Here is a 288,358-nt window from a genome sequence, read left to right as displayed (position 1 = left end):
ACTTGGGATGATGCTGGCAATCACCTTTTTTTGCGCAATATACTAAATACTTTCCAGCCATTCTTGCAAAGATAGGAAGCATGTGTGCAGTAGGTGTTGGCCACTTCAAAACTTCCAAGAACAAAAAAACCAAAATGCTCTTTTCAGAGCCACCACTTTGTCCCAGAAAAGAATGCAATGGTTTACATGCTACCACCCCCAGCAATGCTTTGCTAGCCCGCGGACTACTGTGGTGTCCGTGGACTTCACGGGCAGCGCAGGGCCTGTACCATTTCATTGTCACTTCTATTTTTAAACTGTGAAAGATGGCCCTGAAAAGAATGTTTCATTTTTTATTCATTTTTATTTTGTGAATTTTTAGGATTTTTTAAACAAGACACACAAGGGATAGAAGTGCAGGGCAGGTAGGGGAGGGGCACCCACCACAGGGATAAGAAAGAGCAGATGGAGAAAGGAAGATGTTGGGTGTGCCTTTTTGAGGTAGTGGGCACTTTCCTTCGTGGTCCCGACCGCATCCACGAAACCACTCCAGAACTGCTCACCCCTGCAGAGTACTGCATTGCAGTACAAACACAAAACAATGTCCTTTGAAAGGTAAGGATCTACTGCAGTGCTAATGGCCTGCAAGGCTGTTGGAGGAATCTTCTTCCCCACAGGAGTATCCTGTTTGGTGAAAGGAGCAGATATCGAGGATGCTGCAGTGGAACACAACCTACAACCCTGTTCCAAGGGGATGACCTTTCAAACTGCTGCTTTGCGGTTGAATCTGAGGTGTTGCCTCATTGTGGTAGCCCCATAACTGTACAGCTGAGGTTTGCCGCGACTGAGTACCATGTGGCACTCATTGTAGTGAACCTTGGCCATATTAGCCTGCGGTGGTAAAAACCCTCCACACCCAAGTCTCACGTCGGCCGCTGGTAGTGGGGGGACTTCAACTACCTCATTCTCTTCTTCCTCCTCTGCACCGTCATGCCTGTTCCCCTCCCCAGGACCTTGGGAAGGTGGTGGAGGTGGTGGGGATGGTGCTGAGTCATAGGCAGCAGCAGAGGGAGACATGGATGCATTTATCCAAGTTAAAGTAGCCTGGAACCAGGAACAGAGGAATCTGCAAAACAGGAAACAGCAATCTGACAGACAGCACAGCAACCTGCAGCAGTAGTCCTGGTCAGCCAGAAACAACAGCAATTCCAATTACAGTAAAGTGCTCTGAGCATCAATCCAGCAATAGAATGTCAATGACAGCCAAGTGCTCTGTCCTGGAAATCCAAAAACAGAATGAGGAACAGCACTGGGTTGTGGCCTTTCATAGGGGTGCTGGTAGCGCTTTGTGGACAGTTGCGCACTCCGCGGCCACTTTAAACCCCAAGCGGGGCTCAAAAAGTTCCAAAAAGTGTCTGGGACCTCTGCAAGGGTGAGGTTTTACAGTAAAACACCTTGGATTTCTCAAAAAAGCACTTTTTTGCTGTTTGGGGGCCTGGACCCTGTTTGCAAATAAGAGCCAACACCTATAGTCTGAGGACTATGACGTTATCAGCATGGAGCCAGGGCGTTCAGTATGTTGTATGGTACATTTATACAAATTAAGGGTATCCTGGTAAAAACCTATGAAATTCGGTGAAAAATGTGCAGACCTTCTAGGATGACCAGATGCAGAGGTGTCCCACGGGACGTTATTGTAAAGTTGCGCTAATAAAAACCTTTCAATTTCAAAAATGTTTTGTTAAAGGGACATTATGGTTCAGTTGCCCTAATAAAAACCTATCAAATTCAGTGCAAAGACTTTGTTAAAGGGACGTTATAGTTACTTTGCACTAATAACAACCGATCCATATTATGGTTACAAGTAAAACCGAAAACCCCCAGAAATTCGCTAGTTATAGTTATGGTAAGCTAAGCAACCATAACTCGCGCCACCACTGTGCACTGCTTAGACTAACACCCAGGACATCAAAGATGACATCACAAATGTCATTGATGACATCACTGATGACATCACATATCTGGACCACTTGTTTTTGTTCACTGACATATCTAGGCCAGGTGTTTTTGTTCACTGACAGTCTGAAACTTAAAATTCAAAAGGTACTATATATCTAGATGTTGCCCTTCCATGCCTGTTCTTACAGTACTTTACTCAGTGTTTGGTCTCAGCTCATGGTGCATATACATGCATATACATGGGGCAATAAGCAGGCCTCAAACACACCAATCATTTCTATACATGAAGATAAACATTTATGTTATTAACAGTTTCTGATGATACTGCTTCTTTTTTAGTTAGTTTAGTTTCCCTGTATGTGCCTCTGATTTGTATGCATTGTGGTCTTTACATTTATTGGTTGAAGTACCACATGTGTGTAGTAAGTGTTGAATTACTATCTGGTTAGTACATGTTTAACTGTACTCAAAACTCTGATAAGTTACCATTCATTATTTTACTATCCAACATTGCAAGATTATACATATTGTACCTCTATGGTGCATGCTGCAGCCATTGGGCCTCATTACGACCCAGGCGGTAAGTTACCGCCTGGGCCGTGACTTTACCAAGAACAAAACAGCAATAAAATGTTGTTTAGAGCAGTACATTCTTCAATAGATTAAGTATTTCATGATAGGTCTCCCAATCACCCCTGACATCTTTTTACCAACATTATAATCACAACCCCTTGTTGGGATTTTTTATCAAAATAAATTCACATGTGATGTCATCTGTGATGTCATCAATGACATTTGTGATGCCATCTTCGATATCCTGGGTGTTAGTTTTAAGTCTAAGAATGTTGTGAAAAGTGCCATAATGTAGGTACAAAGGATAGTTATATACCTTTGGTGACTGAGGTATAGCCTGTGCCCATGGGCAGTGGCCAGATTGTCCGGGTCATGGGCTGAGGCCATGACCCGGAAAATCTGGCTACTGGCAATGACCAAGAGGGACCAGCAATGGAGTTAAAGTGTGCATGGCCACCAGGGACCCGCTATGTGGTAAACCAGCACGACGAGCATTAGCAAGGACCTGAAAGCATGTTTTTGGAAATAGTTGTGTTTTACTTTTCCAAAGTCTAAAAATGTAAGTAGAAAAACTAATGATATACATTTGGTATCTGTGTAGTGGGCCTGGTCATCGGCAAACGAAAATGTTAACTCTGATTTGCTTATTGGGGAATGCGGCATGGCCGAAGCCCATGCCCCATGGATTTTGAGACTGGCCATGGCTGCAAGCCATGAGCACGGCCATTGGTTATTATTAGGGTATAGTGGACACCGAGCTAGGATTCAGGTTAGGTGCAATGCATAATAGGGATGGTTAGGTTGTGCTGGGGTCATGGTTGAGCCTTATAGCATAGGCAATTGAGCAACGATTTGCATCCCGAGCATGCGATGCTGATAACGACAGACATAAGTTTGTGTTGCAAAAATATGTTTCTTAAAGGAGATTTATAGCTCTTTCATATATATGAAAAGGGGAATTATTAATGACTTATATACAGTGATGTAACACAATTACATGTTTTCTCTTATCTATGAAATTGACAGAAAAAACCTTGTTAAAGGGAAGCTACAGTGAAGATGTATCACACTCTTGGGAGTCCTGTGCTCCAGTAGTAAGCCAGTGGCGTCCCACCTTGGCATCCCTTGGCATTTCCTTCCTGGGTGCACATTAGCACTTGCCCATCTCCATACTGCCCCTTCTATTTATGCACTTCTCTGCATTTATAGGAGGACCGTGTACCATTTTTGTTGAATAAGGGAAATGCAGATGCACAAGTTTTGTAGAAGATTGTTATGTGGCAGATGGTGTGTGGAAGCATAAAATGTGTTACAAATATAAAATTTAAAAGGATAGAAGGGCTGCTCTGTCCGATGGTGTGCTCGTGCCATCCGGTTCTTTTAATGATCCATGGCATGGAAAGGGGACTGTGTAGACCTCGGATAGTTATGAAGGTCCATCTATAATGGTCTTTATTGTACGCTAGAAAAAAGTATTTGGGACAGCCTTCTATATTTTTCTCTAGTATACAATTGTCCATTATTCCCATTATCATGACACAACATGCTAATGAAAATGTTGGAGAATCTTATTGAGCCTATATACATTACTATATCCAAAATAGATGGAGTCTGTATGATTATTTTTTTAATTCTATATTTAACTGTGAAAGGTGGTTCCTAAAGGAACCTTTTTTTGGTGTTTTTTGATATAATTTTTTGCAGGAGTGGTCAGAATGTAAGGTGTGGAGGGAAATGAGGGAAGAGACACCAACCACAAATATGGAGGGGCAGGTGGCTAGAGGAAGATGTTGCCCGTGTGTTACATCTAAGGTAGAGGGGAGTGTTTCTCATGCTCTTTAATTACAGTTTTAAAAGCTCCTCCTGCAGAGTGGTGTGTTGCAGTATATAAAGAGGACTGTTGTCTTAGAAATATATTAATCAACAGCCTCTTTTACCGCTTGCAAGGGCGGTGGACCCGTAGGAGTACTGTCCAGGTAGTCCGCGACGGAGTACGTTACATTCCCAACAGTGATAAAGAACTGCCACTGAGAATCCCACCAAACCGGGCAAACAGATTCATATTTAGGTCTAAAATCTTACCACACTTTGAAGAACCATTTAGACTCAGGTCTAGAATACAATTCCAAAATGTCATGCAGTTTCATTGAGTGGCGCCAAAGTTATAAGCCACACAAAAACTGCTTTTCACCAGCCCTGTAATGCAGAAATAGGCATAGGTGTCCCCAAACATCTAAGATGTTTGTGAACATCACAGGACTGTGCCGGGCATCTGGACTGTTCGCGGACATCAGAGTTGCAAACCCACCCATTTTTTGGGCTTTTCAAAACCATATCCCATTTCCATCCTCATCACCTCTCACCTCCGCAGACATTGTTTGATTTGTTTGGCAAGTGCAATATTGTGTTTTTTTAACATGTTTTCCCCTCAATGTTCACGGACAACGGCGACTGTCCGCGAATCCAACATGGTGGGCATTTCCCAAAATATGACGCACCTCACTCTTTTCACCATCCAATAGGCGGGTGCGTCTGATGTCCACGGACATCACGCCACCCTCTGGACTAATCAGAGGCCCGTCCGCAGAGTGAACAGGGAAGTGAGCCTGTGGACTGAACCCAGATATCACTAATTTAGTTTTACCTACTTTTTGGTTGTTTTAAAAAGAACTACTGGACGGATTCATACCAAATTTACAAAATCACGCTTTTGGGTTCAAGCCGCTGCTAATGCTGCAAATGTGGTGAAAGTCCATCCAGCAGTTTGGGCTGTAGGCGTGAGCAACATTTATTTTCCATTGTGTCTATGGGAAAAAAACCCACATATTTTGGCACCACCCTATAACTTTGCCCCTTCTGCACGAAACCTGACTGAACTTCACAGAATCAATCTGACGCGGTCACATACTTTTTTTGCAAAATTTCGTGAGGATTCGTCCAGGCAGCTAAAGTTATAAGCCGCCCAAAAAGTGCTCTTCGTATGGGTTGAGCAACTTAAGCATAACTACATGGCAGCTACCACAGGCCTGTAATGCCTATTTCTATCACTAAGCGCTCTAAATGGAGCATGAGTCAACGCGCTTGATAATAAACAAATGCATACATATGCATCCACTGTTTAAATGAAATTGCCTCCCTATCTCCCATCAGTAGGTAAGTCACTTTAAACTCGTGCTATATAAGGCAACCATAGGTGCTGAGCATACGGGCGAGGGGGCAGTTGGCCCGCAGACCTTGAACCACGGTTTTCTGCATGTATTTGTGAGGGGGTGCAGAAAAACATAAACAAAAAAAGGATTGAGTGTGGTGCACTTTTAACACGCTGAGCTGGCTGAGGCTCAGTAAAGAGTTATCATGCACCTTGCCAAATTAGCAAGCGCTGCTCACGTCTAAGTAGGAACTTAGGCTGCCTCATCTGAGCCTTAATTGTGGGGTGGCAGGGGAAGTAGAGGGGTGGACAATCCAAAACTGTTTGACGGGTGCACAAGAAGTAGGGGGCCAGTGGAGATCCAAAAACAGAATGCTCAGGAAAGACAGCTCATCAGGTTAGGTAACTGTTGCTTAAATGTTTTTTATATGTTTAGACATGTCTGTAAACCATGTGTATTTTTTTTTTTCCAATCGTTGCTGCAAAATGTCGTCTACAATGAGTTATTTCTAACTGGTAATGGGTATGACTCGCTTGCATCGCTCACTGCGGGAGCGAAAATCAAAAGTTGGCACCCATGAAAACAACATCTTTTAAATCAAGGGTACTTGTTCCACTGTGTTTCTACCACTGCATAAAGAATAGTCAATTCGTTTGCCTTGTTTCATCAGAGAAGATACGTGTGCTTGAAAGGGAGTTCCCTATTTTCAGTTGGAAAAAAAGTATTCAATCCAGTCCGCCATTTTCACAGATGGTAAAGAGCGAACAACGCTGAAAAGTCAACAACCGCATTGTCTGCCTCCTTTACAGACTCGGCCTGCCGGGTTCACAGGTGCTCACATTACTGGATAAACACCGGGGGACACCATTAAGGCTGGGAAGACCGGGCAAACAACACATTGTAATGTGTAGCCAATCAGGCGGGTGAAGGGGCTACCGAACACTGAAGGAGTTGGTAAAGCATGATTACAGGGAAACGCGAGCCTTTATTGTCTGTTTGTTTAGATGATTTGTTGCGGACCACCTGCCACCGCGAGGCCTCTTCAGGGAGCAAACTTGGGAGATGTCGGTCTGTTAAAGTCAAGTATAAAACAGAGCAGCCATATAGACGACATTAATCTAAAATGAAGCACAATGCATACATAGCTCAGTGTCTTTGAAATGCATATGCCTTCTAGGTTTGGCCAGTAGGTGCTGCTGCAGTGTGGGGCTGGTTAACTTAAATGGTGTAAATGGTGTATTCAACATTGGATATAGCACTGGCTTTCATAATGTCAATCTACAAGACTAACGCGTTCGATTTAAAACCTTTAGGGCCCAATTCATGGAATGTTTAGCGTGGTGAGAAATGACTTTGCACTGCAAACAACCACCCTGATGCACAGAGCAGTGCAAAGTGTATTTTTGCCGTGCAGGGTGACTTTTCACTGCAAAATACTCTTTACACTGCGCTAAATTGCCCAAATTAACGCTGCAAAGAGTACCTTTGCAGTGCAGATTAACTTTGCACAGCACTTTGCACCACTCTGTGAATCAGGGTGTTTGTTGGCAGTGCAGTCACTTTGCAAAGTCACTTTGCACCCTGCAAAAAAACTCCATGAATCGGGCCCTTAGTGTCAAATTCCATTGGGGCTCATTACAAGTTTGCTGGTCCAGACACAACGGTACCAGTAAGCGTACCGGTACCGTTGTGTCCGGACCGGCAAACTCCGAGTTGTGCCGCGGGTGCCTTTCTTTCCTCCGGGTGTGCACTGGCAGGATGAAAGGCACCCGCGAGCACTGCATGCCTGTAGCACCGGCACCATTATGAACGGTGCCGGTGCTACAGGCACCCCCATTCCCATTGAGCCCTACGGGCCCATTCCCATTGAGCCCTATGGGGCTCAAATGGGAATGGGGATCTACCGGCTCCGACACCCGCAAAAGGGTAATTACCGGGTCCGATGGGGCCAGAATACACCGGTAATTGCCCATTCACGGGTGCCGGATTCCCATGCCGGTATGGAGGTAGCCTTGCCGATTTTACCGGCAAGGCTACCTCCAACCTCGTAATGAGGCCATTTGTCTTTACGACCAAGAGCCCCTTCACTCTTTTAATCGCCAGGGTTTAGTGAAAGCCCCCATTTTCTCTTCCATGTATTTGGTAATTAGCCCCTATTGAAAAATATTGCCACAACAGACACGTGATTTTCTTGCAAATTTATGAGAGATTATCTGTTTATCTTCAATCTTCAGTTTTACCGCGTGTGTGAATTGCATAGTAAGAAAATATGTATGATTCACCTGGAGGAGGCATTATTCATTGTAACGAGATATTCTTCATAGAGAGGAGCTGTCTTCATGCAGAGGAGATGTTCTTCACACAGAGGAGCTATGCATCACTTAGAGGAGCTGAGCTTCAACCAAGGGAGGGTGCACACCACAGAGATGAGATATGCCTCACAAAACAAAGGCATGCTTCACAGAGAAAAGCAGTGCTTCATGCAGGGGAGATGTTCTTCACACAGAGGAGCTATGCATCACTTAGAGGAGCTGAGCTTCAACCAAGGGAGGGTGCACACCACAGAGATGAGATATGCCTCACAAAACAAAGGCATGCTTCACAGAGAAAAGCAGTGCTTCATGCAGGGGAGATGTTCTTCACACAGAGGAGCTATGCATCACTTAGAGGAGCTGAGCTTCAACCAAGGGAGGGTGCACACCACAGAGATGAGATATGCCTCACAAAACAAAGGCATGCTTCACAGAGAAAAGCAGTGCTTCATGCAGGAGAGATGTGGGCTACAGAAGTGAGATATGCTTCGCTAAAAATGCTCGTGCTTCACACGGAGGAGCTGTGCTTCATGCAGAGGAGACAAGCGTCCCAGAGGTGAGATATGCTTCACAGAGAGCGAACGCGCTTCCCAGAAAGGAGATGGGCTTCAGGAGGAGGAGTGGTGCTTTAAATAGGGAGATGTTCTCCCAAGAGAGGGATTTGGGAGAATGGCACAGAGGCTTCCAATTATGCTCTACACAGTCTTTCTTTTCAAGAAGCAGCAAGGACAAAAAAAGTCTTACGTTCCCCAAAATCGGATGATCAGGTGAATCTTGCCACCCAACAGTATCTCCCACTGGCCAAAGAGAGACCACTTTTTAAGCTGAAGTCACATGACTTCCAACATCATTATTGTTTGGGGCAATTTGTTCTTAAGCGTCAAGTGTGAATTGGGTAATTTCCTTGTTTCTGTCCTTATTTCCTTAAAATGCCCTCGTACTTGCTTTGGCTCTAAAGCGTCCGGTGAAGTCAGAGGTTCTGGTAGGTTGTGCCCACAGTAGCGGGGGTTGGTGTGCAAACTGCATAGCCCTGGCCTGACTAGCACAGCACATGTCCTTCAACTGGCCTAGATTTGTGTTTGCTGGAGGGGCAGCGGTGCTTGTACTTCATGCAGGCATTAAGGTAAGAACCGTACATCGATCTGTCAGGCAGAGCAAATGCGTAATAATTGTGTCATCATTGCTGCAATGCAGTCATGTCCCCCTAGGTTCCCCTACAGTACAAGTCCTAATATTGCTCCGACCAACAATGAGCGCGCTCGTGCAGTGCAATTGGGCCGGGACGTTTGCAAAAAAATACAAACATACAGGAATCCGCCGCTGCAAAAAGGAAAGGACCAGAAAACAAGCCATCTCTGCTATGCCCCAAGACCACAGAACCTTCTCCCTGTCGGCCTCACACTTGCTCCTAGGCTCCTACAATTCAGAAAATAACTCAAGACCCACCTCTTCAAGGAGTCTGTCCTCAACACCTAGGCCATCTCGTCGCCCCTCTCATCCCCGCCACCTGGTACAACTGTATCCCTCCTCTGTCTTCTCTGTATCCTAGGCCCTGCTGTATATCTGTTCTGTTGTTACCGCTGAAAAGTACTCCGTTATGCTTCTCAAAGCTAAGTTCGCTCTCAATAAATACCATAATAATATTTTTAAAAGGTGGAAAGAACTCTTAGTTCAGCTGGTGTAAAACAAGGTATGCACCCAAGTCAGGTCTAATGAAGAGGCACATTTGCCTTCAGAAGCCTCAATGTAGATCCCAGTGTCTACCTCACACTCCTGCAAATTACTCAAACTTCTAAGTTTCCGTATGTTTCAGTTATATGCATGCTGCTCTACAGAGATCCCTTTGGTCCCTTGGCTGAGTCTTCCTAATCACAGGCTTTAGGGAAGCAGGCTGGGAAGGAAGTCTAGGCAGACATTTTAGATGCCTCCATTTTTGATGCCGCAGGAAAACTTGAAACTTCCTCTAAGCCCAGATTGCTCAAGGAAATTGGAAGGTCTGTAGAGGATGAAGTCCCAAAACGTTTTCATCTTGTCAGCAGGAGGTTGTCGTTATTGAGGTGGTTGATGAGATGAGGTGCAGAAAAGAAGGAACTGAATTTACTTTTCAAAGAAAATACGTGTGTGATACCAATATGCACAGGCACACTTAACAATAACGTTGGAGGCGTCTATTTGCAATCAGATTTGAGCTGAACGCCATAGTCGTGTTCTGCCTGACAAATGCTTACTTGACGAATATTCGATCCACAAATATGTGCATTTTCTTTAAAAATAGGTTGACACAGCATAATCCTATCGTCACAGATAGTATATTGTATCATGGCCATTACTTGAAATTCTAAACCTAGCTGATGAGTCCTGTGCTTTGGGGGAAGGGGCGATGGACCAAGATGTTCTGGCAGATTCCTAACATGAGCATCCCTTGGTTTTAAAGAGTACAGGCCATCTTTGGCAGCATAACATTGACCGTTAGTTTGGGAGGGAAGACACATGCCAGCCAAGAGAGCTCAAATAATTCCAGCTCAGGTTTTATCACCAGTGCACTACATATTTCAGAGGAAGAATGGATTACCTGTGACGGGGAAGAATGGATTACCTGTGACGGAGGCAGATGTACAGCAGAACCCAACTCTACTACAGGATGTCGTCTATGGGTCTATGGATATAAGAGACGAGGCAGGCGAAATAATGCTTGAACCCTCATGCCTGGCACATTCCAACTCTTCAGAGTAGTTTGTTTTGCCCCATGTAGGACAATGTAGATAAACCCACTTAGGAAGAAAGCTGGTGATATCTACTGGCAACCATATTCGATCTGAATGCCCCAGACATGTGCCTGGGAAATGTTCTGTGAACCCTGTAATATATCCTAAAACAGGTAAATGTTTCTCTAAATCTAATAGGGTTCATTCAGAAGGCTTAGATAGGGTATGGTCTGTCATATTGTGTTGCTTAGCACCTCAGGGAGATTTTAAATTGGAGATATAGCTGAGGATATCCAGCCATGAGGAGGTGGGTGGTGGGGTCAGTGGACTCAGACATTCTGATAGGCATGGCATACTGAGAAATTCATCTTCATGGGTGATACAAATGCACCCATGACCCACGAACATGTGAAAGGAATTTTGTACAAATCTGTGCCAAATTGGGAGGTTTTGCCAAGCCGCAAGCAAACTCATCACCTCATGTGTTCCTATTTAAGAATAAATGGGCAAAGGAACCAGAACATTGAGTTTGTTCTGTGGCCTGCTCCTTTTACTCCGTGGGATTGGCTTGATGCTTGTGGGAATGTTGAACCCTCCAGATAATTTAGATCATTCCTCTTATTAAGTATTGTTTCCAACACTTCTTCAGGCATGTTTTAACAAACAGACTCTCATACATCCAAGGGGCATGGGCTTGAATTTCACAAGACCTTTGGGTTCTCAAAATGGTACACCTCTATTCCTCATAATGAACATCTAGAAGATATAGAATGGATCCTTCTTCAAGAGGAATACTTTTAAGCCAACACAATTCTTAGATTAGAATTGTCAAAATCATTCTGTATAACAATTACTTTTGATTCCAAAACAATTACTATCTACAAACATCAGGGACCTAAATGGGGTCAGCCAGGGCCCCAGCCTACGCAAATATTTTCATGAAAGCGTTTGAAACAAGATACGTTTTAGAACCAGCTGAATGGACAGACAATTTAGCAACATGGAAACGATTCATTGACAACACCTTTGGCATCTGAAAATACTCACGAGAAGAATTAAATGATTTTTCTGCCTTCATGACAATAACATTCACTTACTTCACTGAACCGCTCCCTAGAGGGCCAGAGACCTATTTCACAGATGATTATGGAGTTATTAAACAACGGGTCAAAATAGTGGATGTTGAAACATCCTGTGGGTTTGTCAGCAATATATTTTATGAGAACCTAAAGGAAACAAATGTTTATCCAGTAATCAATGTTTTTACAGTGTATCATCATGAACATAAGATGAAAATGGTTTCCCTTTTAGGGACATTTTGAGACCAGGAAATCAGTTGGCCATCAGGGCCAGAATTTGGCTTATCTTACTGTTTGAATTGTCAGCCAGCATCACTGCTTTGTTAAGTTTCAATGGCACCGTCTGGTTTTCATTTCACATCTTTTATTTTCCTTTCACTTCTTCCTCAAGGAGTTATTCAAAACTCCTTAATCTGGTGGCCGTTCCTTTGAGAGCAACGTGTGTTTGCATTTTTATTTACACAGACAACATTTTTGTGCTACTTAATGTCAAGAAGAGCTTCGCTGTCATTCATGTGTGATGATCTCTCCTTCAGAACATGGGATTTTTGATATATTGGAAGAAGACAGCAGAAATGCCGACACAAAAGGTAAAGATTCTAGGCTTCCAAATAAACTCAGAGAATTATTAATTCATGTGCCAAGAGCAAACATGGAAGAAGTGAACCGAGAGCTGAGACATACCATGAAATCCTGATTCATTTCTTTAAAAACGCAAACAAGGATCATATGTCTTTTGTCCTCACAGATACAAGTGATCTTTCAAGACCTCTACTAGAGGGTGCTCTGGAATATGAAGATCTATTGTATAAGGAAGGCTTGCATATGTGACAACAGGATCTCTGTCTTGCTAAAAGCATGGGTGAAGTTCCTCTGGTGGATACATAACCTGGAAGAGTGAAATGGCAGAGGTATAGTTATCTCACCCTCGCATCTAGAATTTGAATATTTCAATACCAGTCAAAGATGTTGGAGTGCCAGGTATAAATAATTTTGTGTTTTCTTACATGGCACTTCATGCTTCTAAGTGTATCCGATTTATGGTCCAGTTTTGACTGGCAGAAGATAGTCTTAGTATGAGTCCTTTGGGCAAATCAACTTTTCGAATGGTTCAATTAATCTTCAAGGGATCTGCAGCAGGGTGGAACAGTATCAAAGGGGTTGTAAAATCTACCCACGACGGAATTCTGAGAATTCTGTCTCCAATGTCCAATAAAATAAAATTTGGGGTAGAATCCATTCATGGTCCCACAGCGTGGTATCAAATTGGTGTCTGAGGAAACTAACAGATCCCATCTTTTAGAGACTTTCCCCGCTCTGTTGCATTATCTGTCTGAAGCCCACACTCGGTAAAGGACGAACGCGGCTGTTTGGAGCCGCAGGCAGGCAGAATAGCTCCACAAACCTAACTTTTCTCGACTGGGCTAAGCCACAACGTTCCAAGCTTTAAATTTGCAGCTGAGAGCCCTTGCCGGTGAAGTCTGTGCTTGGCAAAGGGCAAGCTCGGCTGTTTGGAGCCACAGGCAAGCAGCATAGCCCCACAACCCTGACTTTCCTCGATGGGGCTAAGCCATGCCCCCAACATTACATGCTTTATATATATATATAGACCACGCTCTTCAAAGGGAAAGCTTGGCTGTTTGGAGCCACAGGTTGTTCAGAGGTCGCTGGCAGAGGAGAGAGTGGTACTGTTTGGTCCCTACTTGGTGTAGCTGTTTTACCCACATTTCATCCATCAAGTGAGTTTGTCTTCCACCTTAGACCTGTCCTTCTCTGATTATGCTGGCCAGCGGAACCAACACTACTTTATTTGGTACTGTATTACCGTTAGATCCTCATAGCCATGGGGCATTTTAAGTCTGGACTTAGATCCCATTGGAATTATGAAGCTTGTCAGTAAGGAAGGTATTTGTGACTGGTGTGAGGAGAGGAGACAGACGAAGGCATCCCCCTTAGCTATCGTGGGTGCCTCACTCCATCTTGTGCTTTTTGCTACTAATGCAAAAGACAGCAGTAGGAGGAAGCAAAGGCAGTCCGATTTGTTGGAAATTGTGATCTAATTGGCGACTGTAACAGTAAAAACCTTTTAGAGACGGGAGCAAGAAGGGGGGATGGACTAAGGAAGCCCTTTTAGCCATCGGGCATGCCTAGCTTCATCCTCTGTTACGAATTACTAATGACAAAGATTTTGAAAAGAGGGCAATCTTCTTAATTGTGATTGTATTTATGATTGTAATTTGAAGCTATAATGGGGAAAAGGAAAGTGTAACCACTCACCTCGCCTGACTATGGACAGCAAAAAATCTTATGCATGCTCAAACCTATCAGCGACGTAAACGACCTAATTCCTGAAATAAAAGGCTTATTGACCGATATTGACATCATTGACCATCTGGACATTCCAACGGATTCACGTGTTCATTCATCCAACTGTGTGGTGGTTGATTTAGCTAAATATTTGCCGATAGGGCCGTATATCCGACCCCCAGTGCAGGAAATAAATGATGTCAGGGTAAATGGGGACAGACCATTAAGCAACTTTTCACCCCTTTTTTGATTGTTAAAAAGCCTGGACAGGGAGGGAAAAATGATTCACTCCCCGTAAAGAAAGGTAGCAGAAGTTTTAATGCTGGTGGAGGTACCCACGAAGCCCTCTGCCACTGGTAGAAATCCACACTCATAAGACTGGGGAGAATTGGGCAAGGGCATTGCTGTCCCGGGAGAAGGTCTTAACATCTCATTAGAAGCAGGCAATTACAAAAGAGCGAGGGTGGGGGGTACTCAGGAGTTTGTAGATCAAAGCCAAGGGAGGCATACAAAAAGAAAAGGGAAATAACAGAAACCTAGTAACACACTTAAAACCTTGGGCACACCTAAGGGAAAGTGTATCTCACTTGAAAGAAAAGTGCGTTTTATTCTCTAGAAGCCCAAGGGTGGGACCAGCTCGATAAAATAAATGAGTACCCTAACAGACTGTATTGGCTCAAACTCCAGGAATTCCACTGATTTAGGAAGCATATCACAACTGATCAATGACTCTCTTCTAAAATTAAAGGAGGGAATCATGGAGGCAATTGAGGGGCACTTTACTTCCTGATCTAATTAATTAAGTGGGCTAAAAGTTAAAATAAAGTCCCAATTGGCAGAGGTTGTGGCTAAGCAGATAGTAACTGAAGCCCTGATATGGAGTGGAAGCAATAATGCCCCTACAGTCAGAAAAAAAAGGGATATCGACAACTGAGGACAGAGTGGGTAGCAAGCTATTGCCCCCCAGGGCACCTCTGAATTATATGTAAAATAATAGTCTTTCAAATAGGAACGATTTTGATCCCCCTAAGATTTTGGATGGGTGGGGACGAACAATCCATTTACAGGTTCAAATCGACTGCTGGCTGGCAATTCTAAGAGGTTTCACAGCTCAGTAACAGGATGTAGTAATTTGGCACCAACCCCCCCTTCAGGATGAATAAGAGGTTGACTGTCAGTAATAATGGCCAATGCTCCTGGTCTTCAGCTTGCATTATATGAAGACCAAGACACACTGGTGAACAAGAAAACATACTGGTTTAGACACTCAAGAGGGTGCCTCTTGTTGATAAGAAAAGATGTCACCAGGTGCTTTAGAGCTCAGATTCCCTATTCGGGCTCGGACTATGTTCAAGTATTTCTGAAATTTTGAGACTTGGCTGAATGGAGTTTGGGCTTTGCAAGCTAGGACTTACCCACCCAAGAATATTAACTTTGTATTAAAGTGCCCAAAGTCTTTTTTTTTGGATGATCAATGAGGCCACGCAGGGCTCGCAGTCTCAAAACAAAGATAATGTTGTACAAAATAACAGCCCCCGGGCAATGCCCACAATGGGAACAGTTGACAGCATAATCTACCTAGAGGACGTAGCATGATTGGGTACCCCAAGGCTGAAAAATGGGGATAAGGGAATCCATTTCCTTCTATCTTGGAACATAAGTGGGATGGCTAGACATATGGAAGACCCAAAGTGGCTACTGTTTAGTAGAGATTTCCAAGTGATTTTGTTTCAAGAATCCTGGGCACTCACAACCTCTTTTGTACAGGGCTAGCAATCCTTTGCCATAGCAGCTGAAAAAGGACCAAAAGGTAGGCCATACGGGGGCTCTTAATTTGGATTGAGAACACTCTTGATTGGGCAGTGTCTATCATTATTTAATATCTATAACAGACCAAACAGGATTGGTGGTCTAGGTACAGTGAGCTGTATCCAGAGAATGGAGTCTTACCATTCTAAGGTGAGGCAGCAAGAGTTAACTACAATGGTTATGGGTAACTTGAACCTTCAATGTGAGCCCCAAACCCTGTTAGAAGGGATCTGGGAAGAATATGAGCAGTCCTGGAACCGCAAGGGGCGCTGGGGATGAAAAGGAAATTGTAGAGTTACCCACATTATCCACTAATGATTGCTCTGCAGTAGTGGAAATTAATTTGGTAACTCAGGCAGAGCCCGCTACCCCAAAGTCTTGTAAGGAAAGGCGCATTCGGGCTGCCCTCAAGACCGCTAAACAAGCAAACCCACATAATAACATTGTGGGTATGAACGGAAAACCTGTGGTAAAACGATCAAAGAAGATGAAGCGAAAAGAAGTGAGAGCACGTAGGGGACTTTACTAAACAAACTGGCACATTAACTAATTGGGCTCTGTCGGTTGATCCTTTGGAAGCAGCAAATGGATAATGCAACAGAAATGCGGGTGATGGAAGTATAGCTACAGTGGAAACTGACTTATTTGGCCAAGGAGAGATCTACCTCACTTCGACCACAGAAAGGCAGAAGAGAGCCGTAACAAATGTAAAATGGCAAATGGCACTGTAGTCAAACATTAGGACTGCCCTTTGCCTGCCCTGTCCCCTCCTTGTCATTCCAACATTCTTCCTCCCTCTGATACATTCCGTTCTTCCTTCCCCCCTCCCATTTCCCCGTTCCTTCTTCTGCGATCGTCATTCCCTCACCTTGCCATCAGTTGCTAGACTTTGATTCCAAAATATTAACCATTAAACCGTTTAACCAAAAAAAGAGGGATAGGCGGGCTAATCGGGCAGTGACCCTGAAAGCACTGCAACAAATCCTGCAGCTGCATGTATTAATCTCTGATGACTTTGATTTTGTCTAACCAAAGAAATGTGTTAATACAAATGTATCTAGGGTGCACTGCAGAAATAGGGACACAACTGCACTAATGCGGTCATACAGAGTCCATCCAATTGCTAAGCCATTGTATTGAACTTGACGTTGACATGGGACAAGACAACTCTTTTCTTCCTAGATATCAGGATTTTAACGGGGCAAAGGGGAAAGTTTTAAATACTAAAATAGACCAGGCTGGTGGTCATACCCTGCCCATGGTACAGAAAATGCTAAAATGATTGGTTGAATCACTGGCTTGTATACCAGAGAGGCAGGCCTGTACCCATTGAAATTATTCGACTAGAGCTGGGGTTCATTTCCATGACAATATTGTTAAAACAGAAAACAGCAATGATGTATATTAAGTCAATGAACGCAGGGCCAGACCTGCTGCTGCACTTGCTTGGCAGAGAAATGGAGACAAAGAAGGCGGAGAACTACGTTGTCCAATTTAAGAACCAATTCAAGGAGCTGAATTAGTTTCCAGATTTTGAGGAGGTCATAACAAAAAAACAGATGGTAAAGAAAATGGAGAGGAAAAACTCGGTGGAGAATTTTCAGTACCTGGCAAAACTAAAGCAATTTTAATGTGTTACAAGGATGCTATATGAATTTATGAATTTATGAAGCCTCAACCTTTTCTTTCTCTCTGTCCTTTCAAGGAACTGCAGTAGTTTATACGGCTTAATTGGCCAACACAGGAATTATTCTGAAACTCCCAGCAGGAGAAATGTATTGCAGAATGTGCAAAAATAAAGAATGTCTGGAGACTAGGAAACATGTCTTGACAGCATGTTCCACGATGGGATCTACTTACATCCAAAATGTAGGTGCCCTGGTACATGACACCATTAAGGAAAGGGGATTTTAGTTGCACAAAGTCAAAGTCTACCCGTATTGCCCTCTATAGAGCATGGACGGTATTAAAAGTAAAATTACAGGTCGAATAAGCAGTAAGGGTAATTACTATCACCCGTTAGCCACTGCTGACATTGTTTTAATAAGTTGTTTGTATGTATTGAAAATGTGATCTATATTTGTTACTATCACATTTTGGGATTTTATGTGAATGTTATGCTGTGGTTCTTTTAAGTGCGTTATGATATTCAAATTATATGATATATGATACGATATGATATGATTGGGTATTTATAAAATGCTTAATACAAAGAGGAATTTATTTAACGTTTTAATTAAATGTAACACATTAAAATAATATAAATGTTTTTGAAATCATAATTCCGACATATCTGTTTTAGCATAATATGAAGTTCTTTAAAATAATTCATAATCTTTTTTCACTCGACTATCATATCAGTTAAAGAAAAAAGTCATTATTAAGAATGGGTGGTATAACTTGGAGTACCATGAAGCAAAAAAACAAATTGTTAATTCTGCCAAAGGGGACACTTTTGAGAGTAAAACACAACTTCCAATGCTGAGACGAGCATACAAGAATCTTCTCACTAAGAAAAAAATTGAATTTGCAAACACCCTATGGGCTAAATTACATGTGACAAGTAGACAGAAAGATGTTAGCACATTCTGGAAAATGGTGGCAGGAGTATCTAACGAAGCTGAACAAGCCCCTATATGTAATATTTTCAGGAGTGATTGGTGGTCCCATTTTAGCACACTTTATAACGCCCAGGGCAGTGATGCTCCCATCCAAATAGGCACTGAGTCCTGTTTGACTGAGGCTGATGTAGAGATCATCATTAATTTGAAGGAGGTAGAAGAGGCAATCAGTAAGCAGGAAACAGGGAAGGCCGCAGGCCCTGATTTCATACCTGTAGATCTGTTTAAAGATGATCCTGAGATAAGGCCCAGGCTGCTTCTCTGAGTTTTCAATGCAGTATTTAGGGCGGGAGTTATACCTCTATCCTGGCAAAGTGCCCCCTTGTCCCTCCTTATAAAAAAGGCGGAAGAGATTCCCCAGCAAATTATCGTCCAATTTCTTTATTGGACTCCAGTGGAAAAAACTCTGGCAAGATTATTTTAAACAAGTTGCAGGAATGGGTAGATAACAATCATGTAATCTCCAGCCTCCAGGCAGGGATTTAAGCTGAAAAAGGAACGTTGTAACAGTGTTTCACCTTGTTTATATATCAGCCTTTCAAGTGTGAAACTGTATGCAGTGTTCCTTGAAATGTACGCCCATTAGTGCATTTTCGGGGATGGACGTCAACACCAGTGTAGGTTGAAACAGTCCGGAGCAACAGACAGTGGGGTCATGTGGTGAATGGAGGTATTACTCCATTTCTAATGCCATGCTGGCCTCATCATCCTTGATGTCTCATATGCTTTTCACACAGTGGGGAATTCCATCCTCATTTTGATGCTCCATGAACGGACAGTGTACTTGCTTATGTAATTCCAAGAAATGTATTCCATAGAAACCCCATACTGTGTACTTTCATCTACCCTACTTCAGTCACCACCTGTGGCATCATGCAGGTGTCCAATCCTTTCCCATGCACCTTTGACACAGACTACTCTTCAGCACTGTTCCTAGTGACACACTGGTGCCTGTATTCACCATGCCTACGTCACAGCCATCCTGGCCTAGTACCCTCAAAATGACCTTGTCTTGTGTGCTATTTACAACATTGCATGTCCCAATTGGCTCCACTGCAGCTTACTTCTGCCATTCACTCTGTCCTTCCTATATGGACTCACTTCCTGCACACTCATCCCAAGGCAGGAATGTTGGATTGACATTCAACTACCCCCTTCCCTTACTGCCAAATGTTTGTGTGCAGGTCAAGGAGTTCGACTTGCAGCTCGTGATGCACACAGTTAATGTACACTTCCACAACATTGCGCAGATGTGCAATGTTGCATGTGCTGTGGTATTCTCCATGCTACACTACTGCCACATCCAACTCATGAGTGTTCCTTGTTCTACCCTGCGACACCTACAGCTTATCCAGATTATGTATGCATGACTCGTCATTTGACTCAAGGCCAGGGCCAACGTCTATACTGCAATGTGAATGCTTGTGAGGCGCACACACTCTGCACGTATTACATTGTGATGCCGGGACATCATCCACAGGGATGTCTGGGTCCCGGTACAGTCTTCAACGGTTCATGATGATATACTACCCTTCTGTACTCCTGCATTCCTCAGGCAACTACTCCCTGTGTGTGAAACACTTAGGTATTGGAAGGGCTGGTGTTGGGTCAATTTGCTCTGCGTGATGCCTTCAGTGAAGTAGACTCACTCTCCCCTTGCACATTGAGCAAGTACTCTTAAGGTTACATTGATCATGTAGTCCTTTCTCTTCTCCACTTCTATCTCCCACTCTATTCCGTGCTATTGATGCAGTAGCGTGCATCATGTCCCTGGACTTATGTGTCGTTGGTGCCCTGACCCACCACATGTATCATGTGAAGTACTGTGTATATGGTGCATAGGGTTCATGGATGAAGCCATGGTGCGTTTAATCTCATTACTATTTGGTCACCCATATAACGTGCACAAGAAAAGCTTTCATTCTTCTATGGCTCTTTCTAACTGTGGTGCTAATCAGGGATGTGATTGATCCCCATGTTATTCTACATATGCATGTCTGACTTTGCACGTGTGATTGGCACTTTTACCTCTGGAATCATTTGTGATGTGTATGACAGATTGATTTATTTCCGGCTACCCTCAGCCGCATCATCTTCATCACTCATATCTGACTGTCTGGCCACGATACAGTCAAGGTGTGCTCCAAATGACCTCTGCCTTGATGCCAGCAGGACTGGGTTCATTTGCATCGTGGCCCCAAAACGGCTTTCACACTTTCTCTGTGGTCAGACTCCCTTGGCCGTACAGCCACAACATGCACAGATATCACTGATTGCAGTCATGTTTGCCTCAAATCTCTCCTTCTCATGTCCCATTTCAGTCATCTCTTGGAAGTACAACTATCTGCTACACCTCCTCTGAGGTACTTCACCATATCTCCACCAGCAGGTCACTGTCTGCACAAGCCTGATTATAGCCATGCTGCACTACTGCATCTGCCTCTTGCTCAACGCTTCCAATCCACACCCTGTGTAATTCATTCAGAACAAGACCGCCATTAGTATGCTTGACGTCAAGGCCAGGTACCACAGCTGTCTGCCAATGATTGTCCTCAACTGGCTAGCTGTGGCTTAAAGAGTCGATTCATGGAAATTATGCATTGTACACAGGGCTTTGTGGGGCCTGTGTACTACCTATCTGCAAATATTCATAAGTCAATGCTGTCCCTCCAGAGCCATATCATCATGTTACTCCAACCTTCTTCATGTGTGCCAGATGTGGATGCAGATATTTTGGAGCTGATATTTATCATCAGTCGGGGCCACCCAGTAAGATGCCCTTCATGCCACCCTTTGTTTGGGGAATCATATCCTTATGTTCCTGGAACTCCTCAGGAGTTTCCTCTTCTACTCTTCCTTCTCTCTCCCTCTTCCCTGCTTAGCGAGCCCTCTGCTCTCTTACTCTCTCCATACTTTTTTGATTGCAGCTTGATGACTAGCTGCTTGATGTACCTCAGGGTCTCACAGGCCCCTGTCACCCACAGCAATGTGTTGTGCACGTGCCTCTGGTAACTGAACTAGTGTCATCATTGCTGTACTTGGCAAATGATCCTAGAGAGTTGCATCTCTCTGCACTTAAGCAAGCCTCCACTGACTGGACGCACTTGGACCACCTCTGAACTTGTTCCCACCCTCCAAATGCCAGTCCCCTGTAAACGTGTGTGCCTTTGCTCCTTCTGATTGCACCATGCCTGTACAGCATCTTTGTGTTCGACCCTGTCCTCGGTCCCTGCATGGTGGCACATTCATGCACTTGATGAGACTGCAGTTTTATCATCATACATTATCACTGTTGCCACCACTGTTGATCGTGTGACATGCACAGGGACAGCCAGGAGTGACTATTATGTTTTCAGTGATTCAATGGCACTGTACAGGTTTTCTTTTTCACCCCTTGTTCCATCCATCCTTGAGCTCTTTGAGACACCTGCTTTGCGAATCAGGCATTTCCAAATATATTTTTGCATGACGTGCCATACCATGCCACAGTATAATGATCATTATCCATGACATATTGGATGGGTTGAGTGACACAGAGGTGACTTAATAGAAGGTTTGTCATGTTGGTAGTAGTGTCTTTGGGATACATCCTGGGGCACATGCTCAGGGTGGTTTGGGGGCACAGTTGATTCACCCATTGTCATCAGTGAATGGCACCTGGAATGTGGCATGGTTGTGTGCAACAACTGGTGTAGGCACCGTGACTGAGTGGGCTGTGAAATGCCCCTGACTATAGCAGTGCAAGCTGGGTACGGGCAGCCTCTCCACATGTCCTTTGCCCAGACATACGCAAGCAGCATGCCTGTGGGTTTGGATGTGGGGGTACCACCATGTCCACCGGTACGCCACGCTGCGTTGCACATTGTGCAGGACACATGCAGCCACTATAATCCTGCACACTACTGATGGTGCATATAGCAACTCACCATCAGAGTGGTCAAGGGAGCGGAAACGTGACTTGAGCACTCCGAATGTGTGCTCCACTATGGCACGCGTTGCAATATGGGCAGTGTTGTATCTTACCTGGCAGGTGTGGTGGGGTTCCGTATTGGCATCATCATGTAGGTGCTCAGAGTGTAGGCACTGTCCCCTAGAAAGGTGATAATGTTTGTCTTTGGTGTGTATTTGTCTGTGTCTGACATGCATGCATGTGCAAGGCCATTTATACTCAACAATGAGCCATGTATTGCCATGCCTCCCAGCTTCCAGTGCCCGGTGTAGGGGTGACATTCTGAATATATAACTATCATGGGTGGAGCCAGGATAGTTTGCATAGACAGAAGTAATGATGCCCTTGGCATCACATACAACCTGAATGTTGAGGGAGTGCCAGTGTTTCCTATTGCGATATATATGCTCTGTTGCCCTAGGTGGACGTAGAGCAACATGGTTGCAATCAATGGCACCAAGCACTTTAGGGAAGTGTGCCACCCCAGAAACATCCTGGACCACAGCCTGCCTTTAAGCAGGTGTTCTGGGCATATAGATGTGCCAGCAAACTGAGGGGCGTGCAGTCAGTATTACCAACAACTGGTGTAGGCACCGTCACTGAGTGGGCTGTGAAATTCCCCCGACTATAGCAGTGGTCCACTAGAATGATCCAGTGGCCAGAAAATGCAGCACAGTGAGCACCTTTTGCAAGGGGCTCAGTGCTTGGGAGCACAGAGTGGGTGATGTAAGTCTTCTTCCCACTCTATGACCATGTCTAAGATGATATGAGGAGGAAACCTATACCTGGCACAGACCTGGCTGTCAGGTATCACAAAAAGTGTGATCATTTGGTGGAATCCATGAATATGTTTTCTTTGCATGCATTTGGTTGTTGCGATTGTTTGACTGTATAACCTCCCTCGTAACGCGCACATTTTCGATTGTTGTTCCCTATTCAACGTGCTCCGCCCCCTTTTTAGGTGGCTGTGCAGACACGGAAGTTCCTTTGCTTGGATTCTCGTGCAAGGCATACGTGCTGTCGCATTTACGTGTGTCGGACCTGCACGGATTCTTCGCAAGTCCCAGGTAAGTCCTGCACATTGTGTTCCATGAATCGGAGAATGGGTGCTTGCACGCGATTGCCCCGATTTTCTGTGCCATATATACCATGAATCGGGCCATATATCTTCTGGTTTCCTGGTTAAGATTGCTTAAATAAATCTACAAATGTGTTATCATTTAATATTAAATAATGCTTGTACAGTATTGAAACATATATTCACTGTAGTGAAATGCATTTATAGGTGCACAAACTATTAACATTGTGGTCAATTCTATTTAGAAATTGCTGATGAAAAACCTAGTTCATAGTTACCTAAATGGCTAGTGTAGTTGAGGTAATCATACAGCATTTATTTTTTCTATAGTGCACTGTAGATACCCCTTCTCTTTGAAAGTGTTATGCTCTTAAGGTTATTTTCAATACAATATTTATGTTATACAATTGTTAAAGTTTTTATTTAATCTGTCACTTGTAGAAAGTGAGATATTATATAATTTGTATATTTATGTATATATTCACAAACAAAAAACATTGTTAAAGGGACGTTATGGTTAAGTTTCACTACTACAAACCTATCCCGTTTACTGACAAAAATATGCTAAAGGAAGTGTCTGGTTACCGTGGCCTACTAAAAACCTATCAAATACAGTGAAAAAACCTTGGTGAATGGACGTTATGCTTCAGTTGCCCTAAGAACAACCTAGCAACTTCAGTGCAAAAACTCTTGTTATAGAAACATTACAGTTACTTTGCACTAACAACAAACTATCCATACTATGATTAAAAGTAAAACCGAAAACCCCCAGAAATTCGCCAGTTGTGGTAAGCTAAGCAACCATAACTCATGCCACCACCGCGCACTGCTAAAACTAGCACCCAGGACATCAAAGATGACATCACAAATGCCATTGATGACATCACTGATGACATCACATGTGCAATTAACTTTAATGAAAAGTCCCTCCAACGGGTTGTGTTTATAATGTTGGTAACAAGATTTCATAGGTTTTTAGTAGGGCACTGTAACCGGATTGTTACTTTAGCATAGTGTTTTCTGTAAAGATGATAGGTTTTTGGTACTGCAACTGATGCCATAACGTCCCGTTAACAACGGGTTGTCACTGATTCCTTGGCTCCCCTCATGATGAACTTGTGGAAAGGCCAAATTCTCTGGTGTATGTATCCATTTGTGCTACCCCCTTCCTTTTTCTAACAGGGTTGGTGTATTTTAGCGATTACAGATGTAGATGGTAAGTGTTGGAGAGGGTTTTTGTGGTTTCTCTTTTTGTGTTAACATTGCATGGTGAATCTGTGCCACACAGTACTGTCCGAGATGACTGCAGGTGAGCAATATGGATGTTTCCTAGGGAGACTGCACCTGGGCGGCATATGTGCAATCACACTGCAGGTATCCAAAGGACTCCATTAATGGCTGCATGACTGCATCTTCTAATGCACTTTTAATTCATTGTGGGAGCGCACATGTATCCGTTATACAGCTATACCCATGCATAGGGCATGCTCTGTCTGCAGGTAACACCGCCCCTATTACCAGCCCTATGGATTCATATGGTAGGCTACCCCATTTCAAGTACTCCTGCCGACTACGTGGGTGGCTGTGCAAACATACCATTGTATGGCTGCAGCACGCCCGCCTGTAGGAGGCCCACTGGTAAACAAGGAACAGCAACCTCCAGTGTAACGGGGGCGTGTTAAATGTCACATTTATTTGATTGATGTGCTGTTTGCCTTTCCATGACCCGTGAAACAGACACATCGTCTCTGCACTGAGCACTGAGCACGGAAAGTGTCAAGGGGTCACCTGGGGTCTTAAAGTTGAAGAAAACATGTAACTGCAGGTGTGACAGTTTGTAGTGAGTCTGCAAAAAGGCAAAGCTGGTGCAGCTTGGTCACGCAAATACTGGTGCATGTAAAGGGAAGTAAGCAAACAACAGAATCTTCAGAGTGCAAACAATGTCAGTGGTGGTTACAAAAGTACTGTAGCCTGCATGGGTCGTGCTGAATAATTATCCTTTTGCTCCATGTAATGAAGCTGTGTTTCACGTTGTTGTAAGCATTCTTGTATTTCAGAATGTATGCATCTCCATGAATGCTACTCCTACGGATAATGGCGTAGCATGAAGTGTTGTATTGCATGTGACAACAACTGAAATGGAAGCATAAGGGACCAGTGGGCAGGGTACTGCCCTTCGAACAATGCAGTAGGGTCATTTCATGTAGAGCATTTTTGACATCTGCTGCAGCCAACAACAGGGGCACTCCTGTAGGGCAGCAGAGCTTTGAAACATCCTTGCAGAGCATATGCCGCGCTACACACCCTTACCCGGCAAAGGGCATTGCATTGTGTATGTACTGCATGTACTGCAAAGCGCTACTCTACAGAGGGAAGTTACTCAGAAGTGCGTGGGAAGGGTCCGTCAGGGAGCATGACAATGACTGGTGCCTATGAAGGTGGGGGCCACCTAATATTTCCCTCTCTCTGCACGTCCGTATGTTATTCATGCAGGTGCTGCCCCTTCCGTACCGGGCCTTGCCTGCCGTTCCTTCTGTGGCGGGTGTTAGAAGACCAAAATAAATAGAAAGGAACTGGAAAGGAAAAAAGGGAAATAAAGAACGCTCCTTTCAGAGGTGAAAAATGGAATTGCCAATGAACGGATGAAGGGCGCAGCGCACCGTATATGCTCCACACAATGTGCGCAAAATAAAGGGAAGCGTGACACTGTACAAAACCCTGTAGTGGAATTGGGTAGAAACGGGTTCGCTGTAGATAAAGGTTTCTTTACGTGTTTCAGAGACTTTTGAAGAGTGTAAGTGCGCAACACTTACTTCAAAAATTCTTCAACTACTTTCAAGAAGGGCAGCCAGGCAATTTGGATAGGGCGTGCAGAAATAGGGATGACAGGAACAGTAAGATGAACTTTGTTGGTGGGGAAAACTGTTTGTGCTGTGAAACGTCATATTCCCATGTGTGAAGTACGCCATTGGCACAATGTATCAGGCTTTCTCCATTTGCGGACCAAATGGAAAATAACGCAGACACAACAGACATGTAGAAAGTTACGCAGGAGATCGGAAACAGACGCATGTCCTGGGCAAGTGCCTCCTTTATCGCAAACGGCACTGAAACTTGTGTAACATGCCGTGCAATTTTCCATCCACAATGAAGAACAGTAATGTCGGCATGATCGCAGGTCACCAAAGTGTCACACAGACAAACCAAAATCAGTCACTTCATTGTAGGTACTCCATAGCAATACTCATCCACATGATAGACTCCAAAATGAGCATCCACCGCACAGCCACTGCACAGTGTTTTCCATTTACTTTCACTCAATGTATGTAGAATTCCCTCAAAACCTGTACGCTGTGGCTCGTGAAACACACAGTCATAACCGCACCCTCTGCATTTCTGTCGACAAGTACACCATGTACCACAGTCTGTGTGTACAAACCACACCCAGAAACCTTCTTAACCAATCCCGTAGCTTCTTTTTCTATTGCCATCATCTGCAAAAGGGGCGTATGTAGCACGTGCAACCCTGCAACTATTGCAGTGTCCACGTCCTTTTTGCGCTGTGTGCGCACAGGTGTGGGGGAATACATTTCAACCAGGGTAGGTACCTCGTTAGTTGTGGGATCTCTGAAAAGAGCCTTTTTTTTTTAAAGGTGCTACCATAGAAACACCTTTTTTTGCAGTTTTTAAATGTATTTTTGTATTTTGTACGTCAGCTCACATTCTTAAAATAGGGTCTTTAGTGCAGCCTGTAGATTGTGAAGCAAAATATCATTGCCACTGGTCGACAAAGACATGCCATTTGCTTTGAAAAGTTGTATGTATCGAGAAACAAAGTTCTCATTGTCACAGGAGAAAATCCCAGCAACACTCAAAAAGTCACACATCCTTCTCTTGATGAGACCCCTTCCGACTTCTGGCTGGCGACAGGAATCTTTGGAATAGTCCCATACTATTATCAGTGGTATACATGAGAAAAACACATTGGTAGTGGGAAAAATGCACTGCACTACTTTCATCATCTTCTTCAGTTGATGGTACACATGTGAACAAGTCATGGAACCCAAAAGGAAGAGTCCAAAATGCACGACCACAACATGTGAAGTTGCAGAAGTGGCCATGCATCTACATTCTGCAAGCACATCACCGAAACAGCAGGCTTCCACACTGCACCAGAAAGCTCCACTTCCTCCAAATCGAAATTGGCACAAAAGCCTTTTTGGAGGGCATACAGGAATTGATCTTCCACAAAGGCATCACCCACGATGAAAACTGTTCGTCATGCCATGTTTGCCAGCTGCACTACACAAATTAATGAAAAAAAGTATTGCTGCCCTTTCCTGTGACGCACACCCTGAGCACCTGATTGGAAAATCCCTACAGTCCCATTTCCATTGGCCAGCATGGTGAGAAGCACAGAATGTGGCACGTGCCCTTCCCCAAGTTCCGCGAGGGCCGTGCCCCACTGAAGCAGGAGGAGTCCTTCTCCCTATTGGTGCCCCTGCCTGTGACGCACACCCTGAGCACCTGATTGGATGATACCCACAGTCCCATTTTCATTGGCCAACATGGTGAGAAGCGCAGAATGTGGCACGTACGCTTCCCCAAGTACAGTGTGGGCCGCGCCACAGTAAAACAGGATGAGTCCTTCTTCCCTGTGCACTATTTCCTGTCCATCACTACCTCATTGGGGACTGTTAAATAGTCAGACACACAACCACCAATGGCATTCAAGATGTTAGCATCTTAGACTGTCACTTCTGTACAGCACTTCATATGTACCATTGCACATTAAGCCTCCAAGTGGCGTGTCATTGTAAAGCACGTCAAGTAGAAAGTTCAGTAAAATAATGCAAAATATCTACATCAACATTCATCCACATGAGCACCCATCACCACAAAGTGGAGGTATGAATGTTATTTCCGTAAAATGTGTACAACACTTTTATAAGTACATGTGCGCATTGGTATGTGCCACTGAGCATCCATTATGTTCGTAAAAATGTTACTGTTTTTTTCTCCCATCCACTACCATGAAGTGACACGTCAATTGCATATGCTTGCAACGTTTCCATTTACCCATATCACCCATTGTAATATTGCAACAGGAAATCTCTTCTTTCCTTCCGACAATAGTTCAATTCTTTTCCCCACTAACCCATGTCTTACAGAAATTGTAAAAATGTGGCTTCAAAACCAGCACTGAATGTATATTAGCAACGTAAAGCAAGGTCCGACAACCTCACTGTCTCCACAGCTGTGGTTCTCTGTAAGCTGCACTATTGCAACAGCCTCAGTCAAAATGTGCCTGCTTCTATTCTATGTCCTGTGCAATTTATCCAGGAGAGGACTGTGTACCTCGTCCTTGGCCTCAAGGCCAGGGATGGTATCTCTCCTGGACTGAAATGTCTGCAATGACTCACAGTACCTGCAAGGAATAAGGTCAAAACCCTCTTTATTATGCACAAGGCCTTCTGGGCCCTGGGGCTTCAATACCAGCAACTATCACTTCATAAATATGTGGGTGCTCGAGCTCTTCCCTCATCCGCCTCCAACTCCGTCAGGGTCACTCGCTTCTGCAAGCAACCACTTGGTGGTAGATCTCTTTCTTTGGCTGGGGCCTTTCTCTGCAATAGCCTCCCTGCCTCCCTGAAACTTGAGGAGAATCATCGCTGGTTCCGGAAGCAACTGAAAATCTTTCTCTTTGCCTCTGCTTTTGCTCCTCATCTCGCCTGCTGACTTACTGCCTGAAACTGATTTTGCACTGGTTACCTGGCCACCCTTGATTTCGGCCCAGGTCCACCTCCCCCACCAGTTGCACCCCTGCACTGTCTTTCTGGAAAACCCCTCACTTGGGGACTGTTTGCTGTATCCCTAACAGTTCCACCACCTCCTGAAGTCTGCACTTATCCATGCACTTGCCACCATCGTGCCGTATTATCACTTCTTGTCATTTTTTCTTCTTCCCATTGAAGGTGTTCACTCACCACATCACAAATAAAACTCAGAATAATGGACACATCCCAGTAGGGAATGAGACCAAGAGATTGATTTTGAGAGTCAGCAAAGTTTTATATAAGATTCAGCATCCAGAGAACTCTGCTGCTTTGAGAGCTCTCTGGCAAACAATACAGAAACAATACATTTTAAAGGGTTACAGTGCCATTGGTGACGATTTCTATACAGTGTACAAGTTACATTTTGATTGGTCAGGGAAGGGCTGCGGGTATAGTGCTGTAAGAGCCGGCTCCATAAAATTGGCTGAAGACTTGGCAGGAGGTTGGACATCATGTGGTTCATCTGGGCTGGTCCGTGTGAGATGAAGGTTTGGTCAGGTCCAGAGAGGCGGCTGGTTCTGGCTAACTAATCTAGACAATTATCCACAGTAAATAATGATCATTACTACAGCTTTAATGTTTTTATGAGAGGCCTATAAATTGTACATATGTGTTTGCATTATCTTACTTTAGGCCAATGACAAGGTGAATGGCGTGGGGGTCTTGCCCCTCAGGTAACTTGTGGGGGGCGAGATTGATAGCTGTTGGGTCTGGCACATTAGAGCGGGAGAGGGTGGGATGACACGTGTTAGTTTAGGACAGAATATACTGTGATAGGAGTCTGGCTTTATTGGTCAACAAGGAAGGGTCACACTTCTGTTACATCAAAAGAATAGCTTTGGGGGGGCATAGGGTTGAACAGGCAGCAATTTTCCAACAGTGGGTGTGAGAGGTGCAGGAGCAGTTTTGTTGAGATAGATGGGCCACAAGTCATGATTCGGCCCGGTCACACGTAGGTCAGCGATCTCAGACGAAGGACAAAAAGAATACACTGTTTGTTCACAACAATTTGAGTTAGAGCATCCATAAGAAAGGGACTTGGGAGGCACAGGCGCAGGAGGAAAAAGGTGGGGGCTGTCTGTGCTTGCTGTGCGCAGCGCTGCTGAAGGGAAAGAAGGCTTCACAGATACCAGAATGTGGCCCAGTCCAAAGATGGAGTCAAGGGCACACAAAATGGAGTCCAAGTGTGTCTTGCAATAGCCCCACCTCTACATGTGGCTGGGACTTGTCCCCTGAGACAACAGAAGGGCAAGGAAGACGTCCCTCCAATAGTGCAAAAATCAAGTGGTTCCTTTTGCGTAGAATGTATGGGGGCTAAACCGACCCCTCCTTCCTTACATTCCCCCTTTTGTTGCATCTAAAGTAACAAACTACTGTTTAGTTTTATTAGCATTCCTGTAGTGCTCCGCTTCCAACACTGCCTCGTCCCAAGCAGGTGTCCCTTTTATTGGCATCCATGCTCTACATACACCTCGTAAAACTCTGCCCCCTTATAGCATATTCATCAGGGGTACATGTCATATATATGCCCCCATCCCCATCCAGATCTGCCCACTCTTCCTTATTCCATTGTAATTCCCGGGGTTCTGATTGTGGTGTGCTACAAGTTGTCCACCCTGTCCCCTGGGTTACAATATACTGCGGTCATACGGTACTTAGGGTTGCCAGGTTCCCCAGTCTGCATGTGTGCATCCTTCATAGTTTGCACTCTTGTCGGTTTGCCCATTGTCACCATCATCACTGCAGAGCTAGGCATTGATTTTGTGCAACATCGCACCCCTACCTGGCACACACAAAAAATGAGCAACAGGAAAACGGTATGCGGGACAAAAGTTTTCATCATAGTTCCGAACCAGTAAGGTATCCAGTCAAAAATGTCATCGAACGAGTTTCTGGGTTGGATCCCCCTTCTTCCTTCATTCTTTCACGCAAGTTGTGTACTGCAGATATCACGTGTGTTAGGGTTCGGTTGTCATCGTCGGCAGAAGGTACGCATGTACAGCATGCACTCCCGAATTTTCAATGTTTTGCGACCAGGTTGGTGTGCATGTTCGCTTGTCCCATTGAAAGTTTTCTTCCGACAGTCCTCGCAGTGCTACGACTTTACACGTGATTGTCTCTTCATGCCATTTGTTTTCCGTGAACATTGTCCCTTTGATGATAAAAAATGGCTCCTTCACCCAGATTACTCCTTGAGATTTGCTGGTGCATGTTTTCTCATTCCGCAGCAATTATATTGTTACTGTGTGTGCCTGGAAGGTACTCCGAATCCTACAAAGGGCTAGATGAACAAGACAGTGGGCATTCGACAAAGGGGTTTCTTGGGGTATGAGAACTTTGGGTGTACCAGAGGCATGGGGTATCAAAGAACAGGCATTACAATTTTCATTGGTTGCCTGTTTAGCCATGGCACTCATATCTGAATACCATTTATTGGATTGGTCAGAGTGGCGGGGGTCTTCTACAGCATCTAATCCCAGGCCATTGTATGCATCATACCTCTTACGTTCCACCCCCCTTTCCATCTCGTATTCCCCCTAAACCATTATGCATTTTTTCACCTTTTGATATCATACAGGAAAAATGTCTGTCCATGTTTCATCATTGTGTTCACTACCACTCTGCCAATACTGTGAGACTGGGTACGTTTGTGTGGTTTGGACACAGGGTTTAAAGTGCATATTATTGCCATCTGAGGTAGGTTCTTCGGTTGTGTGCATATGTATATATGGCGATCACATAACATCAAACATTGGAGAGTCAACATTATAGTCGTTGGATACTTTATCAACATCACAACCCATAGCAGCATATGTAAAAATAGGAGTTTTGACAGTTTGGTTTTTGTGCAGAGTGGTAAGGTTACCATTTAAGGAGGCATTGTGGGCCCATATTACTTTAAACCCATTCCAAATGAGGCTTGACCCATCCTGTATTAGTTGTACCCTGTTCCCCCCTCTTAGAACTCACAATCATAACTATAAGCTCTAGTAGCACTAATTTCTTCCCTATTGCTATCTACATTTGTTGTGTCGTTAGTGAGGGCTATCCTTTCCGCCATATTTCCACCTAACGGGGTGATATAAATGGGTTAAGTAGACACAAATAAATCAAATGTTATCTTTTCACTCCTCAACAGGCAATTTTATCTATATGTCTTAGAGAACTTGACAGTGAGAGAGAGAGAGAGAGAGAGAGAAAGAGAGAGTGGGAGAGAGAGAGATAGAGAGATTTACATTTGTAAAACAATGTTTACAGCTTTCACATACTCTTAATAATACTGTACACTGTTACTAATTTTTCGCATTCAATGTATTATTTTTCATCTTGTTTACTCAACGGTTTGTCAATACCCTTTTTTGTTATGGTACAGCACTTTTCCTGCTCTTGTGGCTGTTCACCATGGGGTGTTGTGCTATTGCGTGCTTTTCTTACATCTATGAGATGGATCCAGCATTTCAGGCCCTTAACCTTTACAGCAGAGGGCGTGCAATACACTACCTCATAGGGGCCAGGGAATCGTGGGGAGTTCCATCACCACACGTAACTGCACACATACACGTTCTCACCGGGCATTAACTGTAATGCCGGGCTGTCTGTTACTGGGGTGGTTGTATCTGTCTCATTTTCTTGTGTAAACAGGGGCTCTATTTGTTTTGCAACTCTGTGAGCATCGGATGCCCTTCTTACTGGAGATAGTGGCTTTTGAATGCGCCTCTCTGTCACTATTTCTTGCGGGGACAAATGATGATCCTTACTTGGCTTCGTTCTGAGTTGGAACAGTGCTAGGGGCAGGCAAGATACCCAGTTCTTTTTTAATGCGTGACACGATAGTCTACTCTTGAGGAGGCTGTTTATCTTTTCTACCAGCCCGTTCACTTGCAGGTGATAAATAAACAAAGTTTGTGTTTTACACCCAGCAATGTGGTCACTTCCTTGAAGAGGTCATTTACAAAGTGAGTGCCGTTGTCTGAATGGATCATGTCAAAAATCCCCCACCTAGGGAACACCTCCCTCACTAGAAGCTTTGCTGCGCACTTGGCGTCTGTGTGTATGCAAGGTCCTGCTTCTACCCAGCGTGAAAAGGGGCACACCACCACAATGAGATATCTTGCTCCATTGCACCTTTCTCCCATATCGGCATAGTCAATGTGTAACTCTCGGAATGGTCCTGATGGGCGTGGCAGTGTTCCCTGCATCGTCATAATGGTCATCCAAGAACTGTATGTCTGGCGTGTAGTGCACTCTATTATTAATTTTGTAAAGTGTTCTTGGAGGTTTGGAACAAACCATTCCTCCTGAATGTCTGCTGCTATGTGTTGTTTGGTAACGTGTGCGAGGAAGTGAAGCTAATGAAAGGCCATGTGCAATAGTTCTATTGGCATCGCTACCTTTCCTGTCATTTCCGGATTCTAGAGGAGATCTGTGGGTGACTGCCTGCACCCCCTTTTTACCCATATTTCCTTTTCCTCTGGTGGGGCACGCTTTTGCAGCTCTATTTTTTGCATTATTGGCGTGGAATTGTACCCCTCTACCATGTCATTTTGTATGTTTGTCTTTACTACACATTCAACAGCTTGGGGAGCGTTGAAGTACGCTGCTTCTTTCGCAGCAGCATCCGCCACTGCATTTCCAAGTGAGATTGTGTCAGTGTTATTTGTGTGGGCCTGGCATTTCACTAAAGCCACTACTGACGGCTCGGCCAATGTGTCAATTAGGTCATTTAACAATTGTGCATGTTGTACAGGGGAGCCATCCGCTCTCCTGAATCCTCTTCTTCGCCATTGTGACATGCCGGAGTGCAGCGTCATTGTCACGTATGCGGAATCAGAGTAAACTGTCACTGGGCATCCTTTAGCTGTATGTAATGCTTCAATTAGGGTTATGAGTTCTGCTGTTTGTGCTGAAAAACGCAAGGTAAGGCGTTTCTGTACTATCACTTCATATTCATCCCCTTCTATTTTCACCACTGCTGCCCCTACGTGTTTTTCTCCTGTCTCGCAGTCAATGGACGCTGATCCGTCCACAAAGTACACCTCACTTCCCACTATGGCATTTTCACTGGCCCTGGGAATATCGTCACGTTACCCCTCATATGTAGAGCAATCGTTCGCTTGCACTTCTTCTACTTTTCAGGGTTCTGTGATAAATGTGGCTGGGTTTACAGTCTTACAGCGTACAACGTGTATGTTTGGGCTTGAGATGATTATTTAATATGTAGTGGCTCTCTGTGTGGTGAGTGTGGATTTTGATATTTTGAGTAAGGCAAACAAAGAGTGTTCGACAAACAGCGTCAAGGAACAGCCCATTACTATGGTGGTGCTTTTCTCTATTGCAAAGGCTGCTGCAGCGAGGGCCTGTTCGCATGCAAAGTGCCCTTACATTACACAGTACAATGTGCCGCTGTAATAGGCCAATGGCTTGTGGCCCAGTGATGTTTTCTGTGTCAGTACTGCTGTCATTAGTGTGCTGTTGCAGTAGGAGGATAAATAAAACTCCCAATCATAATCTGGTGTTGCTAAAACAGGTGCTGTTGTGATGACGTCTTGGAATTTAAGGAATTGTGTGATCATTTCCTGTGTCCATTTTATGAGGGTGCTGTACTTTTGAGCTTCTTTCAGGGCCTGTAGAAGGGGATATGTGTATGCAGCGTAATCCAGTCTCCATGTGCGGAAATTGTTGCATATGCAGAGACATTTTTGCATGTCTTTTACAGTTTGTGGCATTAGGCTAGCACGTATGACTGCTGCTCTGTCCAGTATTATTCTTTTACCATCCTTTGATATTAACTGCCCCAGGTACAGCACTTCTGCCAGGCGGTACTGCAACTTTCCTTTGTCTACCTTGTACCCTTTTGTCACTAGTAAGTTCAACAATGTGATTGAATCTGCTTGACACTGCTCTTCACTTTCACTGCAAATGAAGAGGTTTTCTACATAATGAATTATTGTGCTTTTTACATCAATGTTGCCAAGGTCTTTGTGTAGAATTCTATTAAAAATGCTAGGACTCTCGCAATACCCTTGGTGGCAATCTGCAATCTTCATATATTTTTGCCCCCAGGGTAAATGCAGTCAGGTATTGGGAGCTGGGGTTGAGTGGTACTAAGAAAAAATAATTCTTCCGGTCCACTACTGTAAAGCATGTGGCCTCTTTTGGCCTCTTTTGGTGCAAAGTCGAAAATGGAAGCCGGATTAGGGACTAGGGGGAACTCTTTCTGTATGACGTCATTAAGTGGGCGGAGGTCTTGGATCATGCTCCTTTTGCTTGTTATATTGGGTAGATAGCAGTATTGCATGATGAATTTGATGGCATGATAATGCCTTGCTGCAGCAGTGCATTTATTGTTTCTTTTATACCTTCCTCTGCTTCTATGGATAGTGGTTATTGTTTTACTCTGGGTGGTACGGCACCAGGTTTTATTTTTATTATTATGGGCGTTACTTTCTGTAAGAGCCCTATGTCATGGGGCCCTGTTGTCCAGAATTTGGCAGTACTCGTTTCATATCCTCATCACAAAATGAAGGTGGTGCACTGACACTGGCCATGAGGGGTTATTTACTTCTCTATGTTGAATGATTATGTCGCAGAGCACACACATTTCTATTATTATATCCAATCAGTGTCATTGCTTGTTAACAGCTCTTCATCAGTGAGATCGCTTAGCGCTATGTTCAGTTATGTACACAACACTGTTCTCCATTCACAGCCATCCGTGTCCAGTACTATTCCGACAATACGTTTAGCTGATACCTGCGCCCCTTGTAATTCTATCGAGAGGATGGTACCAGGCACAATTTCTGGGCTTACCACTGGGCGAAAAACAAAACCAGATGGCACTCTCCATTCTTTTCACATTAATTCAGGCACCACTCTAGCTAGTTCCTGTATCCCATAAATGAACATGTCAACATCCGTGGGCACCCCTCTTACTGATACCTCATTTGTCATGGTACTGATCATTAGCATTGATCTTAGTGGGCATACCCCTGGGGTGGAGCACACTATTCCTCACTCTGTAAAGGAGATAGTCATGTTAAGCTTACTGAGGAGGTCCCTCCCCAGCAGATTTGTGTCCAAATCTTTGTGGTATATAACAGTGTTCCCCACACTGTCTTTCTTCCCACTGGTATACCCAAATCATTAGTGCAGGGAACCCTTAAAATTGCCCCAGAGAATCACTGAGTTTCCAAATTTCAGCCCGATAGCAGAAACCGGCCTTCCATAAGGCACGTCTTTTCCACTCCTGAGTCCACCATAAAGATGAACTGTTTGTTTCCTATCTCCGCCCCCACTAGTGGTTCCTCGTCTGGACGTAGGGTAGTCGACAGGACTGGACACACAAGTGGTCTCTGTGGGCTGTCCTAATCTGGATAGGTATTTGTTCCTGGTGCAGAAAAAACGATGTCTCCGATCAGTTGCGCCATTTGCGGTTGTTGCGAAAATATTTGTGTGGGTGTTTCCCATAGGGTTTTGGCATGCTACTTGTGGTCGCATTCCTTGTTGTTGTGCTTGTGGTCCCTGTTGAATTGGTTGTGTTCCTTTTTGATAGTTATTGTAATATTGTTCTTGTTGTCCATGGCCACCCATTGGCAATCCATAAGGGCTGCACATATGAGGGTGGGCGAATTGCTGCTCATTTCCAGGTCGATGCAGCTCTTGATAATATCCCATGGGTCGGGCGTGGCATTCCCTTGAAAAATTTCCCCATCTCCTGCAATTCCAACATGACCCTTGGCCCCCTTCCAGAGCCCCTTGTCCTCCAAACCCACCTCTCTGCCACCTGTACCCACCTCGTCCTCTTGCAGGCCTTCCCTGCCACTTGGGAACCCTCGTATTGCTCCACGCCAGCCCATTGTTCCTGCCCGTTTGCGGTCCAGGTTGCTGCCATCCCTGCCAGTGAACCTCCTGACCCCTTCTCCCCATCTCCCTGTCTCTCAGTAGGCAGGGCCGCTGTTACAGCAGCAACCTTCACAAGTTTATTTTGTACAAGTTTGGCTTTGTCTGCCAACCTCCTCTGTGCAGTTTCTTTTTCTCTTTCTTTGATCCTCCTACAATGGTGTACTATAATGCTCTGAATTTCAGGCCAGCCTTTGGCTTCTATCCCAGCAATTTTATCTACGGCCTTCTGTACCTCCTTTTGGAGGCCTCTTTTGATGATAAAGTAAAAAAGGGAGGTTAATTGGTCCCACCGCGTGCCCATCTCTCATCTCCACAGGTCCTGCAGCCGAAGAATGTACTGTGCAGCCTCTTACTTGTCCCCCATTTTGCATGTATCCCCAAATGTAAATCTGTGGTGTCAGGGAAGGTGCATCACATACTTGAGCCCTTACATTATTAAATGCTGACCCATCATGGCGGTCACAATTTGTTGTCACTCCCAGGAAGCCCGCCTTCACCCACACCCCATCTGCTTGATCTCCCACAGCAGATACTAACAAACTCTTTATGTCCCCTGTAGCCAGCGGGACCCCTGCAGTGTGTTTCTCAAAAGCGTGGATCCATTTTCCCGCCCCCCTCGAAAGTGGGGGCAATGACTTCAATAAATTATTCTTGTCCATCTGTGCCCACGATATATAATGGGGCCTACCTACTCCCCCCTTGTGGATGAGGGGCATTTGCAATTTCGTTTTACTTCCTTTTTTACTTACTTTTACTCCTTTGCTTTACTCAATGACATGTTTCACAACCTACTCCTTAACCTCCCCTGCCACCTTTGTTGTACCACCCCATCTTCCTGCTCTTCTCATAGTGGTAGTGGCATTACTGCTGCCGCTGCTCCTTCCTCATTCTCATCTAGATCGCTCCACACCTCATCTATCTCCCTGTTGGACTCTACACTTCCCTGGTCCTCCCCTGCTTGGGTATCCTTTTGCCCTACTCGTACAATCCTTATGGAGGTATTGTTAAGGTGGAAGAAAAACTCCCCTGATTTCCACTCATCTTCCGGCTGGCTAGATGGGTTCCTGGATGGGAGCGGCAAAGGTGTTTCCCTGCCCACCGAGATGGATGGTGGTTCCCCTCCACCAGGCAACTTTTGGCCTGTGTCACATAATGCTCTCAACCGTGTCAATTCCATTTGTGTAGTAGCGAGTTGTCTTTTTAAATCATTAGTTAGGCGTGCGATATTTACTGATGAGGCGCACATGGAATGGTACAACCCTCTAGGGTCGTAGCGAGGTGGGGCTGTCACTGCGGGTGTATGGGGTGTATTTGGCACAGGCAAATAAGATGGATCGCTGTATCCAACAGCGGGCCTGGTTAATAGTGGGTAAAGCCTAGTCAGTTCTTCGTCCCCCGTTTTTACCATTTTCCCCTCAGCTGCTTCTCCTCCCTCCCCACCCGGGCTTGGTCATTTGGGAATGCTCCCGGCCAGCAAAGAAAATGAAGGCGACACTGATTCATGAAAGCTGCGTATTTTCGTGGATCACCAGCAAACCTCTCCGGTGGTGCCAAAGGAACTGTACCTGGTAACACAACTTGTACCGGAGTAGAGACAGTGGATGACATGCTAGGATTTTGCACTGGTGGGTTGTTCCCAGGTAGAAGCATCTGACCCGCTTGTGATTGCAAGACCTGCCTGCTGATATCTTCGGTACGCTCTTTAGTCACCAATAAGTCACTCCGGAGAGCGTTAGTCTCCAGTCTGGCAGAGTGAACCTCGGCACGAAGTTCTCGCAACAATTGGGGCAATTGGTCTAAATCTGATGTTTCCATGGCGCCCAGGTGGATTGGTTTGGCAGGCTTTGCGTTCTGTTACGCTTACCTGGTATCCACAGGGATGCCACCCAGCCACGGGGACTCTGGTGCCCTTCTCAGCCGCTCCCTGTTATACTCAGCGGGGAAGTTCTGCCTGGAAAACAGGTGGGCAATGTTCAAGACTGGGCAACTGGGGTAAGAGCCTCCCAACACCCTGTATGCCCGAAGCCCCTCCCCGGACCTTTCCTCACCTTGTTATGGGTTTTGGTGTGCACTCCGTCCTGCCTTCTTGGCAGGGGCGCGTTGTCCTTTGTGGGCGAGTGCTATCTAGTTACTTCACTGATGCTGCCCTTTAGAGTCTTTTAGGTATGTCTTATTACTGTTATACTGTAAGCCTTTCTTGGATTCAATAATGTCTTTTTTCTCTCCTTAGGTGTGCGGAAGTTCGCTGTGGAACGTTGGCTAAATTTGGACTCACCGGCAGGTGATAATGTTTCGAGAGCACCTTGATGCGGTAAGTAGGCACTATGCGCAGCGCTATGATTCCTTGCCTTTGCTGACCTGTTGTCTTTTGTTCCCGTAGGTTGCGGTGCTCACCAGGAGCAAGAGGTCCCAAAGTGGTGCTGGTCGATGGGCGACTTGAGAGGTAAGCTGCCGGCACAATTGTAAATGTCTAATGTCTTGTTTCTCTCCTTTTGCAGATCCGATGGTCCAGGAGGCTTGCTGTTCCTTGGATACTGTTTGCAGGAGCAGAGGGCAGCTAGCGGTGGAATCACAGGTAAGCTGCTGCTACTAACAATGTCCCTTTTGCTGTTCTTCAGAGGTTCACAGATGCTGCTGAACACGATGAGCGTGTTCACCAAGTCGGGTGTGGTTTAAATAGGATCAAGAAAGTAGTCCAGGTAAAATAGTCCCTAGGCTACCACACCTAAAACATTATACCGCATAGCTTGGTTCCAAGGAGCCAAGCTATGTGGATGCCTCCATGTTGACTGGCATTGAAATAAAGTAGTTCCCAAGCACAAGTCTTCATTAAGTATGAGGGTGGCGCCAAAGGCACCAGGACTGGCCCTAAAAGGGCCTAGGCAAAGGATGCCTAAGCTTGTTGGAGGCCCGAGCCGAGACCCCTCCTGGCCCATGGGCCTGCCGGGGGGGGTTCAGGAAGTGGGTCGTGACAGCACTCCCCCCAAGGCCCCTCTCAAGGTGTTCCTTCTGTCCGGCCCTGGTTTATTTGGAACATTGCGATGATATGTTCTGATCAGACGTGGTGCATGAATGTTTTCACAGGGTTCCCAGGATCTGTCTTGGGGTCCAAATCCTTTCCAATCGACTACTTGGAATCCAAGATGCTTCTGACTTTGAATTCTGGTTCTCGTCAATAAGTATGGGTTTTGGTGGTGTCCCAATCCGTGTACCGGGCTGCATCGGTATTAATAGGGACACATGAAATACTGGGTGAATCTGTAGGTTAGGTGTTAAGTCTAGTTTGACAGCTGCTGGATTGATAATTGCCTTGATGGTGTAGATCCTAAGTACCAGTACCTGGGTTGAAAAGTCCGGGTTCCCGTGATGGGTACAAACTTGGCAGCCAGCCAAACCTTGTCTCCTGCCTGATAGTCTGGGGCCTTTTTCCGGTGTTGGTCGGCAAATTGCTTTTGTTTTTCTTTGGCGAAAATAAGATGTTTTTTGGCCTTTTTGAAAGCCTGAGTGATGTTGGTGTGAAGAGTTTTTACTGCTGCCATTTCCAAATTTGTTGGGACATCTAGTTCTGAGGTACATGGGTGTCTACCATAAAGGGTATAAAAGGGTGTTTGTCCGGTACTGGAGTGCAAGGAGTTGTTATCTGCGTACTCGGCTATCCATAACTAATCTTTCCAGTCTCTTAGTTCATGGTGTAACATGCACTGTAGGTATTGTTCGGGGGTCTGGTTGGTCCTCTCGGTCTGACCGTCCGTTTGGGGGTGATGGCTAGTGGATAGCCTGACGTCAATTTGTGCCATTCAACAACATTTTTTCCAGAAGTTGGAGATGAACTGGCTACCTCGATCGGAGATCAGGACTGATGGGAAGCCATGTAGTTTTACAATACCATCCAGGAACACTTTGGCTGGAGTGGGTGCGTCAGGGAAGCCTTTGAGTGGAAAAAAGTGTGCCATCTTTGAGAACAAGTCCACGACTACCAGGATGGTTTTAAACCCTTGACTGGGAGGTAGATCAGTGATGAAGTCGAGGGAAAGAGTGTACCAGGGAGTGGGAGGAATGTCTAGAGGTTGCAGAAGACCAGATGGTTTTTGTTTTTGTGACTTGTTTTGCACACAGACTCCGCAGGACTGAACATATTGGATGACATCCTTACGCCAGGCAGGCCACCAGAAGTTCTGTTTTACCTTGGCTAGAGTCTTGGTGATTCCTGGGTGCCCTTCAATCAGGGAATCATGATGACTAGCAAACATTTGTTGTTGTACGTCTTTGGTGGATACATACAACCGATCCTTAAAAAAGTGTAAGTGATCTTTAATGGAATATTGTTCTCCTTGCGCTTGGCATGCGAGGAAGGCATCTGGGTTCATGGTTTGTTGAATCTTATCTCTCAGTTCAACTTGGGTTAAGGCCATAGTGAGGCCCAAGAGCTTGTCTTCTGGTATGATGGGGACTGGATCTGGGGGCGTATATACCAAGTCATCAGTGCCTGTGCGAGAGAGTGCGTCAGCTTTTCCATTCTTGACCGCTGGTCGAAAAGTGATGACATAGTCGTATTCGGTGAAGAAAAGGGCCCACTGCAATTGGTGTGAAGACTGGGCTTTAGCTGTCTTAAGGTATTGCAGGTTTCGGTGGTCTGTGATAACTGTAATGGTGTGTCTGGCCCCCTGAATATAGTGCCACCAGGCCTTAAAGGCAGATTTGATCACCAAGAGTTCTTTGTCCGTGATGGCATAATTCATCTCCGGGGGAGTACATTTCTTCAACCAAAAGGCCACTGGATGTAGCTGGCCTGTTACTGGATCTCTTTGCGAGAGGACAGCTCCCATTGCTGTGCTGGAAGCGTCTGTTTCCACGATATAAGGAAGATCGGGGCGAAGATGTCGCAGGATTGGCCCGGAGGTGAACATTTTCTTGAGATCCTGAAAAGCCTTCTCTGCTTCTTCGGTCCAGGCAAATTTCTTGTTACTTTTTTCTTAGCAATATGGTGATCGGGTGTACGACCTGTGATAAGTCTGGTATGAACCGGCGATAGAAGTTCTCAAAGCCCAACATGCTCTGTACCCTTTTTACTGACGTTGGTGATGGCCATTTCAAAACAGCGTCCACTTTATGCAGGTCCATTCTAATGCCTCCTGGAGTAAGAATAAAACCCAGAAACTCAACTTCGGTGACGTGAAAAAAGCACTTCTCCAGCTTTGCATGTAAACGATGTTCCCGGAGCATGGAGAGGACTATACTGACGTGCTTGATGTGATCCTGTTTTGAAGTTGAGTACACTAAGATATCATCTATGTACACTAGGGCGCAGACATCAGTTAACTCTCTCAAAACGTCATTCATAAAATACTGAAACACTGCAGGAGCGTTGCATAACCCAAAGGGCATGACTTGATATATGAACGAACCATATTTGGTGCGGAAAGCAGTTTTCCATTCGTCTCCGCTTCTGACCCGCACCAGGTGGTATGCTCCCCGAAGGTCCAGTTTGGTGTAAATTTGGGCATCTTTGACCTGGTCCAGCATTTTTGGGATGAGCGGTAAGGGGTAAGGGTTCTTTACAGTGATCTGGTTTAATGCGTGGTAGTCAATATAGGTTCTTAGGTCCCCTTCTTTTTTCGGTACGAAGAACAAAGGACTAGCTGCAGGGGACTTGGATGGGTGGATGAATCCATTTGCGAGGTACTGGTCTAAATAAGCCTTCAGATGAAGGTTTTCGGGTTCCGTGAGAGCATAGATTCTGCTGCAAGGAACCTGAGCACCGGGAACAAGGTCGATCTGGCAGTCATAGGGCCTGTGCGGTAGCAGCGTGTTTGCTTGGTCCTTCTGGAATACATCCTGGAAATCTTGGTATTCCTCAGGCAAGGTACTAGTCACTCCCAAAGTTGCCAATTTAGGAGTCGTAGAGATACTGAAAGCAGGTTTCTGTTCTTGGTAATAACATGCTGGAGAGCGGTCGCTGAGAAAGGTTAATTTTTTTGCCCGCCAGTCAATCAAAGATTTGTGAGCAACTAACCATGGCATCCCTAGTATGAGCCGGAATTGAGGTGCCTTGATGAGATCGAACAAAATAAGTTCCCAATGTCCGTCCTGGCACAGCAAGGTTATCTCGGCTGTGCGCTGGGTTACGAGTCCGGAAGTGATTACCGTGGTTACCTTGTCTATAGTCGGCTTGGAACACAGGGGAAGCCCCATCTCTGCAGCTAGGTCCTGATCTATATAATTCCCAACTGCTACGCTGTCGATGTATGCTTCAATGGCATGCATTCTTGACGGTCGTTGGTTATTAATTAAGATCACCGGAATTGCAAAGTGTGAGGTCGGTGGCTCTTTTCCCTCACTCGACAAACTGACCTCTACATTTGCCGAGCTAGGCAGTTTCCCAACTGACACTCCTTTTCTTCATCTTTTTCCGCGGCTCCAACTATCTTCCTCTGAGGTTTCACTGGGCAGTCCTTCAGGAAATGCCCTGACTTTCCGCAGTACAGACATAGTTGTTGTTGTCTCCTTTTATCTCGCTCTTGTTTTGTTAGTGGGGGTCGTACCCCTCCGATTTGCATGGGCTCCACAGTATTTTCTTGCACTCGAGTTACATTGTCTCTAGGCCGAACGTACACTGGCCGAGGGTCCATTTTAGAACGGTCTGCTTTTCGGTCTTGCAACCGGTGGTCCAGTTGCACAACCAAGTCTATGAATTCAGAACAATCTCTGGGAGGATTAACCACTTGAGCTAGAACGTACTTTAATTCGCCTCGTAAGCCCATATGAAACAACGTGGTTCTTTTGTTTTCAGGCCACCCAGCTTCAGCAACCAATCAGTTGAAAGTAGCGATGTACGTTAACAATCCTAATTCCCCTGTCGGAGGGAAAGGAGTTAATTGTCCACAGCTTGTTCTCGGGTATGGCGAGCAAAGAGTTTTCCCATTTCCCTCTGAAAGTCTCCAAAGTTAGGTAATAAATAATAAAGGGTCATCATGGGACACCAATCATACTGACCAATCTGCGGCGCTGCCACTTAGGTATGATAAAACAAAGGCTACCCGGGCTTGGTCATTTGGGAATGCTCCTGGCCAGCAAAGAAAATGAAGGCGACACTGATTCATGAAAGCTGCATATTTTCGTGGATCACCAGCAAACCTCTCCGGTGGTGCCAAAGGAACTGTACCTGGTAACACAACTTGTACCGGAGTAGAGACAGTGGATGACATGCTAGGATTTTGCATTGGTGGGTTGTTCCCAGGTAGAGGCATCTGACCCGCTTGTGATTGCAAGACCTGCCTGCTGATATCTTCGGTACGCTCTTTAGTCACCAATAAGTCACTCCGGAGAGCGTTAGTCTCCAGTCTGGCAGAGTGAACCTCGGCACGAAGTTCTCGCAACAATTGGGGCAATTGGTCTAATTCTGATGTTTCCATGGCGCCCAGGTGGATTGGTTTGGCAGGCTTTGCCTCCTGTTACGCTTACCTGGTATCCACAGGGATGCCACCCAGCCGCGGGGACTCTGGTGCCCTTCTCATCCGCTCCCTGGTATTATCAGCGGGGAAGTTCTGCCTGGAAAACAGTTGGGCAATGTTCAAGACTGGGCAACTGGGGTAAGAGCCTCCCAACACCCTGTATGCCCGGAGCCCCTCCCTGGACCTTTCCTCACCTTGTTATGGGTTTTGGTGTGCTCTCCGTCCTGCCTTCTTGGCAGGGGCGCGTTGTCCTTTGTGGGCGAGTGCTATCTAGTTACTTCACTGATGCTTCCCTTTAGAGTCTTTTAGGTACGTCTTATTACTGTTATACTGTAAGCCTTTCTTGGATTCAATAATGTCTTTTCTCTCTCCTTAGGTGTGCGGAAGTTCGCTGTGGAACGTTGGCTAAATTTGTACTCACCAGCAGGTGATGATGTTTCCAGAGCACCTTGATGCGGTAAGTAGGCGCTATGTGCAGCGCTATGATGCCTTGCCTTTGCTAACCTGTTGTCTTTTGTTCCCGTAGGTTGCGGTGCTCACCAGGAGCAAGAGGTCCCAAAGCGGTGCTGGTTGATGGGCGACTTGAGAGGTAAGCTGCCGGCACAATTGTAAATGTCTAATGTCTTGTTTCTCTCCTTTTGCAGATCCGACGGTCCGGGAGGCTTGCTGTTCCTTGGATGCTGTTTGCAGGAGCAGAGGGCAGCTAGCGGTGGAATCACAGGTAAGCTGCTGCTACTACCAATGTCCCTTTTGATGTTCTTCAGAGGTTCAGAGATGCTGCTGAACACGATGAGCGTGTTCACCAAGTCGGGTGTGGTTTAAATAGGATCAAGAAAGTAGTCCAGGTAAAATAGTCCCTAGGCTACCACACCCAAAACATTATACGGCATAGCTTGGTTCCAAGGAGCCAAGCTATGTGGATGCCTCCATGTTGACTGGCATTGAAATAAAGTAGTTCCCAAGCACAAGTCTTCATTAAGTATGTGGCTGGAGCCAAAGGCGCGAGGACTGGCCCTAAGAGGGCCTAGGCAAAGGATGCCTAAGCTTGTTAGAGGCCCGAGCCGAGACCCCTCCTGGCCCATGGGCCTGCCGGGGGGGGTTCAGGAAGTGGGTCGTGACAGCACTCCCCCCCAAGGCCCCTCTCAAGGTGTTCCTTCTGTCCGGCCCTGGTTTATTTGGAACATTGAGATGATATGTTCTGATCAGACGTGGTGCATGAATGTTTTCACAGGGTTCCCAGGATCTGTCTTGGGGTCCAAATCCTTTCCAATCGACTACTTGGAATCCAAGATGCTTCTGACTTTGAATTCTGGTTCTCCGTCAATAAGTATGGGTTTTGGTGGTGTCCCAATCCGTGTACCGGGCTGCATCGGTATTAATAGGAACACATGAAATACTGGTTGAATCTGTAGGTTAGGTGGTAAGTCTAGTTTGACGGCTGCTGGATTGATAATTGCCTTTATGGTGTAGATCCTAAGTACCTGGGTTGAAAAGTCCGGGTTCCCTTGATGGGTACAAACTTGGCAGCCAGCCAAACCTTGTCTCCTGCCTGATAGTCTGGGGTCTTTTTCCGGTGTTGGTCGGCAAATTGCTTTTGTTTTTCTTTGGTGAAAATAAGATGTTTTTTGGCCTTTTTGAAAGCCTGAGTGATGTTGGTGTGAAGAGCTTTTACTGCTGCCATTTCCAAATTTGTTGGGACATCTAGTTCTGAGGTACATGGGTGTCTACCATCAAGGGTATAAAAGGGTGTTTGTCCGGTACTGGAGTGCAAGGAGTTGTTATCTGCGTACTCGGCTATCCATAACTAATCTTTCCAGTCTCTTAGTTCATGGTGTAACATGCACCGTAGGTATTGTTCGGGGGTCTGGTTGGTCCTCTCGGTCTGACCGTCCGTTTGGGGGTGATGGCTAGTGGATAGCCTGACGTCAATTTGTGCCATTGAACAACATTTTTTCCAGAAGTTGGAGATGAACTGGCTACCTCGATCGGAGATCAGGACTGATGGGAAGCCATGTAGTTTTACAATACCATCCAGGAACACTTTGGCTGGAGTGGGTGCGTCAGGGAAGCCTTGGAGTGGAAAAAAGTGCGCCATCTTTGAGAACAAGTCCACGACTACCAGGATGGTTTTAAACCCTTGACTGGGAGGTAGGTCAGTGATGAAGTCGAGGGAAAGTGTGTAACAGGGAGTGGGAGGAATGTCTAAAGGTTGCAGAAGACCGGATGGTTTTTGTTTTTGTGACTTGTTTTGCACACAGACTCCGCAGGACTGAACATATTGGATGACATCCTTACGCCAGGCGGGCCACCAGAAGTTCTGTTTTACCTTGGCTAGAGTCTTGGTGATTCCTGGGTGCCCTTCAATCAGGGAATCATGATAACTAGCAAACATTTGTTGTTGTACGTCTTTGGTGGGTACATACAACCGATCCTTAAAAAAGTGTAAGTGATCTTTAATGGAATATTGTTCTTCTTGCGCTTGGCATGCGAGGAAGGCATCTGGGTTCATGGTTCGTTGAATCTTATCTCTCAGTTCAACTTGGGTTAAGGCCATAGTGAGGCCCAAGAGCTTGTCTTCTGGTATGATGGGGACTGGATCTGGGGTTTTATATACCAAGTCATCAGTGCCTGTGCGAGAGAGTGCGTCAGCTTTTCCATTCTTGACCGCTGGTCGAAAAGTGATGACATAGTCGTATTCGGTGAAGAAAAGGGCCCACTGCAATTGGCGTGAAGACTGGGCTTTAGCTGTCTTAAGGTATTGCAGGTTTCGGTGGTCTGTGATAACTGTAATGGTGTGTATGGCCCCCAGAATGTAGTGCCACCAGGTCTTAAAGGCGGATTTGATCACCAAGAGTTCTTTGTCCGTGATGGCATAATTCATCTCCGGGGGAGAACATTTCTTCAACCAAAAGGCCACTGATATAGCTGGCCTGTTACTGGATCTCTTTGCGAGAGGACAGCTCCCATTGCTATGCTGGAAGCGTCTGTTTCCACGATATAAGGAAGATCGGGGCGAAGATGTCGCAGGATTGGCCCAGAGGTGAACCTTTTCTTGAGATCCTGAAAAGCCTTCTCTGCTTCTTCGGTCCAGGCAAATTTCTTGTTATTTTTTCTTAGCAATATGGTGATCGGGTGTACGACCTGTGAGAAGTCTGGTATGAACCGGCAATAGAAGTTCGCAAAGCCCAACATGCTCTGTACCCCTTTTACTGATGTTGGTGATGGCCATTTCAAAACAGCGTCCACTTTATGCAGGTCCATTCTAATGCCTCCTGGAGTAAGAATAAAACCCAGAAACTCAACTTCGGTGACGTGAAAAAAGCACTTCTCCAGCTTTGCATGTAAACGATGTTCCCGGAGCTTGGAGAGGACTGAACGGACGTGCTTGATGTGATCCTGTTTTGAAGTTGAGTACACTAAGATATCACCTATGTACACTAGGGCGCAGACATCAGTTAACTCTCTCAAAACGTCATTCATAAAATACTGAAACGCTGCAGGAGCGTTGCATAACCCAAAGGGCATGACTTGATATATGAACAAACCATATTTGGTGCGGAAAGCAGTTTTCCATTCGTCTCCGCTTCTGACCCGCACCAGGTGGTATGCTCCCCGAAGGTTCAGTTTGGTTTAAATTTGGGCATCTTTGACCTGGTCCAGCATTTTTGGGATGAGCGGTAAGGGGTAAGGGTTCTTTACAGTGATCTGGTTTAATGCGTGGTAGTCAATATAGGTTCTTAGGTCCCCTTCTTTTTTCGGTACGAAGAACAAAGGACTAACTGCAGGGGACTTGGATGGGTGGATGAATCCATTTGCGAGGTACTGGTCTAAATAAGCCTTCAGATGAAGGTTTTCGGGTTCCGTGAGAGCATAGATTCTGCCGCAAGGAACCTGAGCACCAGGAACAAGGTCGATCTGGCAGTCATAGGGCCTGTGCGGTAGCAGCGTGTTTGCTTGGTCCTTCTGGAATACATCCTGGAAATCTTGGTATTCCTCAGGCAAGGTACTAGTCACTCCCAAAGTTGCCAATTTAGGAGTCGTAGAGATACTGAAAGCAGGTTTCTGTTCTTGGTAATAACATGCTGGAGAGCAGTCGCTGGGAAAGGTTAATTTTTTTGCCCGCCAGTCAATCAAAGGGTTGTGAGCAATTAACCATGGAATCCCTAGTATGAGCCGGAATTGAGGTGCCTTGATGAGATCGAACAAAATAAGTCCCCAATGTCTGTCCTGGCACAGCAAGGTTATCTCGGCTGTGCGCTGGGTTACGGGTCCGGAAGTGATTTCTGTCCCATCCACCGTGGTTACCTTGTCTGTAGTTGGCTTGGAACAGAGGGGAAGCCCCATCTCTGCAGCTCGGTCCTGATCTATATAATTCCCAACTGCTACGCTGTCGATGTATGCTTCAATGGCATGCATTCTTGACGGCCGTTGGTTATTAATTAAGATCACCGAAATTGCAAAGTGTGAGGTCGGTGGCTCTTTTCCCTCACTCGACAAACTGACCTCTACGTTTGCCGAGCTAGGCAGTTTCCCAACTGACACTCCTTCTCTTCATCTTTTTCCGTGGCTCCAACGATCTTCCTCTGAGGTTTCACTGGGCAGTCCTTCAGGAAATGCCCTGACTTTCCGCATTACAGACATAGTTGTTGTTGTCTCCTTTTATCTCGCTCTTGTTTTGTTAGTGGGGGTCGTACCCCTCCGATTTGCATGGGCTCCACAGTATTTTCTTGCACTCGAGTTACATTGTCTCTAGGCCGAACGTACACTGGCCGAGGGTCCATTTTAGAACGGTCTGCTTTTCGGTCTTGCAACCGGTGGTCCAGTTGCAAAACCAAGTCTATGAATTCAGAACAATCTCTGGGAGGATTAACCACTTGAGCTAGAACGTACTTTAATTCGCCTCGTAAGCCCCGATGAAACAACGTGGTTCTTTTGTTTTCAGGCCACCCAGCTTCAGCAACCAATCGGTTGAAAGTAGCGATGTATGTTAACAATCCTGATTCCCCTGTCGGAGGGAAAGGAGTTATTTGTCCACAGCTTGTTCTCGGGTATGGCGAGCCAAGAGTTTTTCCATTTCCCTCTGAAAGTCTCCAAAGTTATGTAATAAATAATAAAGGGTCATCATGGGACACCAATCATACTGACCAATCTGCGGCGCTGCCACTTAGGTATGATAAAACAAAGGCTACTCGGGCTTGGTCATTTGGGAATGCTCCCGGCCAGCAAAGAAAATGAAGGCGACACTGATTCATGAAAGCTGCATATTTTCGTGGATCACCAGCAAACCTCTCCGGTGGTGCCAAAGGAACTGTACCTGGTAACACAACTTGTACCGGATTAGAGACAGTGGATGACATGCTAGGATTTTGCATTGGTGAGTTGTTCCCAGGTAGAGGCATCTGACCCGCTTGTGATTGCAAGACCTGCCTGCTGATATCTTCGGTAGGCTCTTTAGTCACCAATAAGTCACTCCGGAGAGCGTTAGTCTCCAGTCTGGCAGAGTGAACCTCGGCACGAAGTTCTCGCAACAATTGGGGCAACTGGTCTAATTCTGATGTTTCCATGGCACCCAGGTGGATTTGTTTGGCAGGCTTTGCGTTCTGTTACGCTTACCTGGTATCCACGGGGGCGCCACCCAGCTGCGGGGACTCTGGTGCCCTTCTCAGGCGCTCCCTGGTATAATCAGCAGGGAAGTTCTGCCTGGAAAACAGGTGGGCAATGTTCAAGACTGGGCAACTGGGGTAAGAACCTCCCAACACCCTGTATGCCCGCTGCCCCTCCCCAGACCTTTCCTCACCTTGTTATGGGTTTTGGCGTGCTCCCCGTCCTGCCTTCTTGGCAGGGGCGCGTTGTCCTTTGTGGGCGAGTGCGATCTAGTTACTTCGCTGATGCTGCCCTTTAGAGTCTTTCAGGTAGGTCTTATTACTGTTATACTGTAAGCCTTTCTTGGATTCAATAATGTCTTTTCTCTCTCTTTAGGTGCGCGGAAGTTTGCTGTTGAACGTTGGCTGAATTTGGACTCACTGGCAGGTGATGGTGTTTCGAGAGCGCCTTGATGCGGTAAGTAGGTGCTATGTGCAGCGCTATGATGCCTTGCCTTTGCTAACGTGTTGTCTTTTGTTCCCGTAGGTTACGGTTCTCACCCGGAGCAAGAGGTCCCAAGGCGGTGCTGGTCGATGGGCGACTTGAGAGGTAAGCTGCCGGCACAATTGTAAATGTCTAATGTCTTGTTTCTCTCCTTTTGTAGATCCGATGGTCCGGGAGGCTCGCTGTTCCTTGGATGCTGTTTCCAGGAGCAGAGGGCAGCTAGCGGTGGAATCACAGGTAATCTGCTGCTAATAACGATGTCCCTTTTGTTTTTCAGGTGCTGTTCTTCCGAGGTTCGCAGATGCTGCTGGACACAATGAGCGTCACATTGCAGGATTGCAAAGTAACGCGAAGCGTGTTCTCCAAGTCGGGTGTGGTTTAAATAGCATCAAGAAAGTAGTCGAGATAAAATAGTCCCTAGGCTACCACACCCAAAACACTATACCGCATAGCTTGGTTCCAAGGAGCCAAGCTATGTGGATGCCGCCATGTTGACTGGCATTGAAATAAAGTAGTTCCCAAGCACACGTCTTCATTAAGTATGAGCCTAGAGCCAAAGGTGCCAGGACTGGCCTCAAAAGGGCCTTGGCAAAGGATGTCTAAGCTTGTTGGGGGCCCAAGCCGAGACCGCTCCTGCCCCATGGGCCTGCCGGTGGGGGTTTCAGAAAGTGGGTCGTGACAATGTTTCTTCAAACATCCTCCAGAGATCTTACACTTCGCGCCTATTTTGAAGTTGCTTTTCCTGGTATTTTGCTAACAGGTGGGTTGTCACAAGGTCTGATATTCTTTTATCGAATGAACCTCCTTCTGACCACACTTGAGACAATCCCTCCCCATTTATCTCTGTGAGCCACTAGTCATGATACTTTTCGATTTTCTTGCTGTATAGGTAGAGAGATCTGCTGGCAAATATGGGCTAATGGTGTATGTTCCCTGTCCCACTCTCGTGTATACTTGTGTATATGTTGCGCGTCAAAAATATAATCAAAATGCACTTCTGTTTAACCTTATAACACCTTAATAAACAACTTGCAATGTCACAGTTTAGAAACCTTTTCACTTACACCTTTTCGACTCCACATGTACAAAAAAGCAGAATTTGGCCCCAACTCAACATAAGACAGATCCACATATACTTCTAGACATACCACACGGTTGACTTTAACAACAATTAACATATAACATAGATTTGTTGACTTCTTACTACGGCCCCACCCTTCTCTGGCTTCTCCCCATTCACTCCTCCGGCCCCTTACCCTGGGCCTCTTCAGTCTGACCTCTAAAAGCGTTATGCACACAAGAAAAAGAATTTGAAAATATCTTCCGAGTCTATTCATTACACAAGACTCCTATGTTTTTTCTATTTTATCTCCACTTATTTCCTGCATTGGTTGAGACAATGCTACGCGGTGCCGCATTCCACCCCCTTTCGGAGCTAGGTTCCCGTACTCTTCCCGTATTCTGTTACTTCTATATTCACAAACCTAATGGCCATATAAAGGAAAGAGACCAAAAATCCTACCAGTTACACTCATACAAGCCCTATACCCTAAATCTGACTACTCACTATTCCCTCAGCGTTACACTCATACTCATTACTTCCTTTTTAAATTTCCCTCCTTTGAGATTCTCGCAACCAATACTCACCTGTCCGGGGTGATCCGAGAGCCTCTGTTCATGGTCTATCCACAATCGGGGCCGCACCCCAACCAAGCTGTGACCCGCTCTGGTGAGCAGTCGGGTATTTGCAATGGCCGGGACCCTGGAACCTCTCTTTGAGCGCACACTGGTCAGCCGCAGGTGGTGATGGTTTTGCTGGGGCGCGTCCCGGATCTCGCCGCATGACACAGGGGTGTCTCTCGGTGCACCCTCAAATCACGTCCCAGGGGTCACCATGTGAAGGTGCTCACTCCCCACATCACAAATAAAAACTCAGAATAATGGACACATCCCAGTAGGGAATGAGACCAAGAGATTGGTTTTGAGAGTCAGTAAAATTTTATATAAGATACAGCATCCAGATAACTCTGCTGCTTTGAGAGCGCTCTGGCAAACAATACAGAAACAATACATTTTAAAGGGTTACAGTGTCATCGGTGACAATTTCTATACAGTCTACAAGTAAGGTTGTGAATGGTTAGGGAAGGGGTGCGAGTATAGTGCTGTAAGGGCTGGCTCCACGAGATTGGCTGATGACTTGGCGGGAGGTTGGACATCAAGTGGTTCATCTGGGCCGGTCCGTTTGAGATGAAGGTTGGGTCAGATCCAGACAGGCAGCTGGTTCTGGCTAACTAATCTACACACTTATCCTAAGACACACAGTAAATAATAATCATTACTACATCTTTAATGTTTTTACGAGAGGCCTATAAATTGTACACGTGTGTTTGCATTATATTACTTTAGGTCACTGATGAGGTGAAGGGTGTGGGGGCCTTCCCCCTCAGGTAACTTGTGGGGGGTGAGATTGATAGCTGTCAGGTCTGGCACATCAGAGCGGGAGGGGGTGGGATGACACGTTATTTTAGGACAGAATATACTGTGACAGGAGTCTGTCTTCATTGGGGGCACTCTCGGGTGGTCAGCAAGGAAGGGTCACAATTCTGTTCCATCAAAAGAATAGCTTTGGAGTGGCATAGGGTTGAACAGGCAGTAATTTTCCAACAGTGGGTGTGAGAGGTGCAGGAGCAAGTTTGTTGAAATAGGTCGGTGATCTCAGAGGAGGGAAGAAAAGAATACACTGTTTGTTCACAACAATTCGTGTTACAGCATCTGTGAGAAAGGGACTTGGGAGGCACAGGAGGAAAAAGGTGGGGGCTGTCTGTGTTCACTGTGCGCGGCGCTGCTGAAGGGAGAGAAGGCTTCACAGATACTAGAATGCGGCCTAGTCCAAAGATGGGATCGAGGGTACACAAAATGGAGTCCAAGTATGTCTTGCAATAGCCCCACCTCTGCATGTGCCTGGGACTTGTCCCCTGAGGCCACAGAAGGGCAAGGAAGGCGTCCCTCCACTAGTGCAAAAAGCAAGTGGTCCCTTTCGCGTATAATGTATGGGGGGCTAAACCGACCCCTCCTTCCTTACATTCCCCCCTTTTGTTACATCTAAAGTAACAAACTACTGTTTAGTATTATTAGCATTCCTGTAGTGCTCCGCCTCCAACACTGACTTGTCCCAAGCAGGTGTCCCTTTTATTGGCATCCATGTTCTACATACAACTCGTAAACTCTGCCCCCTTCTAGCATATTCATCAGGGGTACATGTCATGTATATGCCCCCATCCCCATCCAGATCTGCCCACACTTCCTTATTCCATTCTAATTCCTGGGGTTCTTGGCCACAGAAGAGCAAGGAAGGCATCCCTCCACTAGTGAAAGAGCAAGTGGTCCCTTGAGTGTAGAATGTATGGGGGGGCTAAACCGACCCCCTCCTTCCTTACACCATGTACTGCACTTTCACCTCCCCCACCCCATGCACTTGGGCGATCTGAGTTCCAACTGGCCTAGTAGGTTCATTGTCTCTGTCTCCCCTCTGTTCCCCCTCCCTTGCCTCGTTGTGCCTTGCACAACTAGTGTATAGGCGCATTGTAAATGTCATATCATGCCATTTGACATCATTTCATATCATACCCACATTGCATCCATAGCAACAGGATGCCTGTCACTTACCTTGTGCACTTCATAGTTATTTTTTTCTGCATTACCCCACTTATGGCAATCGTTAAAAAAATTATTGCACAAAAGCACCACTGAATGCATGGTACCAACTTCAAACAATTACATGCAGTGCATGTATTCAAACAGGATGCCTTCCCCTTCCCTTGCACACTTCCACCATAGGCTTCTTCACTTCTTTGTATAAAGAGACCTTCTGCCACAGTTTTTGCTTACACACAACAACCACAAACCTTATTGAGCAATGCCTTAGCCTCCACTGTCCCATTTCCTTGGCTCCCATCCTGCAAATGACCGGATATGGCACGTGTAATCCTGAAACTTCTGCTGGATCCGCAGAGTTTTTGTGCTAGGATGGAGGAGAGGGGAATGTTTAACAGGGTAAGGGTTTGGGTGTTTAGTACTGTGTCTGAAAAGAGGTGATTTTTTTTTCTTTTTTTGTCCTGTTTTTGGTATGTACGTGCTTGCATACATTTTTTTTAAAATCTCTTTTGATGCGTGTCTGTTTGCTTCTACTCCTGACATTTCTACCGACTGAAGGTGAACGCTTCTCTTACATTTCTACAAGATTCTCTGCAACGCTTCGTGCATAGTGGCTAGCAAAACAGCATTGCCAATGGAGGTAAAAAAATGCCATTTCCTTGAAACCACTCCAAATCTTGCTCGTTAATGCTGTCATAGTCGATGCAGAACATCCCAGCACTGCACATAAAGTCACACATGCTTCTGTTTATGAAACACCTCACGACCTCTGGCTGTGGACAAATTACACTGGCATGGTCCCATGCTCCTATTGGTGATATGGCTGAGAAAATCACCTTGGCAGTGAGAAAAATCTGCATCACTGCTGTCATCAACTTCTTGAGGTGATGGAGCAAACGTGAGCACGACATGTACCCCAAATGTAGCACTCCATAATGCACGACGACTACATCAACAGTACTGACAGAGGCCACACATGTACAAGGAAGAACCATGGCACCGAAACCCCACTCATAGACTATGCCCCACAAAGCCTTCACGCCTTCCAAATGGAAGTTAGCAGCAAAGCCTCTTTCCACAACATACCTGTGCACATCTTGCACAAAGGTATCACCCACGATCAGCACTCTGCGCCTCTCCATCTCTGCCAACCTCACTGCATCAAATTTTGTTGAATGATATCACAGCCCCTTCCTGTCAACCAAACCCTCGACACCTGATTGGGTAAATCCCACAGTTCCATTTCCATACGCACCATCCTTAAAATGGCAGGGTGTGGCATGTGCGCATATCCAGCTACAATGTAGTTCCGTGCCCCAGTAAAGCAGGGACAGTCCTTTTTCCCTTTCCACTCCAGCCATGCATGCAAGGCGCTAGGCCCTCACCACAGAGAACACACCATAGTACTATGACTAAATGCTCTTCTCATGTGCACTGCACTCCCCATCTGCAATTGAGCCTGCCAGCCTTCACCCTTAGCACATATTTGCATGCATGGCTGCATAACTTTGCATTGGGTGTGCTGAATGGTATGTAGGAGGCTGTGTACATTAGCCATAGTTTACATGTGTGCTGCTGAGCACGTCCTTTCATGCTGCTATATCTTAAAGCACTCCCTATAGGAAATGCAAATGGTGACACGTGGCTCCCTATTGTGCAACAGGGGCAATGATTTACACTGCATGCTAATGTTAGCATAGCAGCTCACTTCTGCTGGTCTACCAAATCTACAATGTCCTCCACAACCACTGTGTAAAAGTCACCAAATTCAAATGCAAGCAAAGTGACAACTGCATGGCTGCATTATGTTGTGGTGGTTGTGATGAAGTCCTAAGCTGTTGGGTGCAGTTGGGCTGAACCGTATGTAGGAGGCTGTGTACATTGGCCGTATTTTACTTGTGTGCTGCTGAGCACATCCTTTCATGCTGCAATATCTTACAGCACTTCCTAAAGCAAGGGTCTTATAAGGGCTTAACCATAGCAAACGCAAATGGTGACATCTGGCTTCCTATTGTGCAACTGGGCAATGATGTGCACCGTGCGCTGATGTATGCATAGCAGCTCACTCCTGCAGTTCTACCAGCTCTACAATGTCATTCACAACCATTGCGTAAAAGTCACCAACCTCAAATACATGCAGAGTGACAACTACATGGCTGCATTATGTTGTGGTGGATGTGCTGAAGGCCTAGGCTGTTGGGTGCATGGCCTACGGCCTACGGCCTTCGGCCATGCACCCAACAGTCTAGGCCTTGCCCACACCCACCACAACATAACAGAGCCATGCAGACAAACATGTAGGCATGTGCCACAATTCAGAAAGGCAACATAGACACCAGCACTTCTACCCAACCTCTGCACCCTAAAGCAGGGATGCAAGCACACATGTTCCACTTACCGTAATGCACAAACATACCACAGTGTTTGGTACCGCTACCAACTTCCATTCAGAAAGCATTGTAATAATGCCAACCAAACAACACAATCTTCACAACATTGGTCCTGCTCCCAACACTCTACTAGGTGCTTAGAAGCAATACTGCATAGCGCACTGCAACACTTACTAATCTGCGTTATGCAGACTACCCACGCACATATGAGAACCAGTTCAACCGTAACTTTGTCTATATGTACACTATTCCTATAGTGCACCCAGTGGACACACTACACAACTGCTCCCTGCAGCATCTCCACCCATACACTGACAACTGTACGATGTGCTAACTAACACCACACCCATGCAACCAACAATGCCTGCAATGCAGCCAAATCACACACACAAAGGAACAATGTGGCACCTACTTGAAACCAGTAGAAATATCTTTTCAAACAGTGGACATATTTTTCTGTTCAAGGACTCCAGCCATGCATCGAAGGGCCTACGGACCTACCACACACAACACACGATAGTACACGCTATGTTTAAAGGTTCATGTCATGTGGAATGCACTCCCCTTCTGCAATTCAGCCTGCCTCCACTCATCACAGAAAGAGATGACCGCTGGAGCTGTCATGCCATAACAAAGGCTGCCTGCACTCACCACACAAGGATGTTGCTTGCTGAGGTAACAGCAAATTGGCATAGTATGCACAGAGGCCGCTGACACACCACTGTCTTCTTCTAATGAGATATATCACATGAAGCACTTCTCACTCCCCCACCATTTCCATCCCTTCTTCCCACCACCAGATGCTGTAAACTTTGTTTTGCAGGCCCTTTCGCTGCCACATTGTCCTCGGATACAACAAGCCGGCATTATCGACAACTATTGATGCATAACACGTCACCGCACACTGCAGTGCAATCAAAATGTTGGCCGTGCGGTGAACAGGGAAATGGGACGCCAAAGCGGAGGCAGATATGACTACTTTTGGTTGTCACACTTTTACATACAAGATGACCAGCTATGAACACAATGCCTTAGGGGCTTGGCACACACACCACAACACAATACTCCGATACGCCATGGCAGCGTTTCCCAAAAACATTGAAGCACAGCACACTTCTCTCCAGCCAACCCCTGGCCATGTACAGAGTTCGTCGACAGCACGGCGTTCTGCAAGCTAATGAGCCTTATGTCCGCGGAGCGAACAGAGAAATGGGTCCGCCTAGCGGAGCCAGATATCACAATTTTTTGAGACATACATTTCAGTTCTTTGAAACAAAAGTACTGGTCGGATTTCCACCAAACACACAAAAGCACGCTTTCTGACCCAAGCAGCCACTCCTGCGGCACATTTGGTGAAAATCCGTCCAGCCATTCGGCCTGTAGCCATCCACAAAGTTTTTCCCCTTTCAGACCCCCCCTATAACTTTGCTCGCCCCCTGTACGAAACCTCACCAAATTTGCTGAAAACTTTCAGAGCGGGCCATATACTTTTTTTGCAAAGTATGTTGACGATCGCTCCAGGGGGAGTGAAGCTATAAGCCGCTGAAAAAGTGGTCTTCCTATGAGTTTAGCAACTTAACCATAACTACACGCCACTACCACGGGTCATGTAATACATATATTGTAAAATATTTAAAAGCAGTGAATAGAGTTTTTTTTCTCTCCAACAAGATATTTTTTCCTCTGTAGCATGATTAAGGAATACAACCTTTTATTGGCTGTGTAATGGGAATACTACATTCGGGATCCACTTAGTACCATTATGAAAAAAACATCAATATTCTTGTTTTAATTTTATTGTGAAATACATATTATTCTGTTTTAGAGTTAATAATATTCAAGAAAAAAATGACACATATAAAGGTTTTAAGTAAAACATTTGATAAATATGATATATATATATATGTACAATGCACACTGATATGTATATTTATTTGAATATTATTATGTATAGCCACGGCTACAGCACAAACCAATGAGATGCAGGTATACAAAGGCACGACTAAAGTGAGCAACGACTGGAGTGATTCTAACCGCAACTATATGCCCCACTGTTAACATAGTAACCATGGTTACAAGTAAACATTCAAACTGCATAAAAGTAAATTACAATAGATATTGCAATATATTTTTGCAGTCTATGTTCAATTTCATCCACTTTTCTGGTTTAAATGGTGGCCCTTTGAAAGGGCTGTTTGGTACAAAGGAAAGAGGAGGTTGGAACAGGGAAGGAAAACACACAAGGATGAAACACATAACAAATAGAATTAAAATAAAAAGGAACATATATTTGCTGTTTAGGTATTAAGCTCTACTATTCTTTAGCTGTGGCACCTCCATTGGCTACCCATTGGTGGCATAGTTCACACATGATTCTCATAACTGAGATATTGGGAGCTTGTAAAATTGAAACAAGTGCAGTTGACACTGCTGCAGAAGTTGAGGTTTCATTCAGTGTCAGTGACATCCGACCGGTGGATGCAGGTGCTGGAGGTGGTGCTAATTTCTGGGCACGTAATGCATGAACAACATCCATTTTTTATTTTGTGGTGCTCGTGCGATTTCCGATACGCATCATCCACATCATCCCGATGGACTTGCACCAGATAATTTATCATGATTGATGTTCCCAGGCTCAGTGACGTAACATTAGAAGTGCCATCTCTTATTGTTTTTTTGCACAATGTGTATAGTAAATTCTCTGCCTCTTTTTACTCTTTCACCTTGAAGTATCACAAACTGTCTGCATTGGTCGTCATTCCAGTTGCTTTCTTACTGGGTGGCGATGGATTGGGTAACCAGATGGCATTGTCATCACTGCTGCTCCTATCATGGATGGACATGTTGGAATGTCCAACTGGGGAGGAAAATGTAAAACAACAAAAATGACAACACTAAAAAAACAATGTGACAAAAAATAAAAAAGTTTTTAAAAAAAGTAAAACAAAAAATCGACTAACTGAACAAATCACAAGACAAGATAAAAAGAGGATTATGTGAAAAGTGAGTAAAAAGGAAGATGATTTAAAGGGTTAAAGTGCCAAAGGTTCTTGCAGTTACTTGGATACTTTTCACTAACAAGCACTTATATTTTTGTGGATGGGGTGATTACTAGCAGCTACACACTGCCATGCCTCTGATTGGACACTTTTGCATGCACAGATGTCCTCATACAGCTTGGGTGTAGCCACATTAAAACATCTCAACGTGTGATTCGGCCGTTCGTTGACACAGATAGCAGTCACGTGCATGTGCGTATCGGCATCACGTCATATGAGTCGCTGGAGCATCAGGCATGAAGATGCATAGCTGCATTGAAGCAGCTCAATGTCCTACTGGTTCATTGCTCATGTGTCGATTTCATCAAACGGCATGGGCGTAGCAGCGTCAATACATCGCAACATGTGATTAGACCGTTCATTGATGCGGATAGGAGTCATGTGTAGGTGCAGAGCGGCAACACGTGATATGATTGGCTGGCACATCAGGGGTGAAGATGCATAGCCATGTTGAAAGAGCTTGATGTCCGATCGGGGCATTTCACATTTGTGGATTTCATCAAACGGCATGAGCGTAGTTGTGGCAATGCACCGCAGTGTGTCATTGGTTCGTTCATTGACGTGGCTAGAAGGGTACCAAAGCCCATGATCTTATTGGCTGTTAAAAACAGGCGCGAAGTTGCGTAACCATGTAAACACAGCATTTGAAGTGATTGGGCATTCCATTGACGCGGCTACTGCCACATGCAGGTGCGACTCCTCATTGGGCCTTGTGAGTGGTCAATAATTTAGGCGCGACACGTCATTGCGCTTGGGCATACCTGCACAAATGGAATACACATTTCAGTTGGGTATATAGTGTAACCACAGTAAAACCCCTCTCCCAGACACCTTTTTAATGTTTTCTGTCATTGCATTTTGTCTCTTCGTGGGTGAACCTCATTGTGAGCCTTCAGGAACTTTTAAAAGCAGCACCTTGATTTATCCATTCCTTTTTTACCTTTCTTCTTCCTACACCTTTGTCCTTTGTGTTGTGCTTTGTAGTTTGTCAGCTTCTGTTATTTTAGCTGGTAATATTTTAGTTTTTAATTTTTTTTTATATTAAGTGGCAGAGTCCTTTTTTGCGTTGTGTATTTTTACAGTTTTTATTTTTCCTCCATTGTCTTTCATTTCAAAATGACTACGACCAGCAGTGCTGATGAGGTGGTGTAGGTAGCTTCAGCTTTAGCACCACGGAAGAAGCAATGTGCACAAATAAATCGTAGCTGACAGTTGTCAATAATTAACATAAAGAATATACACAGCAAAAAGGAGATTGAGGAGATCATGTGTAATTTCTGTGGTAAGGTTTTGCAGAGGGGACCTTCAAACAAGCCATCGCAAAGCTTGGGGACATCCACATTAATTCAACATCTTGTCCGTGCTCATTGGGAGGAAGTTATGAATCCTATAGGAAGGCTCATGTGAAATATAGAGTCAAAGCAAATTGAGCAAGATCAGCACAGCAGTATTTGTCATCTTTGACACAGACTTCCAATTCGATTAACAGCTATTATCACCAACTAACAACCAATTTTAATCCATCCTGCCTGCACCCGATCTTTCTAATTTTATTGTGATGCGCAAAACCTGTCACAGCTTGATCGAGGTGGCACACTAGATGCTTGTGGCAAGGTTCTTTCAGAACATATGGCAAATTGCCAAAGGTGGGTATATATTTAAGTGTCACTTTCTTTTTACCCTATTTGTTTATAAAATAAAACACAAACAAATTGAAAAAATATAAAAAATTGTCATTTTTCATGGCTAACTTTTCAGTTATAAAAATAGAAAATAAAAACACATACCTTAAATATGGATCAACAACCTTTAATTGATTGTTTCAATACAGTGTGTATTAAAAAAACAACATATGCTCATGTATTTTTATTATACAACGTGCTTATACCATGTGGGAGCAACAAGTAGCCCCCTCAGTCGTTGCTGCATTGAGCCGTGCATGCATTTTGATAGCTGAGGCTATAAAGCCGATAAAATAAAACAGGCATATCTCTCTATATATATATATATTTATATATATATATTAAATGAAGCTTTTCAAAGGAAAGGCAGCGAGTGGAATGCACTCCAGAGAGATGGACTGCAATTTATCCCCAAACAACTCTCTGATTACACATAGAGAGTGTCTACCTGCTAGAAGCCACTAATTCAACATGTTTTGCAAGGCAGCCATCTTGGAACAATTGGATGGTATATGTTACTCATAGAAGAATACAGACAACTTCCTCTAACATATACGACATGGATGACAGTATTAACATGATTTAAAATACGTTCATAATTCCAAAATCCATGCCGAAAAGGGCAAAAAATAATGCCACTTAAAATAAAGCAGCTACACAAAGAAACCATTTGTTTCTCAAATTCCGTTTCTTTGTGTATCCATAATACATTGACATTGCTTACAAAGAGGAAGTAATCAAATATTGCTCCTGGCTGCCTAATGACAATCAAGGCAATAATAGCCTTTACAGAGTGCAGATCGGCTCATATGCCTTTAACCTGCTCAAGCATGGATGTGCTTCACTATATGTATGATACCTGATTGTTAAATGCTGTGATTACGTATAACATACAGCAGGCTTTGATGATACTTGAACGGAATGCATGTAGGCAATAATACCTATTTGTTGGGGTTTGTGCAAAGATGCAAAAAATAAAGAATTTGGATTTGTGTGCAAATAGTATTTTAGCAGCAAAAATATGTATTTACATAGCAGCGATTGAATAAAGTGCATAGTGCTCTCCGTCCATGCATGTACCTCGCCTATGAATATAGGGCTCTGTAGTAAGTAATTTAGTATATGGATTTTAGTATCCTATTTATATAAAGTAAAGAATATCTCTATTAATTTATGTTTCTCACAGAGTCAGAGGTAAATACATGGGCTACTGCTTTGTTTTTTATAGGAAAACTAATACGGAAAAAGTTTACCTTTTATAAAGTGCAATGTGCGTGCAAATATTGCTTGATTGTAAAGTGCTGAGTGCATAAAACAACCAAATTCATAAAATGACCTATAAGTCATATTAATAAAAAATTAACCCATATACATGCATCATAATGTTTTGAAGAAGGGAAGTATTCCAAATGAAGTATAAAAAAGTTTTGGTATTCAGTCCATATAGAATTGTCACCGATTTAACACAATAAAGCAGGTAAAATCCAGTCCAAAGGTCTCTGTGTTGTAAGAGCCACTTAAGATAAGTATCAAAACCTATACAGTTACATTTAAAAAAAAAAAAACAATAGTTCAAAAACTACACCAGAACTGTGAGAACAACCCCAGACCGTTATTGTATAAACATACATATAATAACACCATTATCATCACAAGGATTTAAGAAGTATGAAAATGATAAATATGTGATAATCAGAGACACATTGTGCATTTCATTGCTCAGGGCATGGCACTTATTATTTGTATACCCTAGTCTTAACTGGGAAAGTGGAAAGCAAACCTATATATATATATCAATGAAAACATTTTGTTAAAGGGACGTTATGGGTTAAGTTGCACTAATAAAAAACGATGAAATTCATAAAAAAATGTTGTTAAAAGGACACATGGGTGTGCCATGTTTTTGCTACTGTTGGGAGTGTAGCAAAGGCTAAAGCTACCAAAGTGAAATGCACTCTCAGTCGCAGACTACCTGGACAGTACTCCTATGGGACCACCTGTCTGCGGGCATTGGCGCGTTATAAATAAATAAATAAGGAGGGCTACAGACCATTAACATCCATTGCAGCCCCTGAAATGGGGGATAAAGGCCATTAGTACCCCTGGTTCCCAAAGCGGGAACCAGGGTGCTAAAACATAGATTGTTCTTCATATAGCGGGATGCCTGCAGCATCCCACTGTAAGAAGGAAGGATTATTCTTCCTACAGTGGGACGCCTAAGCTGTCCCGCTGTAGGAAGGAAAATCCTTTTCCAAGACAGCCAACATGGAAAGAGAAGGCGGGGCTCCGTACACAGCCCCTCTTCCATTGCTATGCCAGCCTGCAAAACCCTATGAACATATTACTACATGCACTTTTTTCCCTTTCAAACCTATCCTACCTTCGAATAACTTTACCACATAGCCGGTCGCAGGTAGACATAGCCACTTTAATGCCATTTTTCGTCCCCGGCGTTCATGGCCAGTAGCCATATTGTCCGTGTCATAACCTTATGCCATGACCCAGACAATCTGGCTACTGCCCACGGCCACAGGCTATACCTCAGTCACCAAAGGTATATGACTATGTTTCTACATTACTACACTTGTCAAAAAATAGAACACAGACACAATTGCAAAACCATGCTTTAATGTCCTTGCCAACGCTCCTCATGAGTTTGCTCGAAATCCGCCCATGTTTTATTTTTTTTAAAATGTCAAAATGTATGTACATACAATAGTCATATAACTTAGCCCCCCCTTGACGAAATCCATTCAGTCTTTACACAAACATTGAAGGTTGGGTCTATAATCTTTCTCCAAACTTTTATCCACATTCGTCAGATAGCAACAAAGTTATAAGCCATCAAGAAATGTTGAGACCCCCCCTCTAATTTTGACCCCTCTTGAGAAAATCCCATCAAACTTTAGAAAACCATGTGTATCTAGATCCAAAATCGTTTTGCCATATGTTGTGCAGATTCATCAAATGACACCACATGTATATGCCTTTACAATATTTTGGGACCCCCCTCTAATTTTGCCCCCTCTTGACAGAATCCCAAAAAATTCTGTAAAACCATTCAGGATTAGTTGTAGAATAAAATTGCAAAATGACATGCAGTTTTATTGAGTGGCGCAAAAGTTATAAACCATCCAAAAACTGCTTTCCCCCAGCCCTGTAATGCAGAAATAGGTACAGATGTTCTAGGACATCTGAAGTGTCCGCGAACACCGCAGGACTGCCCAAAACATCTGAAGTGTTCGCGGACTGTCAGGGGATTAAACAACCCATTTTTTGGCATCTTATGGCCTTATCCCATCCTTATCCCCGCCACATCCCCAGAGATTGTTTGTTGAGTTTGAAAAGTGCAATGTTGCTTATGTTTTCACCAGGCTGTCCGCGGGTGGCGGGGGATGGTGGGCGTTTCAGGAAAACCGACACATTTCACGTTTTCACACCATCCAATCAGCGGCCATGTCCCGATGTCCGCAGACCATGCAAAAGTCTGCGAATCTTCTGGCCAATCAGAGGCCAGTCTGCGGACAGAACAGCCAATCAGAGTCCAGTCCGCGGACCGAACAGGGAAGTGAGTCTGCGGACCGGACATAGATATCACTACGTTTTTTTGCCTTACGTTTTGGTCGTTTAAAAAAAGCTACTGGATGGATTTACACCAAATTAACAAAAGCACGCTTTCGGGACGAAGCCACCGCTCCTGCCGTAAATTTGATGAAAATCCATCCAGCGGTTTGGGCTGTAAGCGTGAACAAAGTGTTTTCCCATTATGTCTATGGGAAAAAAAATACATTTTGGGAGCCCCACTATAACGTTGCCCCCCCTTGACCAAACCTCATCAAACTTTGCAAAAAAAATTCAGAGTAGATGATACACTCCTTCTCGAAAGTTTGGAGAAGAATCATCCAGGGCGAGTGAAGTTATGAGCCACTCAAAAAGTGCTCTTCCTATGAGATGAGCAACTTAACCATAATGACATGGCCGCTACCACAGGCAATGTAATATATGGGCAGTAGTCTTGTAAAGATTTATTTTAAGATATATTGAGTGTAGTCTTTGTAGACAGTTATGTAACATTTTCATAACTTTCAGTTCATCAACAGTACATATAAATGTAAACACTTTAAAATGTTGAGTAGATGTACAAACCAAGTTTTTTTTTACAACAGGTTTATTTGAGAAGGAATGTGGTTGCACAGTGTCTTTTTTTAATTTTCTACACAGTATGCATTATTTTCATTAGCCCACTAGTCTGTATTATGGTCAATTATGTATGGAATAACAAAACCCTTGAAGTTGAAGGAAAAACCTTTAGTTGCAGGGATGTTAAGGCGAGCAATACACTGTAAAAAAAACTTGAAATTCAAGTAAAATCTTTATTTGCAGGGAAGTTAAGGTGAGCAATACATAGTAAAAAAAAACGTTCCAATTCAAAAAAAAAACTTTCGTTTTAGGGAAGTTAAGGTGAGAACTTACTGCAACAAAATCCCTGAACTTCAGCTAAAGCTACCTTAACTTTGCGATCCTTGTTGCGCAGCCTATGTTAAAGCACACACTATACTAATATGTATGTAGTAATTGTTGGTAATGTAGTGGGAGTATATAGTATATCATTAATGATATCATCAGTGATATCATCAATGACATTTGTGATGTCATCTTTGATGTCCTGGGTGTTAGTCCTAGCAGTGCACGGTGGTGGCGCGAGTTATGGTTGCTTAGCTTACCATAACTGGCGAATTTCTGGAGGTTTTTGGTTTTACTTGTAATCATAATGTCCCTTTAACAACGTTTTTTCATTGAATTTCATAGGTTTTTATTAGTCTAACTTAACCATAATGTCCCCTTAACAAAGTGTTTTCATTGCATTTCATAGGTTTTTATAAGTGCAATTTAAACATAACATCCCTTTAACAACGTTTTTTCATTGAATTTCATAGGTTTTTATGAGTACAACTTAACCATAACGTCCCTTTAACAATGTTTTTTATGTGAATTTCATGGGTTTTTACCAGTGCATGCTATTTTCTAACTTACTAATATTATACTTACCTAATATAGCAATATTTGTGTCCAATTTACAAAGTTTCACCTTAAAGCTCTGCCATTTCCCACCTTCTAGAATAATTTTTAACACTTCTATAAACTTTTTGCAACTATTTCAACTAGTTTTGCATCCGTAGACGTTTACGAACATCTGACTTCATTGCGGACCTTCTGGACAGTGCCACATGAACATAGGCTGGAGCACGGCAAGATGACGTGTCCAAGAACCCGTCCGCACTTCACGATAAGATCTGTGCTTCGCAGACAGTTTGGAACTGCATTTTCTACTGATCTAGGAACTTTCATCTTCAAAATGTCCCTTGCACAGCTCCATATAAACAGAAGATAGAGAGCTCTATTCAACAGTTATCAACATTAAACACATAACTGTTCTGAAAATAATCATTCATAATTTATTGAATCATAAAAATACAAGTTATTAAAACTTCAACATTTATAAAACACTGCATAAAAAATACAAATCAAAACATGTGACAAACACTGCCTTTTGAAATAGGCTTTGATCCTAATTGATTGTGGATCAATATAGCTAAAGAGGCTCAAATGAAGATCTCTTGAACATCTTCATCAGTTAGTTGACCTATAACTGTTATCAATGGAGAAAACATATAAACCATTGTCATTTGCTCAACATGTTTCAGTCCTCTATAGGTTATTAAAGGGACCTTCGTCAGGAGTAGTGTCACTAGTAATTCTATAAAAACAATTACAAGATCTACTAGTAATGTATATAGCTGTATAACTACTACAGCTGCTTGTAAAACAGTGTGGCTGTAGATCTCTTCGTACAGTAACCTTTGTAGCTGGTTTGTTCTGTGGAGAGAATTGAAGAAGTAGCCTTGAATAAAGCAAGAAATGTCTTCTCTTGGGTAGATAATCCCTCTATATGTAGAGATAAATCACCTGTAGCGGGTAGTCGGAGTCTCTAGTCTCCTTCATCTAGCTCTCTGAAGTGAAGAGAGATCGCAGGCTTCAAAGCATCTATCTCGTTTATTGTAGTTCGAATACTCGGAGCCTCTGCCTCGATATTTTGTATCACTCTGTTAATTGGGAGTATAATTGCGGAACTGGGATCAGAGCCAAGCCATTTGTTATGTCACGTCCAGTCTCTCTGGTCTTGATTGACGTAGTCTTCAGGTCGGGGTACGAGGTGGTGACCGCTAAATGCATCCTGAATCCTACACAGCTCCAACACCTATTCCTACTCATTATCCATTAACAATCTAGAACACAGTACATATTTTTAGCAAAACTGCTATTTATCTTAAAATGGCATCAGCTAATGCCATCCCTCCTCCCCAAGAGCCACCACCACTGCTGTAATCAAAGAGCATGAGAAACACTGCCCCCTACTGTAGAAATAACACACGCACAACATTTTCCCCTGTCCACCTGCCCCTCCATATTAGTGTTTGATGCCTCTTCCCTCATTTGCCTCCCCACCTTTCGTTTCTAAGCTGCCCTGCCAAAAAAAATAAAAAATACAAGCAAAACAATAAAAGAAATGTTCTTTAGGAACCACCTTTCACAGTTAAAAAATAGAACTAAAAAAAAATGTATAGACTTCATCTACTTTATATTTCTCAGTAAAGTACATAGACTCAATAAGATTTTCCGACATTTCCATTTGCATTTTGTGTTATGCTAATGGAAATATTGTGGCGTTCATCTCCCGTTACAGGGACTGGAATGGTGGATACCTGCCCGGCAGACCAAGTTATCAGCCCAAGCGAAGCAAGGGTATATAACGAGGTCTCTGGACAATTATCTCCCCATTCTACCCCTGTAATGGGGGATGAAGGCAATTAGCACCCTAGGTTCCCAAAGCAGGAACCCGGGGTGCTAAAAAAAGGATTTTTCTTCCTACACCTGGACACCTGCAGCGTCCCGGTATAGAGAAGACAATCCTTTTCCAAGATGGTCACCATGGAAACGAAAGGCGGGGTTCCATACAGGGCCCCTCTTTGCTTTCCATGGCAGCCTGCAGAAGGGGAAAAGAGAACCCTATTACCATATTACTATAAGCAATTTTTTTTTACCTTTCAAACCTATCCCAATTTTGAATAGCTTTACCACAAAGCCAGTCCCAGGTGGACATGGCCACTTTAACCCCATGTGTTGTCCCTCAACGTCATGGCCAGTAGCCAGATTGTCCGGATCATGACCTTATTCCATTACAATCTGGCCACTGCCCATGGCCACTGGCTACACCTCAGTCACCAAAGGTATATCACAATTTTTTGTACCTACATTATGAGACTTGTCAAAAAATAAAACATTTGCAAAACCATGCTTTCAGGTCCTTGCCAATGCTCCTTACACAAGTTTGCTGGAAATCCAGCGATCTTTTATTTTTTCAAAAGTGTCAAATGTATGCACATACAATAGTCATATAACCTAGCCCTCACTTGACAAAATCCATTCAGACTTTAAGAAAACATTTATATCTAGACCTATAATCTTTTTGCAAACCTTTGTGTAGATTTGTCAAATGGCACCACATTTATAAGCCTTTGCAATATTTTGGGACCCCCCCTCCAATTTTGCCCCCTCTTGAAAGAATTCCACCAAACTTTGCAAACTCATTCGGAATCAGGTTCATGCAGTTTCATTGAATGACACCAAAGAGATAAGCAATCCAAGAACTGCTTTTCGCCAACCCTGTATTGCAGAGGTGTCAGCAAACTTCACCGAGCTGTTCGCGGACTTCTATGGTGAAAAACACTGTGTTTTTTGCTTCTTGCAGCCATATCCCATCCCATCCTCAGAGATTATTTGATAAATTTGAAAAGTGCAATTTTGTGTTTTTTTATATATTTTTACTGCGTTGTCCGCGAATAGAAGATGGTGGGCGTTTCCCAAAAATCTGACGCACTTCACGCTTTTCGCCATCCAATCAGTGGGTGCTTCCACTGTCCGCGGACACCACGTTGTCTTCTAAGCCAATCGAAGTCCTGTCCGCGGACCAAACAGAGAAGTGAGTCCACGGACCAAACCCAGATATCACTAATTTTTTTTACCTTGTTTTTGGTCATTTAAAAAAAAATATTCGACGGATTTCCATCAAATTTAAAAAAGCACACTTTTGGGGCCAAGCCGACGCTCCGGCCGCAAATTTGGTGAAAATCTATCCAGTGGTTTGGGCTGTAGGCATGAGCAAAGTTCATCTCCATTCAGTCTATGGAAAAAGACCCCATAATTTTGCCCCCCCTTGACTACACATCTCCAAACTTTGCAAAATTATCCAGAGCGGGCCATATACTTTCTTTGCAAAGATTGGTGAGGATTTGTCTAGGGGGAGCGAAGTTATAAGCCACCCAAAAATTGCTCTTCCTATGGGTTTAGCAACTTAACCATAACTACATGGCCGCTACCGCGTAGTTATATACCGCGCATATATATATATTAATTACATGGCCACGTTAGTGGCCATAAAGTTATGGTTAAGTTGCTGTTTCCATAGGAAGAGCACTTTTTGGACGGCTTATAACTTCGCTCCCCCTGGACGAATCCTCACCAAACTTTGCAAAAAAAGTATATGGCCCACTCTGAATTTGTTTGCAAAGTTTGGTGAGGATTTGTCCAAGGAGGGCAAGGTTATAGGGGGGTCCCAAAACTTTTTTTTTTCCCATAGACTGAATGGGGAAAAAACTTTGCTCGCGCCTACAGCCCAAACCGCTGAACGGATTTTCACCAAATTTGGACCAGGAGTAACGGCTTGGTCCCGAAAGCGTGCTTTTGCAGATTTGGTGAAAATCCAGTAGTTTTTTTTCAAATGACCAAAAAGTAGGTCATAAAAAATTAGTGATATCCGTGTTCGGCCCGCGGACACACTTCCCTGTTCGCTCCGTGGACAGTGTCCTGATTGGCCAATTGGCTTGCGTGATGTCCGCAGACATGCAACGTGTTCGCTGATTGGACAGCGTGAAGCATGAAGCGGGTCAGATTTTCGGTAGCGCCCGCCATCTTGGATTCGCAGACGTCCGCGGACAGAGCGGTGTAACTTGGTTTAAAATTTGTATTTAGTAGAGTGTGTTGGTGTGTAAGAGTGTTTGGGGAGGGTGGGAGAGTATGAGATAGGTTAAATGTTGTGTTTTTTTTTATGTGGTGGACGCTCTTGTTGTGTTAGATTTGTCTGCGGACAACACGGCTGTTCTGAAATGTTCTAAATAAACTAAATGGGGGGATGTCCTGAAGATGCAATATGTGTCCGTTTCGTTCGCAAGGAAGCTGAAACTGTTCTTAGAACACTTGTGGTGTCCTCAAATGTTCGTTAAAAAACAAAATGGGGGTGTTCTGAGGACGCTGTCCGTATTGTTCGTTGTGAAGTTTAAAGTGTTCTAAGAACACTTGCGATGTCCTGAAATGCTCGTAGGGGGTGTCCTGAAGACGCTGTCCGTATTGTTCTCTGGTAAGTTGAATGTGTTCTAAGAACACTTGTGGTGTCCTGAAATGTTCGTAAATAAACACAATGGGGGTGTCCTGAGGTCGCTGTCCATATTGTTCGATGGGAAGTTGAATGTGTTCTAACAACACTTGCGGTGTCCTGAAATGTTTGTAAATAAACAAAATGGGGCTGTCCTGAGGACGCTGTCCGTATTGTTCGTTTGGAAGTTGAATGTGTTCTAAGAACACTTGCGGTGTTCTGAAATGTTCACAAATAAAGAAAATGGTGGTGTCCTGAGGACGCTGTCCGTATTGTTTGTTGACAAGTTGAAAGTGTTCTAAGAACACTCGCGATGTCCTGAAATGTTCGTAGGCGGTGTCGTGAAGACCCTGTCCGTATTGTTCGCTGGCAAGTTGAATGTGTTCTAAGAACACTCGCGGTGTCCTGAAATGTTCGCAAATAAAAAAATGGGGGTGTCCTGAGGACGCTTTCCGTATTGTTCGATGGCAACTTGAATGTGTTCTAAGAACACTCGCGGTGTCCTGAAATGTTTGCAAATAAACAAAATGGGAGTGTCCTGAGGACGCTGTCCATATTGTTCATTGTCAAGTTGAAAGTGTTCTAAGAACACTTGCGGTGTCCTGAAATGTTCATAGGGGGTGTCCTGAAGACGCTGTCCGTATTGTTTGCAGGCAAGTTGAATGTGTTCTAAGAACACTCGCGGTGTCCTGAAATGTTTGCAAATAAAAAAATGGGGGTGTTCTGAGGACGCTGTCCATATTGTTCTCTTGCAAGTTGAATGTGTTCTAAGAACACTCACGGTGTCCTGAAATGTTCGTAGGGGGTGTCCTGAAGACGCTGTTCATATTGTTCTCTGGCAAGTTGAATGTGTTCTAAGAACACTTGTGGTGTCCTGAAATGTTCGTAAATAAACAAAATGGGGGTGCCCTGAGGACACTGTCCGTATTGTTCGATGAGAAGTTGAAAGTGTTCTAAGAATACTCGCGGTGTTCTGAAATGTTCGTAAATAAACAAAATGGGGGTGTCCTGAGGACGCTGTGCGTATTGTTCTCTGGCAAGTTGAATGTGTTCTAAGAACACTCGTTGTGATCTGGAATGTTTGTAAATAAAGAAAATGGGGGTGTCCTGAGGACGCTGTACGTATTGTTCTCTGGCATGTTGAATGTGTTCTAAGAACACTTGCGGTGTCCTGAAATGTTCACAAATAAACAAAATGGGGGTGTCCTGAGGACGCTGTCCGTATTGTTCGTTGTCAAGTTGAAAGTGTTCTAAGAACCCTCGAGGTGTCCTGAAATGTTCGTAGGGGGTGTCCTAAAGACACTGTCCATATTGTTCGGGGGTGTCCTGCGGACGCTGTCCGTATTGTTCATTGTCAAGTTGAAAGTGTTCTAAGAACCCTTGCAGTGTCCTGAAATGTTCGTAGGGGGTGTCCTGAAGACGCTGTCCGTATTGTTTGCTGGAAAGTTGAATGTGTTCTAAGAACACTCGCAGTGTCCTGAAATGTTTGCAAATAAAAAAATGGGGGTGTTCTGAGGAGGCTGTCCGTATTGTTCTCTTGCAAGTTGAATGTGTTCTAAGAACACTTGCGGTGTCCTGAAATGTTCGCAAATAAACGAAATGGGGGTGTTCTGAGGACGCTGTCCGTATTGTTCGTTGTCAAGTTGAAAGTGTTCTAAGAACTGTCACAGTGTCCTGAAATGTTCGCAGGGGGTTTCCTGAAGACGCAGTCCGTATTATTTGCTGGCAAGTTGAATGTGTTCTAAGAACACTCGCGGTGTCCTGAATTGTTTGCAAATAAAAAATGGGGGTGTTCTGAGGACGCTGTCCGTATTGTTCGCTGGCAAGTTGAAACTGTTCTAAGAACACTCATAATGTCCGCGGACATTAAAAGTTTCCATAGGCCATAGTTGAAATGTTTGACTCTATGGGTGTGATATGCTGCAGTGGTTGTGGCCAGGGCATATAGTGTTGGGTGCATGGCCATTTGGTCATGCACCCAAGACTCTATGCCCTGGCCACAACCACTGCAGCATATCACATTCATAGTTGCTTATAACTTTGAGTCAAAAACACATTTATAAGGAACAAAGTTATAAGCCACTGTGGGTGTGATATGCTGCGATGGTTGAACTTATTATAATATACTTACTATTTGGTTTAGTAACTGGAGTACGTGTATTTCTTGTTCATTTTTGTGATAAAAGAAAATGGCATGTTAGTATTAGTATTTTGTGATGACTTATTACATTGTATAATCAACAATCTTTTTTTTTTTGGACCCTCATATTTAGTAGATTACAAACCAGAGTACTGTGCAATTTTCTCAGTTTATGTGTTTGTTGATAAAATCATTGGGTCTGTGGGAGAAAGAAAATCCATGTTGGATTTAAAAAAAAAAAAAATCTGTTATGCTACAGTTTATTTGTTTGTTTGTTTTCAATGTTCACTCTTTGTTTCTGGCTAATGCTTTATACATTGGCTTGTTGCAGTTTTTTGGAGCAGTAACATATTATTTATTTGTTTGGATATTGTAAAACTTTGGAGCAGTTAGATACCAGTAGACGTATTCTAACTGTCTATTTTTTTATATATTTTAGTGGTATTGATTTATCTGTTTGGATATTGTTAAATTTTGGGACAGTTAGATACCAATTGGCGTATTCTAACTGTCTATTTTTTGCTCTAATTTAGTGGAATTCATTTATCTGATTAGTTGTTGTAGAATCTTTGGGCAGTTAGATATCTTTTGGAATATTCTAACAGTTTATATTTTTTTACTATAAGTTTACAGTTTACTTAAGGTTTAAGTACAGTTTAGTTATCATATTTTGGGTTTAAGAACATTAAATAAGCGTTTGTAAGATTTGCTGGTAATCTCTGCTTTAGAGTAATGGTACTATCATTACATTCAAACCATCCACATTTCTTTTTTATATATGCAGTGTAGTGCCCTGAATTGGTTGGGGCTCCTGCGTGGTAGATTATAGCTATTGTTGTGAAGGTTTTCTTACCAAGTGGTATTTGACCATTTGTGAATCCACTCAGCTTGCAGTTGTTTTTGGTACCATCTGCATTGTAACATAGAAGCATTAGTATTAAGTATTTACAATGTGTTTGTATTACTAACGTGGAGCGATTATCCGATTTGCAGGTAGTACATAATCTACCATGGTTTGCATTTTGTACAAGTTGCTGAAATGGAATGGATTCACAATTAGGTATTGATATATATACATGAAGCGTTCATTGGGGATTTGTTCTTGTGTCACATTGTTGCAGAGAGTGCATGTATGTTTCCACATGTATGAAATCTGGAAGATTTCATTTATAGGTATGTTTTTATTTTCCAGTACTTGTAGTAAGTACATTAGAAATTCTTGTGGATCTTCCTGTGACTTTATAGTGAATTTCACCATTCCAGCACAGTAGTCCAATTGTTGTCTTATTCCATAAACACTATACGTGTTATCAGGATTGTTTGTTGCATTTCTGTGAAGTACTAACATTTGCAAACACAATTGGTCTGTACTGTGTAAGTAATTGTTGTCAACCATTGGTGCAAATACCTCTTCATAGTTTGTTTTGAGTACTTCTTGTAATCTGAGGTGAATCAAAGCCAACATTAGGTTGGACACCATGCTCACTTCATCTATTAGAAGCATTTTCGTTTGTTTCAATACTCTGCATAGTTCCATTGCAGCTTCTGTAGAAAGTTTGTAATAGTCTGATTTGTTTTGGTGTTCTACTGGCAGGAGAAGTAATAGGTGTAAAGTGACACCACCTATGTTGTAGGCAGCTAAACCTGTGGGGGCAGTGACAACAGCTGACAGTTTGTTGTTTGTCAATTGTTGAAGGAACTTACTGATGATTTTGATTAGGAATGTTTTGCCAGAACCAGCTTCACCACTGACATGCAATAATATAGGTTTGTAATTTTGGCAGGTGCATTCTTTGTTTTCATGTTGTACACCATGTGCAATTTCTTTGTTATTTCTTGAAAAATGCTACGTTGCTCATGGTTTAGTTTTGATTGTAGTATAGTTAAGTCTTCTTTATCTTCATACTGACACATGGTGTTTTCTACTTCTATCATAGCTAATTCTGCCTTATTTGTTATTAGTGGCTCTCCCAGTGGTTCTTGGCTTCCTGTTACAGAAGGTTGACTACTGTCAGGAGTGTCCTTATCTAGTTAGGCCTGGAGTTCTTCTTTGTGTTGCTGTTCATTGTGCAACATTGTTTTGTACTGTGTAAAGTTTGCATCAGTTATAGTGCTTTCATTTGCTTTGAAAGCGTCTTCATATGAGTCATAGTTATCTAGTATTTCTTCTTCTTTTCTCCATGGTTTAAAGAGTTGTAGCAGGGACATGTAATATACTTATTTATGTTGAGGAGTCTTTAATGACAATTTGATATGATTAATTAAATTTGGTTTGGTGAGTTTTACTAAGCTGCCTTCACAGGTTGTCACTTTGTATTTACCATTTTTTTCATCAGGTTTTATATTATTTTTGTATGTGTAGTTTTGGGCTATGTGGTATAGACACATGTTTTCCAAAGTGGTACTCCTGTTTGGGTAGTATGTGTCCAATAAATTGTTTTTTAAAATGTCTTGGCTGTTGGGATCATGTTTGGCTATTGTTTCTATATCTTCGTATGATTTTGGAACTCTTTTTCTAGATTTAGCTGGACCAAGAATTAGCCATACTATATTTTCAGATTTACCATACAGTGCAGTACCAGTTAAACGATCAGCTACTTCATAGGATCCACATTCTCTATGGGACAGCATTTTTATGCCCAAGCTGTATAATTTTTGAGACACTGTTTTATCTGATGACAGGTCATTCCAGAGGTCTTGCACCTCTGTCTTTTCTGCTTTGGTTAAGTATGCTGTGACATATCGTGCAACTGCAGTAGAATTGTCTGCACTGTACTGCACATCTATGTTTGCATTCCATAAGTGGGCAATGATTGCATTGTAATCATTGATATATTTTTCTTCTTCTTTTCTTTTTATGTAATATGTATTTTTAGGTGACTTACCTTTAACACTATGTCTAACTGAAGACATGAGGTTGTTCACTTGACCTGCATTTGTGACTGCTCTAGGGAAACCAAATCGGCATTTGGTGTAGTATTTCCCTTTGTTTTTGTATTTGCAACGACAATATTTGCCACATTTGTGTCTTTGAAATTGTAAAATTTGTGCATGAAGATCACTATTTTTGGATTCCGATGGAATTTCACAATTGACATATTTTTCAATAAACTGTAAAACAGTGGCATCACTGTCTTGACCAAATTTAGGAGCATCTTTAATCCATAAAAGCATGTGGATATGTGGTGCTCCTCTGGCTTGGTATCCTTTTCTCCAAAAGAAGTGTTGCACTTCTACAAGGGGAGGAACAATTTTATTACAAATAAAATGTAGCATAGCAATGAAGCGATGGTGAAAATATCTTGAAACATTAACAGGATCCTGAGAACAAAGTTCTCCAGGTGTTAGTATATCTATGTTTGTTTTGTTTTTGTTTGATATGCGTAGGAAATCATGTAAATCTTCCCTTGCATATTCTGCACAACTTAATGTAACAAACCAAGTGGGTGGGTCAAGGTTTCTGATCATACAACATACATCTCCGTGACGTCGAAACCAGTACTCTTTTGTACCACGCATATTTGCTAATAGATTTGTAATATTTGATTGTAAAACCTCATCTTTTTGTTGCACTTTTTGTAATAATTGTGTAGCTGTCATATTTTGAAAGTGTGATCCTGATTTTAATATGTGTGCAACTCCATAACATAAAGTTGCTAGTTCACTTTCAAAGAGTAGGTGGAATATGTATTCCACATTTTGTCTAAATCTGGGATCTTTAGAATACATCCGTAATGAGCGGTATTCTGATGCTGATATTTGAATAGGTCTATCATCGTACCTTCCTCCTTTGCCAGTAGGAAATAGTAGAGGAAAAGCACGTGTTTCTATACTTTTTCTCATATGCTGATTGGTGATCCTTTTGTTTGACGCATTTGGTACATTTCCAGTGCATCTTCTATAGTGTCATTAGAGTGCAATGGATTAATTGTATAATGGTCTAAAGTGTTTGATATTGTAGCATGATCTAGGAGCTCAAATTGACCAGCTTCTTGTGTCTCTTGAATTATATCAGTTGTATCTTTCAAGTTTTCTTCAATATTAATTTCTTTGTAATATTCATTATTCTCTTTAAGATATTGCAAGGCTTCTCTAACTTTATGTAAATCTACCAGCTGTTGCCAAATTTGTTTGTCTTTTGTAGGTATCCATTTACCAAGATAATTAAAGATTGTTGCATTGGACGTTGCACTCCTAGAGTGTGCTCATTTTCTTTTAGATCTAATGGTAAATACACTACTTTTCCACGAATACCTTTCACTAATTCAGAGGGAGGTAATTTAGCAGTTTTTGGTTGAAGGCGTATTATTGCTTGAAATGGGTGCACTGTTTGAATTATGATGCTCTCATATAAATTAAGTTGTTGAGGGGTTTTGGTAGTGGATCTAATTCCAAATTATTTGTGATAGCACGTGAAGGAGTTTGGTTGTTGTCAAGTTTTGTAGTGCAGTAACTACAAAGTATTACGGGGTCAGTTATTTCATATTTGTTTTCTGCTATAAGGTAGAGAGCTAATTCAAACCATTTAGAATCTTCATTGTCTTCTATTTTGTATGATAGGTCTACAGTTTTTGTGTTACTTTTATAAAAAGTTCTGCGGCAACATACACACACATGGTTTGGTACTTCAGCTGATGTACTTTTAAATTTTAGTATTTCTTTTATGTATGTGTGTAGTAAAAGGTTGCCATGTGTAGAATTGTTACTAATTCGGTTTACAGCTATTTCATTCTGTAAGTGGGTTTCACTTCCAAAATATTTTTTCTGGATATAGTAGATTTCTTCTAGTAGGTCTTTTGCTGTACCATGTAGAAGAATGTTATTTAAATTGGCTAGTGCTAAAGCAGGACTTTTAGCATAGTACAGTTTATAAACTAGATTTCTTATAGTTGAATGATGTGTTGATATCCTTTTGATATCATGGAAGGTGGTGTTGCAAGTAGGTCCTGTAATGCAGGCCAATGAATGTCCTTGTAGTCCTGTGTACTTGCGTACTGGACAGGTATCCATATTTTGCAGTAGTTTAATTTTCATTTTGTCTTTGCTTTTCACATATTGATTGAGGAATTGGCATAAATACTTGACAAATTGATTCGGAATGTTACACATTGACGTGCATAGCCATTTGTACACTAGACGTTCTGATTCAGTTGAATGGGTGGGTAATTCTAAGTTTTCATGACATATTTTTGTAAGGAGTACTTCTTGTTCCATTATGGTATTATTAACTTTTTCATAACCTTGACCACTGCTATGTATGGCAATTGTATTTGTTTGCATTTGTTGGTACGCTTCTTCATTAAAGTATGGTTCTGAGCTCGTAGTGTCACTCCATTCACCTCCGCAGATACTTAAGAAGTTCTTTCTGTTGACATTTCGTTTATTGAGAAGTCTTGTTTGTAATTTAGTTATTAGTTTTGTTAGTGGTTTCATTTTGTTTAACACTAAAATAAATAACTTTCTTTTGAGAAGAATTGCACTGTCTATCAATGCTTCTAAGATTAATTTCCTACGATAGGTTTTAATCGTTGAACCTGGTTTCTCTCCTGTTTTTATAAGAGTTTGAAGGACTTTGTGACGGAAAAGTTTGGCTAAAATACTTTTCTTGGTATGCTTACTTTGAACTATATCAAGATTTAAAGAAGCAGTTTTATCTGTAGTGATAGCTGATTTTCTGCTAATTGTTTTTGGTTTCGTTTACATTTTGATAGAGGAGGCAAAGTTTTTGTACTTGAAACTTTTTCTGTTTCACTAAATGACTGTATTAGCTGTTTTGTTTCAACTTTTTTTACAAATTGTGCTAGAGATGGATGCTTATTTTGGACACTTTTATTTTCATTTGCTATACTTCTGCGTTGCTTTCTACAGACTTCATTTTTGGTAGGCATTCTTTAGGGTCTGTTGAAAAAAATAAAGAAGGTATGGGTTGTGGTGTTCTGCAATGTATGTGTGCTGTGTGCATGAGAGTTTGAGTAAAATGATAAAGATGTATGTAATGGTGTGTGATTGTGCATTGGGAACTACAACTAGTAGGGATGGGTATTCCTGAATTAATGTGTTACTAAAGTGGGGTTCAGATGACAGAAAAAAGTAAGCTAGAGGTGTTGAGAAGTATGAATAGTGTATCTAGTGCTATACAATTAAAACAGTTGTTTATTCTATAACATCTAAATTCTAGCGGTTGACTTGGGTAATTTGTGTGTCGAAAAATAGGAATTTGTGGGCCATTCTGGCTGTAAATCGCTGTTTAAGACATGGGGATTTTTGCACAGAATGGTGCAGAATCTCTATTTTTAGGCACAGAAATAGCATGAATTAACCTTACAGTGTGTTTGAGTAATAATACAAATATTATGGTGATATTCTAGTTACTTTTTTTCTAAAATGAGCAGGTTACTTCTTAGTTGTTCTTTGTACTTCACATTCGGTTGCTTCTTTTCAGGAAAATGGTCTTCCCTGCAATTGTAAAAGAAATAAATTAGTAATTCTGTTTGTATATAGCACTGTTTTTACTTTAGACATTGATTTTTTTAATTGAAATCCTCAGCGCCTTCCTCAAAACCATTAAAACTATCTTATTTACATAAGATACGTCGCACCAGTTGAATACATATGATATGTTCTTAATGAACAAATTATATTGCAACGACTAACTGTAGCAAACAAAATATCTTGACTATGTCTTGTGAAATTCATAATGTACCACTGAATACCATTATTCCTGTAACTAAGCTCTTCCAAGTAATAGTGCCTCAATGTCATGGGCTGCTTGTCCTATATAAATGTAAGTAATCAAATAAAACAAGAAATAAAAAACAATTATGTAATTGTACAAGTATTATTGTTTGAGATTTGAACATAGAGTGTGCATGCAATTTTGTTTGACTATATGTAGTCTATATATTTCATTTCAAAAATGTTAGTTTAACATGATTTGAGTGTGTGTGTGTATAAAGAAATTAAATAGTATAAAGATTTGAAAGTGACAGTTGATTTTAGGAGATTGAAAAAAAAGACAGTAGTTCATTTTACAGATTATACAAGCTAAAAGTCAGTTAGAAAATGTGTTCATGTACTGTATAGAAAATATGCATACCTGTAGTTTGTGTTCATGCATATGGATATGCATGGAGCTGCAAGTAGAAATCTTGGCGACTTGTACAGTATTTCTTGTAGACGGTGCTTGCCAATGATATGACACTTGTACTCAGAGAGATTCACAGTACATTTGTAGTGCTGATCTATGATAATGCTGTTAGATGTAGAGGTCTTGAATGTGATTGGTGGATGGTCATGTGACTTCTTAGCTACATCCAATGAGGGAATGGCACAGAGAGTGAAGTGGAAATGGTAGAACGGCTGTTCATGTTACGATGTGCCCGCGGACATGGCGGTAGTTCGCGGCCATCGGGTGTTACATCTGGGGATTTTTGGGTTCAGAAGTCATGCAAATGAGAATGAGCACTGAAAGGGATTGGTCAAGAAATTTTCGTGGGTGTGTTGTGCCAGGAGAGAGTTTCTGAGATACTCTTTTTGCTGAGAGAAGAACAGATGGCTATGGCTGCGTGTTTCAGAAAACAGATTATTTGGATTTTGGGAGACTCATGGATACATTGGTTGAAGGTGCATGCAGAAACCTGTGGAGTAGCTGTATATCTTGGATTCCCACATGTGGAAGTACACTGGCATGGAGTACGTGGAATGAAGTGGTTGGACTTGTTACCTCTCTGTGCTACTTTGGAGACAGAGCAACATCCAGATATAATTATAATTCATTGTGGAGGGAACAGTTTAGGACATGTGTCTGGAATTTCTTTGCAATTTGCAATGAAAGAAGGACTTGGGAAGGTCATGGACATGTTTCCAAATTCTCAAGTAATTCTTTCACGGATTGCGCAGAGACAAATGTGGCTTCGTTCTTCTTCATTTGGCCCACAAATGGAGAAAGCAAGACGCAATGTCAATAAGGCTGTTTGTGCCTTTCTAAGAGATTTTGGCATGTCCTCTTTTCACAATGAAAATATTATGTTTTGTAGTACATACATTTTTTCGCAGAGATGGAGTACATCTAACTTACGATGGCAATCAGATTTTTCTAAGAAACATACAAAATGCATTGCGAACTTTTTTAGAATGACAGCGTCCATTTTGAAGTAGGTGTTGAGTATTTATAATTTTTGAAACACAAACACCTCCCAAAGGCACTTTTCAGAACCACCACTTCCTCCCACAGAAAATTGCAATGGTTTTGATAGGGTACCACCCCAAAATTTTACATGTTTGCGAACTGTCCGCAGACTTCTAAAAAATACAAAGGGCCCTGCTCCATTTATTTTCACTTCTATTTTTTAACTGTGAAAGGCGGCTCTGAAAAGATCCTTATTTTTTTAATTTTTGTTATTTTATATTTTTTTGGGTTTTTTATACATGACACACTAGGAGAGGAGGGGAAAGGAGGGTAGAGGTGGGGACACCAACCAAAGGGATAAGAAAGGGTGAGCTGAGAGAGGAAGATGTAGAGTGGGTTTTATTTGGGTAGTGAGCAGGTCTTCTCGTGCTCTGAGACGATAGTCTCAAAAGCACTACGAAGTCACTCCCCCCTGCAGAGTGCTCTGTCTCAGTACATCACACAACTGTGACCCTCGGAAGGTAAGGGTCATCAGCATTATATATAGCCTGTGAGGCAGCTTGAGGAAGATGCTGTCCCACAGCGGTGTTCCTTGTGGTGACAGGATCAGAAACGGAGGATGAATTAGAGGAAATCAACCTACTACGCTCCTCGCAAGGTACAACCTTGCAAATGGCCCCAGAGTGAAATGACCTTAGGTGTCGCTTCATTGTAGTGGCCCCAAAGCTGCACGAACCATGCCTCCCGCGACTGAGTACCATTTTGCACTCATTGCAGGTGACTCGGTTCGCACGAGCCTTAGGACCATCCCCATGAATGGTAAATAACCGCCACAACCAAGACTCACGCAGAGTGCGGGTAGTAGGGATTTCCACTACCTCATTCTCGTCATCCTCTTCTTCCTCCTCTGCATCCTCACTCCTGTTCCCCTCTTCAGGCCCTTGGGGAGGCGGTGGTGGTGGAGGGGGTGGGGGTGGTGCTGAAGTAGGTGCAGCACCAGGTGGCAGTAGTGCAGCCATGGATGCCATCTCGATGAAGGTGTAATCTGCAAGTTGCAGGAAAAATAGCTGTGCTCTGAAGAATAGCCAGAAACACAATGAGAATAAGCTCTAGGGCGTGGTCTTTTCTAGGGGTGCTTGTACGCGGTTTGCGGGCATGCGCGCTGTCCGCGGACAGATCGAACACAAAAAAAGGTTCAAAAACTTTCAAAAATTATGTAGAAACTCAGGATTAGTATGTGGGACTTTTGCTATGGTGAGTTTTTATTGACAAATATTGTGGATTACTTGAAAATGTACTTTTAAATTGTTCAGGGACACGAACACGATTCAAAACACGCGATCAGCATGGGCGTGGTCAGATGATAGCTTCGCGAACATGTTCGTGAAGGAAGCGGCTGTCCGCAGGACACCAAATGCACGGACATTGGTTTGCGCATGCGCGTTGATGTTCTACGGACACTGTTCGGGTCCTGAATTAAAAGTGCGTCACATGTCAAACGAACAGTTACGGACAACCGTTTGTTCTTAGAGCAGTTTAACTTCCTTGCGAACAATACGGACAGACATAGCGTCCTCAGGACACCTCCATTTTCATTTATTTACGAACATTTCAGAACACCGCGTGCGTTCTTAGAACAGTTTCAACTTGCTAGCGAACAGTACGGACAGGTATACTGTTCTTCAGGACACCTCCATTTTTGTTTATTTACAAACATTTCAGGACAACGCTTGTGTTCTTAGAACAGTTTTAACTTGGTAGCGAACATTATGGACAGGTATAGTGTTCTTCAGGACACCTCCATTTTCGTTTATTTACAAACATTTCAGGACACCACTAGTGTTCTTAGAACAGTTTCAACTTGCTAGCGAACAATACGGACAGGTATAGTGTTCTTCAGGACACCCCCATTTTATTTATTTACGAACATTTCAGGACATCGGTGTGTTCTAGAACAGTTTCAACTTGCTATCGAACAGCACGGACAGGTATAGTGTTCTTCAGGACACCTCCATTTTCGTTTATTTATGAACATTTAAGAACAACCGCGCTGTCCGCGGACACCTAAATCGTTTTTTTTTTTTTTAAACTGAAACTAATTACAACACAATATAAAAATGTAACTTTATTTAACATATATTAACAATTCATGACAAAGAAGGTGAGGCAGAAACGGAAACAAAAACAGGAGAATTAGGGGTTTCAACATGATTGGTATAAGGTGAAGAAGGGATGGAAGTCTCATCAAAACGTTTTGGGTTATGGAGAGGGTTTGGGGATAATTGACTGGGATATGGTGAGGGGGACAAGTACATGTGGGACAATGGTATGAGTTTTTTGTTTAAAAATGCTCCTCAACAAAAGTTTTCAAATTATTAAAATAGGTCAACAATATATACATTTTTTCTCTTATGCTGTCAAGAGTGTTATCTGTAACAGTTTCTTCAGAGGTATTTTCTATTTTGGTATGCTCTGTACAAAAAAAATATATATGTTAAATGTATATAAAATTATAATAATTAAATGGATTATATTGTAAAGTGTGTACCCTTAGTTTCACTATCTTCTGACATTTCCTCATGTGGGAAATGCTCCTCTAGCCATTCCAGAGTACTAGACATTTCTGTGAGAAAAAAAAAGATAATATATTTGTTTTAATCTAATACAGAAAGTTTATAAATATATGAGTAAAATGAAGTGCACTTACTATTTCAGGTAAGATATGTTCTGAGTACTCTGGAGGGCTTGTCTTGCTCTTAGTTGTGGAGTGTCTGTGAGGTAATTTTGTTGGAAGCCAATTTATCTTTTTTTGGTATATTCCATTTTAGAACATATTGTATTTAAATGAATGGTTAGTGTGTTTCATATATGGGTTACATTTCTTATTTATTACTACATATAATATGTATGTGTACTGCTTTGTGAATTTTTCAAATGTTACTATGTTATGATATAACAATTAAACATACCCTCCCAGAGTTTTTAGGTAGTGGTACTGTTGTCCGAACATGTCCGCGGACATTAAAAAAGTTTGCGGACATCAAATTCAGTAGAAGGGGTTCCGTATGTTCCATATTACATGTACATAAAGTCAAAGTTATTATTGTTAAGTTGTGCTACTAAAAACCTATGAAATTCAGTGAAAAAACATTGTTAAATGGACGTTATGGTTAAGTTGCGCTACTAAAAACCTATGAAATTCAGTGAAAAAACTTTGTTAAAGTATTTAAAAAGTATTTCCTCATATTTTTATATGTTGTACTCACACTATTTTCCTTAGGGTCAAGACACATCATGTGATACATATAGATAGGGTAAGTAACAGCTTTGAAACGGAGCAATCATTTCTCTGCATAAAGGTAATCAGTTGGGTTATGAATACTTTCTGCTACTATTGCTTTTTCTTACTTCAATTCCCTTGTATATATTCATATTTGTATGTGTTGTTGTCGCTTTTTGATTTGTCTATAATAATGCATTTATGTAGTAAGTGGGTTTTATTACCTACTTATCACAAGTTTCACTGTACGCAAAACTCTAATATAAAAACAGTTATCATTTCACTATTCAACATGGCAAGTTTATGAATATTGCACCTTCATCATGTATGCTGCACACAATGCCTATGTTTCTACATGAGTACCTTAGTATACTGGATTGAAGTTAATAGTAGAATGCTATATTTATATCAATGCATAGCTTAATGCACTGATTAGCACTTGATATGTATTCCAATAATCTTTGACACTTTTTTTATTAACATTACACTAAGAATCCCTTGTACAGACTTTTCATGAAAGGTAAATGCACATGTGATGTCATCAGTGATGTCATCAATGACATTTGTGATGTCATCTTTGATGTCCTGGGTGTTAGGCTTAGCAGAGCACGGTGGTGGCACGAGTTATGGTTGCTTAGCTTACCATAACTGGCGAATTTCAAGGGTTTTCTGGTTTTACTTGGAACCATAACGTCCCTTTAACAACGTTTTTTCACTGAATATATATATATATATATATATATACCGCAGGCACTGTAATACATATATAAATATATATATATATAATATTTATATATATATATATATATATATATGCATATATATATATATATATATATATATTTATATATGTATTACAGTGCCTGCGGTACCGGCCCTGTAGTTATGGTTAAGTTGCTCAACTCATAGAAAGAACATTTCTTGGGCAGTTTATAACTTTGCCCCCTCAGGTCCAATCCTCACCAAACTTTGCAAAAAAAGTATATGGCCCCCTCGGAATGATTTTGTGAAGCATCGCGCAATTTCATCCAGGCCAAGTTATAGGATGCGATGGGATATTGCCATAAAAAGCCAAGAAAACTTCGATTTTCCACCCTCAAAGTTAGCAAACAGTTTGTGTTAGCCCTGTAATGTTTGCGAACATCTCAGGTGTGTTGGTGCATCCATATATATTTTTGCATCACAAGGCTGGTGAAAAGCAGTTTTTGGATGGCTTATAACTTTGGCGCCACTGAAAGAAACTGAATTAAATGTTGTGATATCATTGTAGATCTGACCTTGAATGGTTCTACAAAGTCTGGTGCTGTTTTGCCAAGAGGGAACAAAATTAGAGGCCGGTCCAAGAGTATTTGAAAGGCTTATAAATTTGGTGCCATTTCACAAATCTGCACAAACGTTTGCAAAAAGATTTAAGACACACATTTTAATGTTTTTTGCAATGTTTCGTGGGATTTTGTGAAGAGGGGGCAAAATTAGAGGGGGGGTTTGAACATTTTTATATGGCTTATAACTGTGTTGCCATTTGGCGAATGTATACAAAAGATTTTAGAAAGATTATACACCAAACCTTGAATGTTAGTCTGAATGGGTTTTGTCTAGTGGGAGCTAAGTTATATGACTATTTAATGTAACTTATATTAGGTATATATCCAGTAATGCCCCAGGGCCTTCCTTAAGGCCTTCTTTTTGCTTGGGCCTGTAACTATGGTCCCGGGTCATTACCTGACTCAGTAATGGCCCCGCGGCTCAGGGCTTAGTGCTTAAATATACTACTTTGACACAAATGCCTTTTAGTAACTCAGAGGCAATTGGTCTGTATGTGGATGAAGGTATATTCTAGCTTGAAATGGGTGTGCTGTTTGGTTTATAATGCTCTAATACAAGTTAAGAAGTGGGAATATTTCATAATAATTGGTGATAGCACGTGATGGCATTTGGTTATTGTCAAGCTTTGTATTGCAGTAGGTGCAAACTATTGAGGGGTCAGTTATTTTGTATTTATTTTCTGTTGTTAGATATAAAGCTATTTGGAACCATTGGGATTCCTCTTTGTAGTCTATTTTGTAGGCCATATCTACTATTTTTGTGCTGTTCTTATAAAATGTTCTGCAACAACAGAGACTTACTTCGTCTGCTATTTCAGCAGATGTGTTTTAAAACCTAGCTATTCCTTTTCTGTATGTCTTTGTTAGGAGGTTGGTGTTTGTGAGGCTTTTCCCTGTGATTGAATAAGTAGGGACATTATGATGTTTCGAGGAAAACAGTGGTTTTTATAATGGTGTGCATAGGTATGATGGTTGTGTGGGTATAATGGAAAATTGATGTGGAAGTGTGTGTATGTGTGCTAATGCGTGATAGTGATTTGGAATGTAAGGAGAGTGAAACTTGTTGGTTTGGAATTAGGACATCATGTGGATAGGGGTATGGAATAGTAACAAAGTAACATTGTGATATAGAAGTTGATGAGAGATGATTGTGCATTAGCCAGTAATGAATGGTTGGTATATTGAATAAAGAGCAACGTTTAGATGGGAAAAGAAAGAGCGTGAATGTTGCAATATAATGAGTAAGAGTGAAATACAATGTTGTTGACCTGAAAATAATACTCTAGGCTAATATATAGTGAAAGCACATTGTTACAGTTACAGAGATATACATGCTATATTAATGTACTTACTTTGTAGGATGTGAAGAGTCTTCTTTCTTCGGTAGCTGTCTTCGTCAATCTTTTTTCTTCCTGTAATTGTAAAGGAAAGTATATATGGTAATGGTGAAGTACTTTTAGTTAGAGAGATTGTTATTTATGAAGGTAGGAGTAGCAGTGGCTGCTGACAGTTGTAGATGTCTGCGGACACCGCGGGATAAGCCAATCTGGTTTCCTGGTCGTGGTGTACAGGAACACAGAGTTGCAAGAGTTATCTTTGTTGTGTGCTGTGAAGATGGCAACGGTTATGGCTTTGAGGAAACAGAGTGTCTGGATGGTGGGAGATTCTTCAATCCATTGGTTGAAGGTGTATTTTCAGTGGTGTGGATTACCTGTGAATCTTGGATTTGAAGAATTTGATGTTTCCTGGCACAGAGTTTGAAGGATGAAGTGGGCAGACTTGCTCCCATTTTGTGAACGTATGGTACTTTGAAGCATACAGACATAATTGTGAATCACTGTGAAGGCAACAGTTTGGGCTAGGGTACTGGAATTCAGTTATATTTTGCAATGAAGGATACATTTGCAAAGTTAATAGAACTGTTTCCATGTTTGAAGATTGTGGTTTCTCAAATATCTAGAAGACATATGTGAAAAAGTTCAATGTATTTTGTCCACAAATCGAGAAAGCAAGGTGCAATGTGAACAAAGCTGTATGTGCGTTTTTGCAGGAATTATATCTTTTCACAATTAAAATATCAAGTTTGATATTGTGTATATTTTTCTAGGCAATCTAGTGCATTTAACTGATGTCAGAGATTTGCACTGAAACAATTTTTGTGAACTTGTGAAATATATTGTGAAGTATTTTTTTAGTAGTCGTAGTAAATAAAAAACAAAAACAGAAAACAAATTAGAAGCAGTTTTTGTGAAAGTTAGAAAAAATAATTAAGTTCAATAGAACATTTGTTGGTTCAGTATATAAAACCCCCCAAAATAAAAAAGTTTATTTTAAGAGCCACCATTTTTTAATGAAAAACAAGTTGATTTATTTTAATTCCCCCACCCCACACCTGCAATTTTCCAGGTTTTAGCGGACATTCGTACTGTCCACGGACTATACAGACTGCAGAAGGTCCTGTGATTTTCTTTTTCTTAGTTCTATTTCTTAACTGTGAAAGGTGGCTCCTAAAGGAAACTTTGTTTGCATTTTCTGATTCAGTATTATTTTTTTTTTTTTTTTTTTACAGGAGAGGCAACGTAAGGTATGGGACGGAAGGGAGTGAAGGTAGGGACGGGAGGGAAGGGGCCCCAACCACAGACACAGAGGGGCAGGTGGACAGGGGAAGATCTTGGATGGTACTTCAATTTAAGTTAGGTCATAATGTTTCTCATGCTTCTTGACCGCAGCCTATAAGCACTTTGAAATTGCTCCCCCTGCAGATCGCTTTGTCGCAGTACAAATAGAGTACTCTGACCCTCGAAAGGTAAGGGTCAACAGTGTCCTGTATGGCCTACGAGTCGGCCGACTGGATTCTCACCCCCACATGAGTCGCCAGTGTGGTGGCAGGAGTGGTTGAGGAAGATGGAGTAGAGGCCGTTAAGCTGCTTCTCCCTAAGAAAGGAACATCATTTCTCAGAGCACACGAATGGTTGGATCAAGTGTGGCAGTGCAAGGAGGTGGTCCTGTAGAAGATCTGCCCAGATTGTCCACGAGTGAGTACAACGTCAGTGCCTTTCACAGTGGCAGCCCTAGCTTTCAGTACATCCCAACGGTGGTGAAAAACCATCACACCCGTAACACTTCCTATACCTCTTCTTCATCGTCCTCATCATCCTCTACTGCATCTCCACACCTGTTCTCTGTACCGGCCATCCAGGTTGTTGTGGTGAAGGTGGCGGTATCTGCTGGCAAGGAGTAGGGATGGCCATTGCAGATGCCATTGCTGCAAATTAAGCTAATCTGCAAAGCAATCACTGTCAGCTTCTCTCTCCTGGATAGCCAGATTGAGAATGACTAAAAGTAATGAGTGGGTCCCTTCAGAGGAACCGTCTTCAGACCTTGCGTCGGCCCTCGGACTACCGAGTCAAAAATAGGCCTTGGAAAGTTGTAAAAAGTTGACAGATCAACTAAGAAGGGGTCTAGGAGCTCTGGAACAATACCCTTTCAACTTGAAACACACTAGATTGGCTGAAAATGCAGTTTCAAACTGTCAACGGTCACAGACACTGCCCGCAGATAAGCCATCATACTGCACTGGTGCAGTCACATGATGATGTCCCCGGAGCATCCGCGGCGCTGATGGGTGTCCGCAGACCTCAGAAGGCGGGAGACGCTGGGCTCATGCGCATGGCTGTCTGCAAATAGGCAACAGTATTACAGTCCACAGACTATTAATTGGGGTCTTAAAAAATGTTGACAGAATAATTTACAAGATATTTATAGTATAAAAGATAAATGTATTTATGAAATGTATGGGGTGTCGGAATGGGAAACATAAATAGGAGAATTTGGAATTTCTATACAATGATCATCAGGGGAGAGAGGGAGAGAAGTTTCATCATCTTTCATTGACATGTTGGGAATTTAATGGGGGGATTTCTGGGGACAAAGGGTACAGGTACAAGAAGGACAGTGATAATCAACATTTCTAATAACATGATTTTTGACATAATTTAAAAGTTCCTTAAATTCATTACTAACTTCATCCAATTGTGCAGACAAGATCAGGATTCCATTATGTACAGTTCAGGAAGGAATTGTCTTTTTGATTATTGGGATTCTCCATAATTAAATTGGGGTGGTGTTTCTTAATGTAAAGTATGTACTATAAGAAAAGAAGAAATTATTATTTCAATGAGCTGTGTATAAATTGCATTTTCTGTGTGAAGAATTGTACTGAAATGATAATATGAGGTGTACAGGTATAGTTTCTGCTTGGTGAATTCCATTATATTGTTTTCTAAATGAAAAATAATGTTTACATTTTGAATGGTGAATTGGTCAAAAAAGTATATGTGTGTGTTGTAAATATAAGTAATGTTGTTTTATGTATATGTTTTTGTTGGTTGAAGGCTACATTTATGTTGTCCCCTGTGCTTCTGGGTTACCTTGATGCTACCTGATGTCTGCGGATGTTTGCAACTGTCTGAGCAGGTACATTGCGGGTGAGTGTGAATTTTAGGTGTAATCATTAAAAATAGGTATTAGGAACTTGAAGCAAATTAACAGGGATGTGGTAAAAGCCTATGAAATTCAGTGAAAGAAAATGTGTTAAAGGGACAATATGGTTAAATTGCACTAATAAAAACCTATGAAATTCAGTAACAAACGTTGTTAAAGGGACATTATGGTAAAGTTGCACAAATAAAAACCTATGAAATTCAGCGAAAAAATGTTGTTAAATGGACGTTATGGTTACAAGTAAAACCAAAAAATCCTTGACATTTGCCCGTTATGGTTAGCTAAGCAACCATAATTAGCACCAACACAGTGCACTACTAAGACTAACACCAAGGACATCAAAGATGACAACACAAATGTCATTGGTGACATCACTGATGACATCACATTAGGAATTCATTTTGATGAAAAGTCTCTACAAAGGTTTGTGTTTACAATGTTGCTAGCAAGATGTCACAGGTGATCAAGAGACCTCTCTTGAACTACCTAATGCATTGGAACATGTAGTCATATAAACAGAACATTATACTGGAGTGTTCTTCTTAATACAGGAAACTAATAATAGATACACATAGGCAATGTGAGCAGAATGCACCATAGCAGTACAGTTATTTTAATCTGGTAATATTGGCCACTAAAATAATAAATACAAACCTATCAGAAATACACGACACACATATATACACAATACATATGCAGAGCAACAATGCATAAAAATATGTGGCACATACAAGGAAGCAACAGTAAAGATGAAAGAAACAAAGTCACCAGAAAATGACAATAACATTAGAGTACATCATTATGTACACACATGAATTGTGTGTTTGAGGTCTGCTTCTTGCCCCATGTTTGTGAACCATTAGCTGAGGCCAAACCATAAGGAAAGTAGTTTAACAACATACAACAAGGTTAACGTCTAGATATATAGCACCTTTTGAATTTCAAAATTGTTACTGTCAGCAAAGAAAAACAACAGGTCCACCTATCTCTGTGATCAAAAACAAGTAGCTCAGATATGTGATTTAATCCGTGATGTCATCAATGACATTTGTGATGTCATGTGTGTTAGTCCTAGCAGGGCACGGTGGTGGCATGAGTTATAGTTGCCTAGTTTACCGTAACTGACCTATTTCAAGGGTTTTTTGGTTTTAATTGTAATTGTAACGTCCCTTTAACAAGGTTTTTTCACACATATTTGTTTTCATATATATATATATATATATATATATATATATATATATATATATATATATATATATATATATATATATATATAGTATATTGATATGCATGTACTGTGCCCTGAAATATGTAACACTATAAAGTGAGCTACTTGCATTTTACAGTGAGATGCATATTACAATACATGGATTATGTATAAAAAATGTCCACTGAACACTGAGAAACATGCATTTCATACTGTTATACATATACATATGTATACATAAATATATCGATGTACTTGAACCCCTTCTAAACCTCACTGTACACACAACCTCTTGCTGCAATATTTCTTCCGTTGGTCTCTCCTGCCATTTGTATGCCGAAAACACTCACTCTTTCTATCCTTCTCTTCTTTCTCTCCCCACATCCATGCTACCATTTCCATCTGCTTGTTGGCCATTCAATACGGGATGTCTGAACACCACTTGGTCATCAACTCATCTAAAACTGAGGTTCTATTTTCCCTGGCCTCTTCTATCCCTCGTCCCTTCTCCCGGCTTCTATTTCTTTCCCTCCCTCACCGTTGTCATTGTATTCCTCTGCTCATAATCTTGGTGTTCATTTTGACTCTTCTCTTTCCTTCTCTCCTCATATTTAGTCTATTTCCTGCTCCTGAAGAGCAAATATTTTTAACATTTGCAAAGCTTGTCCTTTTCTTAGGTTCAGTGCCACCAAACTCTTAATTTCTTCTCTGATATTCTCTCGACTCTTCTACTGCTCCTCTTTGATCTCTGGCCTTCCTGCCTCCCACTTATTTTCACTCTATTCAATCTCTTATTCCTCTTTTCGTCGATTGTTTTCTTTGTCTTCTTGTGATTCCATCTCTCCTGCCCTCTCGCCTCTTTGTTGGCTTCCTTTACACACCCAGCTTAAGTATAACTTCCTATATCTTGTTTTCAAATCTTTGCATAATCTCTCTATGCCTTATCTTTCCTCACTGCATTTCTTCTACTCTATGACTTGCTCAATGCGTTCTCAGTCTCTCTTTCTTCTTACTGTCCCTTTCCCCCATGTGCCCAGCCCCAGTCCTGTTATAGTTTGTTTACCCTCTTAGCCCTGCTTCATTGGAATGTGCCCCCGAGGCCCTGCCTTCTCTTATCTCCTACTGTTTGTTTAGATGCCGCCTTAAAGACCACTTTCTCTCCTTGTAATAAGCTGACTGGTTTCACCCTGCTGTTTTGATGTACTTTTTTTATTGTAGGGTGCTTTGGCATAAATTACTTTAACTAAATACAAATAAAATACAAAAAATACAAAACAAATATCTACATTTAGATAACTGCATTGTATGCTGATATATTACACAGCCTGCAGTTGCAGCCGCGTAGTTATGGTTAAGTTATGGTTAAGTTGCTCAACCCATTGGAAGACCCCTTTTTGGGCAGCTTATAACTTTGCCCACCCGGGACAATTCTTCCCCAAACTTTGCAAAAAAAAGTTATATGCCACCCTTGTATTGATTTTGCAAAGTTTGGTGAGTTTTCGTCCAAGTGGGACAGTTATAGGGGGATCCCAAAATGTGTGGAAAATCATTTTCACACGCCTACAGCCCAAAGCACTGGACGGATTTTCACCAATTTTGTGGCAGGAGCCACTGTTTGGTCCAAAAAATATGCTTTTGTAAATTTGGTGTGAATCCATCCAGTAGATTTTTAAAAGAATTCCAAAACTTAGGTACAAAAAAATTAAGGATATCTGGGTTCGGTCCGTGGTCTTCCTTGCCTATTCGGTCCACAGAAACCCTCCTACACCAATCACGGTCCGTCGTGATGACCACGCACATCGGACATGCCCACTGATTTGATGGTCAAAAGTGTGAGCTGCGTCAGATATTTTGAAACAGTCACTAGGTTCAATTCGCGGACAGCCGCCGTTATCCGTGGACACCACAGTTAAACATATTGAAAACACAACGTTGCACTTGTCAAACTAATGAAAAAATCTCTTGGGAGGTGAGGAGTGATGAGAATGGGATATGGCCATAAAAAGCCAAAGAAACGTCAGTTTTCCACCCTCAAAGTTCACAAACAGTTCGGGTCAGCCCCATAATGTTTGCAAACATCTCAGGGGTTCGGGCGTATCCATACATATTTTTTGCATTACATGGTTGGTGAAAAGCAGTTTTTGAATGGCCTATAACTTTGGCGCCACTGAAAGAAACTGCATTAAATGTTGTGATATCATTATAGATCTGACCTTGAATGGTTCTAAAAAGTCTGGTGCTGTTTTGACAAGAGGGAACAAAATTAGAGGCCGGCCCCAGAGTATTTGAAAGGCTTATAAATTTGGTGCCATTTCACAATTCCAAACAAACATTTGCAAAATGATTTAAGACCCAGATTTGAATGTTTTTTGCAATGTTTGGTGGGATCTTGTGAAGAGGAGGATAAATTAGAGGGGGGATTTGAACATTTTTAGATGATTTATAACTTTGTTGCTGTTTGGTGAATGTATACAAAAGATTTTTGAAAGATTATGCACCCAACCTTGAAGGTTTGTGCAAAGTCTGAATGGTTTTTGTGAAGTTATTTGACTATTTAATGTACGTACACTTTGACACTTTTCAAAAAATAAAACATGGATGGATTTGCAGTAAGGTCGTGCAAGCAGCATTGGCAAGGACCTGAAAGCATGGTTTTGCAAATATGTCCATGTTTTATGTTTTGAAAAGTGTCATAATGTAGGTACAAAAAATTGTGATATACTTTTGGTGACTGAGGTATAGCCTGGGCCATGAGCAGTGACTAGATTGTACAAGTCATGGACCGTGGCCATGAGCAGTAGCCAGGTTGTCTGAATCATGGCCAGCGGCCATCACTCAGACTATCTGGCTACTGGCCATGACCATGAGGGACTGGCAATGGAGTTAAAGGTGAACAATAAGGTAAATGCATTTCTATCATGCTAATATTAAGAGGCACCATGTCTATATAAGCAGCATTATTAAGCACATGTTCATTTACCATTTTATTGCAGAAAACTGGGTAATCACGCAGCAACCCCAACCTTGAGGGAGCCTCTGCTTCTTGCAATCCATACAATATGAAGCCAGGTAAGATGGCTTGCACGTGCAGACTTGCTTATTGCGTTGCAGTTTGTGATAGATAGTAACACACCTTTAATTTACTTTTTACGCACATCCAAACATTATTTGAACTGAACCCTTTCCTCATCACCCACCATTAATTATTACCAGGTGAATGGCCAAGTGGTTACATGAGAGCCATGATGAACCTGTAAATATTAAAATGAGCAAATCTTGAATCAGCACAACGGCTAATATATTTCAGAATAGAGAGGAATCAGGCTCTAGTTTTGAACACTCATCTGCTGAGCTCAATTCATTGGTCTTGTGGTCATAGATTTTTTCGTGCAACATCACCGGTAGGCAGAGGTGAACCCACACCTCCAGGTAAGTATAGAGAGACAGTCCTGGTTACCTCGCAATGCATACATTTGAGAATCCTTTATATGAATTGATTCCTATGCAAATGCAATTTTTTACAGTGTCATTTTTATTGTGGTATAGACTTGTAGTCTGGTAGTAGTCAGCCGACACATGTTTCGACCTTAAGGGGTCTTTATCAAGGCTGATATTAAAAGTTTACATGTGCACACATTCATCAGTTGGTTGCAATACATTTTGTGAGGTAAGTGACATGCGTTTGAACAATAGGTGAGTAAGTGAGTATCGGTGAAGCATACATATTATATGTTACAGCATAGGTTGTATCACAAATATGGTTCATTATGTTGATGTTTGTTGCATTGGTTATGGGCAGTGCCAGAACCGTGATCGGTAAAAGGAGGAAAGAGAAGGGGAAGAAGAAGAAGAACAGGAATGGGTTAACTACTTGCGGTATGAGGTTTAATGATTATTTTAACTCTATACATGTGGTTCTTACCAAAGTATAGGTTTTTAAGGATGTGTCGGTATTGACCCAGGTTGAGTCCCCTTGGGGTTAGGAGTTTCCTGGTTGAGTCCCAGTCTTGGGCTTTGGATTCACCTGAGGCTAGGAGTTGAAAATATTTGGTTTTTAGTGTGTTTGCAGAAAGGCAATTGAAGTCAGAGTTAGTGCTGATGGCATCTGCCTGATTCTGTGGTGATGTGCGCTGGTGTCCCGGGTTCAGGGAGGCACTGGCTTGCCAGTGGTCTTCATGTGTGCTAAGATGTGAGCCTGTGTACCTAGTACCAGGGCAATCTGTTAGGGACTTGTGTCCCAGGGTGAGTGGCGGCACCTCTCATGGCATGACAAATGAGACAACGAGTGCCTGGGGGTCTAGGAGGATAAGCCATGTGATTGGTGGTGCAGAGCCCTATTGGGAAGTGGATAATTGGTGAGCGCTTGTTCAGTATGGCTGGACGAGTGCTCAGAATGTATGTCTATGCTCTGCGGCACCGTGTGGACAAAAGGGGGGTGTCGGGGGAAGGTCAGCCTATAACTGGTGCTTGCGAGGCATTGGTGGAGGTCCTGTTATTGCGAGCCACTGCAATTTCATGGCTGATCGTGGTAGCTTGTATGTTTTAACCCCGTCAGGGGAGTCATTTTGGGTGGGATGTGGCCCATGACCTGATGGCACTTGTGTCTGAGTGGGATTGCAGGGACACTGCTCGTTGGTGTCCATATGTGCACATACTTGAAGGAGTTCTGAGGCGGGGTTTCCCTGAGATGGGTGATGAGCGGTAAGCCTGTGCGGATTTTCCACGTGTGTATGCAGTGTTCAATGGAGTCGAAAGCGGGTGAGAAGATGGGGGTTTGGGGTCCAATTCTAATGGTGATTCACGGCCTGTGGTGTTTGTGAAAGGGGTGATAAGCGATCAGGCAATGTGGCTAGTCTGCTGCGTACACAGTGTTTTGGTAAGTGGACACGTTGGCGAAAGAGTTGGTGGTCGGGGTTCCGATTAACCAAAGTTAATGGGATCAACATTTGTGTAAGGCATCATGGCTTCTCTGAATTAGGGGGTGGTTAATTACGGTGACAGTACGCCACGTACATGGCACAGTTCCTTGCCTGATGTTGCAGTCCCGGCTGTATGCTACAATTGGAGGGATCTCGCTGGCACTCTGTATCAGGTGCCTGATTATATTATAATATGCAACTGCTCAGGGGTAGCATATGGTTTGAGCGCATGCGCTCTGACTAAGGTCCTCTTAGGGACATGGCTACAGTAGGCATTTGTGATGCGCGAATGCTATGTGATGGTCCAAGAGTGCCGGTATGGCAAGAATACTGCAGGTGCGCATGTGCCATCCGATGTCTCTATATGATTGCACAATTATACCTCTGGGGCATGGTATAAAGTGCAGCAATGCAGCTGGGGTTGGGGTCTACGTAGAGTTGTTAGGCATTTTTGGATAGGCAATGGTGGATACGTGCCTCGCCCTGTTGGTTTGCATGTTTAGAACCACCTTGCAGGTTGATCAATGTATGGGCATCCTAAGTTAGGATGGGTCATTCCGTGTAATTGGACGTGAATAAAGATTTTAACGAGTGCGCATGTGCCGCTCGAAATCATATCTGAGTGCCATGCCGAATGTAAGGGCATGGGTTGTTGATGCAGGTTGCAGCAAAGGTTAAATTCATTAGGGCCTTGGTGGAAAAATGGGGCAGAAGGGCGGTCAAGTAGTGGATACGTGCTTCACCTAATTGTTGGGCATGTTTGGTGGACGGTTGCGGTTCTGGTGTGAAGGACATGGTGGAGTGGTGCCCCTTCCTACACTGTGATGTTGTGGTCCCTTGATGTTGGGGAGGATGGGTCAGAGAGTGGGTGAGGGACCTGGTTCCCTTGTTGGCTGGAAATAGGAATCTAGTCATTTACCAAAAAACATTGAAATCATGATCTTAGTTGAGTCCATTTTTAACACATCTGAAGTGACAGATTTGTTTGGCTTCTTCCTGGCAAAGCTTGTGCTCTCAGTTTCTGCCTCTTGGTATGCATTTCACAGTGCATAGTCCCATGAAGCAGATCTTTTTCTTATCTTCTAGTTGGTGGTGTTTCTGCCAGTGGTTGGCCATAGGTAGTTTGGGGTCTAGGGAGTGCATGTTGTTCAAGTGCTCTCTGATTCTTAGCCATGACCTTAGCACACGGCCAGTGGCCACAGCGTTTGGTCTTGACCACTGCATATGTTCCCCCAATATGTTTCTTTTGGACCATCTAGGTGGCCACAGCCTTTAGTCATTGCAATTATACATGTCTTTCGGGCCCACTAGCCAATGCCTTTGTCCCTGGCCAGTGAACACAGACTTCGGTGCTTTTTTATTTCTGAAAAGCCTCTATGCTGCAAAGCACCTTGGGAGATATAGCTATAATTTTGGGAGAAAGGGGCACCCCCTTCGCCATCAAATATTTAAACAACTACTGGACCCAATAACCCCAGACCCCCTCCCAGAAATCAAGTCAATGTTTCATGCTTCAAGTTGTTTCATATGTGATCCGATTTCGGCCAGCGGTTTTTGCAGTGCACTCTGCCAAAATGTGGAGTTTTTCTCTATGGGCAAATGATTGGGTGTAGGCCGAAAACAGAGTTTTATTTTTTTCTTAATAATGTCTTTGTTTTCTAACGCATCTTTCCCAGAATTTCCAGTCTGGGGGATTCCATGAAAAGCATTTTGATTTCAAAACAGCAGCCAAATCTGTCATGCAAGTAAAACGTTTTAGCAATTCAGTTTATGGGTTTCTGATGGTCACCTCCCTATAGTTAAGGTGACTCTTGAGTTCCATAGGAAATTGAAAAAATGAATTGCTACTAACTTTTGGACTGTGAACGGATTTAGCTGACTTTTTGCAGACCAGTATATAAGCACCGCCCCGTACCCCTCCCCGCCCTCAAACCGATCCCTCCCTTCATCATACTGGAAAGTTTGGTAAAGATTCATTCAAAAATAAGAAAGTTCTTAAGAAAACACTTTCGGCCTACTCCCCATTCATTTTCCTATAGACAAAAAGAACAATATTTGTTCCACTGCACAGCGAAAATTGCTGAAAGGATTTTGACCAGGTCTGATACAACTTGCGGTTATTTTGTCCAGTCGTTTTTTAAATATTTGACGGAGAAGGGGGTGACCATTCTCTCAAAAAAAAGAGTGATAACCGCCTGATGCATTGTGGCAGAGAGGCTTTTGGGAAACAAAAAAAATGCCATCTTTTTTTTCTGATGTGAGCGATAGCTGTGGCTATACCTGCAAATACGGAAAACGAAAGGCAGAAAATGGCATTTGGAGGCAGAAAACATTGAAATGGCATCAGGCTAGAGGGGGGGCACCATGTGAAATTTGGGAGTTGGAGGTTGGTTAGGGGCTGAGTATGTAGCCCAAATGTTTTCCCATAGCCGCAAATCTTCTGCATCTGCAGGATACCCGCAGATACCAGAGAGGACAAGATCAGCAATGAAAGTGCGTCACACAGGACAAGTGTTGAGGGGTATGGGAGAGGGCTAGGGGGGCAAATGTGAGTTTGTAGCAGTGGGAGGACCTTGCCACGAGGAGTGGAGCACTTGGCGAGTGAGTGAGGTCCACGGGATTTTTTTGTTGTTGAATTTTCCCCGATAATCGTGGTTATTAGAAACTACAGATAATTACGGCTATATATAGTGTATTGGTATTACAGCCGCGGTTATGGGGAAACAATTTAAATAAAAGGATATTTATACAGCTAGAGTGAGTTTGGGGGCTTAAGTCAGCACGTTTCTGTTACAAAGCCCAAGAGCACATATACATTCTAAGAGAAGGTATTCATAATGCCAACAAAATGGCTTTATGGGGGATATGGCATTATGGGGGAGATCAATGGGAGAGTGCTGAGTTAAGCCGGTCCTGAGTTTCCCAATGCGCTAAATTTCAGTGGTTTTGTTGTGTCATGTTTAGTCACCTTAACTGCTCTTTAACTTATGTTTTTTCCTTGAATATATATATACATATTATAAGGCGGTGACAGCCGCCCTACAGTTAAGGTGAGTCGGACTCCCATAGGAGTCCTTCAAAATTCTATTGCACATAACCCAAATCGCTGGACAGGTTTGGACCAGGTCCAAAAGAACTTGGGCACGAAGCGTGGACTTGCGATCCATGCATCGTTTGGGGTTATTCTGGGCAGTAGTAATTTAAATAATTGACAGGGAAGGGGGTACCCCCTTATCAAAAATTGATAGTTATATCTCCCATGCAGCTTTGGGACCATTGTTTTCAGAAATGAAAAAGCTGCCATCTTGTTTTTCTCTTGATACGAGAGATATTCGAGGTTATAGTTGAGGATATGGGAAATGAAACACAGGAAAAACATCTATTTGCAGGTACAAAAAACATGCAAATACCATCAGGCTAGAGGTGGGGGTGGCTAGAGTGCACCAAGTGAAACTTGGGGATATGAAGGGGGTCTAGGGACTGAGTTTGTAGCAACATAAAGCTTTCTGTACCCTCAGCTATAGCCTACATCCCAAAGTAAACTGCATCACAGAAACAGCGCATATTGTGGGGGGATAGAAAGAGGGCAGTGGAGGTGAGGAGGCCATCTGGTGGGTGGGGGGATCATGCACAGATGAGTGGGGCACTTGTTGAGGCCAGGAAAGCATTTTTTTCCCAGTCATTTTTCTGATATTCACGGCTGTAAAAGACTAAAGATAGCCAAGGGTATGTCTAGTTCAGCACCCACGGTTACAGGTATGATCACATCGGATGTGAAAAATCACTGGCCATGGCAAAGGCCATAACCAGTGACACAATTGCCATCTAGGTCTCCCATACATGCAGTAACCAGGACAGACCCTGCTTGGCTTCAAAGTGAGGAAGGGGCTAGGCTCCTCAGGCCATGTTGCCCGATAAATGAGCCAAAGTTACAAGACCACTAAGAGAAAATGGCAGGCCATTTCCTTTCTTTGAAGCTAAGCAGGGTCAGTCCCGTTTTAAAGCTAAGCAGGTTCAGTCTCCGTTACTGCATGGCTGGGTGACCTAATGGGCATCCAAATTATTATTATTTTTTTAAACTGTGCTATTGTCATTCCTTGTTTTGCACTCAGAGACCATTTTTTGCCTTTTGCTGAACTGCATTCTGGTATTTGTAGTCTCCCAGTGAATAATAATGAGAAAAAATAAAGCACCAGTGAGTTTCCCATCCCTGATCGAAAATTGGGACGAACCCTGCTTAAATTCAAAGCGAGGAGGGGCTCAGCCCCCTAAGGCCATGTTGCTTAAAACATCAACTCACAATTAGAAGGGCAAGACTTGGACGTTCACTGAGGGGATGTGGCTGTGGAGGGGGTGTGGTGGGGGAGGGTCCATGAAATATGATTATGGTCAGGGAATAATGTGTTGTAATGTACTTGGCTCTGGTGTGTCGATCAAAAATAAACATGTTTAAAAAAAAAACATGAACTCACTTTACAAGATCACTTAGAGAATTATGGCCTAAGGGGGCTGGATGCTTCCTCACTTTGAAACTAAGCAGGGTCGTTCCTGGTTACTGCATGGATGGGAGAAAGTCCACATTCCCAAATGCTATGTGTTAGCTAAGTTTTAAATATCTCATAACACACAGCATCTTCACTTTTCTTTTTAAACTATGCTACTGTCTGTCTTTGAAAGTATTTTTGTTGCCTTTTGATGAATTGCATTCTGGTATTTGTATTCTTCATTCAAGAGTGGGGGGAATAATGGCACAATTTTACACTTTTTGCCTAACATCGTACAATAAGGATTTATATATTTGAGTGACACTATGAAATGTGCACTTTTCTAATTAGCTTTATAAAGCAGAGTATTGTTGAAAGCCAGACATGCGGGTGAGGAGGGGAAATGATGCAAGGGTAAGTAAGTCATGAATATTTGTCCACAATGTGACAAAAGAGTTTGTAATCCTCAACACTGGTGCAGCTACATGATTGTGGTTGCTTTTCAGGACACAAGCAAAGGTCACATGTAAGTGAAGAGCGTAACTCTTTTTCAGAGGGCGTCAGCAACACATGGGATTTTTCTAGGTTGACAAGCTTGCTCATGTTTTTGGCTTTCATGATTTAACTCAGGTTGTCATATTCCCAGTGCAGACAGACCACAAGCACTTGTTTTGTATTGTGGTTTTGTTTACCATTGAATATTTCACAACAGATTGCTATGTTTAAAAGGTGAGCACCTTTTATACTTTGACAGCATATTTATTGGAACATTTCCTCTCTCAGGTTATTTTTCTGATGTTCATTACTTTTTTAAAAAGTCCAAAGCTTTTTTGTCTTGTGCACTTTCTTCTAAGTGGAAGGTCAAATTAACTACATTTGTAGATTTCACTTTACGAAATATGCTCACTTACTGTGTTTATTTTCATGGGGGACAGCTTTTGATTTTCACAATGGGTGCAGAAAGTACATGGGCATATGTTATTCTTGCAGTCGGTCATTTTTTTCTTGTTTCTGTGCTGCTTAAATGTGGTTAATTGGGGTTGTGTGATGTATCACAACAGTCACCAAGAGACCAGCCAAAAAACAAGGGGCTTGGATCAAGCTGCTTAACCAAAGTGTGTGGTCAATGGCAAATCATTTTATCTGACTGCGCATTGCCTAAAAACACTGTGAATTTTCAAAGCCTCCAATGTTTTATACATAACAATACCACTGTCAAAACGGGACAAAATCAATACTTTCTTCTTTTGTGAGTTTAGTCCATGTTCAGTCACTTCATGGCCTAAAAAATCACTTTTTTCTTGCATCATTGTGCCTTTTGTAAAGATACTTTGGCCCCTGCTTTTTGCAATTGGCCAAGAACATGTCTTATTTCATTAAAATGGCTTTTCTAACTTTCATTTTTTATCAGGACATCATCCAAATAAACTATGGTTCCTCTTTCCGCTGCATCAGGCATGGCCTTTCTCAAAAATATTCCAAATTCACTCCATCTATTGACATACCCGAATGGAACTCTAACCCATGCGTATTGGGTCTTATCAAATGAAAATGAAAATATATTCTGAATCTCCTCTGCCAATGGCATGCACCAATATCCAGAGGTGAGATCTAACGTAGTAAACACATTTGAGCCATGCACCTGAGCCAGGCCTTGATCAATGACTCTTTTATTTAATTCCCTCAAATCTGCACATAGCCACCATTGACCATTTGGCTTTAACACCTAAAATAGGTGTTTTGGATGTACTATGAATAGGCCTGATGATTCCCCGAGACTCCAAATTTTTAATTATCTCTGCCAATGACTCTAAACATGCCAGTGGTAATCTATACTGGTGCACAAATACTGGGCTTCTACTACACCCCTCCGGTAGCGTGGTCACATGTAAATTAGTTAGGCCACAATCATAAGCATCTTTAGCAAAGTCAGCTTTAAACTCCATAAATATTTTTCTCAAATCATTTCTATCTTCATCGCTATTGTATGCATCTGCTGATAAAATCTGTTCCTCTAACATCTTTGAAAATTCTGGGAAATCTTCCAGTGGAGGAATCTCTGTGCTTTCTTCTAATTGTGTGGCTGTGTCTCTCTGTAAAGCTGTCACATTTAAATATTTTGGTATATCAGCTTCCACTTCAATGGGCTTATTTTCTGTTTCATTTTCATTTAAGTCAAATGTTATATGATCCTTTTGATGACAGCACACTGTCTCATTTGAATCATAAAGGTACACAGAATGGTTCTATGTGATTTCATCGACAGACTTTTCATCGCAGGGTTTTTTGCCGCAGATTTTTTTTCAAAAAAACATTGATTTGCTTTTTTTTGGGGGGTTACCCCCCAAACCACCCATCCATTTAATTATTTTAATATTAACCTAGACACACACCAAATATATTTAATTTTTAACCCCAAAATAAATCGATGTGTTTTTTTCGAAAAAAAATGTGCGGCAAAAAACCCCACGATGAAAAGCCCGTCGTTGAAATGACGGTATACCCACAGAATGAATTTTAAAGATTCCTTTGGGATGAGAATCCAGGTATTCTGGCAACTCACCCCTGGCATCCACATACTTTTCAGGGATATTTCCAATCACCATGTTATTTAGATCTGCAGTATAATGTGATTTTTGTATGGCCATTCCTAATGAAGAATTTTCCTCTAAATGAATATCTTGACACCTTTTATTATTCACCATAATTCTTATAGACCCTTCCCCAACATCTATTAATGGCATGTATTCATAATCCAGGCCTTGCTGTTTTATGGATTCATTCAAGCACACAAATGCATCAGAATCCTTCATCTGCTGTCCATTTTTGCACTTCAGCGTTATTGCAAACTGCTTGGTGAATGCAGGGATAATAGTATTCCTACTCAGCTGTAATTCAATTGCATATAGAACCAGTTGTGTGCAATGATAAGCCCTTCTTTTGTCTTCAAATTCAGGTGCCGGCCAACCTAGGCGTGACCATATTTTTTGATTAAGGAAATCTAACACCATACACATTCTGTGCATGATATCATTGCCCCTGTAAAAGTCATTTTGTGTCCTACTCACTATCCAAACATTATGTTGAATTGTTTTTTGTCCAATACTAATCTTCAGCATGCATCTGCCTGCAATTCGATTTTCAAAGTCTGGACTCTCCAAACCAGAAACATATTGGTTCTTAATTCTAAATTTTGGGATCTCCTCACTCTCCATTATTTTTTGCAGCAATTTCTCATTAATAAAGTTTCTTTCCTGTTCAAGCGCTAAAGTGGCTTTTATTATTTTAGAATAGTCATTTATACCAATGTGAACTCATGGTTGCTCATCTTCCATGTGTATTTCAGCAAGAGTGTTGATGTGTTTTTCTGTATCTGTTTTAGGAGCAGTATTCTGTTTGCATGTCTTCTCTTTTAAATAAAAACGTAATGTGTACTCATCTATTGCAGTTTGACATTTTTTCCTGGGTTTAAATATATTTCTACAGATTGTTTTTCATTTTCACTCTGAATTTTATCTTGACACATCAAGATAACAGTGACGCTATGTTTACAACTATTCTGGAGATATACCTCTACTGCATCATTTGTTTTGGCAACGGTGTGACATTCATTTATATTGCTGTTTTTTTATTTTAGTTTCTTAGGTCTCAATGGTTTTTTGGTTAAGGACCACCATATCCCATCTTTGAGAGAAGACAATGTTTACAGCAAATCTGTCCCCATCGTGAATGGAATTTCATAAATAGATGTGATCAATACCTCCTGTTTCATTCTGTGTTTTCCTCTCTTTATGTCAACCTCAGTAACACCTATAATAGGTACCTCCTCCCCGTTAAAATTATGCACGGAACCTTCATTTTGCTTCACTGTGATCTGATTCTGTGGGGATCTCCCTTCATTGATACTCTTTACCAATTCTTTGGACATAATTGTGGCCTGTGCGCCAGTGTCAATCATTGAAAATGTATTTCTCTTCTACAGTGATGGGAGCATAATACCTGTCTTCAACTTCCTCTAACCCACATAAGAAGTGTGAATTCTTACTGATTTTAGGACTCACCTTTCTTTGGCCTTTTTCACTTTTGGCTAAACACATTGGCAAATGGAAAGACATTTTTCCCTCCTTTCTGTCCATTTATGTGTGAGAGACTTTATTCATTTCTCAATGTTCAGAGGTTCTTTGGAGTGTGGCCACTGTTCGCCCATCCATCCACGTATCATCAGAGGTCACATTACAATCCTCCAACTGAACATGTGTAACAACATCACTAGGCAATTTGTCATTGTCTAACTCTGTGCTTTTGTGATCATTTAGTATGGTACCAGTCCTTTTAACTTCTTCAAAAATATGTGGCTCAAAGAATTCTTCAGGTGTTTTGAAATTCACTTTTAAACGTGCATTTTCTCTCTGATTTTCTCTGGCTGTGCTGAATGTGAAGGACAGGAACGCAGCAGGAAATCAAACAGAAACAGTTATTATAGTATGACGCTCCCATTGTTTGTGACACAGGGGTGTCAACCTAATACACTTTCTGCTAATATGATTCGAGGGAAGTATATCTGCAGATATACTGTGTAAGCAGCAGAGTTATGCTGGGGGAAAGTCTGACAAAAAAGTTATGATCCCTTTTGATGAGCTGCAAAGACGGAGGATCTGAGACTGGGTTTTGAGACAGGCGTGCCCAGTCTCATTTAGCATTGGCTTGAGAATCCCATGTTCTCGCTCTGCACTTCAAATCTTCAAGATTACAAAGGCGACCCTGGGCTCATGCTTCGGAGGCGAGCGGAGTGAGGTCATGTGTGGGAGAGGACTACAGATAATTGGTAAATATCCAAAGTGAATTGAGGTTACTGCGTGCTGCTGTACGAATGACCTTCTAAAAATATCAGGCAGACAGAGTAGAAAAAGGGAATCCCCTATGTTTAATTGCCGTGTTATAATGTTACAAAGTGAATTGTATTCTGTCGCTGTATTTTTTCTCTACTTTTTGTTACAGACAATGCGGTAACACCAATGTATAAATGGTAAGAGGTTTACTTTGAAATGCAACAGTTATAATACAAATGATATATATGTAGATCGTGTAGAGTGTTTTTGTTTTTGTCTTTTCTTGGTGCATTTAGAATAATATCTCAAAAAATGGGGCAGATGTTTAGGTAATACATGTGCCATGTTTCCCATGCAGATGGAATAGATAGAACTAGCAGTGATAAATAGTTGCGTGCGTGTGTTCATCCAGTGCATGGTGTCTGGGTGGAACCTAATACAAAATATAGATTACTGGGGGTCCATGAACCAGTAATAAATCTGTAATGAGGCCTATGGAAGCATAGTTCACTGATGTATATAAATCAGTTATAATACCACAGGTTATTGAGAATACTATGGAGGTAATTCATGGTTTATTTGCGCTGAAAAAAACGCGATTTGTGCGCCATTCTGCCCGCAAATCCCTGTTTAACAAATGGGGATTTGCGGGCAGAATGGCGCAAAAATCCTGTTTTTTTCAGCGCAAATAATCCATGAATTACAGTGTATATGTGAAATTGTAGTGTTTCTGAATGTAGGTCCACGGCCCTCTATAGATCACAAGAACATTATAAAAATAAGGAAGGTTTTGTGCATGTTGGGGTCATAAATGAAACAGAAAAATCATGCTCACCACTAAATTACCAACAATAGTGTATACTACTAAATTATCCCATATAATGTAATAAGGAATGGACACTGAAAGGAAATAAGGCCAAACCCAATCTAAATACAAGGAGTAATCATCACCAAATTAAAAAATTTTTTGACAGTAAGAAAATACCACCAGACCCAAAATCTACACAAAATATCCTACATATTTCCACCTCATTTTCACATAGAGATTACATTATAATGTTAATGAGTTAGCACTAGTGATTAGTATTTGTTAATTAAGTCAGTCAATTAGATAGCTAATGTAGTCTCTTGTGTATGAGGCATTTCAAGGAAGAGAAAAGGGGGCTTTTTGGATGCAATATGAATTCCATTCTTTGCATGCCTCCAGCCATATATTAATATTTTCTGTTGGCAACATAAAATGACTATATGTGTGTGCCATATTATTGCTGGCAATAGAATGCTATCACATTCAGTGAAGCGGTATACTTCAAAGCACTATACTTCAAAGCACTATAAATTATACTACATAATCCCTCCTTTTCTGACAATTTGGCAGTGGTCCAAGCCACAATTGGAAGAAACCCAACTTGTGCTCCTCATTTTTTTAAATGTATGTGTATTGGGATATCTTTCATTCCCTATTGTTGCTAATATCATGGGCAACATCTTCACCTTTACGGATAAAATAATTAACCATCCTCCCATCATTAGCACCACAACAGCTAAACCCACCATAGTGTGTTCCCACCAGTTTCCCCAATTAAACTTTTCCACTTCTATTATACCTAGGTTACTAACTGTAATATTGTTTTTTTTAATTCATTTTCACAGTATGTTTTTCTTTATGATTCAATAAGAACTCCACATCCGGATCTATTGGGAATGCATCCCTTTGAAAAAACTCAATATTTTCTACTTGGCTTTCCCAAATATCATTTGTAATATGAAACAATGTTAAACCCCCAATCGAAACAATTGTGTCCTTTGGAACCTGTAAGTAAAACACATTATATTTTACCTGTTTGACAACAAATGTTCCATGATTTAAATGTATGATTGTCAGATTTTTCATACAGGTGCTGACCAACCATTTATCTTTGACCATTTTAGCTTGTGCCAACTCTTCACCTCGCATATTGCTAATAACTACTTCACATCCACCTCATATACTTGGGTCAGATTTCAAACCACAAATAGCATCTGTAGCATCAGGAATAAATGGTTTACCCGGACACATGTAATTTTGTTCTTTAAATTTTACACAGGTTTCCAAATTTGGGATCAAGTAAACCTCGGGCTCCCATGACTGAAATGCCACCACACTGGAGTCTTGATCTTGATAAACTTATCTTCTTGTCAAAATCCCACATTATGTACCCACTTAGTTTGATGAGTTAAGGAGCTATATATGGGATGCACAATAAAAACCCTATTTCCAACCTTTCCAAATCCACATGTAAGGGCATTGCATTGACCATTTCAAATGCAATTTTCACTTGTACCACAATCTCCCTCCTGGTCAACCTTTCTATCATTTGATGAATAATATCTTGTGAAATGAAATACAATGGTATATGTCCTCGAATCAATTGTGAAATTGCAGTTTGAACTTCCCTCATGTAATTCGCCAACAATCTATCAATAGGATTCATTACATTCAGGATCTCATTCAATGTCCGGTCATGCTTAACTATTAGCTTGGTTGCACGTTGAATAATTTCCGCTTGCTCATTCAAAATGATTGCAGTTTCATTTATAAACCTCACTTGTTCATCCAATCCACCTCTAATTCCATATAAAGTCTTTTGTATCATTTCTAAGTCAACACTCAGCTTTCGTGCTTTAGTACTCAATACTCCTACTGAAGTGGCATTGGCTGTTGACATCGTAGTACCTATTATGGCTCCAACTATAGACATCACCAATGAGACCGCAAGCATTACTGCTCATCTTTTCCCCCTCCTTGTCTTTATATCCGCTGCATTCACAAATGTTTTTTCTAATTGTATCAACATATCTTTTATCGACTGCTTGGCGTCCTCTTTTCTTAGTTCTAGCCACTCTTTAGTCTGCTCAGCCTTAATTCCAGTATTATTAAAATGTTTTTCCATCAAAGTATCAGGATTCAAGGGTTTATAAATTTTCTGGAAAATCATCCTTCTATCGCTCATGATGAATCCTGGTGCTTCTTCTACCGCAATGCCAAATGCTGGTCCGGGCTCAATGACAACTTGTGCTTCGAAAGTTTAGAAATTCCCTCCGATTATCATAATAATCAACCATATCGTTGGCGTCATCATCAATGCTACTTGTTTTATAGATTTGGTCTTAGCCCCGCCCCGGGGGCTTTTCTGGAATCCGTCCTCTTGGATTCCAGGACTTCATCATCTCCCATGTCCTCCCGTCCCGTGACCTCCAACCAAAGATTTGTTAGTATTCTAAATCAAATAGAAAAGAAACAAATTAAGCATATAGCACAATACTAATTTCACCCTTTTACCAAAAATAAAATATCCATGTATATTTCAAAATCTATCTCCCTTTTTCTTTCACTTTCTGAAATTAAGCACATGTTAGAGCGAAAACAAACATACATAAAACATCACTGATCACTTAACATATTTCAACTTTGTAAAAATAATATCACAAGTTTCAACCCTCTTTTAATGATCATCACATATAGGGCCTCATTACGACCCTGGCGGTACGGAGTGAACGGCGCAGTAAAAGGTGCCGGCGCCATTCACTCCGTACCACCGCATTACGAGTTCCCCTCGAGGGACACGGTAAGCACGCCTGGGAAAACCAGGCATGCTTACCGGGTCCCACAAGGGGAAGAGGGAGCAAACAACGGGCCATCTCGTAATGGCCCGTTGTTTGCTCCCTCTCCCATTCCCATTCAGCCCTATGGGGGCTGAAATGGGAATGGGGAAGGACCGTGTCCGGGTCCTTGGAGGGAGGAATTACCAGGTCTTCCGAACTCGGAATGGCCCGGTAAGTCCTCATTCCGAGGACCCGGACCCGACACGATTTCGGCGGCAGCCATGCCGCCAATAGCGGCATGGTTACCGCCAAACTCGTAATGAGGGCCATAGTCTTTTTAATCACATCTATTCTATTCCAACAATCACTTCTATTTTTATTTCTCTGTTATTGTCCTATGAATAGACTCATGTGTCTCCTTCCATGTATTTAAGGGACTTTATCTGTTTCTACAGGCTCAAGTCTCTTTACCTCATGTTTGGGGTGCCAGGGTTTAATTTGATTTACTTGAACAAATTGTTCTGTTACTGTTTCACCTTCAGTTTTCAAAATTTTGTACACTACTGGAGATATCTTATCTATAATTTGAACTGGCCCCTGCCAGGCTACCAGAAATGTAGAATTGTTCTGTTTACCTTTTCCAAAATGAAATTTATACACCTGATCCCCCAACACAATACTCCTTCACCGATGTCTTTTTATCAGAATATGACTTTGCATTGTCAGCAGCCCTTTCTAGATTCCGCTGCACAAAAGCAAATGCATGTTGTAAATGCTTCCTCAGCTCATCCATGTATTTATGAACTGTAGATGTACTTAAAAGTGTCTGCTCGTGTGTTCTGTATAGTAGGTGTTGCAGGAACACAATTTTCCTACCTGTCAATACTTCATGAGGGCTAATACCTGTTGCTTTGGCAGGAGTTGATCTGATTGCAATCAAATCCAAAGGTAAACGTAAATCCCAGCTGGAACCTGCCTCTGCTACAAACATCTTTAATATATCCACAACAGACCTATTACAGCGTTCAACTTCACCAGAAGAAGCGGGTCTATATGCAATATGTAATTTTCTTTTCACTCCCAGTATTTGCCAAACCTCATTAGAGCGCTTGTGAAATGACTTCCTCTGTCTGATTCTATTCTTTGTGGTAACCCAAATCTTGAAAATATATGATTTACCAGTAATGTAGGTGCTTATTGTGCACTACAATCTGGTGCAGGAATACACTCTATCCATTTTGACATTAAATAGACCACACTCAAAATATACCGGTTCCCCCTGCTCGACCTCTTTACATGCCCTACATAGTCTATTTGCAAACCTGACCATGGACGAGTTAAGCCGCTTTTCATTAATGGGGCTCTATGCATCAGTGAAATAGGTTTAAATTGGGCACATACTAGACATCCTCTAGTGTATAGTTCTACATCTTGGGACATATGTGGCCAGTTAGCATAATCTTTCAGTATCTCCAATGTTTTTGGTGAACCTCTGTGGCCTGCATTTATTGCATCATGTGCATGGTGTAGCATTAGCCCTCTGAATGAAAGGGGTACCACCCACTGTATTTGTCCTGTTATGGACTCTCTAACCACGAGCCCATCCTGTAGTCTAATTTGTTTATTATTCTTTAATAACACCCTCAATTCTTCTTTTCCCACACAATCATTTTCTGTTAAAGGGTTTTGTTCAGGGCCCATCAAATGATTATAATAGATTCCCAAAATTGGATCATCCTTTTGTGCCTTAATCAGATCTTGATCTGGTGTATCATAACTCCATTGTACTACTGGTTGATTGTATTTCACCAAGTAAATGTTCAATAGGTAGCAACTCTCCCATCACAGCCCCAATTTTAGCTAAATGATCTGCCTTATCATTTCCTTCCTTATCCTCACCTGGAGATTTTAAATGTCCACGACTTTTTCTCCAGTATATTGTCAAATCATTCTCCGACACCAATTTGTCTATGGCTTATATCATTTTTCCATGCTTAAGGGGCTTTTTATTGAAAGTAATCATACCTCTTGCTTTCCAGCCAGGCAGATATTCCACAAAGCTATTTCGTGCATAATCAGAATCAGTCACCAGGACAATTTTACTAAATGTATTATCAACTGCAGAAGTAATTGCTTTATAAATGGCTGCCAATTCCGCTACTTGACTGCTCCTAGCCCCAATTCTCATCCCTATACTCGGGATGCCTTCACATTTCAACCAGACATTTCCTATTCCTGACACCAATTGTTTATTACTGTCATTTTCAATGTGAAAAGCACAACCATCAACATATAAACAGACCGATTCATGTAATTCCTCGCAAAAGCCGAGAGCGATAAAATCAATTTCCGCGCACAGCGTATTCATGGATTCCCACCTCCAAAAGCAGAAGTGGCGCAGAGTGGCGCAGCGACCCTGCAGCAGCGCCAGTTACGCCCCCAAAAACGCCCTCGCGCAAGGAAAAGCCATCAAGATCGCAAAACCATCGCAAAGGGCTGTGCCAACCCTGTATCAGTGTGAGAAGTTTCACACGCAACCTGGCCTGGGGGAGCGTGTGCGTGTATTTCAGGGGTGCGCGAGAAGTACTACACGCGAATGGCCTGGGTGCGTGTATTTCAGGGGTGCGCGAGAAGTTCCACACGCGATTGGCCTGGGCGCGTGTATTTCAGTGGCTCGCGGGTGGTTTCACACGTGATCAGGCCTGGGGGAGCGTGTGCGTGTATTACAGGGGTGCGCGAGAAGTTCCACACGCGATTGGCCTGGGCGCGTGTATATCAGGGGTGCACGAGAAGTTCCACACGCGATTGGCCTGGGCGCGTGTATTTCAGGGGCTCGCGGGTGGTTTCACATGCGATCGGGCCTGGGGGAGCGTGTGCGTGTATTACAGGGGTGCGCGAGAAGTTCCACACGCGATTGGCCTGGGCGTGTGTGTTTCAGGGGTGCGCGAGAAGTTCCACACGCGATTGGCCTGTGCGCGTGTATTTCAGGGTCTCGCGGGTGGTTTCACACGCGATCGGGCCTGGGGGAGCATGTGCGTGTATTTGAGGGGTGCGTGAGAAGTTCCACACGCGATTGGCCTTGGCGCGTGTATTTCAGAGGTGCGCGAGAAGTTCCACACGCGATTGGCCTGGGCGCGTGTATTTCAGGGGCTCGCAGGTGGTTTCTCACGCGATCGGGCCTGGGGGAGCGTGTGCATGTATTACAGGGGTGCGTGAGAAGTTCCACACGTGATTGGCCTGGGCGCGTGTATTTCAGGGGCTCGCGGGTGGTTTCACACGCGATCGGGCCTGGGGGAGCGTGTGCGTGTATTTCAGGGGTGCGGGAGAAGTTCCACACGCGATTGTCCTGGGCGCGTGTATTTCAGGGGCTCGCGGGTTGTTTCACACGCGATCGGGCCTGGGGGAGCGTGTGCGTGTAATTCAGGGGTGCGCGAGAAGTTCCGCACGCGATTGGCCTGGGCGCGTGTATTTCAGGGGCTCGCGGGTGGTTTCACACGCGATCGGGCCTGGGGGAGCGTGTGCGTGTATTTCAGGGGTGCGCAAGAAGTTCCACACGCGATTGGGCTGGGCTGCGCGGGAAGTTTTACACGCTCGCCTACAACACGTATTCATCGAAACGAACGTGGCCAATCCGGAAACACGTACGCCAGCAGGAAGTAGGCATACATCCACCCGCACAGCATAAAAGTGCACGCAAACAACAAACAATCACAGACGCCAGGATGAACATACCGTTCCTAGCAGCAGTGGCCGTGGGATACCGCAGGAGGAGGAGGAGGATAGTCCGGGCCAGAATATTTACACCCAGAACCAGCCTTTTTGGGATGCCTGATGACCATGTGTATGGGAGGTACAGGTTTCCACCTCACATAATACTCGACCTGGTCAGTGAGTGGGAGGATGACCTCACATCAACCACCCTGTGCTCCCAAGCACTCAGCCCCCTGGAGAAGGTCCTCAATGTACTGCACTTCCTGGCCACTGGATCATTCCAGCGGACAAGTGCCATAGTGGGGGGGGGTGTCACAGGCCACGCAGTCACGCTGCCTACACCAGGTCTTGGCCATCATCACTGCACGCCCATCAGTCCGCAGGCACATATACCTGCCCAGAACACCTGCAGAAAGGCAGGCTGTTGCCCAGGACTTCTACAGGGTGGCACAATTCCCCAAAGTGCTAGATGCCATTGATTGCACCCATGTGGCTCTACGTCCCCCCAGGGCAACTGAGCACATCTATAGAAACCGCAAGCACTGGCATTCCATCAACGCCCAGGTAGCATGTGATGCCAAGGGAATCATCACCTCAGTATACGCCAAATATCCAGGCTCCACCCACGACAGTTTCATCTACAGAATGTCTACCCTAAACGGGGACATAGAAGCTGCGTGGCATGGCGATACATGGCTGCTCGGTGAGTATAAATGCAACTGCGCATGCATGCATGTCAGATACTGAGTAATGTCACAACCCCACTGATGATACCCATCACCACCACCCCAGGGGACAGTGCCTACCCTCTCAGCACCCACATGATGACGCCAATTCGGAACCCCACCACGCCACCCCAGGTAAGATACAACACAGCCCACATTGCAACCCGGGGCATCGTGGAGCGCACATTCGGAGTGCTCAAGTCACGCTTCCGCTCCCTTGACCATTCTGGCGGGCAGCTGTTATAGGCTCCCCCAGTAGTGTGCAGGATCATAGTGGCTGCATGTGTCCTGTACAACGTTGCAACACGCCGGGGCCTGGCCGTGGACATGGTGGTGCCCCCACATCCCCAACCACATGCATGCCCACTGCGCATGGGAGGGGAAAGGGCACGGGGTGAGGCAGCCCGTATGCAGCTCTTGGCTAATTACTTCACATAAAAACACACCCCTGTGGAGTGCACACAGCCCTGGCACATACCAGCTTACAATCAATGATGATTGTTACTGACAATTATGATGTGTCAATGGACAGTCAACTGTCACAACCATACCAGCCTGAGATTGTACATCTGGAAGTGTTCCATTGTGTGCTTCCCAACCTACACAAACAGCACCAATGACGTGTTCAAAAGACACACTCCTATGCTGCTAAAATCATTACCCCCTTGCAAGACACAACATGACAACAGTGTCATGTCACCCAACCCCTCCCCAGCACCGCCAACCAACACACCAGGGCATGACATGCCATGTGAGAGCAAACAAAGTCATCCCCCAAACATGACACGTGTCACAAAGTACAGTGTCCCTAATGGAAACTGGCCACACACAATATGCCCACATGAATGTAGAAACAACAACACACATGACCAAATACTTACCACAATACAATCGACATAGCATAAACATGACAGTACTAAGGCAAAGGAAACGTAGTCTTACACCATGAGAATGCCAGCACATCCACCACCTCCAACTGTACAGTGTTGTTGCCACGCACATCTGGAAGTCCACTCCTCACAACATGAGCCCCATCTCCAAAGTGGATGGCCTTGCGAAGACATGAGGAATGAACCTGCAAATCAGGAGGGAGACATGGATGCACAAGCACACATCAATACACCATGCAGTGCACAATACAACAACAATATGCACTATGAATGTATACACAGTAATGACAACAGACTGCCCACACAGCTCCTGGGAGTCCAACGTCACTGTGTAATTCACTGTCACTTGGGCACACCCTTTGCAAGCCCATGGAAACGGGAAGCAGGAGGGGTGTGTGTCTCACTGACCCAAGCATCTAACCCAAACTCAGGACAAGCCTGCATGTGCCCAGCCAGAATACAGTGGATGCCCACGGGAGCCACACAAGGCAACACACTGCAATAAAAACTCAAAAATCAAAAATCAAAACTCAAAACTCAAAAATCAAAAATCAAAAATCAAAAATCAAAAATGGCCATGTGTGGGCCATGGGGGTGTGGGGGAGGCCACCCAGGAGGTCCGAGGACAGGGTGCCCACCAACAGCCACATGCGTGAATGTTGCGGAAAAAAAAACACCTCCATGGGCTCATGGCCTGCACGGCTACTAAATAGTGGGAGATTCACTGCTGGATTCGCTCTCCTCAACCTCTGCTGCTGCTGCCACAGGAGGTGGTGGTGCCATGGGAGGCAGCCCACGCAATGCCCTAGTTTGGTCCTCCATGGCAGCAAGCATGCGGGCCTGGAAGGCCTTGTTCTGGAGGGATATGGTGCGGAGATCCCCATGCAACACCCGACGTGTTGCCCGGACCTCCGCCCGAGTTGCCTGCATCTCTGCTGAGAGCATACGGGTGACGCGCTCCAGCAGCTGTTCCGTCCTGGTGACAGTGGAAGCCTCAAGGTCCACAAGAGTCTGCCTGAGGTGCCGGACCTCTCCCCTCAGGGCTTCCCTGTGTCCCTGGGCATCTATAGAAATTGATTCCCTCAGATTGTCCAGGGCCGCCTGTTTGTCCCTGTTGGACGCCAACATGTCCTCCCTGACTGATTGGCAAATGGATCTGTTGCCTGCTGTAGTAGCTCCATCTGCCTTTCTGGGGGGACAATGGAAGTGGCCACCCTCTCCATGGCTTGAGCAATCATTTCGGATGATGCTGCCTGTTGGTTGGCCATACCGTAAATGGATTGCTCCCATGCGGTATTGCCTGGTGGCGGACGGCCACCGCGTTGGCGGGCACCACACCTGTCTGGGGCAAGGCGAACTGCGCCTTGCTGTGTCGGCACTGCTTGAGGCTGCAGGACTGCATTTCCCCTCTGAACTGCTGGCCCAGGAAAAGGATCAGATGTTGCGGAGTGTGGCCCTGCATCCGTAACCACCACAGGCGCACCTACCAACACTGACATCCCCATAGTGGGCTCTACCCCTGGTGCAGGTGGGTCGGACAGAACAGTATCCCTTCCATGAACACATACCTGCGAATCCACATAGGCCTCATCCGAATCAACACCTGAAAAGAGTTCTGGGGAGGTGCAGCCAGGGACACCCCGGGACAGTATGGCCTGCAGCAAGAGAGGGTTCTCCCCCACCACCAAACCATGTCCCCCATTGGTGCCTGGTCGTGCTTCAGATCCCTCCTGGGCCTGCACCTCTCCTCTCCCTCAACAGCATCAGGTGCGTCATCCTCTGCAAAAACAAGAAAGACAAGAAATGGAAACAGGCATTAGCACCATGGCACGCTATTAGGCCAGACAAGCTACAGTACCAGTACTTAATTTACACATGTCCCACATGACTATAACCCTCCCATGCATGCACTGTCCATGAGTTGGAAGGGGAGGAAAATGTCAGACACTGATGACACCAAGATGGGTGAGCAACACATCAGCTGCATGCTGGCTAGTAGTGACATCACACATTGGCCTGTGAGTGGCATGTCCAATACACATACATGACACATGCCATCACACAGATGGCATGTACCATGGGCATGTCATATATGTGACAATGGGGCAGAGTGATGCGCAGTAGAAGCAGATGAATTCCTACTATCAGCCTGAATGAACACAGCTAAATACGGAACAATGTGGTAGCAAGATGCCACTTCAAGGGCAACTGGCGCAATGTAGTGCAGAACGCCTACTGTGGCCAGAAGGGATACTGTAATACCCAAATCCGGGGTGCAGAATGCATTGGATGAAGCACATGGGTGGGACAAAACACTCAGGCACACACACCCTGACCTGGCACTCAACCAGATCCCCTCCCACAAACTACATACACATGGATCACACACACATGCATGTGCACTCACCGGACAATACCTCGTAATCTGGCAGTTCTCCCACACCTTGGATCTGCTCCTCTGTGACGTAGGTCCCAGCAACATGCTCATGTAGAGTGAGTTCTATGTCCTCTTGTGGAGACCCACCTCCAGTCACCAGAGTTGCGGCATGACTTGAGGCCAGCTTTTTCTTTGCCCTACGCTTAAGGTCGTTCCAGCGTTTGTAGCCCTCAACAGCTGTGCGCCTCATAAACCCAAGGGCACTTATGCTGTCCGGGATGGACTGCCAGTGTGCCTGACGTCGAGCAGGTGTAATCCTACACCCTGAAGTGACCAACATTTCGGCGTCATTTTCGGACACATACTGCACAAGTGCATCCAGTTCGGCATCATTGAAGCTAGGCTTCCTTGGCGTGCCGGACTGTGTAGCCGTGTCGGGGTCATCAGCCTGTACTGGACGAGCACTCTTCCTCTTTCTTTTTGTGGGTGGTGGGGATCCGGAGTGCCCTACGCCGCTCTGGACACTAGAGGCAGGAGCACCGGTGGACTGTGTAGTAGTAGTGTGCGATGGCACACTGACCACATGACTTTCTGCAGGCATTAGCTGAAGTGTGATGATGGCAGGGGGAACCTCAGTCTGATGTACCGGGACCAACACTGTCCTTGCTGGGGGAGTCAGAGATGGGGTGGACGGAGCTGCAGCTGCCCCTGCAGCCTCCCCACCCCGCCTACTCAGGGCAGCAGGTGACATGGCTGCCCCTGTACCACGTGGCCTGGTGACACTGGCTTGCGCCGCCACCCGTGGCCTAGAATTGGCGACCTGGAAGTCAGCCTGGGAGTCACCCTGTGCTAGGTCAGGTGCCACAACGGGCCGGTCCAACAAGGGCTGAGCAGGGATGGTGTCAGCCACGTTTCCCTCAACCATGGGGGGGGGATGTGTGTCCCTGACTGGTCCTCCACACGTGAGGGGCTTGGGGGAGTCTGCAAATCCTGGCCACGTCCCCTACCGCGCCCACCACACCCACCTCTTGAGGCTCAGCCACCTTTGCCACCCTTACCACTTGCTCGCCTCCCAGCCATGGCACTGATGGAGTTGTGTGTATGGGAGTTGCAGTGGACAATTGTCCTGGGCAATTGGGGGTCAAAGGGGTAGGGTACTAGATGGAATTCGTACCCAAGTGCTCTAGCAAGGCTGCATGTAACCCCTGGGGAAAGATGACGGGTCACGCAACGCACAGGCACCCCTAAAACAGAAAATGACGTGCACGCGACCCCTCGTAGACCACGTTCCTGGGAAAAGAGCGTTAAAAATACGCGCATGTGCGCGTTGGCAACACCCCCGCCAAAAGAAGAATTGTACACTGTCTGAGGAGACAGGACAAAAGGAGAAGTCAACGCTGTTTGAGGAAACAGGTCGAAAAGAAAATCAGAAAAATACAGACAGAGGTAACAGGGAGTACGAACTGGAAACGCTGTGAAGTAAATCGCGTGTGAACCGACAAGAAGTACAGATTTCACCCACTCGCTCTCCACGGGAAGCACGTACAAGGAAATGACATACTACATGCACCTTTTAAACCGCACCACACGTCCAACGTCACTTCCGCGTATACGCACTGAGGCACTATCCTCCAATCACGCAGGCTGACACTCGGACGTGCAGTTTTTGGTCTTGTAACATTCCCCCGGGTACAGGGACACGCCCGCGCGTGTCACGTCACAGACGCGCCTGCGCTGTCAGGGCCTTTGGTCCAATGGAATTGCATACACAGGCCAATCGCGTGTGGAACTTCTTGCGCACCCCTGGAATACACGCACACACTCCCCCAGGCCCGATCGCGTGTGGAACTTCTCGCGCACCCCTGGAATACACGCTCACGCTCCCCCAGGTCAGATCGCGTGTGGAACTTCTCGCGCACCCCTGAAATACACGCACACACTCCCCCAGGCCCGATCGCGTGTGGAACTTCTCGCGCACCCCTGAAATAAACGCGCCCAGGCCAATCGCGTGTGGGACTTCTCGCGCACCCCTGAAATGCCCGCACGCAGCCCAATCGTGTGTGGAACTTCTCGCGCACCTCTGAAATACACGCACACGCTCCCCCAGGCCAGATCGCGTGTATAACTTCGCGCGCACCCCTGAAATACACGCGCAGATCCCGTGTATAACGCCAGATCCTGTGTATAACGCCAGATCGCGTGTATATCTTCGCGCACCCCTGAAATACATGCGCACAGGCCAATCGCATGTGGAACTTCACGCGCACCCCTGAAATACACGCACACGCTCCCCCAGGCGAGATCGCGTGTGGAACTTCTCGCGCACCCCTGGAATACACGCACATGCTCCCCCAGGCCCCGATCGCGTGTGGAACTTCTCGCGCACCCCTGAAATACACGCACACGCTCCCCCAGGCCAGATCGCGTGTGGAACTTCTCGCGCACCCCTGGAATACACGCACACGCTCCCCCAGGCCCGATCGCGTGTGGAACTTCTCGCGCACCCCTGGAATACACGCCCCCAGGCCAGATCGCGTGTATAACTTCGCACACACCCCTGAAATACACGCGCACAGGCCAATCGCGTGTGGAACTTCACGCGCACCCCTGAAATACACGCACATGCTCCCCCAGGCCCGATCGCGTGTGGGCCTTCTCGCGCGTGTAGGACTTTGGCACACATTTTTTTCCTGCGCAGGGACGCTACCGCCTGCTTTCGTGTGGCGGACATGTATGGGCCTGTGCGCGTCTTTGGCCGTGCGCTGTTTTTCCCTATTCGATTCCATGAATACATGTTGTAGGCGAGCGTGTGGGCGTTCTGCGCCCTTGCCTCCTGTACTTCCCCCGTGACGCCCACATTTTCACGAGTTGTTCCCCATTCTGCGTGTGACGCCCCGTGTTACGCCTACTTTTGTTATGTGCGCCGCGCTATGTGCGAATTCGATGTGGCCTTATCGCACGGCGTTCGTTGACCTGTGCGCCAGCGTGCGCCAGCATGCGCCGCACACTTTCTCAGTGCACATCCCACATTTCGCGCGTGCACGGACTTCCATGAATTTATGTGCGATGTTTTCTGTGCGATAATAGCACTTGCACTGCGATTTTCGCTGTTTCTCTGCAAATCGCACGTTTTCGCACGCGTGCGCCATTTTTTCGGCGCACGTTGATTCCATGAATCAGCCTGTAAGTCGGCAAATCGTTGCATGGCTTTTCATCAAAAGCTTTTTGTGGTGATTGCCCAAATTCCTGTAAACTAGATTCCACTTCTACTTCGTTTGATACATGTTCAGCTGCACAGTCATGTAGATCTGCCAAACCTTGAGCAACTGGGCTCTTTTTATTTTGGCCATATCTCACTTCTACAGGAAAACCCTGTAATGCCAGCATCCATGAAGTGATTCTGGACTGTGCTAGGTTACCTGACCTAATTCTTTTACTCTCTAAAAGCTGCAAAGGTTGATGATTTGTCTCAATAATCACCTTTTTTCCCTGAACAATGGGGCGGAAATGCTGTAGTGCCCACACAGTGGTCAAAAGGGCGTTTTCACATTCACTGAATTTCATTTCAACTTGGGAAACGCCTTACTTGCGTAAGCAATGGTTTTGTGATTCAAATCATGATATTGTGAAAATACTGCTGACATACAATGTTCAGAGAAACTTATTTCTATAAAGAAATCCCTATCCTTTATGGGGTATGCTAAACATGGTGCCTTTACAAGACATTCCTTTAATTTAGCCACTGCCTCAGACTGCTCTTTTTCCCATTTCCAGGGTGTATCCAGCTTTAGCAGTTTAGTCAATGGTTGAGTAATTTCAGCATAATTTTCAATGAACTTCCGGTTATAGCCTGTTGTTTTGCTCTCCCAGAGTGCACAGACAATCATAAATCACCATTGCAATTACTGAGCCAATACTTTGAACGCAGGAAGACACAATAACTTGCAACCACACACTCTTAGAAAATAATGAGCACTTATATGGCTTTATTCAAAGCTTAGAAGCAACCAGTGATAACATAGAAATAAATCACAGAAGAAACAAAGAATTCAAAAGAAAATACATCACCGTGAGCGTAACTGGATTCCTAATCTCGCCAGAAGCGGCTGGAAGACCCCGATAACAGCCAGGCCGAGAGCACAACAGCCCACAGGTAGGCCAGACGGAAGCGTCCCCCCTCCGGCTGAAGTATCACCTGACCGCTAATGGGTTCCGCATATATGCACACTTCAAAAAGGGGTGGCAATTTCTCGAACCTTCTGGCAACGCACTTGCGCATGGATGAGCAGCCATTGGTTGCCAACTGAGTCAACTGACAGTAACCTCAGAAGACATAACAAAGTTAGCTTTCCCAGCAGAAATGTCCTTGACTGCATGCCAGGTTTGGAAAGTATGTTTTCTTCAGCATCATGAATCTAGCTCTCAGCAAATTGAGTACAGCTTTTCACTGCGGCATGAAGTAAATATCCATCATGGCTCTGAGCGCTCCCAGAATGCACTGCGCATCAGCGCCATGTTTTAGCTCAAGCTTAACACCCGTCATTCCTAATAAACTTTTTATCCTTTTCACACTTTTAGGGTCTTTTAGTTTTTGTATGGCCTCTACTTTCTTTTTTGTGGGTTTAGTCCATGATTTGTCACTTCATCGCCTAAAAATTCACTTTTTTCTTGCACCATTGTGCCTTTTGTAAAGATACTTTGGCCCCTGCTTTTTGCAATTGGCCAAGAACATGTCTTATTTCATTAAAATGGCTTATCAAGCTTTCATTTTTTATCAGGACATCATACACATAAGCTATGGTTCCTCTTTCCACTGCATCAGGCATGGCCTTTCTCAAAAATATTCCAAATTCACTCCCACTATTGACATACCCGAATGGAACTCTAACCCATGCGTATTGGGTCTTATCAAATGAAAATTAAAATAAATTGTGAATCTCCTTTGCCAATGGCACGCACCAATATCCATAGGTGAGATCTAACGTAGTAAACACTTTTGAGCCATGCACCTGAGCCAGGCCTTGATCAATGACTCTTTTATTTAATTCCATCAAATCTGCACATAGCCACCATTGACCATTTGGCTTTAACACCTAAAATAGGTGTTTTGGATGTACTATGAATAGGCCTGATGATTCCCCATAGACTCCAAATGTTTAATTATCTCTGCCAATGACTCTAAACAAGCCAGTGGTAATCTATACTGGTGCACAAATACTGGGCTTCTAGTACACCCCTCCGGTAGCGTAGTCACATGTAAATTAGTTAGGCCGGAATCATAAGCATCTTGAGCAAAGACGTCTTTAAACTCCATAAATATTTTTTCTCAATTCATTTCTATCTGCATCGCTATTGCATGCATCTGCTGATAAAATCTGTTCCTCTACCATCTTTGAAAATTCTGGGAAATCTTCCAGTGGAGGAATCTCTGTGCTTTCTTCTAATTGTGTGGTTGTGTCTCATTGTAAAGCTGCCACTGTCTCATTTGAATCATAAAGGTACACAGAATTAATTTTAAAGATTCCTTTGGGCTGAGAATCCAGGTATTCTGACAACTCACCCCTGGCATCCACATACTTTTCAGGGATATTTCCAATCACCATGTTATTTAGATCTGCAGTATAATGTGATTTTTGTATGGCCATTCCTAATGAAGAATTTCCCTCTAAATGAATATCTTGACACCTTTTATTATTCACCATAATTCTTATAGACCCTTCACCAACATCTATTAACGGCATGTATTCATAATCCAGGCCTTGCTGTTTTATGGATTCATTCAAACACACAAATGCATCAGAATTCTTCATCTGCTGTCCATTTTTGCACTTCAGCGTTATTGCAAACTGCTTGGTGAATGCAGGGATAATAGTATCCTTCCTCAGCTGTAATTCAATTGCATATGGAACCAGTTGTGCGCAATGACACCTAGGCATGACCATATTTTTTGATTAAGGAAATCTAACACCATACACATTCTGTGCATGATATGTAAAAGTCATTTTGTGTCCTACTCACTATCCAAACATTATGGTGAATTGTTTTTTGGCCAATACTAATCTTCAGCATGCATCTGCCTGCAATTCAATTTTCAAATTCTGGACTGTCCAAACCAGAAACATATTGGTTCTTAATTCTAAATTTCGGGATCTCCTCCCTCTCCATTATTTTTTGCAGCAATTTCTCATTAATAAAGCTTCTTTCCTGTTCAAGTGCTAAAGTGGCTTTTATTATTTTAGAATAGTCATTTATACCAATGTGAACACATAGTTGCTCATCTTCCATATGTATTTCAGCGAGAGTGGTGATGTGTTTTTCTGTATCTGTTTTAGGAGCAGTATTCTGTTTGCATGTCTTCTCTTTTAAATAAAAACGTAATGTGTACTCATCTATTACAGTTTGCCATTTTTTCCTAAGGTCTAAATATATTTCTACAGATTGTTTTTCATTTTCACTCTGAATTTTATCTTGACACATCAAGATAACAGTGACGCTATGTTTACAACTATTCTGGAGATATACCTCTACTGCATCATTTGTTTTGGCAACGGTGTGACATTCATTTATATTGCTGTTTTTTGATTTTAGTTTCTTAGGTCTCAATGTTTTTTTGGTTAAGGACCACCATATCCCATCTTTGAGAGAAGACAATGTTTACAGCAAATCTGTCCCCATCGTGAATGGAATTTCATAAATAGATGTGATCAATACCTCCTGTTTCATTCTGTGTTTTCCTCTCTTTATGTCAACCTCAGTAACACCTATAATAGGTACCTCCTCCCCGTTAAAATTATGCACGGAACCTTCATTTTGCTTCACTGTGATCTGATTCTGTGGGGATCTCCCTTCATTGATACTCTTTACCAATTCTTTGGACATAATTGTGGCCTGTGCGCCAGTGTCAATCATTGAACATTTATTTCTCTTCTACAGTGATGGGAGCATAATACCTGACTTCAACTTCCTCTAACCCACATAAGAAGTGTGAATTCTTACTGATTTTAGGACTCACCTTTCTCAGGCCTTTTTCACTTTTGGCTAAACACATTGGCAAATGGAAAGACATTTTTCCCTCCTTTCTGTCCATTTATGTGTGAGAGACTTTATTCATTTCTCAATGTTCAGAGGTTCTTTGGAGTGTGGCCACTGTTCGCCCATCCATCCACGTATCATCAGAGGTCACATTACAATCCTCCAACTGAACATGTGTAACAACATCACTAGGCAATTTGTCATTGTGTAACTCTGTGCTTTTGTGATCATTTAGTATGGTACCAGTCCTTTTAACTTCTTCAAAAATATGTGGCTCAAAGAATTCTTTAGGTGTTTTGAAATTCACTTTTAAACGTGCATTTTCTCTCTGATTTTCTCTGGCTGTGCTGAATGTGAAGGACAGGAACGCAGCATGAAATCAAACAGAAACAGTTATTATAGTATGAAGCTCCCATTGTTTGTGACACAGGGGTGTCAACCTAATACACTTTCTGCTAATATGATTCGAGGGAAGTATATCTGCAGATATACTGTGTAAGCAGCAGAGTTATGCTGGGGGAAAGTCTGACAAAAAAGTTATGATCCCTTTTGATGAGCTGCAAAGACGGAGGATCTGAGACTGGGTTTTGAGACAGGCGTGCCCAGTCTCATTTAGCACTGGCTTGAGAATCCCATGTTCTCGCTCTGCACTTCAAATCTTCAAGATTACAAAGGCGACCCTGGGCTCATGCTTCGGAGGCGAGCGGAGTGAGGTCGTGTGTGGGAGAGGACTACAGATAATTGGTAAATATCCAAAGTGAATTGAGGTTACTGCGTGCTGCTGTACGAATGACCTTCTAAAAATATCAGGCAGACAGAGTAGAAAAAGGGAATCCCCTGTGTTTAATTGCCGTGTTATAATGTTACAAAGTGAATTGTATTCTGTCGCTGTATTTTTTCTCTACTTTTTGTTACAGACAATGCGGTAATACCAATGTATAAATGGTAAGAGGTTTACTTTGAAATGCAACAGTTATAATACAAATGATATATATGTAGATCGTGTAGAGTGTTTTTGTTTTTGTCTTTTCTTGGTGCATTTAGAATAATATCTCAAAAAATGGGGCAGATTTTTAGGTAATACATGTGCCATGTTTCCCATGCAGATGGAATAGATAGAACTAGCAGTGATAAATAGTTGTGTGCGTGTGTTCATCCAGTGCATGGTGTCTGGGTGGAACCTAATACAAAATATAGATTACTGGGGGTCCATGAACCAGTAATAAATCTGTAATGAGGCCTATGGAAGCATAGTTCACTGATGTATATAAATCAGTTATAATACCACAGGTTATTGAGAATACTATGGAGGTAATTCATGGATTATTTGCGCTGAAAAAAACGGGATTTGTGCGCCATTCTGCCCGCAAATCCCTGTTTAACAAATGGGGATTTGCGGGCAGAATGGCGCAAAAATCCCGTTTTTTTCAGCGCAAATAATCCATGAATTACAGTGTATATGCGAAATTGTGGTGTTTCTGAATGTAGGTCCACGGCCCTCTATAGATCACAAGAACATTATAAAAATAAGGAAGGTTTTGTGCATGTTGGGGTCATAAATGAAACAGAAAAATCATGCTCACCACTAAATTACCAACAATAGTGTATACTACTAAATTATTCCATATAATGTAATAAGGAATGGACACTGAAGGAAATAAGGCCAAACCCAATCTAAATACAAGGAGTAATCATCACCAAATTACCATTTTTTTGACAGTAAGAAAATACCACCAGACCCAAAATCTACACAAAATATCCTACATATTTCCACCTCATTTTCACATAGAGATTACATTATAATGTTAATGAGTTAGCACTAGTGATTCGTATTTGTTAATTAAGTCAGTCAATTAGATAGCTGATGTAGTCTTTTGTGTATGAGGCATTTCAAGGAAGAGAAAAGGGGGCTTTTTGGATGCAATATGAATTCCATACTTTGCATGCCTCCAGCCATATATTAATATTTTTTGTTGGCAACATAAAATGACTATATGTGTGTGCCACATTATTGCTGGCAATAGAATGCTATCACATTCAGTGAAGCGGTATACTTCAAAGCACTATACTTCAAAGCACTATAAATTATACTACATTATCCCTCCTTTTCTGACAATTTGGCAGTGGTCCAAGCCACAATTGGAAGAAACCCAACTTGTGCTCCTCATTTTTTTAAATGTATGTGTATTGGGATATCTTTCATTCCCTATTGTTGCTAATATCATGGGCAACATCTTCACCTTTACGGATAAAATAATTAACCATCTTCCCATCATTAACACCACAACAGCTAAACCCACCATAGTGTGTTCCCCCCAGTTTCCCCAATTAAACTTTTCCACTTCTATTATACCTAGGTTACTAACTGTAATATTGTTTTTTTTAATTCATTTTCACAGTATGTTTTTCTTTATGATTCAATAAGAACTCCACATCCGGATCTATTGGGAATGCATCCCTTTGAAAAAACTCAATATTTTCTACTTGGCTTTCCCAAATATCATTTGTAATATGAAACAATGTTAAACCCCCAATCGAAACAATTGTGTCCTTTGGAACCTGTAAGTAAAACACATTATATTTTACCTGTTTGACAACAAACGTTCCATGATTTAAATGTATGATTGTCAGATTTTTCATACAGGTGCTGACCAACCATTTATCTTTGACCATTTTAGCTTGTGCCAACTCTTCACCTCGCATATTGCTAATAACTACTTCACATCCACCTCATATACTTGGGTCAGATTTCAAACCACAAATAGCATCTGTAGCATCAGGAATAAATGGTTTACCCGGACACATGTAATTTTGTTCTTTAAATTTTACACAGGTTTCCAAATTTGGGATCAAGTAAACCTCTGGCTCCCATGACTGAAATGCCACCACACTGGAGTCTTGATCTTGATAAACTTATCTTCTTGTCAAAATCCCACATTATGTACCCACTTAGTTTGATGAGTTAAGGAGCTATATATGGGATGCACAATAAAAACCCTATTTCCAACCTTTCCAAATCCACATGTAAGGGCATTGCTTTGCCCATTTCAAATGCAATTTTCACTTGTACCACAATCTCCCTCCTGGTCAACCTTTCTATCATTTGATGAATAATATCTTGTGAAATGAAATACAATGGTATATGTCCTCGAATCAATTGTGAAATTGCAGTTTGAACTTCCCTCATGTAATTCGCCAACAATCTATCAATAGGATTCATTACATTCAGGATCTCATTCAATGTCCGGTCATGCTTAACTATTAGCTTGGTTGTACGTTGAATAATTTCCGCTTGCTCATTCAAAATGATTGCAGTTTCATTTATAAACCTCACTTGTTCATCCAATCCACCTCTAATTCCATATAAAGTCTTTTGTATCATTTCTAAGTCAACACTCAGCTTTCGTGCTTTAGTACTCAATATTCCTACTGAAGTGGCATTGGCTGTTGACATCGTAGTACCTATTATGGCTCCAACTATAGACATCACCAATGAGACCGCAAGCATTACTGCTCATCTTTTCCCCCTCCTTGTCTTTATATCCGCTGCATTCACAAATGTTTTTTCTAATTGTATCAACATATCTTTTATCGACTGCTTGGCGTCCTCTTTTCTTAGTTCTAGCCACTCTTTAGTCTGCTCAGCCTTAATTCCAGTATTATTAAAATGTTTTTCCATCAAAGTATCAGGATTCAAGGGTTTATAAATGTTCTGGAAAATCATCCTTCTATCGCTCATGATGAATCCTGGTGCTTCTTCTACCGCAATGCCAAATGCTGGTCCGGGCTCAATGACAACTTGTGCTTCCAAAGTTTAGAAATGCCCTCCGATTATCATAATAATCAACCATATCGTTGGCGTCATCATCAATGCTACTTGTTTTATAGATTTGGTCTTAGCCCCGCCCCTGGGGCTTTTCTGGAATCCGTCCTCTTGGATTCCAGGACTTCATCATCTCCCGTGTCCTCCCGTCCCGTGACCTCCAACCAAAGATTTGTTAGTATTCTAAATCAAATAGAAAAGAAACAAATTAAGCATATAGCACAATACTAATTTCACCCTTTTACCAAAAATAAAATATCCATGTATATTTCAAAATCTATCTCCCTTTTTCTTTCACTTTCTGAAATTAAGCACATGTTAGAGAGAAAACAAACATACATAAAACATCACTGATCACTTAACATATTTCAACTTTGTAAAAATAATATCACTAGTTTCAACCCTCTTTTAATGATCATCACATATAGGGCCTCATTACGACCCTGGCGGTACGGAGCGAACGGCGCCGTAAAAGGTGCCGGCGCCATTCACTCCGTACCACCGCATTACGAGTTCCCCTCGAGGGACACGGTAAGCACGCCTGGGAAAACCAGGCATGCTTACCGGGTCCCACGAGGGGAAGAGGGAGCAAACAACGGGCCATCTCGTAATGGCCCATTGTTTGCTCCCTCTCCCATTCCCATTCAGCCCTATGGGGGCTGAAATGGGAATGGGGAAGGACCGTGTCCGGGTCCTTGGAGGGAGGAATTACCAGGTCTTCCGAACTCGGAATGGCCCTGTAAATCCTCATTCCGAGGACCCGGACCCGACACGATTTCGGCGGCAGCCATGCCGCCAATAGCGGCATGGTTACCGCCAAACTCGTAATGAGGGCCATAGTCTTTTTAATCACATCTATTCTATTCCAACAATCACTTCTATTTTTATTTCTCTGTTATTGTCCTATGAATAGACTCATGTGTCTCCTTCCATGTATTTAAGGGACTTTATCTGTTTCTACAGGCTCAAGTCTCTTTACCTCATGTTTGGGGTGCCAGGGTTTAATTTGATTTACATGAACAAATTGTTCTGTTACTGTTTCACCTTCAGTTTTCAAAATTTTGTACACTACTGGAGATATCTTATCTATAATTTGAACTGGCCCCTGCCAGGCTTCCAGAAATGTAGAATTGTTCTGTTTACCTTTTCCAAAATGAAATTTATACACCTGATCCCCCACACAATACTCCTTCACCGATGTCTTTTTATCAGAATATGACTTTGCATTGTCATCAGCCCTTTCTAGATTCCGCTGCACAAAAGCAAATGCATGTTGTAAATGCTTCCTCAGCTCATCCATGTATTTATGAACTGTAGATGTACTTACAAGTGTCTGCTCGTGTGTTCTGTATAGTAGGTGTTGCGGCAACACAATCTTCCTACCTGTCAATACTTCATGAGGGCTAATACCTGTTGCTTTGGCAGGAGTTGATCTGATTGCAATCAAAACCAAAGGTAAACGTAAATCCCAGCTGGAACCTGCCTCTGCTACAAACTTCTTTAATATATCCACAACAGACCTATTACAGCGTTCATCTTCACCAGAAGAAGCGGATCTATATGCAATATGTAATTTTCTTTTCACTCCCAGTATTTGCCAAACCTCATTAGAGCGCTTGTGAAATGACTTCCTCTGTCTGATTCTATTCTTTGTGGTAACCCAAATCTTGAAAATATATGATTTACCAGTAATGTAGGTGCTTATTGTGCACTACAATCTGGTGCAAGAATACACTCTATCCATTTTGACATTAAATAGACCACACTCAAAATATACCGGTTCCCCCTGCTCGACCTCTTTACATGCCCTACATAGTCTATTTGCAAACCTGACCATGGAAGAGTTAAGCCGCTTTTCATTAATGGGGCTCTATGCATCAGTGAAATAGGTTTAAATTGGGCACATACTAGACATCCTCTAGTGTATAGTTCTACATCTTGGGACATATGTGGCCAGTAAGCATAATCTTTCAGTATCTCCAATGTTTTTTGTGAACCTCTGTGGCCTGCATTTATTGCAACATGTGCATGGTGTAGCATTAGCCCTCTGAATGAAAGGGGTACCACCCACTGTATTTGTCCTGTTATGGACTCTCTAACCATGAGCCCATCCTGTAGTCTAATTTGTTTATTATTCTTTAATAACACCCTCAATTCTTCTTTTCCCACACAATCATTTTCTGTTAAAGGGTTTTGTTCAGGGCCCATCAAATGATTATAATAGATTCCCAAAATTGGATCATCCTTCTGTGCCTTAATCAGATCTTGATCTGGTGTATCATAACTCCATTGTACTACTGGTTGATCCACCTCATGTGGAGCTTTAGAGCGTGTAACTGCATCAATTTGTATTTCACCAAGTAAATGTTCAATAGGTAGCAACTCTCCCATCACAGCCCCAATTTTAGCTAAATGATCTGCCTTATCATTTCCTTCCTTATCCTCACCTGGAGATTTTAAATGTCCACAACTTTTTCTCCAGTATATTGTCAAATCATTCTCCGACACCAATTTGTCTATGGCTTATATCATTTTTCCATGCTTAAGGGGCTTTTTATTGAATGTAATCATGCCTCTTGCTTTCCAGCCAGGCAGATATTCCACAAAGCTATTTCGTGCATAATCAGAATCAGTCACCAGGACAATTTTACTAAATGTATTATCAACTGCAGTAGTAATTGCTTTATAAATGGCTGCCAATTCCGCTACTTGACTGCTCCTAGCCCCAATTCTCATCCCTATACTCGGGATGCCTTCACATTTCAACCAGACATTTCCTATTCCTGACACCAATTGTTTATTACTGTCATTTTCAATGTGAAAAGCACAACCATCAACATATAAACAGACCGATTCATGTAATTCCTCGCAAAAGTGTCGCACGCGGCTGGCGCACAGCGTGCCCGTGCGAATGTCTGCGCCAGCCGAGTGCGTTAAAATCAATTTCCGCGCACAGCGTATTCATGGATTCCCACCTCCAAAAGCAGAAGTGGCGCAGAGTGGCGCAGCGACCCTGCAGCAGCGCCAGTTACGCCCCCAAAAACGCCCTCGCGCAAGGAAAAGCAATTAAGATCGCAAAACCATCGCAAAGGGCTGCGCCAACCCTGTACCAGTGTGAGAAGTTTCACACGCGACCTGGCCTGGGGGAGCGTGTGCGTGTATTTCAGGGGTGCGCGAGAAGTATTACACGCAAATGGCCTGGGTACGTGTATTTCAGGGGTGCGCGAGAAGTTCCACACGCGATTGGCCTGGGCGCGTGTATTTCAGTGGCTCGCGGGTGGTTTCACACGCGATCAGGCCTGGGGGAGCGTGTGCGTGTATTACAGGGGTGCGCGAGAAGTTCCACACGCGATTGGCCTGGGCGCGTGTATTTCAGGGGTGCACGAGAAGTTCCACACGCGATTGGCCTGTGCGCGTGTATTTCAGGGGCTCGCGGGTGGTTTCACACGCGATCGGGCCTGGGGGAGCGTGTCCGTGTATTACAGGGCTGCGCGAGAAGTTCCACACGCGATTGGCCTGTGCGCGTGTATTTCAGGGGCTCGCGGGTGGTTTCACACGCGATCGGGCCTGGGGGAGCGTGTGCGTGTATTTCAGGGGTGCGTGAGAAGTTCCACACGCGATTGGCCTGGGCGCGTGTATTTCAGAGGTGCGCGAGAATTTCCACACGCGATTGGCCTGGGGGCGTGTATTTCAGGGGCTCGCAGGTGGTTTCTCACGCGATCGGGCCTGGGGGAGCGTGTGCGTGTATTACAGGGGTGCGTGAGAAGTTCCACACGCGATTGGCCTGGGCGCGTGTATTTCAGGGGTGCACGAGAAGTTCCACACGCGATTGGCCTGGGCGCGTGTATTTCAGGGGCTCGCGGGTGGTTTCACACGCGATCGGGCCTGGGGGAGCGTGTGCGTGTATTTCAGGGGTGCGCGAGAAGTTCCACATGCGATTGTCCTGAGCGCGTGTATTTCAGGGGCTCGCGGGTGGTTTCACACGCGATCGGGCCTGGGGGAGCATGTGCGTGTAATTCAGGGGTGCGCAAGAAGTTCCACACGCGATTGGGCTGGGCTGCGCGGGAAGTTTTACACGCTCGCCTACAACACATATTCATGGAAACGAACGTGGCCAATCCGGAAACACGTACGCCAGCAGGAAGTAGGCATACGTCCACCCGCACAGCATAAAAGTGCACGCAAACAACAAACAAGCTCAGACGCCAGGATGAACATACCGTTCCTAGCAGCAGTGGCCGTGGGATACCGCAGGAGGAGGAAGAGGATAGTCCGGGCCAGAATATTTACACCCAGAACCAGCCTTTTTGGGATGCCTGATGACCATGTGTATGGGAGGTACAGGTTTCCACCTCACATAATACTCGACCTGGTCAGTGAGTGGGAGGATGACCTCACATCAACCACCCTGTGCTCCCAAGCACTCAGCCCCCTGGAAAAGGTCCTCAATGTACTGCACTTCCTGGCCACTGGATCATTCCAGCGGACAAGTGCCATAGTGGGGGAGGGTGTCACAGGCCACGCAGTCACGCTGCCTAAACCAGGTCTTGGCCATCATCACTGCACGCCCATCAGTCCGCAGGCACTTATACCTGCCCAGAACACCTGCAGAAAGGCAGGCTGTTGCCCAGGACTTCTACAGGGTGGCACAATTCCCCAAAGTGCTAGGTGCCATTGATTGCACCCATGTGGCTCTACATCCCCCCAGGGCAACTGAGCACATCTATAGAAACCGCAAGCACTGGCATTCCATCAACGCCCAGGTAGCATGTGATGCCAAGGGAATCATCACCTCAGTATACGCCAACTATCCAGGCTCCACCCACGACAGTTTCATCTACAGAATGTCTACCCTAAACCGGGACATAGAAGCTGCGTGGCATGGCGATACATGGCTGCTCGGTGAGTATAAATGCAACTGCGCATGCATGCATGTCAGATACTGAGTAATGTCACAACCCCACTGATGATACCCATCACCACCACCCCAGGGGACAGTGCCTACCCTCTCAGCACCCACATGATGACGCCAATTCGGAACCCCACCACGCCACCCCAGGTAAGATACAACACAGCCCACATTGCAACCCGGGGCATCGTGGAGCGCACATTCGGAGTGCTCAAGTCACGCTTCCGCTCCCTTGACCGTTCTGGCGGGCAGCTGTTATACGCTCCCCCAGTAGTGTGCAGGATCATAGTGGCTGCATGTGTCCTGCACAACGTTGCAACACGCCGGGGCCTGGCCGTGGACATGGTGGTGCCCCCACGCCCCCAACCACATGCATGTCCACTGCGCATGGGAGGGGAAAGGGCACGGGGTGAGGCAGCCCGTATGCAGCTCTTGGCTAATTACTTCACATAAAAACACACCCCTGTGGAGTGCACACAGCCCTGGCAAATACCAGCTGACAATTAATGATGATTGTTACTGACAATTATGATGTGTCAATGGACAGTCAACTGTCACAACCATACCAGCCTGAGATTGTACATCTGGAAGTGTTCCATTGTGTGCTTCCCAACCTACACAAACAGCACCAATGACGTGTTCAAAAGACACACTCCTATGCTGCTAAAATCATTACCCCCTTACAAGACACAACATGACAACAGTGTCATGTCACCCAACCCCTCCCCAGCACCGCCACCCAACATACCATGGCATGACATGCCATGTGAGAGCAAACAAAGTCATCCCCCAAACATGACACGTGTCACAAAGTACAGTGTCCCTAATGGAAACTGGCCACACACAATATGCCCACATGAATGTAGAAACAACAACACACATGACCAAATACTTACCACAATACAATCGACATAGCATAAACATGACAGTACTAAGGCAAAGGAAACATAGTCTTACACCATGAGAATGCCAGCACATCCACCACCTCCAACTGTACAGTGTTGTTGTCACGCACATCTGGAAGTCCACTGCTCACAACATGAGCCCCATCTCCAAAGTGGATGGCCTTGCGAAGACATGAGAAATGAACCTGCAAATCAGGAGGGAGACATGGATGCACAAGCACACATCAATACACCATGCAGTGCACAATACAACAACAATATGCACTATGAATGTATACACAGTATTGACTACAGACTGCCCACACAACTCCTGGGAGTCCAACGTCACTGTGTAATTCACTGTCACTTGGGCACACCCTTTGCAAGCCCATGGAAACGGGAAGCAGGAGGGGTGTGTGTCTCACTGACCCAAGCATCTAACCCAAACTCAGGACAAGCCTGCATGTGCCCAGCCGGAATACAGTGGATGCCCACGGGAGCCACACAAGGCAACACACTGCAATAAAAACTCAAAAATCAAAAATCAAAACTCAAAAATCAAAAATCAAAAATCAAAAATCAAAAATGGCCATGTGTGGGCCATGGGGGTGTGGGGGAGGCCACCCAGGAGGTCCGAGGACAGGGTGCCCACCAACAGCCACATGCGTGAATGTTGCGGAAAAAAAACACCTCCATGGGCTCATGGCCTGCACGGCTACTAAATAGTGGGAGATTCACTGCTGGATTCGCTCTCCTCAACCTCTGCTGCTGCAGCCACAGGAGGTGGTGGTGCCATGGGAGGCAGCCCACGCAATGCCCTAGTTTGGTCCTCCATGGCAGCAAGCATGCGGGCCTGCACCTCTCCTCTCCCTCAACAGCATCAGGTGCATCATCCTCTGCAAAAACAAGAAAGACAAGAAATGGAAACAGGCATTAGCACCATGGCACGCTATTAGGCCAGACAAGCTACAGTACCAGTACTTAATTTACACATGTCCCACATGACTATAACCCTCCCATGCATGCACTGTCCATGAGTTGGAAGGGGAGGAAAATGTCAGACACTGATGACACCAAGATGGGTGAGCAACACATCAGCTGCATGCTGGCTAGTAGTGACATCACACATTGGCCTGTGAGTGGCATGTCCAATACACATACATGACACATGCCATCACACAGATGGCATGTACCATGGGCATGTCATATATGTGAGAATGGGGCAGAGTGATGCGCAGTAGAAGCAGGTGAATTCCTACTATCAGCATGAATGAACACAGCTAAATACGGAACAATGTGGTAGCAAGATGCCACTTCAAGGGCAACTGGCGCAATGTAGTGCAGAACGCCTACTGTGGCCAGAAGGGATACTGTAATACCCAAATCCGGGGCGCAGAATGCATTGGATGAAGCACATGGGTGGGACAAAACACTCAGGCACACACACCCTGACCTGGCACTCAACCAGATCCCCTCCCACAAACTACATACACATGGATCACACACACATGCATGTGCACTCACCGGACAATACCTCGTAATCTGGCAGTTCTCCCACACCTTGGATCTGCTCCTCTGTGACGTAGGTCCCAGCAACATGCTCATGTAGAGTGAGTTCTATGTCCTCTTGTGGAGACCCACCTCCAGTCATCAGAGTTGCGGCATGACTTGAGGCCAGCTTTTTCTTTGCCCTACGCTTAAGGTCGTTCCAGCGCTTGTAGCACTCAACAGCTGTGCGCCTCATAAACCCAAGGGCACTTATGCTGTCCGCGATGGACTGCCAGTGTGCCTGACGTCGAGCAGGTGTAATCCTACACCCTGAAGTGACCAACATTTCGGCGTCATTTTCGGACACATACTGCACAAGTGCATCCAGTTCGGCATCATTGAAGCTAGGCTTCCTTGGCGTGCCGGACCGTGTAGCCGTGTCGGGGTCATCATCCTGTACTGGACGAGCACTCTTCCTCTTTCTTTTTGTGGGTGGTGGGGATCCGGAGTGCCCTACGCCGCTCTGGACACTAGAGGCAGGAGCACCGGTGGACTGTGTAGTAGTAGTGTGCGATGGCACACTGACCACATGACTTTCTGCAGGCATTAGCTGAAGTGTGATGATGGCAGGGGGAACCTCAGTCTGATGTACCGGGACCAACACTGTCCTTGCTGGGGGAGTCAGAGATGGGGTGGACGGAGCTGCAGCTGCCCCTGCAGCCTCCCCACCCCGCCTACTCGGGGCAGCAGGTGACATGGCTGCCCCTGTACCACATGGCCTGGTGACACTGGCTTGCGCCGCCACCCGTGGCCTAGACTTGGCGACCTGGAAGTCAGCCTGGGAGTCACCCTGTGCTAGGTCAGGTGCCACAACGGGCCGGTCCAACAAGGGCTGAGCAGGGATGGTGTCAGCCACGTTTCCCTCAACCATGGGGGGGGGATGTGTGTCCCTGACTGGTCCTCCACACGTGGGGGGGTTGGGGGAGTCTGCAAATCCTGGCCACGTCCCCTACCGCGCCCACCACACCCACCTCTTGAGGCTCAGCCACCTTTGCCACCCTTACCACTTGCTCGCCTCCCAGCCATGGCACTGATGGAGTTGTGTGTATGGGAGTTGCAGTGGACAATTGTCCTGGGCAATTGGGGGTCAAAGGGGTAGGGTACCAGATGGAATTCGTACCCAAGTGCTCTAGCAAGGCTGCATGTAACCCCTGGGGAAAGATGACGGGTCACGCAACGCAGAGGCACCCCTAAAACAGAAAATGACGTGCACGCGACCCCTCGTAGACCATGTGCGTGGGAAAAGGAACCTGCACAACGCTGTGGCACCCAGAAACACAAAAATGAACGTCACACGCAGCCTACAATGACCTCTGAAGGGGTACACTACACACGGGGCTAGCACAGTTGGTAAATACGTGCGCGACTCACCGTCTGCCTGGGAAAAGAGCGTGAAAAATACGCGCATGTGCGCGTTGGCAACACCCCCGCCAAAAGAAGAATTGTACACTGTCTGAGGAGACAGGACAAAAGGAGAAGTCAACGCTGTTTGAGGAAACAGGTCGAAAAGAAAATCAGAAAAATACTGACAGAGGTAACAGGGAGTACGAACTGGAATCGCTGTGAAGTAAATCGCGTATGAACCGACAAGAAGTACAGATTTCACCCACTCGCTCTCCACGGGAAGCACGTACAAGACAATGACATACTACATGCACCTTTTAAACCGCACCACACGTCCAACGTCACTTCCGCGTATACGCACTGAGGCACTATCCTCCAATCACGCAGGCTGACACTCGGACGTGCAGTTTTTGGTCTTTTAACATTCCCCCGGGTACAGGGACAGGCCCGCGCGTGTCACGTCACAGATGCGCCTGCGCTGTCAGGGCCTTTGTTCCAATGGAATTGCATACACAGGCCAATCGCGTGTGGAACTTCTCGCGCACCCCTGGAATACACGCACACACTCCCCCAGGCCCGATCGCGTGTGGAACTTCTCGCGCACCCCTGGAATACACGCTCACGCTCCCCCAGGCCAGATCGCGTGTGGAACTTCTCGCGCACCCCTGAAATACACGCACACACTCCCCCAGGCCCGATCGCGTGTGGAACTTCTCGCGCACCCCTGAAATACACGCGCCCAGGCCAATCGCGCACCCCTGAAATGCCCGCACGCAGCCCAATCGTGTGTGGAACTTCTCGCGCACCTCTGAAATACACGCACACGCTCCCCCAGGCCAGATCGCGTGTATAACTTCGCGCGCACCCCTGAAATACACGCGCAGATCCCGTGTATAACGCCAGATCCTGTGTATAACGCCAGATCGCGTGTATAACTTCGCGCACCCCTGAAATACACGCGCACAGGCCAATCGCATGTGGAACTTCACGCGCACCCCTGAAATACACGCACACGCTCCCCCAGGCCAGATCGCGTGTGGGACTTCTCGCGCACCCCTGGAATACACGCTCACGCTCCCCCAGGCCAGATCGCGTGTGGAACTTCTCGCGCACCCCTGAAATACACGCACACACTCCCCCAGGCCCAATCGCGTGTGGAACTTCTCGCGCACCCCTGAAATACACGCACACGCTCCCCCAGGCCAGATCGCGTGTATAACTTCGCACGCACCCCTGAAATACACGCGCAGATCCCGTGTATAACGCCACATCCTGTGTATAACGCCAGATCGCGTGTATAACTTCGCGCACCCCTGAAATACACGCGCACAGGCCAATCGCATGTGGAACTTCACGCGCACCCCTGAAATACACGCACACGCTCCCCCAGGCCAGATCGCGTGTGGAACTTCTCGCGCACCCCTGGAATACACGCACACGCTCCCCCATGCCCGATCGCGTGTGGAACTTCTCGCGCACCCCTGCAATACACGCACACGCTCCCCCAGGCCAGATCGTGTGTGGAACTTCTCGCGCACCCCTGGAATACACGCACACGCTCCCCCAGGCCCGATCGCGTGTGGAACTTCTTGCGCACCCCTGGAATACACGCGCCCAGGCCAATCGCGTGTGGGACTTCTCGCGCACCCCTGAAATGCCCGCACGCAGCCCAATCACGTGTGGAACTTCTCGCGCACCTCTGAAATACACGCACACGCTCCCCCAGGCCAGATCGCGTTTATAACTTCGCGCGCACCCCTGAAATACACACGCACAGGCCAATCGCGTGTGGAACTTCATGCGCACCCCTGAAATACACGCACATGCTCCCCCAGGCCCGATCGCGTGTGGGCCTTCTCGCGCGTGTAGGACTTTGGCACACATTTTTTTCCTGCACAGGGACGCTACCGCCTGCTTTCGTTGTGGCAGACATGTATGGGCCTGTGCGCGTCTTTGGCCGTGCGCTGTTTTTCCCTATTCGATTCCATGAATACATGTTGTAGGCGAGCGTGTGGGCGTTCTGCGCCCTTGCCTCCTGTACTTCCCCCGTGACGCCCACATTTTCAAGAGTTGTTCCCCATTCTGCGTGTGACGCCCTGTGTTACGCCTACTTTTGTTATGTGCGCCGCGCTATGTGCGAATTCGATGTGGCCTTATCGCACGGCGTTCGTTGACCTGTGCGCAAGCGTGCGCCAGCATGCGCCGCGCACTTTCTCAGCGCACATCCCACATTTCGCGCGTGCACGGACTTCCATGAATTGATGTGCGATGTTTTCTGTGCGATAATCGCACTTGCACTGCGATTTTCGCTGTTTCTCTGCGAATCGCACGTTTTCGCACACGTGCGCCGTTTTTTCGGCGCACGTTGATTCCATGAATCAGCCTGTAAGTCGGCAAATCGTTGTATGGCTTTTCATCAAAAGCTTTTTGTGGTGATTGCCCAAATTCCTGTAAACTAGATTCCACTTCTACTTCGTTTGATACATGTTCAGCTGCACAGTCATGTAGATATGCCAAACCTTGAGCAACTGGGCTCTTTTTATTTTGGCCATATCTCACTTCTACAGGAAAACCCTGTAATGCCAGCGTCCATGAAGTGATTCTGGACTGTGCTAGGTTACCTGACCTAATTCTTTTACTCTCTAAAAACTGCAAAGGTTGATGATTTGTCTCAATAATCACCTTTTTTCCCTGAACAATGGGGCGGAAATGCTGTAGTGCCCACACAGTGGTCAAAAGGGCGTTTTCACATTCACTGAATTTCATTTCAACTTGGGAAACGCCTTACTTGCGTAAGCAATGGTTTTGTGATTCAAATCATGTTATTGTGAAAATACTGCTGACATACAATGTTCAGAGAAACTTATTTCTATAAAGAAATCCCTATCCTTTATGGGGTATGCTAAACATGGTGCCTTTACAAGACATTCCTTTAATTTAGCCACTGCCTCAGACTGCTCTTTTTCCTATTTCCAGGGTGTATCCAGCTTTCGCAGTTTAGTCAATGGTTGAGTAATTTCAGCATAATTTTCAATGAACTTCCGGTTATAGCCCGTTGTTTTGCTCTCCCAGAGTGCACAGACAATCATAAATCACCATTGCAATTACTGAGCCAATACTTTGAACGCAGGAAGACACAGTAACTTGCAACCACACACTCTTAGAAAATAATGAGCACTTATATGGCTATTTATTCAAAGCTTAGAAGCAACCAGTGATAACATAGAAATAAATAACAGAAGAAACAAAGAATTCAAAAGAAAATACATCACCGTGAGCGTAGCTGGATTCCTAATCTCGCCAGAAGCGGCTGGAAGACCCCGATAACAGCCAGGCCGAGAGCACAACAGCCCACAGGTAGGCCAGACGGAAGCGTCCCCCCTCCGGCTGAAGTCTCACCTGACCGCTCAGGGGTTCCGCATATATGCACACTTCAAAAAGGGGTGGCAATTTCTCAAACCTTCTGGCAACGCACTTGCGCATTGATGAGCAGCCGTTGGTTGCCAACTGAGTCAACTGACAGTAACCTCAGAAGACATAACAAAGTTAGCTTTCCCAGCAGAAATGTCCTTGACTGCATACCAGGTTTGGAAAGCATGTTTTCTTCAGCATCATGAATCTAGCTCTCAGCAAATTGAGTACAGCTTTTCACTGCGGCATGAAGTAAATATCCATCATGGCTCTGAGCGCTCCCAGAATGCACTGCGCATCAGCGCCATGTTTTAGCTCAAGCTTAACACCCGTCATTCCTAATAAACTTTTTAACCTTTTCACACTTTTAGGGTCTTTTAGTTTTTGTATGGCCTCTACTTTCTTTTTTGTGGGTTTAGTCCATGATTTGTCACTTCATCGCCTAAAAATTCACTTTTTTCTTGCACCATTGTGCCTTTTGTAAAGATACTTTGGCCCCTGCTTTTTGCAATTGGCCAAGAACATGTCTTATTTCATTAAAATGGCTTATCAAGCTTTCATTTTTTATCAGGACATCATCCACATAAGCTATGGTTCCTCTTTCCACTGCATCAGGCATGGCCTTTCTCAAAAATATTCCAAATTCACTCCCACTATTGACATACCCGAATGGAACTCTAACCCAGGCGTATTGGGTCTTATCAAATGAAAAATAAAATAAAATGTGAATCTCCTTTGCCAATGGCACGCACCAATATCCATAGGTGAGATCTAACGTAGTAAACACTTTTGAGCCATGCACCTGAGCCAGGCCTTGATCAATGACTCTTTTATTTAATTCCATCAAATCTGCACATAGCCACCATTGACCATTTGGCTTTAACACCTAAAATAGGTGTTTTGGATGTACTATGAATAGGCCTGATGATTCCCCATAGACTCCAAATGTTTAATTATCTCTGCCAATGACTCTAAACAAGCCAGTGGTAATCTATACTGGTGCACAAATACTGGGCTTCTAGTACACCCCTCCGGTAGCGTGGTCACATGTAAATTAGTTAGGCCGGAATCATAAGCATCTTGAGCAAAGACGTCTTTAAACTCCATAAATATTTTTTCTCAATTCATTTCTTTCTGCATCGCTATTGCATGCATCTGCTGATAAAATCTGTTCCTCTACCATCTTTGAAAATTCTGGGAAATCTTCCAGTGGAGGAATCTCTGTGCTTTCTTCTAATTGTGTGGTTGTGTCTCATTGTAAAGCTGCCACTGTCTCATTTGAATCATAAAGGTACACAGAATTAATTTTAAAGATTCCTTTGGGCTGAGAATCCAGGTATTCTGACAACTCACCCCTGGCATCCACATACTTTTCAGGGATATTTCCAATCACCATGTTATTTAGATCTGCAGTATAATGTGATTTTTGTATGGCCATTCCTAATGAAGAATTTCCCTCTAAATGAATATCTTGACACCTTTTATTATTCACCATAATTCTTATAGACCCTTCACCAACATCTATTAATGGCATGTATTCATAATCCAGGCCTTGCTGTTTTATGGATTCATTCAAACACACAAATACATCAGAATTCTTCATCTGCTGTCCATTTTTGCACTTCAGCGTTATTGCAAACTGCTTGGTGAATGCAGGGATAATAGTATCCTTCCTCAGCTGTAATTCAATTGCATATGGAACCAGTTGTGCGCAATGACACCTAGGCATGACCATATTTTTTGATTAAGGAAATCTAACACCATACACATTCTGTGCATGATATGTAAAAGTCATTTTGTGTCCTACTCACTATCCAAACATTATGGTGAATTGTTTTTTGGCCAATACTAATCTTCAGCATGCATCTGCCTGCAATTCACTTTTCAAATTCTGGACTGTCCAAACCAGAAACATATTGGTTCTTAATTCTAAATTTCGAGATCTCCTCCCTCTCCATTATTTTTTGCAGCAATTTCTCATTAATAAAGCTTCTTTCCTGTTCAAGTGCTAAAGTGGATTTTATTATTTTAGAATAGTCATTTATACCAATGTGAACACATAGTTGCTCATCTTCCATATGTATTTCAGCAAGAGAGGTGATGTGTTTTTCTGTATTTGTTTTAGTAGCAGTATTCTGTTTGCATGTCTTCTCTTTTAAATAAAAACGTAATGTGTACTCATCTATTACAGTTTGCCATTTTTTCCTAAGGTCTAAATATATTTCTACAGATTGTTTTTCATTTTCACTCTGCATTTTATCTTGACACATCAAAATAACAGTGACGCTAGGTATACAACTATTCTGGAGATATACCTCTACTGCATCATTTGTTTTGCCAACGGTGTGACCTTCATTTATATTGCTGTTTTGTGATTTTAGTTTCTTAGGTCTCAATGGTTTTTTGGTTAAGGACCACCGTACTCCTTTCACCCCATCTATGAAAGTAGACAATCTTTTCAGGCAATCTGTCCCCATCAGGAATGGAATTTCACAAATAGATGTGATCAATACCTCCTGTTTCATACTGTGTTTTCCTCTCTTTATGTCAACCTCAGTAACACCTATAATAGGTACCTCCTCCCCATTAAATTTATGCACAGGACCTTCATTTTGCTTCACTGTGATCTGATTCTGTGGGGATCTCCCTTCATTGATACTCTTTACCAATTCTTTGGACATAATTGTGGCCTGTGCGCCAGTGTCAATCATTGAACATTTATTTCTCTTCTACAGTGATGGGAGCATAATACCTGTCTTCAACTTCATCTAACCCACATAAGAAGTGTGAATTCTTACTGATTTCAGGACTCACCTTTCTCAGGCCTTTTTCACTTTTGGCTAAACACATTGGCAAATGGAAAGACATGTTCCCTCCTTTCTGTCCATTTCTGTATGAGAGACTCTATTCATTTCTCAATGTTCAGAGGTTCTTCAGAGTGTGGCCACTGTTCGCCCATCCATCCAGTTATCATCAGAGGTCACATTACAATCCTGCAACTGAACATGTCTAACAACATCACTTGGCAATTTGTCATTGTCTAACTCTGTGCTTTTGTGATCATTTAGTATGGTACCAGTACTTTTAACTTCTTCAAAAATATGTGGCTCAAAGAATTCTTCAGGTGATTGACCTGTACCCTCCTTTTGAGTATTTCGTTTTTCTGCCTGTGTTTGGTTATTGCTCTGATTGCCCAGGGAAGGAGTTATAGCATCCCCACTTACTCCCTGTTCACTGGTATTCCCCATTCATGATTCATTTTTCTTAAATCTGTCTCTTTTTTCTTTTGGAATTTTAGGTTTTCCTGTTTCATTTGTACAAATCTCAAATGTTTGATTTAGCTCTAGCTTAAACCGAACTTCTTTCATAAAGATATTTGCACTTTCTGTCACATGTTCATTTACCGGTATCTTTATTTTTGAATCTTTAGACATCTTGGAGTCATTATGGAAAATCACACCAGAGAAATCTGTTTTCTTGGACTACAGGTATCATAAGTACTTAGTCACTTATCAGAAACCACCCGTTCATTGCTATGGCCTTCTGCCCCCTCCTCTGATGACTGTTTTTGTGCTATAAAGAACTTTCCTATTTGTTCAGCTAACATTTTCACTTGGGCCTCGAGACACTGGAATCTGTCCATCTCTCTAGAATCCTCTCTCTGTGGCCTAGATCGATATTGGTTGTTTTCCCCCTGATTGGATCTATTCTGATAACTCTCAATGATTTATATTGTGATTGTTCCTGAGTTCTTGATTCGTATGTGGAGGGGAGCGGGGTGCACCCATCCTTTGGTTGTAGTCCCCTGTTGGGGAATCATTGTACTGACGTGGAGCGTAATTCATTTTCTGCCTCATGTCCTGTCTCTCATGTTCTGGGTACTGACCCCTATGTTGATTCCCATTATCAGTAAATAGATCCACATATCGGGGTCTATCCTGATTACCATATATCATGGTGTTGGGATCAAATCTGCTATGTGTCCCCAATGTCTGGTAGGGACCATTATCTCTTTGATCCTGATTTTGTCTCTGGTTATTGTTCTGACATATCAGTCCAATAGCCTGCCCGTGGCCTATCTCCTATGTACCTAGGGCTGATGTAGCTCTCCCTATTACTAGGATCATGTGATTGAAACACTGGTGCAGGAAGTGACGACCTTTGTTAATTACCCCTTGTTCATGTGTCAAATTATTTTTACCCGTACTTTGAGCAGACTCAAGGGACGTTTTGGCTGACCTGAATTCCATCACTGTTGCTGAGGGTTCTTTAGATTTTGGTCTAGTGTCTTTCATTTTATCACTTTCTCTACCATGACAATAGAGTACTTCATATAGTTTTGTGCTTTGGTGTACAATCCATTCAAGGGACTTATCACGATCAATTTCACGGACCAACTCTGATATGATGTCTTTCTGTAGCTCATAGAAGTAGGCAGTTTTAAACTCATTAGAATTGAGGTCAAAAGATACATCAAAGTGAGAAAAAGCTCTTTTTAAGTCTTGTAAAAACTGGCGAGGGGATGTATTAGGCCCAGCAGTGATTGTGTTAGCAACTTTCTTTGCCTCCTGCAATGACTGGAAAGGAGAAAAATGACGCCTAATCTCTTTTTCAAACTCTGCCAATGTCATATTCTGCTGGTCATTTAATCCCCTTATGATACTGGCTGTTGGAGCATCTAGAGTTAAATGAAAATACTGTCTGTACTCTTCCTTAGGTATCTGGAGGGCTTTAAAGGTGTCATGGACCGCTTCTAAGTGATCCTCTATGCAACATTCACCTCCCTTTTTAAATGGTTTGATCAGAGCTTTGATGGATTTCATTATCTTTGTGGGGCTACTTGTTGCTATGCATGGAATTGCACTACTTGGTGATTCAACCCTGGTTCCAGGTGTATGGGATTGGTGGCAGCCCCCTATGGGTGTATCAAATCCCCCAAGGGTGCAGCAGCCAAGTTCAGTCACCGGCCCAATCGCTGAGGCACTAGGTCTTTGGGTTGAAATAGGATTCACCTCAACTCCATTGAATGTGGTGCCCTGCAGTCTATCCTTGGACCTGGAAATGCACATTTTCTATTCCAAATCCTTTCACCTCTTAAGGAGCCTGTCTGCCTCATTTTGCAAATAGTTGTTTTCATCACTCATTTTATTAATTACCTCCTGCATATCGCACATTTGCATTTGGCATTCATTGCATTCTTTGTTTCTCTTGTCTCTTTCTTGAAACATTTTAACCATTTCCTGTTCCACAATGTTCTTTTTGTAAAATCTGCATTTCCGAAACAACCTCATTTTTGTCTTGTCTAATATGGTCTACCAACGCTTTTAAATGTACCAATTCTTGTTCACTGTCCTCAAACTGTTTCTTACTTTTGGACAATTGAATATCAAGACCTCTACATTTTAACTGCATGTCTTTTTGATATCCTTCTAATTCTGCTCTTAACATTTCCTCCTTTTCACTTGCCCCATCTAGGTCGGCTGTTAATCAGCTTAGAATCATTTTCTTGCATTCGCAGGGACCTATTCAAAATAAACCATGTATTGGCGCATAGCCGTATCAGACATACTTTCTCTGCATGTTTATCAGCTGCATTTAATAATCTCAGAAGGCATACCTGAATTATGCTTCCTTCTGCAAAAATGTTGTCTAGTGGTTCTTTTTGCACTTCACCATAAATGCGGTCATGACATTCTGTGGCATTATTTGATGACCATGTCCCATGTGCATATAACTTTGCCTCCAGATATTGCATTAGTTCTGAGAATGTGACTTCTATTTGAGACATTCTGATTTTTTTGTTTTTTGTTTTAGTGACACACTGCTATCATGAAATGGGTTCCCTCTAATGTACAAATGGTAGTGTGAAACACACTTGCCACGCCCAGTAGGTGCTCTATGATCACTTTCCCGGCCTGCAGCGCACCATAAATATGTAGGATATTTTGTGTAGATTTGGAGTCTGGTGGTATTTTCTTAACACCAAAAAAAATGGTAATTTGGTGATGATTACTCCTTGTATTTAGATTGGGTTTGGCCTTATTTCCTTTCAGTGACCATTCCTTATTTCATTATATGGGATAATTTAGTAGTATACACTATTGTTGGTAATTTAGTGGTGAGCATGATTTTTCTGTTTCATTTATGGCCCCAACATGCACAAAACCTTCCTTATTTTTATAATGTTCTTGTGATCTATAGAGGGCCTTGGACCTATATTCAGAAACACCACAATTTCACATATAGCATTCTCAATAACCTGTGGTATTATCACTGACTTATATACATCAGTGAACTATGCTTCCATAGGCCTCATTACAGATTTATTACTGGTTCATGGACCCCCAGTAATCTATATTTTGTATTAGATTCCACCCAGACACCATGCACTGGGTGAACACAGGCACACAACTATGTATCACTGCTAGTTCTATCTATTCCATCTGCATGGGCAACATGGCACATCTATTACCTAAAAATCTTCCCAAAAGACAAAAACAAAAACATTCTACACGAACTGCGTATATATCATTTGTATTATAACCGTTGCATTTCAAAGTAAACCTCTTACCATTTATAGATTGGTGTTAGCGCATTGTCTGTAACAAAAAGAAGAAAAAAAATACAGCGACAGAATACAATTGACTTTGTAACATTATAACACAGCAATTAAACACAGGGGATTCCCTTTTTCTACTCTGTCTGCCTGATATTTTTAGAAGGTCATTCGTACAGCAGCACACAGTAACCTCAATTCACTTTGGATATTTACCAATTATCTGTAGTCCTCTCCCACACACAACCTCACTTCGCTCACCTCCGAAGCATGAGCCCAGGGTCGCCTTTGTAACCTTGAAGATTTGAAGATTTGAAGTGCACAGCAAGAACATGGGATTCTCAAGCCAGTGCTAAATGAGACTGGGCACGCCTGCCTCACAGCCCAGGCTCAGATCCTCTGTCTCGGCAACTCAGCAAAAGGGATCTGAACTTTTTTGTCAGACTTTCCCCCAGCAGAACTCTGCTGCTTACGCAGCATATCTGATATATACTTCCCTCTAATCATATTAGCAGAAAGTGTATTAGGTTGACACCCCTGTGTCACAAACAATGGGAGCTTCATACTATAATAACTGTTTCTGTTTGATTTCCTGCTATCTTCCTGTCCTTCGCATTCAGCACAAACAGAGAAACCCTCATTTCACATAGAGATTACATTATCATGTTAATGAGTTAGCACTAGTGATTAGTATTTGTTAATTAAGTCAGTCAATTAGACTCCTGTGTATGAGGCATTTCAAGGAAGAGAAAAGGAAAAAAAGTATTGATGCACATTTATGCTCTATAATGGGCTTTTTGGCTGCAATATGAATTCCATACCTTCTATGCCTCCAGCCATATATTCATCTGTTCTGTTGGCAACATAAAATGATTATATGTGTGTGCCACATTATTTCTGGCAATAGAATGCTATCACATTCAGTGAAGCCCTATACTTCAAAGCACTATACTTCAAAACATTATAAATTATACTAGAGTGAGCAATACATTGTAACAAAACCTTTGAAATTCAAGGACACATCTGTAGTTGCAGGGATGTTAAGGTGAGAACTTAACTCAACAAAACCCCTGAAATTCAGGTAAAGCCACCTTAACTTTACACCCCCTGTTGTGCATCTTACGGCCACAATGATGACATCACAGATCCCATCACTGAGGCAATCACTGGTGACAACACTAATTACATTTTATATAAAATAATTCATAAGTGAGCTCATGAAAGTGTGATTACCTTAATAACAATTTAGGCCATGCACTTGTCCTTGACAACGGCTGTGGTCACTGACCAGCACCAAAGGCCACAGCTAGTTGAAAGCTGTAGTCAGTGGCCATGGTTAAACGGCATAGCTAGTGCCCATTAATATGTTAGAATATACAGTGGGCACAGCCAAATGCCCTAGGAACTGGTTAGCCTTGTGTTGTAGACCATGACTAGTGGCTGGTTAGTGTTTATAATATAATGTGGGCACAGCCAAAGTCCATCACATATTGCATTATATTATTTGAAAATATACACTGGACATTGCCAAAAGATGTACAAACTGGTCAAGGTCAAAGCGCATAGCTAGTGGCCCATTTATATTTTAGAATATATAGTGGACACAGCCAAAGATTGTGGCCACTGGTTGTGCTAAAGTCCATGGCTAGTGCCAGGTCAGTGTATATAATATACAGTGGATACGGTTGAAAGCTGTATCCACTGGTAAAGGCCAAAATCTATGTTTGGTAGCCTGTGTTTTAAAATATTCAGTGCACATGGTGAAGGTTGTGATCACTTCCATAACTGAAGGCCATGACTAGTACCCATTCATGTGTTAAAATATATTTTGCCATTCACACTGACCATGGCTGAAGGCCGAGGTTAATGCCAGTTACTGTCACCATTGCGGTCATAGACTGTGCAACAGGGGCACAAACTTAAGATGGCTTTAGCTGAATTGCACGGGTTTCGATGCATTAAGTTATCACTTTAGTGTCCCTGCAACTAAAGATTTGTCCTTGAAAATATATTAAAGGGCCTGCGGTAGCAGCCCTGTAGTTATGGTTAAATTGCTCAACCCAGAGGACGAGGAACCCTTATAACTTTGCCCCCCTGAATGAATCCTCATGAAAATTTGCAGAAAATGTATATGGCCCCATCAGATTGATTCTGCAAAGATTGGTGAGGTTTTGTGCGGGGGGCGAGTGGCAAGGTTATAGGGGTGTCACAAAATGTGTGTTTTTTCCCATAGATGCAATGGAAAAAAATGTTTGTTCACGCCTACAGCCCAAACCACTTGATAGATTTACACCAAATTTGCACCAGGAGCATCAGCTTGGTCCCAAAAGTGTGCTTTCGTAAATCTGGTGTAAATTCATTCAGTGTTTTTTAAATGGCCAAATTGTAGGTAAATAAAAATGTGTGATATCTGGGTCCGTAGATTCACTTCCCTGTTCACTCCGTAAGTGGGCTCCTGATTGGTCCAGAGGTTGGTGTGATGTCCGCCGACATTGAGCTTGCCCGCTGATTGGATGGTGAAAAGCTTGCGGTGCATCATATTTTCTGAAACGCCAGCCGTGTTGTATCCACGGTCAGTAGCGGCTGTCCACGGACAGCGCACTGGGGAATAAGTCTGGGAAATACATTTTGGGTTGTTTGGTGGTGGAAATAAGGGCTGCGAAAAGGTGAGGGAGTGGAAAAGATGATATGTTGCTATTTTTATAGGTGGAAAAAGGGCTTGCAAGTGTCATGGTAGTCGTGGTAGTCCGCAGACTCCGTGGCAGTCCTCGGATAGCTCCAAGAATGGACGGCTTGGGAAACACATTTTGAGTTATTTGGTGGGTGAAAGACGGTTTGGAATGGGTACGGGAGTGGAATATAGATGATCTGGAGCACTTTCTATAGGTGTAAAAAGGGTTTGCAGATGCATTTGAGTCTGCGGTCCATTTTGGAGTTTGTGGACATGGTTTGATTTGGAAGGGGGTTTGGGATGAGTTTGGTTATTTCAATATGTATTGTATGTACTTGTTATATGGTTTCATTATATTGTGGTGGTTGTGGCCAATGGCCAGATTCTTGGGGGCATGGCCGTAAGTCCTCTACTCTCCCTTGCCATCCCCACAGGTAACGCCATCATTAGATGTGACCGTAACACTAATCAATCCAAAGGTGGGGGATTGCGTTAATTGACAAAACTCTTTAGGCCTTAGAGTCATAAATAATCAACAGATTTCATCAGTGGAAATAATATTGGTTAGGTTAGCTATCTCTCCTAACCAAACCATCACTTTACATCTCATATACAGACCACCAGGACCCATTACCACTTTCTCTGACAACATTACCTCCATCCTAGCTAGCAACTAAGATCAAATCTCAAATTATACTACTCAGTGACTTAAACCTTGGCTACCAAGACCCCAACGACCTTATAGGAACAGACATCTCCAACACCCTGTCCAACCTTGGCTTCACCCACCGTATCAAGGAGTACCCATAACAAGGGCAGAACTCTTGACTGGCTGGTTGACCTAAACTGCAGCATCAATATTTGTTCCAACCAACCTTGCATGTGGTCAGATCACCACATAATTACCTTCAAATAAAAGCAAATGTCCTTTGTGTCAAACAAGACACCACACCTGCTATCCCCACAAGAAACAAGATGGACATATCCTGTGATAAACTGCTTCCCCTCCTCCTTCCTACTCTGAACAAGCTGTCACTTTCTTGCACTGACCCGACTGTCCTAGTGGATATGTACAATCAGACTATGGTGAAAGCACTGGACACTATTGCACCTATTAAACTGAGGAAGCCGCATGCACACCTCAATTTGTGGTTCACACCACACTTGAGAGTGCTACGCAAAGAAAAACGCAACGCTGAAGCCCGTTGGAAAAGCCATCCTACTGACACTAATAAGAATAGCTTTTTCCTTGCTTCACATAACTACAAAGATTCCATCTTTCACGCAAAAAAAGATACTTACAATAAGCTGAATCTAACACCAAAGAGAAGAGCTCTTCATGATATTAAAAGGACTTGAATCTCCCCCCTCCCCGCCCCCCCCGGACACCTGCAGCAAAGACAGCACCTGGTGTGCGAATATTCGCTCCTTGGTAAGATTGCCACACTGCAAACTAAAATCAATGACAAAACAATCAGCCTCCAGATTGACCCTCATCTCAATCACCCGAGAGAGAAGAGCTCTTCAGGATATTAAAAGAACTTGAATCTCCCTCAACCCCCCCACACAGCCCCGAACACCTGCAGCAAAGACAGCACCTGGTGTGCGAATATTCAAAAATTGCTCCTGGGTAAGATCGCCACACCGCAAACTAAAATCAATGACAAAACAATCAGCCTCCAGATTGACCCTCATCTCAATCACCCGCTTGGTAACGGCAGCAATACTACTCACACCCACATACCTTTCTGTTTCACGCCACTAACCATCCCTGAGGTTGAAAATATTATCAAGAAACTCAAACCATCCAACTGCCAGGATGACTCCTGCCAGCTCTCATTGTCAAGGAGGCCTCACATGAATTGGCACCTTTTATCACTGCCTTTATGAATTCCTCGTTCAACACAGGCACTGTCCCTGACAACGTCAAGGATGCGTGGTTTATCCCTTTCCCAAAAAAGCCTACCTTGGATGCTAGCATACCAACTAACTATAGACCCATCACTACTGTGTCCTTTCTGCTAAATATTCTTGATCGCGCAGCCTATCTGCAGATCCAAGACTATTTGGAATGGCACAAACTCTTGGGCCTCAGACAATCCGGCTTCCGTCCCAAGCACAGAACTGAAACTGTCCTCATTGACTGCAAAACTCAAATTGAGGATCTAAAAGATAAAGGAAAGCTGGCCCTGCTCCTGTTATTTGACCTGTCGGCAGCTTTTGATTTGGTGAATCACCAAATACTATGCCGGCACCTTAATCTTGCCGCCCACTTCCCAAAAAAAGCGACCATCTGGATAAGCTCCTTCTTGATCCATGCAGGTCTTCTCCCCATCAGCCTCTGCTGAAACCTCACCAGTCCTATGTGGGTTCCCCAAGGATCGTGAGTTTCACCAACACTATATAATGGGCCTCATTACGACCCAGGCGGTAAGTTACCGCCTGGGTCGTACCTTTACCACCATGGCGTAAACTACGTTTACGCCATGGTGGTTGGCGGATTTACCGCCCCATTCCGAGGTTGGCGGGGCGGTAAGTCCCCAATCCCCATTTACCCTTCCCCATTCCCATTTTTGCCCCATAGGGCATAATGGGAGTGGGGAAGGCGTTAATTACGCCACCGTAAATTACGGTGGCGTAATTATCAACAAGGTCCCTTAGCGCCATGGATTTTAACACCTGCTAAAAGCAGGTGTTAAATCCTCCATGGCGCTAAGGGACCTCGGAATCAGGCGGTAAGGGTAGGCGCTGTTTACGCCGCCGTAAACCCCTTACCGCCTGGGTCCTAATGAGGCCCAATGTGTTTACAAAACCACTTTTTTCGATATCCTTGACTGTCTGGGTGTCACCTATACGAATTACGCTGATGACACCCAGATACTCATCCCCATCACCAGTGACCACACGATTGACACGAAAACCTTAAACGACATCTACCAGGTCATCCAGGCATGGATGGCCCAACACAAACTCTGCCTCAATGACGAGAAGACGCATCTCCTCAACCTAGGTTGTCACCATAGACCCTGCCAACTTGACCCTTCCTTTAAATAATTTTTCATCGATGGCAAAGCTATCAAGATAACTAACGACACTAAACCAAGTGGAATCTATCTTGATTCTACTCTTTCACTGGCTAGGCAACTGCACCAACTGCCCCATCCTTGCTCGAACCCTGATCATGTCCGAAATTGACTACTGTAATGCCCTCTACTTAGGAACCAGCCAGCGTCACCTCAGTAAACTCCAGGTCAATCAGAACAACGCCATCAGAGCAGTGCTAAATATTCCCAGAAACTAGCACATATCTGACTCCAGACGGAGTTTACGCTGGCTCTATGTTACCCAAAGAGTCTCCCTCAAAGCGCTTGCCCTGACACATAAATGCCTGGACAACCAGGCAGTCAGCTATCTGGCTGCTGTTTCATGTGCCACACTTCCAATCGCCCCCAGAGAGATGCCCAGACACACAGTCTATCCATACCTAGGTTCAAACTTCAGACAGCTGGCGGGTCTAGCTTCCCAGTGCCAGCCGCCAAACTCTGGAACTCTCTTCCCAACCCTCTCAGAGCAAAACCCCCTTTCCACACCTTCAAGTGTAAAGCCAAACTGTGTCTTATAACAGTAAATACACGGTTTGTTATTGTAAATGTTTTGCTCTCCTTGCTGTCTTGCTCTCGCTGTACATTGCTCACAACTATCCTGTTTAATCTCTGCCTTTACACTGTATTCTCTTTACGCTCAGCTTGTACCCTACTGTAACTTAACTGATTGTCATCTTGTTTAACTTGTAATGTGTAACTAAGATATGTGCTCTACTGTAACTTAACTTGTCATCATGTGTAACTTGTAATGTGTAACTAAGATATGCGCCCAGATGCCCAAGGACCCGGCGCGCTATACAAATAAACAAAATACAAATACAAATACAAATACAAGACTGAGACAGCCCTGCCTGAAACTGGTATACATGCAGTGTGGAGTGCTGAATGGCTGGGTACTTGTCCCAATACACATTCCTTGTTGTGAGTATCTGGAGGGAGGAGAATGGCCTGAATGCACTGTGAGCCTGATTGTCTGCCTGCCTGCCTGCCTGAATGCCCTTCGGAATGACCCAGCAGAGTGAATGGGAGATCAGCAGTATATTTGGGGCCTCTCACTGATGCAAATCGTTCAGAAGCTGAAGTTAATACTTGATGCTTAACCTTGAAGCCTGCTGGAAGAAGAAGAATAGCTGCTGCTGTCCTTTGCTAATCTGAAAGCTGTGTGACTGTCAGGGACCTGATCCAAGAGAGGACCTGGCTAGGAGACCTCTTCTCGAGCTACGAGGGACCATTGTGCACTAACTGTTCTTTGCCAGAGCTCCCTGGACGTCAGACCCTCGAAAGCCTGCTGACCGGAGTAGGGACTGCCGCGGAATCACAAAGCAAAGCGCCAGGAAATTGAAGTCCATCACCATCAATGACTGCCATCACCGACAAGAGCCGCAGTGCTCCTTTGCCTAAGACATTTGATCCAAGGTCTCCCTTGCTCATCACTGTTGACTGCTTTCATCCGGTCGGAGAAATTCAAGGCCGCCGATGACCAAGGAGAATCTGCTGGTGGGTATCCTGCCACGCGAAGACCACAGAGACGCCGAGGACCCGACACACTTGCTGGGCCAAAGTTCTTCATCGACTCTTTGCAGCAACAAATGCTCGTCATCGAGGTGCACTGCACGCCTCAGCTTGCAGGACGTTTTGACCGATCGCCAACGAGCACCGCAAGAGCCAAAGAAACTACCGCAACGACAGTGTTCACCCTTTTCTTCACTGACTCTCAACAACCCGTGGCTCCTGCCTTAAAGGGAGCGCACTCAAGAAGGGCCCGTCAACGACTCACCGAATAACTGTACGAACCCAGGTACTTTGGGGTCATAGAACCTTTAGAAGGAATCGAGACTATATTTAGCATAATTGGACTGGGCTTGTCAAGTACGCTTTATTTACAGGTTGCCCAGGTGGGGGGCTTCCTCGCACAGTACTGTCTGTAGGTTAGCAGGGGACTGTTCTGCCATTGCTTGATTTAATTTGCTTTCTTTCTATGTCTATTGTTGATTCATCTTACAATCTGATTTGTATGCTATTGTGGGGCTGTTAGCCGTGGACGCATTTCAAAGGAATTGATAGTTAAGAGTGGTACCACGTAGACCTGTATATATTTGCCATTATAGTATTGCCAGAGTACAAAGTGTGTTAGTGTGATTGTGTATATAACGTGAACCGTATTTATATAAAGACTGTGTTTTCACTAACATAGTGTGTTGGCATTTCTTTGTGGGTGCTTGGGGACTACAGTGTGCTTAAGAACAAGTCTGCATCAACTCCTGAAAGCTAAGCCTTGATTGCTCGTCCATTGCTACCAACAATAGAGAATCTTGGCTGAGGTGCTCTGTGCCTCGACTCCGCCATATAGGGAGCAGGAATACAGATACCCCCTCCAGTATTTACAGATACATACACAGACTGCATGATTCCACACATGTGAGTGTTAGGAGTGGGTCCAATGGACAATGTGCAGGACTCTCCTCTTATGTTTGTATATTAACTGACTCTATAAACACCTCCTAAATTCTTTTCCTGATGTACCTAGGATAGGTGGTCGGTCTTTGCTGATTCTTGTATACACGGATGACTCTGTCTTGATGGCGCGTACCTCGAGAGCTCTGCAGTCACTTATTTCTAACTATGCTGTTTTTATGGATGAACCCACAGATCTAGTGGTAAATGCAGCAAAGGCAGCAGTGATGGTCAAGCAGGCTCTGGGTGGGGTTAGCAGGGCTATGACCATGTTTAGAGCCAGGCCAATTGACTTATTGCTCAAACTGTATAAAGGCAGGACGGCCTTGTTTGCCAGATTTGGAATGGATTGTGGGGTTATGCTAATGTTAACACTGTTCAAATTGTGGAGAATCATTTCTTCAAGAAACTGTTGGGCCTGCCATCATCAGCTCCAAACTTTGGAGTATGTAAGGAACTGGGCTTTATGCCAATCGGGGATGCAGTCTCTTTGTAGCTCACCCTGCATTGGCTTAGGCCCCAGGGCAAGGAAAGAACTATTCTAACTCATGAACTGATTAATTCCATGATTGCTAAAGATTCTGGTGTCTAGGTCCCATGGGTGTGCCATGTTAGGACACAATTGAAGGTAATTAACATCACACATTTGTTCCCATCCGTAATGTGCTTGCCTGAGGTTAGACAAAACTACGGACCTTTATGAGCATGTGAGCACTAACAGAGAGAGAAAGAATGGAGCTGCTGAAACACAAGAACAGAGGGTTAATGACCATCATGTCCCCTGCCGTTCAGAAATACTGTGTTCGATCTAGTGGTAAATGCAGCAAAGTCAGCGATGATGGTCTGTTGGAAGGGAAGGTGCATATTCAAATTCAGGACCATGCATTTTAAGAGCAGTGTGATTCCCAGGGTCAATTATTTTGACTTTATAGGAGTCAGAATTTCCTCCAGCTTCTGTGGCACTGTCCACATAACAAAACAGGCTGTGCAGGTGAAGCAGGCTCTGGGTGGGGTTACCAGGGCTATGACCATGTTTAGAGCCAGACCAATTGACTTATTGTTAAAACTGAATAAAGGCAAGGCAGCCTCGATTAGCAGATTTGGAATGGAGTTGTGGGATTATGCAAATTTTAATGCTTTTCAAATAGTGGAGAATCATTTCTTCAAGAAACTGTTGTACCTGCCTTCATTGTCTCCAAACTTTGGAGTATATACGGAACTGGGCTATAGGTCAATCGGGGATGTGGTCTCTTTGCTGCCCACCCTGCATTGGCTTAGGCTCTGGGGCAAGGAAAGAGCTATTATAACTCCTGAACTGATTACTTCTATGATTGCTAAAGATTCTGGTGGCAAGTTCCCATGGTTGTGCCATGTTAGGACACAATTGAGGGCAATTAACATCACATATTTGTTCCTGCCCCGCACTGTGCTCGGCCGAGGTGAGATACAACTGTGGACTTTTATGAGCATGGGAGCACTAATAGAGAAAGCATGGAGCTGCTGAAACCTGTTTCTGCCCTCCCTGACTTATACATGTAAAAATGAATAAAACAGACACTCCCTGGACAGGGAATAAGGCACAAAAGAGCAGGCAGCGAGAGTTCAAGGAAAAGTTTATCTAGATCTCTGAGAGCGCTCTGACCACATCAAGGTTACAACACATTTATATAAGCACATTGGCATATTTAACATATGATGCTAAGTCGGACCCGGATTGGTCAGCCAGGGTGTTGTCTTAGGTGTGGGCATCATCTCTTCCTCCGGGTTGGTTGCTTGGTTGGCGGGAGGATTGACGTCAGACATCTGTGCTCCGGATGGGTGAAGGTCAGGTTGCTGTGAAAAACGGTGGTCACTATCTAAGCTAAGAAAATACATTGTAAATAATGCATGCACTAAATAATGGTTGATCAAAAGACCCTCAGTTGTTTATCATGTCATTGTACAAATCACACAGGTATCTATATCATGTGTAACATTTGGGTTATACAGGTCACAGGATTACGGGTCTTGACCGCTATAATACTCCAATTGAACTGTGGAGTTAGTCTCCCAAGACTCTCGGGTATGGGGCATTTGTTAGTATTGGGCACAATATACTGCAGCAGGGGTCTAATGTTAGTTGGGGGTCTGTTGGGTGGGCTTCATAGCATGGTCAGCGGTCTGGCACATGAAAGGAATATCTTGCAGGGACACATGGTTAGAATGGCAATAAGTTTCAACTGGCGAGGGTAAGAGGGCAAGGACACTTTTGTGGAGATGGACGAGCTATGTGTTTGGCTCATGTTGATTCACATGCAGGACAGTGATCTCAGAGGAACAGAGATGTGTTACATTTATTATTTGTTGCCAGCATCTCTGGCTTCAGTGTGAGAATGGAGCTGCAGAGTTTTCCAGTCAGAGTGGGAACGAGGGTGGGGGCCATGTGCTCCGAGCTGCTGCGGCAGGGAACGGGAGAGAGGCATTTTGTACCATCGCAGTGAGGCCTGGTCACCAAGTTGGAGTCGAAAGGGGGTACAAAAATGGATGCCCCTTGTCCTGCTCAGTGGTCCAGAGGGGGGTACCCAACACTGGAGGCATTTGGTCTGAGTTTTGTACTGAGAAGTGATGGCAGAGAGGGGCCCATTGGCCCCTCGCTCCCACACATTCCCCCTTTCGTTACATCTAAAGTAACAAATACTTTTATTTTTTATTCTTTTCATTCTCCCTTCGGTAGTACTCAGCCTCCGCCACAGCCCCGTCCCACGCGGGGGTGCCTTTTATTGGCATCCACGCTCTTCATACACTTCTTAAGCTAATTCCCCTTCTGGCATATTCGTCTGGTGTACACATTAAGTAAATTCCTCCATCCCCATCTAGATCCACCCATACTTCTTGGTTCCATTGCAACTCCCTTGGTTCTTTTATCGTTGTATGATGCAAATTATCAACTATATCCCCATATTGCCTGTAAATTGCTGTCATCCTGTATTGTGGTGTAGTGTACTCCCCTGTTTGCATTCGTGCATCTATCATGGTAGCTACCGTTGTCGGCCAGTCCATTGTTACCATCATCATAGCTGAGGTTGGCATACTTTTCTCACAACACCGTAGTCCCAGTTGGCACACACAGAAGAACAGGAGAACAAAGACGATGATGGGGACCAGTATTTTCATTGCCACATTTACCCATGGTGGTATCCAACTGAACAGATTGTCGAACCATGTGCTTTCTTCTGCACCTCCTTCTGTTCTCATCCTGTCTCCTAGATTGTGTACTGCTGTTATCACATGTGAGAGTGTCCCGTTATCAGCATCTTCAGTTGGCAGGAATGTGCAACATGCCCCCGCAATTATTCGGCAAACACCACCATCCATTGCCATGAGGAGATCTAGGACATATCTGTTTTGCATTGTCATTAGGCGCAGTGCGCGGAGCTCTATTTTTATCTTGTTGAACCCTTCTTCAGTGTCGTTAGCCAGTTGCAACCATTTGGTGTTTGTTCATGCTTGCAGTCCCGGGACAAGAAGTGAAGTGAAAAATGTCTCTGCTGATGAAAACAGCTTGTATTTCTGCGGGATCTCAGCAAGGAGTTTCGATGATTCGGATGAGATGTAATTGGAGGATCTTTTATTTCGTGTCAATCTTTTCTTTAGTTCATATTCTGACAATAGTTCATACACTGAAGCTTCTGTTATCATTAGTTGGGGCGCTGTCGATGGTTCAGCCGATTGCCCTGCTGCTGATATGCAAGCCGATTGCTCTGCTGCCGATATGCCAGCCAATTGTCCTGCTGCCGATATGCCAGCCGATTGTCCTGCTGACCGTTGGATATGGCTCTCTGGTATTACCATCAAGGCTGTGTGGAGGGTGGCTAGAGCACAAGTTCCTTTTCATGATGCGGGAGGTGCAGGTAAGCTTGTTTGCCGGAAATCCAGTACATATCCATTAGTGCAGCCGTGCCTTTCTTCATGTCAGGTATGATTACAGTTTTGTTACAATTCCTTGTCTCCCCCAGGTTCACTCTTCCTTCCCCATGGAAACACAGTTCACGTGGCACTTCTTTTTGTATTTTGATAGGTTTTTCTAATGCTGTGACCCACGTTAGCTTCGTGACATGTTGCGACCAGATGGGGTCACATACCTCCTTTATCCATTGAAAAGTGTCATTGGATGGGCCTCAAAGTGCTTCTGCTTTGCATTCAATAGTTTCTTCGTGCCACTTATTTTCTGCATATCGCGTCTCCTTGATGACAAGAAATGGTTCCTTGAGGCAAATTACTCCTTGCAGTCTGCTTGTGCACGTTCTCTCATTTTCCAGTTTTTTCAATGTGACGGTGTGCGCTTGGAACGTGCTCTTTATTCTGCATAAAACCAGATGAATTCAACATTGGGCCTCCGACAAGGGCACTTCCTGCGGTACTAACATTTTCGGTGTTCCTGATGCATGCGGAATGAGTGAACAGATGTAGCAACTTTCATTTGTTGCCTGCTTCGCCGTGGCACTCATGTCGAATACCATTTGTTTGATTGATCAGGGTGGCCAGGATCTTCTATTCCGTCTAACCCCAGGTCATGATAAATGTCGTATTTTTTCCCTCCCGCCCTCCTTTTTCTCCTCCTTCTCCCTTCCTTGTTATTGTTTTTCACCTTTTTGTAATGTATTGGAAACATTCCAGCCCAGGTTGTATCATTGGCATTCAATATGGCATGTGTATCGTCATCAGTAGCATCAATGTTGCGTGAGGTAGGGTGTATGGTTGTCTGTGAACAAGTACTAGTGTTAGTTAAATCATTCGGCCAATAATAATCTCCATCATATTCGTTATATCCATAAACATTGCTCATATTTATATTCAGACGTAACAATGATACACTTGTTGATCCTACAGTGGTGTGTTCTGAAGGTTGCATCACATCTGTATCGTTGATGTTAATCTCATGTGATTCTTTCCATATAGTCTTTACCCCAGTCCATATCAAGGGCGACCCTTCTCGTATCAGGTTAGCCCTGCTGCCCCCCTTGTGCATGTCATTAACCAAAGATAGAAGGGTATAATACCAAGCCATAAAAAACAACATTACTGACATCAAAACTGCAGCACATTTCAAAACACATTCAACATTGCTGAACCTTTTAGCCCTAATGGCGTCCCTATCACTATCTAGCATTAATTGGTTCTCCGCGATTGTAGTTCGTTGGGCCATTTGTCACCTGGAGGGGCGATATAAATTCATTAAGTCATCACAATATATACATGTATTTTCATTTTTTTGTTCAACTTCGTGTTTAATCATAATTTTTAGTCATGTTTGCTCATTTTCTCTATTACACATTTACTTTTGCTATGGAGAGGAGGAGAGTGAAAAAGCAATGGAGGAAAGCGTAGAACAATAATCGAAAGGAAGGAGAGAGAGAGAGAGAGAGAGAGAGAGAGAGAGAGAGAGAGAGAGAGAGAGAGAGTAGAGAGTTATGGAGAGGATATCGAACAATCAAAAAAGGAAAAATGGAAAAGAAGGAAGTTTGAGATAAGTCGTGCCGAACAAGATACATATCATAACTTTTATCACTGCAGGTTCTCTTTACTGACAATTTGGTTATCCCTTTTCAACCTCATTTGTGGTACCAGTGGCACCATCTTGCTCCTCCTGCGGAATTGTACTATCGTGTGCCCTCCTCACATCTGATAAGTGCACCCAATACTTCAATCCTTTCACCTTCACTGCAGTGGGTGTACTATAGATGACCTCATAAGGGCCATGAAACCTTGGTGAATTCCACCTCCTCACAAAGCTGCGGACGTACACGTGTGCTCCTGGCATCAGTGGCCCGCTTGAACTGTCTGTGGCCGGTGTGGTAGTATCAGTTGCCACATTTTCAGTAAAAGGCGGTGCTATTTGTCGCGCTATGCTGCATACTGCGCGTGTTAACTGGGTCAGGTATTCCTTGAACTCTTCCCCCAGCACTGTGGCAGCCCTGTGCACATCCGATGCTCTTCTAATCAGGGACACTGGTGTGTGTATTCTCCTCCCAGTTACAATTTCGTGGGGGCTCAGATGGTGGTCTTTACATGGTTGCGTTCTGAGTGGGAACAGTGCCAGTTCTTCTTCAGTGTGTTACACAAATTGGATAACTTACTCTTCAGCAATCCGTTGATCTTTTCCACCATCCCATTCACCATCGGATGATACATTGAACATAGTTTGTGTTTTACCCCCAGGAGTGATGTCACTTCCTTAAAGCGGTCATTCACGAAGTTGCGTACCGTTGTCTGATCTTATGACATCGCATGTTCCCCATCGGGAAAACACTTCCCGAACAAGGTACTTTGCCGCACACTTCGCGTCTGGGTGGGGACATGGGCCTGATTCCACCCATCTTGAAAAGGGGCATACCACCACAATCAAATATCTTTCTCCATTACACCGTTCTCTCATATCAGCATAGTCTATATGGAGCTCTCTAAATGGTCCTGTTGGTTGGGGCAGGGTACCGCGCAGTGTTCTCAATGTCATCCCTGAATTATATGTTTGGCATGTTATGCATTCTACAATGAATTTTGACAGGTGCTCTTGCAAATTTGGGACGAACCAGTATTCCTGAATGTCTGCGGCAATGTGTTGTTTTGCTACATGACCGGGGAAATGCAGCTGTTGGAATGCTATTTCTAGTAACTCTACGGGCATTACTACCTTTCCTGTTGTCTCCTGTATCCAAATGAGATCTGTGGCTGATTGTGTACATCCCCGTTTGCTCCACAATTCTTGCTCCTCTTGTGGTGCTCTTCTTTGTAACTCTATTATCTGTGCTATTGGTGTATTACTGTAGGCTTCTTCTAGTTGGTCTGTAATAGTTGCTTTTACAACGCATTCGAGTGTTGGTGTTACATTGAAATACGAGGCCTCCTTCGCCGCTGTGTCGGCTGCCGCTTTTCCCAATGAGATCGCATCTGTGTTGCTGGCATGGGCTTGGCATTTCACCACTGCCACTACCGATGGTACTGCTAATGCATCTATTAACTCATTCAACAATGCCGCATGCTGTACTGGAAAACTGTCTGCCCTCCTGAATCCCCGTCTACGCCACCGTGACAACCCTGAGTGGACTGTGGTAGCTGCATATGCTGAGTCTGAGTATATTGTCACCGCACATCCCTTAGCTGTGTGCAGTGCTTCAATCAGTGCAGTTAGTTCGGCTGCCTGTGCCGAGTAATGGGATGGGAGGCGCTTTTGCACAATTGTCTCTTAGTCATCTTCCTCCATGCGCACTACTGCCATCCTACGTTTTTTTCCCCTGTTTCGGGGTTTATTGATGCTGACCCATCTATGAAATATATTTCTCCCTCCTTCAGGGCATTTTCACTTGCTTTTGGGATGTCATCACTTTCCCCCTCATATGTGGCGCAATCGTGTTCCTGTATGTCCTCTGTCGTACATGGCTCTGTGATGAATGTTGCTGGGTTTACTGTTTTGCACCTTACAACGTGTACGTTGGGGCTCAAAATTATTATTTCATACGCTGTTGCTCTCTGTGTCGTTAGTGTTGATTTTGATCGCTCAAGAATGGCGAATAGGGAATGCTGCGCATATTGCGTTACTGAACATCCCATGACAATGGTGGTGCTCTTTTTAATCGTGAAGGCCGCAGCTGCGAGACGCTGTTCGCACACGAAATGGCCTTGCATTACTGGGTCTAGTGTCCCACTGTAATAAGCCAATGGTTTGTGATCTAAAGATGTTTTTTGTGTCAGTACTGCCGTCATCAGTGTTCCATTACAGTGTGAAAACAAGAAAAATGCCCTCCCATAATCTGGGTTCGCGAGGACTGGGGCATCAGCAATGAGGTCTTTTAATTTAAAATAATGTGTCATCATTTCATGCGTCCATTTTATTGCGGCTCTATTTTTCTGTGCTTCTTTTAACGCTTGTAGCAAGGGACGTGTGTATGCCGCGTAATCAAGGATCCAGGCTCGGCAATAGTTACAAATGCCAAGAAACTTTTGCATGTCTTTCACAGTTTTTGGGATTATTATGTTGTGTATAGCAGCTGCTCTGTCTGGGAATATTCGCTTCCCTTCTTTTGATATCATCTGTCCGAGGTATACAACCCTGGCGAGGCAGTATTGTAATTTTCCTTTGTCCACCTTGTACTCCATGGTAGCCAGCACATTCAGTAGTGTTATCGAGTCTTATCTGCACTTTTCTTCTGTATGGCTGCAGACGAGTAAATTGTCTACGTATTGGATGATGGTGCTCTCTACATCTATGTTTCCAATGTCTTCACGTAACACCCTGTTAAAAATGCTGGGGCTTTCGCAATACCCTTGTGGGAGTCTGCGATGTTCATACCTGTTGTTCCCTCATGTGAACGCTGTCAGGTATTGGGATCCTGGGTCGAGTGGTATGGAGAAGAAAGCATTCTTCAAATCAATTACAGTAAAACATGTTGATTCTTTTGGTACGCTGCACAATATTGATGCCGAGTTAGGCACTAATGGGAACTCCTTTTGAATGATGTCATTGAGTGGGAGGAGATTTTGAATCATCCTCCACGCCCCTCCTTGCTTTTTTGATCGGGAAAATTGCTGTATTACATGGGGAGCTTGAGGGCACTATGATGCCTTGTTTTAGGAGTGCATTTATGGTTTCCCTAATCCTCTCCTCTGCTTCTCTCGATTATGGGATATTGGTTTACTCTCTGCGGTATTGCACCTGGCTTGAGTTTTATTTTTATTGGTGTCACCTGATGCAGTAACCCTACATCGTGGGGCCCTGTGGTCCAAATTTCAGGTGCTACCTTTGCCATGTCGTCCTCAAATATAGTCAGTGGGGCATTAACGCTAGCCATGAGTGGGTTGTGTACCTCTCTGTACTGGATCATAATATCACATGGTATACTTACTTCCATTATATTTCTCCGTCATCTTCACTATCAGTGAATAATTCTTCGTCTGTTATGTCTCGTAGCATTATGTTTGGGACTATGCATAACACAGTTCTCCACTCGCACCCATGCGCGTCCTGTCCTATGACCACAATACGTTTGCTGGATACCTGAACTGCCTCGATGTCTATGGACATTATTGTGCCTGGCACGACATCTGTGTGTGCAATTGGGCGGAATATGAAATCTGATGGTGTTCTCCATTCTTTTCTCGTTATCTTTGGCACCACTCATGCTAATACCTTGATGCCATAAATAAACATGCTCATGTCAATGGGTATTCCTCACACCACAACTTCATTCATCACTGTGCTGATCATCAACATGGCTCATACTGGGCACACTCCTGGTGTTGAACATACTATTCCTCGTTCTGTAAACGAGATGGTCATGTTTAGTTTACTTAACAAATCTGTCCCCAGCAAATTGATTGGCGCGTCTTCGTGGTACAGTAAGGGTGCGCGCACGGTTTTTCCCCCCACCGTATATCAAGATCTTTAGTGTAAGGTACTTTCAAAATAGCCCCAGAGAACCCCTGCATCTCTAAATTCCTGCCTGAGAGCAGAAACTGCCCTTCCATAAGACATGACTTCTCTGCTCATGAGTCTACCATAAAGATAAACTGCTTATTTCCTATCTCTGCCCCACTAGTGGTTCCTCTTCTGCACGTAGGGTGGTGGATAGGACTGGACACGCAAGTGTTCCCTGTGGTCTGTTCTAATCTGAATCTCTTTCTTGCCCTGGTACTGAAAAGACATTGTCTCCAACCACGGTCACGCCACGGTATGGTGTGGGCGCACCGTTGGCGGCTGTTGCAAAACAATTATTGTTTGCGGTTCCTACTGCGTTTTGTCTTGCCCTATGTTGTGGCAGTGGTTGCTGTCCTTGCTGCATCTGAGGTTCGTTATAGCACTGGTCCTGCTGTCTCCCTCCTCCCATCGGTAGTCCATAGGGGCTATCTGGGTGTGGGTACCCCCGGCCTTGTTCGTTCTCCATGGGCTGTTGCCCCTGGAAATACCCTGAAGGCCACATTCTACAATCTCTGGAATAATGTCCCCATCTCCCACAATTCCAGCATGACCCTTGTGGTCCGCCTCTCATTCCTTGACCACCAAATCCTCTATTCCCCATACCTCCAAACACCCCTCTCTGGCCACGGTACCCACCTCTTCCTCTTGCTGGTCTTTCTTGCCACTGTTGTCCGCCGTATTGCTCTTTTCCGTTCCACAGTCCTTGTCCTCCTGTTGCCCGCAGTGCCGCTATTGTTACTGGTCTGTTTCCCGCTCCTTCATCTCCCCTCGTTTTCTCTGTCTGTGGCTACGCTGGCGTTGATGGCGGCGACCTTCACTAATTTGTTCTGTACCAGCTTCGCCTCGTCTGCCAGCCTTTTTTGTGCTATCTTCTTTTCTCTCTCTTTGATCCTCCTGCAGTGGTGCACAATTATGCTCTGTATTTCAGGCCAGCCCTTGGCTTCTATCCCAGCTATTTTGTCCAAGGCCTTCTGTACCTCCTTCGGGAGCCCCTTTTTGATGATAATATAGAACAAGGCGGTGGACTGGTTCCACGCCATGCCAGTTTTGCTTCTCCATAAATCCTGCACCCGCAGTATGAATTGTGTGGGATCCTCGTTCTCCTCCATTGTACACTGCATTACTAAATGTAAATCTGGAATATCTGGAAACGTGTGCCGCAATGCATCCCACACTTGTGCTCGAACGTTGTTGAACGGCGACCCATCATGGCGGTCACAACTCATCGTTACCCCGTGGAATCAGGCCTTTTCCCACACTGCGTCTGCTTGGTTACTAATTACTGACACTAATAAACTTTTCACATCCCCTATTGCTACTGGCACTCCTGCCATGTTTTTCTCAAAGGCTTGCTTCCATTTCCCAGCCCCTCCCGATAGTGGGGGGAGGACCTTCAGCAAGTTGTTTTTATCCATTTGGGCACATGGAATGTAGTGTGACCTACCTGCTCCTTTATGTATCAATGGCATTTGTAACTTGTGTTTCTTTCCTATCTTACTTACCGCACCTTTCTTTATTTTACTTACCATCATATTTCCCCCTCGCTGTCTTAATCTACCTGCCATAGTGGTGGCAATGGTGTATCTGGGTAATGGCGGTTTGGCAGTGGGGACCCGGCCTTGGCAGCTGCCTCTTCATATTTGTCTAAGTCACTCCATACCTCTTCTATTTCTGACTCTTGCTCATTGTTTTCTTCACGTCCTTCTCCTTTCTCACTTTCTGGGGTGGGAGGGCGGATAATCCTCACGGGTTTGTCATTTAGATGAAACAGGAACTCCCCTAACTGCCACTCTTTCTCTCGCCCTTGTGGTATGCGTGTTCCTTGTGATGATATTGATCATGCTGGCTCTGAGATTGCTTGCACCACTTCCCCTGCTGTGCTTAATGTTGGCGTTAGATCTGCCATGGATAACGGTGGCACTTCTCCTCCCCCTGGCAGCATTTGGCCTCTATCGCACAATGCCCTCAGCCGCGTTATTTCCATCTGTGCATGCGGTTTCTGGCGGTCTAATTCTCCAATTAAGTGTGCCAAATTCACGGGGGGTGCACTTGTCGGACCATATAAACCTCCTTTATCATAGGGCAGCGGTGCCGTGGTGACTGCTCCGGTTGAGGGTGCGGGGGTGGGACATGCTGGTATGTACCGGGGCTCGCTGTATCCTAGTGCTGGCCTTGACATTAAAGGATATATTTTCATTGCATCGCCTTCAGCTGTAGTGGTTGTGCACTCGCCCTTTGGCGTTCCGCTTACCTCTTCCTGCGTTTTCTGGGTTTCGTTCGTTCTTTCTTTACCTACCTCTTCTTTCGGTGTAACTTCTTCAAACATCCGCCACAGGTCTAGTGCTTCTCTTCTATTCTGTAGTTGTTTCCCCTTATACCTTGCTAACAAGTGTGTGGACACTAATCTAACACCCTTTTATCGAATGACCCACCTTCTGGCCAAATTGGCGTCACACTGTCTCCTTTTATCTCCGTCAACCACTGATCGTGGTATTTTTGTATCTTCTCACTGTATAACGGAAGGTGCTGACAAATATGGGCTAGTAGTGTTATTCCCCCATGACAATATTTTTTCTTCTTTCCCTTTGTCTGTACTTGCCCTTCAACCTCTCTTTCCCTTTAATCACTTCTTCACTGGCCTTTCTTTCCTTCTAGCTGGACAATATACCACGGATCTTCTCAATTACTTGTAGTTTGCATGCACATATATGTATCAATATGTATATATAAATCAATTTTCAATGTTACCCTTATAATGGTTGCATGTTCAAATTCAACAGTTCATTTTTGCATATTTTGCCACTTTTACCCACAAATCAATCACAGTATGTGGATATCCTTGACAAAAAAGACAGAACACGAAGGACATATAACACATATAATGCACATGCATTACCTGCGCGCTTTTTCTTCCTGTCTGTTCTTTTTACCACCCCTTCCCCGTTTCGCCTACTCTTCTCATTCACTCCCCACCTCTTACACCCTCTTACTCTTTTCCAAGAATTCTTTCGTAACCCGAAAAAGAATGTTCTAAATAACTACTCCGAGTCTACTCAATATACGAGACTCCTACTGTTTTCACTGTATCTTCACTTACTTATTCTGCACTGGACGAGACAATGCTACGCAGCGCCGCATTCTACCCCGTTCGGGCTAGGATACCACTTCTCTTTTTCTCTTCACTTCTCACAAAATCTAATGGCCATATAAAGGACAGATCAGAAAAGCCTCATCATCACTCACACAGGCCCTACTCTTCCCTATAACCCATTACCACCTGTCCAACCTATTTCCCCCTTACCTTTCCTTAGTAACCTTCGCAACCGGCACTCACGTGTTCAGTCAGGTGACTCGAGGGTCACCTCTCGCAGTCCGACCCCAGTCAGGCTTGCACCCCAACCAAGCCGTGGCCCGCCTCAGCGAGCAGCTTTTCAATCGGTTATTCGTCAACCGGGATCCCTTGACCCTTCTTCGTAGTGCGCACAGGCTGGTTGGCCTCGGAGGCGATGGTTTTGCTGGGGGGCGTCCTGGATCTCGCCGCACGGCACCGGCCTCGAGGCACCTCTCCGATAACGTTGCAGGGGGTCACCAAATGTTTGTGGCCTCCCTGACTTATACGTGTAAAAATGAATAAAACAGACACTCCCTGGACAGGGAATAAGGCACAAAAGAGCAGGCTGCGAGAGTTCAAGGAAAAGTTTATCTAGATCTCTGAGAGCGCTCTGACCACATCAAGGTTACAACACATTTATATAAGCACATTGGCATATCTAACATATGATGCTACGTTGGACCTGGATTGGTCAGCCAGGGTGGTGTCTTAGGTGTGGGCATCATCTCTTCCTCCGGGTTGGTTGCTTGGTTGGCGGGAGGATTGACGTCAGACATCTGTGCTCCGGATGGGTGAAGGTCAGGTTGCTGTGAAACACGGTGGTCACTATCTAAGCTAAGAAAATACATTCTAAATAATGCATGCACTAAATAATGGTTGATCAAAAGACCCTCAGTAGTTTATCATGTCATTGTACAAATCACACATGTATCTATATCGTGTGTAACATTTGGGTTATACAGGTCACAGGTTTACGGGTCTTAACCGCTATAATACTCTAATTGAACTGTGCAGTTAGTCTCACAAGAATCTCAGGTATGTGGCATTTGTTAGTATTGGGCACGATATACTGCAGAAGGGGTCTAATGTAAGTTGGGGGTCTGTTGGGTGGGCTTCATAGCATGGTCAGTGGTCGGGCACATGAAAGGAATATCTTGCAGGGGCACAGGGTTAGAATGGCAATAAGTTTCAACTGGCGAGGGTAAGAGGGCAAGGACACTTTTGTGGAGATGGACGAGCTATGTGCCCGGCTCATGGTGATTCACATGCAGGACAGTGATCCCAGAGGAAAAGAGATGTGTTACATTTATTATTTGTTGCCAGCATATCCGGCTTCAGCGTGAGAATGGAGCTGCAGAGTTTTCCAGTCAGAGTGGGAACGAGGGTGGGGGCCATGTGCTCCGAGCTGCTGCAGCGGGGAAAGGGAGAGAGGCATTTTGTACTATCACAGTGAGGCCTGGTCACCAAGATGGAGTCAAAAGGGGGTACAAAAATGGATGCCCCGTGTCCTGCTCAGTGATCAAATCTACGGGAATGTAACCCAAAGTTAACATCGCATAGGGCGAGGGGCGTACCCACCACTGGAGGCACTTGGTCTGAGTTTTGTACTGAGAAGTGATGGCAGAGAGGGGCCCATTGGCCCTTCGCTACCACCCCAAACCCAAGAACAGAGTGTTAATGACTATCATGTTCACTGGTGTTCAGAAATACTTGATGTGGGCAGAATACTTCACAGACTGTGTACTCATAACTAGGGCACAGTTAGATTGTGTCCCATTACGGGCGGTGGTGGTGGCTTGGTCTGAGGTGGATGCCAATTGGTCTTGCCCTCTGTGTGATGTCACAAATGAGGACCTTGCACATTTGATATTTTTCTGTCCTCCATATGCGAAAAGGAGAGGTTTTGTTTTTCGGCCCTGATTTCGTGAAATGGGCTTTGTGTAATATCGGCCTGCTCTAATATACTTATTGTGGGCTTACTCACCCCATGTGGGTTGGTCCGTGCTTAAATACTTAAAATCTGCACTTTATTTGAGAAAAGGTATGCTTAGAAGTGTCACATGAAATGAGATTTTGTATAATTATTAACTTGTCAGGATGCACAATTTGATGGGTTTTTAGAGATTTTATAGATTCTTTCCTTATTGTAACATGTTTGAAAAGTACTCTGTACTTTGTTTTGTTTTTATGGAATGTAATGTGCATTTCCGAAATAAACATAATGAGGATGAAATACACAAATCGTTCCTTAGGGATGTTCTCTTGTGAAACATGATTGCAGAGTATGCATGTTTGTTTCCATGTGTATGAAATCTGGAGATTTCATGTATAGGTATGTCTTTGGTATCTAGTACTTGTAGTAAGTACATTAGAAAGTCTTGTGGATCTTCCTGTCTGTTTTAGGTGAATTTCACCATTCCTGTACAATAGGCCAATTATTGCCTTATACCTGAAATACGGTACGTGTTGTCAGCGTTATTCGTGGCATTCCTATGAAGGACGAGTATTTGGTCTGAGCCATTTAAGTAAATGTTTTGAACAATTGGTGGTAATTGGAAGAGAATATTAATTGCTACATTTGCATCGTAATTTACCCCAGTTGTGCTGCTAAATTTAAATAGACCAGGGAGTTGTGTTTCTCTGTTATTTGATGGGCCTGCACTTGTTTTCTGAGAAGAAATATGCCTCTTGTTGTCTTTTGATGGAGTAGCAATTGTTTTGTGTTTCTTTGGTGGTACTGTGAGAGCTCTCTTATAGGTTCTGTTTGCATTATGTGAAAAAGGGGTTATCCTATGTGAGGCTATGCGCACTCAGATTAGTAGTCCTCACAGAATCCCAATCCTATAATGATTGGGAGGTGCGCACCTGTTGGTGTTTGTACAATGTTATATTTTAATTCAATTGATTCCACATTCATCATAAAAAGAGAAATTCACTTCACTTAAAGTAATTCATTATTGAACTTGTGCCCATAGTGACTTGTCAGGTGAATGTGTGTCATTCTTAAAACAGCGTGTGCCTGTTTGTATTACTTGTCTATTTAAAAGTTTGATTTTTTGAGGTACAGGGTACATATCTAGATAGGGGGTGTACAGTCTATGTAGCCTGTTGTATTCTAGGATGCGAGGAATTTCAGCGTTGACTTTGCTTGCATCAAAGTTGACTAGGAATAAACTGTCAAGTGTACGTAGAGATGAAAGTGCTATGTAACTTCCTTAAAATCTGTGCTGTCAATGTCAATCAATGCGTGATCTAGGGTTAGACCATGCGATTTGTGAATAGTGACAACAAATGCAAGAGACAGAGAGACTTGTTCTCTGCGTAAATACATGTCTTTGTAAAGAGGGAATCGTGCTATTGTGTGGCCTATTTGTTTAACTTCTGCAAGTTTGTCAAAGTGGATGTTGACAAACTGAATGTTGTTGTCATGTGGATATGTTTGAAAGCCAACAACTGTGACAATTGCTCCATTGACTAAACCTGGTTCTACATCAAGGTTACGTTTTAAAATTACTCTGCAGTTTAGAAACAAAATAAATATTTTCTATCCAGCTGTGCTGGAGATATATTTTTCTAAGCTACTTAGTCATGTTGTTGCTTGTTGACACATATAAAGTGTCATGCAATGCACTTCTTATTTGTCAGTGGAGCTGATATGCAGTATGGGTTGCATTTCGTTTTTGAACATTGTCTTGTTGAATTGACCACAGCTTGCAAGGGCTAGCATTATGTTCATGCATTTTATATTTTATTCAGTTAATTGCTCCATGACATCAGGAGCAGATGTGTTTCGTCCATATAGTTCATTAATTAGTCTACTATTTAAGATGGATTTAGCATCTTTAGTAAGCAGACCAGTTCTAATAATTTTTAAAATGTTAGCCTAGGTGATGTCTGCAGACTGACACATGTTGTGAGTTAGTTCTCTGTAGTGAAAATGTTGCTAGAGATTTACATTTCCAATGCTGTTGAATGTATTTCGGTTACCTTTTACTGGTGTTAACTGTACAAATAACATGCTTTCCTCCAAACAGTTCTTCGTAGTTGGTTTTTACGACTTCTTGCATTCTTGTAAGAATTAAAGCCAACATGAGATTGGAAACCATGCTTACTTCATCTATCAGGAGCACTTCCATTTGTTTCAGAATTCTGCATACTTCAGTAGCAGCTTCTGCTGGTGATTTGTAGTGTTCTAATTTGTTTTGGGGTTCTAAGGGGAGGATAAGTAGTTGGTATAAAATTACAGCTCCTGTGTTGTAGGCAGCTAAACCTGTAAGGGCTACTACTACAGGCGAAAGGCTGTTGTTTGTTAAGTTTTGTAGAAATGTGCTTAATATTTTAATTAAGAATGTTTTACCGGTATCAGCTTCACCACTTACATACAGGAACATAGGTTTATAATGTTGACAGATACAGGTTTTAGTTTCATGTTTAAAACCATGTTCAATTTCTTGAGTGACTTCTAGGCAAATGGTGAGTTGTGCATCATTTAGCTTTGATTCTAGCACTTTCTTCCTCAGATTGTTTAAAATGATACCTGGTATGTTCTACCTCAGTCATGGCTTTTTCTCCTTCGTTTGGAATGAGTGCTTCTACACTTGCTTCTTGGCTTCCTGTAAGGGAAGGTTGACTGCAATCTATCTTTATCAAGTTGAGCTTCAATTTCTTTCACTTGTTGGTATTCATTGTGCAACATTTGTTTGTATTGTTTGAAATTGTTATTTGTTGTACTGCTTTCATTTGCTTTGAATGCAGCTTCAAATGAGTGATAGACAACTAATGATTCTTCTTTTCTCCAAGGTTTAAAAAGTTGGAGTAGGGCCATGTAATGCAGTCCTCTATGTTGTGGAGATTTAGATTTAAATGATAACTTTATATGATTGACTAGACTGGGTTTGGTGTGTTTCACTAGGCTTCCTTTACAAGTTGAGACTGAATAGTTGCCAGTAGTCTCATTTGGTGTGATACTGTTTGGTAGGTGTAGTTTTCCGCCGCAATATCATACAGACACATGTTTTCCAAAGTAGTACATCTGTTTGGGTAGTAAGTGTCAATTCAATTGTTTTTTAAAATGTCTTGGCTGTTGGGATCATTTGTAGCTATGGTTTCTATCTCTTGGTAGGATTATAGTACTCTTGTTTTCGGGATGAAGCTGGACAAAGGATCAGCAGGACAATGTGTTCAGATTTGCCATATAAGGCTTTGCCATATAAGGCTGTGCCTGTTAAACAGTCTGCAGCTTTATAGCACCCGCATTCTCTATTGGAGAGCATTTTTATACAAAGCTGTACAATTTTTGTGATAGTGTTTTGTCAGATGATATGTTATCCCAGAGGTATTTTATCTCTGTTTTCTCAGCTTTGGTGACAGTTGGACATATCTTCCAACTGCAGAGGAATTGTCTGCAATGTATTGTATGTCTATGTTTGCAGAGGCAGCCCAGGAGCCTATGCACAGCCCCTCTGGTGTGGAGCAAGAAGACGACTACTGGCCCACGTGCAATCGCACCCTGGTGGGAGAGCTAGTGGCCACACAAGGACGGCGGTAGGCATCAAGATCAATAATCGCTACCCACCAGCTCAAAGGTAGGAAAATCAATGCAGGAATTCTAGCGCAGCAGCACAGGCTGGTCAACGGCTACACCACGGGTGACATTACCCTGCCCGATGCAGGGGTAATTGGCTATAGGACCAGAACGTACTTCCTAAACATACCTAGGTGGGGTCGTGAAGGGCCACCTCAAGATAAACTTGAACCATGCATTAGTCCAAGACATTGCAAGACGGGTCTGTCAGTTGCAGTACGGGTCGCCCTGCGGATCCACCACCCAGGGGACACAACACCTGTGCATAGGACCTGAATCCCAGTGAAGCAACACACGAGTGGCTCAGTGCCCCACCAGGCAGGTCTTCGGAGAAGGTCACCCACAATACTCAAAATCAAAGTGTGGGCGTACGCCACATGAACCCCGGTGGGGAGGACCTGTTCATCAATTACTGACAACAATTTTTAGTTACGCAATTAGGGGAGGTCGCAGGGGGAGATGTCAGCTGATAACTCCACGAGGACCAGAGAGTAATAACTGCTCACTCGGTGGCAACATCGCACAAGCACCTAGAAAGTGGCTCACTCTCTGTATAAGACTCAATCATAAAACACATTAATTGGCCTCTCAAGGGCTGAAACGAGGCAGATCTCACACATAGAAAGTGACCACGCTAAAACAAATATGGCTGCAACCCCAGCAGCGGTACACTCATCTCTCCCCCCAGTGGAACAGTTACTGTGAGCACTGAATTACAAGCACGACTTGCATTAACTCCCACAGCAGGGAGATCATAGCTAGCCGGTGGCCCCCTCAGTCTACACCCCAACATGAGAAGCAATAAGAACCACATGAACACCCAGTTCAACTGCAGACGATGGCCAAGGGAACAGGCCCAAAGAAAAAGGGTAAAGGGACTGTTGACAAATACACAACAGTGGTAAGAATGGGAACAGTGACAGAACTGGCTACGGAACAGGCACCTCTGACTAAGGCCACAATCCCTTCAACGACCATGGATCCTCAAGTGGTCTTCACAGCGATGCAACAGGGCTTCTCAATTCTTAGTGACAAGCTCGATGGAATCATGATGAACGTCGCAACCATCAAATACTAGCTGGAAAAACCTACGGGCCGCATCACCGAAGTGGAGATGCGCGTCAGCACCACCGAAGACACACTGGAAATGCTACGCTACACAGTGACAGCAATGGCAAAAGATCTAGGCACGGTGAAGATTAAACATGATTTATAAGCCAGGTCGCGCCACAATATCTTTAGCATAATAGGCGTGCCAGAGGAAGCTCTTAAAGGCCCCATGGAACTAGCAGTGGAAACTTTGCTGAGGGACTTGCTTGGCAACCCCGTTTGGTCAACCCATGTTCATTGTGGAAAGAGCGCACAGGACCTTAGCACCACGATCGAAACCAGGGGCCTACCCCATACCCATCATTGCACGTATGAAGAACTACAGGAACAGAGACCTGATACTCAAAGCAGCAAGAGACAAGCAAGAACTAAGATGGGAGGCCAGTGGTATTCGTATATTCCCAGATTGCATGCTAGCAGTACAACAGGAGGGACGCTCATTTACCAATGTCAAAAAACTGTTACGTGATCGCCGGACTCCCCATGCGATGATGTACCCTACTAGACTACGAATTCAGCACAACAATAATCCATACTTCTTCACGTTTCCAGAAGAGGCAGCAAGTTTTGTGGAGGCCAATATCCTGGTACCGTCTGAACAGTCACAGAGCAGGGCCGGAACTTCAACAATTGTATCATCATGATGCGTCCTATCACAAAGGAATATCGATGAAGGAAGGGCGCTGACAACAGAGATTTGATAAGCGTAACCCTGAACTGTTCGCGGATTGTTATATGCTATACTTTTACAAATTGGGGTTTCAGCTAATGTTCAATATGTGTACTAGTAACAATATGCTCTGAGACGAGTTTGGAGGTTAAAAAGGAAACAATGTAGCCACCAGGCCTGGGTCATCGCAGCAGGAGCCCCCTGTTACAGGTGCAAATTACACAGTATGGGGTGGGATGGTGGCACCAGGGGTAAATTTGTTGGAGTTTGGGGAACTCTGAGGGTGGAGGGCAGAGTTGGGATAGCTACAAGGGGAGTTAAAGTTAAAAAAGCTCAGGTACAAACCAATGTTAAGCATGGAGAAACACTAAGGTTCAGACACTTTGGCTAAGAATAGCATGGATAGCATTACACTGTTGAGCTGGAATGTGCTTGAGCTGGGGTCCCCAGTGAAAAAAAGGAAGATCATGGTTTATATTAATAGGCTGGGACCATGAATAGTTTTCCTCGAGGAGACCGATTTACTGGGTCACCAGGCAGAATAGTTAGCACCCGGCTGGGGGAACCAACGACACTACACCACATATTCGAGCAGGGCACGAGGTGTGATGACTATGATATACAGGCTTATCCCATTCACGCATCATAACACGGAGATTGACTCAGAGGGCCAGTATGTCCTAGTGCATGGTAAACTCAAGGAAGAGGATGTGCTGCTTTTGAATATGTATGGTCCAAATATAGATGACCCTGGTTTTTACTCAGCATTATTTGGTAAATTAGCAAGATACCCCACAGCCCACCTGTTTTGTGGTGGTGACATCAATACCATTATTGACACGCAACTGGACCACACATCAGATCAGCCAAGGGCACTCACTAATGCCTGCACGCATGATACTTACCCAAATGACTGACTTGGGGTTAAGGGATACATGGCGCTCCCTAAATGGTAGGAAACGGCATACACATTTTACTCCACAGTGCATGGACATGCACTCCAGAATAGACATATGGCTATTGTCCCATAGAGTGCGGGGCTGGGTTGCCGAGACACAAATACATCCTAGAACACTGTCAGATCACTGTCCTATTCTAATAACGCTGCGAATCCCAGAGACGACACTACATAGACCCCCATGGAGATTCAAAACCGCTGCTCTAGCGGATCTGGTATACAAAACTGCACTAGCCCAACATATTGAGGAATACTTTGACTATAACGAGGGCACGGTGTCGAGGCAGGCAGTACTATGGCAGGCCTTCAAAGAATGTATAAGGGGCGTTGCAATGTCCACTGAATTCGGGGTACTAAAAGACATCCGCAGAGAATTGAAAAGGCGCGAAGGGGAAATAGCCAGGATGCAAGACCAATACTCGAAACACCCATTCTCTCAACTTAGGCTGAACATCGAAACACAGTTAGAGGAATACATAGAGACGGCAGACCGGGAGGTCCGGTACTCCGCTGAAAGGTGTTATGGGGAACAGGAGTGTCCTGGCTGCCTTTTGGCCAGCATGGTTAGGAGCGAACGCGGGCACACATGCATTCCCTGTATAACCCGGCCTGATGGCACAGTTGTAACAGGACAGGCAGAAGTAGAAAAAATATTTAATGACTTTTACGAACAACTGTACTCCCCCCAAAGCTCAGCTACTGAAGCCGATATAGACCAATACCTTGCCAATATACCTGCCAAGCTCTTATCCTGCACAAGTAAGGATGCTTTGAAAGCTCCGATCACCCAGGCTGAGATAACGGATGCCATTAAAGCCCTCCCCATTGCAAAGCCCCAGGCTCTGACGGTCTGGGTGCAGAATTCTACAAAGAATTTGCTGGGCTCCTCATTCCCGGACTGCAAGCTGTTTGGTATCAAGCCCTAGAAAAAGACAAGCTGCCAGAGACCACCAGGGAGGCCATCATCACGCTACTACTCAAGCCAGGGAAATCCCAGGAAGAATGTGGCTCATACAGACCGCATTCATTGATAAATACAGACGCCAAGATCTTCGCACGCTTAACAACACTAATGCCGCACATGGTCCACACGGACCAAACAGGTTTCATACCTGGTAGGTCGACTTTAGCAAATATCCAGCGTTGTTATAACGTACTGCAAACAATTCCGAAAGAGTCGCAGGGGGCAGCATTAGCTTTGGACATGCAGAAGGCCTTCAACACTGTCTACTGGCCATTTCTGTTTAGAGTCCTACACAACTATGGGTTCGGAGATAACTTTCTAAAATACATCATGGTCCTGTATATGCGACCCTATGCGAGAATAAGCATCAATGGCAACCTCACAGCAGTGCTGGACCTACTGGGAGGCACAGGCCAGGGCTGCCCATTATCACCACTGTTGTTGGCACTAGTAATTGAGCCTTTAGCGGACCTATTGAGGTTCAGATACAGCAAACTTGCACTATAGCTTGCAGGAAAGGTGGACATTATCACACTATACACAGTTGATATAGTACTGTATTTGAAAAATCCAGTCCACAATCTGGGCATGGTTCTAGAAGCGGTCAAAACATTTGGAGAATACTCTGGTCTTAAATTTAATACAGCTAAATTGGAAATATTCCCCCTCACTGACGCAACGGTCAGACCTCCGGAGCTTCACAGACTGCTCTGGAGCCCGATCCACATTAAATACCTCGGGGTGTATGTACCCAGAACTGCGCAACTGTCCCACGCAATGAATTATGAGGCAATGGCAGATGCCTTTTGTGTTAAAATGGAACGGTGGAGGTCCTTACCAATATCAATGATGGGAAAGCTGGCTCTAATTAAGATGATAATCCTCCCGAAACTATTTTATCTGTTCACCACTGTCCCTGTATGGACGGGAAGAGCTTTCTTTTTGAAAATAAGGAGTGCATGCACATCACTGGTGTGGAACGGACAATCCAGAGTGAGCTGACAGGTACTCTGCGATCAAAATTCACAGAGGACCCTAATGGCGCCTGACTTCGAAATCTATTACTTAGCAGCACAAGCACACTATGCGTCACAATGGCTTGCCACCTACCTCCACCCACAACATCTGGCATTTGATACACAGGCCCTAGACCCAATTGATCTATTAAACAAAGCGGCTGTATCACGCCCCAAACACCACAATACTACAAACCCGGCACACGTAACTTACACGACCTGGGCCAAGATCACAGAATTACAAGGGACAGAAACATTGTATAACCCTAATGTGCCACTATGGGGGGCCATTCCATTCCCCCCATGATAGACTCAGGGATAGCTACACATTAGGGCGCCAAGGGCATTAACCAGTTTGGAGACCTTTTTCCTGACAAGAAATTCATAACATGGGAGGCAATCGGTAGTGAGGATGGGCTGTTCGCCGAGACAGAAAATGTATTACTTACAAATGAGATCTGCCATGGCAAAAGTGTGGGATACATATCCAGCAGAACCGGCAATACATCTGGGCATGGGCTATATGTTTACCGCGGGGTAAAACCAAAACATCCGTCCCCACACTGTATAAGTTCATACTGTCCTCCCAGATGCCGATAACACACAGAGCCAAAGAAAGATGGGAATCGGAGTTAGGACATCACATCACAGATAAGCAGTGGACACAGATTTGCGGGCTGACAAAACACTTGTCATGCAATGCACGCTATAAACTGATACACTACCAAATCATACATAGGATACATTATCATACATAGGATACATTACATTCCAGCCAAATTACAACACATATACCCAATGGCAGATGGCAAATGCCCTAGATGTGGGAGTGAAGAAGCAGACACCTTACACATGTTCTGGTTGTGCACACGTTTAACTGAATATTGGGCAGATATATGTGATGCATTGGATGTAGTGGCGGACAACCCCATTGACAGGACCCCAGCTGTGTACATACTGGGGCGGTCTGGAAGATGAACTCCACGTGGCGTGAGCTGCTAAATCTCAGCCTACCACTTGCAAAAAGGGTCATTCTCATGAGATGGAAGAGTAATACCCCACCCACCAAATCTTTCTGGGATAGGGATATGCTATGGGGAAATGATCATGAGGAAATGTAAATTGAAATATTGCATACTGCCACACGCCCTAAAAACATTTGGGGCCGGTACAAGCAGTACTTAGCGGACAGTGTTGATGAGGATGAGACTGCTACTGAGTCGTAATAATGTACAAAGGACCTTGATAATGCAATACTGTTATGTAAGATGCAAAATATTGACATGATTGTTAATGTAATGTACCTTTGCAAGTTAAAAAAAAGTTGCAAACAAAAAATAGGAGGTAGAAAATGTATTTGATATTTTGTCTCAATCTGTGGTCTTCAGAATACATTCTTAAAGAGTGATATACTGATGCACATTTCATCATATCTTCCACCTTTTCCTGCAGGAGAAAGTGGAGGAAAATAACGTGCTTCTACACTTTTTTCCGATATGCTCATTGAGGATCCTTTGGCTTGATGCATTTGATATGTTTCTAATGCATCGTCATTGGTATCTTTGACGTGTAGTGGATGAATTGTATACAGGTCTAAAATGTTGGCAGCAGTAACAGGATCTACACGTTCAAATTGTCCAGTTGCTGGTGAGTCTTGAATTATTTGGGTGTTTTCTCTTAAGTTTTCCTCTATATTTTTACCTTTGTAGCATTTATTGTTTTCTTTTAGATATTGTAGGGCCTGTCTAACTTTGTTTAAGTCGAATAGTTGTTGCCAAATGTGTTTGTCTTTTGTTGGTACATCATGAATTAGTACAATCAAAGATTGATCAATTGGTTGTTGTACTCTTAGAGTTTCAACATTTTCTTTGAGATATAATGGCAAATATACTACTTTGCCATGGATGCCCTTTAGTAACTTGGATGGAGGTAATTTGGCTGATTTCGGTTGAAAGCGTATAATAGCTTGAAACGGGTGTACTTTTTCGATTATAATGATCTTATACAAGTTAAGTTGCTGGAGGTATTTTGGAAGTGGGAACATTTCTAAGTTATTAGTGATAGCATGTGGTGGCATTTGGTTATTGTCAAGCTTTGTGTTGCAGTACGTGCAAACTATTGAGCTGTGATTTATTTTGTATTTAGTTTTTGCTGTTAGACATAAAACTCATTGGAACCATTGAGATTTTTCATTGTTCTCTATTTTGTAGGCTATATCTACTATTTTTGTGTTCTTTTTATAAAAGGTTCTGCGGCAACAGACACTTACTTGGTCTGGTATTTCAGAAGATGTGTTTTGAAATGTATCTATTTCTTTTTTTATGTGTTGCTTAGGACGTTGGTGTTTATGAAGTTTTCGGTAATGTTTTCTGAAGTTATATAATTTTCTAAGTCAACTTCAGTTCCAGATTATTTACTTTGGATGTGCTCTATTTCCTGAAGCAGTTCTTTGGCTGTTCTGTGTAGGAGCATGTCTTTACAATTTTGGAGTTCTAGAGCAGGACTTTTAGCATAGTATAGTCAATGCACAAGATTCTGCAAAGCAGAATGGTGTGTTTCTATCATTTTGATGTGGTGAAGGTGCTTTTGCAAGCAGTTCCTAAAATGCAGGCTAATGTATGTCCTTAAAGTCCAGCGTGGCTGTGCACTGGACAAGAGTCCATGGTTTGTAAAGTTTTCATTTGACTTTTGTCTGTTAGTTTCACATAGTTATTGAGGAATTGTCGTAAAGATTTAAAGGATTGTTGGCATATGTTATACGCTGAGCTGCATGTTCATTTGTGCATTGGACGGTTTGTTTGGGTGAAAGGAGCATTTGGTTGAAAGTTTATTGGGGATGTTTTTTCTAGAAGGGTTTCTATTGCTAAAATGGTGTTTTTTTATCATTTCATATCCTCAACCATTATTGACCATGGCATTTTTTTGTTGTTCTTGTTTATAAGCTTCTTCATTGAAATATGGTACAGTGCTGCTTTTGTGAATCCCTTCCCATCACAGAAGTTTGAAAAGGTCTCTATATTGACACTGGGCATGTTTATAAGTACTTTTTGTAATGTATTAATTTATTGAGATATTGGTTTCATTCTGTTAAAAATCAATATAAACAATGTTCTTTTTAGTAGAAAAGCACTGTCAATTAGAGCTTTGAGGATTAATCTCCTGCCGTTTTAACGGTAGATCCTGACTTTTCAGCTGTTTTTATAAGATTGTGAAGAACTCTACATTGGAAAAATGTGTGTAACATTTCTTTTTATTGCTTTAACGTGAGTATGTCAACACTGGTCAAAACAGTGTTAGGTTTGTTAGTTGATCTGTTTTTCTTGGTGCATATCCTTTTACTTTCATTTTTGCAAGAGGGGCCTTACTTTTTTTAGTCATGGCTGATTTTGTTTGTTGAGTGAGGTTACTAGCTCTTTCGTTTTAATGTTTTCTATATATTGTTTTAGAGGTGGGTGAATATATGGTTTGGTTTTATTCTTATCTGCTCTATTTTTACTTTCTTTTCTACGGTGATGCTTTTTAGTAGGCATTTTGTTGTGCCTGTTGGGAAAAGAGAAAGTTTGGGTTTGAAAGTTGTGCACCAATATGCATGTATTGTGAATGGGTTTCTGGGTGTGGTTGGAGAGCTTAATACAGTGCTGTTTGATTGTGAGGTGACATATCAGATGAGGATTGGAAGGTTGTGAGAGTAAGAGTCTGTAGAGGTGTGATGGTGTTGGGTTAGTGAGTACAGTAATGGTGGTGTGATTGAACCAGTAGGGTCATTGTGCTGTTTGCAGGAAATCAGTGGGTGTTGCAATGGTGGTGTTCAGATGGGAATAGGAAGAGTGTGAATGGTGCAATATAATGAGTTTGAGTGAAAGAAATGTTGGTTTGAAAAGAGTAATCTTGAGTTATATATAGTGGAACAGTGCTGTTGTAATTACATACATATACATGGTCCATTAATGTACTTACTTTCTAGGATTTGAAGGGTATTATGTTTTTGGTTCTTTTCTTCGCAATATGGTTCTTTCCTGTAATTGTAAAAGAAAGTTAGTGAGGATATGTGGTAATGGTGAAGTTATTTTAAGAAGCAAGGTTGTTAATTATGAAGGTAGGAGGAGTTGTTGGGAAAAACAGTTAATGAAATGGCTGGATATTTAAAAATGTTTATTTTAGGAACTTTTTCATGAAAGTTAGGAAATGCATATGTGCATTTATAGAAGCTCTGTGTATAACGTTTTGTAAAAGAGAGGGAAGGTTGATGGAAAAGATTTGCAGTACATGTTTAAATGGCACTTGGTATGTGGACCTTTAACATGTTAGGAGTATATGCATACTTGCCAACATGATGCATTCTAATCTGTAGGTGTTTATGTAGTTCTAGATTTTTTGTTTGCGTTCTGGTAGTTCCATTTTTCCCATTATAAACATACGAGTACAAGTCCCAGATTGTAAAGAGAAAATGAGGACTGCATAAGCAGCTAAAGATTGTAATGGGTTATGTTAGGAAGTATACATGTAATGTCAATATTTTTAACTGGCAGACACTATGTGCCAATTAAAAATGGTCTACAAATCTATTTTATCTACTTTTACTTTCTTTTATGAAAAAGTGACGCAATGCTGCTATAAATGCACATCTGCATTTTTTTTTACTTTTATCAAAATGCTTCCAAAAAGGCATATTTTGAAAAGCACAGCATTTTATATGTTTATTTGTATTTGATATACATGTCACAGTTTTGAATCTTCATGTCCAGTCCTGTTTTTTTCTTTGCATTCTGGGACTTGTAGTTTGAGTTTTATAATCAGAAAAGTGGAATTGGAAGTGACAGAATGCAAAGGAAAAAATGAACACTTAATAAGCACCTATAGATTGGAATGGGTGATGTTGTGATGTATGTATGTATTACCAACATATTAAACTGGCCTACAAATCTAATGTATCTGCTTTTCCTTTATTTTATGAAAAAGTAACACAGTGCTGCAATAAATGCACATATGCTTTTTTTTTTACTTTAATCAAAATGCTTCTAAAAATGAAATTTTTGGAAATGCAGAGCATTCTAGTTGCTGCTTCATGTGAGCAGGTGATGAATGCTGCAATGTGTGGCATTTACTAGAGTGGTTAAAAAAAGAGAATATGCTCATTGAGAAGATTATTACAGGGTAAGTATTAGGGACCTTATAGATGTATATATTTGAGAAAGAGTTGAAGAAAATATTGGATAATTTCACAGTAGATTCTGATGCAAATGCCTTTGAATAACAGGAGAAATGTATTCTCAGAGTTTATGTGTACATCTGAAGTGTTGAACTGAGATGACAGGGTTAGCTGTAGATGTTTTGGATGTGATTGGTGGATGGATGTGTGACTCTTCGAAAGCAGCCAATCAGGGAGTGTTGATAACATGAAAGTGGAAAGTGTAAAAGGGCTCTCCATTTGTTATGAGGTCTGCATGCCAAATCCGGGTCTTTTGAGGATGCCTGGCATGGAACAGGGACTGTAGGTATCAGCCAATTAGGTTTGCTGGGCGTGGTGTAGAGGAAGAGAAGGTAGCAGGAGATTTGTTTGCAGGAGTCATGAGAGCACTGAAAATAGCTATGACTATGTGTTTGACAAGGCAGAGTGTGCCGATTTTGGGGGACTCTTCGATTCAGTCATTGAAGGTGTATGCTGAAATTCGTGGCATCTTTGGAAGTATTGAATTGGCAGAAGTCGAAGTTTTGTGGCATGTAGTTGGTGGCTTAAACTAGGCAAGCAATGTCCAGACATTGTAATTGTGCATTGTTGATGGGACAGTTTGGGGTATGTGACTCCATTGTAATTGCAGGTTGCGCCAAAGGATTTATTTAAAAGCCTAACGGAACTGTTTCCTGCTGCCAAGATTATCTTTTCTTAAATAAATCACAGGCAAACATGGAGATGTCCAAGAAACAATCTTTAGTCCACAAATGGAAGAATCAAGGCAGCTTGTCAATAAAGTTGTGTCTGCTTTTTTTATGCTGCAGGAATGTCATCTTTTGAGAATGAAAATGTAAGGTCTGATGCTGTGAATTGTTAGAAATGCAATAAAAAAGTTCTTGTAAGAAAATTGTAAGGGAAGATGCATAGTGTATAGTGCTACTGTAAATACATGCAAAAAAAAGGTGTTTGTTAGCAATGGTTATTTTCAGAGCCATCACTAAATAATAAATAACTGAAATGGAGTTTACACTCCCACCAATCCCCATGGTTGTCTGTGATATCCCTGGACACCACGGTAATCTGCGGACAGCACGTGCCACATCCGGGTCTTTTAAGTATGCCTGGCATAGAAAGGGGACTGCAGCTACTGTGGTCAGTCGTGGATTTCCGCCGTCACAGGGGGATCAGCCAATCAAATTTCCTCAGTGTGCTGTACAGGAATAGAGGGTAGCAGGAGTTTTGTTAGCAGGAGTTGTGAGAGCCTGACAGTGGCTACGGCTATGTCTCTGAGAAGGCAGAGTGTGTGGATTTTGGGAAACTCTCGGGTCCATTGGTTGAAGGTCTATGCTGAGCAGTGTGAATTGATGAGAAATCTTGGGTTCCATAAATTTGAAGTGTCGTGGTATGGAGTGTGAGACTTGAAGTAGGTGGACTTAGTCCCATTTTGTGCAAATATGGGTCAATTGAAACATCCAGACATTATTATTCTTCATTGTGGAGGGAACAGTTTGGGTTATGTGACTGGAATGTCATTGCCATTTGCAATGAAGGAGAAATTGGGAAAGATGAAGGAAATGTTTTCAAATTCAAAACAAAATAATTCTTGCATTGCTCAGAGACAGATGTGGATGTGTATCAGTTTATTTGGTCCGCAAATGGAAAAAGCGAGGCGCAATATCAAAAAAACATGTGTGCTTTTCTGTGAGATGTTGGCATGACATCTTTTCATAATGAGAACATTAAATTTGACATTGCCAACATTTGTCGGAGAGATGGAGTCCATCCAACTGATGCGGGTCATCAGATTTTTCTGGAAAACATTCAAAATGCTTTGAAGCAATCTTTGTGAAAGTTAGAAGAAATAATGAAGTCCATAAAAAATGTTTCTTAGTTCAGTTTATAAAACCAAATATTACAAAAAATATACAAATGCCAAAAACACAAAAAAGTTACTTTAAGAGCCACCATTTTTGAATGCAAAACAATTAAAACGATTTCCATGCCCCCATCCCACACCTGGAATTGTTCTGATGTCTGCAGACTACTGCGCTGTCTGCGGACTATGAAGGCTGCACAGGGCCTTGTGACATTTTTTCTCAGTTCTATTTTTCAACTGTGAAAGGTGGCTCCTAAAGGACCCTTTTTTGTGTTTTTTTGGTTTTGTAATTCTTTAGGCTTCTTTTTTCTGGAGAGGCAAGGTAGGGGATGGAAGTGATGAAAGGGGTGCCAACCACAGGGATGAAGGGGCAGGTGGAGAAAGGAAGATGTTGTGCAGGTCTTAATCAGGTAGGTGGAATTGTTTCTTGTGCTCCTTAACTGCAGTCTTGAAGGCACTCAGAAAATGCTCCCCACTACAGATAAGTGCATCACAGTACAAACATAGCACTTTGACCCTCAAAAATGTATTATCAACAGCATTCTGTATGGCCTGCGAGGCAGCCGTTGGGATCCTCTGCCCCAAAGGAATATCCCTTGCGTTGACAGAAGCAGTCGAAAAGGATGGGATAGAGGGCGTCAAACTAAATTTCCCTGAGAAAGGTATCTACTTCCTTAGTACCCCCGGGTCATTGGACTTGGTGTGGTGCCACATGGAGGTGGTCCCATCAGAGTACAAGCCCGGTTTTCCATGGCTGAGTACAACTTTGCACTCAGAGCATCGAACCTGGGCTGTCCAAGCCTTTGCTAAACCCCTACGGTGGTGAAAGATTGCCACACCCAGGACTCACTCTGGGTGCTGGAGATAGGGACTTTCTCTACATCATCTTCTTCTTGATCCTCCTCTTCTGTATCACTGCACATGTTCCCCTCCCCATGCCCTCCGGATGGTTTTCTTGGCATTTGGGGAACAGAAGTGGCCATAGCAGATGCAATGATGGGCTCCACAAAACAGATCAGCAAAGCAGGAACTCAGGAACTGCAGTCAGGTGCTCTCTCCTGGGTAGCCAGATTGAGAATGAGGAAAAGTAATGGGTGGGTCCCTTCAGAGGAGCTGCCCACGGACCTTATGACTGTCCCGGAATACCGAGTCGGAAATATGCCTTGCAAAGATGTAAAAAGTTGCCAGATCAACTAATAATGGCTCTAGGATCTCTAGAAGTGTAAACATTCAGCTTGAAACACCCTAGATTGGTGGAAAATAAAGTTTCAAACTGTCCGCAGTCCAAAACACCATTCACAGACACTCCTGTCATGCTACATGGGTGCAGTCACTTGATGACATCTGTGGCCATCCACAGTCTTGACCGCCGCCAGCGGACACCAATCGTGTGGGAATTACAGGGCACATGGCTGGGTGTCCGTAGAACAGTCATGGTGTCAGTGGACTAATTATAATTGCATCATGCAAAACCAGACATGTGTGGACATCACGCCTGTTTGGGGGCACCTCCATTTTGTGTGCAGACACGCCAGACACTTGTGGTGTTCCCGGGCTCAAAATTGGGCTTTTAAACAAAAGAGGGTATACTGAGCAGTATACATAAATATTTACAGTATAAAACATACATTTTGGGAATTTAATGGGGAGGATTGCTGGGGACAAGGAGGACAAGGGGGCAGGTGCAAGAAGGACAGTGATAGGGAAACATTTTAATGACATCATTTTTTATATATTGTAAAAGTTCTTTAAAATCAGTACTTAGTTCATCCACTTTTGTAGACAAGTTCATTATTGTATTATGTACAGTTGGGGATAGGGCTTCTCTTTTTGATTTTTGGGATGGTGTATTATTCAATTGGGGAGTGGTTTCTTCATGAAAACTATGTAGTGTAAGAAAAACAGAATTTATTATTTTATTAAGGTGTGTACAAATTACATTATTCGTTTACATTAAAATATGTATTGTGTACCATTAGAGATGTTATTGTCACTCAGTTCTTCTTTTGGGACGTTCGCCTCTAACCACTGAAGTGTGTTTGCCATTTCTGTGAATAAAACGTTCTTTTGTATTATAACAAATGTTTATATAATGAATGCTAATAATCAAGAAATAAATGCAATGCACTTACTATTTACTGAGAATTTGTTTTCCAATAAGCACCTGGTGTTTCTCTATGTGTATGCAGAGTTCTAAAGAGGTGATTATATGAAGTGTACGGTTATGGTGTCGGATTGGTGCATTTGATTATAATGTGTGCTAAATGAAGTTGTACAAAAAGGTATATATGCGTGTTGTAAACATTAATAATGGTGTTATGTACATCTGTTTGTTGGTTGATGGCTACAACATTTTTGAGTCTCCCCTATGATTCTGGGCTTTGTGAATGTTGTCCGATGCCCGCAGACTACTGCACTGTCCGTGTACTCCATATTTGACACATTGGGGTGAGTATAAGGAACTTGTAGCAGATTAAGGGTGCACTAGTAAACACCTCTTCAATTCACTGAAAACTCTTTTTTAAAAGGGATGTTATGGTTAAGTTGCACTAATAAAAACCTATGAAATTCACTGAAAAAATGTTGTTAAAGGGATATTATGGTTAAGTTGTACTAATAAAAACCTATGAAATTCACTGAAAAAAACTTTGTTGAAGGGATGTTATGGTTAGAAGTAAAACCGACAAACCATTGAAATTCACTAGTTTTGGTAAGCTGAGCAACCATAACTCATGCTACCTTTGTGCACTGCTAAGGCTCACAGCCAGGACATCAAAGATGACATCACAAATGTCATTGATGACATCATCAATGATATCACATATGAAATTAATTTGGATAAAAATCTCGAAAAGGGGTTGTGTTTATAATGTTAGTAACAAGTTGTCAGGGGTGATTGGGAGACCTATAATGAACTACTTAATATATTAAAGAATATACTCATCTGAACAAAACATGATATTGGAGTGTTGTTGTCAATACAGGAACCTAATCATACGTACACATGGATAGTAAAATAATGAATGGTACCTGATCAGAGTTTCAAGTAATGATAAACATGAAATAAATAGCTAAAAGCTAATAGCTAATAATTCAAGACTTACTACATACTTGTGTTAGTACAAACAATACATATATAGGCCCGCAATGCATACAAATCTGAGGTACGTACAAGGAAACTTCGTAAAGGAGCAAAAAAAACAACACCACCAAAAAATTACAGTAAAGTTAGACTTTATCATCAAGTACACAAATGAATTGTGTGTTTGAGGCTTTGTTATTTCCACAAGTATGTGCACTGTGAACTGAAGCTAAATCCCAAGGAAAGTGCGTTCACAACATAGGACAAGGTTAATGTCTACATATGTAACACCTTTTGTTTTTGATAATTGTCTCTATCAGTGAACAAAACCACAAAGCCTCTATTTGCTGGAACGTTAAGGTGAGAACTTAATGCAACAAAACCCCTGAAATTCAACTAAGGCCATCTTAACTTCATGCACCCTCTTGTGCAGCATATGACCACAATAATGACATCACAGATGACATCACTGGTGACATTGTTTATTGCATGTTCTATGAGAACACTGATGACATCACAGATCACATCACTGATGCCATCATTGTTGACAACACTAACTACATTGTATATAACAGATGACATCAATAATTGCAATAGACATAACATCATTAATATGTTAGCTTATCAAAAGTTTGCTTTCCTTAATAACAATTTAGGTCATGGACTTGGCCAAACTGAAGGCTTTGCTCACTGGCCATCACCAAACACCATAGCTAGTGGTCAGTTAGCTTTGCAAAATCCCAATGAGTAAGGTTAAAAGCCATGGCTAGAAGTCCATCTCATTTTTAATAAAAACAGTGGGCAATGTTGAAAGCTGTAGTAAGGGCTAAAGGCCACAGGTAGTGCCAATAAACATGTTAGAATATACAGTCAGCATGTTCAAAATGTTCAAAGGCTATGGCCACTGGCTAGTATTGTGTTGAAGACCATGGCTAGTGGCTGGTTAGTGTATATAATATACAGCGGGCACAGCCGAAGGCCATATCTAGTCACTGGTTTGTGTTGTATAATACAAAGGGGGCACAGCCTAAGGCCGTCACTTATGGCATCTTATTATTTTAAAATATACAGTGGACATTACCGAAAGATGTACAAACTACTCAATGTCAAAGGCCATTGCTAGGGGGCCATTTATATGTTAGGATATATAGTGGGCACAGTCAAAGTTTGTAGTCACTGGCCAGTACTGTGCCAAAGCCCATGGATATTGCCTGATCAGTGTATATAACATGCATTGAACACGGCTGAAAGCTGTAGCCACTGGTGAAAGCCAAAATCTTTGGTTGGTAGACTGTTAATGTGTAAAAATATACAGTGCACATGGGTGAAGGTTGTGACCACGGCACATAACTGAAGGCCATGATTAGTACCCATTCACATGTTAAAATATATTTTGCCATGCACACTGATTATGGCTGAAGGCCATACTTCATGCCAGTTACTGTTGTAATGTAATGAGTGATATCATCAGTGATGTCACATGGGCTATGCCTCAAAGTTTGTAAAAGTCTTCAGATCTGCAGGGTGTTTTTGAATAAGCTAGCAAAATGTAGAACAGCATGCTCTGACAAAACTGCTGACAACGATGAAAGAAGTCTTTTGGAGCATTCCTATTATGGAAAAGGACGGATTGGGATGAAGCCATGAGCCATATTCAGTGACACCACAACAGCAAGTCAGGATTATATAAAGCCCTGCCTAAAACCACTTTGGCAGGAAGGAATGGAAGAGGACATGAGAAGACTGTTCAGGCAACAGAGTCCTTTGCTACCATCCTCGTTTTGTAAGAATACACTTGTTATCCTTACAAGATCGCTCGTTTGCCTTATTTCCCTAGAGCAGTGTATTTGTTCTGGTGTGAGCATAATTAGGGACACCCTTACAAGTGGTGACTAGGCCGACATGATCCCAGACTCCCCGTTCTTTTCAAGAAAGGTCCCAGGCAACACCACCAGGAAAGAGCCGGGGCCACCTACAGCGGCCAGTCCCTCAAATCATAAAACATGTGTTTCCTGAGTGGTTTTAGAAGGAGCCATTTTAAAAGAAATCCTCTCTGCTCACTGAAGAGGGGCGTGGCTCCAGAGAGAAGGAAAGACCACTATTGGGACACCGTAATCGAGGGAAACTCGGGTGAACATGCACATGTAAGTAGACTCTTTTAAGAGATAACAAGAAGGGGACATGTGTGATCCTCAGCCATAATAAGTTGAGAAGGTAGTGCAGTGTGTGTGTGTGTGTGTGTGTGTGTGTGTGTGTGTGTGTGTGTGTGTGTGTGTGTGTGTGTGTGTGTGTGTGTGTGTGTGTGTGTGTGTGTGTGTGTGTGTGTGTGTGTGTGTGTGTGTGTGTGTGTGTGTGTGTGTGTGTGTGTGTGTGTGTGTGTGTGTGTGTGTGTGTGTGTGTGTGTGTGTGTGTGTGTGTGTGTGTGTGTGTGTGTGTGTGTGTGTGTGTGTGTGTGTGTGTGTGTGTGTGTGAGAGAAAAGGTGGGAAAAAAGGGAGGGGGAAAAAGTGGGTTGATCTGTATTTTTGTGTAACAAGCAGCAGCATGCGCTGCATACCAGTAAGGTCTAAGTACAACATAAGGGATGCACAATATTAGTATGGGGAAGAAACCCCAATAAGATACATGCATAGGGGCCTGCCATTGTACTGTGACAGGATAGAAAAATATAATAACCAATGGGTGTTGGAAACAAAGGAAGGGGGATGTCCTGCTCCTGGCCAGAGCAGGGCTCCCGTAAAAGAAACATGCTAGAAAGAATGTCCATCTTTTTAGCAGCAAAATAAAAGGGAAAGAAGTTACAAAAAGGAAAAGAGATTTTAGATCTCTGGCGATTATTCAAGGATATGGAAGATCAGGAAGATAAGAAAAGAGATCCACTGTAAAGGATATACCCCATAACACCTAAACCTGCACTAGGATATACAAATCCAGCCTATAAGCCTCCAGTGGTAGAGAAATTGTCGACAACAAGATCATCCAGATCAGCAACTGGGAGGGGAACTCAAGAGCTTTTGTACCTCCACCTTCATATAACCCATCCACAAGCGCTGACATGCCTGTAGCATCAGTGTACCCAGGGGGTTCACAAGCAGATATAAACAATGAGTTAAGAGCATTGCGGAAAAGTTTGGTCAGGTTTCAAGAACCTGAAGAAGTACCCCCAGAAATAAGGGTACCGGTGCAGTAAATATGGGATTGGAAGTCAGGAGAATTGTTTGTTAAATTCAACCCTGGGGCAATAAGAAATGTTTTTGTCAAAAATGATGATGGGGAGAGGGTATGGACGGTCCTGGAACAAGAATTCAAACCAGCAAGGGAAAATTAATGGGAAGATCAAGGAGGCAGAAATAATGAAGGGGCAGGGCAAGAAATAAATCAAGGAGAGGAGGCAGCAAGAAACCCATCCCCGCCACAAGAGGCAGTGGAAAGGGGTGGACCGAGAAATCAACCAGATTTAATGGTGGTAGTACAAGATCAGAAAAATACAGGGGTTGAAAACAAAATAGACATGCAGATGCCTCTTATACATAAAGGAGTAGGGATAACACAGTATGTGCCATGGCCTCAAATGGACAACAATATTTTGATTAAAGCCCCAGCCACAGCCAAGCCAGTAAATGGATCTATGAATTTGAGAAACAAACTGCAGGGGTAGCTTTAGCACTAGGAGATCTTAAGAGTTTACTGGTCACCATAGTTGAACACCAGGCTGGGGACATATGGGTAGGGTCTGGGTACCCTGGGATAATTCTTGGAAATAACGTACATGATGGAGCAGCCTTTAATGAAGTAAGGGCAAGGGCTTGGGATGCCCTACAAATAATTTACACAGATACCCCTGACTTGCATTCTTTAATGCAGTGCATATTGGGTGATGATGTTAGGTTTATTCTTAAATTGCAGGAAACATGTCGAGTTGAGACAGGAGGGCAATGGGACAATTTGGTGCCCTTTTTTCAAATGTTATCGTAAAGAGACGATTACCAAAAGAGGTCCAGAAGGCAGTAGATAAAATTGTGGGAGTTGAAGCCAAAGGGTGGGTGGAGATACAACATATAATAGTCCACCGTTGTAAGAGAATCAAGGAGCGGGACAGGGAGACTGCCCAGAAGCAGCAAACGAACACGGCAAAACTAATGGAAAAGAAGCTAAATAAGGTTGTCGTCCAAGCACCAGCGACTGCACCGGCTCAGGGGGAAAGGAAAGGAGATACTCAACAAATTGTAAATGCCACAATTGCAGCACTATCGGCCAAAGAAGGACAGTGAAAATGGGGTAGGGGGGACAGTACCCCAACCCAGAGTGGCAGTATGAAGGAGCACCAAGAGGAAGAGGAGGGTTTCGAGGAGCAAGAGCAGGAAGTTTTGGGGGAATAGGGCCCCAAGGAGGAGGATTGGAAACATCACAGTGCTGGTATTGCTGGAATTGGGGGCATTTCACAAGGGAATGCAGGAACAGTCCTGAGATTGGATTTAATTATGGGCCATCACCTTGAGGGCTGGGATTCCAAGGACCTCAAGGAATGGAACACCCAAAATGTGGGCAAAGGGGTCAAAATCAGTTCCCTTAGGGGGCTGACAGGCAAGGGCAATGTGGGCAACAACCGCAGCACAGTGAGGGAACATAGTTTAACGGGATCGCAGGGGGATCAGGCGCCCCATTTTAAGGAGTTACAATGGTGGTGGAGCGGCCCTTTTTCATTCCCCGGACAAATACATATTCTGATTAGGACAGCCCACGGAGAGCACTCGCATGTCCAATCCTATTGACAACTGCACTCCCTGAAGAGAAGCCGCTGGTGGAGGCGGAAAAAGGAAACAAGCAATTTAGATTTATTGTAGATTCAGGTGCAACTAAATCATGCATTATGCAGGGAAACTTTCCATTATCAGGTAAAACTCTTCACACGCAGGGATTCTGTCAGGCTATTTCTATGGTTCCATACACTGAGGAGCTGGATATAAAAGTGGGAGGGAAGGTAGTACAAGCCCCCTTGTTACATTCTGAGAGTTCCCCTGTTAACTTTTTGGGTCGGGATCTGCTCAGTAAACTAAATGTAACTATATCATTCACAGATAAAGGGGTAGTGTGTTCCACTCCAGGGATGTGTAAAGCTCAAGCAATGGTAATAATCAATGCAATGGCTAGGGAGTCAGTAGTCCATGGAGTTCCTCTCGTCCTGCACATATATGTCTATAGCTTCATGGTAGTAGCAAAAGCAGTGCCTCAAATTGAGACAAAATATTGGCAAGTGACTGACAGGTGGTGGGCACAAAATTGTCAATTATGGGGAAAAGAACGGTGGCAAGATATTGTTGAAATGTTGATGCATAGTACAGTGACCATGTATCATATAGATGCACATTGTGCGACAGACTCATTGGAACTTTTGGTTCAATTTTGTTGCAAATTAACATGCCACAATTTCAGTTATGGACATGAGGTCTGAGGAAGATGATCTGGAAGGGATTGCTAAGTGGGCACACCAGAAAAGTGGGCATCTTGGAGAAAAGGCTACTATCAGGTTTGCACAAGATTGAGGAATTAGCATTTCTTTAGAAATACTAAAAACCATAATTTTTAAATATGTCAGCATCAAAAACCGAGATATCTTCCACATGTGATTCAAGGCACATTGAAACAAGGTAAATTACCAGGACAAATTTGGCAGATTGATTATATCAGTGACATGCCAATCAGCAGAGCATGTCAGTATGCGTGTACGATTGTGGACATGTATTCAGGATACTTAATGGTATTACCATTCAAAAGAGCTACGCAGTTGAATACCATTAAATTATTAGATCACGTGGCAGTGTACTATGGTGTTTCTTTACAAATTCAAAGTCACAATGAGTCGCAATTCAAAGGAAAAGTGATTCAGGATTATTGTCAGGAGAAGGGCGTCAAATGGATTTTCCACGCCCTTATCACCCCAAGGTTTCAGGATTGATTGAAAGAATGAATGGTTTGTTGAAAGAACAGTTGCAAAAGACTGGTTTGGTAACCTGAAAGGGTGGTGTGAGCACATTTTGGATGCAGTACAAGTGTTCAATGACAGACCAATTGCAAATGGTGAAACTCCATTAATGTGTATGTTAATGCCAGCTTTGCAGATGAAACTACACAGGGCATTTGAAATGTTGATGTACTGGGAAATGTTACCCGGGGCTCTAGCTCCTTATTGATTGACACCAGAGTCTGCAGGGTTGTATTTGCATGCTAGGGAGGAGATCAGACTTGAACCTAGAGCAATCAGTGTTATTGACACGGGGATTGGAGTATAAGTTCCATCAGAACATATGGGATTAATTGCCCCTAGATCTGGGTTAGCATTGAGAGGAATACAGGTACTGGAAGGGATTGTTGATGCAGATTATCAAGGAGAAATTAAAGTGATCCTAATCAATAGTGGAGAATGCTACCTATCCATCAAGGTGATAGAGCGGCACAGCTGATCATCGTCCCTGTGAAATTGTCTATGGTAAAGAAGGGAGAGCCATCCACTGTGGTAATTACACATGGGGATAAAGGTTTTGGCTCATCAGATCAGACAAAATTGTTCTAGGTGGGAAAGTTTGGGTTGAGAACCCTAGTGGCCCGCCGGTTCCGGCAGATGTAATTGTGTCAAGCGAGGATCAAGTTGTTCTAGTAATGGAACCAGGGAAGAGGAAATGGAGCCAGATTTCCGCTGCCAAATGTTATTTACGTGAGTGATGTAGTTCACTAATACCTTGTTTTTTCTGTATTTTTTTTTCTCCAGACCCTGTGTGTGATCTTTGCGCTTCTGGATTTGTGTGGAGTCTATTCGGGAGGGTCCGGGGACATGCAAAGAGATGTGGTGAATATCTCCATCCTGCAACTGAATCCGCTGATCTGGTTGATGACTAGCGGCTTTGATGGTATCATGTTGCCTGATGCCGGATGACAGCGTTGTACCATGGCTTTTTGAGGAACCATTTTTGACATGGACGTTATGTTTTGCCCTCTTCCGCGACTTCCATGTCTTTTGTGCGGCATGGTTATGCTGTGATTGTCGAGCAGCCTGAGAATGTATGGGTTTTTCTGGCCTGTCAAGTTTTGAACATTTCGCACTTTTGCCTGGCTGATGTTCATGATGCTGCGAACTTGATTTCAATGTACCTTGTGCCCATACAAATGATGGCCCCTGTGGGTTGACAAGTTTTTCAGAGTTCTACATAATGATTCTCTAGTAGAGGACTCGGATGTGCGAAATTCTTTTTCTGTTCATGAATACTGCAAATTTTGTGCTGACACAGTGCAAATGGAGAAATATGAAGTGCATTGTCACCTACAAAGTTTCTCCGGCTGATGTCTGTTATATGATGACTTGTGATCCTCGACACTTTGGCAAATGTCAAAAACTGGACTTGACAGATGAGAGAAGTGGAACTGATTCAGAGAAGCGTTTATGTGCCCATTTTACTGGTGCTTGTACTGATGTTTCTAATGTGATGTTATGCAATTTTACTGTCAGGACGGCCAGCCATCTTCGACATGTGAAACTTACAACAGGTTACTTTCTTGTGGTAACTTTACCTATACTTACATTCCTGCAAATATTTCTGGTGGCCCATTTGTGCCTTGACATGACTCAGTTTGATGATGTTTCCTCTACCGCCTGCGATTCATCGAGCTACCCGTTCTGTTAATCATTTTGGCATGTCACTGGATTGTGATTCTAATGTGGATTTGTTGTCTGAGCCTGACGTTTCAGTGCTAGCTTTCTACTTATTGGGTGTATGGGGTTGGCTGTTGGCGGTTATAAATGATTGATTAGATTAGCCTGTGTAGTGGTTAAAGGGCTTTAACAGAGCTGCTGTTGAACCGCAGACATTTTTGAAAGGCTATTTTGCAAAAAAGGACCGCCATAGAGTATTTATTTTTTAAACACAATTTGGGTTGCAATGCTCTTGAGGGATGTGTTTTTCGATTTGGATGATCATTCCTGCTCTATTGAGAAATAAAGTGATAATATGATTGACCTGATTTCCCAAGTGACTCAGGATCGGAGTGGGAAATGGTGGGATAAATAGCTTTCTTGCATTCCTGAAGCATTGCACTATGTTTTTATTTGTATTTTTGTAGTTGTGTTTGTTTTGGTTGTGTGTTGTTGTTGTATTTCTTGTATTCCCAATTTGGTAGGGAAGTTTTCTGGTTTCAGAAACCATCTTTTGTTTCATTGGGATGTGGCAGTTGATTGTAATGTGCGTGCGTGTGCGAAAATGAGCTAAAAAATGACGCTGGTGCGTGGCCATTTTGGTCATTCACTTCCAAACTGCAATGAAAGTCTACATTTCTGTGAGCTCAGATAGAAGGCAGACACGAGTTCTGCAATGGTAGCAATATGTTTGTGTGAAGCAGATCAGCTGACTATAGAGAATAGTTGTTTGCATTGTTCGTTCAAGGACGAGCCGAGAGGGAGTCAGAGATGTGCAGGTGCATTGATTGGTGCTGGGAATGAGCGTTTGGGAGAAAAGCTGGGTTTTTCCACTACTGTCTGGATTTTTCTGCTCTTGCCTCCCATGCTTGCTGTCTGTCCTTTGGCCAGGGGCAGTCTGCAACTTAGGAGGGGTGGGGATTTGTCCCCCCTTAAGAAGAGAGGTACCCCGAGAGGAGACAGAGAATTGAAACCCCATGTGATGAAGTCTCACTGAGAGGGATGACGCCCTGCTACAGGGCCCGTTAGTTGATCCGTAATCTCTCTACCCACCTGCCTGTGCACTGGTTAGTGCGTTGTGGCCGAGATGCCGTTTTCTCCTACAACTGCACTAACGGTGATGTATATCTATCATACTTATCCTTGGTCATGTATCCATGTATAACCAGTTGCATTTATACTGCAGTTACATGTATGCTTATGAAGTGTGAATAAAGGGCCTGTTAAGAGCCAAATATTTTCTAACTAATGGTGTAGGTGTGTATTATTGCCTTCCTGTGTCCAAGAACTATTAGTCTGTGTAATAGGGTGAGTAATTCTAAGGTCATTACAAACATCTGAAAAGCAGAACACCATGGCAATATGCACTATTCAAGGAAACTTGCTCTTATGAGTCCAATTCAGTACCTAATATATTTGGGTATATATTGCTCTAATTAAACCTATGGTAACATATGCTATTAAACAAGCTAGTCTTCTGTATAAAGTCTATAATATGAGAAGGTACCCTTCTCCATTGTACCTTACAAACCTCTTTTCAATATCAGGGATCATTTTAAAACACAGTGCACATCCTACTTGATGTGACCAGGGAAAATCAACCCACACTGCAACTGTTCAGTTTTGTCTTTATTGCACTGCTGACACCCAAGTGTACCTATATTTTGGGGTAGGTTCACACAGAAAAATGATTCTGCAACTATTTTACATAAACAGAGATTTCACTACTGAGAGCATTCTAATGGTGTTTATGTGTGCAGATTTAACTGCTAGGCCCGTTGCTACATACATTATATGTGAGAGAGTTATGCATGGCTAAACTGCTTGTAGCAAGCATTCAAAATGATGAATGCTTCCACTTCTTTAGTGCATGCTTCTACAAACCGAATAGATGGACAGTTACATTACATAAATACAGGCAATAAGGCTCTATTTAACTTGACAGAATATTTTATTATTAAGGGCAACAGTGACTTCTTCAATGAGAGTGGAGCTCACAATACTATACTCCTTATTGTCACATTGCTGATTTAAATATTAATTTCCACTACACAAATTATTATGCACTATTTATAGACACTTGCTCAATCCAATTAAAATGTAATATATTTGGGTATGTATTAATCAAATAAAACCTATGTTAACCTACACTATTAAAGAAGCTAATCTTCTACACAAAGTCTATATTATAAGAGGGTTTCCTGTACCTCACAAAGCTCTTTTCAATTTCAGGGAACATCTCAAAGCACAGTGCACATCCTGCATGACATGACCAAGCAAAAGCAACAAATTCTGCAATTATTGAAGGTGAGCAGACATTTCATAGCTGAGGCTCATAATATAAATGTTTTTCTTGGGATAATTGACAGTGACAACCTATTTTGTAACTCATTCACAAAATCACAGGTTTTGCTACTAAGAGCATTCTAATGGTGTCCATGTGTACAGGTTTAACCACTAGACTCAATTCTACATACATTATTTGTGAGGAAAATGTGCATAGCTCAGGTACATAATGCAACCATTCTAAATAAAGAATACTGACACTTCTGTGGCTTATGCTTCTACAAACGAAGTAAAGGGAAGGTTGCATTATACCAATATAGGCTACAGCGCTCTCGTCCACAGAATATTTTAATGCTAACAACAACAGTGCCTTCTTCCTTGATAGGGCTCCTTACAATTCTACACTCCATAATGACATATTACTGATGTAAACTTTAATTTCTGTTACCCATGTTCTTGTGCACTATTATACAAACGTACTGTATTAAATCCAATTCAGTACCTAATATATTTTGGTAAATACTGCTCTAATAAAATCAATTGTAAACTGCACTCTTAAAGAAGCTCACCTAAATCTATTTTTGTATGGAAAACCAAAAAGAGTAGTTATTTGTACATTTTTAAAGCTTGCATCATTCTAACTCATACTTTGTCTAGTTGTAGGATTAAGAATACTTAAAATACTGCTACTCACAATGTTCCAATTCAATGACTTATAGCGAGTATTGCTCTGCTTCCCACCAAACTCCCACCAAATACACCCTACTTCTTTAAACTAAAATCCATGTTCTTCCCTAACGAACAACGTCTAAGAGATGTGACCACATATTTCTTAGATACAGAGCAGCACCACGTTATTTTTAACAAATACAGAAAGATAAAAAAAAAATTCCAAAGCCACATTATCAACAAATCATCAAATAAATCCTTCAACAAAACAGTGAGAGAGAACATTTAATTGCAAACAATATTTATTTCACATACAATCACACCATAACATGTACTGCTGCTAGAACATCTGCACAGTGTGGGTTCTGCAATCAGAATAACAAACATGTACTGAGTGTAGAAAAGAAACAAGTAAATGGGTTGAAACATTTTTACTACAGCCTATCACACTCAATGAACCCCAAAACAATGTTTCTAAGGACTACTTATATACGTATAAGTAGAAAGACAATGAAATAACACCTAAAGATTAAAATATTTCATAGCCATGGATATAACCCTGGTTATAAAGGATTGGTTATAGCTGCGGGTACACATATATTTTTCCCATGCATTACAAAACACATATTGCTATGGTTTCAGACTTAAATCACACATGCCTTCGAAAGAGGACATCCAATAAAAAAACATATACAAATCTGTGGTATAACATTCATGAATTAATATGATCACTGCACAGAAATTTTAACAGTTATAGCCAAGCTGGGTCATACCCACGGCTACAACAGCGTGCCACATGTTTCGACGTCCAATTGAAGTACTGTTAGCTGCGGCTATGAATGGGCGTTTGTAACCGCGGGTAACCATATATTTTTTTCCATATTTGAAAAAACATATTAACAAGCTGTGAATATTCAAACAACATAAAGGTACACATGAGGGCATGGAATCAGAAACACAAGTACAATTGTGTAGTGTAAAATCCATGAAAAATTATGATTACTGCACAGAAATGTATATTGCTATACCAACGGCTGCAGTAGCAATTATAGCCACATATACACAACCTGCCAAAACACACACTGCCTGATTCTTGGAATTATTTGCATGAAAAACGCAGATTTGCGTGCCTTTTTGCCCAAAAAACCCTGATTGAAGCATGGGGATTTTCGGGCAGGAAGGCACGCAAATCAGTGTTTTTCACGCAAATAATTACATGAATCAGGCTAGCAATGTTTCATTGGCTAGTTGCTAACTGTGGCTATAAAGAAACCTGACAAGGCAGGCTGTTTCATTGGCTGTAGCCATGGCTATACAAAAACATTTTCCTTTTCCATAATACTTATAAACATCTCTAGGTGTCTCTTAAAAGAGCCTTTGTATTTTTGTGCATATATAACTCAGTATATTTTCATTCAGACAAATACCCCTCTCTTCTATTGTAATTCCAAAATCTTACAGAAATGCTCTCTCTTTCCTAGATGACTAATTTTCTTTTCCCAAAGAGAAAATATTGTGTACTCCCAGTAAAAAATATTTGCCCACAACTTGAGCACATACCACGCACTTCATATACTTCATATACTTTATCTAAAGTATTATTGTAGAACCAGAAAAATGTTCTACGCCAATGCTTTGAAAACATGTCACCAATGGTCTCAACATCACCATTAGTCCCATTCTCAACATTTTCTATTCCTGCATTCTTTTCTGAGCAATGAGGTTCCTGTGCTTCTGAAATTGGCTCTAATTTTGAATTATCCAACAAAACAATACAGATATAGCACCTTCAATTGCACAATCAATCTCCTAAAAACAAACCTCCCACTCAGGCAATACAAACTTACTATATAGAAACACTCTTCATAGTATAATGCAATGCAATTTACAGTTTAATTGGCACATATGAACATCACTCAAAAAAGTACATTGCCTGATAGTATTAACAGTTGAAGAGCATCTGAGGTACTTGGCGTACTATTGGCTGCTGCCCACTGTAGAAACAATAAACCAATAAAAAAAGTAAAAACAAGGAATACCACCTTCTTCCATTGTTCGTTCTAACATCTCGGGTGACAAACTGTGTCATTTTCTATCAGAGTAGAATGTAGAACTACATGGAGTGGTTAGAGGAAAACTATCCTACAGAGGCGAACATTTTTTTAAAAAAAGATGCTGAAGAGAAGCAGCCAGAAGAAAGTGCACAACATTTAGGATTTTGTAAGTTTATTGTTTATATTCAAGTAAAATGTGACTAAGACAAATATTTTAAGTAACAAACATTATTCAGTATATTGATATACTTGACTAATATTAATTATCTGTGCAACCAACAAACGTATTTTGAAGTCTATTGTATTATGTATTGTTTACAAATATTTCAAATATTTTCAAAGAGATGAAGAATTGATTCAAGTATCAAGAAGAATCAAATAACAGGCACTTGAAGAATTACCTGCAAAACCAATCATGGATACCTTAAAAGAAATAAAAGAGCTAATAATTAAACTTAAAATGATGTACAATCAATGCAAAAAGAAAGAGAAGACTTAAGACCAATAATTGACAGTAATAATGCAGAGAATTGGACTAATGAAGAAGATAGATCATCTGTACGAAGTAAAAGAAAAAAAATCCCACAACCACATTCTGCCCAAAAAAAAATGTGTTTTTGAAAAACTTTGTTTACATACTTATTTAACTTTTTAAAGTATTTACACTAACATGTTTTATTAAAGAGTTACAGTAACTGTGTACAAAGGCTAAACTCAATATATTTTAAAAGTAAACTTTACAAGTCTACTGCCAACACATATATATACATATGGATATTTTTTTTAAATGTATAGCCATGGCTACAGCACATGCTACAGGGCAGACTCGCCGGCCCATAGTCATCAATTGTGCCCTATACCTGTGGCTACTGTCATTACTATCATTGTACATGCGGCTACAATGAAATGATAAGATGGGTCGAAATGGAGGTGCAGTTAATCGCAGCATTGACTGGTGGTGTATACCCACAGCATGGGGCATAGCCCCTGCTGTAATAAAATTCATAAACATATGTGCTTTTTAGCACACACTGTATTGAAAGGATCAATTAAAGATGATTGATCCATTTATACAGTCAGTGTTTTTATTGTCTCTTTTTATAACTGAAATGTTGGCCCTGAAAAGCACCATTTTAGGGAGAGGGAAAAAAGAGTAAGGAACTAGGAAGGGAAAATATTAGGATTCACACATATAACAATGGGTAAAAAAAGGACCATTTATTTTTCTTTGCATTTTATATTTTGTACATGTTTTTCTGTTTTTCTTTTTCTTGTAAATGGGGTAAAAACAAATAGCCACATATTCCAAGTGTTGGCAATTGGCCTGGTGTTCTGAAATGTCAATTTCGAAACCATCTAGGGTGACATCTCCCACCTCAATCCAGTTGTGACATCTTTTTCACATTACCAAACAGTCCTCTAGATCGGGTGCTGGCAGGATGGGATGAGGTTGGGTATTGGTTGATGGAAAGAAAAGAATCATTAGAATTGGAAGGCTGTGGCACGGATGTCAGATACTGGTGTGCTGATTGTGCACCATGTGCTTTCAATTTATGTTTAAAATGAGCCTTCCGATAGGATTCATCCACTTCATTCCAATGTACTCGGACAAGGACCTGAATCAATGTCGAGTTTCCCAAACATTGAGATGGCTTATTGGAAGGTCCCCTCTGCAACACCTTTCCACACAAAACACACATCACTTCCTCAATCTCCTTCTTACTGTGTTGCTCCCTGACAAGAAAATAGTGTCAACTATCAGCAACAGTCTCTGTGAACACTGCTTCTTGCATGGAAATAAAGCAGATGCCACCCACACCACCTCATCATCGCTGCTGGTCCCAGAGATATTTACAAGTGAAACCATGGAGAAAAAATCAAAGCTGTAAAAAAACATAACATAAAAATGAGTTTTCCACTTAAAATCTAAAAACCTTTTTCTAAAATAAAATAAATCACAAAGGACACAACAAAGGACAAAGGTATGAGAACAAGAAAGGTAAACACGGAATGGATAAATGAAGATACGCTCTTTAAAAGTTCCTGAAGGCTCACAATCAAGTTCACCAACCAAGAGAGAGAAAACAATAACATAAACAATTAGAGGTGTCTTTGGGTGTGAGAAACAGCCACGGCTACATAGAAAAAGCAACCAGATTGCATCTTTTGCGTGGGTACGCTCAGGCACAATGACGTGTTTGTGCCTAAATAATTGACCAATTACATTGCTCACTGAGGTGATGCGCCTAGGCATGACTGTAACCGCGTCAACAAAGGGCCCAATCACATGCTGCGTGTGAAGGCATCATGGAATACCTACAAGCCAACCCTAAGCTAGGTGCTAGTCTAATATATATATATATATATCATGGGGTGTAATCAATATCAAATCAGTGGGTATCAATCTTCTTTCACCTGGAGACATTGCCTCATACCTACTACTACGGATATCACACCCACTAGAGTCTTTAGTGGCTACTGAGGGGTTTGATGCCCTGACACTTCGTTTTTCAAACTGTAGTGTTCCCCAGCTTGTATTGGTTCAGCCAAATCACACTTCTGACACCATCTGTAGAGGCATCGCAGAGTAAGACATAGACAACAGAATTATGAATTAGAAATACAACTTTATTAACTTAAAACTCATGATGGAAAAAAGGCCTGTTTTGCCCTATACTATGGTGAGATTTTCCTACCAAAACAAGACTAAGAAAAGTCAGAGTCAAAGGGTTCAATTTAGGAATATGCCTGTGTCCCAAACCTACACTTTTCCTCACAACTAATCTATACAATGTGTGGAGATGTCAGCAGTCAACAAAACAGTGTTGAACACAAAGTTCAGAGGTCTATCCAGCTCATAGCTTTCTTTCAAGTCCCTTCCCCAAGATTAAAACAGTTCCAACAAAAGTCTCAGAATTGCCTTATGTTCAGAATGATATAAAGTTAATCAGTACTCTGAGTTCCCTTCCCACAAATTCTAAAACAAAGTTCTAAACACAAAATACCTTGAGACTCTGACCTCAACAATAAGTGGGTGCAACCTCAGGATTCCCGTCCCCAAAATTCACTCTCAATGTTGCAAAGGTATATTTCAGTTTACTTACAGTTCTGCGCCACACTAGCGCCCACTGTGTATAGTTGGTCTTTTTACAAAATATCTTGACTGTGAATTGCAGTTCATTCAGTTTTTCACATATATTTTATTATTCACACTTTCTTGCACTCTGTTGCTTAATATGCTTTTCTGTGGTTCACTTGTTTAAGTTCATCTCCAAAGTTCCACTCATCCTGGAGCTCAACATATACAGGATTCACTTGTATTGTTAATTATCTGCTTACTTTAAAGATCAACAGGTATTCGTTTCACTGAATTCAAGGTCTTTGTTCACCTGTAGGTTCAGCATATATACATTTAATGTGCCTTAGAGGTTCATTCACTTTTGAGCTTGGCACATGATTGTTTAATTTAACTTTTAAAGCTCCATTCACATGTTTTCTTCATAAGTAACAGTTCTGGTTGTTTATTAAGTTTTCTTTTAATTCTGTAATCAATAAGCATGAAGCTATGTTTGCTAAGCTTTTCTGATATTCAATAAACATGAAGATATTTGTGTTAAGCTTTTCATTCAGTTTGGTGTTCAGTAATTGTTAAAGGTTTGATTCACTTCATCTTGTTGTTTTATATCTTTGTAGATTGCTTTTTTATAACGTGCTCAGCACTCTGAGACTTTTGAAAGCATGCTTTCATCTACATGCGACCACTCCGCTACAAAGTTATTCTTAATTGTTCAAGAGTTCATGAGGATTTGGATCGCAGACCTTCAAAAATGTTTCTTATTATTCATGTGACCACTCCGATACAAAGGAATCCTCCATGTAAGTTCAAACACTCGCATAACGGGTTTCCACTTTCATAGAAACTCACAGGTTGCTTCTTTGGGAGTTTTTGCAGCGCAGATCTCTCAGCCTTCTGTTCTGCACCTCCAGGCTTCCCTTTCTGCCCCTCAGGCACTCCTGGGTTGGCTTTTGGCCCCAGGAGAACAAGCACTTTCGAAAAACTAGAAAGGGGGCAGTCTCCCTGCATGGCTGCCCTTCCAAAGTTTGTTTGGTTCCACAGAGCCCCAGCTCACGGGCCACACTCCCATGAACTGTCTCTATGCCGCACACTTACAACTCCTGCTGCTTCTCTTGGCCTCTCTGCTGCTGCTTCACCATCACTGCCACTTTCTCTCCTCAGAGAATGTGATAGGGCCTCCTATTATACATCTGCATCACATTAACAGGCTGCAGGTGAATATACAATTGTACAATTAGTCCTGCCTGACCATCATTAAGGGGATATGCCTGACCTCTAGAACTCTCAGCAGCCCTCTTCTTCATCCCAGTGCCAGAGTGGTAAAAGAACCTAGTCTTCATTACTCCCGGTTGCCCCTTCTTTGTTCCAGTACTGTCAGTAGTCACATATAGGGAAGTCAGGGGAGTTGGTGCACAATAGCCCATAAAGGTGGGGAAAGGATGGGTTTGGTCTTTAGGAGGAAAAGGGGGATACCATGTCTCTCCCAAAGGCATCTCACTCCCAGTCGCCAAAGACCTTCCACCCAGGCGATCCTCCCTTGCTTGCCTTTCTCTGACCACCTGTGCAGAGGACCCATGGGGAATAGGAGTGGGGGAGTCAGAATACCCTCAGGCTTCTCACAGGTGTCTTAAGGTGGCTACGCCCATGCCATATAATGCAATCCATGCATGCAAAATGGACCAATAACGCTGAGTTTCCTTGACGTGTCTATGCATCTTTGTGCCTCATGCCCCAGCCAATCAGATAGCACCCTGTGGTAACGTGCCTACACATTACGCGTAACTGCATCAACAAATGACCCAATCACACACTGCAGGGTTTTAATGTTGCTATGCCCGTGCTGTATGACAAAATCCATGTGCGTGAAATGGACCAATAGGCTGCAGATTTTAATAGCTGCAGTTACGTGTCTTTGCGCCTCGTGCGCCAGTCAATCAGATCCAGCGTTGTGGTTACACCCCTACATATGACCTGTAACCATGTCAACAAACGGGCCAATCACATGCTGCAGTCCCTTAACGCAGATATGCCCACGTCGTATGACAAAATCCACACATGTGCCAAATGGACCAATAGGACAGTGAGTTTCATTTTCTTGACGCGGTTAGGCCCACGCTCTATGACAGAATCCACACATACAAAAGTGACCAATCAGAGCATGCAAGCTTACATAGCCATGAATAATAACCACATCCACAATAAATAACTATATGTTGATCATTGCTTTCAGTGCTTGTTGGTGAACGGATTTCATAGTAACTACAAGACCTTTTGGCTACTTGTCCCTAAATTCTCCATCCTGTTTTCTCACTTTTGGCCTAATCCTCTTTTCTCTTGTTTTGTTATGTGTTCAGTTTCTCTATTTTATGTTTTTGTTTAAAAAAAAATGTTTTCAATTTTTGTGGCATTGTCTTCTTAGTGTTATCATTTTTGTTGTTTTATATTTTCCTTCCCTGTTAGACATTTAAACATGCCTGACAATCATAGTAGCAGTGACGATAATGTGGACACTGTAAGAAACCCGAAGGTGTCTCACCCGCTAATCCCCAGGGATATGTCATCCAGGTGGCCAAGACACAGCCATCGCTATTGGATCCTGTTTCTGGGGGTGCACCAGTGCGTGAGGATCACCTGGATGGGGGATATTCCGGGAGTGGAAGTGGGACACCGAAGGGTGGACACAGTATCCAATTTCCAGCAACACCTTTTCCCCATCCAACCAGTGAGGATACCTGGAATCTCAGCCCCCTCCCCTTTTTCTGATGGAGAGTTCATCATGAGCAATAACTGACTAACATCAGAGCTGTATACCTGACATGTCCCAACATCTTAGTCAGGCAATTACTAATCATTGCACACACCTGGCACCCATCACACTTCCCCAAACGGATAAAAGGCGGAGCACGAAAGCACATTGTGAGTGAGGATGAGCACACAAGGAAGCAGCAAAGTCAAGGTGGTGATTCAGCATGAGGAAAAAGGCAGCGAGACTGCGGTGGATTAAAGGAGGGAGAACCCTTGACCTCCAGAAATCGCTTTCTGCAGGTGCCTTGGAAAGTTAGAATCGTAAGACAAGAAGCTGAAGCAGAGCAGACTTATGCTGTGCATCAAAGGGATCTGGAGTGCTCCCATGTCAATAAGCCAGGCCGGGAGGAGTGATTGCCGCCATGGTACTGTCCTTGGCTCCTGCAAGAATGCTGCACCAGTAAAAGAAACCGATATGAAATCACCCTATGTTTGAACCAAGGTTACAAGCGGCAACATTGTATGAAGAATTGTTGGGTGTCTTGACCCACGTTCAAGTTATTATGCTGCCACATTTGGTTTGGTGGGTTTAGAAAATCCAAGATGGCCGAAAAGCCCACATTTGCGCCAGAATCCAGTAAAACCGTGCAGTTTTGCGCACACCAAAATGGTCACCTGACCTACCACCAACCAGTGCGAGCGTGGTGGGCCAGAAGCGCCATGAGTGAAATGTGGTACCAAAGGAAAAACAGCAGTGCCTGTTAGCTCAAAAAGCGCTTTGAAATCACCTTTGTTTCTCTGAAATGCAAGCTAAAAATGCCTATTTTAAACATTGCAAGATATTCAAAAATCTCACTGAACACCAGCAGACATTTGGCAGAATGTAGTCTTGTGTGCATACAAAATCTGGAAAGATGAATAGCCTAAAACAATGTTAATAACCAAACTGGCTGAGCTGTGGATGTCAGCAGCTGAAGTGAAATTGGACTTAAAGCCACTAAAATCGAAATGTTTAAAATAAATGAGTGACCTACTTTTGAGTGTCACATAGGTTGCAACTGTTTAAAGGTCATAGTTTTGAAATTAGAATCAGTGTTCTAGCTGCATGTGTAAAAATTGTAAGTTTGATTTGAATGAAGTGACATTTGGCTGAAGCCTGGCTTGAAAAGATTGCATTCTGCCCGGAAACTACCCTCGACAGGAGTTGAAACTTGCCCTGCCACTGCATTCACAGGCCTGGCTGCCTTCTGCTGTTCCCACCAAAAGGAGATTACACCTCTCTGATTGAATCAGGGGAGGAGCACCTGGGAGCAGGGAAACAGAACAATGAGCTTTCCTTGGCTCAGGCAAATGTTAAATTAGGGGGGGTCGTAAATGGCTTCCTCTTGGGAGAAACTGGGAGGAGCAGTGCCTCTGTGTGCCACCTGAGTTGGAGGAAGTGGACAAACCAGAAATTCCACCATGTGCTTTGGGAAACCACACCCCTCTGGGCCAGAACCTCCTATAGGGAATTAAAAGCATTTTTAGCATATTTTACTTCATTGCCACCACATGTAAAAGGATTTGCCTGCTTTAAAATCATACCTGTTTTCCTCTAAGATCGCTGGGGGGAACTGGAACTTTGTATTGCATTTTGTTTGTATTCCTGAAAATTGTGTGCTCCCCTTCCATCTCCTTATATCGCATAGGGGGTGGGAGTGAATTGCCACCAGGGGAAAAGGGAACATATTATCTTTTGTGAAACCCTATCAGTTTACTTCTGTACTGCATTTATTCATCATTGCATTTCCTTGAAACCCTAAAAGCATTCTCAGTTACCTTTTCCTTCCTATACCAACTCCTAATTAATTAAATAAGCGTACAATTGTAATATTATCCATTGTTGATCACTGTCATATTCTTAAGTGTGATATCAAATATTAATTTATTATAAAAGTGTGATATGTATATATTGTTTAATTTTTCCAATAAATCTTTTAAATTGCAAAACACACCTACTTCTTGGCTCAGTGAGGTCAGGGGGATTCAAAGAGAGGGGCGTTATATAAGGGTTTATCATCCAGAGTATAACTTGTCATAGAAATATATAAATAAGGGCTTCCCTTGGGCGTCCCAGACGAGGCACTGACTTAGTGGGATTGCTGAATTGATGTCACTTAACAGAATTTCACACAGGACTGTGTTTGAAGCAAATCTGTGAAAAGCACAAACAAAATGGAAACTAAAGGAGTGAATTAACTTTTGGAAGCTAAAGCAGATACCATATAGAGAGTGGTCTGGCACCCTGGGGTGCTCATTCGAAGGCCTCTGTTGAGTATCTCACTGAAGTGAAACTGTGTTGTCAGAACAGAAATTTAAATCAAAGTGCTCCTGCAGTGGGTCGAACAAAAGCCTGTGCACAATCAAAAGTCTACAATATGTATTAAGAAATATCAATTGGTCTGAACCCGACTGAGGGAGACTAGTTGAATGTGAAGAAGGGGTCTGAGCCCGGCTGATAGGGATCCGGGGTGAACAGTGAGTCGCCCGAGAAGGAACAGTTTTGAAAAAAACTACAAGGAAAATTTAAGGGAAAGGGATCTGAGCCTGGCTGAGGGGGATCCTGGGAGAAACATCCACGATTAAAGGAACTTTTTCTATGCTTTGTTTGTTTTGTACATCAGGCCCTATGAAACAAGAGACTTTGATGAAACAAGAGACTTGAGCACGGAATGCCCTGATTCATGAACTGCCTTTATATCTTCGTCTTGCAGATGCCAGAGTGTGTGCCTTTGCTCAGAGTGAACCACCTTGCCCCTAGCTGAAAACGTGGGCAAGGGAGGCCATCAGCCTGAGTATCCTGATTATCATTTTGTAAACACTTCTTTCTTTGCATGAATTACACCCCAAACTATTTGTAACTAGTTGTAAGGATTGGCATAGGTTTTTTTTTAGTATAGGCCCCTTTTATTTGACAAGACTCCACTAGGATTGCCTTCTTTATTGTTTGATGGTTGTAAATTGCTCCTATCTTATATTTAGCTTTAGATAGGCGTTTATCACCCCTCTGTGAGAGTTCAATAAACACCAATAAACTGTAGTCACTTGGGTCTATCGTACTTTGATACAGTGTCTTTCTTACAGTACCCAGTCCATCCCTACCACGCAAGCAACCGACAAGAAGACCACTGCGGATAGTAGGAGATACTTAATAGTAAAAGAACACTGTTTGAAAAAAGGTGAAGAGGATGTCCATTGCACCTTATGTAATAAAACGCTGAGACCTGGGACTTCAAATGTTCCTTCTCAAAGCTTGGGAACATCTGTGCTAATAAACCATCTAGTGCAGGTCCACCGGGAAGATGTGGAAGATGGGTACCAAAAATCATATCAGCACCACAAAGTAAAAATGCATAGGCTTCATGCATTACATTGCAGACAATCAGCACCTCCTCCAGCACCTCCATCCACCAGTGGAACACCTGCAGCAGTCAGCCATGGCTGCTGCTTCAATTACACCTGCTGCTATACTCCTGGCACCCAATTTATCTGTTATATAGGTAATGTGTTGCATATGCCGCATTAGGGTGCCACGGTGGTTTGGCACAAGAGTTTATCCAAACACCAGGTTCCTTGTCATCCCCAGTTAATTTGTTTTTAGTGGCAATTTTACCCCCCTTTGTAGAAAAAAATAACAAATAAATATTTTAAAAAGTATACATGTTCCTTTTTATTTTAATTCCCTTTGTTACAAGTTTCATACTTGTGTTATCCTTCCCTGTTCCACCCCCCTCTTTCCTTCCCCCATAACACCCTTTTAAGGACCAACGTCTACGTTATAAAAATGGATGAAATTAAACACAGACTGCAAGAAATATCTTATGTAATCTATTTTATGCAGCTTCAGTAACTGAAATTCATTTTTCAAAATGTTCCCTTGTAGCCACGGATATACTGCGTTCGAATGGTGCTCTCATAGCATGTGAATGTGAGACTTCCATTTGTTGCTGCCATTATACGCTTCTTCAAAGATCTCTGCCTCATTGGGTGGTGCAGTAATGCACCGCCAACCTTGTTTTAAGGCATGAATAGTGCTGGGAGATGTAAACTAAACCTGCAGAAACATGTTAAAGCAATCGCCTCCTCTGCTGCCTACTCCACTAAACTTATCAACCACTCCAGAAAATTCCTCATCCCAAGTAACTGCCTCACACTAGCTAAGGACATTATAGGTAGTAAACGGGATTACTGCAACGCCGTTATTTTACAGAAATGATGCCGAGATTGCATTGCGCCCGTTACAACTAAAAACAGGCGCAATCCACACAGTGCACTGTCGTGCTCTACAAGGACGCCCAGGCCCACTTGAGAATACTAGTGGAGCCTGGGCGTCCTCTTTTGGCGCAGTGAATCATGCTGTTTAGCACCTTCACTGCGCCAAGTTCAGAATATGGGCCTCAGAGTACCCACATCAGCACGGCACAGCCAGCATAGAGTGTGCAGCTCACGAAACGGCTGGTGGTGCTGAAAAAAGTTTAAATAATCCACGGATGCACATATACCATGCCAGTGTTTTGTTATTGGTTACGCCTAACACTCTTGGCCCTCCGTATATGTAAATGTGGATCTTTCACTAAATGGTCAATAGTGGTGTAATGCTGCAAAATGACACCACCTCTGGCCCAATCAAAGCAAATCCTATCTGCACACCCCCTTGCGCATTATGCATTTCTATGGTACATGTTGGTATATTATGCTATGAGATATTTGTAAACTGCAAAGTCCACCATGGCCCCCTGACACTGAACAATGGCGCGTGAAATGTGGGGTTTCGTTCAGAAGCCAGTGCTCTCTCAGTGTGGGCGTTAGCAGAGGGGTGCAGTGCGTTCAGTGTTACAGGCAAGTAGGAGGTTGCCTTCTGCCAGTTATGAATTTCCTTAGAGAGACTGTCCCCGAGGAAGCCAGGTCTGGCAACCACCAGGAACATTCAAGGGCATATTGTTTGTCAGCGAGTGGCGAGAAGTAGGGTTTCCCTGAGGAGACTGTGCCGTGAGACTGGTCGTTTTTTGCAGCATGTCCTAGCGAACCAAATGAGAATTTTCACTGTATGTGCGAGTGAAGGAGCAGTGTCAGTGTTTAAGTGGGGTGATAAATCGAGGGGAGTCTCTCGTTAGGGGATTGGCCTAAGTACGAGTATACTTAGGCCATACACCTTAACAAGAGCCCTCCTTTGCTGACCCTCACAAACAACCCTTTAACCAGGTGGCTCCATAAATGCAAGGGCTGCCTGCTGCATGATGTCTCTTTATTCAGATACCGGAAGAGGTCTGGGTTGGCCAGCCTCACCTTTTGTTTCTGTGTAAAGCGCTATCATAGAGTGGAAGCCCTTTAACCAAGCATGGTGAGAGTGCTTCCTGCTGCCTTTTAGCTCATCACACAGCAGGTTTAGGTGAAGCACCGCTCGGTTACAGGGCTGACTGCAGGTGTCACTACTTCAGATTAGAACATTCTAATGAAAAGTGCTTAAACCTGCATGCAGCCCTTTAACCGAGCAGCACTTTGGCAAACTGGGTTGCCTGAGGGGACGGCATGGCTGTGGCTAGTCGGGGTGATTCCCGTTAGGGCCCCGGCTTGGGAAGCCTTCCTCAGAGACTGTCAGGGCTCTGCCCTGGCTAGCCCCCACCCACTTAAAGCCCTGACAGACGATACCACCAATCACACTCTGCTGTGTATTTGCACAGGTTGAGTTACTCTAGACCAGTTTTTACCCTACATCAATACTTCAGAATTCTACTTTATAGATTGGACTGACTTGCTGACATTCTGTGTGACTCTAGCGTCATGCTGCTGTTCTTATAAACTCTATTTCATTTTGCAGATCACCCAGGTACTACAATAGTCTTGGATTGCTCTCTACTTAAAATCATTTGGGGGATGGGGGGTGTCACGCGCTTTAGAACCAGTTCACTAACCCACCAAGCCACGTACCCATCCATCCATACACGTAAATGGCCTCTCACCAGCAAAAACGAAATCGTCTTTTTTCTCCTGCCCTGGGGAATCAAATGTTGAGAGGTATTATATAAAACGTTTCCATTGATATGTGTGGAAGAGGGACATGTATGAACTCCCCTGCTAATGCTCACGATCAGGTGACACAGCTGTGAGAAATGACTTGAAATGCACAGAATAAAGTGCAGCGCGTGCAGCCAGCGATGGACGCGTCAAGCCTTCCGGATGGAATGCTGGTGTACGTTTTTGGCAAAAGCAAAGGCTCCTCAGCGCCCGAGGGCGTGCAGCTGCTGTTCCCTTTCATTGAGACATTTTTAATTTAGAAGGGAGCCTCAGAAGCACAAACACAAATCGAAGACACGGTGTAAAAATGTGCTTCAAACATTCCTTAAAAAGCGCAGGTGTGTGACTCCAGAGTCCTGCGTTTGACCCTTGCAATCAAAGTAACGTTTAATCATCACTGTCTGTGTGCGTGTGTGCGTGTGCGCGCGTGCGCAACCCAGATGCTCACCTACAAGCGGCTAATTAGAGAGATTTCTAGAGAGATTGGCAGATTCTATCATTTATTAAAGTGTTCAATATTTGTAAAACTAGTAAAGTAGCTTGCTATCATGTTGATATATTGTATGTTACAGGTGTCTAATTATGTATTAGCGTTACAAATTAGCGAACATGTGACTCCGATTTGAAAACAAATAACTAAGACGTTCATGACATTTTAATTTGATGGCATACTGGCACAAAATGACACAATCCCGCTTTCCATACTGACCTACTTTGACTTATCAACCTTGCACTCTATCGTGCACAATCGCGATCGTATATATCTACAGTCACCTACATGACTACCAGATTTGTCAGCTGTAGCAACGTGCACAACAACCCTGTCTGATTTGCACCACAACATGCTCTAAATTGCCTCTGCTGCACACATTAGCGATTTGTAGGAATAACTAAAGAATTCTTCTCTGGCAGGGCCTTTTTTTTACTGCAACATACTATTTAACATATAAAAGAGAAAGCGAAATAATTGTAAAATGCTTTCACTTTCTTATAGAGAAACTGTATAATTTTACATGTCATCGAATGTATGCTTATGTTAAACCTATTTCAGTTCAATCAAGTTGAAGTTACAATACATAACACACGAAGAAACCCATGTTATTTAAATACTAAAAAGTAAAACCACGTTTAATGTGCTAACTCAGTTTGCTTGTTTACTTTGCTCACTCTTAAAGCTCCATTGTTTTACTTCTCCAAGAAAACTCTAAAACGTATTGCTACAACCACCATGCTAATAGGCTGGAAAACCCAGGGAGGGGTCATTATCATTTGGGATAATGACCCTTCCCCAACTAATGACCTTCAGCTTAGCCTCAGGCCATAGCTAGGCGTTAGGCCATTATCCTGGGATAACGACACCTCCCTCAATCAAAAAGGCTATTTTAGAGCAGGTCCCTCCCTCATAGGTTCTCAACTAAATGGACCGTCTGGAAGCAGGAAAGGAGATACTTTATATGATCGGGCAATAGCAGCTTGTCCCAATTTTGTTTGTAGAGCACCAAATACAAATAAGAATCTCAATATGATTTACATGTGTCAGAAATTAATTTGCCTAGAGTTAAACACCCATATTTATAATCCTATTTGTGTATTTACTTTAGACCCTACATTTTCCCCCTGTAATGTAAAGGTAGTTGGTACTTCCCTGGGTTGCCCACTTCTTCTAGAAGCGAAGCACCTGCACCTTGTGTTTGGTCCCGCTACCATTATTAAAGCTAAGATGCTTTTCTAACATAACTTTGCATCTTCTGTGCAGCATTAGCTCAGAGCTTACTTGAGGTGGATGTTAAGACCTACCACATTTTATTGGCCTCCCATTCCACTTTTTTGTGAACAGAAAAATGTGCTGTTCAAAAATGTGTAGCTCATCTAATTATTGGTTGTAACATATTTGGGCCCAGAGTCGCAAAACCTTTTTGGTCAAAAAACAAGTAGGACAATTTTCATTAGATGCTGTCATTCACATGCCCTTTTCACCCCCTCTACACATTTGCACGCATCAAGGGGAGTTTCTGTGCATTTAAAAGCTCACTCCAAATTCACAAACGAGACGCACTTTAACATGTGCAGAAATGAAGGTCATGCCCCTGAGCCTTTTCCGAACTGGTGTTGGGCTGAGGCGCAAATCATGACAGGATGATTTCCCACCCTGTCATGATGTTTCGTCAAGCGTCACGGCTGTGGTTTGAACCATGGCTGTCATTTTATCTTTTTGAGTAATTCACTGAGATGGGCCCTTTAAGACTCCGTCTCTGTGAAATGAGTTGCATGGTTGCAGAGAGACTGTCATACGTTAGTGTCTGGTTATGCAAGGGGGCTAGACAGCCCCTTCTGAAATGTGCAGGTCATCTTTCAGAAATAGGTGACCTATACATTTCTTAAAGTAGCACACATTAAATGAGCGGGTTCTCTGCGCTTTTTTTTAAATTTATGCTACTTTTTACGTCTCCGACCCTTGATGTTTAAACTTAAACTATGACATGTCTTCAAAACTTTGGAAACAATTAAAGCCAGAAGGTACATTTAAAGAAAAGACATACAGCTTGAAAAGGCAAAGGAATAAGGCGGTTGCTGAAGGGAAGGAAAATTGAGCTTTGTTAAACTAATTTAATATTTTGCAGGGATTAAGGATTAGCGCAAATTAAATGACACAGTAATAAAAACTGAAAAACTGATTATGATAGATGAACAGGACTCTATAGAGGAGACATGTATCTGGATTAAAAGTTTAGATGAGCACATATAAGAGGGGCCTTGAATCGTCAGAAGGTAAACAGTTGTGCGGGCGATTAGGGAAATGCGGCCTTGCTAAGAACAAGCGATAAGGATTAAGAAGAATTGGCAACACACAGGCACATTTGGAAGTAAAACTAGACTAAATATTGGAGAAACACTACAGGGAGAGGGAGAGAGGCTTATTGAGGGGATGTGGCTAGTAAGAAGATACCACCTGTTAACGAAGGATTGAGGAGAACAGGCCGGAATTGAGATGAAACCATGAAACAGGAAGGGGAATAACGATTTAAGACTCCTCAGCATCGAAGTGCCATTGGAAGTCAAAATCATGTGAGTACAGTGTGGTGGTGAATGAAGAGGTACAAGAAGAGCCGTCCCCAAAGAATGAGCGGAACAAATAACAGACTGCAAAGGTTAAGGAAAACTCTCACACATATTAAAGGCCGAACTGCAGTCCCTCAAATGCGTTCAACCTCAAAGGCCCACGTGGCTGAGTTTGTCATAATTCAGGAAGCTTTCAGAGATGCAGGCTGTTGTTCCTGGAGGAAGCCTCAGAACATTTAGGTATGGGATAACAAACCTGAAGTGGAGAGAACTTGAGTAGGAAGGCGTGTGGGGAGGGGTGGAGGGTGGGGGTGGTAGTGAGTGACTGAAAGCTCAGAGTTCTATTTAGGGTAATTATTATAATTATAATTATGCATTTATAATGCTCTTAATACCAATGAGTGGTGGTTTCTAAGTGCGGGATCGGGATTCAAACCTCTGTTGCACTGTTTTGTCTTGTGTCCAAGACAAACGCGTTGCCCCTGAGCTATCCTTCCTCCCCTTGTTTTGTTTATGCTCTGTGACACATTCAAGGTGTGGACAATACAAGTGCCATTTGGTGCCATTTGGTCATTTCTAGTGAAAAGAAATTTGAAGTGACATGTCTGGAGAAAATGCCAGTGATTTGTGGAGCCAATGGAAGATAACAGGCATCCTGTGGCTTTAAGTGATTAGTGATTGATGAAACAGATCTTTATTCTGCTTTTTGAGCCATAAAAGCATATAACACACAGAATGCAATTTGTACATAACATTCATTATGTTCATTCATTAGCATTCAAATATGTTTCATATATTAAAATGCATAGAACCACATCATAAAACCTCATCCAGGCCTTGTTAAAAAAAGGTACATCAAATCAATAAGAACGACGATCACTTTTTCAGAGCAGAGTTAAAAATCCTCCACATCATTTCATGAGCTTTTAACAAGGGCCACATGTCAGAGCTAAGGACAACCCCTCTGATTAAAAGGCACAGGGCACATTCTAGCTCTGATCTTCTCAGCCATGCCCGGTGCAGATAGTTATACACAGCAAACACCGTCACCGGGTCCTTGGCATTTATACAGAGCTCCAAGGCTGCTTGCACTAACCTCACATCCCTTAATTTAAATATGGGTGTGCTCACTTCGGCAGCATTTATACAAAATTTGGAACGATACAGAGAAGATTAGTATGGCCCCTGTGCAAGGACGACACGCAAATTCGTGAAGCGTTCCATAAAAAAAATTTAAAAATTAAATATGGGTACCAAATAACAATTTCTAAAATCATTATATCTAGTGCAAAAAAAGCATAAGGTGCAGAATGGGTTCATTGGTATTGCCACAGGCTACACACACACAGCTATTATGTGCCTTCCATTTGGCCGTGAACGTGGCTACCTCCAATGTATTAGTGCGTAATTGTATATATAGAGAACGCGCATATGCAGGTCTAACATTGTCAAGGTATTCCTTGAATACATTAGCCAATTTGCTAGGGAGGTAAAGGCACCCTGTACTCAATGCCATACATTCCTGCATCATTCGGTCTCCAGCTGCGACATGGAAGGCATGTTTCACCACCAACTTGGACCCCGGTATCATACAATTAGGGTTCTCCCAAAGCGAGGCCAAACCCACTTTGGTAAGCTCTATATGTATAGACCTGAACCAAGCAAGTAAACGCACCCCACTAGGGGTTAACAAATGTGTTAACACCAAACGGTAGGGTGCTAGGTGCTCGTTTGACCAGATCCTGATCTAATATAATAGCGGTTTCAAAGACAATGCACCAGCCATTGGGTTATTAGTGATTATGTGGGAAAGGACAGTACAGTAAGGGTGCAGCAGCTGGTCCATTGGCCCAGCTGCATGTGTGCAAGTTCCTATTGAATGATTATGCTGCCCCCAACCCGCCAAAAGTATGCAGTTGAAGATTGTAATTGGTGTGGTTCCGTCCATGGACTTTAACCATGGAAGAAGCTTCACAGTCCAACATGCTTAACAATGAATAATGATAACTATTAACAGTCATTAATAGCAGAAGACTATGGAACACCCTAGCGAACACACCATTTTGGATGATGAAGCTGACTTATTACAAAATGTATGTCAGGCACCCAACAGTTGTGTGCTGGGTGTGGATGGTAAATGGATAGCTGTAGTTGTGACTGAGAGCTTCTAACCAGTTACTAACTTGCAGATGACAACATGCCATTGCCTTTTGTCCCACTACTGTTTTTCTACTGCCACAGAGTGTTGCAACACACTAAAGCTCATAGGCTGTTCCACAGAGCATGATTCCCACTAACATGTTTAGGCTCTCCCACAGAGTGTGGCCCCCTGTTAAAGATCGTGGACACTCCTACATTGTACAGCCACCCCAACATTCTATTATCTCCCACGATTGCTCTGTCACTCTCTATTGTTTGGAGTTTCTCTGAGAAGACAGTCTTTCCCAGATGCATGCCTCCTCCTCCCCCATTGTACAACTACCTAAAGAAGGGAACAATGGTTCTGCAAGGAATGCCTCTCCAAGGCAGTCTTGATTGCTGTGGATTTCCGCACCCCCAGACAAGAGGCACCGCACGGTGCAAGCTGTATGCAACTGTGTGCCTCATCAACTGGTCCCTCAGGTTCTGCCCCAAAGCAGGCACTGCCAGTGGTGGATTGCCTCTAACTGTTTCTTTGGGTGGGGCCAGCAAGGCAGGCCTGCTGGTGCCCACAATCATAGTTGCCACTGGCACCAATCTTTCTGGCTGCTTGGCATGGCAGGCCTAATGATGTCATGCCGGATCGTGGACCTGTCTAACCTTCTTAACACAGCCCTCCACCTTGCTGAAGATTGGAAACTCGTTATCCTTGACAGTCTTTCCTGGTGGCTGATCAAAGTACTGCCACACACAGGACCATTAGTGTGTGTGTCAAGGGGGATAGATCTATTCTCCGTGAGCAGTGGCGGTTGGTGACATTTTTCATTGGAGGGCTGTAACTATTTACCACTAATGTGTGGGTGTGGCCAAGAATAGCAATGGGGCTTGAAAAAGACCTAGTGAGTTTTTGGGGGCTTTATGTTATGCCTTATGTTATGTTATGTTACTTGGCATTTATATAGCGCCTTATATATCATTGGTATGACCTCAAAGCGCTGGTCCACATTCAAACATTTAAAACATTAAGATTTGAAATACTGCAACTTTACAGCACATCTTTTGCAAAAAATTAGGTAAAACGACATAGAAAATATAACTAGTCGTATAGGATGACACACGAAAAATATTCAATAGATGCCAAGTGACCAACAGAACGCAGGAGTATTTTACAAGACCATTTCATTACTCACATTATATGCCAGCACTAACACTGTAGAACAAATAATCATGATGCAAGTGTCAATATATAGCATACTTAATAAAGTAAAACACTTTGATGATACTGGTGCGCACATTACATGTCATCCATGCAGGGCCCAAGTCGACGGTACACGCAGGTGGACGGAGTCTCCCCACATTTTTCAGAGGGCACCTTGATATGCAAATTTCTGGTGACGCCACATTCAATTTTTATGTTAATCAGTCCCTACACTTTTTATTAGGATTGGACCCCGGGATCCATGTTACAGTAAAACACTTTACTGATGCTGGTGTCAACTGGTGTCACTACCCCTGTAATTCGCGTTACTGTTGCCAATTCCCACAGTAGATCTTAGGATTGTCACTTAAAGTAAAATTCATGATGCTGGTGCCGCAAAGTGGCCATCACTGCCACAGTTCTGCCACAATCTCCCTCTCTATCTTTTCACACAAGTATTTCTCAGTTGTTCCAAGGTGTTCCACTAGGTGTTATGCCTGAGGTAGCAGCTCTGCATTTATGCCTGGGGAAGCTACATTTACTTTCATTAAATTCAAAATATGAGTTCATTAATACAGGCAATTGTATTATATAAAGTCGCTTTCTCAAACTCGCACAGCTTCTTCGTGCAGGACCTTGGCGTGGAATGGTGACTCTGAAAACACATTAAGGGCATTCATAATCACGACTATGTAAGGCCATTGCCAACTTGGTTGAGCAAATGAGGATCACGGCAGGCAGTTTTTGAGGAAAAGTGTGGGCATTCCATTTAGCTATACTTCACCTGTGTCTATGTCCACTGACAAAAAACAAGTGCAACTAAGGGCCTGATACATGGAATTATTTGCAAGAAACATAGGGGACTTGTACGCGAAATCGCGTCCAAGCCCTCATTCGTCGATTCATGAAACACAATGCGCAAGGCTTACCAGGGACTTGCAAGGAATCGACGCCGGTCCAACATGTAACTTCGACACCACGAATGCCTTGTGCGAGACTCCAAGCGAAGGCCCGCCCATGTCTGCGCAGTCACCTAAAAAGGGGGCGGTTCACATGGAATGGGGAACAAGTGAAAATGTGGGCATTACGAGGGAAGTCCCACAGTAAAATCCTCGCAGCGCCCATACACGTGCTAAATACCCTTATTCATGGAATTGAACACGTCTCGCCGGCACGCTGAAAAATATGGGCAAATCCTGAAACATGTACGCCACTCGATAGCTGGCATAAATGTCAATGCGCACAAAAACAAATGCATAAAAATCCTGCGCGATCAACAAACGCACGTATACAGCTACGATGAATGTACCATTTGTCGCAGCAGTGATCTTGGGACAACCACGCGGAGGAGGAGGATGGCCAGGGTCCGCAATTTACTACCAAGCCTTTTTGGGGTGCCTGATGACCAGGTCTACGGCAGGTATAGGTTTCCACCTCATATCATCTTGGATCTGGTCATGGAGAGGGAAGATGACCTTACATCACCCACCCTGTTTTTTGATTGATTGATATTTTATTTCTATCCCGCTCGTACACAAGTGTTTCAGAGCGCAACAAGGCAAGGGAGGGGAACAGGGAAGAACAAAACAGCGATCTTACTAGGCCCAGTGACATTGAGAATGCGTAAGTGCATGGGAGAGGGGGGAGGGGAAAAGTGCATGGAAGGGGGAGAGGTGGAAAGTGCAAAGCAGAGGAGAAACAGATAAAACACAATAAATGAATAATAAAGGCAACAAACAGTAGTAATGCAGCCAGCAATTTGCAAGTGCTAGGTTTAAGGCAGCAGACAGGGTAGGTCTGATAAGTGCAGGAAGAAAAATGGGGGGCTGTATGGGTACAGATACAGACCCCAGTGCAAGGGGTAGCCCGGAGGCAGTGCGGAAGGGTGGCAGGATGAGCAGGTACCTGGGCCCAAAGGACAGAGGGTGGCCAAGTGCATGGTGCCAAGAGAGAGAACAGATCAGCAGGGGAGAGGGGGAGCGAAGGCAGAAGAAAAGAGGAAGGTCTTGAGGTGCTTCCGGAACTAGAGATGGTTCTCCTCAAGTTTTAGTGTGGCAGCGAGGCTGTTCCAGAGGGAGGCCCCAGCCGAAGACAGAGATCTACCCCCAGCGCGTTTCTTAAAAAAAGGACTGACCCTGAGGGAGTTGGAGGTAGAGGAGCAAAGAGCTCGAGAGGGGAGGTATTTGCGGAGGGATAGCTGAAGGTATTTTGGACCCAGGCTCCAGAAAGCCTTGTGGACAATAGCAGAGGGTTTTGAATTTAATGCGTGCATCCACTGGGAGCCAGTGGAGAGATTTCAGAGCTGGAGAGATATGATCCCAGGGCTTGAAGCCAAGGACAAGTATCGCAGTCCTGTTCTGGATTAGTTGCAAAGGGCGGAGAGTAGAGGCAGGTAGATTTAGAAAGAGGCTGTTACAATAATCCAAGCTAGAGAGAACCAGAGCTTGGGATACCATGAGCTTCTGGGGGAAGGAGAGGAAAGGCAGAGTACCTCTGAGGAGGTGCAGTCGGAAATTTGACTTTTTAGAGACCTCAGAGATGTGGGCGGAGAAGGAAAGGGAGGAGTCAAAGATGACCCGAGGTTCTTAGCCTTGCAGGTGGGGGTAGGAGGAGGGCAAAGGGAGGCCGGCCAGAGAGTGAGGGGAAAGGATGGTGAAGGTGTGCTGATGAGGAGGATCTCTGTCTTCCTGGCATTCAGACAAAGATCATTGGCGGCACACCAATCTTGAATGGCAATCAGAGATGAGAGAGGGAGAGGAGGTGGCAGAGGGCAGCCTGAAAATGAGTTGAGTGTCGTTGGTGTAGCACTGGAAATTTGAGCAGAAAATGTCAATGCAGTGGGCGAGAGTTGCCAGGTATTGGTTGAAAATCCTGGGCGAGAGGTTAGACCCCTGGGGAACACCACAGGTAGAGAGGAAGATAGATGAAAGGAAGGACCCAAGTTGGACCTGGGAGGGTCGATCTGAGAGGAAAGAGGTCAGCCAGGCCAGAGCCTGATCAGTGATACCCAGGTTTTCACGGAGACGGTTGAGCAGGATGGTATGGTTGACCGTGTCGAAGGCAGAAGAGAGATCGAGGAGGTTTAGGACAGAGGGAATGTTATAGTCAAGGTTGGAGAGCAGATATTCACGGATGTTCAGGAGAGCAGTTTCCGTGCTTCTGGCAGCTCTGAAGCCAGACTGGTGGTCATGGAGACAGCTAAAAGAATTGGAATGAAGGTTAAGCTGAGAGATGGCCAACGTTTCCAGGAGTTTGCCAAGAAAGGGAGCAATGGAAATTGGGCGATAGTTAGCTGGACAAGATGGATCAGCTGTGGGTTTCTTGAGAAGAGGATGCACAAATGAGTGCTTCAGAGGGGAGGGGAAGGATCCAGAGGCAAAGGAGTGGTTGCAAAAATCAGCAAGAGCCAGAGCGAGGGAGTCAATGTGGTCCTTGATGGTTTTAGAGGAACAGGGATGAACCTGTTTTGAAGAGGCTTTCATAGATCGGACTTGTCTAGCAACCTCGTCAGGGGTAAAAAGAGGAAAGGACGAGAAGGATGGTGGGAGGGTGGCTAAAGGAGGGTCAGCAAACACAGATGTAGAGGGAAGAGGAGGGGTGTGGGTGGAGAGGGTGGACAGGATGTCCTGGGTTTTTGAAATGAAGTGAGAGGCAAGGGCATTGCAAAGAGCCTGGGAGGCAACATGAGGGGTAGAGACTGCAGCAGGGTTGGCCAGTTCCTTGCAGATTTTAAAGAGTTTGGCCGAGTTGTTAGATGCCGCAGAGGCACGAGCTTGAATGTGGACTCTCTTCTTGGTGAGGACAGAGAGTCGGTATTGCCCTTGTAGCAGGCGACATGCCAGTTTGTCAGAGGATGAACAGGAAGTCCTCCATTTCCTCTCAGCTGCCCTACACTTACGTTTAAGTTTAGCTAGGTCAGAGTCATACCAGGAATTGCACTTGGCTTTGGACTTCAAACAGATCCTCATGACAGGGGCAAGAGCATCAAGCATATCAGCAATTGAAGAGTAGAGCAGAGACAGGGCTGTGTCAGAATGTGAGACAGCCAAAGGTGGAGGGGGGGAGAGAAAGTGGCGGCAAAAGCCTCAACTGACACACGCTTCATGGGCCGGATGTCCGAGAAGGTAGGTGGCAGTGTTGAGGTAGGCTTGGCTTGGGGGGAAGAGAAGGAGAGATGAGATGAGAGGAGGGAGTGATCGCTCCAGGAGAGAGGAGTGGTCAGAGGGATGGAGAGGGGGAGGTCATAGGAGATCAAGACATCCAGTGTGTGCCCTGCAGAGTGAGTTGGGCCAGAGGGGAGGATGGACAGGGAGAGGGAGTCACAGAGGTCACAGAAGACTACATAGGAGGAGCAAGGAGAGTCTAAATGTATATTTAGGTCACAGAGGAGGAGGAGTTGAGTGGTAGAGGCCAGGTGGGAAGCGGAGAGGTCTGCCCACTCAGAGAGAAATGAGGTGATTTGACCAGGAGGCCGGTAGATGGTAACCACAGTAAGATAATGGGTAGGCGAGAGAGAAAGCCTACAGACAAGGCATTCAAAAGAGGAGGTCTGAGTGGGAATGATAGAGGCAGGAATCCACTCAGGAAAGATCAGGGCTACCCCCCCCCACCGGACCGGGAGGATCTGGGTGCTGAGAGGATCTTGTAGCCATCAGGGAGGAGAGTGTCAAAGCTCGTGACAGAGCTGGCCGTGAACCATGTCTCAGTAAGACCAAGGTAATCAAGGTATAGTTCTTCAAGGAGGTGGCAGATGTCAGAGGAGTGTTTGACGGCAGAGCGAGAGTTGAGAGTGGAAATACGAGGAAGGTTGCCAGCCTTAAAGACCTTCTGGGGAGGGGTACAGATCAGAGGTACGCCCTGCGGAGGAGAAAGAGCCCTAGGAGGGGCAGAGGAGGAGGAGGAGAGAGAGGGCAAGGTAGCCAAGGGGGGAAAGGAGGGGACAGCAGGAGATGAGAGGAAATAAATGAGGCGGGGGAAGCGCCTATCAAAGAGGAGGAGATTGGCCTGAGGGCCTTCGACCATGACAGTGCCATTTAGGTAGACATTAATGATGACTTTAGAGGAGTCGAAGGAAGCCATGAGAACTTCCCAGCGAGTGCCACCATTAATGGGAGAGGAGGAGATAGGGCAGAGCACAGAGATCATATGAGGAGTCCATAGGTCTGACGAAGGAACGACACAAAGAGGATGTCGGTAAGGGTCTGTCTGGCGGAAACATTGGAGTAGGTGTCGGCGATAGGAAGACCAGGATTAGAGGCCAACATATCCTTTTTGAACTTCTTCCTACCAGACTTAGTGAGAAGGGAAGGATAGTCAATGGAGAAGCAGTTGGAGAAGAGAGGAGAAACAGAAAGCGCCATTGCGGTGGAAGTAAGGAGAGGATGCAGATACTGGGGGGCTAAGGCAGGTAGGTGTGAAACAAAAGAGAGTGGTGAGGTCACTGGGCTGGCAAGTTACAGAGAAGAAACAGTGTACAAGCAAAATACAGATAATTTTGCAATGGGCAGCAAGATTTGTCTTTTTAGCACAAAGCAAAAACAGCAAGATTTGACTTTTTCAATCTTGGAATCGGATATTAGAAAAGGGTTTTAGGAAGCACTGCACAGCAGGATGACAACATGGGAGTAACACGTCGAAAAAACAGTGATAGTCAAAGGCAGTAGAAGTGAGTCCATAAGGAGGGAACTAACCCATAGTTCTGGAGGTGGCAAAGTCAATGCAGTCCGGATTTCTTAGAGTAGTGAGGTGGCAGCATCATTGTGGTTAAGGTGCAGGGAGGACCCCAATTAGCGTTCCGGAAGCGGACAGGGAGCAGACAGGGGCCTTAGTGGTGGGCCTTTGCTGAGAGGGCCAGCTGAAGCCTGCCGGTCCCTGATTGGATGGAAGAAAACACTCAGCAACCAATGGGAGTGCAGCACAGGGAGAGGTGATTCAGCACAGCCTGCCTACACAACAAAGAAAACCACAGCGGCCATCTTGGAAGGGCCAAAAAAAGTCAAATAATCAGCAATAGACGGAAAAAACTTGTGCTTTCAAAATAGCAACGCAGCTCCAGGTATTAAAAAACTCATAAAATGGCTGCAGGATGAAAATGCCAAATAAAACAGTCCTTTCCAACAATATTATGCAAATTTCCACTATTTTTCTTTTTCTTCTTTTTTTTCAAATTTCGATTTTTCAGGTTCAATAATTCCCCTGGAAGTGCAGTAATGCACAGCAAGTGCACCTACCTACCCTGTGCTCCAAGCACTGAGCCCCTTGCAAAAAGGTGCATACTGTTCTGCATTTTTTGGCCTCTGGGTAATTTCAGAGGACCACTGCAATAGTTGGGGGCATTTCACAGCCCACACAGTCACGCTGCCTACACCATGTGTTGGCAGCGTGACTGGGCGCCCCTCAGTCCGCAGGTGCATCTACGTCCCCAGAACACCGGCAGAAAGGCAGGCTGTGGTCCATGACTTTTATAGGGTGGTGTACTTCCCCAAAGTGCTTGGTGCCATTGATTGCACGCATGTCGCTCTATGTCCACCTTGGGCAACAGAGCACATTTATTGCAATAGGAAACATTGACACTCCATCAACGTTCAGGTTGTATCTGATGCCAAGGGCATCATTGATTCTGTATATGCTAACTATCCAGGGTCCACCCACGATAGTTATATATTCAGAATGTCACCCGTACACCGGGCCCTGGAAGCTGGGAGGTATGGCAACACATGGCTCATTGGTGAGTATAAATGGCCATGCACATGCATGCATGTCAGACACAGACAAATATACACCAATGTCAAACATTATCACCTCTTCAGGGGACAGTGCCTACCCTCTGAGTTACTTGATGACTCCAATACAGAACCCTGCCACACCTAAGATACAACACAGCCCATATTGCAACTCGGGCCATAGTGGAGCACACATTCGGAGTGCTGAAGTCACGTTTCTGCTCCCTTGACTACTCTGGTGGTGAGTTGCTATATGCACCACCACTAGTGTGCAGGATCATTGTCGCAGCATGTGTCCTGCACAATGTTGCAACACGGCGTGGCGTACCGGTGGACATGGTGGTGCCCCCACATCCACAGGCACGCCACGTGCATATTGCTGGCCAAAGGGCACGTGGAGAGGCTGCTCGTACCCAGCTTGTGGCTACTTTTTTCACCTAAACCCCATCCCCTACAGAGTGCACACAACCATGCCAAATTACATGTGTCATTCAATGATGACAATGGGCCAATAAACAGTGACCACAAAACCACCCTGAGAATGTGCCCATGGACGTGCTAAATTGTGTGCACCCCTTACAACTTAAAAGACATTCCTCTCTTACCACAACAAGTAACACCATGACACCACTACCAACATGCAACACCTTCCATTCACTCACCTCTGTGTCACTCAACCCATACTATATGTCATGTAAAATTAACATCATACTGTGTCATGGAATGGCACGTCATGTAAAATGATCCACCATAATGACTGATGCACAAGGCATGTTTCTGAAAGAGCTCAAGGATGTATAGAACAAGGTGTGAAAAAGAACACTTTTACAGAGCCCTAGAATCATTGAAACCATAATAGTCACTCATGTCCGCCTCTGTGTATGTCACACAATCAACAATGATGGCAACAGTGATTAGGTTTGAAGATGAAGTGTCAGTTTCATCAAGTTCATGAATGTGCCACCATACAGGGACCGAGGAAAGGATGGAACAGACAGACACCGTGCCTGTATGGTGCAATCAGAAGGAGCAAGTGCACAGATGTTTAAAGGGGAGTGGGATTCAGAGAGTGGTAACAAGTTCAGAGGTGTTTCAAGTGCAACCAGTCAGTGGATGCTCGGGTAAGTGTAGAGAGATGCAACTCTCTCGGGTCATTCCCCAAGTGCAGTGATGATGACACTAGTCTAGGTCACGGAGGCAACTGCCCCAAAAATTGCTGGGGGTGACAGGGGCGTGTGAGACCTTGAGGTACATCAAGCAGACTATTATCAAGCAGCAAAGACAAAAGGAATGGAGAGAGTGAGGGAGCAGAAGGATTGTTTAGCAGAGAAGAGGGAGAGAGAAGGAAGAGTAGAAGATGAAACATATGAATAGTTCATGGAATTTAAGGATATGAGTCCACAAACAGAGGGCAGCAGGATGGGTATCCCAGAGGTTGGGCCCTGCTGATGATAAAGATCCCCTGCAAAAAATCTCCATCAAGTCCTGGCCACCTGAAGAAGGTCGGAATAACATGATTAAATGGCTCTGGGGGGACAGCATTGAGGTATGAATATTAGCAGATAGGTAGAGCGCAGGCCTCAGAAATCCCAGTGTACAATGCATACTTCCTATGACTCGATGCTGTCTGCCACGGCTATTCAGTGGAGGACAATCAGTGGCAGACAGATGTGGTCCCTGGCCTTGACGTCAAGCATAACTTGCGGTCTTGTCCCAAATGAATTATACAGGTTGTGGATTAGAAGCATGGAGTTGGTGCAATAGGCAGTAGCAGTAGTGCAGCCTGCCTAAAATCCGGGCTGCGGAGACAGTGACCTGCTGGTGGAAAGTGAGAAAAAGGTGCAGTACCTCAGAGGAGGTGTATAGATAGTTGTACTTCCAAGAGATGGCTGAATTGGGACATGAGAAGGAGAGAATTGAGGCAAACATGACCCCAATCATTAACATCTGTGCAGGTGGTTGTGGCTATACGGCCAAGGGAGTCTGGCCACAGAGAAAGTGGGAATGCTGATTCTGGGGCCACAGTGCACATGAACCCAGTACTGCTGGCGTCAAGGCAGAGGGTATTTTGCGCAAACCATGACTGAATCATGGACAGACAGTCAGATATGTGTGATGAAGATAATGCAGCTGAGGATACCATGAAATAAAGAACTGTGTCATCCACATCACACTTCAATCCAGAGGTGAAAGTGCCTAACACACGTGCAAAGTCAGCCAAGTATAGGTAAATTCACCACAGTGATATCTAACATCCCTGTTTAGTGGCACTGTTAGAAAGAGGGTAGAAGATTGTAAGCTTTAGTTCTGCAGATGTGATGGGTGGGCAGAAAGTAATGAGTTAACCCACACAATAGCTTGATCCCTGAACCCTGTGCACCATACACGCAGTAGAGTAAACAAGCTGCATTTGTGGATGCCAACAACTAACATGCCTGATAGAACTCCAACCTTACCTGACGCTCAATGGAAAATAACATCTTACCTGCACCCCTCACATGCAGTTCACACTCCAATTTGCGAACATGAAATACCTATCATTGACAGACATAAGGATCTGCAGACAAAGAAATACATGAAACATTGTCATGTACCAAAACATGCATAAAAATGTTCAATATACACATGCACCCCTCAGTGAACTGAAACACATGCAAACCACATGTCAAAATACAGCCAGTAGAAAGTGTCCCTGCACACATGTCAAAACACCTGTACACTGCATGCCAAACAAACACACAATATACACAGACAACAATTCCTCACACACTGCCTGTACACATCCATGACATTCAGCAAATGTGCATGCAACACATCCACAATCATTACACGTTGTCACATCCACAATGCACACTTCACTCCACATGCTGCATGAAACTGTGAATACAGCACATATGACAAAAATGTAAAGAAAAATAAAAAAAATGTGACACCCTCCGAACAATACCAATGTCTGCATATCCACCCGCGTATTATCGGGACATTGCACTCCACACAGTCATGGAAGCACATTAGCAATGAACAAATGTGTCATGCATAGCTCAGGCATGCATCCAATATCCAAATAAATGTCAAAGGGCACACAGGAGAACCGGATGGGGACAGGTGAATGTACACAGTCATTCACTAACACAGATCAGACAATCAATACTCCCAAGAAATCATGACAACAATTGAAGGGGAGACAAGGCCCAATGCTGTGTCAGTGTTCACAAGATGCAAGTGTACAGGTGATGTTGTTAATGCTAAAGGTTGGGATTAGTGCATGGAGGAGATCTTGTGCAGAAATGCCAACAAAATAATAAACTAATGGAAGTGATTAGTCGCGTGTTGATGCTGATCGTGAGCAAGTACACCATATACACAGTACCTCACGTGATACATGTGGTGGGTCATGGAACCAAGGTCACCTAAGGCACATGGAAATGAGCACGCTACTGCATCAATTGCACCAAATGCAGTGGGAGATGGAAGTGGAGAAGATAAAGGACTACATGATCAACGTGACCTTAAGGAGTACTTGCACAATGTGCAGGGGGAGAGTGAGTCTACTACACAGGAGGCATCACGCAGAGCAAATTGAACAACCACCATCCATTCCAATACCTAAGTGCCTCACACAAAGGGAGTAGTTGCCAGAAGAATGCAGGAGTACAGAAGGGTAGTATATCATCATGAAGCGTTGAAGACGGTACATAGACCCAGACATCCATGTGGATGATATACCGGTATCACAATGTACAGCCTCACAAGCATTCATATTGCAAGATAGACGTTGGCCCTTGCCCTGAGTCAACTGATGAGTCATGCATACATAATCTGGTTAAGCTGTAGGTGTCTCAGGGTACAACAAGGAACACTCATGTGTTTGATGTTGCAGTAGTGTAGCCTGGAGAGTACCACAGCACGTGTAACATTGAACCTCTGTGTGATGTTGTGGAAGTGTACATTGACTTTGTGCACCAAGACCTGAAAGTGGGACTCCTTCACAATCACACAAATATGTGGCAGTAGTGGAAGGGGGTAGTTGAACATTAATGCAACATTCCTGCCTTGGGGTCAGTGTGCAGGGAGTGAGAACATGTAGGAAGGACTGAGTCAATGGCAGAAGTAGGCTGCAGTGGAGCCAATTGGGACATGCACATTTGTAAATGGCGCACAAGCCAAGGTCATTTTGAGGGCACCAGTCCAGGATGGCTGTGTGGCAGACATGGTGAATAAGGGTGCCAGTGTGTCACTAAAGTGACTCTCTCCTCATCATAGCACATTAATCATTATGACAATGTTTCAAATATATATGTCAAAGATGCATGGAAAAGGAATGGACACCTGCATGATGCCACAGGTGGCGGCTGAAGTAGGGTAGAAGAAAGGACACACTATGGGGTTTTCATGGAATAGATTTTTTGGAATGACATAAGCAAGTCCACAGCCCGTTCATGGATCACCAAAATGACGATGGAATGGATCACTGTGTGAAAATAAAATGAGACATCAAGAATGATGAGGACAGCAGGGCATTATGAATCGAGGGATGCCACCATTCATCATGTGACACCAGTGTCTGTTGCTCCGGACTGTTTCAATGCACACTGGTGTTGACGTACATCCCCAAAAATGCCCTAATGGGCATACATTTGTGTGTGGACCAACTTCGCTAGCAGTTTCTCCCGGAAGGTGTATCACGCTATTCACCAGTATGTTGGTGGTCAGGAAGGTTGTGCATATGTCATATTAATGATGTTGTGCACAAGTGAGTGCCTGATGGAGGATTGAAACTAAACACCAGTAAAGGAAAGTATGCCTAGATCAGCAAGAGCATTAGACCTAGAGGAGATGTAGGCAATGATGGTTCTGTGGGAGCAGCTGTGCACCAATACGGATGACACCTTCATGTACTTATCAACTTGGCTGAGTAGTTCAGAGGAGACATGAGTGAATGAGGAGAATGAATAATGATGATGGTGAGTGTCAGGGTGCGCCGAGGTGCGGAGGGTTGTGTTTGAAGAGTCTGTCAGTAGTTGGTTCAGTCAGTCACGTGTATTAGCAAGACATATGTGGTGCGAGTGCCTACCAAAGGTACTGTGAAGGAGGTCTTGGAGAATATACAGTGGATGTCTTCACAATCAATCAGCCACTCACCTCTTGCTCCTGCCCCAGAACCCTGCTTGATGGCACAAAGTACTACTGCACAGTGGTGGAGTGTGAAGGTAAGACATAAGCCAACAACACCAAGCATATATATAAAATCATAAACATTTAAATACCGGTAAAAGTACACTGTAAACCACCAGACCATGGTCAATGCAGACGTCATTGTCACTGCATACCAATGGTGTAATGCTGCATCTATTCCAATGCCGTACCACCATGCACCCAGATGCGTTGCACTAGAAGCTGCATACACCATGTTGCCACATGCCTGAGAAAAGGAAGAAAACCCAAAAATAATGATATGACATGATATGATATGATATGGCGCGACGAGGCAAGGGAGGGGAACAGAGGGAACTCAGACAACGATCCTACTAGGCCAGGTGTCATTCAGATCGTGCAAGTGCATGGGTAGGGGAGGGAGGAGAAGTGCGGGGGGAAGAGGGAGCGGACAGTGCAGTACATGGGATAAGAAAATAAATAAACTAAAATTAAAGTACGGCCAGCAGGTGGCAAGTGCAAGGGTAAGTGCAGACATCAGGTGTCAAGTGCTGGTAGTGGGACGGTAGGGATACAGAAAACAGTCCCCGAGTGCGGGGGTGCCAGGAGGGCAGTGCAGGAGTGCGACTGGCAGGGGAGGAGACCTGGGACTGAGATCAGAGGGCAATCATTGCAATGTCAGTGTCAGACAGGAAGTCAGCAAGGGAGAGGAGGAGAAAAAGCAGAAGCAAAGAGAAGGGTTTTGAGGTGCTTCCGGAACCAAAGATGATTCTCCTCACGTTTCAGGGAGGCAGGGAGGCTCTTCCAGAGGGAGGCTCCAGCTGAAAAAAGAGATATACCACCAACTTGTTGCTTGGAGAAGCGACTGACCATGAGGGAGTTTGAGGCTGATGAGCGAAGAACTTGAGAAACAAGATATTTAGGAAGAGAGAGTTGAAGGTATTGAGGCCCCCGGCCCCAGAAGGCCTTATGGACGATGCAGAGGGTTTTTAAATTAATCCTTGGAGCCACTTGGAGCAAGTGCAGAGATTTCAGTCCTGGAGAGATACGATCCCTGGGCTTGAGGCCAAGGACAAGTCTTGCAGTCCTGTTCTGGATAAGTTGCAGAGGGCGGAGAGTAGAAGCAGGCAGATTTAGAAATAGGATGTTGCAATAGTCCAGCCTAGAGAGAACCAGAGCTCTGGGGATAGTGAGCTTCTCGGGGAAGTTGAGGAAAGGAAGAATATCTCTGAGGAGGTGCAGTTGGTAGTGTGACTTCTTAGAGACGTCAGAGATGTGAGGAGAGAAGGAGTGTGTAGAGTCGAAGATGAACCTGAGGTTTTTAGCATCACAGGTGGGAGCAGGAAGAAGGCCAAGGGAGGCAGGCCAGAGAGCTACAGGAAAGGAGGGAGCGGTTGTGCCAATGAGGAGAATCTCAGTCTTACTGGCATTAAAGCAGAGGTCATTGGTGGCACACCACTCCTGTATAGTAGATAGACAGTCAGAGATGAGGGAAGTAGAGCACAATACGAAGACAATACAAAACCTGATGTGCTGTAAAACCAAATAGCCCACATGCCAGCAGACATAGCAACATGTTTGTGGATTCACAATGCTGTAGCACACACTAATAGTTGAACCATAAATTTGACCGGGCAAATGTGAGAAGCATCCCTAATCCCACAAACCCTGATAGGGATCTAATGTGTCACTCATTAGACCTGATAAAAGTTGAATGAGGTACACCTCAGCTCAAACATCTGCACCTGCCACAGTCCACAAACTGTTGACCATGCTACACACTCCCAAACAACCATGAAATCCGGACACACAGTTAGAAAGCACAGTTATCATAATCAGTGAACAGTGGCCCCAGCAATTCATCGGATTAACATGACCATAACCATCATTGAAATCACCCCCGGGTGATAAATACCACCCCCGAGCAACAGTGATTGAGCACAAGGTAAGTAAATTCAGAGTGAACATAAACAGTGCCCCGCTCCAATGCAAACTCCACCGAAGTGTCAGCAAATGTCATGCACTCACCTGTCTGTGGAACTCACCTGCTTTGCATATGATGCACACCATATGGGAGGCACTTTACCTGAATGGAATTCAATGCAGAGTAACAGCACAAACTACATGCACATGCATGATCATAATTGATCACAGAAAGAAAATATGCATAGGACAGAGTGCAGGAGCATCACAGGGTGACACAGGGTGAATGGTTATTGATATTGATTTGTACAGGAGTACAGTGTACCACACCAGAGAGAGGGAGAGAGAGAGTGACAAAGATAGTGAATAACAAGGAAATGACAGATCAAGGAGTATGTGGCCTGGTTTTCAGATGTACAATGACATGCTGCACAACCCAGTCGGTGCACCCATTGAGGTATCCACATAGGTAGGTTACACATTGACATGAGCTATAATCTTATGACCATAACGCCATGTGAGCATGCAAAGGACATATAAGACAACCGACACATGCAGCAAAGATGCCGAACAATGAAGCATGCTCAACATGCAAGACAGTGAAAAAGCTTACCCAATGACTGTGCATGGTGTAAATCCCACATGACCTTCACCAGTAAGTGTTTTTCTTAATTTGTTAAAGGAAGGACAGTGTCTGGTGGAGGGCATGAAGAGTGTGGACTTAGAATGGTGCAGGGTGTTTCACCCAGGACAGCAGTCACTGCCACATCACGGATTACTGGAACAACATGGGAGAACATATTAAAAAGACCATTGTGCATTACCATTTACACAGCACACACGTGCTACAGAACAACAAACCTATAAAAACCTGCACATGCCATCCCGTGAACCCCATTTAAAAATGCACATTTACTTCACTAAGCATCTAAGCATGCTTGCACGTACACCACAGCACACATGTGGTCCATGGGGAGTTAATGGCACACCTCAAGGGCAATCAATACAAAAATGAACAAACAACACAACCAGGAAAGGGCAAAACAAAAAATGATATGCCAACATCTGGCCAGGGGGGTATAAAAAATACAAATAAAACAAGAATAAAAATGTCCAACTTGGACTGGGGGTGGTGTTTGGGGGGCCACCAAGGAGGGGAGCGGGACACAGTGCACATCAGCTCCCACATGGGTGGATGTTGAAAAAACAATTCCCTCCATTGTTTGTGTCTAAATGTTTTAAAAATAGGTTCACATTTTAATGGTGTTTACTGTAGGAGGTCTCCGAAAACAATGACGTGTTTTCCTCCAAGCCGTTCTTCGTAGTCAGTTTTTAGGACTTCTAGCATTCTGAGATGAGGTTGGAAACCATGCTTACTTCATTTATCATGAGCACATTCATTTGTTCTACCATTCTGTGTACTTCAGTAGCAGCTTCTGCTGAAAATGTGTAATATTCTAATTTGTTTTGCGTTTCTACTGGGAGGAGCAGTAGCCAGTGTAAAGTTACATCTCCTATGTTTTAGGCATCTGAACCTCTGGGGGCTGTTACAACAGCTGAAAGGTTGTTGTTTGTTAAGTCTTGTAGAAATGTGCTTATTATTCTAATTAAGAAAGTGTTACCAGAACCAGCTTCACAATTTAGATACAGGAGCAGAGGTTTATAATGTTTAAACCTACAAGTTTTTGTTTCACGTTTAAAACCATGTTCAATTTCTTCATTGACTTCTAGATAAATGGTGAGTTGTTCATCATTTAACTATGATTTGAGCACTAACATATCTTCTTCAGATTGTTTAGATTGATACATGATATTGTCTACCTCAGTTGTTGCTATTTCTGCTTCATTTAGAATTACAGGTTCTCCAAGTAGTTATTGGCTTCCTGTGAGGGAAGGTTGACTGCTCTCAGGAGTGTCTTTATCTAGTACAGCTTCAATTTCCTCCTCTTGTTGGTGTTCATTGTCCAACATTTGTTTGTATTGTTTTAAATTGCCCTTTGTTATACTGCTTTCATTTGCTTTGAATGCAGCTTCAAGTGAGTCATGGTCAGCTAATAATTATTCTTCTTTTCTCCAAGGTTTAAAAAGTTGTAGTAGGGCCATGTAATAAAGTTCTCTATGTTGCTGATATTTATATGATAACTTTATATGTTTAATTAGGCTGGGTTATGTAAGTTTTACTAGGTTTCCTTCACAAGTTGAGACTGAATATTTGCCGGCTGTCTCACCAAGTGTGATGTTGCTTTTATAAGTATAGTTTTGGTCTATGTCGTATAGACACATGTTTTCCAAACAAGTACTTCTTTTTTCGGTAGTATGTGTTAGATAAATAATATTTTTAAATGTCCTGGCTGTTGGGCTCATTTGTGGCTATTGTTTCTTTCTCTTGGTAGGATTTTAGTACTCTTTTTCGGGATGAAGCTGGAGCAAGGTTTAGCCAGACAATGTGTTCAGATTTGCCGTATAAGATGGTTCCTGTTAAACACTCTGCAGCTTTGTAGCATTCTCTATGGGAGAGCATTTTTAGGCCAAAGCACTATTCTTTTTGTGACTGTATATTGTAAGAAGATATGTCATCCCAGAGGTCTTTTAGCTGTGTTTTCTCAGCTTTGGTGACATATCTTACAAATGCAGAGGAATTGTCTGCAATGTATTGGATGTCTATATTTGCATTCCAGAATACATTAAGCTATTTACTTGTCCTGTTGTGCAAACTGGCCTAGGGAAACCAAAGAAACATTCGGTATAGTATTTACCTTTGCTTTTATATCGAGGTCAGCAGTATTTGCCACACAGGTTTTTGGAAGCTGTGATTTGTGTACATAGGTCACCATCTGTGGTTTCTGAAGGGATGCGACAGGTAATGTATTTTTCAATACATTGTAAAACAGTGGCATCAATGTCATGACCAAACTTGGGAGCATCTTTTATCCACAATAGCATGTGGATGTGTGGTGCTCCTATGGATTGATATTCTTTTCTCCAAAAGAATTGCTCCACTTCCCTGAGTGAAGGGGTATTTTTATTCCAGATAAAATGCAGCATCGCAATGAAGCGATGGTGAAAGTACCTTCATACATTAACAGGGGCAAGAGAACAGAGTTCTTGTGCTGTTTTTATATATATTCGCTCTTCATTTTGGTTTGCAGTGCTTAAGAAGTCGTGCAACTCATCCCATGCATATTCAGCACAATTTAAAGTAGCAAACCATGTGGGTGGGCCTAGGTTCCTTAGCATACAACGTACATCAGCGTGGCATCAAAACCAGTATTCTTTGCCACACATGTTTGCCAAGAGATTTGTGATACTTGACTGCAAAATTTCATCTTTGTCTTTTACTTTATGAAGCAGTTGGGTAGCAGACATGTTTCAAAAATGAGAGCCTGTTTTTAATGTGTGTACAACTCCATAACATATAGTTGCTAGTTCACTTTCAAGCATGTGGTGGAAAATGTATTCTACATTTTGTTTAAATCTGGGGTCTTCAGAATACCTTCGTAAAGAGCAAAAATCTGATGCACTAATTTGTGTGGATGTTGGAGAGCTTTTGGAAGTGGCAAGATTTCTAAGTTATTAGTAATAGAATGTGATGGCATTTAGTTATTGTCCGGCTTTGTGTTGCAGTTTGTGCAAACTATTGAGGGGTCAGTTATTTTGTATATATTTTCTGCTGTTAGATATAAAGCTATTTGGAACCATTGGGATTCATAATTGTCTTTATTTTGTAGGCCATATCTACTATTTTGGTGTTCCTTTTATAAAAGGTTCTGTGACAAAAGACACATACTTTGACTGGTATTTCAGCAGATGTGTTTTGAAACTTAGCTATTTGTTTTTTGTATGTGTTTTAAGGTGGGTGCTGTTTTTGATGTTTATGCTAATGTTTTTAAAAGTTACTGAATTGTGTAAGTCAACTTCAGTTCCAAACTATTTACTTTGGATGTGTTCTATTTCTTGCAGGAGTTCTTTGGCAGTGCCATGTGGGAGATTGCTGTTTAAATGTTGCAGTTCTAGACCAGAACATTTTGCATAGTATAGTCTATGCACAAGATTTCATATAGTGGAATGGTGTGTGGCTAACATTTTGATGTGATGGAATGTGCTTTTTCAGCAGTTCCTGAAATGCAGGCTAATGAATGCCCTTGCAGTCCTGTGTAGATGTGAACTGGGTAGGAGTCCATGGTTTGTTAAGTTTTTATTCTACTTTTGTCTTTTAGTTTCAAATAGTGATTTAGGAATTGTCTTAAAGGTTTGAAGGATTGTTGTTGTTCATTACATATTGAGCTGCAGGTCCAATTGTATAGTGGACGGTTTCTTTTGGGCAAAAGGAACATTGGGTTGAAAGTCTCTTGGGGAAGTTTTCTCTATAGGGGTTTCTTTTGCCATAATGGTGTCTCCTACCATTTCATAGCCTCGGCCATTATTGTCTATGGCTATTCGGTTTCTTTGTTCTTGTTTATAAGCGTCTTCTTTGAAATATGGCTCTGTGCTGCTGTTGTCAATCCATTCACTGTCCCAGAAATTTGAAAAGGTATCTCTGTTCACATTGCGCATGTTTAGAAGTACTTTGTGTGATTTATTGATGAATTCAGTTTTTGGTTTTATTCAGTTTAAAATTAATATAAACAACTTTCAACTTTCTCTTTAGTAGAAATGAACTGTCAATTAGAGCTCCAAGGATTTGTTTTCTGCGGTAGTTTTTAAGGGTCAAGTGTGACTTTGTCACTTTCTTTCTAAGATTGTTAAGCACTCTATGGTGGAAAATGTTTTGTGAAATACATTTTTGGAACTGCTTTACTGTGGCTATGCAAATATTGGCAGATATAGTTAGGTTCATTGTACAGTCTGATTTTGTAGTACATGTGTTTTTACTTTTAGATTTTGCAAAGAGGGACGTTCGTTGTTTTAGTGGCAGCTGGTTTACTTTTGTTGAGTGAGGTTACTAAATATTTTGTTTTAATGTTTCTATACATTGTTTTAGAGTACAATGACTATATGGCTTGTTTCTATTCTTACCTGTACTATTTTATATTTGTTTTCTATTGAGTTGCTTTTTAGTAGGCATTGTGTTTTGCCTCTTGGGAAAAAAAGAAAGTATGTGTTTGTAAATTGTGGAATGTTTATGCCTGTATTATACATGGTTATGTGTATGGTTTTGCAGTGGGATGATAGGTGTGGTTGGGAAGGTTGTAAAAGTAAGATAATTTACAGGTGTGATAGGCTTTTGTTAGTGAGTAAGGGTCTGGTGGTGTGATGGAATAAGTAGGGACATTATGATGTTTTGATGAAAACAGTGGTTGCTATAATGGTGTGATGTACTGCGTATGTATGAGGGTTGTGTGGATGTAATGAGAGAGGGGTGAAGAAGTGTGTCTGTGTGTGCTAATGTGTGTTAGTGATTTGGAATGAAATGAGTTTCAAAATTGTTGTGTTGGAATTAGGACCTTATGTGCATAGGGGTATGGCATATTAAGCAAGCAAATTGTGGCGTAGAAGTTACTGAGGGATAGCTGTGTTGTTAGGTAGTAAGGAATGGGTGGTGTTTTGAATAAAGAGCAGTGTTTAGATGGGAATCAAAAGGGTGTGAATGTTGCAAAATAATGAGTATGAGGGAAATACAATGTTGGTGAGTAGAACAGAATATTCTAGGCTAATATTTAGTGAAAGCATATTGTTACAATTAGAGCAGTGAACATGCTATACACATGTACTTACTTTGTAGGATGGTATGAGTGTTAATCTTCGGTAGCTGTATTCTTCTCTCTTCTTTTTCCTGTAATTGTAAAAGGAAGTCATGTGGTAATGGCGAATAACTTTTGATAAGAGAGTTTGTTATTTATAAAGGTAGTAGAAATTACTGGGAAAACGAGTTAATGAAAGTGGATTATGGCTGGTGTAGTAAAGTATGCTAAGTATCTTGTTAAGAAAATTGGAGTATGGGTCTAATTACCAATGATCCAGTCTGCAATTAAAGGTACCGGTAAAAAGTTACCGGCATCTCTGTGTTTAGTGGTAGAGGCCCTGTACTCCCGGCAAGTCTTACCTGCTGGGAGTTGAGGCCGTTACTGGCAGGCTTTACACTGAAGCACTGGCACCATTATTAATGGTGCCAGTGGTTAATGGTTCCCATTCCTATGGAGTCATATAGGACTGTATGGGAAAGGGAACTTAGTGTACTGATGGTGATTGTGATATTTTGGTAGCATCGAGATGTCGGGTGGTGGTAACGTAAATACAGGGTTGATGGCAATACGCCAGCTACCGGTGGGTTTTATCAGCAATTCTGCATTGAGGCCTTATGAATAGTGTTGTTTGGGACATGATAAGGGGTAGGGCAAAAATGGTTGTGTAAAAAAGATGCATATCTTGGTTATTTTTGTGCTGGTGATTTTAATTGGAGGAAGGCTGTGTTTGTGGTGCAATGTATTTGTAATGTGTTGCAATGTTTTTAAAGAATAGGGAAACTGTGGCTTAGTGGTAATGCAATGGCAGACTGTAGTTGGAGCAGTGTTTGGTGTGTTATAATAGTGTTTGGAAAAGAACAAAAGTTTATATGTAAAGAGTAGTGTTGTATATAAATACGTTGTGCCCGATTACTGGAATTGTTTGCACAGTGCAGAATGACTTTGTACTGCTGAAAGTGAGTTTGTATTGCCGAACCCCTGTGCAACGTGTATTTTTGGAGTGGGAAATCAGTGCAAATTCATTTTTGCTGTATAGAGTGAGCTTGCATTGACTTTGCACTACAAAAATACACTTGCACATTACCATGAATTAGGGTTTGTGTTGGGAGTTACTTTTAGCAGTAGTGGAAAATCACTTTGAACTGAGCAAAATATTTGATGAATAGGGCCGTTTGGCAGTATATGTACGTATTTGCACATGGAGAATGGTGTTGTAAAGACAAAGGTTGGAAAGTTTGATGTTTATACGGAATAAGAAATGGAAAATGGTGTGCACTTAAAAGTGTTTATTTGTAGGAGGATTTTGCAGAACGTTAAAAATACACGTCAATTTACAGCAGCACTGTGTAAAACAAAGGAAAAGCTGACGTGAATGCTTTGTAGAACATTTTTAAGTGGTAATTTGTATGTGGAACCTTAATATGTTGTCAGTCAGTACATGTAAGTAAATTCCACTTGATGTTATCAGGCGCAGAGTGCTGTCATATATGATATTTGATAGTGTGGTTAAAAAGAGAATATACTTATTGAGAAGATTACTACAGGGTAAGTGGCAGCAACCCTGTCTGTGTGTATATTACACGGCCTGCGGTAGCAGCCGTGTAGTTATGGTTAAGTTGTTCAACTTATAGGAAGAGCACTTTTTGGGCAGAATAAAACTTTGCTCGCCCTGGACGAATCTTTACCAACCTTTGCCAAAAATGTACATGGCCTGCTCTGAATTTTTGCTAAGTTTGGTGAGGTTTCATCAAGGGGGTCAAAGTTATAGGGGCGATCCCACTTTTTTTCACCAAATTTGCGGCAGGAGTGGCAGCTTGGTCCCAAAAGCGTGCTTTTGTAAATTTGGTGGAAATCCGTCCATCGGACGCGTCCACTGATTGGATAGTGAAAGCGTGAAGTGCGTCAGATTTTTGGAAACACCCGCCATGTTGGATTTGTGGACTTCGGCCGATGTCCGCAGACATCGCAGTAACATCTTATAAAAAAACACAAGATTACATTTGTCAAACTTATCAAACAATCTCTGGGGAGGTGAGGGGTGATGTGGATGGGATGGAATATGGCCATAAGAAGCCAATAAATGTCAGTTTTCACCATAAAGGTCCGCGAATGGTCAGGATGTTCGCAAACAGTCCTGTGAAGTTCGTGGACACTTCAGATGTCTGGGAGCAGTTCTTGGATGGCTTATAACTTTGGCACCACTCAATGAAACTGCATGAAATTATAGAATTCCATTCTAGACCTCATACTGAAAGGCTTTGCAAAGTGTGGTGGGATTCTGTCAAGAGGGGGCAAAACTAGAGGGGGGTCCCAAAATATCGTAAAATCTTATAAATGTGGTGCCATTTGATGAATCTGTACAAAAGTTTGCAAAACGATTTTGAATCTAGATATAAATGTTTTTGTAATGTTTGGTGGGATTTTCTCTAGAGGGGGCTAAATGAGAGGGGTCTTAACATTTTTAGTTGGCTAATAACTTTGTTGCTGTTTGACAAATGTGGACAAAGGTTTTCAGAGAGATTATAGACCCAACCTTGTTTGTGTAAAGTCTGAACGGATTTTGTCAAGTTGGGGGCTAAGTTATATGACCATTGTATGTACATACATTTTCACACTTTTGAAGAAAGAAAAACATGGACGGATTTCAAGCAAACTTGTGTAAGGAGCATTGGCAAGGACCTGAAAGCATGGTTTAACAAACGTACCTGTGTTTTAAGTGTCATAATGTAGGTACAAAAAAATAGGGAAATTCCTTTGCTGACTGAGGTATAGCCTGTGGCCATGGGCAGTGGCCAGATTGTCCGGTTCATGGTATAAGGTTAATGCCCAGACTATCTGGCTACTGGGCGTGACCGTGAGGGATGAGAAATTGTGTTAAAGTGGTTATTTGAAAGTAGGATAGGTTTGAAAGAGAAAAAAATGTGTTCATGGTAATATGGTCATAGGGTTCTGACTTTGCCTTCTGTGGGCTGCCATGGAAAGGGAAGATGGGCTCTCTACTGATCCCCACCTTCATTTTCCATAGTGGCCATCTTGGAAACGGATGTTCCTTCCTACAGTGGGGATGCTGCACGCGTCCTGCTGTAGGAAACAAAATACATGTTTTAGCACCCCAAGTTCCCGTTTTGGGAACCAGGGGTGCTAATGGCCTTTATCCCCCATTGCAGGGGCTGCAATGGCAGATAATGGTCCGGAGCCCTCGTTATTTATTTATTCATAATGCGCCAAAGCCCGCGGGCATGAGGGTGCACACAGACATACTTCACTTTATTTTTTGATGAGTGTCATTATGTAGGTACAAAATATTGTGATGTACCTTTGGTGACAGAGGTATACCCTGTAGCCATGGGCAGTGGCCAGATTATGCAGGTCATGATGTAAGGTCATGTCCTGGACAATTTGGCTACTGGTCTTGACTGCGAGGGATAAAAAATGGTGTTAAAGTGGCCATGTCCATCTGGGAGCGGCTATGTGATAAAGTTATTCGAAGGTTGGATAGGTTTGAAAGGGAAAAAAATGGGCTTGTGGTAATATGGTCATAGGGTTCTGACTTCGCCTTCTGCAGGCTGCCATGGAAAGGAAGAGGGGCTCTGTACTGAGCCCCACCTTCTCTTTCCATGGTGGCCATCTTGGAAAATGATTTTCCTTCCTACAGCGGGACGAGAAGAAAAATCTATTTTTTAGCACCCTGCGTTCTCGCTTTGGAAACCAGCAGTGTTAATGGCCTTAATCTGCCAGGGGCTTCAATGGAGGATAATGGTCTGGAGCCCTCATTATTTATTTATTTATTTATTTATTTATTTATTTATTCATTTATTTATAACGCGCCAAAGCCCGCAGGCATCAGGGCACACACAGACACACTTCGCTTGGGCTGATAACTTGGGCTGCCGAGCCGTTATCCCCGTTCCAGTCCCTGGAACGGGGGATGAACGCCACATTATTACCATTAGCATAAAACAAAATGCTAATGGAAATGTTGGAAAAACGTATTGAGTCCATGTATGGTCACGTGGCACTGTCCGGAAGGTCCACAGTGATGTCAGACATTTGCAGACCTCGACCGAAGCAAAAACAGTAGAAAAAGTAAAGAAGTGTTAAAAATGATGCCAGAAGGTTAAGGTTAATCGTTGTAAATTGGACACAAATATTGCTATATTGGGGTAAGTATGATATTAGTAAGTTGTAGGAAAATAGCATGCACTGGTAAAAACCTATGGAATTCTCTGAAAACAACATTGTTAAAGAGACTTTATGGTTAAGTTGCACCAATAAAAACCTATACAATTCAATGAAAAACTTTGTTAAAGGGACTTTATGGTTAAGTTGCACTAATAAAAACCTATGAAATTCAATGAAAAATCTTTGTTAAAGGGACATTATAGTTAAGTTGCACCAATAAAAACATATACAATTCAATGAAAAAAACTTTGTTAAAGGGACGTTATGGTTACGTTGCGCTAGTAAAACCTATGAAATTCAATGAAAAAACCTTGTTACAGGGACGTTATAGTTACAGGTAAAAACGAAAAACCTCAGAAATTCACCAGTTATGGTAAGCTGAGCAATCATAACTCGTGCCACCACCGTGCACTGCTAAGACTAACACCCAGGACATCGAAGATGACATCACAAATGTCTATGGAGTCTATAAGATTTTTTTTTAGTTCTATGTTTTAACTGAAAATTGGTTCCTAAAGGAACATTTCTTTTTTTATTTTTTGATGTCTTTTTTTTGCAGGAGAGGTTAGAATGTAATGTGGGGAGGGCAATGTGGGAAGAGGCACCAAGCATTAATTGCTTCCCCCTACAGATTGGTGTGTTGCAGTAATGTTTACGAAAGACATGGATCAACAGCCTCTTTTATTGCTTGCAAGGTAGCTAGTGGGATTCTGTGTCCCACAGAAGTAGTCTGTGTGGTTACTTGTATTGGTGAGAAAGATGAGGTGGAGGAAGACAGCCTACTACTTGCTAAGAAAGGAACAACCTTTCTGATAGCATTGCAGTGGTTGGATTTGGTATGGCGGCACATGGAGGTGGTCCTGTAGGAGTACTGTCCAGGTAGTCCGAAACTGAGTTTCACTTTGGTAGCTTTAGCCTTTGGTACATTGCCAACAGTGGTAAATAACTACCACACCCATGATTCTCTCTGGGTGCTAGAGGTATGCACTTCCTCTATCTCATCTTCTTGGTCCGTTTAATTGTCTTTGGAAGAACTGCACTTTTTTGTTGTGTAGGTCCTCCAGCTGGTGGTGGCTCTTGTGGAGGAAGGATGGCAATAGCTTATGCCATTTTTAAGATAAATAGCAGTTTTGCTAATATTCTTCCAAGTATGTGCTTTGTCCTAGATTGTTAATGGATAATGAGTAAGTATAGGTGTAGGAGCTATGCACGGGTGCATTTTGAGCTTGAAAGTTCCTAGATCAGTAGAAAATGCAGTTCTGAACTGTCCTCGAAGCATGGTCCTGATCGCAAAGTGCAGACACATTCGCGAACACATCATCATGCCGCGCGCAATCACATGGTCACAAGTCACTGTCCGTGATGAGGTCAGACATTCGCGGACATCGACAGATGCAAAAACTTAGGAAAAAGTTGCAAAAAGTGTATAGAAATGTTAAAAATGATGGTAGAAGGTGGGACATGGCAGAGTTTTAAGGTGGCATCTACTACTGTGAGAGGTGTAAGGGAGGAGAACCTACCTCTACAAGCAGACCCTCTAATAGGTTTATGAACCTTTTACTGAGAAACACAAGTGCTTGTGGGTAGACCCTGTCAAACAAATAATCACTCTAGTTAGAGTTATCAAAAATACATATTTTATTTTCATACCAATGGGTTAAAAGCTTGTTTGATTGCTTGGCTACATATAACAGTACATGAAGAAAGTTACATACAGAAAAAAAGGCTTATAAAACGCTAAATTTATCAAAGTGTCAGGTGCTGTGCAAAAACAATTATTACACAACGTAGAGCTCACATCAGACACACCACTCTCACTATTGCTCGTACATTCATTCTGGTTTATGCAACCTCATACATCCCAACATGTTTCTTTCTTTTATAACCCGTTCGAACTAATACAGAAAATTCCTCAAGGGCTAACTGTTTAAACAATGTGTACAGGTACAATTATATAGGGCAACATCCTCTTTGGGGTGCAGCCTTATTCATGTGTTAGTGGTGTTGCACTCTTCAATATTGTACAATATTCTGATCTTCACTTGATCAGGATACAGTATCTTCACCAAACGAAATGCAAATGCCCATGTGGGATGCGTCTAACTGGAACCGTTCGTTGAAATGGGCACTGGTATTGCTGTGTCGACACTGACCTCTTCGGGTGCTGGAGGATTTCAAATCTGCAAGCCAGGATCTTTCATGCTTTTCTCTGCTCTGGTGCGCCTGGACCGCACTCGGGGAAAATAGGTTGAAAGGCGGCTTTCTGCAGGCTTGTACTGCATTTTCAAGGATCAGTCACTATGAGTACCTGGTCCTTCCATCTAATGCCATTGCATCTAATGTCATTCCATTGAATATTTTCCATCTAAAAACTTTGTATCTAATGCATCTTGGGGGGTAAAGGGTTAATTTTTGTTTAGGTGCATTATAAAGGGTAAAAAACAGGGGTTGCCCCCCCCAAGGAAATGCATTAGATGCAAAGTTTTTAGATAGAACAAAAATCAATGGAATGGCATTAGATGCAAAAGCATTAGATGGAAAGACCATAAACCGTCACTATGCTGCACTTGTAGGGTGGATTCATCCGAGTACGAATTTCTGAGTTGTTGCCTTGATGTTTAGCAATTCCAATGGGGCATTATGCTCCGGTGCTTTCCTGTGCTCTTGTGTTCGGGGCTAGTCTTACGTTTTAAGGTGGAACTTTGTAAATTGGACAAAAATGTTGCTAAATTGAGGTAAGTATGATATTAAAAGCATGCACTGGTAAAATGCCTTGACATTCACTGAAATCATTTTGTTAAAGGGATGTTATGGTTAAGGTGCACTAATAAAAACCTATGAAATTCAATGAAAAAACTTTGTTAAAGGAACGTTATGATTACAAGTAAAACTGAAAAACCTCAGAAATTCCCCAGTTATGGTAAGCTAAGCAACCATAACTCATGCTACCACCGTGCACTGCTAAGACTAAGGACATCACTGATGACATCACAAATATAATTGATGACATCACTGATTACATCACATGTGAAATTAATCTTGATGAAATGTCCCTACAACGGGTTGTGTTTATAATGTTGGTAACAAGATGCCAGGGATGATTGGGAGACCTATCATGAACTACTTAATCCATTAAAGAATGTACTCATCTAAACAACATTGTATAGCAGTGTTGTTGTTAATACAGGAACCTAATCATACATAGACATAGGCAATGGCAGCAGCATGCACCATGGAAGTACAATATTTATGATCTTGTAATTTTGGATAGTAAAATAATGAATGCTACCTTATCAGAGTTTTGAGTAATGTTAAACATGTAATAACTAGCTAACAATTCAAGACTTCCTACACACCTGTTCTAATACAAACAATACATATGAAGACCCACAATGCATACATATCAGAGGCACATATAGGGAAACTAAAGTAAGGAAGAAAGAAACAGCATCATCAGAAAATGTTAATAACATTAAAGTTTATCTTCATGTATACAAATGAATTGTGTGTTTGAGGCCTGCTTATTACTCCATGTATGTGCACCATGAGCTGAGACCAAACCCTAAGGAAAGTACTTTAAGAACATATGACAAGGTTAATGTCTAGATATATATAACACCTTATGAATTTTAATATTCTGAATGTCAGTGAACAAAACCACCTGGCCTAGATATGTTAGTGAACAAAAACAAGGGACCCAGATATGTGATGTTATCAGTGATGTTATCAATGAGATTTCTGATGTCATCTTTGATGTCCTGAGTGTTAGTCTTAGCAGTGCACAGTGGTGGCACGAGTTATGGTGGCATAACTGGTGAATTTCTGAGGTTGTTTGGTTTTGCTTGTAACAATAACATCCCTTTAACAACGTTTTTTCAATGAATTTCATAGGTTTTTATTAGTGCAACTTAACCATATTGCCCCTTTAACAACGTTTTGTCACTGAATATACGTATATATATTTACATAGGATAATACATCATTAACAAATTACATTACTCTCAATGGTACCAAAAGTGTTGTAGCTCTATTTCTAAAGTCATCAACAGTACAGTAACGGCTTCACATTGTAATATATTTCATAAAAGAAGAAACGTGTACGTCAGGCGCCTTGACAAGTTAAGTTTGAGATTTCAAGTTTACTCAACAGATTAACTGTACGAATAAACAAAAGATATATTGAAACAATAAATAATAAATAGTTGTGTCCACTATTTGCTACAAAGTAACAATGCTGTAGAAGATGGAAACCTGGAAGGGCTTTGGTTGGATCATCAACATGTTCCTCTTGTTTTTGTGTACAATGTGGGATGCCTTCCCAAGTGCTTTGAAAGCTCCCTGGTCCTCTTGGCTGCCCTGTACATTCCACTGGTAACATGAAGGTGTCAGCTAGGGGCTTCTGGGGAATTTCTTTGTTTGAAATTCCATTAAAGGTACAGTAATGGTGCCACACAATACTGTATCTAAAAAAACAAGATATTATAAATAGATGAAAAGCATTATACACTGTAAAAACATCAGGACATAAATACATCAATGAATGGCAATTCATTAATGGCAGATACTGAATGCATCCACAGCACTCCCAAGCTTAGTTCTTTCACACTAAAAAAAATGAAAAAATAAACGCACGTCTAGAAAAAGCAGGTGGTGATTTAAAACAATAAATGCATAATATATACAATTATTCAAGTGTTAAATGTACTGTTTACTGAATGTGTTCCAGATAGGACTGGTGCAGCAGAGTGAGACCTGAAACCTAGTTGACTGAGGGGTCATACAGTTGATGAGGAGTTTACCCAGGTGATGTGGCAGTCACAAAGCTCAAACCCTTCTCTTAAATCTATAGATGGTAGACCTGAAAGGTGATCAGCCCTGTATCCGCAGATGTTACTGGCACCCATGGGTTCCTGAAAGGCAATATGGTTAAAAGGACTATTATGTCACACACTCCTTATCTTTGCAATGCATTTGTGGTGAGGGCCAATTCATGCACCTTTTGCTCCTAGTGAAGGAGTTGGAGACACCTAGTGATCAACTGATAAACAGTCTTAGCAGGCTGCGTCCCCCATGTATCGGGAAAAAAATGGGCCCAACATATTGGTGAAATGTATTTGTGAGGCAGATAGTTCAGCTGATAAATAAGGATGCTTTGCTGAAATGTTGCTCTATTAAATGCAGTATGTCATTGCAACACTGTACAATGCTTAGGGCAAATAGAGTAATGAAATAATGTTACCTCTCAGAGTGTGATCTGTTGTTATTAGAACCCTTAACCCTACATTCACTTAAGGCTGTTCAAAGAGTTGTCAAAGCTGATGGTGTACTGTGCAAATTTGGCTCCCATTAAGCTGACACAAGTAGTATGTCGAGAGATCCAATTGTGGTGGTATACAGTAATCATTTCTGAAGTCAGATCACTGGAACTAGATCACCACACCATGACATCTCACCACCGTCACAAAGGAACCTCAGACTCTCCTCAAAGTCCACAATCCAAGACACAATGCACCAAACAGATGACCTCTGACTAACCAGAGGATGATGTCACTCTCAAACTTCACAGGGCTTCAATTATCTCAGAAAGCCCAAGTGAAGGCAATACAATTGCCAGTGTTGATTCTGGCAAGTAGAATATATTTAAGAGAACCGTTGGTTTCTCACCGGGCACACCCACACGCTTTTAACAAGGTGTTTTATGCTGCCCTACTGTGCATTGTTCGTGATAATGGAACGAATCTGTTGATGCCAGCATTTGGTTTCCACTCTAGTCAGGTGAGACTCATGTGCATGGAGCACGCCCAAACATGACTGGGACTTCAGGTATACTGATATGTTGGCACATTTATAAAAAATATATATTTGAGAAGGTGAGTACATATGTTATTTCATCTGCTTGCTTAATATGCAATATATAGTTGGCAAGAGACAAAGGAAAGGAAGGAGAGGTGCAAGAGAAGACTGGTTTAGACAGAGGGACATTGATCCGCAGTCATAAAAATGAAAGATGAGGAGAGTAAATCATTAGGAACAATGGTATCGAAGTGCTGGGCATTTAGAAGGCAGACGGTCAGATTTCACACAAAGTGAGCCAGAATGAAAGGAAAGGAAGCAAGAAGACTGATCCAAGACCAAAATGCCAAGAACCCAGGAGCTGGAGTAGTGTAGTGATGATTGTAGCAGGCAGAGAAAAAGCACTGAAGTGTGCAATATCACCTCATAATGAGGGCATGCCCTGCGCTCCCACAAACAGGACCTGGAATCTAATCTGCACTGTAGCTACGTTACGATGTTTATTAAACATCAAACTACTCCAGGCACGTTTTGCAGATTTAAAATACACCTTTTCTCCCAGTTAGCAGATTTTTAAGAAAATGTTAAGACAATTCTGTTTTCTGGTGTATGAACATTAATGAATTACAAATGGAAAGCCTCTGAAGTTGTAGGCCTGGATTGACGAGTTTCTGCCACACGAGGTCATCTGTAGCCCCGCCTACTCCCTTTTCTACTCAAACATGATTTTTGTGGGTGTGTTATCATATCAGTCGAGTGCTGAAATGGCTTAAATCACCTTTTTCCCTGCTCTGAACCTTTATTAGGATCGATTGGTTAATGCTAGCCATTACATTATTTGTGGTTAAGCGATAACCTTTATATTAATTCTACAATATTGGGTCTGTTGCAATAGCAAAATATTAATTTAAAGTTCAAATTTATTAAACCATTCATGACTACATTCAACCATTGAGCATTGGAGGTGACAAATACTGTGATCTGACAATGCATCTTTCTTTGTTTTGAAACGAACCTTATGCCCTTTGAGTCGGAAAATGTATGTCCATTACTGTTTGAAACGTTTTGGGAGCCATTAAGATGATTAAATTAAAATTGTGATTGCAATAGGAATTTTAGGTGTAATTTTATGATTGATTTGTTTGGATAATTCATGCGTAACGTTATTTGTTTAATCAATAAACTAATGACAAAATAAATAAAAATAAATACATATACTTGCTACAGAGTCTGGACTGGTCCTCCTGGGTGAACACCTTCTTATGGGTGGATGCATTTATGAATGAAGTAAAACCTATTAAGAGTATTCTGAGTGGTGATGGGGTACCAATGGCAGCAGCAGTCTCCCATGAGCTTTGCTTAATGCCACTAAATGTTTACTAGTAGAAGTAGTAAACATTGTTGCAAAGCGGCTTCAAGGCGCTCCCATTCAAGCAGAAAACAATATTTCAATAACAGGTTGATCCTAAAGCACAATTAAAGTTGATGTATGGCCCACATTCAGTAAAGACTCCCTTTCACGAATCCCCATGAGAAGGCATACCAAAGACAAACCCCCTATACTTGGAGGGCTCCCCCCATACATTGCTTGGGTGGTTGGATTCTATTTGCTTTCCTTCACTGCTGGAGCAGATGCAGTGGACTGACATCCCAACTAGAGGTCTATATTATAAGTCATTACCCATTATGATGACATGCAACCAAAGATCCTTAATCAAATTAGCTACTTGTGATGTCACAACTACCGAACTATGAAAACAATATTGTATTAAATCCATATGATTATTATGTTGTACATGGCATTGTGCTATTATGAAATAATTCATGTTATGTCTAGTTTACTATCCCAGAGAGGTGTTCTATGCACGTGTTAGGACTTATTTTCTACACTCTGGCATGGTGGACAGATGTATAGAAGGCCAACCTATATTTTGACAGAGACAGCTCTGGGAGCTGGAGCCAAACCAGTTCAAGGTAGCAGTGACGAAAGGTCCAGGCTAAGTTTCAAGAGGTGGTGAGCTTGTAAACGGTCCACAAAGAGTAGACACAATTTTAATCTCAAATTATGCTTATAAAAATAGTTATTTATTTATGGCTAAATAATATCACTATGAAAAATTACTACCAACAGGTAGAAGTATCATACTAATAATAGATTACATATATACAACCACTGAATTAGGACATAACACAAATCAAACCCTGTAAAAGAAAGTGCAGATTAGTTGTATGTACTTTAAGTCCACAGAGAATGAACCCTAACTTCAAAAGTCCTTCCCTAAGTTGTCTGGGGCCTCATGCCCAAAAGTTCAGGAACGTGCAGACACAGTTTGAGGTGCAGCAAAGAAATGAAGCTAGAGTCTCCAAGGGTTAGAGGACAGTGTATTCTAACTAATACAAGTGTCCCCAACCTTTGGAATGCTTGCAAGATCAAGCAATGGCAAAGCCAAAGTATAGCAAACGCTTTATAAAAATTAGGAAACTTTTAAAGGGAGTTTAGGGGTAAGTAAGAACCTCTGTAATTTACCCCCCGTACTCCGATTCTTCCTAGGATTTAGCAGGTCAATGGAAGAATGTCTGGGGTTGCTTTTTCTGCCTTCACTTTCAGTCCTTGATTTTCAGGAGTTGCAGGTTCGACCTGATCTCTGGTCATTGTCTTTCGCTGGTGCAAGGACTCTCGGATGAAGAGTGAAGAAAAGCACAATGCATGACCCCTCTCAAGTATGGACTTGACAGAGGGAAGATGTTTTCGACAGTGGTCACCACAGTACGGCGATGCAAAAAGCCTCACTTTTCATGATCAGATGTTCCCTCCTATCCCGGGTCCCCTTGATGCTAGGACTTGGATATTTCGCTGAGGTAAATTGTGTAGGACAAGCTGCAGATATCCCAAGTTCCAGGCATCAACTCAGAATGGTGACGTCAGCAGCACGGTAGCCCAAACCCAGAGCTGGTCAGGCACAGGACGGTCTTGGGACACTTCCAAAGGTTCTTCTTTGCAGGGTATTGAGCATATGTCAGGAATGGATGATTCCTCCCATCCAAGGTTTGTAGCTCCTTCATAAGACTGCTGAAGATCACAAGCAAGACAGGACTCCACCATAACAGCAGCATAAGTTGGTTGCCAGGCCTCCTTCAGTCGGGTCTCCCGTCTCTTCACGGGTCTCACAGCTGGACAAAAGTCTTGGATCCTTCAAGTTACTCCAGGATCTGTGAAGAATGGGTGCAGGGGTCCTTTCTTATCCTAAAACCAGGTAAGAGGCGAAACTCCCACCAGCCAATAGCAGGACTAGCCACACACACACCCCAGCAACAGTCCAATCAGGACCACTGGCGCGAACACTCATGCATAACACTCAGACACACTGAAACAAGTTTGTGGGTTGAAACCAGACAGTCCCAGCCCATATCCTGCCAGCAAACACCCATAACCCTCCAGTAGCCCGCCAAAAGCATCTGCTTTCTCAGGGACTGGAAGTCCATATAAGGATTTTTATGGCCTCACAGGCCAAGAAGAATGCTAAAGAATAAGATGGCCAAAGGACAAGTGAAAAACACTAGCTACAGTTAGCAGCCAAACACGGTAAACGCGATAAGGCTAAAAGGAAAAGCCCCCAAAAGTGGTAACAAGTCACTGCTGCCACCAACTTGTCCATTAAGCACACCTAGAGTATTCAGAAATCCTGTGAGTGTTAGTCTAGGGCAAAACAAAAAGTGTACCCCATTGTCTTACAATGTAATATGCATTGTACAATGATACACAGTTACCACAAGTGATAACAAGTTACTAAAAGTAGAAACAAAGGACATGTCATTTACCCCATAACAGATGAGCAAAAGAAAGTGTAGTTCACTGCACTGTAAAAAGTACTGTGCTGGATAAAAAATAAAAGCAACAAGTTTGGGGGCCCATAAAAATGGAAGGAAAGGTGCAGTAAAGAGAAAACATTTACCAGCATGTGGTGCTCCACTCTTTCTCAAAGAATATCCAGCGGCTGGTGAAACGTGGCAAGATCGTCAATGAATCGTTTAGTGGATGACTCATATTGGAAATAACTTAAGAGCTATTATAGACATTGCTTACCCTTGATAGATCGATGACTGCCCCTTTCCTCCCACCGTCCAGATATAGGTTAACAACATGTGAACTTATGTTTAAATTAATTTACCATGATAAGAAATGTTCGGCTATGTACTCATAGAAAGCTAAGGATTATATCACTTGAAAAAGGTTTGGGAATCTGCACTGTGTTCGTTCTTTCCTACCAACAGATGAAGAAGTTGCCCAAACTTTAATGCTGATTATGTTTGTATGTGAACTAAACTGTAAAAAAATAAAACCATAAACAAGTGCACAAACACTGCATGTACACCGCAGTTCCAACATCTATCTGTCTGAAGCCCCACTGTGTCTGGAAGGGAGGCCATGTGGCGCGAAGGCACTCCCTATTATTGACCTACTGCACACGAGAGAATTAGCTAGAACTAGAGGCCTGGACATGGGGGGATGGGAGGAACAAAACCCCACCACAATTTTAGGCAGGGAGGATATAATGGCATTTATCCACCCCCCACACACAATCAGAAGAAAGGTGAGGAGCAGGAGTTTAATTTTAGCAAGACTGCCTGTGTTAACTTAAAATCAGGGCTGGAGCTGGATACTGTATGAGCGGATGTTCGCTCGGCTCTGCTCATACAGTGTCTCTTGCACAGAGACAGTCACACTGGCTGGCTGTATGTAGATGACTGCCTGGTCCCCGGTCCGGACAACGCACATAATTGTTTTCTATCTGCTTGCGCTCCTGGGGGTTTTCTGCGTGTGAGCATAATAGTTCCCACCTCTTTGATTGGATGAAATTCTAGGCATTGTGCTTAATGGGCAGGCTGGAGGTGGCACCTATACCTAAAGCAGTTCGGCATTGATGGCAAAATAAATGATTTTTTTATGGCGCACAACTGAGCTCGTAGTTTTGAAAGTATGAACCATTACTGTTGAAATTACATTTAAACAACTTTATCCAGCTTCAGTCTACCTCTCGATTAACAATGTGTGAAATCCCCAACTCTTATATAATGTTGATGTCCTTTTGATGCTGCATGCTTTAGGATAGACTTTATACAGACTGATCATAATAATAATTTGCCTTTATATAGCGCTACGAACCCTTAGGCTTCTGAGAGCTGCTTATTATTAACCCAAGTGTGTGGTGCTCATGTATCGCCCTCGGAAGGATGAAAGACTGAGTTTGGCCTGTTGGGATTCGACCTGCATTCGCTGTGCTATCTGACCAGCATTTTGCTTAATGGGCAGGCTGGAGGTGATACCTATACCTAAAGAAATCCAGGCCTGGATGGGCAAATACATGATTTTTTATGGAGCGCAGACAACTGAGCTTGTAGTTTTGAAAGTATGAACCATTACAGTTGAAATTGCATTTAAACAATTTTATCATAGTACCTGATTGTTCTGAGGCAAGCTACGCAACATTATTAACAATTAGTTTTGGGTTCGTATTTGATTTCAGTGTACATTCAGTGCGTTTTGTTAAGTTTTAGCCTGAAGATGCCTCTGCTGGTGAGCGGCCGTCCATTACCATCACAATGCTTTCCTGGCAGCAGTGGCCAGAAGCGATGGGCTTGCAATTACAGGTGCATATTTCACAATCGTCATTAAAGCTGCATTGCCTGGATAAAATCATTGTTTATCTGCTCTTGGACGGCCCACATGGGCTGAATGGGGTGGCACCCACGCCCTGCTGGTGCCGCACACGAAACGAGTGCTGCTCCTTCGTCACGGCGATGTTAGGGAGAATTCTCAGAAATGTGTTACTTCCGTTCTACCTTGGAGAACCCCAGCTCTTTTGCTGGACTTTGGGACTTTTTAATTTTAACCTTTGAGTGAGTGAGCTCTTTTTCTCACTCACCCATGCGTTGTTATTCGATTTGGATTCTGTATTCTCTTTGTTTTTGTTGTCTGACAAACTCCATAGGCATTACTTTTTGTATTGTGACACACAGCACCTTCAGTACAGTATCACAGAGAAGTCCTTTGGATTTCTTGAAAGGTTTAAATAGCTTCTCTTGGATAAACTACTATTTCCAAGAGCAGTAAAGTGGAATTGACAATTACCTTTTGTTACTTTATAGACCCAGCACACACCATCTTATGTGGAGTGCTGGAGTGGGTTACTTAGTATCCCCTTTGTCTGCTTTCTCATGTAACATTTTTATGTTAGCCTTTCTACAATTAATGGCTGGTGGCAGTGGTTTATTTTACCTACCATTATATGTTTTACTGCAGGCTGAATCCTCAGCTGCAGTATTGCACACGTGGGTGCCCATTTTGGCAAAATGGCCCTGGTATTCTTTTTTCGCCATTTCCTCTTGGAAAGATCCTTCTTGAGATTTACTCGGCGTGCCAAAACAGGTTTGGTCCCTTTGCTAGTTTGTATTTGGCGGGACTCTCTGGTGAAGCCCACAACTCTGGCTCCAGCGTGTCTGGCAGGGGCAGGAAGCAAGGGAGGTGCCCAAACCTCCCTGTGCTTAGTCTCCTTTGTTACTAGAATGCAGCCAAAGGTGATTGGCTGGCTGTCCTTGGAGGACAGCCACCCTGCTGTGTGAGTGACAGCTAGGCCGCGAATGAATGGGTGAAACCTGCATAAAAGGTGAGGTTGTTTGCAAGGAAGGTAGAGTCGACCACTGGTCGAAGGAACTGAAGAAGAACTTGGAAGAGAAGCTTGCTGTAACCTCCCGGACTGTTGGTTTGCGCGAATGAATGGGTGAAACCTGCATAAAAGGTGAGGTTGTTTGCAAGGAAGGTAGAGTCGACCACTGGACGAAGGAACTGAAGAAGAACTTGGAAGAGAAGCTTGCTGTAACCTCCCGGACTGTTGGTTTGCCCGGTCAAGCTCTGATGCATTGCTGAAGCTCTGAATTCCGATTGACTAGAGAAGCCCTGCACAGGACGACTTCTCCCCTTGGGTTGGTGACCCAAGACGAACTTGCCTGGAAACCCTCACCCTGCTGACTGTACTTCTTCGCGGATGCTGGAACCGAGTACCAGGGGACAGAACCTCCATAAACGTGTTTATCATTTTTCAGTCAGACCAAGCTCCGGGATGATCCTCCAGGCTCCCTTGAAGCAGGACTTCCCAAGCCTGAGCCACCCCAACAGAGTGATGGACCCCAGATGCAAAGGAAGCCCACAAGGTGTCCAAGAACCACGGTGCTGCTATTTGCAAGAAGCTGAAACCGCAAAGTGTCGCTGATCTGAATTGCGCCATTGCTGTCGCCGACCTTCGAACTGTAGTGCAGGAGCCCCCAGACGTCCTCCCTCTTGACCCCACAACCGAGGCCCAGGAACAACAGCATCTGCAGGAACTACAAGAGGAACACAAGCCAGCTGAAACATTTTCTTCAGACTCAAGGTACTGTTAACTAGGGGTACTTACCTCTTGTTGTGTGTAGCTTGCTAGCTTTCAGTTGAGACTTGCATTTGCTGCCTTTTGCAAAGTTGCTTGCAGCTTTACTCTTCACAGGACTCCCAGCTTGTGGCCCAACAGTGATATCGTTTGCAACAAACTCTCTTTAACATTGTGCAAGACGTGTTTGCTAATCTTCAAGAAGTGCCTCACCTCTCCTAGACTTTGCTCAATTGACATTGGCTGTCCTGGCTCCCTCAAGACTCTTCTTACCCTCTGACTTTGTGTTTAACTGTCCCTCCAAAAAGTCATACATTCATTACCCTGTATAGCTGGGAAAGGGTTAACCTACATTGCATTGGGGGATTGAAAAGTGCTTACCTGTGTGAGAAACTTATTAGCCATTGCTTCCCTCCCTAACCTTTTCCTTTTGCCACAAATCTCAGTATTGCTTTAAATGTACACGTGATATATCAATGTCCACAGTGTCCTAAACAATTGAAGTCCCCTCAGGGTGTAGGAAGTGTCTGTGTACCACCCCAAAGGGGTATCTAGTTATTTATTAAAACTGAGAGACTGTATTTGTTAGGTATATTTAAGTGTTGCATATTTGCTCCCTTATAAAGAAGGCTTATTTTAAAACTGACTGTTAAATTAATAAATAATTATTTTATCAAGAAACCTTGTGTTTACGTGTTATTTGAATACATGTCACTGTGAATCTCTATGTTACAACCCTACAGCTCATTTTGACCCCTCTTGAGATAAGCCTGGCTGCTCAGTCATACTACCAACTTGTGTAGTATAGGCCTCTCACCAAAGGTTGGGTCACCTATTGCCAAGAGGACAAGGCTGGTGTAGTCTCACAGGGTTACTACATACAATCTTGCCTAATAGGCGACTGATGTCCTGACCCGGATATGATGCATATTATTAGCAGAACTTTGGCTTTTAGTGCTACCAGAAAAATTAAACCATCGGCATCATCCATGCAAATTGTGTTTAATGTTCAGTCCTGATTATGAGCTAGAGAAATTGTAAAGGCAATGTAGGTGCAGTAATGTATAGTAGCACGTTTGGTTCTGCGGCTGCTGCCTGGTTCAGCTTTTTGATATATATGCTTGCCGCTCACGTTACAAAGTGTCATGATGATGCTGCAGTCGTAGCAACTTACTAGCATGTGCAATGTTGGTAAAAACTGCTGAGCAGAGCTTGCTCCTTTGTCCAATTAACAACAAACCACTACAAGACCAATTTGTTTACCCAAGATTAGCTGAATGGGACTCGGGACGGGAACACAGTCTACAAGGCCACAAAGTGTCCCTTGCCCCCCCCCCCCAGATGTTATGTGTCTCCTACACCCCTGGGCCTGGACAAACGAGAAGGTGAGTGCCCATAGACACAAAAACTTGCATGTTAGCATATGCTGTGCATTCTATGTGAACATACATGGTTGGGAAAGACTAACAATTGATGGCCTGATTCATGGAAGCATTTTATAATGGTGCAATTGCATAGGAAAACGTTCCATGAATCAGGCCCGCACTCTCTTAATCTTGGAACACAGGACATAGAAGCAGAAGGTGACCTGGGGGAGGATATGGGTAGAGAGCAAAAACCTCTCCTCGTTTTTTTCTCACATGGCAATAACAATTGTAAAAACTTGCAATGGGAACATTTACAAATGAAAAAGATTAGCAAAACTTTATATTAACCTTCGAATAATTCGGGTGTGGATTGTCCAAAATGGAGCTTTCTAAAAGAAACCATATTTTAATGTCAATGTTTATGTGTCCCCGAGCTGTATTTTAAACTTGATATTTGAGACCTAGGCCTCGTGTGAACAGTACAGCTCTTCTCCGGGTGAAGATAATGATTTATTCAGCGATTAGTGGAATCTGAGGTTCGAGATGGTATCATTCTAAAACCAATGGAGACGTCCCACCAAAGACTTGGAAACCAAAGGGGAGTTTGTTTTATTGACCCAACGTTCAGCACGGCAGTGTGTCCGCCATCGTGTTTACTCGGCTGCCATTTGCATTCCGGGTTAGCCCCTCGCTGTTTATAAAGGCAGCATTGTGTTTGTTATGCTTCCAAGCCACAGTAGGGGAAGGGAAAGCCAGCACCCAGACCGAGAGCACACATACACTCTCACGAGCCAGGAAAGTATGAATACATGTCTGACGGTCAGCTCCATATTCCATCATGTACGCAGTACTTACAGTGTGCCAGCTGCGTGTTTCCTTTTCCCCCCTTTAATTTGTTTGTGTGGCGGTCGCTGCTCATGACAGGCACCAGATGGATGGCAATGGGACTTGCAGTCTTCTAGGCATCCATTCGAAGGGCTCAGGGTCAAACAGCGGTTTCACCACAAGGGGAGCCGGCCACTGGTGGACATGGGACCCAAAAGAGGTCCTGGAAATAGCCCCATATTACACATTGTCAGCGAGCTCAACACTTTTCCTATGGGAACATTTGGAACTACCACACAAAAGAGGCCCAGGGTGCAGAGGCCTACCGGGAAATCTCCAGAGTTCCCTATAGGCTAGTCCACCCCTGGAGCCAGCACCTTACAGGTAGGTAAAGGGGAAGGGTCCCCATAGTCCAGGGTAGAAACATTTGTTTAATTGCTGTGTTTTATTTATTTATTTTATTTTATTGCACACCCTTACAAGCAGCCTACAGGTTAAGAGTCTAACTTAATTGCCTTTTAAAAAACAAATGTTACAATTATCCAACTAAACAGTACACATGTTAACCTCAATGCAAAGATGAACGGCAAACGGCAAAGAGAACCCCCTGCAGAATTCTGGAATATGCACACAGGTTTAACAAAGATCTGTGGAGATCTCAAATGTGTGACACTGGCCCCATGGGATAAACACTATTGATTGGCCTTTCTTCCCTTAACTCTCTAATTCTCCCTAAGTTTGGCTGACTGTCTCTCTATCTCTCTAACTGCTGGACACTTTTAAAGCTAGCAATGCAAACAAACGACTACCCCCTTTTGTCTCCCAGCCACACACCATGAACACTTCCCTTTTGTAAACACATGCTGGAACAAAGCTACGAAATCGTGTTCTGTAAGTCCTGGCATCATAAGCCAACATCATTTTTGCATTCCAGTACAATTTATACCTACGAGCATATGAGTGCCAGTATGCAATGTGGGGTGAGGCTAAAATATGTCTGTTTGATTAATTTGGCACATTCCGTGGGGCAGCTTCAGGTCATACCCAATGTGTTTTACTACTTTCAAGACCTAGACACAAGCCCAGAAGGGTCAGTGTGATAAAGTCACATGCCTGTGGTCATTTTTGAGACAGGTGCGCTGCCTGTGAGCATGCATAATATGGATGCATATTTGGGTTCTACAATCGTGGAACATGCATTTTGTGTATAAAGCAGGGACGCCTACACCCTCATAAAGGGCATGATTCACAGAAGCATTTTATAATGGCGCAGTCCCATAGGAAAACGTTCTGTGACTTAGGCCCTAAGTGTCATGAAGAACTGTGAAAAGATCTGACCTGTGGCCAGAATGGCAGGTTGTGCCCCGGGGCAATGAAGGATGGCCTTGCCCCTATGGCACATCCTAGCCAAGCCACTGGCCACATGCACTGCAATGTGCATTCAACGTCACATTGATGCTTCTCCTTATTCTTCGCCACTTATTTTAGGGTACCATGCACATGCCAGGATTCCAAACTCCATGCCCAAGTTAACCATATATGAGGTCCTGCTGCTACTTTTCCGGCATCTACAGAGCACTGAGATGGGTATTATTGCCATTAGCAACCAGTGTTCATTTCGGAAAAAACCCATTCCTGGCCCTCATTACGAGTTCGGCCGGTAGCCATGCCGCTATTGGCGGCATGGCTGCTGCCGAAATCGCATCTGTGCCCGGGTCCTCAGAATGAGGATTTACCGGGCCATTCCGAGTTTGGATGGCCCGGTAATTCCTCCCTCAAGGACCCGGACACGGTCCTTCCCCATTCCCATTTCAGCCCCCTCAGGGCTCAATGGGAATGGGAGAGGGAGCAAACAACGGGCCATAACGAGATGACCCGTTGTTTGCTCCCTCTTCCCCTCGTGGGACCCGGTAAACACGCCTGGTTTTCACAGCCGTGCTTACCGTGTCCCGCGAGGGGACCTCGTAATGTGCGGAATGGGTTGAACGGCGCTGTCTCCTTTTATGGCGCTGTTTAACCCGTTCCGCCAGGGTCGTAATGAGGCCCAATGTGTTCAAAGTGTGAACACCTTTTCCACAATGGAAACAAAACAAAATGGCTGCAACTGGAAATAGAAAGGAGGCTTATTCCCAAAAAGGAATCATCACCCTTTTCATATACAATGTGGTGGTGCAGCATCAAGTGGAGCATGAGTAGAACTCGTTATGCTGCTGTAAGAAAAAGGTTCTGTGGGAAAAACGGTAGGGAAGGGGAGGTCTAGGGGAGAGTCAAGAGAACGTGTAGAACGCAGGCATCTAGCAGATAGTACAACCTTCGTTCCAGGCTTTATGAATGAGTATGGCATGATACCAGAGGGCCAATCATTTCTTTAAATTAAAAAAATAAAATAAATTTGAAAGCAGTTCTGTGCCATGAGCGATTACGTACTGGTTGATTGCATATTCTCACTGAATAAAAAACATCAAACATGCTGAGAATAACATAGGAGCCCATGGTATGAAACATGCAGTATCAGTCCTCTGACCAACTTCCCGGAGTCTTTAACACCCATTACTGCATGCCCGGTGGAGCATATCGCTGACCTGCATTCAGGGTGGTGACCTGCATTGCATGGCAGTATGTCTAAACCACATATAGTCCTTCCCCGCCACACAACCAACAGTGTATGTACCATGTTGAAATTGAACTGCTGTCAGGGAATTACGTTCCCATGCCCTCACTGAATAAAATCACGGTGTCCAGTCATAATTTCGAAAACAAAATTTCGAAAATCAAAAAAGTCGAATCAAAAATGTCGAAAAAAAAAATGTCGAATTGTTTTTTTTTTCGATATTTTTTTTGGGCTCTAGTTTCTGTGAAAAAAAAAGGTAAAAATAAAAAAAAAGGGGGGTTGGGGGGGGAACCCCCCCATTTAAAAAAAAAACGTCATAAAAAAAAATCGACATTTTTTTTTTCGACATTTTTTTTTTGACTTTTTGACTTTCGAATATTTTGTATTCGAAATTATGTCTATGAACCTAAAATCACCATGGCCGGGTGGATACCTCAAGGGCAACGTGCTTGCCTTGGAAGCAAAACGACCAGCGCAACACAGGTTAGATCCCCGTGTCCGTGCTTAGAAACCTCTGGGTATTAAGCGCGTTTTAAAAAATCAGTTATTTATTTATGTATTAAGCTGGTCCTATTCTGGTCAGGGTTTTTGTAGACTCTAACAGGCTTCCCTGAGGCAGGCTGGGGTGTGGTGGGTGCTCAGACAACCCAAGCCAAAGTCGGAATGTGTACGGCCAAAATACTCCATCCTTTGGGGGCAGCGGAGGACAGCACACATTACTCTTCTGCCCATTAATTCCTTTCCAGTCAACACTTTGTTAAAGGGACCTGCAGATCGATAGCAAAACCAATCATTCAATCTTTTCCAGGTGGTGAGGGATCACTTTTGAAATCCTCCTCTGCCTGGTTTTGCTGCCCTGCCCTGATGGAGGTCATTCTTTGGCAGGTGGACCTGCTCTTGGCTCTTACTTCCAGACAGAGGCTCATTTTCCTTTTGTTCATGGGTTAAGTGCTCACTTCAGACATGGGGTTAGACTGCACATGATAAACTAGAATCGCTGTGGTGCTACCTCAGTCCTTCATCTTTCCTCGCTGAATAAACTGAGTGCCATTGCATTGGGCATTCAGGCATCTATTATAACAATTTATTTATTTATTGTCAATGTGATTCAGTTTAAACAATACACTTTACACATATTTACTTAAAATTCAATTATAACATAAAAGAAAAACATAAAATAAACAATGAATTATTTCTAAACATAAATAAAATCAAAATATACTTTATACAACATTATAATAATTCATTCGAAAGCCGCTCCATATTCTTTCTTGCACTACGAGCGACTTCACATGAGCAGTAACTTTAAAACCTCAAGATTCCACTGATACATTGGGCCTCATTAGGAGGTGGGCGGTAAGGGATTACCGGCACCGGTAAGGGCACAGGTGCCGGTAATCCCTTACCGCCCTACTACGAGGTCCTTAGCGGGTCCCTTCCTTAACGCCTGGTTTTACCAGGTGTTATGGAAGGGACCCGTTAAGAGACTTCAGAGCTAATAACGGTACCACAATTTGCGGTACCATTATTAGCACCTTCTCCCTTCCCATTGAGACTTATGAGGGCTGAAATGGGAATGGGGAATGGCTTTTTCAATGGGGACTTACTGGTCCCGCAAGGTTGTAATAGACCGCTAAGTCCCCATTGAACGGGACCGGACACAGTACTGGTATTGGAGGTAGTCATGGCGCTAATAACGCCATGACTACCTCCAACCTCGTAATGAGGCCCATTGATTGTAAAGGCTGTAAGGCAGCCGGTACTATAATTCTGTGCAGTAAAGGGGAAGGAAAACTAAGTCCCATACGATCCTATGTTGGTACTATAAGGTTCGTCCCCTGACTTCTCAGGCTGATGGGACTAGTTCCCCACTGTATGCTCAGCGATGCTGTAGTAGGAGCTGGCATTCAATCAAAAAAAGACCAATTCCTTATATTGAAATTCCTAATATGGTTTCAATATTAAGCCAGACATTGTAAAGTGCAATAAGCAATCAGGTACTTGGAGTGTTATTGCAGCGTAGCCAGAAGGACTTCTCTCCGATTGTTTCTAAATTATCAAGTTAAATGCCAATATAACACTCATATGTTTTGGACATTGTAGGGCAATCAGCCAGAAGATGTTTGGCCAACTCTACTATTTCATGGTTGTTACAGAGTCGACAAAACTGATCTTCTTTAGGCATCTTGCTGACGATGCCAGTCACGGTCAAGGTGGGAAGTTGTGCTACTCTCATTAATAATATAAAATGTCTAGGGCCCTCATTACGAGTTCGGCCGGTAGCCATGCTACTATTGGTGGCATGGCTGCCGCTGAAATTACATCCGTGTCCGGGTCCTCGGAATGAGGACTTACGGGGCCATTCCGAGTTCGGATGGCCCAGTAATTCCTCCCCCAAGGACACGGTCCTTCCCCATTCCCATTTCAGCCCCCATAGGGCTGAGTGGGAATGGGAGAGGGAGCAAACAACGGGCCATAACGAGATGGCCTGTTGTTTGCTCCCTCTTCCCCTTGCGGGACCCGGTAAGCACGCCTGGTTTTCCCAGGCGTGCTTAACGTGTCCCGCAAGGGGACCTCGTAATGTCACGGAATGGGTTGAACGGCGCCGTCACCTTTTACGCCGCCATTTAACCCGTTCTGCCAGGGTCGTAATGAGGCCCTAAGTCTCTTAGAGGGACAGAGGTTAAAGTAGCACTGGGGCTTTTTGAATGTATACAGCCTATGTGTCACAAATTGATACTTTTTTAGCTCACTCAGGTAAGCATATTTCTCCAGCCAATCCCAGAGTTCTACTAACTTGGCAAGGGAATTCTGCATTTTTGCTAAGTCAGCCCCCCATTGAGTGACCAAAATATCTCAGCGAAAAAATTATCCAAAGTATCTTTCAATGAACAGGCTCAGTGTGATTTTAATGTTTCCTGGTGAATGGCTGGCAACAGAGCATTCTTTGTGCCAAAGCGCATCTACAGATAAAGGTCTGATCTTTTTTTTCATTACGATGGCTTTTAGGGAAATTAATCCTAACTCCAATCTTATAAGGGCCACCGGGACGCAGACCGGTAGGCCTAAAATCTTCCACCAAAATTTACCCTCAATGATCTGAAGCCATTTTAAATCAATGTGTAAATAGGGCTTCATACCATAGGTTATCATTGGAATAAAGACTTGGATGTACAATTGACGAGTACCCCATCAAGTAAAACCTCCTCGTTTATTGTTAAAATTATGAATCAATGCAGTGACCTGTGCAGCTTTTGTAATACCCACTTGTTTGCAGGTGATATAGTCACCGTTGGGATCAAATTCAATACCAAGGTATTTGTAGTGGGGAGCCATCAGAATTTCAGAATCGCAAATAGTAGGTCTTAGACAAGCAGTTTTCTTATTAGCAAATCTCATAATCTGGGTCTTGCCCAGATTAATTGTGACACCGGTATTGTCTGCATACTTCCAAAGGCTAAAGCTGATAAACGTATGCCACTAAATGTATGGTCAAAAATGACCAGGTCATCTGCATAAACTAGAACAGAGCAGGATGCCTATCTAATTCTGGGGGGACAATTTTGGGCTGATGCAATCGCCTCTGGGATATCATACACATACAGATTGTAAATCAGTGGGTCGATTACACAACCCTGTTTAACCCCTCTAGTCTGCATTACTGTATCCGTCATGTGACCCTCCTGATCTAATTTGAGTGAAACAGACATTTTTCGATGTAACAGTCTAAGGTAAGAAAGCAGCCCTTCTGGGCAGCCTATAGCCTTTAATTTAGACCATAATGTTCCCCTTGGTATTGACTCAAATGCGGCTTTGAAATCTACATACAGTGCGTATAATGGTGGATTCCCGGTCTTCCTAGCTCTAGTCTGCAATATGCCCATAATAATGAGGTTATGTGTGTTGGAGTATCCGTGTCTGAAGCTGCTTTGGAATTTACAAAGAATACATGATTTATCAGCCGATGACTATAGCTCGGTGAGTAGGAGAGAGGCAAAGAGTTTGCCAGTGGAATCAAGCATAGATAATAACCTATAGTTATTGGGATCTAGTTTGTTACCCCTTTTAAACACAGGGATTAATATGGCAGTCTGCCAAGATGGTGGAATTTTACCTTCTGATAGAACTTTCTCAAACATAATTGTTAATAATCTGGCCCAAAATTCAGGTTGGCTCTTGATTACTACATTATCCAACCTATTTGGGCTGGGGGCTCGAGAAAATTTTAGCTGCTTGATCTTTCCAAGTACAGATTCATATGACACATCAATGGAAGGTAGTGGTGGAACAATGTTCAATGGGAATGGATACTCCTCGTTCCCAGGTGCATTACGACTCTCAAGGAAGCCCACCCACTCCACAGGACCGATTGGATTAATGAATTATCTGTTCCCTGGGCCCCTGGCTTCACCTAAAAGGTACCATATGCTCCTAGCATTTTTCGAGCATATAGTTTGAACCAATTTTTGCCAGCGTAGGTTTCTCTCAGCTTCTCCTAAATTTGATGGCTGCTCTGTATCTGTTTTTAATAGTCCTAACGATGGCATAATAAGACTCAATAGATACATTTGTTTTCTTAGCAAGTCGAGCTCTGCCCTTAGTTTTCTTTTGGCATCCCTGATTTGTCCATCATAGGGCACATTATTATTTGCTTCTCTGATCATCTTACCCACAACAATAGTTGTGTGTGCACCTGAGAATGAGTAGATCCAATTCTCAATTGAATTTACAGACATAGAGTAAAAAGTTAGAAAATCTATCTTCCGATAGTACTCCAGCCGCTAGCCTTATATTCCGATCGACCAACAAATTCTCGTTGCAGCCTGATTAGCATGCAGGTTCCCCATAGGTTTACAGATAAGTAATGTTTTAGGAACATTAAGAGTACAGAGTAAGGCATCAAGGTCACTCGACACAGTGACCATAACTCTCATGTCGTTAACCTGCAATGCCATTCTCAGACTGGCAAATATATAGTTCAATGTACTGCAATGCAGGCAACTCTTCCATGTGTAATCACCTGGGCAGTCATTAATAGTTCTACCATTCATCATCTCTAGTTCCCAGTATCAAAAAACAACAAGCAACCTAATCCCTCATTATCATTTTTAGTGTGGCGCATAATACATTTAGCTTTCAATTTGGGGTAGATGGATTTCCCTCCCACACCTACCATGTGACAATTGAAATCTCCCACTACCATCACAGCTCTATTATCAGAGACTGTTGACCAAGATGCCAAAAGTTCATATAAGGCTTCTTGAATGTGTTCCCTTAATTCAGCTCATGGAGGATTATACAGGCTAACGAGTAAGAACCTTTCAGAGTTCCCCTTGGGGTAATATTCCACTTCTACAGCAATTAGATTATCATCATAACTAGTAGATACACATCTTGAATGTACCGTGTGGACCACGCCTATGAGCAGACCAGCATAAGGTCTCCCTCGCTCTCCCATTATAGCATATGACTGAAGAATTGAATAGCCATCTAACATCATAGGTGTAGTTGACCAGGTTTCTTGTAATCAAATACAAGTGTGATTACTTATGAATGGGAGTGAGCCTGTAGGAGATAATAAGTGGGACAAGCCTTTACAATTCCATGAAAAGATTGTGAGCACTCATTGCTTTAATATGACTTCGGGAAGTGAGTCTGCCAACCATTTCAAAACATTCTGAATGTCAACCATCTCTACATTCTTGCCTTCCGGAAGTATAGGCACTAGGTATTCTTTCAAGAATGCCTCTCTGTCAGTTCTAGGCCAATTTGGGTCATCTGCATTCAAATCGGCATCAATTTCCACATCAAGTGCCTTCATGTCCTCTTTATAAGTCCTAAGCATTTGGCCCGTAGCTAAGAAATTACAATGTATGGCTGAAACGTTTGGATCTAGCCCCTTCAATGGCTCCACAAACTGGAAATCATCCGATTTTAAGACTCTCAATTGGGGTACTGAGTGGCGTCTGACCAAAAATTCTGAACGCGACAGACACTTATGGTCTTTGTCTTGATATAAGTTCTTTATTAGGCAGATTTGGTTGCCAAAGGTTTCACTCGTATCATCCCCAGTTGTTGCAGGTATGCATGCCAGCTGGCTCTTTCAATATTTTCCTGGTCTATGCGTCAAGTTCGGGGTAGAAAAATTGTTGTCCTCCTTATTCTGGTGATCTGCTGTAGGAGTTTTAGGAGTCTCCACTAGATGTGACTCATTTCCTTTTTCGCAAATGAGCCAGCTAGTTAAGCATCGTTCTCCATTGGCATTCCATTTTCCAGTCCTGGCAGCTCTTTTCTTAGCTTTCCTAGAGTGTTTCCCCAGAAGGCCAGTCTCAGCCAGTGGGGAGGCAACAACGCAAAGCCTTTTACTCATAGGTGCCCTTTTAGCCATGCAGCACTGCTTCCGTGAGTATAGTGCTTCTGCATTATCTACAATGTTGATGATAGACTCTAGCTCCACATTTTCTCCTAGGTCTTCCGCGATGTGAATCGCTTCCGATAAATTACAATCGGCTTCATCTCTGACTTTGTCATTTGGCGTATTAGCAGAGGCAATAATCTTTGTTTTAGTCAGTATGTGCCCGCACATTTTAAGAAGGATTTTTAGGGCAAATTGCAAGGCCGCCATGGATGATTGCAACTCTGCCATATCAGATGAGCCTGGAGATAAGCCTCCTGCAGCCTCAGCTTCACTTTCAGGGATGCTTTCTGTCATATTAATGGCTAAGTTAGGCAATGCAGTCTGGAAGTGGGCAAAGAAAGGCTAGGCGGTTTAGGGAGGTCATTGACATGAGGATCTGCATGACAATCCTCGCTATTTCCAGATGGTATAGATATGGCCGGAGTCATTCCCCTCTGAATATTTAAGCAAAGTTCAAGCAAGGAGTTATTATCAATATCCTCAAAGTTGGTTGAATCCTTGGAATTAGCACCATTATTTCCAGGCACTATAACTTCCTCCAGTATGGTGGAGTTAGTTTCTGGCTGAGGATTTACTGGGAAAAAAAGAGTAATTACTCCTTGATTCAATGGTAGTGGCTTTTTTGCATTCTTATTCAATTTCAAATTTACAGCCGCACTCTCCTCTGAAGTAGCTTGCTGAGTATTGGGTTGGCCCTTTTGCCTACGCAGATTATACTTCGAGTGAGGCCCCTTGTTGGCGGATGGCATTCTGGGAAGAAGAGGTACAAGTCCTTAGATGTTACACAATGCATACCAGCCCAGAGACGTGTAAATAACTAATTTGACAGGTAAGCTCACAGAAGTATTAATACAGTTCTGTAGCGTTATTTAAGAGATGTAGTAACTCTATGAGTTTTCTGCGATGGCCAAGATCAAAGGCAAAAATACAGGGGTGGAAGTGGTCGGGTGGAGCCAGGCTCACAACGATATAACCTGTCAGATTGCGTATAATGGTCAAAAAATTACTGTAGCTCGCGGAGTCAAACCCAGTGTTCGCCGCGAGCATCGCACATCCACTTGTCTAGGAACAATAGCACCTCACATCCACTTCCAACAAAATTGTTAGTGTTTTTATAAAAACTGTCAATCTCTTATGTGCAAGTCGCCGAGCAAATCGCTCCTTCTTGCGGGCTTCAACAGGGGATGCAACGAGCCCTTCCCACTATCAGCCTCCGTGTCAAGGAGCAATTTAACATTCTCTCCAACTGTACAGCTGCAGACAGGGTTTCGTAGCCAAAGGTCTCACCGCATTCCGCACCTCACCTCACCGTGCCACCGAGTTAGCTCCGACTCCGCTCCTCAGCATTAAAAAGCAAAAAACAGCAGCTAAGTTACGCCGCCCGTGTCACCGCGGTCAGGCTTCTCACCGCAAGGGTGGAGGGGTCCATGTTAAATACATGTTTCCAGGGTGCATGGCAGTTCTCCTTACCCTTCACAGCGTTAAAGATGCAGCAAACAATGAGATCTGTAGAGTTTGCGTCAGGCACCAGATGGAAGTCAGTGTCCAAATGTTACTCAGCAAAAAACAGCAGCCAAGTTGCGCTGCTCTTGTAACTGCGGTCGGGCTTCTGATAAGAAATAGGAACATTCTGGCAATGACGGGCCATATAAAATGTGATTTTATTATTAGTATTATTATTGTTATTATTATTATTATTGCTATTATTGTTACTTTTATTAATATCATTCAACTTCTAAGCTTTTTTTTAAAACAATGTAACAAAGGAAAACAGAAATGTTTCTTAGTGAGCATTCAATACTTAACACATAGGCCTATCTAGTGCACATGCATGTATAGGTGACAAGTAAATAAGCAGAGCTAAAAACTACAAATAAAAACTGTTCTTTTTTGTAGTCTAGCATATCGCAAGACTGCAGGTCAGTCACAAGCGAAGGGTTATTAAGGGGAAAGCCCCTGTCAAGTCATGTTGCCATATTCTGGAGATACGGCTTACTCTTACTTCTCTTATCTGCAGTGTTTAAAACAGTAGAACACATCCAAGAAATGCCTGAACTCATTTGGAGTAGTACCAGTCATGGAATCGTCCAGTTTTCGCCCCCTCCATTTTCTGAGCATAATACATTATTTTCAAAGTTTACATCATCCCTCGCCGTAAATTACCTGTAAAGACGAGATACTTCTAGAATCATTTGCAATCCTCTATTTTGATTGATTGTGATGCGATAGCACCATTGTCAGTGCAGTGTGCGCTTCACTCTAGTAGCTAGTTATCAGAGATCGAAGTGAGCGGCAATGGGTGGGAGCGGTGTTCCACTACTTTTATTTTTTCTCTTTACCATTCCTCGACTTTTTATGACCATATTCACCATTCTATATAGAGGATGTGTACATTCATGTCCCTGCGTAAGTGTAAAGTTGTAATAGGAGCCCTGGTTCTAATCACTTAGACTTTTGGGCCCTGATTCATGGATTATTTGTGCCAAAAAAAACGGGATTTGTTCGCCATTCTGCCCGCAAATCCCTGTTTAACATGAATCAGGGAATGCCCCGGCTGCAGCACTTGTCACATGTTGCACAATGCTTCCGCTTACCCTCTCTTCTGCCGAGACCACAGTTCCACTACTTTTTTTCGTACACTTCTACCACTGCTGGTTATCGTTATTTTGCCACATTTGGGTTGGCCCTATAGGATTTAGGCATTGATCGGGGAAATACGCCTGTGCCAGGCATCGCTGTACCACTTCCAGCCCTTGGGCGTTCTAATATGTGCAGGAACGTTCATACCCACATCACATGACTCGAATTTGGATCATGAATATTGTTGAAGAAACGGTATGAAGGTATACGTATTTTGGTGATCATTTTGTTTGCTTTAATTGCTTCTGAAAAGCTTATATCTTAATGTACTCATGAAATGGTGATCTATTTTAGGAGTCATTTTGCATTTCAGGTGTTTTTCTTTTTAGAAAGTGTGCATTATTTGATCTTAAAGATGCAAGAAAGCAGAGAATTAAAATGTCGGAATAGGAGTCCAAACGTGTGCAAGATCTGCTTCTGCAACATGAACTTGCTGAATTGCTTAGAAAGATGCATGACAGGGTGCATTTGTTCACAAACATTTATTTATAACATTTATGTAACGCCCAGACCCAAGGGTATCACAGCGTTTGTACAGAAGAATCATGGTTGCAGCAAGTAATATCAATGTAGTCTCAAGAAGTGCATTTGTACGGAGGAAGTAAAGATACATCAAATGATGACTGTGGTAAGTAAACATAGATTGTCATTATTCATATTTGCTGAAGATCCAGGTTTTTACAGGTTTCTGTTGGAGCGTTTGTCTCTGATATTTGGAGGTAAGGAGTTCCACAGTGCTGGAGCAGTGACTGAAAAGTGTACCCCGGCCTGCTCTGGACATTTTGAGGCGTGGGGTGATAAGAGAGATACTTTTGGAGGAGCGGAGTGCACACGAGTGGTGTTTCTGGCTTACTTGTAGATTAAGCATTGTGCCAGAGTCAGGCTTTTGAAGTCATTGTGGGCTTTAAAGGGTAGCCAGCTGACTTCTCACTTGGATGCATAAATGTGGTCAGAGCGGCGCAGGCTCAGGGCTGCCAGGTTAGTTAATGATGCGCCCATGAGGAGAACGTTACAGTAGTAAAGTTTGCTAATGATGATGGCTCTTGCATGCATGAGGCACTTCGCTGGTGCCTTGTCTGCTCAGGGAAATTAGTTTAGCGGTGCAAGCCATGGAGGAGGCTAAGGCATTAATGTGCCTGGTCATGGTAAGCTCAGCATCCACGTAACCCCCCAGAGTTTTAACTTGTATGTGGACTGGAATGATGATACCATCAATAGGGACGGAGGAGTAAGCTGCATCTAGCTTTTTGCGACAGTAGGGGGATCCAACAATGAGTAGTTCAGTGTTTACATCATTAAGGCAGTGGGTATGAGTGGCCATCCAATTTTGGGTAGTGCAGTATACCCTGTTAATGACGACGGTGTCCTCAATGTTGTTCCCTGTAAGCGGATGCGTGTTTGGGTATCGTCAGCAAAGCTAGTATAAGTGATACCTAGTGAGTCAAGGATGTCAAATAAGGGCTTGGTACAGGTGTTATAATGAGTGGGCTATGGACAGGAACCTTGGGGGACACACAAAAGAACGCATATGGGATCAGCTGCTGAATTACCAATAGCGATTCTTGAGGTGCATTCACAGAGGTAAGATTTGACCCATGCACAGCGTCTATGGAGAAATGAAAGTGAGAGTCGAGGTGTTGGTATAGTGTGTCGTGGTCAACCAAATTGAACACTGTAGTTAAGTCAAGGAGGATGAGAATGCTATGTGAGAGGGAATCCAGGGTAAAGTCAATGGTGTTGGCCACAGCAAGGAGAGCCAGAGAGGATTTAACAATCCAGTGGTACAAACTGAGCATTCATGTCCACAGAAATATACTGGAAGCTCAGGAACAGACTCAGTGGATTGGTGGTGGTTGCTCATACCCTGCTCAAACTCTCCTCAAAATGACCCACAAATACTCAGAACAGTGGTGTGGTTGTTCATTGATTACTTTGGTGTCCCGAATGCACTCATGAAAATGTGGTGACATTTATGACTCTGCAATTATTGTTGTTAACCCTGGTACTCTAGATTTCTTTTTTCTATTTCCATATGAACACCTGCCTGCTTACAAATATCACAATAAATATTTCTAGCACAGGCAATTTTTGGAGCAAAGCACACCCACATTTTTCTATTTCTATCATGAATGCCCACCCACACTGAAAATATGTTTAGAAGAAAATGTGTCCCACTCCACTGTTTAGGTCTAGAAAGCCTAAATGACTGCACAAACTCTGTGGTAGTGCCCACTCTTTCATTTGACTGGACCACTGCAAAAGCTCAGTGGCTCAAAACATTCTCATAAATTAGAATTTCATTTGAGTCTCAGTTTTACCAAATCAGTTCAAGCAGGACTAGTGCTTTGCTATCCCTCCAGTTTAACCAAAATTCATAAATTTCTTTGTCCATGAATTTGGACACTTTGGAGAGTCCTTTGGCCATATTCTTATGAAATGACTCAACTGAAAAAGTGCAGAGGATCTGTTTATTTTACTTACAACACATTAAGTACTGTGTAGATCAACTTATTAAATCAAGCCCTTCAACTCATAAAACAACTTCAGATCTGCTGTCTGAGCCTTGGTCCTCTCCTACCTAGATGGCAGCAATGCCCTTTTGGAAGGCTTTCCGGCAACTATCTTGGCTTCCCTGAGATGTCTCCTTCATGCTGCAGCACGACTTATTAAAGGACTGCAAATTCTACCACAAAAACCCGACCGTCATCAAAATGCATTGACTCCTGCTGCAAGCTCCTATCATTTTCAAATCCTGCTGCATCATAAACAATGCTGTCACCCTGAAGTCCCCAAGCTACTTCATTGAGAAAACTCAGCATCTCCGGAGGCCTACAATCCACCAAAAGGAAAGACATGTGCAGACTTGATCTCCACCAGTGCAAGAAGGAAGAAAACAGAAGGTAGGCCTTCTCTGTCTATGCCCCAAGCCTCTGGAACCTCCTCCCCATCAACGACTCGCTGCCATGCATCTAAAGTTCAGGAAGCAGCTCAAGACCATTCTTTTCAAGTAATGGCTCCTCCCCAACACCTATATCCATACACCATCCACTCTCCACCTTGCCTGAGATTGGGTGATCCGATCCCCACTGTTTCCTCCTCTGGTTACTTGTAGGTCCATTGATGCCCATAGCCCTCCTTTTCCTTTTGTTAGATCTCCACACCCTTGTTTCTATGCTCCCTAATCTTATTCTTGTCCCAGTGATTGTAAAGTGCTCTGTTGCTTCCCAAAGCTAGGTCCATGTTCAATAAATAGCCAAATATTAATAATAATAACAGACATTTTTAACAGAGCAAAGTATTTGACAGTCAGCCCTCTTGCCTATATTAGTGTTAGTAGCATGCTCCTAACCTAATATTTGACAGCAACTCAGCCCCTGACTGGGTGCTGGGAGCATCTTCCACACTCAGAGACACGTCATTGTGAAATAAAAAAAAATAAACTTAAGCATTGCTACACTTTTATTGAGGTTAGAAATGCATGTGTGATTTGTTTATTCGGAATGCACATTGAAATGCATAGAAATCCCAACTTATTTGCACAAACCTGTATAGGAGTACAAAAGGATATTCTGTTATGTCTCATCACTTATGCCAAAACAAGGTTTGAGAATCTGGACCTTTCTGTTTCAGAAGGTGCATGATCTAAAAGCCTCATATGTATGTTTCTAAAGTTCAAAATGCAAATACCAAATGTTTACTCTTTTGTAACCATCATATTGTCTCACGGTGCCACATTCAATGTTTAACTCATTGATTATAGTTCTTTGATGATTTTGAAGAAGTAATGCATGATAGTAATCTTTTACTTTTTTTAATGTGATGCACTCTATTAATTGATACAAGGTCTGAGTTATATTTTACACTGAAATAACAGTTATTCATATTAAGCATACAAACCAAGGTAAAAACAAAATGTTCACTAATTTTTAAGAAAAACAAACAATGTCTGTAGGCATTATGAAAAGAAGAATTTAACTTGATTGAGCTGCTGCATGCTTTTTGCAAAGTCAAATAGAACACAAACTGAATTGTAGTGCTCTATAAGGAAATATACATGGAATGTTTATTAAAAATCACATGATAGTTTCAATTATATCTGCTGATGGAAAAAACATATTGTTTGGTTGCTATTACTTGTAAACGTTGCTTGAAAAGTACATGTTCCTTTTACATGGTGGTGAATCTGCCCACCATGCTGCATCTTCAGCTGTGGACTTTAATTCACCATAAACCAACATGCACATGCCATGCAGAAGCGGCAATTTGTTAAGCATCAACTGAAGAATGTCCAGACCCCATTACCCATCACATTTATCTGTGTATATAACATAAAAATCCCATCTGTGCTTAGCAAAAACAAAAGGTCCTGTTTCTAAACATCAAACATAACAATAAATACAAGCTTTATATTTGAAATGAAGGCTAGAAAATGTTTTATTAGCTAAACTATACGACTAGCCCAGCAGTTCATTGATGGATTCCTGGTGGACCATTAAGTGTGACATCGTATTGCAAATGTTTACAAAGGCCCTTAACCCGTTACCTTCGAAAGCATTATGTTTTAACAAGAATGCAAATCTGTTCCATTAATATGCCTATAAAAATAATCCCTTTTTTCAACAGAAAGTCTTTCTTAATGCATATGTTCTTATTGATAAATTGGCAAGCCACACACATACAGTTGGGATAAAATACACAGCACCAGTTTGATTTAATTTATGTAATCAAATTGATAAATGGAAAAACACTATCAGTTATCATTTCTGTACCATTTATCAGATTAGAAAAATGAATCCATATCTGTATTTATGAGAAACAAATTACCACATGCATATATACATCATGCATATTTTGTTAACACCATCATGCATGAATTGGCATACACGTATATATGATATTTCTGGATTCAGGGGTCTATTACAAATCTGAATATGCTGTTGAACGAATATTACATTTCTATGTTGATAATTAAATGAACATTGAATATTCCTGTTGAATATTGTATCACTCCTGAGGGCAAGCTAGTTTGTAGTTGAAACAAACCCTTACGACACATAACAATGCAATAGGTCAATAGAAGCAAAGAGGAGGTCCCTGATGGTGTGTGAAAGTGAAGGGGTTCTATCACAGGGTCTGGCCAATCCACAATGTTGTTTCAAATGATTCTGCATTGGAAGTGTTTGTTCAGTATTTAAGCTCAAACAGATAACAAGAAAGGAGAGTGTTGGGCAAAACAAGATAGGAGAGAGGCTGTCCAAAAGAAGTGAAGCATATTTTGCAGGATCAGATTACCTGGGAGGAATTCTGGAGCAGGTGCACTGACTGAAGGAAGAACCAACCTAGCGAAGCAGCCTGTGCTCAGTAGGTGTTCCTCCCGGCCATGATACTTTGGAAAACAGACACAAAGTGAGTAATCAAGTCCCTCATCACTGAGACATGTTTCCCTATGATTACATGAATAGAAAATAACATCTAAAAGTATTGTGGGAGTCTTGTTTAAAGGTTATATCACTGAAGGATGGAATACAGTGCAAGGTGTATGTGGAGGTATGTGGAGGAAATATCAGTGATGTCATCAATGACATTTGTGATGTCATCTTTGATGTCCTGGGTGTTAGTCTTAGCAATGCACAGTGGTGGCGCAAGTTATGGTTGCTTAGCTTACCATAACTGGCGAATTTCAGGGGTTTTTCGATTTTACTTGGAACCATAATGTCCCTTTAACAAAGTTTCTTTACTAAATTTCATAGGTTTTTAGTAGTGCAACTAAACCATAATGTCCCTTTATCAAAGTTTTTTTTTTTTACTGAATATATATATATATACGTACTATGAATTTGATAGATGTTTACTAGGATTCCCTTACTTTATATACATATAACATGCTGAAACCCCTGTTAGTTATTTAGATGTCCGCGACTGTGCGTATGTCCGTGGACGGACGCAGACAACAGAAATACTACCCAAAAATCAGGGTGTATCTTGGATTGTTCTATCATGCCACATGAACACTGAACACGTTCAAAAAGCAGCACATGAACACATTTTATATAACAATAAGTAAGAAGTGCAACATATACATGTAACATATCAACTGTCAATTTAAATACCATGTGTACTAAAATGGAATATACCAAAATAAAAAAGATATGCCTCCAGCATAATTACCTCACAGAAACTGCACAGCTAGAAGCAACAGCAGACCTACACAACAGTAAGAACACAACTTACCAGAAACTAGTAAGTAAACTTCATTTTTCTTATATATTTCTAAACTTTCTATATTTGGTACACTAAAAGTAATATATTTTTTTTTTTTACACAGAAATGTCCCGTACTTTGGAATGGCTTGAAGAACATTTTTCATGTGAGGAAATGTCTGAAGACAGTGATACTAATGGTAGACACTTCTCTATATAACAAAATTTATAATTATTAATTTATGTGTACTTAATATACATATATTTATTTTTTAACAGACCATACAAACATTGAAAATAATACACCAAAGAGACATTAGAAAATAATCTGAAGTGCATGGAACAATAAATTGACATGCTTATGGAACATTTCTATCTTTTGAAACATTTTGTGGACGACCACATAAAAGAAAAAATTAAATATCATTGTCCCACATGCACCTGTTCCCCTTCTCCATGTCCCAGTCAACTATCCCCAAACCCTCACCACCAAGAAAAACATTATGATGAGACTGTCATCCCTTCATCCCCTCACATCAATCCTCTCTAAACCCCTAATTCCCCTGTATGTGTGTCAGTTTCTGCTTCCCCCTCTCTTTCATAAATGTTATATTTGTATATGAAAATAAAATATGATATGTGTTGTTACTTCATTCCTTTGGGTCTTATTATTTTTTAAAAGGCAGGTGGGTTGTCCACGGACAGCGCGGGTGTCCGGAATGTCCGCATTTAACCAAAATGGGGGTGTTCTAAGGACACTATACCTGTCCGTACTGTCCGCAGGCAAGACGAAACTGTTCTTATAATACACTCGGTGTCCGCAATGTCCATATTTAACCAAAATTGAGGTGTTCTAAGGACACTATACTTGTCCGTACTGTCTGCAGGCAAGATGAAACTGTTCTTAGAACACACTTGGTGTCTGCAATGTCCGTAATTAACCAAAATGGAGGTGTTCTAAGGACACTATACTTGTGCATACTGTCCGCCGGCAAGATGAAACTGTTCTTAGAACAAACTCAGTGTCCGGAATGTCCATAATTAACCAGAATGGAGGTGTTCTAAGGACACTATACTTGTCCATACTGTCCTCAGGCAAGATGAAACTGTTCTTAGAACACTCTTGGTATCTGGAATGTCCGCAATCTACCGAAATGGAGGTGTTCTAAGGACACTGTACTTGGCCGTACTGTCCGCATGCAAGATGAAACTGTTTTTAGAACACTCTCGGTGTCCGGAATGTCCGTAATCAACCAAAATGGAGGTGTACTAAGGACACTATAGCTGTCCGTACTGTCCGCAAGCAAATGGAACTGTTCTTAGAACACATTCGGTGTCCTGAATGTTTGCAAATAACTGAAATGGAGGTGTCCTAAGGACACTATGCCTCTCCGTACAATATGTAGAACATCTACGCACACGCGCACCACACACATAAGTCCTTCGAACATCGCGCCTGTCCGTAACTGTCCGTATCACTTGTGTCGCACTTTTAATTAGTTTGAGGACCGAACACTGTACATAGAACACCCGCACTCATGTGCACGGCCATTCCTGTGCATTTGGTGTTCTGTGGACACCCGTTTCCTTCACGGACGTGTTCGCAATGTCATCATGTCACCTGATTACGGACACTGTCCGGGTCACCAAACATTTTAAAAGTACTTTTTCAGACAATGCAAAGTATTTTACAGTAAAAATTCATTATTACACATGTCCTAGCTAATGACCCTGGCTTTCTACATAATTTGTGGAACTTTTTGAGCCTTTTTTGGGTGTTCGAACTGTCCGCGGACAGTGTGGCTGTCCGCGGAGCGTGCACCTGTACCCCTATAAAAGGCCACACCACAGAGCTCATCTTCATTCTGTCTTTCTACTATTGAAGATTGGCCTGCTTTTGCTGCCTTTGCTGTTGCTGCATCATCAAACCTGATGGCTTCCATGGCTGCTGCTTTTCCAGCTGGTGCTGCTTCGGCACCACCCCCACCCCATCCACCACCAACACCTCCACAAGGGCCTGCAGAGGGGAACAGGTGTGAGGATGTAGAGGAGGAGGATGAAGAAGATGACGAGGATGAGGTAGTGGAAGTCCCTACTACCAGCACTCACCGTGAGTCTTGGATGTGGCAGTTGTTTACCATTCAGGGTGACGTACCAAAAGCACATGCGAACAAGGTCACCTGCATCCAGTGCAAAATGGTGCTGAGTCATGGGAGGACTGGTTCATACAGCTTTGGTACGACATCCATGAAGTGACACCTAAGGTTGTTCCACGGTGGGGCCATTCGCAACGTTGTACCCTGTGATCAACGTAGTAGGTTGGTTCCTCTACCACATCCTCTGTTTCTGCTCCTGTCACCACAAGATACACTCCTGTGGGACAGCACATCCCTCCAGCTGCCTCACAGGCCATCCATGGTGCTGTTGACCCTTACCTTTCGAGGGTCACAGTTTTGTGCATGTACTGCAACGCAGTACTCTGCAGGGGGGAGAGTCTTCGGGGTGCTTTCAAGACTATGGTCAAGGAGCATGAGAAGGTCTGCCCACTACCTAAATAAGGCCCACCCTAAATATTCCTCTCTGCACCTGCCCTTTCTTATCCCCGTGGTTGGGGTTGCTTACTTGCCGTCCTTTCCTTTCCTCTCCTAGTGTGTCATGTGTAAAAACAAAAAAAATAAAACAACAAAAATCCCCACAAAAAAGCCTCTTTTCAGAGCCACCTTTCACAGTCTAAATATAGAAGTCGTAAATAAATGGAGCAGGGCCCTCTGCATTTTGTAGAAGTCCGCTGACAGTTTGCGGGCATTTCAAATTTTGGGGTGCTGTCCTATCATAACCATTGCACTTTTCTCTGGGAGGAAGTGGTGGCTCTGAAAAGAGCCTTTTGGTGGTGTTTTTTTTGTGTTTGAAAAACGTGAAATGGTCAACACCTACTGCAAAAGAGATGGCTATGATTCCAAAAAAGGTCGCAATGCATTTTGTATATTTCTTAGAAAAATCAGATTGCCAGCATAAGTAAGATGGACTCCATCTCCGTGAAAAATGTATGTGCTATAAAACATAATATTTTCATTGTGAAAAGAGGACATGCCAACATCTCCTAGAAAGGCACAAACAGCTTTATTGACATTGCACCTTGCTTTCTCCATTTGTGGACCAAATGAAGAAGAATGCAGCCACATTTGTCTCTGCGCAATACGAGAAAAAATTATTTGGGAATTTGGAAACATGTCCATAACCTTCCCAAATCCTTCTTTCATTGCAAAAATGCAATGAAATTCCAGACACATGTCCTAAACTGTTCCCTCCAAAATGAATTATAATTATGTCTGGATGAAGTCCAGCCACTTCATTCCACGCAATCCATGCCAGTGCACTTCCACATGAGGGAATCCAAGATCTGCAGCTACTCCACAGTGTTGTGCATGCACCTCCAACCAATGTATCCATGAGTCTCCCAAAATCCATATAATCTGTTTTCTGAAACACAGCCATAGCTATCTGTTCTTCTCTCAGGAAAAAGACTTTCTGACAAACTCTCTCCTTACACAACCCACCCAGTAAACTTTACTGACCGATCCCTTGCTTTGCTCATTCTCATTTGCATGACTCTCCACCCAAGAATCCCCATATGTAAGATGCTGTGTCCGCGGACTACCGCCATGTCCGCTGACATATCGAAAATCTAAGCGTGTCGTTTTTTTTTGCAGATGCTTGACAGACACCTGTTATTTTCTATTTTTTTTCGTACTTTACTCCTAAAATCTTCACATTACCTTCTCCAAAGCAAATCTTACATTCCAGGACAGCATGGCATTTCCCATAAAAGATAAAGAAATGCCATCTTCTCTAAAATAAACAGCATTGCTGGAATCAATATTCTCATTATTACAGAAGAACATACCAGCTCTAAGCATGAAAGCACACATTCCTTGGTTGATTGCACACCTAACAATGTTTTGCTGAGGACAAAAAACAGAACTATTGTCCCATATTGCCCTATGTATTAATCCAGAGAAAATTACTTTGGCTTTTGGAAGGATGTTCATTACTGCTTGAACGAAGTGTTCCATATCTGCCAACAAAGTAGGGGCACTGACATAGCCCAAATGGAAAGCACCATAGTGCAGAACTACCACATGGGGACTGTTCATCCTGCCCATTTCTTCACAAACCCGTACAATTCCCTGTACATTGTAATCAGGCGCAGTGCTCCACAAGACATCCACTCTTTTAACATCAAACTTGTTTTCCACATGCCTACATTGAGCATACTGCTGTAAACCATGCACAAACATATCTCCAAGCACCAACACCCTGACTTTCTCCACCTCTGCCATCTTCACTACACACAGTTTCTTTCAACACAAATCCACAACCTCAACACCTGATTGGCTAATCCCTACAGTCCCCTTTCCATGCTGGTTTTGCTGGAAAACCCCAGATGTAGCACGCCCTGTCCGCAGACAGACACGGTGTCTGCAGACTGCGTAACTCCTGGACAGCCCTTCTACCCTTTCCACTTCAATTCTGTGCCATTCCCTCATTGGATACAGCTAAGCAGTCACACAACCACCCATCAATCACATCCAAGTCATCTACATCTTATGCCATCATCAGAGTTCAGCACTTCAAATGTACTGTTGATAACTCTGAGTGCAAGCCTCATATCATTGGAAAGCACCTACTACAAAAACCTATGTACAAGTCTCCAAGATTTCTACTTGCAGCTGCATGCATATCCACATGCATGAATACAAACTACAGGTATGCATATTTTCTGTACAGTAAATGTATAACTATTATGAATGCATATAAACAGAGTAACTGCCACTTAACCTGTATAACCTATAAAATAAACTTACTGTCATTTTTTCCATCTGCTATAACCAACTGTCACTTCCATACCTGTCTGCTATCTACATTTTATTTACACAAACAGCTATCTAAAAAATTATAATATTAAAAGATGGGAGAAATAACAGTATAAGGTCATGCATCTTCATACACTCACACAGATATACACTATCATTGAAAAACTCCCAGCTGAAATAACACCATGCTTGTAAATCACATCATTCTGCTTTATTACCCATACCTTCACAAATGCATACATTCTATGCTTTTCTATGCACTTTCTGCCATTTATCTTCTAAAAATTGCAAAATAAGTATATCATTATATATTATATTATCTCCTAACATTCAATAACACAACCATTAGTAAACCACCTGAGTTTCATACACTTAGTATTCTACTCATTTGCAAAGCATATTGAACTAACATATTTTAAGTAAAATATAAAGCCTACACATAGTCAAGGAAAACTGCATTCACATACTATGTTCAGTTATCAAACAAGAATACTACTACAAAAACATAAAAATCAATGTCTAAATTAACATCAGTGCTATAAACACACAAAATTACTAACTTCTTTCTTTTACAATTGCAGTGAAGACCACTCTCCTGAAAAGCAGCAGCATCTGAAGTACAAACAACAACTCAGAGAAACCTGCTCATTCCAAACAAAAAAAATTAAGTACAATACTACCATAATATTGTTACTGTTACTCAAACAGACTGTAGGGTTGATTCATGTAATTTGTGAGCCGAAAAACAGAGATTTGTGCACCATTCTTCCCACAAATCCCCATTTGTTAAACAAGGATTAGCAGGCAGAATGGCGAACAAATCCCTGTTTTTTGGTGCACAAATGACATAACTCAGCCCCTAGAAAATTAGTATTACAGAACAAAAAACTGTTTTAATTCTAACCATTACATTTATTATTAGTGCTTCTCCTCACCACTAGCTTACTTTATACTGTCATCTGAACCCCAGTATAGTAACACAAAAATACAAGAATAGCCTTCCCAACTGCTTGTAGCTGCCCAATGCAAAATCACACACCACCACATACATCCTTAACATCATACTCAGACACTCATGCACACAGCACACATACATTGCAGAATAGCCCAACCCATACCTTCTTTTTTTTCAACAGACCCCAAAGAATGCCTACCAAGAAGCACGTCCGTAGAAAGCAACACAGAAGTAGAGCAAATGAAAATAAAAGTATCCAAAATAAGCATCCATCTCTAGCAGAATTTGCACAAAAAGTTCAAACAAAAGATCTAATAGAGTCATTGAGAAAAACAAAACAAGCTTCCAGTACAAAAACGTTGGCTCCTCATTCAAAATGTAAAACAAAACAGAAAGTGATTAACAAGAATTCAGCTACCACTACTGCTAACACTGTTCCGATGAATCTTGCTGTAATGGCAAGTAACCATACCAAAAAACGTATTTTAGAAAAAATGTTCTGCCACAGGGCCTGATTCATGGAAGTGTTTTATAATGGTGCACTCCCACAGGAAAACATTCCATGAATCAGGCCTGTAGAGTCCCTCAGAATCTTATAAAAACAGGAGACAAATCATGCACAACCCTTAAAACCTACCGTAAAAAATTAATCTTACAAGCTTTGATAGACAGTGCAATCCTTCTCAAAAGGAAGTTATTTATTTTAGTATTAAACAGAATGAAACCACTAACAAACCTAACTACTAAATTACAAAAAAGACTTCTCAATAAACGTAATGTCCACAAAAATAACTTCTTAAATATCTGTGGAGGTGAATGGAGTTACACAACGAGCACAGAACCATATTTCAATGAAGAAGCATACAAACAAAAGCAAACAAACACAATTGCCATACATAGCAGTGGACGAGGGTATGAAAAACGTAATAATACCATAAAGCAACAAGAAATACTGCTTACAAAAATGTCCCCAGAAAAGTCAGTATCACCTCTCCATTCGACTGAACCAGAACGTCCAGTATGCAAATGGCTGTTCATGTCAATGTGTAACATTGCCAAAACATCTTTCAAATCTTTATGCCAGTTTCTCAATCAGTATGTGAAAGACAAAGACAAACTCAAAAAGAAACTACTACAAAATATGGATACCTGTCCAGTGTGCAAACACACAGGACTACAAGGACACTCATTAGCCTGCATTTCATGACCTATTTGCAAAAGCACCTTTCATCATATCAAAATGATATCAACACATAATTCAACTATAAGAAATCTAGTCTATAAACTGTACTATGCTAAAAGTCCTGCGTTAGCACCAGCCAATTTAAATAACAATCTTCTACATGGTACAGCCAAAGACCTACTTGAAGAAATAGAGCATATCCAGAGAAAATATTTTGGAAGTGAAAGCCACTTACAAAATACAATAGCTTTACAATAGATTAGCAACAGTTGTACAGATGGCAACCTTCTACTACACACATTCAAAAAAGAAATATTAAAATTAAAAGTACATCTGCTGAAGTACCAAACCATGTGTGTGTGTGATGCCGCAGAACTTTTTATAAAAGTAACACAAAAACTGTAAACAAAACATACAAAATATAAGACAATGAATATTCCAAATGGTTTGAATTAGCTCTCTTCCGTATAGCAGAAAACAAATGTGAAATAACTGACCCCTTAATACTTTGCACTTACTGTACTACAAAACTAGACAGCAACCAAACTCCTCCATGTGCTATCACAAATAACTTGGAATTATTACCAATACCAAAACCCCTGCAGCAACTCAACTTATATGAGAGCATCATAATTCAAACAGTGCACCAATTTCAAGCAATACTACGCCTTCAACCAAAAACAGCAAAATTACCTCCATCTGAATTATTGAAAGACATTTGTGGCATAGTAGTTTATTTACCATTAGATCTCAAAGAAAATGTGCACACTCTTAGAGTGCAACATCCAATAGAGCAATCTTTAATTGTCTTAGAAAATGGTGTGCCTACAAAAGACAAAAAAAATTGGCAGCAACTCGTAACCTTACATAAAGTTAGACAAGCCTTGCAATATCTAACAGACAATAATGAATACTACAAAGAAATAAATATTGAAGAAAACTTAAGGGAAACAACTGAAATAATTGAAGAGTCACCAGAAACTGGTCAATTTGAACTTCGAGATCCTGCTACAGTATCCAATATTTTAGACCATTATACAATTCATCCATTACACTCTAATGACACCATAAGTGATACAATAGAAACATACCAAATGCGACAAACCAAAGGATCACCAATCAGCATATGGGAAAAAAATATAGAAGCACGTGCTTTTCCTCAACTCTTTCCTACTGGGAAAGGAGGAAGGTACGATGATAGACCCATTCAAATAACAGCATCAGAATACCGCTTGTTACTAATGTAATCTGAAGATCCCAGATTTAGACAAAATGTGGAATACATATTCCACCTACTCTCTGAAAGTGAACTAGCAACTCTATGCTACGGAGTTGCACACACATTGAAATCAGGTACCCACTTTCAAAATATGTCAGCTGCAGAATTACTACAAAAAGTGCAAGAAAAAGATGAGGTTCTACAATCAAGCATCAGAAATCTTTTAGGAAACATGCGTGGTACTAAGGAGTACTGGTTCCGATGTCACAGAGATGTACGTTGTATGAAAAGAAACCTTGGTCCGCCCTCTTGGTTTGTTACATTAAGTTGTGCAGAATATGCATGGGAAGATTTACATGATGTCCTACGTATAGCAAACAAAAACAAAACAAACATAGATATACTAACACCTGGAGAACTTTGCTCTCTAGATCCTGTTAATGTTTCAAGATATTTCCATCAGCGCTTCATTGCTATGCTACACGTTATTTGTAATAAAATTCTTCCTCCCCTCGGAGAAGTGCAATACTTCTTTTGGAGAAAAGAATACCAAGCCAGAGGAGCAACACATATCCGCATGCTTTTATGGTTTAAAGATGCTCCTAAATTTGGTCAAGACAGTGATGCCACTGTTTTACAGTTTATCGAAAAATATGTCACTTGTGAAATTCCATCAGAAGCAACAAATAGTGATCTTCATGCACAAATTTTACAATTTCAAAGACACAAATATGGGAAATATTGTTGTCGCAAATACAAAAACAAAGGAAAATACTACACCAAATTCCGCTTTGGTTTCCCTAGACCAGTTACAGCAACAGATCAAGTAAACAACTTCATGTCTTCAGTTTGACTTAGTGTTAAAGGTAAATCACCAAAGAAGACATATTACATAAAAAGAACAGAAGAAGCAAAATATATCAATGATTACAATGCAATCATTGCCCTCTTATGGAATGCAAACATAGTTGTGAAGTACATTGCAGACAATTCCACTGCAGTTGCATGATATGTTACAGCCTACTTAACCAAAGCAGAAAACACAGAGCCTCAAGACCTCTGGGATGACCTATCATCGGACAAAACACTGTCTCAGAAATTTTACAGTTTGGGCATAAAAATGCTCTATCATAGAGAATGTGGCTACTATGAAGCTGCAGATCGTTTAACCGGTACTGCTTTGTATGGAAAATCTGAAAATATAGTATGGCTAAGTCTTGGTCCTCCTAAATCTAGAAAAAGAGTTCTCAAATCATACAACGGCATAGAAACAATAGCCAAAAATTACCCTAACAGCCAAGACATTTTGAAAAATAATTTACTGGACACATATTACCCAAACAGAAGTACCACTTTGGAAACCACGTGTCTATACCACATAGCCCAAAACTTCACATACAAAAAGAATATAAAACCTGATGAAAATAAAGGTAGATACATAGTGACAAATTGCGAAGGCAACTTAGTGAAACTTCCCAAATGAAACTTAATTAATCATATCAAATTTTCATTAAAAACTCCTCAACATAAAGAACTATATCACATGTCCCTGCTACAACTTTTTAAACCATGGAAAAAAGAAGAAGAGTTACCAGATATCTATGACTCCTATGAAGATGCTTTCAAAGCAAATGAAAGCACTATAACCTATGTAAACTTTAAACAGTACAAAACAATGTTGCAGAATGAACAGCAGCACCAAGAAGAACTCCAGCCCCAACTAGATAAGGACACTCACGACAGTAGTCAACCTTCTGTAACAGGAAGCCAAGAACCACTTGGACAGCCACTAATAGCAAATGAGGCAGAATTAGCTATGACAGAAGTAGAAAATACCATGTCTCACTATGAAGAAGATACGGAAGACTTAACTGTACTGCAATCAAAACTGGCCAATGAGCAGAATAGCATTTTTCTAAAAGTAACAAAAGAAATTGCGCATGGTGTACAACATGAAAATAAAGTATGTACCTGCCACAATTACAAACCTATACTGCTATACGTCAGTGGTCAAGCTGGTTCAGGCAAAACATTCTTAATCAAAATCATCAGCAAGTTCCTTCAACAATTGACAAAGAACAAACTGTCAGCTGTTGTAACTGCCCCCAAAGGTTTAGCTGCCTACAACATAAGCGGTGTCACTTGACACTGATTACTACTCCTTCCAGTAGAACACCAAAACAAATTAGAATATTACAAACTTTCTACAGAAGCTGCAATGGAACTACGCAGACTTTTGAAACAAATGAAAATGCTACTAACAGATGAAGTGAGCATGGTCTCCAACCTAATGTTAGCTTTGATTCACCTCAGATTACAAGAAGTACTGAAAACAAACTACGAAGACCTCTTTGGAGGAAAACACATTTTCTTTTAGGAGATCTTCTTCAATTGACACCCGTGAACCTATTTTTAAAACCTTAGGGCACAAACTCTGCCATAAAACTGTTGGCAGGATAGGACATGTTAACCTTTGGCAACATTTCCAATACAGAGAATTAACAGAAAACATGTGCCAGTCTGCATACCTCACCTACGCCAACATTTTAAAAAAGTATTAGAGTTGGTGTACTATCTCAAGAAGTACAAGCAATATTAAAAACCCGGCACATCCATGCACTTTATGGCCATAACTCATGTGCTACTGATGTCATGGAACAATTAGCACACAAAAATGTCAATTGTATGTCCTTGATGCCAACTCTGCAAACTGTTCCAAATTCAATGAAACAATGTTGAAAAAAGACAATGGAACCAATAATTGAAATTTGCTCCACAGACAAACTGGATTACATGGTATGACACTACCCATGTGTCAACAAGCCACAACAAGACTAAATACCTTAGAAAACTCTGTCTCCAACACAGCTGGTTTGGAGAAAATATTAAAGTTATCTTTAAACTGTAGAGTAATGCTGAAACGTAACCTTGACGTGGAGCAAGGACTAGTTAATGGAGCACTTGGTACAGTTGTTGGCTTTCAAACATACCTACGTGGCAACAACATTCAGTTTGTCAATATTCTCTTTGACAAACTATCAGAAGTAAAAAGAATAGGATGCTTAACAGCCCGATTCCATCTTTTCAAAGACATGTATGTACGCAGAGAACAAGTTTCTCTAACTCTAGCATACGCAGTCACCATTCACAAATCACAAGGTCTTACCCTAGATAAAGCTTTGATAGATATTGGGAACAGTCTTTAAAGAAGTCATGAGCTTCATAGCACTATCACGCTTACGTACACTTGACAGTCTATTTCTATTCAACTTTAATGCAAGTAAAGTAAACACTGATATTCCTTGCATTTTAGAATACAATAGACTACGTTCACTGTACACCCCCATCTAAAAACCTATCCTGTTCCACAAAAAACAAAACTTTGTAAATGAAAACTACTTCAAACAGAAATGCAACAGGAACTCACTGCAAATCCTCCAAAGACAGTAAAAGAAGGTAATGTTTCATCAATTACTACAACCAAAGAAGAATCTACTACTCAAAGTAATTCAGGTACTTCTTCAAAGAAGCAACACACACTCCAAAAACAAAAAAATGGCTTCAACACAGAACTATCTGGTCCATTCAAATTTTCAAATATAAGTGGTGTAAATTGCTATGCAAATGTAGCAATAAATATTCAATTTCGATTGTCACCAATTGTTGACAACATTTACTTACACAATACAGACCAATTGTGTTTGCAAATGTTAGTCCTTCATAGAAATGCAAGCAAAAATCCTGACAACACATATAGTGTTCATGGAATAAGACAAGAATTGAACTACTGTGCTGGAATGGTCAAATTCACTATAAACTCACAAGAATATCCACCAGAATTTGTAATGTACTTACTACAAGTACAGGAAAACAAAAAACATACCTGTAAATGAAATCTTCCAGATTTCATACGTGTAAAAACATACATGCACTCTGTGCAACATTATGGCACAGGAACAAATCTCTAATGAACGCTTCATGTATGTATCCACACCTAACTGTGAATCTGCTCCATTTCAGCAACTTGTACAAAATGCAAACCATGGCAGATTATGTAGTACCTGCAATTCAGATAATCACTCCAACTTACAAATACAAACACATAGTAAATACATAATATTAATGCTTCTACGTTACAATGCATATGGTACCAAAAACAACTGCAAACTGACTGGATTCACACATGGTCAAGTATCACTTGGTATGAAAACCTTCACAACAATTGGTATAATCTACCATGCTGGAGCCACAACCAATGCAGGTCACTACACTGCATATATAAAAAAGAATTCTGGATGGTTCTATTGTAATGATAGT

The 288,358-nt window shown here is 42.9% G+C and overlaps 1 non-coding gene across 1 annotated transcript; it reads left to right on the top strand.

Moving 5' to 3' along the window:
- The first annotated feature begins 216,656 nt into the window (after positions 1-216,656).
- Positions 216,657-216,763, top strand: LOC138570486 (U6 spliceosomal RNA). The gene has a single exon (XR_011303533.1). It is a non-coding gene; the product is annotated as a U6 spliceosomal RNA (small nuclear RNA).
- Positions 216,764-288,358: the final 71,595 nt, after the last annotated feature.

This window comes from Ambystoma mexicanum, chromosome 2q, assembly GCF_040938575.1.
Source record: "Ambystoma mexicanum isolate Mex_15411 chromosome 2q, UKY_AmexF1_1, whole genome shotgun sequence".
NCBI lineage: Eukaryota > Metazoa > Chordata > Amphibia > Caudata > Ambystomatidae > Ambystoma > Ambystoma mexicanum.
This window is presented reverse-complemented; position numbering and strand designations above follow the sequence as displayed.